Source organism: Vanellus vanellus (genome assembly GCF_965231255.1).
Source record: "Vanellus vanellus genome assembly, chromosome: 6".
NCBI classification, from domain to species: domain Eukaryota; kingdom Metazoa; phylum Chordata; class Aves; order Charadriiformes; family Charadriidae; genus Vanellus; species Vanellus vanellus.
Genome location: NC_138911.1, coordinates 43317734 through 43529553, shown reverse-complemented (window position 1 = coordinate 43529553; position 211820 = coordinate 43317734). Strand labels below are relative to the sequence as shown.

The window sequence follows — 211820 nt, the reverse complement described above, 5'->3', positions numbered from 1 at the left end:
TGAACTCCCCATTTCCTCCCACACCCTCCTCTTCCTCCTCACACTCCAGCTCCCTGCAGACCTCCCTCGCCCCAACCACAACCCAGGGGCCACCTTCAGTCCCTGGTCTCCTGCCTTTCACCTTGTTCCACATTGGCCCTGGACTTCTCAAGAACCTTATGGGGGTGACAGACAAAATGCAATGGGACGGCAATGGTGGAGAGCAAAGCCCAGGTCCTGGTTGTCCCACAGTGAATTGGGAATCCTTCTCTTGCATCCACTGCAGCTTTGGAAAGTGTAAAATCATAGAATCATAAAATGGTTTAGGTTGGAAGGGACCAGCTTCACCGGCTCAAAGTAAACATTGCACACTTCTTATGGCTGCCAGGAAGGACAATGTTTTGGGGAAGAAGAGGGGAGTATTTTCCTGGGGGGGGTGGGGGGAGTTAGGAGGGGGTGTCTTATTATCTCTTCTCAAACATACTTTGTAGTCATTCAAACTTCCACTTTGAAAAGTACTGGTTTAATTTGGGGCTCCTGTCATCCTTTCTTGCATGACTGCCATACTGCATCTCCCCTTTAAGAGAAAAGTGTCATGGGAAGCATCATACATCTGAAGCTCTCCTCCCTTGCTGTAACAATGCAGGCGCTTTACTAGCTCTGGATGCGAATTGCAAAAATTTTAAGTTGCTTTATTTTTCTTCAGACATTGTACACAAGGTGTTTGCTAAGATCATAGAATGGTTTGGGTTGGAAGGGACCCTGAAGATCATCTAGTTCCAGCCCCCCTGCCATAGGCAGGGACACCTCCCACTAGACCAGGGAGGTCTAGCAAGGGCAAAAGACAACATTACACCTAGGGACATGTACGGGGAGGCTGCGTCCTCCCACTGGCTCCAGCGCCAGCCTGACCTTTGCAGTTCAGAGAAAAAGCCCTCCCCACTTACTTGTTCTGCTGCTCAGGTTATAGCGCAGCGTGCTCCTCTCGCACAGCTTGGGCTGCGCGGGCTGAGGCAGAGGTGTGGGTGTCTCGGCTGCCTCAGCAGAGAGAGGTGGGACGGGCAGCCCCAAGAGCTGCCTGCTGGCCTCACTACTGATGGGCTTGGACATCACAAGGGGCCACAGTCCTAACCTGGGGGCCTTAACTCTTGCTGTCCTCCTCCTCCTCCTTTGACATTAAGAAGGGCCTCCCTATTGACTACTTGGCATTTTACACACCATAACTACAGGGCTGGACCAGGGCCAATGGACAGCGTTTACCAACCATGGGCCCCACATCCAGCTGGTCAACACATCTACCTGCCTGCCCCAGCAGGACTCGATGCACCACAAGGAAGTGAGGACACCAGGACCCTTAGTCAATCCCCCAAAGTGACAGTCCCACTACTGCTGGCTTTGCCCCACAGCTTTAGTTCAGCTTTGGATGAGGAAGGTGGTTGAGTGAGGAAAGGAAAAAGTAGAACCAGCAACAAAGTCTGAGGAAAGACACGTGATCTCCGAGGAGGAGGAGACGTATAATTTGTGACTTGTTTTAAAGGAAAACTTTCAACGATGGTGGACTCTGGGCTGGGCAGGGTTCCAGCACAGATCATTTCTTTCTGCAGAAGCTGAGCTGTGGAAATAATTAAGCATCTGGTTGTTCCTAGAAGAAAGAATTTCAGAATGGAGTGCAGGGATGGTAGGGAGGACTCTCTTGCTGGACAAAAGCCTGCCCTCACTTCAGGTGGGTGGAGGAAGGGCTTTTCCAGCATTGCTGTGGTCCCAGCACCGGCACTCTGCTGGTGCGGGATCCCGTGGGGTGAGGGAGTTGGGAAGCCCTGTTCCCTCCCATCAGCCGGGACAGCATACGCCACGGGGACGGCCACCGCACAGCCTGTCTCCAGCAAGCGCCTGTCACAGCTCTGGTGCCTCTCGCCTCCCCGTCCCTTCAGACAGCACTCTGAAGCCTTAACATCAGGGCCAAAAGGCTCCCTTTGAACACCGACACATTTATCATGCCATAATGTAAGAAGCCAAATTCCAGAGAGGTTGAAACAGAAAATCCCCCAACACCCTGGAGGTTTGACTGCCCTCCCTCCCTTCCTCCCTCCCACTTACTCCAGCACTCAGATTTTCCCAGGACCGTCTCCTTGTCCAATTTTCCAAACAAGACTTTCCAGTCCCTGTCGGAAGAGGGCTGGGGTTTTTCCGGCTCACTCCTCTCTGCAGTTTTACCCCCTTACAGCAGCCATGAGCCACGGCGTTGGGCTCCGTTGCCTCTCCAGCAGCAGGAGCGTGCCCTCCTGCCTGCCCACCGCCAGCCCCACGGCCTTCTCTGCTCCGAAGGAACAGGCCTGCACCCCTGCAATTTAAATCTTTTTCCCATTCCCAGATTTAGCTAATTCAGATTCATTTTCCTGAGCATCTTTCAAGGGAAGCTCTTCATCCTGCCTGCTGAAAAGAGAAATATGACCAAATGTGTGCAAAGCCCTGCAAGAAAGAGCCTTAAAACGCCAATATTTTTAACATGCACGCACCCCGTGAAGGGCACAGGGCCACAATTACAGTGCAACACTTAACTGGGTTAATTATTACCCCTGGATTTCAGTAGCTTGGAGGAGGGATTTTCCCAAGGCCTTACAGAAGATGGGTGCGAGCGCCGCGGCTCCACTTCAGCAGCGCTTCTTGTCTGCAGTGGGGACGCCCGGGGGTCGAGTGAGACGCAGCCCCCCCCAGTCCCGAGGAGCGCTGGCCGGTGTTAAACGAGAGCCACTGGTGTTCGCTCATGCAGCGTGGGAGGACCCGCGTGGTGTTTTTCCTCTCTGCGTGGGAAAAGGACACAGCGGGTCTCAGCTGGGCTGAGGAAGACGCAGCGTTGGTAAGGACGGCTGCCCGGCCTGCGCAGCGCGCAGAACGGAACCACCCTCTTCTCTTAATTTTTTTTTTTTTTTCTAAGTGGATGGGTTTCCATTCCGGCGTGCGTCAAGGCTGATGTTTCTGGATTTCGTCTGAAAATTTAGATCTGACTCATGGCAGCAGCTTCTTCTGAGATGCTTTGCCCCAGCAAACAAACAAACAAGCCCTCCCCCAAGCTGCACGGAGGCCCCTTACCCCGGGCTGTGGCTCGGGGAAAACCCTCCCCAAGAGGGGGATTCACACCACCCCCTTGCCCCCAAGCATACTTGACCTTCACCTCCTCTCCAACAGCCTATGAAATTCCCCGAGCTGTAGTAAAACACCCGACATCATCTGTCTGTCCATCCGCCCCAGGCCTCCCCATGCTCCCATCTTTGCCACCCTGAGCCCAGCAGCAGCAGGCTGAAACGTGTGGTGCCGAGCTGCTGGAGTACCCCACCACAGCAAGGGAAAACAGGCGATCAAATGGCATTGAGGGCACAGGCAATGACTGTGAAACAGCAAGAAGGCAGAAGGAAAATGGCAGTGGGGCCACTGGGGTGCAAAATCTAGGTGAGACACCACCGGCAGCAGACAGAGGTCCAGCATGTCACCCAGGTCCACTGCCGAGGTGGTCTTGTCCCCTTCCCAGCGCGCACAGACATGCTTAAGCTTTCCCCACGGTATCCTCCCCTCTGGCTTTGTCCCAGGGGAAGGGAGCTGAGCAGGTCCAGGAAAGGCTGGGACTTCTGGCCAGGATTGCCTACTTCCCCTGGGTGATGGCATGCAAAGCCCGTTTCCCTTTTCCACCCAGCTGACTCCCAAGGTGATCCAATCACCCACTTCTCTCTGCGAGCTGCTCCTGCATCTGAGGGACTTGTGGAATAAGGAACTGATAACTTTTCATTTCCATTTTTCAGAGAAGTCTGGGCAAAGTGCAAAAGGGAACCCGTGCAGGTTACTTGGCAGTTGGCTTCCTTCCACAAGCAGTTCCAGGCACACGGTGGCAAGACCAAGCCTCCCTAGGCATGGTGCTCTGGGGACACTCTTCCTAAAAGTAGCCGTGCTGAGGGGCAGAAGACAAGAGGACTGAGCTGCACCCATGCACTGCACAAAATTACAGAAGAGCATCTCAGCAGAGCACATGGCAGCTCTGTGCCACAAGTAGGACCACAGGCATTTCTCACAAAGGCTTGTGTGTGCAGAAAGTGTGAGCCAATGAGTGCCAGTATCTCCACATTTTCTACTTTGAATTTAAGAACAAGTGGAGTAATTCAAAATAGCCAATTTTTCCATTTTGCAAAGGAAATGTTTTGCTTTGCTTTGTTTCAGTTAGAAACACTGTATTGTTTAAAAAAATCATATGATTAAAATCATATCAAGAACTTCCCAACTGAAACAGATTACTTCTGTAGACTCAGAAAACAAGAATTTATTTCATTTTTTCTTACTCATTGGAAACTTCAGGTGTTTGTTTTCTCACTCACCTGATATTTTTTTTTCTCCTAAGCTTCTGCGATTGCGACATAGCAGAATTTCCTTTCCCATTCTTCTCCTGAGTCATGTGAACTGGGCATACCTCCAACCTGGGGCTTACCGTGAGGTCTCTGAAAAGCCAACCCCCAAATTTGCATCCAATTGCCATCTATACAATAGCTATTAAACTCCTCGTGCTTGTACAGGGGCAAGTCTTCAGTTAGCCTGACAGCTGGCAGCCTTCCATTGGGTCTGCTTGGCTGCCTCTCGTCTTCACAGCATCCACCTCCCTCACACACATACATCCTCTTCCCTCTACCCATCGACTCCATCTTTTGGCTGCTCTAAACATACCAAGAAGAAAACTCAGCTCACGGGAGGTGATATTTTCGAAACTGATCCTGAGGGCACTCTTGTGCTGAAAGTTTTGGGACTGCAAATCAATCTGTGGCAAGAGTACAGCTGCTGGCAGGTAAACCGATGCTGATTCTGACACCAACCAGTGTCCCGCTGCCGGACATTTTGCCCATGACTTAGACCATGTCTGGAGACTGATTCAACCCAAGGCGTGATGAAGCCAACGCACATGACCCAGGGAGTGTTAGGTATTTCCCATGCAGATGCTTTCATTCAGCAATAAAGCAACCGCAGTTCGGTGTGTCCTCTTCCTGGAGGCAAGTCCCTTGCGTTGTAAGCACGTTCGTCATGAGACACCACCACACATGGCTTCTCAACATCACCTTAAGAAAAATGTTATCTCTGCAGCCGTTCCTCTTTGCTGAGTTTACAGCTGGGCCCTTGAATGCCGTCAATAGAAATTGCATATTTCTAGTAAGCACAGGATAAAGATTGCTCTGTGTAGCCTTATTAATAATTTTGTTTAATGGCACATGAAATATCATCTTCAATCCCCAGAGCATCTGAGTCCTGTCTCCGAGGATACCAAAGAAATCATTTGGGAGCAGCCTCCCTTTAGGCAGTGGCAAGCCTCCCGCCCGAGCCGTGGTGCGCAGGCAAATGCTGCATCGGTGAAGATGCTGCTGCTGCTCAGGGTGCTGGTACGGCACAAGTGATCCTGTCCTTCGGTGTCCCTTCCCCCACGTCGGCCTGCTGGCACTGCAGGGAGACCGAGAGCTTTTGCCCCAGGCTGGATATGACCCGGGCCCAGTGCAGAGGTGAAGAAGGATGCAGCACTGCTGGACCCCATAGCAAAGAGGTGTTTTAAGGGTGAACTAAAAGGCAAGTGTGCCCTAATGACAGGGCAGAGCATTTTATCGTGTTTCATCATCACTTAGCCCAAAGAGCAGTGCTGTGACACATGTAAGGAGGCTCCTGTTTGCTGCTGGTGGCAGTTCGGTCCCTGTCTGGGTCCGGCCATCGGGTACCAGTGCTCCTGATGTGAGAGCCCATGGTTGGAGCAGGAGGTGTCCCCGTCCCTGCAGCACTCCGGCACCCCAAGCCCTATCCCATTAGCTGTCAGGGACCTGCTTCAGCAAACCACAGAAGGAAGTCAAAGACAAGACGTGTGAGATCAGTGAAGCATGCAGGGCACGGTCCCACTTAACGTCATCGGTCTGACACCGGCGTGTGGAAATCCAGAGTTCAAGGCATAACTCACTGACAGTGGATGTAAATAGTCACGACCATCAGAAGAAAGCAAGCTTCAAAATGAGAGCAAGGACTGCAAATGTCGCCCTTTAAAGGGTTAAAGTGGAGAGGCACCATGTGCTTTCAACCTCCACTGAAGCAGCAGGAGCTCACCACCTCTGAACTGAGCCTCTGGGAGCTCTTCAGAAAGGAAAGTGCAAACTGGCACAGAGTGACTGAGCTGCTTTGCATGGGATTTCATTTTATCTTTTTTTTTTTTTTATGATGCGGTGGTAAGAAGAAGAGGCAGTGATGGTAAATGCAAATATCTGCAAGACATCGAGGCCTGAGCAGGGAACCTGCTCAGCTCTGCTGTCCCTGAGCACAGGGATAAGGGAGCTGCATGGTTGTGACTTATGATTGACATGGATCTTGCCACAATGACTCACTGCTCTCCTGGCTGGGAAGTAAGTCCCTTTATCCCAGCAACATCAGTTGGGGGTTTTTTTGGCTCCTACTCAGACATGATTGAAATACGTACTGAAGATCTGCTTTTAAAAGTGAGAGCTCGACACGCATGGCTGCCTTTGGCATTACAAGAAATGCAGAAGAAAGAGGAAACAATATGAACTGTGGGCAAGTGGCGTGAGCTGCATCAAGCTGCAGATAGGATGATTCTCCTCAGATGTAACGCGGCAGCTACATCGGTGTCTCTCTCCTTCTTACTGCCGACAGCTAAATTAATTCTTGCACACCTGTAATCATACGCCTAATGAACTTGCTCCTGCATAAACCCAGAGCATCTCCCTTTTGCTAAGTGGCAACCTGTTGGGCCCTCTGTCCCCGCACAGCACCTCACAGCTCTCATGTGCAATGTCAGATACGCTGGTGGCATGGTTTTGAGAGTCCCCAGGAAGGGCCTCTGTGAGGGCTGTGTGCTTCCAGCATCTGCCGACTGGGGCTCCAGACGCCCCAGGAGAAAACCTCCCTGCGAGAAGCCAGGACAGAACAGGCTGATCAGTACCAAAGGAATGAGGGAGAGGAAATGAAATGTTTTTGCTAGCAAACAGCCAGCAATTTAAATTAGGAATTGCAATAACAGCAGTGAGCCTGACCGAATGCGGTAATAGCCTCTTAAAATACACGTAGTACAAATGCTCTAAGTCCCCAGTGGGGAAAACTGAGGTACAGATAGTCAGTGGTTTATGCAGCAGCATAGGAGGGCTCAGCCTGCTCCTTAACAGCACCTGGGAAAACAAGAAAGTAAAACACCACCTTGCCTTAAAAGCACCTTTCGGTAAGAAGAGTGGCAGGGGATGGCCAGGGCTGGGGCTGGCTCTGCTGCTCACCGTGCCTGTGACTGCGGCAAAGCCCCTGCCACCCCGTGCCGCTCTGCTGCTCCTCACCCGGGCAGGCTACACGCGCACCTTCGGGCACCGCAAACCAGCAGGCGCAAAATGCCGCTGTAGGACATGGAGTCACAGCCCGCACCGGGCTTGTGGCCGGCAGCACCTCTGCCCCGGCTGTGGGCTGTGAGCTCCCCGCGGCAGGGACTGCTTTTAAAGAGGTGTTTGCAGAGCTGCCTGGAGAGTCTGTGCTACCAGTCCCCTCCTCTGCGGAGCCACAAAGCATATGAACTGGTAAAACCAGCGCCTACAGTGTTAGAGCAGTTGGTGCTTCCAGCTGCCTACGTACCCACTTTGATGTCTGCTGGGACAGCCAAGATTTGGGCTGTCGCCTGTGCACCGGACCTCCCTCAGGTGCTTTAGGCTCTGCCAAATTAGCAGGCTTCTGTCAGCAATATGCAATAAAGTAACGTAAAAGGCTGTGGACTCCAGTAGCCAGAGCCACATGGAAATTCAGAAGGATTTCTCGCAGGGCGGGAGCCCTGCCGTGTCGGCGGGTTTCACCTTTTCTCAGCCCTGCTGGCAGAGGCACTCTATGCAAATGCCGTTCTCGAACCCTTCACACACGGGACTTCCAAAAGGTTCACACTCTTCAGAAAAAAATGTATAGGATCAGATTTTCCTATGGCACCTCAAGTCATTTGATTAATCACCGGGACCATTCTCAAACGTCTTTCAACACTGAGAAATTCCACTTAATCACAGCCTGCCCTGCTGCCACTTTCTCAGCATCAGATGGATAAAGAAATGATGCAGCGAGGACCTTAGTCACACTAACACTGCTTCAAGGCTGAGATGGAGAATGGGACATGAATCATGTTTGCCTTTTCTTTCTTTTAAGGGAAATAGAGAAGACGACTGCAGCTCTGAGAGTAAAACGCATGAAGCAGTGACAGGTCTTCCTGTTTCCTTCCCATCTTGGGTCCCTGCTGTGTGCTCCTTCCCTGCACTGAGCTGTATCTACTGAAAAAGCCCATCTCTATTTCAAGCTACTCCTTGGGGATTTGTTTACCACATCTCAGCAAGGGCAGAGCCACACAGAGCTGTTTTCCAGGACCGGCTGGCAGAGTGGATTGCAGGATATTTTCCAGACAAGCCAGTTCCTCTTACTCGCTGGAGCTTGTCTCAGTCCAGAGGACTTTTCTGTGTGTACAGACGCATAAGGGCAGCGGGATGTGGTGCTGGAAGATAAAAGACCAGCTCCTCAGACGTAAGCGTGGCAATGATAGGCATTGCATTGCCTCGCTTTTACAAGCCTGCCTGCTTGCTGGAGTCCACTGAGCACATCTGGTGGCTGGAACACGGAGTAAGGATCTGCCTGTGCAAGCAAAGGGGAATGCCAAGGCCAGAGGTGCACCTCCAGCCTCCGGCCGGCCAGCACGGTGGGGAGAAGGAGGTGCATCAGGATCAGAGGTCATGGCAGAGCTGTGCTGTGAACAGTGCTCTCCGTGGCTTCTGTGGCCTCTCCTTTTGCCTCCCTGATCTGAGGCGCGCAGAGAGGTGCGCGCCCTGGGGTAGCACGGGGCTCTGTAGGCTGTCCCTTTCCCGTAGCGGGATAACCGAGCGAGGCACTGCAATGCCGGGTAGCAGAAACCCTCCCTGCACAGAAGGAGGGAGGACAGGGGGAAACAGCTGGAGAATTTTGCCCCCTCTCTCTTCCACTGGAAAATGCATAACCAGAGCTCCCCATGCGTTCAGCCCCTCAGGAGAGGAATAGACATCTCGCTAGAAGAATGCAGCATCTTTTTTTCCCTAGACATGCTTTGACCAAGGCTGTGGTACCACTCAGCTGAAGAGCCGGGGGCTGAACTCCACGCTAACGCTCCCTCCACCGCTTCAGCCTGCTCCTGCCCCACTAAACGCTGAGATATTCCGGGGCAGGCAGCCCAGCGCGTCAGCCGTGGCTCCCTGCCAAAGCCACTGGGAGCTGCAGCCCTTCCTCTGCAGCTGGCAGCCAGGCACGCTGCGGGGGCTGCCTCTGCAAGCTGTCCAAAAAGGCCGGGTCCCAGCAATAGGTTTGGGCTCTGCGGCGAGGAAAAGCACGCAACTCGTTGCAAGCGAGCTGGGTAATGGTTTGCTGCAAAAAAAAAAAAAAAAAAAACCAAACAACAACCCACCCCAAAACAGTGCATCGCTAGGGAGAAATCCCAGCCAGCTGCTTGGGTAGGCAGGGGTTGCCCTATTTCTGTTTGGGGTTTCCTGGGCTGCAATAAAAGGTGCCTGGGCTGAGAGAAGCTGCGTGCAGGCGGTGAGCTCGGCAGGTTGCGTGCGTGGGATCTCCGGCACGCAAGGGGACAATCCATGCGGTACAGCCAGGGCACTTCAGCCGCACTTGTGCGATCGATAGTCCAGGGTTTCCAAACGCTTGGGTGACTGGTTGCAGCTGCTCTTCTGCTGGGGTCGCTCGATGTCAGCCAGCCAAAGTCCTCAGCTTCAGCACAGACAAAATTTCCAAGGGCGAGAAGTGAGCATGGCCAGGGAGGGTGCAGATGCGGGATGACTGCTCCATGCTTGGTGGATCTCTTCCAGGGAAAAGGTCAGAGGAATCCTCCCCTGTGGATCGCTCACCAAGGATGGAGCTGTGTGCTGCCCCGTTGGCCACTTCCATGTGCCCCCCCCCACATGCCAGCAGACTGTTAGCATTCCTGGCCGGTCTGAGCCCTGGTTTGGACAGAAATTTGCCATTAATTCAGCAGCCAGGGCTACACGTTGAGTAGCTTGTTATTCATTTTGGTACGGCTTGCTTTTTTTGTTGCCACAAGTTTGCAGCCATGCAAACTCAAATGTAAAGCTGGGAATCCCCCCAACCCCAAACCTTTCTAGCAGCCAAATAAAGTCACCTCCCTAAGCCACGGGCCATCAGCCCAGTTCCAGCTCTTGGGAGGATGCCTGTAGGGACACGGTCCAGCCACACAGTAATACCAGTGCTCAGAGAAGGGCACCCACTGAGGCTGCAGAGCTACCTACGAGGAGACACAGCTTCCAGGGTTTGCTTTTGCTGTTTTGAATCCCGTGTTCTCCCTCTTTCTCCCAGCCCACTACTGCCCTGGAGCTGCCAGCCATGGCCAGTCCTGGCTCCTGACAGCCAGCACCCTGGTCACACAAGCTCCTGTGCAGAGTAGGTTTCTCAGCTCACTGAACTCTTGTGTGCTGTTTGATTAGATTTAGCAGCTTGAAGGGGATAAACAAGTTTGTTCCTAGAAGCTCTGCCGCAGGAAAAGCTTTTTGGCAGCCTTTGTTGGCCACCAGAGACAACCCTGGAGGAAGGTGGTGCCAGAAGTTACATGAGCAGGGAAGCCCCCGGCAGGCGATTTTGCAACAACATCCTGAGCATCCAGGACATCGTGACAGCTTCCAAGGTCGCTCTTCTCCATCGGTCCCAGCACGTCTCTCTGGCAGGCGCTGCGGTAGCTGCACGCGCTTGCTGAGCACTTGCGCAATGTGAGAATCAAAGCTGGTGCTTGGGGCAATCTGAGCTCATGTTTTCTTATACTTCTACTGCAAAACAGAGGCCTCGTCCTCGGAGTTGAGCAAACCCGTAATTTATGGCAGGGATGATCAGCTTTGGGCGCATGCAGAGCCACTGAAGGAGCTGCTCACGTTGCTCGCCGCACTGCAATTTATTTGCCAGTCAGGGCTATTTCAAGCTGTGTCAGGGACACTAGGTTACATGAAGAAAACAGCTCGTTGAGCAACATGCTGAGTTTGACACTTATTAAGGCCACTGCAATCCCTAACCCAGAGGTCTTTCCAGTCCAGTGTGTTGTCTTCAGCTATGACCAATGCTGGAATCGCCGGGGTATAACCTCGCCGTCGCCTGGGCTCCTAGACAACTAGTAGTGCAGACTGATGCAGGGAGATGCTTGTGCCCATGTTGGTTTCTATCTTAAACCACTCAGCAGCAAGATAATAAAAGCAGTATAATCCAATCGAAGCTGGAGCTGATGCTGCAGCACCTACAGAAGTGTCATGCTGAAGTGCCGCAGAAATACAGCAGCTATTATGTCCCAGCTTCAGGAAAAACTATTTGTTTTCCAGTAGCATAGTGGAAGTCAGCACTTGGGCATGGATCCCAGAAGAGATTTAAGACCCTAAACCAGGATCCTGGTAGGCTGTGGAAGCCTGTATCCAAACCCACCATCTGGAAAGCTTGTGCTCAGCAGCTCCCTACCTCCTGAAGAGTGTACAACTCACTAATGACTTCTCTCTGCTTGCCTTGGAAGTCCTTGAGCAGCGAGGGTTCTGCATGAGTTGGTGCCTCACCTGAGGATCCTTCAATGGACATCACATGCACTTTTATGGGATGAAGGACTGCTAGATCTTCCTTCCCACTCAGCGGAGCCACCTAATCTCACAGCCAGCCCCATCTTGCCCACTCTGCTCCCAACCCTATGCCAGCACCCTGAATCTCTGGCATTAGGGAAGGAGAGGAGGCAGCATGTCCCATCTTCGCTCTCTCTCACCTGCCGGGGGGCGAGGGCTCATCTGCCATGGACATGTGCCCGGCTGTCCTCAGACAGAGGGGCAAGAAACCCATTTCTTGGGTGGGTACCCTAGCTGGAAGTTTATTAGGTTCACCTAAGAGAATGTTACCTTTGGCATATTTCAGGAGGAAAAGAGAAAAGCTGTGAAAGTGCAGTGGTGTTCACTAAGAAACAGCTGGCCCCAGCTGGGATGAGAGTCTGGGTGTTGAGAGGCAGATGTTCAGGCAAACCCTGCGCTCAGCGTTCTGAGCTGACCAGTGGCTCCATTTAACACAGGGCTGTTTTGCTGTTTTTGGTCCCTCGTGGAGAAGCACAACACCAGGACAGGGCTTGCTTCAGCCCCAGCTTTGCTGGTGGAAGAGCTGATAACCCTGGTCTGCCCGGCCACCACAGTACCCACATTGTGGCTGGCAGAGAGGATTGCAGGAGCATTCCCCTAGTTCAATTCAGACAGAACCAGCCAGGGTGGCTTAGACAAGTTTAAATTAACCTATATAATTGTGCCTGAAGCAAACACAGGGAAGTGCACTCTAATTACTCCACCAGCCATCTGAGGGGAGCAACCTCCAGTGCGAGGGGGAGGTGAGAGCAGGAAGACTGAAAACCTCTGCCAGAGCTGGGACCAGAGGAAGAAAAGTCCTTGTGGCCCAATGCAGGCAGGAAACCCCTCCTGGAAATCCACCCAATTACCAGGGTGGGCAACAGCAGCATCCCTTCCTAGCAGCCGGCAAAGAGGCTTTCACTGAGCCCAGAGGAATGGAGAGGTGAAGTTTGTGCACTTTCTGTATAAAAAGACAGAGAGGGCCCTGAAGGTTTCTCGTGGGAATGAGCAGGAGAAGCCGGTAGGACTGCCTGCAAGTGCCTGGGAGAACTGAGCAGGTCGGAGGTAGGAGAGAGCCCCCCTCAAGGGAGCAGCCAAAGCCAGGAGGACACCAGGGCAATGTGTGTCGGACACACTGGGAGATGGGGCTGCCATGAGAAACCACCAGGCAAACCAGCAAATTGCATGACCAAGCGTCTGCCCTATCGAAACGGAGAAAATGGAGAAAACTGGGAGACAAGTCCTCCAGCTCTCAGTGCTTTAACACGGCGACAGGCAGCATCCATCTCCAGCCCCTGCAGCCCCCTGGGACACCGTACACCAGGGAGGAAAGGAGCAGAGCGTCACGGCTGTCCCGGTACGGAGGTGTTGCCTCTGCTCACGTAGGAGGGCTCGCCTTGAAAACAGGCCTGGCACCAGGTAGATGGGCGCTGAGCTCCAGGGCTGGCCATCAGCCAGGGCAGCAGGAGCCCTTCTCAGCCCGCGGAGGCTGAGGTGGGGCGCTGGAAAGGACGCCAGCTGCTCGATGGGAACACAATCGGTTCAACCCACTGCTCTCACCCCAGGAAATTCCAGGTTCCTTCCACGAATGAAATGTTCCTTTTGCAAACTTGTTTTGGTGGGGTTCCTGCCCACACCCAGGCTGTATAAACAAAACCAGCGCTGAAAGGAAAAGTATCCGTACTGTGCTATATGCAGGACTCCCCTCGCTTCTTGTGTTAGTCGTGGTGTGACGGTCACCCTCCATCACCTCAGTAACACGCTCAGTTAAATCTGATCCCTTTGAACATCTGCAAGGTGAGCAGCACATGCCATCACGTGTGCAGGTCCTCTGAGAGATGGCTGACATTTCCCAAATTACCTGCTGACAGATAGGTGTCTTGGTGATTCAGCTCTCATGACCTGCTGCCACTCACCAAGGAGGGTTTTGCCACTTCCATCCTAATTAGCTAAGCAAGCAAGGCACGTGTTTGGGCTGATCTTTCTTCCCTGCTTCATGGATGCTTTATGTCTCAGCTGAGCTGTCAGTGCCCTTTTTTCTTCCATTTCCTTAGAAGGCAGGGCAGGGTGGATTTGCCTTAAAGCCACTGTAATCGGTGATGTGCTGCACTGAGCACAGGCACTGCAGAAGAGCTGTAAAAGGAAAGATCCGAACCCTGAAGTGGGAGAGGATCCCACTGTGGAGGAGCAAAAAGCAGGTGCCAGTGTGGAATTGCCTTGGGGCAGCCAGACAAACCCTGGTTTTTGGATGGTCACTGTATGATGTTACCCACAACATCTGTGAGAACCCAGGAAAACTTCTCAGCGAGGGACAGGGTTGGGGGCAGAAACACAGAAACTTGCAGAAACTCTGAGCGATGGGGGAAGGCAACTGTCAGGCAACCGAAGCAGACCAGGGCAGAGAGATGCAGATGAAGACATCTTCTGAAATCGCTATCCTCAAAGCAAAATTACCCCTGCATCAAGCCCATGCAATTTCTAGCTGGATGTACTGGATTTTGGTGCAAATGGGTGTGCCACGTAGATGCTTTTTTTTTTTTTTTTTAAGTGTTTTTGCTCAGAAAGCGGAGTGTATCCTGTGGTAACTTGCAAAGACTAACTCCTGTTCTCGGGTTTGGAAGGAAGATGCTTTTCCATGCCCCCCAGGGAGAGTCCCTGATGGGACAGGCTGGGGAGAAGGCAGGGCTTTCTGGTGGGCTCAGGAGCAGCCAGGAGGATCATCTTTCTGTCCTCATGCTCTTTTCTTCCTTAAGGGGTGCCTGGCTGACGCAGGAGCAGGGGGGAGAGGCTGCTGTTGCAGCTCCCGGGGAAGACTGCAGCAGCGGAGCTGTGCCAGCGCCGGCGCCGAGCCACCCATTTAGCCTGGACTGTGGTTTTCTGGGGAATCACCCAGACCAAAACAAACAAGGTGCACACCTGACAGGTCCTATTAAAGCATTTCTCACTTCCCTGGTGCAGGCAGGCAGTGTCCTCCACCGCTGTCGGGTCCAAGCCGGGACCAAGCCACCCAGCCGCAGCGGGGACGCTTCCATGGCTCACCGCACCGAGGTGTCCCCAGGCAGGTGGGGGGAAAATCCAGCACAGCATAACAAGGCACAAAAAGGTGCCTTATGCCATTTTTTGGTTAATGCCCATTTCCCTAGGGTTCTTCTCACCCACTTTCATAGCGATTCAAGTGGAAAATGCTGTCAGGGTCTGATTTCCACTGAGTGTATGGACTCAGAGGGCCACAAGCTGATCAGAAGGTCAGTGACGATCAGTTGTATTCCTCATCCTAGTCCCATTTACACACCCCGTTTAACCCCCCTGTAGCACACTGCTGCCCTGGAGTACTGCAGAAGCAGAAGTTTTGGTTGCGAGTTGAGACGCCTTCCCCTCATCCAAGTGTCACTTTGGGTCTCCCCCACTCCTGCCGATCATTTGCCCAGAGGAGGAAACACTTGAGGACATTCCCGGCAAGCCTGCAGGTCAGGGGCGGAAAACACACGTCTACAAGTCAGATTGGTTAGTTAGGAAAAAAGGATGAAACCCAAGCCCAGAGGAACTGCGGGATGGATGCACTACAGTCCCTACGTGAAAAAAAGGCACATTCCTCCCATTTTTTCAGCCAGCTTTGCCTTGCAGCTGAACACAGCAAGAGACCGACGTGGTGACAGAACATGTCCCTGGGCACATTTTCCCTCCCTTCCTTTTTTCCATGTTTTTTTTGTTGTTGTTGTTGTTCAATTTTTTTGTTTTTATTTATTTTATTTTTTTCCTTCTGCTTGGTCGCGTGTGGCAACAGCTGCTTTAGGAGGGAAGCATTGCTCTGGCCTCAGCATCCACCGGTTCAGCTTACTCAGCTTCTCCTCGGGGGGATTTCTAGAGGAAGGTAATCGGCACTGTGGCTAAACCCGCTTCCCTTCAGCAGCCAGTAAATAATCCCTGACTTCCAGAAGAGGAGCAAATGCATTTCACTGGGGTGAACTGTTTCACGCAGTCCGTGGTAATGCCTGGTCCCTGTCCTGCTGATAGCAGGGGCAGAAGAATCAAGGCTTGCAGTCTGATGCGTCCATAGCCCCCAGATCTCCAGACCCTGTTGCTGACTAAGGGATTTGAAGGGATTTCCCTCGTTGTGAAAAATATATTTCTACTAAAGTTAAAAACTCTATTAGTGCTGGTTGTACAGCACCTCTTCCCCTCTGTCTGCACGCCGCCGAGGCTGTTTTCTCTTGCTCCTTATCTGCTTAAAATCGGGAACGTTTTGGCTGGAAAAAAGGTAGAAAGTTTGTGGTTTTTGAAAGCTGCCTGATCCTGGAGGCACTCTCTACTCTTCTGACAAAATGGTGGAGGGCAAAAGGAGGATCCCTCCCTCCTCCTCATGCCAGAAGGGCCTCCCGGGAAGGTGAGTCTGCAGACACTGTCATGAACGGAGCAGCACCCAGCGCCCGCTCCGGCTCGCACACTGCCGTGCTCTCGCCTTTCCTTGCTCAGAGGACACTGTGTGGTTGTGTAATGACAAAGCCACCACGTTTTAGGAAGAAGAAAAGAGGAAGGAAACCGTGCAAGACAGGGGTTTCCCAGACTGCAACATTGTACGGTACTTTTGAATGGAGGAGAAGTCTGGGAACAGGGAAACCAGGAGGGGGTTTTGGTGCCTCTGCTTCTTGCTGAGCCAGTAAGGTGGATCCCAGTTGAAGCTGTGGTGGTTTCCCCACCCCAGGCAGCCCACGGCAATCATCTGGCAGGCCCACGCAAACCAGGCGGGACACTGTAAGCCGCGAGAGCGGCTACAAAGGTGATTAGGGGATTGGAGCATCTTTCCTACAAGGAAAGGCTGAGGCACTTCGATCTTTTTAGTCTAAAGAAAAGAAGACTGAGGGGGGATCTTATCAATACTTATAAATACTTAAAGGGAGGGTGCCAGGGGGATGGGAACAGTCTCTTTTCAGTGGTGCCCAGTGACAGAACAAGAGGTAACGGGCACAGACTAGAACATAGGAAGTTCCATCTAAATATGAGGAGGAACTTCTTTACTTTGAAGGTGGCAGAGCACTGGCACGGGCTGCCCAGAGAGGTTGTGGAGTCTCCCACACTGGAGACGTTCAAAACCCGCCTGGATGCCGTCCTGTGCAACCTGCTATAGGTGACCCTGCTCTGGCCGGGGGGTTGGACTAGATGATCTCCAGAGGTCCCTTCCAACCCCGACCATTCTGTGAAGCGCACAACCAACCTCCTGCCGCCTTTACTGGTGGACCTGCTGACACTCCAGAAAGCTGCTGGCAGGGCTCAGACTGCTGCGTGACCCTGGGGAAGGTGGAACTGACCCACGAGCTCCATCCACACCTGCACCCTGCCATCCTGCAGCTGCTCCCCAGCAGCGAGCATCGTACCCTCCAGCCCTTCCCAGCATCTCCTGTCCAGACGCACCACAGGGCAACTGGGATCATTGAGTGCCCTCCCATCCCATGTCCCTGCGGGGCGGTGGGAGTGTGTCACGCTCCGTGGCACGGAGGGGGGTGCGGGGTGGGGTGCGTACGTGTGCCTCAGCACAGATAAGCTGCATCACCCCCGCACAGCCTGCAACGCCTCCCCGCTCACACCCTCTGACTCTAAGTTGTCTTTTAATTTAGTCCTAGCAGACCTTTTTGCAAAGCTCGTGAAGAGGCCAACCCCCAAATTTCCACGCTCGTCTTAGATGCAGCAGCTAACTCAGCAGGGAATTTTGCTGTGAAGCCATTATCTGCATTGTAGTGTTTGAAACATAATTAGGTTTGACAGACAGCCTCTAGGTGGAAAGATGTCACTGCCCATATGACCGCAAGAGATAAAAGCATAGACCAGACCGCTCTAGTCTTAGCAGATGAAAACCCATTATTCATTGTTTGTCAAAAAAAAAAAAAAAAGACAGGAAAAAGAAAAAAAAAACCCCAAACAAAACAGAAAAACCACACTGCTCCATCTGCGAAGGCCATGATACCTCTCTGCCCCAAACAGATACAGCCTGGCATAGCTGCAGGACATTCAAAGGCACAGAAAATCTTCAGAGGGGGAAAGGACTCTGAAGAAGCCATGCACGTCCACATAGATTTCTACTCTATTTACAAGATCTGCAATCAAGTTGGGTCCTGGGCTTGTTGAATGTTTGGCGGTACCACTGCCGTGCAATTACCCGAGCGTGGGAATTCCCTCCCGGGTGGAGCCCTGTGCCATAGGTGTGGTACCAACAAAAACAAGCACAGGTTTTTTGCTGCTGCTTTCAGGGTGGGCCTCGGAGCGGCTGGGGGTGGGGAAAATTGCCTGGAAAAGTTTCTGCTGTTTACAGCTTAGTAGAGGAGTAATTAACTGCTAAGCGTATGGAAGTTGGAGGGGACAGGACTCGGACAAGCACCGATTTCACAAATTTCAAACGGTCCTTATCCTGGTATTTTATAATTTACTTCTTGCAGAACTTCTCGAGACTTTTTTTTTCTCCAAAAAAGAACACTGGTCCCCTCTCTCAGGTCAGAAAGCATGCCTGTGAGGTGGGCATAAGAGCCTTTAAAGACGCCTGAAAACGAGAGCAGTTTTTAGAAACCAGTCAGTTTGCACGAGACCACCCTCTATTCCTGTTAAAAAATGGTTGGAATAATCATAACTTGCGATTAAAAAAGAGGAAAGAAGGGTGGCGATTTTTCCTCGTGCTTCACTGTGGTCGGGGGCTCCTCCGAAGCCACCCGTGGTGTAACGCCATAGGTGTAGGGAAGCGAAGCACCGTGCCCCGCAGAGCCGGCCGCAGCGTGGTGAGCAGGCAGCCCTCAAAGCCGGGTAGAGGCGCGTCCGCCCTGTTGCTACCGTGGCTGAGACTGCACCACACGAGGATATTTTTAATCAAAATCGTCAAGCACAGACCCAGCCGAAACAAGCCAAGCAGGTTCTGCTGCAACTATATTTAATCGCCGTTTCTGATTCCTCTCCCACAGCCCGTGGCACAAGGCGCGCGCGAGCACAGTGGTGCTGGGGCTGCCTTCCTCTCCGGCTCGGCTGTCCTCACATGACCCCGCTCACTGCGGACAAGGCAGTTTTCTTTCCCAGCTCTAAAAATCAACGGATGCGCAAAACTGAGTGCTGAGGTTTTGCTGACGCTTATTGCAAATACTCAAGTTGTGTTAAAAGCATATCTTTCGGCTTGGAGCTGCATTAAGGCTTTGGCTTTATTTTATGTATTTATTTCCAACAGACCTTGAGAAGGCATGGCGACATTACGGGAGAGCAACCACATAGTAGCCAGCACAGCAAACCTGTCTCAGCAGCTCCACGGTATTTGTCAAGAGTAAGAGGGAGGGAGCTCGAGCCTTTCACCAGCAGGAACGATTCCAGGCAGTAACCGCAAGATCTTAAATCCAGCCCTTTCAACCACCCATTTTACGCAAAACTGAGAGAAGCACGTGTACGAAGAATTTCACACGCTTTGTATGGCTGTGACTGAGTAGGTACCTGCAGAGTGGGCTGAAGTACCATCTGGAGGATTGTACTTGTACTGCTGGAGAGTGCCACGAGCTGAAGTTGGCAAAAAGCAATTGTTTATTCTCCTAGGTAACTATCCATCTCAAAACGGTTTAAGATACCAACACAATATAACCATGGCAACCTGCAGCATGTGGCACAACCAAATCGAGGGGTGTGCTTTTTGCACTCTGACAGGATGACAAAACATCAGCCTGTGCTCAACTGGGTCCTTCATTCCCTCTTTCCACAAGATCTTATCCTCTCCCCTTTACAAACACTGGAGCTCATGCAACTGAGTGGTGAGCCGAAATGGACAAAATTTGATTCTGCAGTGAAGAAGGGACAAGTACTGGCCCAGATGGACTCCCTGAACTGGGTCAGCTTGTGATCACATGGATGCCATTGCTGGCACAAGGGATGGCAACTGAAGGCAGCCGATTCCAACTTAGATCCGGTAAAGACACTGTGGACCTGCCCCCTTGCCTGTTCAGGCCAAGAGCCGAACATCACAAACCTGAGCCAAGAAGCTAAAACAAGCCCCTTTGCCTGCTCTGCTCTTGCAGCACACCTTGGCCTCGGCAGCCCTTGTGAAAGCTCCACACTCCTGGCCGAGCTGGATTACAGCACGTATCCATCCACACACCTCAGTTCTTGTTACAAAGCACAAGTGTTCACGTATTGTGATGGTATGTGTTTTGATTCGCTACCAAAGTGGGAAAGCATCACATACTTATTGCTACCCGCATTTGAAATAGGGGCTGTAACATCATTTTGCAAATATGTGCTTCATTAACAGAAGCGGCTTCTCAGTCATCCTCCTACTGAATGCATTGCACGTGCTTTCTTTTGTCAATAGGTCTAGCATCAGAGAGCAGAAAAATCCATTTTACCCTCTTTTTCTCTATTAATAACTAAATCCCCCTCTTAAAACTGAAGGGGAAGAACCTTTACTACTTCATTCCTGTAATACAGATGATTTGTAATGCTACTTGTCACTAATTCTTTTTATCTTTCTTTTCTGGACAACTTCATGCCCTTTTTCACACCATCAAAACCCTCACCTGGATGCCAGGACATTTACAACGTCTGACTTTTTGGGTTTTTTTTCCCCGCTTCAGATTTATTTTGCAGCCCACCTCTGTAACTCTTGCCTGTGAATGTATGGACCATTACTGCACTTCAGGCAGATGTTCCCTGCTCAACTACCTACACAAGACAAGAGCTCAGGTTTGTTTCCTGCGTTGGAGTGAGAAAGGTGTAGGTGTCAGTGCAAAGTACTCAAAGTAGGAAAAAAAGTTAAAAAAATTACTTCCTGGTGAGTGCTGTTGTCACCCAAGGGATATAACTGGTTTTGCACTTACAAAGCTAATTTTACACTGCTATTTTGTACTTTATTTACTTGGTTTGTTACTAGGTAAGAGAGGTTAGCAATGGAAACTTCTCCTGGAGATAAGAACAGGGAATATCATCACCTAATCTTCTAACAAGTACTTAACAAACATGTGCACGCAGACACCCACGAGGCAGAGCGACCAGGAGCTACAGGCTAAGAAACCCAGCAGAGACTGAGGGTTCAGGCAACTTGCCACTACCTCACGGCAAGTCAGGCAGCCTTCCCGGTCATCACCAAAAATCCTCCTTTCTCTCCCGTCCCTTCTGCTAACGGCCTCAACAGCCACCCTCCAGCCTTCTCACAGGCGCATCCTGTTACCTTCGGGGGCAGTGAGTAACTAAGCTAACCTGGTAGCCTATTTTCAAGGTTAACCACATCCTTAGGTGAGAAATGTTTGGTGTTTGTTTTTTTTTTTTTTTCTTGTTTTTTTTTTTTTCTTTTTTCTGTCAGCCAGGCATTTCCAAATAGTGTTAACTGAAACTAGGCTAACATTCAATGCAAATAAATTTCTTCACAACACCCTAAAGGTATGCACAGCCACAAGTGGTTTAAGGGATGCAGATGGAAAAGGGAACGAAAGAAACGCCGCCCATCCCACTTGTGCTAAAACCCAATCCAAGGCGGCTGTCCCTTGTGGCAGCCAACTTGCTGTAGGTTTTCTTGACACCTTGTCGCAAGTTCTACCTTCCTGAATGTCCCAAACCTGCACTGCCCAGACAGACCCTCCCCGCCTCCAGTTAGATTCCAGAAAGGAGGCTTTGACAGATTCAGAGAACTGATATCCCCTTCTCCCTGAGGAAAAATATTTGCTTACAAGGGAGGATTTTCACGTCCACTCTTACCAGATGCACCACTGGTTTAACCAGACCCTGCTTATGGATCCTGTCCTGCACTGCCCCCTGTGCTGGTACTACTATTGCACGACCAGGATCGAGGTTAACCAGTGTCCAAACCAACTTCATCCTACTTCTCTGAGTGGATTTCCTAATTTTTTTTATTTTTTTTTTTTTTTTTTAAACATAGACTTGTTTCCAAATCAGGTTCCCTGGATAGTCTTGGAAATGGCTGGGCTACACAATGGGTATACAAGCAGAGGAACTGGGCAGGAGCCGCTGTAACAGCACCACCCCCAAAGAAACCTTCTTCAGACTAGACCCTGCCTAATCAAGGGGTAGTCTTGATGCTGCTCAAATTAAGGCTCGTGTCACCTGCTGACAGAGGCAAATATAAGTCAAAGGCAAGTTTAAGTCAAAGAGCAGTCAAGGGGATACTGAGCTATGGCTACTCCATTTTCTTTGGTGACACAGGCTGTGGTTTCCACAGCAGCTTAAGCCAGAGGCACTGAAATCCCATTTCCCTCTTCCCTCCTTTATGCCAGCACTACAGCCGACTTGATCCTACAGTGAGCCAATTCAGGTCACTAATCCAATGTTTTCCATCAGTTTAATAAACATAATGGCTCATTACAAACATAAATGAGCATGAGTGCTGGCTGAAGGGAGAGAGTGGACACAGCTGGGATCAAAAGTGGGATGAGGACAAGCACACCTGCAAATATCACAGCAACATGAGATGTCACCCAAAGGAGTTCCCATTGCTGACCATGCAATCTGAGTCCATGCACATTCATGCTGTGTTTCTCCATCCACAACTACCAAGTTTGACCCTCTAACTTGAGAAAGGATTACTGTCTAGTCTAAGGAATGCCATAAAAGATTAAATACCTTACGTTCACAACTCTCTATGCCAGCGGGTGTCACAAGAGGCAGTTTTGTGGGAAAAAACAAACAGATATAATTTGCTGACAAAAAAAAAAAAAAAAAAAAAAAAAATCACAGCTTGGCTTGTGTGTCCTAAGCTGCACTGCATACTACACTGCTAAAGCTTTATCTAGGAAACTTTACTTCAGAGGCTTGTGGTTCAACGTGGGTTATATCAGTTAAGCCACGAAGAGTTGCAGAGCAAGGCTGGGTAGTGCATCTGCAGCACTGGGAGGCTCAACTACGGTGGAACGGTTCTGAAAAGGGCCAGGACAAAAAGACTCACCCAAAAAAATGGAAGCACACACTTCTTTGTAGCTGACTCAATTCTGCCAAACACAGTTAGCTGGATTTTGACTTAGTGATATGCTGGGTCTATTTATTCATCAGGTTTACTGTTAAGTATATTACAGTTCCCACATTTAACATTGTAGCACGGAATTTTCATAGATGATGGTGCACGGGTAAGACTACTACTACAGAAAAGATTCCTAGGCTAAGAAAAGCTTCCTATGCTAAGAAAAGCTTGGTGAACAGCAGCAAATAATGCTATTAACTGAGGTTTTTGACAGTCATTTAAGAAATGCAAGTTTATCTATACAGACATAGTACAAAGGACAGGAGAAAGTGTTTTGTTTTTTTGAATGTGAGAATCATGATAAACAAACAAAATCCAGACTCTATTTTAAGCAGCTTTATATAAGCATGTGATGATCCTTGTTTTAGCTTGGGCATGAGAGGTTTAAGTTCACTGTTCCAACGGATCCTGAACTACAGGATGTCTTGCATTGTTTCCAAATAGTTTGGGTTACAGCAAAACAAGAGGACAGAACAAATTGTTACTAGCAAGAACTAGCTGGAACAAGCTATGACAAAAGAACTTCCCATCTGAAAAAAAAAAATAATCCCTGATTACAAAATGAAAAGCAATGCCCCTACCGTTATTACCCTGGTAGTGTAGGGTTTTTTCTAGAAGAAAACATGAATACTGTCATGGATACGCTTCATGAAACTTGATCTCATGAGCCAACAAGGCTGCTGTTTTGCAGAACTCAAAATAGCGGGCTTTACTTCTGTGTCAGGGGAAAAAATAGGAAAGTTAATTCTTTTTTTTTTCCTTCAGATGCTAGCAAGCTACAGACCTAGTTCTTTCATCTTACTTCCAACAATGTGCACTGAACCAAAATATTTTTTATTTGGCACACCTGGACATTGGCTTAATAAGAAACAGTACAGAGAAGGCAGAGAAGAATGCAGCATATTATTCCATGCCATTAAAATTGCTACAACGTATCTACTCGTACAGGCTCCACCTAAACTCCCCATCTACCTCTCTGTGCTTAGACTGTCATCTCTGGAGGCTTTATGGTGAAAAGGTACTGTTGAACCTTGTGCATTACAAGCTGATTCAGTACCACATCTTGCACTTCAGAAGTATCTGAAATTCTAGAGGTTCATTACTGCCTGCCTTAACATCTCTGGTTTCCAGGATGAATACACAGACAGCTCCTGATGATCCACAGACTATTTATGTCAAGATTCCCTATTAAGCTATTTCTGTCTGTAATACATGCCGTTACTACTTCTGGGCACCCCCCCCCCCGCGAGCTGGGGGGGGTCGCTCATAAGAAATCCAGATGCTTTTCACAGAGTCCAATAAATAACGATTTACCTAAGCTGACCGCATGTACTTGGCATTTGCATCCTTATACTCTATACCACAAATGAAGAGACCTGGGAATACAACGCGGACACAGTTACAAGGCTGTGTAGAGCCCTTTCGAGTTTAGTACAGCTAACACTGCTCTGAGTCTAGTATGCAAATAGGACTTGATCCTATTCCTGCTTAACTACTCATGCGTTCACACTGTAACTGCCATCTACCAAAGTTTTCAGCACTGGCACAACAAACCACAAATATATGGAACAAGCCCAACTCTGGTATCACTCTTGATAAGCTCTACCCAAACCAGAAGCGTTAGGATCATACCATGCATACTCTAGTTTCTCTGCAAGTGCCAGGTTTGGAACAGCAGGCGATACCAGGTACAGTTCAACGTCAGCCATGGCTGATACGGCTTCGTTGCAGGTGCTATCTGCTTCGGGGTGTGAGGAACGTGATCGTGTGTATTTGAAATACATGGAGTTTTCCCACTAGATCAAGTATCCCAATCTGTGTAGCTGCCTTATCTTAAACAACAAAAAGCTTTGACCGAAAAAGAAAAATCCCCACCATCAGTATGAAAAGAGAGCCATGAATTCTCACTACAGGGCAAAATACTAGCAAAAATGACATTTTAGTTCCTGCAATTTTAACTGCCTATTAGAAAAGATGCAACATTCCCAGTTAATGTATTGTAGACAGCTTATTTCATCATCTCTGAACACAAGATAGGATGTTCTGCATTGCAGAAGTGTAAGGTATGAACAAACACCCATTGCTCTCAGAACCACCACCTGAGTTACACAATCATATACAAGCTCCAAAATTTAGAATTAAAGGTGTTTCAGGGAGTTTTAATGCTAAATACTATGCAAATGTGTTCTAGTCACATGGGTCCCTGATTGTCGTCATCTTTTTAATTTGTTATGTTCAAGAAGTCATTAGTGAAATTTTATATACATAGTTAAAGCTCATCAAGAACAAAGTATCAGTGCATTATATTTTATAGCAGAGTAAATGATGACTCAAGTCTACACAAATTTCAGGTTGTTATAGAACTGGAGTATTAAGAAGAAAGGTCCTAGGAAGTTTCAGAAACTCAGCTGTCACTTGAACACCACAGACCTTTCCAAATGTGCCATTAGCATTTGTTCTGCCAATCATTGCACAAAACCACACAGAATTCTCAGATAACCAATGCAAAACCAGAAGCAAGGGTGGCTTCATCTTATCATGTATACTACGCTATCTGACACGAGGGAAGCTGAAATTTGGAGGCACTAATGGCAATTCATGAACCTTTGTAAAGTCAACAATTCACAATACATCTGAATCTCCTCAACTCAGTTGTCAAATAAGGTTTGCATTATCTTTTATTAAAACCACCAAACACATAATTGCATCTTCTTTACTACAATGAACTGGAAAAATACACATTCAAGGGGCTTTAACTGTAAAGCAAAAAGAAAAAATTAAGCAACCCAGTTTCTGATGACTTATAAGCCTTACCCAAAGGTATCAAAAAAAAAAAATTAAAGAGAATTTGGAAGTAACTGAAGCCAACATAGGAATAGCATGACAGAGGAACGAAGGTAAGGAGCCAAGTCATATTAGCTTGGCATTCTTACAAGAAGACTCTCATGTCTACCCAACAGCTAAAAATGGCCGGTAATGTTCCCTTTCTCCTCAGTGTCTCCTCCCTCACAACTTCATCATCTCCCTTTTTGCTGCTGAGGCTGAAACCTCTGCAATTGCAGCAAAACAAAAATGCATTTTTCTTCACCTTGACTCAAGTTTTTGCAGTCGTCTTTTCTCCTAACCCAAAAGCTTTAAAGGAGCAAGGGGAATTGCTTCCCAGGGACATTCTTGTTGAGGGACTTTTGTCTATTGGCCCCATCCAGCTGCAACGTTGTTTCCGACACTGTTCAAAGCCTCAAAACTAGGTAGGTGACAAACAGCCAAAATCCCAAAGTATAATGCATATAGAATCTGTTCCCCTAAATAAATGTTAGCTTCAAAGCTGTTTAATTATAGCAGATGTCTGTTAAATTCACTACCTGCACCACAAATAAATCAGTTTAAAGGAATGCACTGGGAATTGCAGCTCAAGTTTTTCCTTCAACTTTTGTCCTAATCCTCATACAAACCTGAGCAAACATTAAGATCTTAATTTCCCCACAGTTAAACCAGTAATGTTATAAGCCTTTCACCATCAGGGCAAGAAGAAAACCCATGTAAATGTAAGAATTATCTCAAGATACACACCCCACAATCTGACAGAAAAATTTACACTAGGAGCCAATTATCTCAGATTAAAAATACAGCGCAGAGTATAAAATTTCTCTTAAAATACAACTAAAAGGCAAGCAGTCACCACAGAAACGCTCAAAGTCATCAAGCATTCTGATAATTTCATAGAACTGAAATTTAAAAATAATTACATTAAAAGGAGACACCAAGTATTTCAAAAACCTCTGTTTTATTTGTACAGAGTAAAATACATCATATAGTGAACATTGTTTTCCACCCATAACCTAAAGCCATTAATAAGTGTTTTCTTTTCACCAAATACTCTGGCCAGAAGCACAGACAATGCAAACAGGAATGCTAATTAGTCTCTCTCTGCCAGAGCTACAAGGTGCACATCAATCTCTGCTTCTGTAAGGATCCTGAAAGAACAAAAAGAAATCTTAAATAGCTTAAATGATTCTTCGCCTTAAGCTACAATATTACAAACTGCTATCCCCACAAATAAGTTTTATACAACACATCTTCCAACCATTTAAAGCCCTGCTGCCAGGGCCACAGGCCGACATTGCAATCCTTTTTGAAAAATAAAGGAAGAATCAAAGGGACTAGAGAGCAAAGAGGTAATAAACATCAGAAAAAGAACAGGTAATTCTTCATGAGTTATACATTTGCAAGCTGGGACCTAGTGAGAAGAATGGGTATGGTAATTAGTATGATTACTCCAAGGGGGACACAGGTTTTCATAGCCTTCTCCCTCTGCTTGTTATCCATTCTTTCTGAAAAGGACATAAGACCGGTAAATGAAGTTTGGCAGAGAGCTAGCACTTGACCCTTGAGCAGCAGTAGAAAAGGGGTAATGCAGCTACTGCATGCTTTCTCAAAAATGCTATGGTATTCTGTTGTCCTAAACACACACCATCAAATGCAAACCCACCATCACCATGCCAGCTTTAAACACATTAGGAAGCACTCAAAAGACTGCACCTGTAGGACCCAAAGGTTTGAAGCCTCTCTCCAAATCCCACCTACCAAGTAGATAGGCTAAAGCAGCAGAGGACTTCTTTCCCACCTACCTGTTCCCTCCTCCTTTTTTTTTTGTCATTAAAAAAAAGCAATAAAAAACTAAGGCAGAAATAACAGAGGTCCTCTGCAGCAAGCCAGCCTTAACTAAACTTTAGGTAAGACATACCTAGAAGGTCCTTTTGCATTAACAAAAAGCGCCCAAACTTATTCTCCCACATTTCACGCTTACTTCCATAACTATACATTGTGTTGTGAGAAGGCGGTCAAGGACACTGTATCTGATGTGAGGTATAGCCCTCAGCAGGAAGATTTCCAGGTGTTGTCTTGATAGATTGACCAAGTAACCTTGCAGCACACAGTGTGCTGCACTCATATTCAGGCAGTAACAGGGGAGGGAGGAAATTGCAGATGTCTTGCTTTCATGCTAGGTGGTAATGCAGTATACTCAGAAAGTAAAAGTTCAGCCAGTTCCAAATCACTGAAGTGATTTTTAAATCCAGGATCTTTTAATCTCGTCAAATTTAAATAAAATATTTCAAATCATACAAATTCATAATCTATTAACTATATACTAAGATGTTAAAAAGTGCTACAGTGACAAGATAAACCAGAGTCATTTAAAGATCCCATTTAGAAAAGGATTAAATAAAAATCAAGGACTTGCAAAATTTTCCCAAATATAAACCAGACTTTACTGCGTTAGTTGTCATGACTATGATTTGGAAGTGGACTCCAGATACCAGTACAAAGAATTTAATTAATGCATTTAAGCATGAAAAATCATCCAGATGAGAGGTAACTACATTTTAATCATCGTATTAAGCAATACCCTTTTAAGAAATAAAAGGTAACACTTTTGTCTACTGAATCTCTTAACCATGTCAAACATTTTAAAATTGTGTTGTTATTTTTTTTAAAAACAATGTCTTTTACCCCTACACATTTTGAGGAGTTACAAGTAAAAAAAAAAAAAAAAAACAAACTCCAGAATTTCAACTTCTGACTTTTATCTTTTTCTCTATTTAGCATTACACAAGAAGTCAAAACTAATTGCATATAACCAGAGAAACACACCAAGTTTTATCAAAACTGATCACTTACCTGAATTTAGGATTTTCCACTGTAACTACACCAACTTCTATTTCTGAAGGTTTGAAATCAATGGATAGTACAGTAGACAGGCATGTTATTGCTGTCTGAAAGATGACAAAAAAACCCTATCATTAAACAGCAAGAACTGGCTTTTTTTTTTTAATAGACATAGCATTAACAATGACCCTTCCTTCTAGTTTTAAGTTATCTCACTCCACCTCAAAACCTCAGCTGAAAAGTTTCAAATCGTTTCCCCTTGTTACAGAATACAGTCCATCTCTGGTCCGCTCCCTAAAAAGCCTAATCTACAAAAAACAAAAGAATGTGTCATTTTTTTGCAGCAGAAGAAAAACCACAACAAAACCAAAACCTCTTATCATGCAAAAGTTAAAACCCCAGGTCCCAAGGACAGAACATGTTTCACTAGTGGCAAACAAGACAGACATCATCATTACAGTCCAAGATTACTCAAAGCACATGCCACTTGCGTATCTTCCATTTCACCTTTTCTTCTGGTAATTAAAATTACATTGCCTGTTTTTAAAGGCTGCATTTCATCATGGCTTAACTTATTTTTTTCCAACCTAACCATCACCTGTTTTAAAAAGCAGTCTTTGCAACCTCACTCATACTTAACCCTGCAGTAGGGTCATAATAATGCTAAAGATGTATTACTAAAATGATGATTCAACACAAAAAGAAGTTCCATAAACCAGCTACGTAGCTAGATGCTTATCAAATCACTTATGTTGGCATTTAATTCTGATCAGTAATGCGTTACGAAGCATAGAACACCAGACAAGACTTTTCTAAAGTTTATTTTCAATATGTTGATAATACATGGATTGTGTGATAATTCTATAAAACTATATAGATAGCAGAAGACTTCCAAGTTGTTAAAAAAGAAAACAAAAGCAACCACAAACAGAAAACTCAAAACCCCAAACAAAATTCTTATCCTTGGAGCATTACCTGTACACACCACCAGCTTTTAAAAAAAAGCCAGTGTGTGAAGAACATTACAAAAACATTATTCTCGTTTTTGTTTGATAGACTTGCTTCTTCCTGTCACTACCGACTTTTAGAGTAACAGTGTCTGATCTACATTCACAATCTCAGCCTTTTTCCAAGACAAAATAAAAGGTATAGAAGCGCATCCGGGATTTGACTGGCAGATTAAATACAAATCAAGTATTTGCACCATACCATGGAAATTTTATGAATTAAAGACAAGAATATGACAAGACTGTTTCATCTACCTCCAACTGCTCAACTAAGAAACATGCACAGTATAATCAAACAGTGACAGAAAAATACATTTAATGTGAAAAATATTTAGCCAGGGTAAAAAAGGATCCCTGAGGGAATTTCAAAAACATTCCATTTCAGTATGCTATGATAATTTCACTCTCTCAGAATCTCCTCTTTAAATAAATCACATATTAAGGAAATCGGTACTTATTAAGATATACATATAAAATTTATGAGTTTATGCTGAAGAACTTTCTGTTTAAATGGTACTTTCACAGTTACGTAGACTTCAGAAGTAATTTAGCGGAAGGTCTGAATCTGCATAGCATTCACAGGGACCTCAATACAACACTTGTTTAATCTTACAAGGTAGTCAGCTGCTTAGATTATTATTCCTCATTTCAACTGCTGATCTTGTGATGCAGGAAACGTAACATCATGAGAGAAGAACAAAGCTTGGCAGGAGAAACAGGTGGGCCACAGAAGAGGACTGTTTAGACAGATCTCTACAGTGTAAGTGAAAAAAGTAAGGATGACTTATAAAATAGGTCAGTGAACTAATTTTATAAGTCGGATACCTTTTTATAATGGGCCTTGAACAACAGTTTTCACAGTAGGCGTAACAATAGGTTATAGGGCGTTATATTTACTAAACTGACAGAAAAGCACTACCCTGTCCTGTCTGAAATGATTTCTAACATGAAGATTGTTTTAAGTGCCACTAAAAGTAAACTGTACTGGTATCCCCAGAACCAAGCACTGTAGTAGCCAACTGCCAGCTACAGTGGGAGTGCTACAATGATAGACTGTGCTTCAGCTAAGGTAAAGCAGAAAAAGCAGATCAGACGACTATTTAAACATTTGCAAAATACCTTCAAAAGATTTTCTGGTTGGAATAGCTATACCTGCTCTGGCAGCAATACAGAACTGTAAGAAAACAGGAAATACCTAACTGCATTCCTCTATATCACAAGCCCACATACAGCATATTCATTAAAAATACTTTAACAAATCTTTATTTCTTTCTGCTGGCCTACCTCTACTGTTTGTTCATATGTCCAATCAAATTTCTTCTTTACTTTCTTTTCAAGAAAACTGGTTGACTCTGTCTGTTTAACTCCCGCAGCTGTGGCCTTGAATCCACAATAGTAACCTGCCGGATCACACTTGTATACCTGAGGGCCGTGCTCTTCATCAATACCAATCAAAATCATACCTTGAAGAGAAAAATTGTTAATTTATTTCTTTCTGCAATTTTAGCAATTCCATTTAACTAGAGAACAGAATAGATACTCCTCTCCTGTGAAAACTGTACAAGCACAGCAGTACATTTTTGTGAACCAGTCCAAAATTAGCACTATGATTTCCTCTTTATCTCTAATTTGACATTTCTTACCAGCATCTCATTACCAAGTGAGCAACTCAGTTTCTATCATTCCCAAAGAAGGCTACTCAGGAGAAACATTTTTGCCATGCTCAGGTATAGAGAACCACAAAGTCAGGAAATACAAAATTATTAATTCTGATACAAAGTTAATGCAACCAAAGTTCACTTCCTATATATTGCATGACACTTTAAAAGCATACATAACTGTTCTATTAACAGGTGCCTTTTACCAGAAAGCAACTCTACAAATATGTTGAAATTAATGGAAATATTAAGAGATCAACTTTAGATTTCTCGACTGTAATCCTGCAAAGCACCGCATTACATCCCTTTTCCTCTTTTCTTTAAAGGAAAAAAAAGATCCAAAATTAAATGTGGAAATATCAGAACATAAAACTGAGTCTCTGAAGACCATATGACTAAATGCTTTTAAGTTGGACAGACTTCAAGTAACACTAACTGGTCACATCACTGAAACGCATCTGTGTTCACCCACGCTTCTACATTTACAGTTGTATAGTCACAATATGCATATTAAAAATAACTCAAAAGCAATACGGGCAAAAAAAACCAACACAGAACAAGATTAAGGTGTTAAATGATTTTTGGTTTACTCTTGCATAACTTCTAACTAATAGCTACAGCTGACAAGCTTCTGAGCAGCAATTACTACAACAGAAAAAAAAATTTCCCATCAGCTTTTCAAAAAAAAGGTTAAGGAAGGTTAAGAATACATTTTTATTCATGTATTCAAAAAAACAAACCAACAATGCTTTCCAGTAGTATCAAGGCATGGGAAATGCCAAAGGAAGAAAGAAACAATCATTCCTGAACATGACAAGCATAGGAAAATTGCCCCATCATGGAAACTGTGGTGCAACCCTGAACGTTACTTCTTTAGTGAGAAGTGCTAGTGCCTATGATTACGAGAAGTGATTCATCAATTCTGAAACCATTCTCCTTAAAAGAAAAAAACCAAAACCCAAGCAAACAGAAAGAAACCCAGACAGAATGTTTAATGAAAAAGTAATTGAGGAAACACTGCTTTTTATCTCAGTTCCCAGACAGCCCAACAGTATGGTTATAACTTGCTCACAGCCAAATGTAAGAGAAAAAACAAGTCAGAACCAATCTCAGAACACACAGATGACCAGGAATAGCTACAAAACCAACTTTACACACATTTTTTTATTTATTTAAGCTGCATTTGTTGTTCTAAAACAAGACAGGTGTAGAAATTTTTGCAAGTGAAATATTTCTAAGCACTTCTGCTCTACATTATATATATATATTATGGTTAGGTTAAGAGCAAAAATTATGCACATTTTTGTCCTATACATACTACTTAGGTAAAAAAGCCACAAAACCTGCACAAACATAATTGCACTCTCCATATATCTGTTTTAACAGTGATATTTACCCAGACAGAGACACGAGTGAAAAAAGCATCTCCTGTTCACAGACATCACTGCGCAGAGCAGACTAGGCCCAAAAAACTAAGGTGAAATAGTATCGTACATTTTAAAGAGGCTAAATCATTTACTCCAATTCAAATGCTGAGTCAATGGCAAAATCGTGGCTCCAATTCAAAACTTCCAGTACTGCTCTCTCATTTGGCTGTTCATCCCTCTTACTCCTTCAGTTACATCCCTATCTCGCACAATTTGAAAATGAGTGAGAATTTCTTATACTTGAAGTTGCAAGCTCAGACAAGAAACAGAAAAGATTAATTTCATACTCTATACTTACAGCAACCAAGAGGCCTCATTTCAGCATTTTGCGTATAGACCTGAGAAATATCTGCAATCCTTTTACACAGCATATCCACAGGGATGTCATAGCCATACTTGTACTTCCAGTTAGCAGCCTCATAGCGGGCTCTCTGCACCTGGGATCTGCTGTCAGCTAAACAGAAAGAACTCTCATTAATTTCACTGAACATGTACCACGTTTATTCCAAGCACTGCTTAAGAATGCAAATTTCAAGCTCAACTTTAAGTTGCCTTAAATATACATATTAGAACTAGACAAGTTCTCCAAAACCAGACTGAGTGGAACAACTGTCCTAGAGCACTTATTTGTTTTATGTGATTGCAAAGCTGGCGATCTATATAAAAAAAAAACGACACACTTCAGATACTTAAAAAGATGGTGCATTAAATACCTGTCATTCCTGTCATCACACAGCCAATATTTTCAGTAATTCTGAATAAATGAGTCACTGTGTTGGAATCCAGTAACTTGTCCTAAAGAGGAAATAGGAATAAACTAATAGAAAACACTGTTCTTCAAGTACAAGAAAGACAGACTCTGCATGCTCTGGTATTTACAGAAGAGCCCCAAAAAATTAAAATCAACTAACAGCTAAAAAATGTCTTTCAGGCTCTCTACTATTTACTTCTATAGGCATGTGAAGGAAGAAATAGGAGAACAGTAAGATAGAAACCTCAATATTTGGAAAAGGCTGACAGAGCATGACCAACGTCAAAATCCTTTTCCCTCTGAAGAAACTTTGAGAACACACATACAAAAACTTGAGCCCTTATTGCATGCTGCCCTTCAAACACAAGGGCCTTCCCCCTTTGTCAACAATACATCACCACTGTGCTAAAACACTCATGAAAATCTGTTTTGGGATGGGTATAACATTTTCTGAGTAGGAATTAAAGAAATCAGGAAACTGATTATGGCTGACTCAGCCCTTACAAGCTAGAGTAATGTATGCATGCCAAAGTACAGCAGACCCAACTCTATATTTTAGCTTTAATTCTTTGACAGCTAGAGAAAACTCATATTACTGTACTTGGTGAGGAAATGTACAGCTGAGCACTAAATGGAGCTGGAACTTGTGATAAGCAGAACGATAATAAGATATTAAATTCAAACTGCAATGTAGTCAATGCTAATAAATGTAATATCATTGTTGCAGAGTCCCACTCCCATCTTTTTTCGTATTTCCTTCCAGCCTCCCCCTCAAAAATGGACTACTTACAGGTACTTTCTTCTGTGTTACAATTACTGCAGAATCTTTCCCACGAACAGCTACAGATGTAAGTCCACCCTGGTTTATGGCCTTAAAAGCATATTCTAGAAAAATATGTAAAAGTTAATGAAAAACAAGGTTAGAGAGATCAGTACAAATAACTCTGACACACCTCCCCCCAACATAGAAGTCTCACCAAGTTCTGGCCTTTCTAATACTTTAACACTTGCGTAACACTTTGTGTCTTTAAGGTCTGTAGTACAATGCACACAACAACTTTCTGACGGGAATTTACTCTCTTCATAAAAGCACTACCACTACTTCCTTTCCATATTTCTAATAATTTGCCTTTTTCATAGAATCATAGTACCTAGGTTGGAACAGACCTTTAAGACCGAGTCCACCATCAACATAACACTGGCAAAACCATGTCTCTAAGCACCACATCTGCATGTCTTTTAAATACCTCCAGGGATGGCGACACCACCACTTCCCTGGGCAGCCTGTTCTAATGCTTTCCATGAAGAAATCTTTCCAAACATCCAATCTAAACCTCCCCGGTGCAACTTGAGGCTGTTTCCTCTTGTCCTATCACTTGTTATTTGGGAGAAGAGACTGACCCTCACCTTTCTACAGCCCCCTTTCAGGCAGTTGTAGAGAGTGATAAGGTCTCCCCTCAGCCTCCTTTTCTCCAGACTAAATAGCCCCAGTTCCCTCAGCCACTCCACTTTTTCTCTAGACCCTTCACCAGCTTCGTTGCCCTTCTCTGGCCACGCTTTTTGTTGTTAGAATGCTTAACAGCATTTGTTTTAAAACAAAAAGGCTCTTCTGAACTTGACCAAAACGGTCCTTTTTAACATGCAGAAGTTTAGTAATTCAAGTATTATTACCATTGCAGGGATGCAACTTTCTTTTCCAGATTTTAACCGATATAGATGAAAACTGAAATGATGGACCAGGCAAAGATTGGTTTTAACCTTACTATCACGTTTTCCGATTTGACGATCAAACACTGCAATACTTTTATTCGCTTTTTAAAATGAAATCTATGCACATGCCAACTAAACAGTGCTATTCAGACAAATACAATGGATATTGTATTGGATATATATTGATATGATCAATGAAATAATTTTCCCTTGATCAACGGTTTCAAAAGCCTCAGGAACAACAACTTTAAAAACTGTTTGTCTGGCAACATATGACAAACATTCAGAACTCCTTAATATCTGGTTAGGAGAGGCACGTTTCAGGCAGTAGCTAAATGTAGATGATCTTTTTGTTAACTGTGTGAATGAGAATGGAATTTAGAACATGTCTAACCAACAGTACAGCAAATTGCTAAAACTGTGTTCTAAAATAACTGGAGCAATAAACTTAGCTGTTTTAAAAGCTGCATTCAAATCTATGCAAGAAACTGCACAACAGGAGAGGAATAATCGGAAAATGAAGACCAACTCTTGCAATACCAGGATCTTGATGTTCAATCTGCCGAGTCAGTGTTGTGGAAGGGCTGATTACTATGTATTTATGGCATTGTATTTATTATTCTCAGGCATCAGAGCATTTACTGGTTACCCAAACATGCCATAAAGAATGCTTTCCCTTTCTCTCCACTAGATGCACAACTCTGCTCACCTCTTCACTTGCCTTCCCTGGGATGATCAGTGCTAGCCTGCAGCAAAGCACAGAATCCAGTGAGACGTGAGCTAGCACTGCCAGCAAACTGGTCATATTTGAAGCCCCAGGACAGGACTCTGCAACACTTCTTTATTTGTGTGTACAAGTAAGTGAAAGGAGGGTGTAAAGAAGATGGACAGAGCCAGGGTCTTTTCAGTGGTGCCCAGTGACAGGACCAGAGGCAATGGGCACAAGCTGAAACACAGGAGGGTCCATCTGAACATCAGGAAACACTTTCTCACTGTGAGGGTGACAGAGCACTGGCACAGGTTGCCCAGAGAGGTTGTGAAGTCCCCACCCTTGGAGATATTCAAAAGCCATCTGGACATAGCCCTGGACAATCAGGTAGTGCTGCCTGAGCAGGGGACTGGACCAGATGACCTCCAGAGGTCCCTTCCAACCTCAGCCGCTCTGTGATTTCATGACACTTAGGTGGGAGCAGGAATAAGTGTCCTCACAAACCGCTTTTGCTCAGAAGTACTGACAACTAGGCTTGCTAAACTGCAGTCCCTTCTCGCCCTGTTCCTATTACCATCTGCATTGCTCAGTTTTCAAAGAGACAAGCCAAAAGTGAAGTGGCTCTTACAGTATAACAAATCCAGGTTGCTAGTGGTGTTCTAAGTCTGTTTTCTGCTATGTAAGTATTTCAGTAGTACTGCACACGTTCTTTCTGAAAACAGCAGTCCCTTGCTGTTCCCTGAATACATCCCAACAGTCAGAAATTTGACCATAATAATCTTCTTTACCTCCCAAAATCCCACTTAGATGAAATATCACCTTTGAAGACTAGAACTAATAGGCGGCAAGACAACACTGGTACTCTGTGGGATTTTAACCACAGCAACAAGTAACGTACATGAAATAACAGTTACTTTTCTAATGTGAGATCACTTCAAAGGCACATGAGCTTTTTGAGCTTTGGAAGCAGAAGACGGATCTAAGGCAAAGCACAGGCATTTCAGTCCAATATCACTACATTGGAAATCTCTGTTCAGGTATTGCCAACTTCCAGAAAAAACTCAAGTTTTAAGGCAGCCTTAGAGCAATATGTGTCCAGGCCCATCCTTGACAGCACCTAGTTAATCTGAATCCAGCACATAGACAAGGATGTAGTGAATTCAAAAAGAATGAAAGAAAGACAAAAGTTAGATTCAGATATTGGACTGCAAGCAAACATGAGCCTTCTGCCCATGCTGTGGCTAGCTGCTCGCCAACGGTCACTAATGTGGCACCATGCCTGAGTTATCAGCCTGGATGCAGGTATACTTGCTTTAAGTTAACTATGCACACCTACGTAGTTTTCTTTCCATAGCACACAGGTACTCAAAAATATCTTTAAGACAGCTTCAGGCTGTGTGCAGAGGCTCTCAAATAACATGCAGATACTTGCTTCTAAGACTTGGGTAAAAGATATGGAGGTACCACACATTTCTCACACATTAACCTAATGGTTGAATATATCCAGGAGGTAGAAAACCAAAGCTCAGTTTCCTCTCTGCTACAGGATGCAGAAAACATTCCCAACCAGTAGGACTGCAACAGAGCCAGAAAGGCAACACAGACCAACCAGCCTGTTTTAATGGCAACAGCAGTCCATGACTCTTCCATCACAGAGCCACTGACATCCTGTGTGAGAAGCACTGAACCTACCACCCATATGTATAAGGCTCACTACGCAAGTTGCACATAAGCCTTATACACACCCCTGGTATAAGACAGCACCCGTATATAGGTATCTAGTACAGCTAACTTTCTACCTGTGCATAGACACCTACACAGAGGGGACTCTCCTAGTTGCTCCTTGGAGAAAGGACTGCTCAAGACTGGGACGCCTGCCCGTGAAGGCCACATAGCCTTCTTCCTGAGAAAAATTCAAGGGCAGACACAAAAGAAACTACTGACTACCATAGACAATTCATGCAGCCTGATGCTAGCAACCTCCTTTCCTGGAGAACAGACAGATGTATGGACATACTGTGCGATGCGTGTGCATCTGCACACTGCATCTTCCCTAGCCACTGCAGCTAGGGAAGAGCCACTAAGCTCCAGGGGAAGATGGCATCAGGAGGAGGATGCCAAAACAATTCACCTGGCCCTGTCGTGAGGAACCTTCAGGAGCACTCTCAATGCATTGTCTTGCCAGACTGCAAGCTGACTATGCTGTTATCAAGTATTCTGCAGTGGCCCACAGAAGATGAAGCAAGGCTGCAGCTTAATTGCAGAATGTTCAAAGAAGCCTGGAATCAAAGGATGGTTGCTGCTGCCTCACAGGCCAGGTTGTACAGAACAAATAGCATTCAGGTGTGACAAGAGCATGTTACCTCCAAAAACTGACTTTGTTAGTCTGACATGCAGGGTTTGAGACAGTTCAAGTCCTCATTCAAACACCTATAGTAGTTCTCAGATTCCAAAACACAATGCTCATAAGTCTGACAAGGTAAACTGAAAGAAACACTTCAGGGGGAATAAGCAGTTTCTGGATAGCTGTCAGTTTGGTCTCCAAGCACCTGAAATCAAACACCGGGAAACCACAGGAGGTGTCTCCCCGTGGCAGGGGACACTCGAAAAGGCCCACCCTGGCTCTAAGCTTTCCTTATCTCACGCGAGGGTCCCTTTCCCAGGCCCCCACACCGGCACGACCGGGACAGCAGCTGCTCCACGCTTCTCCCCGCACGCGGAGGGCACCGAGACTCCCCGGCCACGGGAAGCGCCACGTTTCTCCCCCCCTTCCCAAAGGCAGCCAGGCTTGGCGGAGGTTTTCCGAGCTGGCTGCAGCCCCGCTCGGCGGGAGGCGGCAGCGGCGTGTGGAGGCCTAGCCCGTGACGGGGCAATTCAGCGGCAGCATCCCCGGGGCCGGACACCCACCGACTTGGTAGAGGCGGCCCTCGGGCGAGAAGATGGTGATGTGGCGGTCGAAGCCGGCGCTGGAGCCTCGGGACATGGCGGGTGCGGGGAAGGGCGGCGCGGCCGAGGGGCTCACAGCGTGCAGGGCCCCACCGCGACCGCAGGCAAGCCACCCGCCGGGAGCACTTCCGGGTTACGCGGCCGCGCGCAGGCGCCCAAGCACAGGCGGCTCGCGCACCGTCACGCTCCACTCCCGCCACTGCGCATGCCCGAGGGCCGCGCCGCTCCCTTCCCCCGCCCGCCCGCGCCGCTCTTTTCCGAGCGTGCGCGCGAGGCGGGCCCTGCCGCGAGCGGTCGTGTCGCGACATGTCACCCACGTTGTGAGCCAAGGGCAGTGGGGCTCACAGCCCGCCCCCTTCGGTGGGGCGGCGAAGAGGCGGGTGGAAGCGGCGGGGGCGGGGAGGCGCGAACCGTGCCGGCCGATGAGGGGGTTCGCGGGAAAGGAGGGAATGCGCACGGAAATACCCGAAAACGGGAGAAAAAGCGTCACGACGAGCTGTACAGACAGCCCGGGATACAAACCCCCTCCTGATTTCCTAAACGGAACATTTCCGCGTGTTCTCCTCGACGGGTCTGATTTTTACGCAAAGAAACGCGCTAACCTCAAAAACAAAAAAAAAAAGCTGTTTAAATGTTTAAGATATTCCTCATGAGTAATTGTTGCCGCAGCTGCATTCTAATGGGATGTTGAAAAGATTTAAGTTTTTATCGGTGTCCAGTACAAAGGGAAATTCCCCAAATTTAAACTCGTGAATATCTGCTCTTTTTGCCTTTCAGCATCTTGGGTTTCCCCCACGCTTTGTGGGAAGGCTTTTTTGTTTTGTTTTTTAAAGTCGGGTCATTAAAAGAGTTGGAAAAGCTGTGTTTTGGTATCCACACCTCTATTTTAAAAGATAATTATTAGGTGAGCTTACTCTTTGTCGAAATAGCAGATTACAGGTGCATTTTGTGTATGCCATGCGTTGAAAGTCTGCTTTCTTGAATTTTTCAATATACTTTCCCTTGCTTATATAATAGGGAATAAAACGGCTTGCTCTGTGTCACCAGGCGCGGAGTTTGTCCCCTTCATTAGGGAAGTGCTCTGTGGGGCAGCCATGAACTATTTGAAGCCGTGGTGAAGAGGACAACGAAGAAGACGTAAGATGGTCTCGGCTGGGTCAGACACAGAGGCAGCTGAGCCCCACGCCCCGGCTCCTGCTGCGGCCAAAAAGTAGATGCCCAAGGAGAAGTAGTTAAGACTACAGAAAGCCTTTAATGATACACTCCCTGAATCCTTTCCCAGTCTCCAGCCGTCTGGAGGGACTTCCCAAGGCAGAGACGGCGTCTGATTATTTAATAACCCTCTCTGGTCTCCCCTTGAACTCACGTCAGCTTCTTGCATCCACGACATGCCGCGGCAAAGAGTTGCTCAGCGTAACGAGGCGTTGTGTGGTTTCGTCTGAACCTTCCATCTGCCAGCACCATTTGATGCTGCTTTTGTACTGGAAGAGACAGCAAGGGATCGATCCCGATGCATCCCCTCCACAACGCTCATGATTCTTCACCTCTGTGTCTCTTAAGACCTGTTTCTCCAGGCTGAGGATTCCCACCCTCCCAGTCCTTCTGCGTACAAAGCTCTTCCATTCTGTAACACTGGAGTTTAATGTCAGATTTTTTTTTTCCCTTGAGAAAAAGGGGATGGGGAAATGGAAGTAATTATCAAGCATTCAGCCTGAGTGCCTAAAAGTAACTGAGGAAAATTTTAAGTGTTTGGAACCAAAGATTCAATATTTGACTTACACCAAGGAAAGAGTAATAGTTGCTCAATACCATGCAGATGACAGAGTGGAAGTCATGCTGCTTTCAGGATATAGTTTCCAGAAGTCTTCTCCTCTGTGTAGCAATTTTGTCAGCTTCCAAAGTAAGGTTTTGTTTCAGAAGAGCAGTCGCGTGTTTTCGCTTTAGCATTCAACATCTCTGATCAACCCTGTGACAGTCACAGTCTGTTTTGCAGTATCCTGAGGGAAGACTGTTCTCACTGACATGTTTATAACATAGTAAAGAAGAAGTGGGTGAGCTTGGAGATGAAGCTGTTCACAAAACAGCTATCGCACAGGCTGAATCAGTTCAGCCTTCCTCAAGTCTGTTTTGCCAATGCGTCTCTGTCTCGGCAGCACGTGGCAGACCAAGCTAAGCGTTAGTCCCTTCTGATTCCTGCTCTCCTCGCTCGGCGTGCTGGCAAAGGGCGGGCAGTGTCATTTGCCATGGTTTCGGGGGTACCAGTTGCTGCAGTGTTTGGAGGACTTGCCTTTCTGGCATTCAGCGTGGACCCATCAATCTAATAAACTACGACCAGACAGACATGAGAAATCCTTGGATTTTCACTGTGCCACTGTATAAAGCAGTAGTAGCTTTTGTTTGGCTCTCAGGTTTATTGCCAATGAAACTCCCCAGAATTCCTTTTACGTACTCCAAAGCAAATACTCATATTCATTGTTATCTCTAAACGCCCTTTTTCAGTAATCTGAAATTTGAAGACTTACAGCAACGCAAAAGCAATGTTATTTCAAAAATATCTTAACTAAAATGCAAAAAATTAACCTCAGGCAGAACCGAGCCCCTGGAGACTGTGTACATCTATATGAACAGGTGGTATGCAACTGAGAAAGTCTGTAGGCTGATCACTAATGTCTCCTCTGGTTCCAGAGACAGGAGGCCGTTAATTCCCTATAAGGTTTTACAGTAAAGCGTATTAGCAGCAAACATAAGGAAAAAAAAGTCACAACAATTCTCATGCTAACGTTGGGACATCTGTCTGTTGTGAATTACAGATTCTGTTCCATCTTCCCCTAAATACACTAAGAATGCATATTTAAGAAGTGTTACTATTTAGAAGGTATTACGGTATCTCTGTAAGAACAGTTTTGAGATGAAACCCAAGTGATTGATTAGGGACGTGTCTGTTCTCAGTCAAAAGGAAGTACAGGATGTGTTTATTCCAGTTAGATGTTGACATTATGCATGTCTGTTAATGACCAGGGGGAGGTAAAATACAAACTTCAATGGATGAACATGTCTGGTAATGAAATGGATGACCTGAAGGTGCTGTTTGTGGTCAGCTAAAGCTGACCCAAGGCAGAGCTGCAGGGGCCCACCTTCTGCAGCCTGACATTTCAGCCCCCCTGTTTGTGCAATGGTGCTGGCTCAGTGCAGCAACACCAATTTTGACCTAGCCAAAACACGTTTTTTAAAGGATTTGCATTCAGCTGACTCTGCTCTTGAATTGCTTAGGACTGCACAACCACCAGAGCTGGTACCAAACTGAGACCATAACAGCACTGATTCACATCAGCTTATGCTGTTGCAGAACTTCAGAGAGTAAGGAACCCTCATACAGAGCAACAGTTGCTTACTAAGCAGTCCTGTACAGAAGACACTCGCTTTAACAAAGCAGTATGTGCATTTTCGAGGAGATTCTGACTTACAGAATTGTAAAAACAATATTCTGACAAATGAGAAGTAAATCAGTTTGCAGAGCGAGAGAAGAAGATCCAATCTCTCTGCTTTCTCTGGCAGACTCCAGAAAGCAGGTGGTGTATGGGAGCTGGCAGGTTCTGTCAGAGAAGAGGTCTGGTGATGAATGTTACCAACACCATGATTTTGAAACCAAGGTCCTAGGTTACTGTCATGATTCCAGCTGGGATAGAGTTGACTGTCTTACTAGAAGCTGGTGTGGTGCTGTGTTTTGGATTTGGGATGGGAAATTGTGTCAATAGTGCACTGGTGTTTTTAGTTATTGCTAAGCAGGCAAGACCTTTCCTGCTCCTCACAGCACCCTGCCAACGAGCAGGCTGGGGGCGGGGGGGCACAAAAAGTTGGGAGGAGACACAGCTGGGACAGCTGACCCCAACTGACCAAAGGGCTACTCCATGCCATGTGACGTCATGCTCAGTATGTAAAGTTGGGGGAAGAAGAAGGAAGGGAGGGATGTTTGGAGTGAGGGCATTTGTCTTCCCAAGTAACTGTTATGCACGATGGAGCCCTGCTTTCCTGGAGATGGTTGAACACCTGCCTGCCCATGGGAAGCAGTGAATGAATTCCTTGTTTTGCTTTCCCTATTAAACTGTCTTTATCTCAACCCACGAGTTTTCTCACTTTTACTTTTCCAATTGTCTCCCCAATCCCAACCAGGGGGAAGTGAGCGAGTGGCTGCGCGGTCCTAGCTGCTGGCTGGGGTTAAACCACGACAGGTACCTTAAGAGGTATCCAGCTCCTCTACTCTTTCTGCACAGTACCTGAAGGACATGACACAGCTGCTGGTTTACAAACCAGGAGTAGAAAAAGTGTCAGGATGGCTCTCAGATGTGAAAAAAAAAAAAAATAAAATAGCAAGGAACATGCTTGAACGCTAAAAGTCCTGAGGGAACCTTGTCATGGGACACTGCAAAAGCTCAGAACTGCAAATAGGATACAAAAAGATTTGTATGATGTAGTTCAGTTTCAAACTGAGGATTTTTCAGTGTGCAAGGCAAATGTGATGAAAGCATGATCTTTCATCTGAGATTAATGTGTCATTTCCATGTTTTTGGGGGAGAAAAGTTTGCATTAAAGTGGCAAGTGCAATAAAGGAACACATTTACCATACAAACACTTATAAATAATAAATTAGAACACATTTCCTGTAATATACACTAATTTTCTTGCTTTATTTATAACTTGGGATAGGCTTTATAAAAATATCTGTACAAAATTCAGTTTTGTCCTATTACTGCCTGTAAGAATTTCTAGTTATGATCAATTTTTGTTTAGAAAATTCATGCATTTCCATAAGCAAACTATTCCACTGACATGAAACCCTGTCAGAAGCAGCAAATTAAGACTGTGAAAGAGCCACACAATATCCCACTGGTTGTTTCCTAATTCTTCCAATCAAATTCTTAATATATGTTGCAACAACGAATCTTTTGCATTCTATGTAATCAAATGAATTCTGGTTGGTGAGAGGAAGTGTTAGGGCTATGTGTGTCTGGCAAACGGTAAACATACTATTTGGCCCAGTTATCTCCATTTATTGCCTATAGACATTGTGTGACACACAATGTGGGCAAGGTCAGCTGTGGCCATTTTGAAGGTACTTTGGAAGTCCTGCTTAATTTCTTTGAAGTACAGAGTTTATGAATTTCAGCGTAGATGAAAAGGTTGAGCAAAAAAAAAAAAACCAAAAAAAAAACACAACCAGAAATTCCAAGAGGGAAAAACAAATTTTAATTCAAATCACATTGAGACGCTACAGAAACTGCCTGTAAAGATGGAAATAATGGACTTAATTCATGCCTGCTGGACCATCGTTGATGTTAACAGATTCACTGCAGGAATGATTTTGACAAAAAGCGGTTACTGAATTTTCTTTAGTTATAGACCTCACACATTTATCCCATAATTGTACTGCTGAGTTCTCCCAGTCAGCAACAGTGATTAAAAAAAAAAAGCAGCTTCAGCCTGTGCTATTACATTCTTCGTCATTTCTGTTGAATGCAGAGCCATTTTCTTGGTACTCGATATGAATATTTTTCCTCAAAAGAGTCTTTATAGGGGATATGCCATGTATCACCTGTAGTCTGTACCACACAGTCATAATTGAGAGCAGGCTGTTGGATAAAAACAGATAAAAACATTGTTTTAGACTTTATACGACATATTACTAAAATAGCAGTTATAGGTAGTTATAACTTCCAACACTTACCTTAGAAATCTCCACAGATTCATCCCTTTAACAACTTTCATTTATTTGCTGACACCAAACAAATTCTAAAATTTAGTACTGGAGGAAAAACTAAACCATCTTTTAGTATTTTTTGGTCTAGGAGTCATTATAAATGGTTAAAATTATGTCTTCAATCACATCCAGATAATAATGACTTGAACATAATGCATTCAATATCTAGAAATAGCAAAATGACTGTTTTTCTGTTCAGTTAAATGAAATCATATGGGAATTAACTCAGGATGTGGCGTTTATAGGCTTGAACTGATAGGATTTAATGACATTAACGACATCTTGTGTTTAGTCTTCCAGTGTAGCTCTTCACAGAACCGACTTTCTCTGTGTTGAGGAGGATGAAGGAAAAGGTTTATCACTAACACTTTGAAGACTGTCTAGTGGAACAACTATAATGAACTATTTTTCTGGTCTATTATGTTACAGGTATACTAACTCAACATATATAACACAAATACACAAGAAACATCACTGGTTGGCAATTATAGTTCTCAGAACATACAGTCACTCTATATGTGGAAGTCTACTCTTGCATGACAGCTTCCAGAATAATCTAGAAGACAGTTATGACTTGGAACGTCAATCATCCAAATCACCGGTATGGGAATTAAGATGTGAAAACTACTCGCCCTTTTGTACAAAAGAAAGAAGCAAGATGTAGCTGAAGCCATGTTAGTCAGGTAACCCTACATTCAATATTTAGTTCCATGAAAAGAAACATATACGGCAACACCGAATGAAAGACCGTCATTCTTACAAGCCTGTATCTCTATGATCTGTTTGTAACGATGAGTATTACTTTACAATTTTAACCACAGCAGCGAGAAAATGAATCTGCATAGGTGCAGTATTGCTTTAAGTAGCCAGTAACAGCCAATAACCGGCAAGGGAAACGAGGAGGTGGTGTTGCCTTATATGTGAAGGAGCAGCTGGAATGCATGGAGCTCAGCCAAGGGATGGATAAAGAGCCAACTGAGAGCCTATGGGTCAGGATTAAAGCGAAATCGGGAGCAGGGGACATTACAGTGGGGGTCTGCTACAGTCCACCCGACCAAGAAGACCGAGTGGATGAAGCCCTCTATAGACAGATAGGGGTGGCATCACATTCACAGACCCTGGTCCTCACGGGTGACTTCAACCACCCCGACATCTGTTGGAAGGGTAACACAGCCAGGCATAGGCAATCCAGGAGGTTCTTGGATTGCATTGATGACAACTTCCTTCTCCAAGTGGCTGAGGAGCCAATGAGGAGAGGAGCTATGCTGGATCTTGTTCTTACCAACAAGGAGGGGCTGGTAGACAGGGTCAAACTCAAGGGTAGCCTGGGTTGTAGTGACCATGAAATGGTTGAATTTGAGATCCTCCAGGCAGCGAGGAAGGTGCGCAGCAGGCTGACCACGCTTGACTTTGGGAGAGCTGACTTTGGCCTCTTGAAGAATGTGCTTGGTATGGTGCCATGGGATGAATGAAGCACTGGAGGGAAGAGGGGTCCAAGAAAGTTGGTTAATATTCAAGGACCACCTCCTCCAAGCTCAGGAGCGATGTATCCCTACAAAGAGGAAGGCAGGCAGAAAAGCAAGGAGCCCTGCATGGATGAACAAGGAGCTCCTGGACATGACCAAAAGGAAGAAGGAGGGCTATAGGGAGTGGAAACAGGGGCGGGTAGCCTGGGAGGTATACAGAGGAATTGTTCGAGCAGCCAGGGATTGGGTTAGACAAGCTAAAGCCCAGATAGAACTAAATCTGGCCAGGGACATCAAGACAAACAAAAAATCCTTCTTTAAGTATGTCAGTGAGAAAATGTGGGCCCTCTCTGGAAGGAAAGACAAGAACTGGTTACCCAGGACAGAGACAGAGCTGAGGTACTCAATGACTTTTTTGCCTCAGTCTTCACTGGCAAGGACTGCAGCCACACTGCCCTTGACACAGAATGCAAAGGCGAGGATTGGGAAAATCGGAGAACTGCCCACTGTAGGTGAAGATCAAGTGCGAGACTACCTGAGGAACTTGAAGGTGCACAAGTCCATGGGACCTGATGAGATACATCCGCGGGTCCTGAGGGAACTGGCAAATCAAGTCACTAAGCCACTAGCCATCATATTTGAGAAGTCGTGGCGGTCTGGCGAGGTTCCTGCTGACTGGAAAAGGGGAAACATAACCCCTATTTTCAAAAAGGGAAAGAAGGAAGACTCAGGGAACTACAGGCCAGTCAGTCTCACCTCTGTGCCTGGCAAGATCATGGAGCAGATCCTCCTGGAAACTCTGCTAAGGCACATACAAAACAAGGAGGTGATTGGTGACAGCCAGCATGGCTTCACCAAGGGCAAGTCATGCCTGACAAATTTGGTAGCCTTCTACAAAGGGGTTACAGTGGCAGTGGACAAGGGAAGACCAACTGATGTCATCTACTTGGACTTGTGCAAAGCGTTTGACACTGTCCCACACGATATCCTGGTCTCCAAATTAAAGAGACAAGGATTCGACACATGAACCACTCGGTGGATAAAGAACTGGCTGGACGGTCGCACTCAAAGAGTTGCGGTCAATGGCTTGATGTCCAAGTGGAGAGCAGTGACAAGTGGCTCTTGTCAGAGAGCTATTACTAGCGCTATAAACAGCTGAAACAGGAGAGGCTGAAAGAGTTGGGGCTGTTCAGCTTGGAGAAGAAAAGGCTCCGGGGAGATCTTATTGCGGCCTTCCAGTACCTAAAGGAGGTCTACAGGAGCGCTGGGGAACGACTTTTTACTAGCGCATGTAGCAATAGGACGAGGGGGAATGGCTTTAAACTGGAAGAGGGCAGGTTCAGATTGAACATTAAGAAGAAGTTTTTCACTTTGAGGGTGGTAAGGCACTGGAACAGGTTGCCCAGAGAGGTTGTTGAGGCCCCATCCCTGGAGGTGTTCAGGGCCAGGCTGGACGTGGCCTTGGGCAACCTGGTCTAGTGGGAGGTGTCCCTGCCTATGGCAGGGGGGTTGGAACTCGATGATCTTCAAGGTCCTTTCCAACCTAAACCATTCTATAATTCTATGATAACAATGCAGACAGACCAGATAACAAAAAGCTGCATGATACGGAATGCCATGTGATAAATTTTTCCCTAGAAAAATCTTAAAACAGCTACAGTCCTGTTAATGTACTGTTTATGGCTTGCAAGGATACATGTCTCTTACACAGTAACAGCAGTATTCAGCTATAAGATGATACTATGCTTGGAAGACAGTTTTGGGCTTCCCTTCATGAAACTTTATACGTATTTTAGGCTAAAGTTACAGTGAATACTGAAATACCTGTATTTGCCTGCTTCTTGAAAATAAAGATGAAAGAAATTCTATCGTACAATTAGAAGCATGTTATTTTATAATTGTGCTACAGAGGACAGGAAAGTACTTCGAATTTTAAAATAAATGAAAAAATATTGGCACTTATGTTTTACAGCACTGGAAAGATTTATATACACAAATGTGCATTTACATCTTAAACATTTAGGCAGTATTTCTTGTCTTTGTGACGGTTTTCATGTTTGTGCCATGCTTTGTGAATACAGTAAATTTTCTCTAAGCATGGGAGTTCTGAGCCCATTGGTATAAATCCATTTCTTAGACTCCAACAAGAGTTGTACCTTTACTTAAAGGTTGTATATCTTTAATGAATGTGCTCTGTGTGCTTTCTGATTGCAGCAGACAACTTACCAAAAAATTTATATGCCTTCCTTCTGCAGAAGGGGAGAACACTATTTGGTGTCCACGCTGCCACTTACGGAACAGATGACGCGTCAGACTGTCGGAAAGACAAGCCTTGTGATCCCGGAGGAAGTCTCTAGTAACAAACTTGCAATGCTTGCCTGATCGAAGAGTGGCATATAACAAGAACGCATCGTCTTCAGAGCTTAACAAAACAAATGGAAAAGACAGACGTCATTCACACAGCAGTCAAGTGGTTGCAGGAAATGAATCAAATGCTGATCTGAGATTCATTCATCAGCAACACTGAAAATTCTCACCGCTACTCTAGTGCCCTGGTAAAATAAAAAACTTCTGCTTAACAGAGGGTACCAAAAGTTGAGTGTGCAGTAAAAATTAACTGCATGCTACACAGAGCATTCTTCCCTCCTGTCATAATCTGATAAGGCAACAATATAATTTTTGCCACATAACTTAACAGTGCTATGTGGAACAGAACTGCTAAAACTCATAAGGGTACCCCCAAAACTTTGTTGGAATACGATCAGTCATCACAACTGATATAGGCAACAGCACAAATCTGTGAATCTTTGTCTTACATGGGTAAATATACTTCCAAAAGGTACTATGATTATTTGGAAAATATATTCAACATTAGCTGCTGTTAAACTGAGACAATTTTAGGGAAAAGTCTCTAAAACACATTTATAGTGGGCATGAGATACGCTATACCTGGAAAAGCTGAGCAGAACTTTGCTTGAAAACAGTTTTTGATTTCTGTGGATTACTGTAACCGTAAGTGACGAAGACAGGAAATTTGTGAGGATTTCCAACCTGCTGTAACAGTCCCCTTTGTTGGTGCTCAAATAGCAGGAAAGAAAGCAATGTGATTCAACAGCAAAGAGAACAAGAGCCAGAATAGGATAGGGGATGAAGGAGACCAGATCTGAAACAAGGAGCCACGTAGAAAAGACTTGTCCTGGCTGTAGGGACAAGGAACTTGGTCAGAAGTTCTGGGAACTGGGATCACAGAAGAAATGACAGAGACAGGTGAAGGATCAACAGTCCCAAACTCTGTGGAGCGTAGATGGAGACTAGGTGGAGCTGGAATCCAAGGAAAACTGAGATTCATATGAGGAAAGCAGGGCAAGGAGAGGGGACACCGTGGTGGAAGCAAGTACCCAGTTTAGGGACAAGGACAGGTTTGAATGGACAAGAGTAAGGCAGTCGCGCTTCTTAAATTAGAGAAGCAGAGGGTCTATTTGCACTCACAGAAATATTTTCCTCTAGGAGCAACAAGGAAGTTGGCACTCCAGACTTTCCACACTCCTGGGCTACCAAGCAATCCTGGCCAGGCACAGACGTCATCTCCCCCCATGCAGGGCTAACACAGCAGACCACGACTGTACACTGATGCTATGAGCTATTCTGTAATTTCAGGCCACTGTGGTATTGGCTGTGGTTTTAACAGTTATAAATCCTAATAAACCATACAGATGTCAACATGATTCTAAGTGACCAAATTCTTCGTAATGCAACTCTTAATAAGTATTGGTTTTTGAAGCAAGTATAGCAAGGGATATGTTTCTCTTTCACACACACAGAATTGGAGATACTACTAATGGTACTAAAAACTACAGCTGTTTATACTGATTTAAAATGCACATAAATCAGGAGATCTCCGTTACATTTAGCCATTTTCTTAAACTTACATGTTTTCAGCAAAGAAGAAGTCTGCCTTATTCTGCATCTCCTTCATAATCTCTCTTTTCCAATTTGAAGAGTTAATCAGCATGTGTTTGCGGCCAAGCACGAGCAGTCGGGCATTCCCTTTTGCCAGGCAGTTGACAGCATCAAATAGCTGCAGAAAACAAAGCAAACCCAAAGATTTTCTTAGCTGTAAAAACAGAATTGACAGGAAACACTTTCATATCTGTGTCTAAGCTAGTGGTACTACTAATTTCCCACAGTTCTTCACTGCAATAAGGAGTAAGTAGATAACTAATTTAACTCCCTAATGACAAAGAAAAAAACCAACAAACAATTCATTGTAGGCTGCTGCTCTCAAACACACAGAAAATACATTGCTATTATAAACCTTTCCCAGCTCTTGCAGCCTGAATGACATGAATGAACTCAGGAAGAGCTGTATGGAGATTTCAGAAATTCACAGTCAGCTGAGGGAACTGAATCACGTTGGGATGTAAGTAATACCTACTTTTGGAAATGATTCAGCACTGGAGCCTTTGTTGGTGTTAGAGGAAGACCGAACCCTAAACCATACTGCTTTTCCAGCCCCACCTATTGTCGAAACTAGAGAACTACATGTGATCTGGGCTGCCCTCTGGGGAAGAACCAAGCAGCAGTAAAAGGAAATCTGTGACCTCAGGATGAAGGGTTTTATGAAAGCCGCATCCAGTCTAGCCTCCCACTTATGAACCAACATCCTGAGGTGATAAATTCACTGCTACGCCAGCTTCTCTTCAGAGGGACTTTTTGCCAGTCTCTTAGGGCTGTGCCTGTTCAGCAGTACATGCTTCTCAGGACAGGCACTTGTGCCTGTGGCTTTCCCTCCCCTCTTCGCCCAGACGAGCTCACGGAGCGCAAAGGTTCTGACTTTCAGCATCCAGGTTATTACTGTGGACTGCTCACAAAGCAATGGCATTTCAGCTCTGTCCAGAAAGAGAGAACTGATTCTTGAGACTGAAGCATCATGTTTGAAGGCTGAGGACAGTATGCTCAGCCTCCAGGGAAAGCTGTTTCCCCATTTTTGCCTTCATTTGCTGCCACCACTTGTCAATATACAACCTCCTGATTTTTCTCTAATGCCTCTTCCTGCTTTTCTAGCTACTTCCCTCTTCCCTGTTATCTCTTCTCTCTGCAATACCTCCAATTGCCTTTCTCCTTCTCCTGCTCTTTCCCCTCCTTTCCCTCCTATTTGTGATCCTTATCATTATTTGGCATTATTATTATGTTTCAGGGGCTAGAAAGAATTGTCCTAACTCTTGGGTACAACTTTACAATGCATTTAGTTTGATCTACCTGCAAGTAGCAGTGGAAAGGGGTGGTTCCACTCAGTCCTCTCTCTGGCTGCACATTCCCACTACTTCTATTGCGTTAGATCGAACAATGTCACAACTACCCACGAGCTCACCGATCCAAAAAAAGAAAATTTTTTTGCAGGGTTGAGCTTGCAGCCACACAACTGATAGACCTGAGTCAAAGACTGATGGGAACGCATTGCTGGAGGTGGTGAGGACAGGAAGCATGGGACTGCCCCTCTCAGCAAAGGACCTGCAGGTGGATCAAATCAAGTATGCCATAAATCTGGACCTGAGAGAGGAGGCCAGAAGATTGTCCACATTAATTTTAACTGTTGATCTATAAGCTGCTGTTTCCAACATTGACACTGAGGAACTGAAGGCTCTGTTTTTATGGTGACACAGGGTCTCGGTGCTAATGCAAAGCACAAGAGCCTAACAGTACCTATAGGAACTGACTTCCTGCTTCCAGGAGATCATGCTGGACATTGACTATTTGTCTACATGCACACAATCTACTTTTCCCTGGTTAAAACAAACAGGACATAATGTGAACAGGAAAAGGCCAAATGCAGTAATTTCTGCCTATAAAATGGCAGGTAAAAATAAAAATGGCATTCTCTCCATTGCATGCCCTGAATTTTTGGAGATACGATTCAGAATTCTTACTGGAACGCAGAATGGAAAAATACAAACAAAAGCCACCATTTTTATGTTATTGGAAGGCTTTCAAAGTAACTATATTAAGTAATAACATATCTTCTCATCTGTGTCACATAATTTATTTGATTATTGAATTATGAGGTTATTAAAAATTGAAAAACTGAAGTTCAGTTTTTCAATATTGACATTTCTTTTTGGAATGTCTCATCTGGGCAGTAAAAACTGGCTCATCAATTTTACTTGATTACATTCACTTTTATTTTCCAGTTCTCATGCATTGGCCCAGTCCTACAAACAGTTGGATCCAAATACCAAAGGAGAATTAAATTTGTTAAGCTGAGTTCATTAAACTTAGTAAAAGTTAGGAACGTGCCTACTACATTCATACACATTTTCATGTAGAGAAGTCAACAGTCAAGAAATATCTACCATGAGTAACTTAAGTAACCCCTTACAAATTCCAAATGAAAATACTTTCTCTTCTTGCCTAATGTTTTGCTATGTTAAGGGAAGGTTAGTCATGTGGAAAAAAATGTTCAAAAATTTTTCAAGTAACACCCCAGAAACTGATTTCACAAAGTCTAAAATAAAAAAACTTGACAGCAAGAGCATCCTGATGGGACAACAGAAGAAACAACTCCTAAAAGCAGACTATGAGTCAAAAGGAATCTCAGGAACATAGCTGCACTAGTGGTGCTGCAAGTCAATAAAGAATTGCCAGTATCTGAACTGCTGGAGTTTACCCCCAATAAAAAAAGGAAACACCTTTTAATTACACTTGTGGTTCAATACAAAGGCAGCTGGATTTCCAGATACAGATTGGTCAATTGGGGCTATTCCCAAGCTTGCAAAAAACTCCACTGGCTTGGATCCAGCTCCCCTAAGTCCTTCTTTGTGAAGGTTATAACTCGTGACACTTTGTACCTGTTAGTCATATGGACTTTCTTCTCCTACACATTATTAGCATATGAAGTTCTCTAACATGAAGTGCTTCTGGGAAAAAATTGAGGGGTTGGTATAAATTAGCTACAGTTTTGCAATGGAAAAACTCAAAACAGGCTTAAATCATAATAAAATTAACGGGAATCACCATTAAAAATTTAGAAACTCCCGCTTGCATAACAGCACACTGTCCCTCCTCTACTTACCACAAAGATTAACCTTTACTTACACAACTAAACCAAAAAAGATAGAAATTAATTTTGTTTTGACAAGATAATAATAATTTTGTGCTGCACACTCCCTTGCCTGATGCAACTTTACTAAAGAGCATGTTATCTCTTTTTAGGCTTGGGCGCATAAGAGGGGTGGTCTACAGGGACTCACAGAACTTACATGGGGGGTTTCCTAAGTGTGTCTACTCCCACGCCTGGCTGCTTCTCGAGAAAGGAAGACGTGAGACACACAGTAACACTTGTTTTAGTCATAGAGGAAACTGAACATAATACTGTTAACAAAAAAACAGCAGTAGTGATCTCTCACTTAAAAAGACACAAGTATTTTATTAATGTAGTATTTCCAAAAGTTATCTAAAAATTGTTATCTGCCAAATATGCTATATGGAACAAGCTCTATGTAGATGCACCCTTTGAATGTTCCCACATTATTTAGGCAGCAAACATCAGATGCTCAGTTGGATGATCTGTTCAAAAGACAATCTGTGGAAAACATTAAAAAAATATACAACACACACTCCTTTGCTATTTATTTTCTTGAGAATGAGGATTACAAAATTAGTGAAAGAATTACCTTTTTTTAATATCAGTATCTTTCAAATTTGGACAGCAGAGCACATAAAAACACATTTTCACTGAAAATAGGAATTATAAGATGCCATTTTGCAGAGAAGGGACAATAAGCATGGTTAGACTGGTTGTTTCAATTCATATGGCAAGATGTGGCTGAGGCTGAGTAGCAAGAAGTTGTGAATCGCTGCTGTTCTGCACAAATCACTGGCCACACAAGGCACTGGAAGTTCTACTGGATTATACAGATAACTACCATTGCATTCAGTCTTATTTTCTTTTCCTCTGACAAGGCACAGCATGTGTCTTTCTGAACTACACAGACATTTTAATCAACTGTTTCTCAAGATCACTAGGTCCTTTCCCAAGAAACTCATGCTCATAAGCACCTGCTGAATACATTCTGCTTGCAATCCCCTTCATTATTTATCAGTTACATTTAAATGATTCCTGTACAGTCCCAGTCTTTGATTAATTAGGTCTTTCTCAAGATTCTCTTAAATCTTAACATTTTACTTACAATGCAAACAATTTTGTGTTCACAGCACTTTAGCACACGACTCTGATGGAGCCAGGGTGCAACCACAAAGAAGTATGAAACTACACACAGATCAAGGGAAGAGTCAAGACCAGCTGTTCACAAATGTATCAAGTATTTCCCAATGCGGTTCTTCTAAGCACACTGCTAATAATTTTTTAATGATTTTTTAAAAATCATTTTTAAAAGTCCATCATTAAATAGATGTAAGTATCCAGTGTGCATGTTTTGCTTTAATTTCTGCACCCTAATCTGTGAATCTGTGAAAAACTAGCACACTTGTACAATACTTGGCTGAGTGTATACATTTCTCTTTCCTTGGGACAGTCCCAGAGATACGAGCTACACTTAAATGAGTTCTTTTTTTGTTTCTGCAGCAATGCCATTTTATGGAATTTCCCTTCCACCACCAAGCTCCTGCCCTCGTATCACAATGCACTCCCCACCCCCCCCACCCCCCCCCGTTGTACTTATATGATCTATTTTTGGGGCCATGTTGTCAAACCAGACCAGACACCAGAGCAAGAACTTCTGGATCAGAGGAACTGGAGTGAAAAGAGGTGGGGGAGGCAGACCAGCAGAGCAGTAGGACAGCGAATACATACTCCACAGGATCATGCTGATGTTGAACTTCATGTATCACATAACAAAAGCCTGAGCTTTGCAAGTATGAAATAAAGCAACTGAAAATGCTGTAACTGGTAGTTTTACATTTTAAAAATCAGCAAGTTATAATTTAAAAGAACCACTTTTCAGATAAGAATAAATTAACAGTTTCCCATCAGAAGGTAACTTTCCTATACAAATTCCTGGAAATAGTTTTGCAGTGACCCACATTCACAATTCTGCACAATTTAATGGAGATCAAACATAGGAGTTAAGCTGGGAGAGCAGGGAATCCTTGTCACACTGCAGGATTAATCCTCATTCTTTGAATTTCACAACGCCGTATGAAGTAAACGCATAATTACATCTCTGTCTTACACAAGTGCAGAATGGAGCACAAGGAAGACAGATTAATTACTCTGCCTCATACAAGGAACTATGAGCAGAGCAGGATACAGATTTCCTAAGGGTTCACTGCCAGTCACCTGTTCTGATCACGCTGTGCCATGTGTCCCAGTTTCAAAGGTTAGCTTGTTGCAGGACAACCTTCCGCCTTGGACACTACCGGTGGTTTCCCACTTGTCAGATGGGAAACCCCTAAAACACTGCTGCTGGGAGGCACACCATTCAGTGATTCAGCAAAAAGTGCCTCACCTGTATACAGGTGTAGCATGAAGAAGTCATCACCGCAAAAGAATGTAAGTTGGTGTTAATAAATCATGTTTGCCATTTTCTAAACATTCAGTTTCACTAACTGCCATTTAAAAGTAAAACACACCTACAATCTGCTAATAACCTGCTAATAACAGTAACAAACTGCTCTATTATTATTTTCACCTGTTGTTAGTGTGGCCTCCCACCCAACACTGTAGCTGTGAAACTGCAGCAGTAACCCCGAGGCTGACCACAGGTACAGAGCTGCCGTAAGTACACTGCCAGGTGGGGCTGCGCAGTGGCAGTGGCTCTGCATTCTCTCCAGAGGTTTGCAAGGAATCAACTCCCACCATCACCACATCTACTTGACTTACAGTTTCATCATTTTTAGTTCCCTTTTTACATATTGTAGACAATGAAGCTCAAAACCCCCGTGTGTTTTAGTACCACACACAGGAGAGAGAGACACGATGGGAAGCAGGAGTTTTTTCCCACGGCACGGGCGGTCACGCAGGGAAGGCAAAGGTGCTGCCTGCGAGAAGGGCTGGACTTCCTCACTGAGCCTGGTAATTTCAATAAAGCACATTCAATACCATTATCACAGCAGCAAACACGATGCAAGCTGTTTCTTATATTCGCTACGTTATTACTGATGACACAGTGTAAATTAGTCACAAAGTCCTCTTTACTCAAATGCAGGGGCAGCACACACATTTCTTGATCCCCTACAGATTATCCACCCCTGACTAGCAAAGGGGGGGCTACTTAGAAGGGAAAGCAGTAATGGATGAGTAAGTAACAGTCTCTAAGCTTAATCCGTCTGAGACAGCCAACAGCTAACTCCTGGGAATTATCCCTTACGACACTGGGGATCTCTGCAATACTGCCGCAATGATATTGTGGGGAATATTTGTATCCTGTGTTACAGTAGGATTATTTAGATTGCTGCAACACATGCATCATCATGCAAAACTCTACCACTGGCAGCACTTCACACATCAATGACAGCAATCACACAATGTTTAACATGTTTTAACCTGTCCACATTGACTCCACACTTAGAATTGACTTTTCCTCTCTTGACGCATTCGCTAGAGAGGCGTCTTAACTCCCTATCACAATTCATTAAAATTTGCAGTTCATTTTTAGATGGCAGCTGTTGCTTCACAGTCAACTCCATTAATCAAAGGCAGATTATTGACTGAGCAGGAAAACTAAGCCATAGAAGCAAAAAGACCCAAGTTGATTTAATATAGATTGAGGATGGTACGGTAGCCTCAGTTTGCTCAGATGAGGTGATGCCTAAATACATCTCTGCTGCTTGCAGAGTGAGTTTGTATTCAGAGGCATCCTGAGGATGCTTTTGCAGCCAGGTCCACATTGACTGTGTAATAAGACACTCGCTGCCCCTGCACAGTCCAGTGTTCCCACTGACTGGAGGACTTGGCTCAAGTGCAGCACTGGATCAATGTAGACATATTACTTCCAGGTCAAAATTGACTACAAGGATACCCCATGGACTGCGTCCAAGCTAACAAGCCCTCTTGAATCCTGGGTAGTGGGGAGAGTAAAGCAGAGTAACCGTAAACAGGTTCAGCTCAGGTACCGAAGCAATAGCATAATTTAGATTTTCTTGTATTCATGGTACTGGCTATTATGCCAGTAACGGAGATATCTTTAATTACAACTCTACTCGATTTCAGCTGAAGGTGGAACCTGCTCAAAATAACCTCTGAAACATTTTTGAATGTAGAAGTAATATATGTGTAATTAGGCTCTGACATTAGATTCTGCTATATTATAAACTATAGGTAAAATTCCCAATTTCAAACAAGCTTGAAGAACCATCCCTGTTTTTTATTCTACCAACCAGCTCAGGGAACACAACAATGCAAACCAAACCTTGTATATTAACTTTAGGTTTGGAAAGACTGGTACGAATGCATGCTGTGATTTTCCACAAGCCAGCTATGTGCCCTTTAGGCCAAGAAGGACAATAGCATCCTGGGGTGCATTAAAAAGAGCATGGCCAGCAGGTCGAGCGAGGTTATCCTCCCCCTCTAATCTGATAAGGCCGCATCTGGAGTACTGTGTCCAGTTCTGGGCTCCCCAGTTCAAGAAAGACCGGCAACTACTGGAGAGAGTCCAGCAGAGGGTTACAAAGATGATCAAGGGAATGGAGCACCTCTCTTATGAGGAAAGGCTAAGACAGTTGGGTCTGTTTAGCCTGGAGAAGAGAAGACTGAGAGGGGATCTCATCAATGCTTATAAATATCTAAAGGGTGGGTGCCAAGAAGGTGGGGCCAGACTCCTTTCAGTGGTGCCCAGTGACAGGACAAGGGGCAACAGGCACAAACTGCAACACAGGAAATTCCACCTCAACATGAGGAAAAACTTCTTTAAGAGTGACATAGTACCGGAACAGGCTGTCCAGAGAGGTTGTGGAGTCTCCTTCTCCGGAGATATTCAAAATCCGCCTGGATGTGTTCCTCTCCAACCCGCTCCTGGTGAACCTGCTTTGGCAGGGGGGTTGGACTACATGATCTCCAAGGTCCCTTCCAACCCCCACCATTCTGTGTATTTCTCCTATGCAACATGAAGATAGTGACAGGTCCCTATCCTTTCCAGCAGAGAGGCACGTAAGAAAAAAAGGTTTTGAAATAGATCTTTTCTAATATATAATCTAATTACAGCCACACCCTGCTCTGTCTTATTCCCCAAAGGCATGACAAGTAGTGATTTGACAGATAATGAAACAGTATTTCCTAGGAGAATTAACAGAATCAAGGCGGGATGCATGCAGGGACTGAAGAAATAGATACACAACTTACTACACAGACTTTAAATTGTGCATATGACATGAAGGATGGGGAAGCAGGAGTGGGATCGTGAGGTGGAGGAGACACTAGCTTTTGGAGTCTGGCTTTCCAGAACGTGTGACCGTTCTTGCTCGCACTTTTTGAATGTCACTGCTTTTGAATGGTAGTATTTTCATCATCTCTATCTTTAGATGAATAAAGGTCAACCATGAATAAAAGAAAGAAAAATAGGTAGTGACAATAGTTAGCATAGCATGTTATTAAATGAACAATGCCAAGAACTTCAGAAATGATGGCTAAAGAAGAGATGGACAGTTGGGGAATCACTGAATTTTATAGTATAAATTGCAAGAGAAAAACAGGCAATTTTTTCTGACTCTTACAACAATTCAAGAAATACATGGACAAACATTCTTCAGTTGCATAACAGTATTTTTGGAAGTTGAATTTTGTAAGCCACTGCAGTGCCACTCAAGTTTCTCAATCCAAAAGTTTTATTAACCAGCTACAATACCATTTTCTTTCCCAATCACTTAGAAAAAAATGTAGTGTCGGTTTAAACATGCAAGCAGACCCTTTGATGTTGCCTCAGCGATTACGAAGGGGGCATAAGGATGGAAGAGAAAGGGTGAATCTGAACTCCAAAGCGGCATTTTGATAAGGCAGCAACTTGGAAATGTTCAACCCACAACTAACTATAGCCCAGTCCCAGCAGCTCTAAGTGTTGTATTTTAATTACGGACTGGCAGTAAAATATTTCTTTTCGTGAATTTGAATTTTCTGAATGTCCTCCTTCATTGAGTCACGTAAAAGGGCAAAGATATTTCTCTTTTTCTGATCTTCTCTGAGATATTTTTTTCTAAGTAGCTGATACCATTGTATACATTTATCTCTCCTCTTACTCATCTTCTTTCTTGCAACAAAGAATAAATACCAAGATCTTGACAATACATATGGGTCATCTTACATGGAGGTTTTTTTATCCAGACCTCTCCTGAGCAGTTACTGTTTTGTACCAAAACCTAGAGATTTGCAAAATATTAAAAAAAGTTATCAGTATCAACCCTCCACACCAAGGAGATGAGCTAGGTGATTCTGTCTATCTGTGATTATACAAGAGTAGGAAAATAAGTATGTAAAAGCTGAAAGGACATGAAGTTACCCATGCATTTCCACATATCCGTTCCAACACTATCCATTGTTCTCATCTTTGAATTCTTTCTGCCTGCACTGCTGTTTCTTCAACAGTAGTTTCTTACTGATCACTAAAAAATGCTTCATTGCACCAAGTACTCTGCATCTTTTTTTTTTGTGAGGAAGCAAGTTACATAAAAGTGAAAGGGTATGAGGTTTTCCTTATTTTTGCATAGGCTTCAGAAGTGAAACTTTACCTATCAGAGCCACTGCCTGTAAATGGAATAATAGTCCCAGCTGAAGTCACAGCTTCAGGGGTCTGCCATCTTTCATTGTAAATCCAATCTTTGCCATTACATCGGTGCTCTTGCATTTCTGCTACTGTTGTAGCAGCAGTATACTTAACAACTTATGGCCATAAGAGAGTTTCTCTTACTATTTCTCATTTTAGAAAGAATGTAAAAAGCTAGCTATTAGAAAGGAACAGTTGTGAACTAAACGTAGCTGTGCCAGTCTTAGATTTTCAAAGTGTGGGTCAGAAGTTATATTTACGTAGTGAAAATACACAATGTGAGCAGGATCGCTGGGTGGTGGTGGTGGTGATGGGGTGTTACGAAAATGAAAGCACAAGCTTGACTGATCCTTTCCATAGATAGGAAATAACTTGGTGCAGGACTGAAATCGGCTTTGTAAGACTGAAACCGACAGTTTAAAAGATACCAATATTTTAGCTCTCACCACTGTCCTATGCAGATGTCTGCACAGCGTCACTAACCTAGTCTGATGTTAAGTGTTTTCCCCCTCTCCCATCTGTGGTTCAAAAAGTCCCAGACGGTACTTTTATTCTTTGAGGAAAGCTGCCACAGCAGCTGGGGAGATCACTGTTACAGACAGCACAGGCATAATGTTGTTACAGGCACATTAAACCTATACTCTGCAGCAATATCCTATGTTTTAATAACCTTGATAGCTCCAGAAAAGCTTTAGAATAAAGAGTATTTCTACACTCACAGGTTAACAGGCTTATCGACCACATAGAATGATACAATAACCAAGGAAACCCATCAGTAAATTGATCGCTTGCAGTTGAAAAAAATAACGGGACTACAATATGCAGCAAACATTAGTAACAATTTTCACACTGCTTTTCTTCTGTTTCTCATTAGTACTATTTTCCAGTTGCCTGCTACAGATTACTATTCAGAGATAGAGGTTACCTTCAAAAACAATTGTTCCAATAAGAACAATTTTGCAGTTCTTAACACAAATAAATACAATAACAAACACTACTCAAACGAGTGATGATTTCTCTTTGAAGGCCACAAAGATGAAAAAACGGTTTGATATGAAAGAGAACATATAAAATGTTCTTCTTCAACAGGACAAAAATCAGCAGAAGCAAACTAAAGCACCAAGGTCTGAGGTGGAGGAACAGCTGTATTTACCGGCTGGAGAAAACTTTGTGGACTTTCATACAGACCAGTACACCTTGCATGGCCAGTCCCATGAGGCAGAGGTTCAACTGTCTCATATGGATCAAGGCTGCACACCCTGGGAAGTAACACACTGTTCCTGCAAAACCAGCAAAAATCTGATGCAGCGTGTATCACAAGTGAATGTAAACTATGGGTCAGCATTATTTTTCTTAACACAGTCATTAACTTTGATTGTAAATCACTGCAGACTCGTGCCATTTTACTACTAGTAACACTGCAGGCAATATCTCTGCCTGGAGATCCTAGGCTGTGAAGGTCTGAAAGCCCCCCATAATAGCTACAATCCACGAGATCTAATTTACTTCAATGCTTTTAATATAAGTTTATTGGTAAGAGCCTGCAATACTCTATAGCTGGACACTGGGCAGACCGCTGTCTAAAGTGTTTTTCTTGAACTCGGGAGATAACATACAGCAATTTGATAAACAGATAATATTGTCAGCTCCTACAAATTAATTATGGATGATATTTGGCATTTGTCTAAAAGCTCCACCTCCTGGGAACAACTGGTTATATGAAAATCTTTGTCTAGTTAATCATTTTGTCTAGTTAATCATTTTTTGCCCCTGCAGTCAAGAGAAATAAGCTTGACACCATTTCCCACAGCATTCTTCTGGAGAAATTGGCTGCTCATGGCTTGGACGGGTGTAGTCTTTGCTGGGTAAAAAACTGGCTGGAAGGCTGGGCGCAAAGAGTTGTGGTGGATGGAGTTAAATCCTGTTGGCAGCTGGTCACAAGTGACATTGCCCAAGTCTCAGTATTGGGGCGAGTTCAGCTTAATATCTTTATCAATGATCTGGAACAGGGGATTGAGTGCACCCTCAGTAAGTTTGCGGATAACACGAAGCTAGGCGAGAGTGTTGATCTGCTAGAGGATAGAAAAAATCCACAGAGGGGTCTGGACAGAGTAGATCGATGGGCTGAGGCCAATGGTATAAGATTCAACAAGGCTGAGTGCTGTGTCCTGCACCTGGGTCACAACAATCTCATGCAGCACTACAGGCTTGGGGAATTGTGACTGGAAAGCTGCATGGTGGAAAAGGACCTGGGGGTATTGGTTGACAGCCAGCTGAATGTGAGCCAGCAGTGTGCCCAGGTGGCCAAGAAGGCCAAGAGAATCCTGGCTTTTATCAGGAATAGTGCAGCCAGGAGGACTAGGGAAGTGATTGGCCCTGTACTCAGCTCTGGTGAACCCCACCTCAAATACTGTGTTCAGTTTTGGGCCCCTCACTACAAGAAAAACATAGAAGGGCTGGAGCATGTCCAAAGAAGTTCAGCAAAGCTGGTGAGGGGTCTGGAGAACAAGTCTTATGAGGAGTGGCTGAGGCAATTGGTGTAGTTTAGCCTGGAGAAAAGGAGGCTGAGGATAGACCTTATTGCCCTCTACAACTACCTGAAAGGAGGCTGTAGCAAGGTGGGGGTTGGTCTCTTCTCCCCGTTAACATGCAATAGGACAAGAGGAAATGACCTCAAGTTGTGCCAGGGGAGGTTTAGATTCGATATGAGGAAAAATTTCTTCACAGAAAGGGTTTTCAAACATTGGAACAGGCTGCCCAGGGAAGTGGTGGAGTTGTCATCCCTGGAGGTATTTAAAAGATGTGTAGTAGATGTGGTGCTTAAGGACATGGTTTAGTGGTGGTTTTGGTAGTGTTAGGTTGATGGTTGGACTCGATGATCTTAAAGGTCCCTTCCAACCTAGTCAATTCTATGTTTCTAATGTGAAAATATGACCACCAGAACGGCTCCAACAGAAGCCAAATAAGAACCACTCACTCCCTATTTCATAAAAGGATCTATCTTTTTTAAGCAAATTCTGGTTTGGGGACTCAGCATTACAGTTTCCAGGTATCTGTATAAGACTACAAGCCAGCACATTTGAGGAATTCTGTTGCATCTTTCCCTCCTTTGTCCATTTCCATGGAAAGAATGCAGATACCCACCTAACAACTGGAGCACCCAGGACCCAACAGCAGTGCTCAAGTGCAAGAGTGAGCAATAGTTTCAGAAGTATTTTGTTTACCAAATTTATCAGATAGCTAAGGGTTAAAACTCTTGTGTCATATTACTGGTTATGTTAGCTAGGCTGGCAGAGTGAACGGGCTTGTGGAAATGAGAGTGAGTGGGATGAGAAAAAAGAAATCCCTAACCTATAGCATTCGTATTTCTGAAAGCCCATTTGGGGACGCCCATTCAATGGAAAGTTAGAGCTTTTCACTTTGCAAGGCATGAAAGTATGAAGATACATACATATCAATGAGAAGTGAAAATGTCACGAGCCTCCAGTTCTTTTATTTAAGCCACTTCCTTTAACTATTGAGACTTAAGGCCGTCATACATAAATGGATTTGAACAGTACAGTGCAATGTTTTACAGGGACTTCAGATGCTAAAAGCAGTGTAGTGACATTACCATTACACAAGCCCAAGATAACTACTCCTAATAAGGAGCAGGGTAAGTCAACGTCATTAAGACTGACTGGTTCTGCTCTATGACTACCTGCTTGACTACTTCATTTTATTTACTCAAATGTGTGGCAACTGCGGGCTGTGGTGGAAGAAAATTCCAATCAATCAGCCAATCAATCAATCAGGTAGTAGTATAGGTAGTATTCAAGGAATACCTATCTCCTAGTGTGCTTTCCTCAACCATGCACTAAACGTAGAAGCTCAAATTCCAATGAGCCACAGCTCTAACAAGCACCTGTATCATATTTCTACCTTTTTTTCCCAGTGTATAGTGTAAGCACTCCCTAGTTTACCCCAATTTCACACAAATAGGAAATAAACAAGGAAAGAAGGCATCACCAAGATTGATCTTCCCACACTGGTATACCATGTGACTCAGGAACAACTCCACAGAACCAGTGGAACTGAACTGGCTTTTAACTTCTGTTAGAGAGCTTAAGGCACACAATGTACACAGCTTGCTCACAGAACCATGTCAACATGACTCCTTAAAAGCTCAAGACTCAAAAAGATTCAAAATATTAGAGGCAGAAGAAATATTACTGTCAACTCACTGTTTCCTTTTTGGCAATCACAGAAGTGAGCAGGTAAAAGGATGAATGCTGGACAACGATGAGGACAGACATAAGCATCACTAATATTTCCTAATTTATGTAAAAGGTAAGTTGGCATCATCAATATGACAGAAGCACAGGTCCAGTTTTAACAGTCACTACAGGAAACATTGTGCAAGGATAGGACAATGCAGCAGCTGGAAATGGTAGAAATTATTTGGAAAAACTAGACAGAAGTATCAGTTAATACTTTGTAAAATGGGTTGGAAAATAGAGTATATTATATTTACATAATTTTGACAACCTGTTTAGCTTCTGACTCACCTGACTTATTATAACATCAATGCATGTTTCCAGCTAGAACTGTGAAAAGAACTATTCAGATCATTAAAGAACTGACTGGTGAATAATCAGGAAGAAACAGCATTACAAGCTAGTATCTTTGAGTGGAAAGGAAAAAACAGTAGATACTTGTAAAGATTACTATGAAATATGTAAATGATTTGAAATAGAGAATTTCTCAAGAAGAGGAAGGTTTCCTAACAATGAGACAGGGCAGTAAGTACAATGCCAGAGCTTACGCATTCAAAGTGATTTAAAATGTAATTTTTTTGGATAATATTTAGGAAATAGTATTTATAGAACAGAGAATATTAATGTTTATTTGATGGAGATGCACATAAAAAGGGGAACTCTAACACAATGATGCTTTTTAAGGTTATTTCTTCATGTAATGTTTTTTAATGACTAATTTTTAAGATGCTGAGGTAGGCATCTTTCTTGGAGGATGAGGATTGAAGATTTCTATTGCATAACAGTTAGCACCATGGCTACTAGTAAGTAAATAGATATACACGGCTACTAGTAAGTAAATAGATATACACAGTTTTAAATTTTCAGTTCATTCTTGATCATTTAGAAAAAAAACAATCCAGAAGATCTACAAAGTTGTAAAATCATGTAAGCAGCAGGGGATATCATGTTAAGAAGCAAATAAGAAGTGTTTAAAGAGTTTCCACAAGTACCAAGGAAAGTTCTCTTGCTTTACACGTGGAGATAGGGATGACCTTATACAGAAGATTGACCTCCACAGCAGTGAGCCATGGACCTGCTACACTAGCATGATGTGCATATGAGGTGACCCAGCAGATACGAGGCTCCATTTTGGGAGATCCTGCTACTCAGGACCTCCTCTGCAGTTTATTTCAGCTTGGGTCATGTTGCTATGACTTTTAACCTAGAAGCAGTCTCAAAAATCCCTGTATTTCCCAGAGTTCATTCTATATGACAGAGCAAGAGCCCATGTAGATTAGCATTGCCTGTGTTAGAAATCAGCCTGTAGGTTGACTTTTTTTTTTCCTGAAAACGTGAAGAACAGCAGCAGCAAAGGTAGCCATAGCTTTCTTATTACGTTCTTGGTACTGGTATTCTTACTACATCACTCCTGTTCCTCACATGATGCCAAGCATCAAAATAATTTACAAGTCCCAGCATGTATGATAATAGCTTAATTACATTTTGTATGGATAGATCAGGTCTGATTATAACCATTAATAGACACGCTTGCAAGGCTTCTAGTCATTTCACATTTTCTATTATTCCAGACCATGTTTCAATTGCATTGGTGGTGGGGAGTTAGGTAAATGGTGCCAAATCACTGTTCCCTGCTCCTGCTATCTCTGTTGCTATGTTATAATTTAATCACAGCAGAGGCACACCACACATCGTCCAAGGGAGACTGCAATGGATTGCTGCAGTAGCACACAAACTCCCAAACCTTTCTGAGATGCAAAAAAATTTCAATTTTATTTAAAATCTTATATTCATCCCATCTCTGACACTTACATATGGGGGAAAAAAGCTTATTAGGAATTTTCATTCTATGACAAATAAGAATGTATTTTAAAAAATAGTGAAAAATAGACTGGAAACTTTGCTTTGTTAGATTAACTACAGGTAACCCACAAGACCAGGATACTTCAAAATAAGTTGCTCACTGTCAAACAGGAGATCAGTCATTACACAATAAAATGCCGGTCTCCTGAGTCCAATTCGAGGGGCTTACTGTTTAGCCCAATAGTAGCCCTGATTGTCATCATACCCACCCAGGTAGAACAAAAACCCTATCAAGAAACAAACATAGTTAAAAATGAAAAAGAAACAAAAATATGTGCAATACCTATCTTGCACAATTGTATGCAATTTTTATTCCAGATAATTTATCAAAAGACTACATGCTAGTTATTTGAGAAGGTCTGTAAAATGGCAAGGTAGCTGGAAAGTGCAAATGGGGACTATTCACCATTTCTCAGCACAAGCAGCAGAGGCCATCATACAAAATTAACAGACAGCAGGTTTAAAACAAACAAAAGCACATGTGTAATCATATCCTATATAATTGTGGGACTCTGCCACAGGTCTCAAAACCAAAGGCAAAAATAAGCTGGGAAGGTAATTAATTTTATCAAAGAAAACTCCATCAATGGCAATTAAACTTGCTAGTCAGGATGCAGCTTCTTCATCCAGAAGTTCCTAAATCAGTAACAAAATCTGGAAGACTATAACAACTGGAACAATTCCACTTCTGACCACTGTCTTGATTAGACAGGTTGGACACTTTGGTTTGAAACTATATAAATGCTCTTATCTTTTTAGTAACAAAGAGGATAAAAAAAAATCTTATAATTTCTAGAAATTTATTCCAATTATGGCATGGTCCAGGTAACAGCCTACAGAGGAGTGAAAGGTATTTGAATGAGATCTCCTCTTTATATTAGCACGCGTAAATGTATTATTTTAATCGAATTTGATGTAATTTAGATTCACACCACAGATAAAGGCATACGTCTGAATTAGTCTAGGGACTATTTTATTTTGGCTTTTTTTTTTTCCCCTGCCTACTCCCCCCTCCCTTGTTTGGAGGAACTGCGAAAACATACCCTAAAATAAAATAAGTAAAAGATAGACTAGGGATAGACTCTTGGCTGTCACCTCTGCATATGATGTGCAAAATCAATACTGGAAAAAGGGGAGGTTTTCATAGTACATGTTTGATTCAAAAGGTCATCTGTAATGGGCAACAGTATTTTGAATAAGAATTAAGAATTCTTACAATTATTCAGAAGTTCAGTTTGAAATAGGAATTTTTGTGAATTGCTTTTGAGCAAGCATACTGCCAGTGGGATAGTGTTCCCAGCACAGAATTTTCATTCTGGTGAAACTGGTCTCCTAGATTCAAATTGGAGTTCCTACTTCCATGTTCCAGAAAACATTAAACAACCAGTCTGTGAAAAGATTTAGATTAAAAGCTGTGGACAAGTGTACTTGACTTTCAATGAGTCTAAGATTAAAAAAAATTAAACTAACTTTGGTTTTAAACTTCACTGCAGGTTATAATAATTTTCTATATATTATACATATATTTTTATATAATATATGATATATATGTATATATGTTATATATATAAGCATATATTAAATATAAATGTCTCTTCCACTCTTGCTCTAGAAGTACAATGCAACTAGAGAAAAAACCAAGAAATGTAGCTTAATGGATTGTTGGATCATTAATAAGCACGTCAATATACTGAAATCCCTGGGAATAACCTACTGTTCAAAAAATTTAGGCTTTCATAACTTCATAAATAAATTCAAATGCAGTTTAGGCTTTTGTTTCATTGTACCTTTTCTTCTTCAGATAACACAGCTTCCAAATATGTTTTCTTTCCTACTTTTACAAAAAATAGCATATCAGATGTAAAAGCCAAGCGTGAACCAAAAATTGATTGCTTTTCAAAATATATAAATAAATCCAGATGTACATGAATGAATGCAATTATTGCTCTGAGAATTTTATCTACATTACCTTTAGGACAACACTAAAACTCAGCATTTCTCAGGCTCAAATCAAATACTTATTCTTACACAGAATTGGCCTATAGTAACCCAATCTTCACATTTTCTGGCTTGCTTCCCATATCTTAATAGCACTATAATCTCTCACTATTATGGAGACCTTCCATACAAGAATTGCTTCAAAAGAAGCGGTTCAGTTCCCGAAAGACCGGATTTCTGATTTGGAGGCCCAGCACATCTCTTATTGCCACACTGATAACAGTTCCATGATTAGGTGAATCAGTCAGGTTGCCCGAAGAAAACTCATCTTGTGGTTTCTAAGGGAGAAGTGAAAACAGCAAGACTGAAACTCATCCAGTCCAGAAGACACCTTCACTTGACTTCATCACCCAGATTTTAGCAGGACTTCTCTACAACATATAACAAACAACCTGTTACTACAGTTACCAAGCTCACTGGGACATGAATCATCAAGGCACATTCGTTCTGCTCTGCTGACTTTCAAGCTTATATTCCTAGTGACTAGAAGAATTCTTGTTATGAAATATATGATGCAACTCCCCTCATAAAAAAAAGGAATGCTTGGGTGCTCCTGTACTTACCTTAACTTTTGATTTGCTCATATCGCCAAATACAAAGGTAGAAATTATAAATACCAGACAGAAACCGATAGAGAACATTAAATTAATCACATCAGTTTTATTCACAGAGGTTGCAAATAGTAAGGGGAGGTAACACCAGGAAGTATCTGACTTTGAGAGAAAACAACAGGGAGAAGTTGTCAAAATGCTAAATAGTCACATTTTTTTAACCTGCTCCGTTTCTGCTGCTCTATTCTTCTAAAACAACAGGGAGAAGTTGTCAAAATGCTAAATAGTCACATTTTTTTAACCTGCTCCGTTTCTGCTGCTCTATTCTTCTCACCAGGAAAATGCAGAATCAGATTGGAAACCTCTGAAAGGAAAAATGGTTGCTTAGAGTCGACTGTTGAGGCATTTAGTCAGGGAATCCTGCCAGCCTCCCCCCCCATTTCACAACGCTGGGAAGTCAAAAGTTTTGAGAAAGTTTCCCTGTTATTCAGAGGTAGCCAGTATGGCTTTGTATTTCCTTTCTTAAGAAGTCCTATCTACCTCCCACTCTCCCCTCCCAGCGCTGCAGAAGCAGCAAAGGTTGTTGGAGCATAACCCTATGGGAAGAGCCAAACTTGTTGGCTCAAGGCACGTAGTCAACGCCTGTGTTTCCTCAGTGGAAGCATACGTGCCGACCACTTGCAGGAGTACTTCTAGAACCTCTGACACACTAATGTCCAATACACCTTCACTTACTGTGTACTGGTATACAAAGCTGAACATATTAAATGCCATTTTATTTCTCTTTTAGCCACAAATAGAAACCGCCAGGTTTCAGAAGAACTGCAGGGAGAGAAAGAAGGACTTGCAGGGCAGGCCTTTCCCTTATGTTTCACAGGCAAACAAATCTAGTCTCCTTCACCGCTCCTGGGAAGCTTAAAAGCCTTGCTCTTCTGGATCTGGTGACCAAAATTTTTCAGCTTGATCTATTCTGTTTTAGGATGGTCCCAATATAGGAGGGGAGTGGGAGGATTTCAGCATAATCAGTATCAATCTCTCATTTGTGGCGTTGGAGAAGAACTTGACTCAGTTCACCTGCTCAGATATTCAAGGAACCCCAGAAATTAACTAAGAGATGAATGTAATGCTGAATGTTCCAGTCACACATCTCTAACACTAAAAATAGGTGAAGTTTCAAGGTCACCCCTTAGTGCTTGACCTTTCCCTTCTAAGATCATGTTACATAGAGGCTGAAGGTGATTTTCAGTGAAAACACCAAAAATCTTCATCTTTACAATTTGTGCGATACCTAAAGGAAATGAAAGTACAGGTCTAAAGAATGAAACACACGTTGCAAAAACAGAAATCTCTCCAATCTTGAGCAATAGGACAAATGTTTCATTATCATGGAAATGCAGACTTGGACTACCATTAGAAGGAAAAAAAAAAAGAGATGGAAAATGCTGGGAGCAAATGAACAAACACATGTCTGACTGCTTTCGTGAGTGGTAAGACAAGAGTTGGTGGGAGGAAGAATTGATGAACTGTCACAGTATGACAAATAAGACCTCTGTTGGATGTATTGATTCTGAACAGAGAATGACTCATGGATCTACTTAATTCTTGCTTCATTTACAGACAGTAAAGTACTTGAACAAATCACAGATGCTGCCAAATGAGTCAAAGAAGAAAAAAATTCATTTCCATGCATGACTTTTTGGGGGTCAAATTTATTAATAACTGCTTGTTTTGCAGGACAGTTCATACAGTAGAGCTCTTATTTTGTATCAAGTATCACTGTCTCACTAATTGTTCAGTTGATCATTCATATACATGTTGCACAGTTAAGACAGACTTGAAGACTGGGAAAAATTACCACATGAAAACCTGAGCATAGTAGTATGAATATTTTTCAACTATATATGTATGCACAGGTGTTAATTTCTTTGTGTGTTTCACGGCCTCAAGACAATTTTTAGTAAGCAGGACTCAGGAGAGAAAGTTTTACTTACTATTTTCCCCAAACACAATAAGCTCCAATACCCTTTTTCCCCTTTTTTCATCATAGAGGATTTATAGGCACAAGAGAGATTTCAAAGAAACAAAATTATGTTTCAAAATTTATTTGGGTCACTAACCCAAGAGAATGATGGATCTAGATGCCCTGTGTTTGGGTTTGTCTTTTTTTTTTTTTTCCTCTTTTTTAACTTCATTTGAAGAGTTATTATTTTTGTTTTGATATTTGTCTTTATATTTGGAAAGTGAGCCTTGAAAATGTGAATAAAGTGCATACCAAAGCAATGTTTCTGAGCTGAATTTACAAAGCATAATTAGTCAAGGTTTTTCAATTTTGTGGCCACAGTTGGGCTTTTTAAAAAATTTAGCAAGAACATTCACCATTTTCCTGTAGGCTAGTATCCTACATCTGGTTTTCTCCCCTATCCTTATGGAACTTTTTTTCTCACTCCCAGCTCACTTCAGGGCTGCAGCCTCTCTCTACCCACTCTTTTCCATACTGCTAAAGTAGGCAGAGTCCAGGAATAACTACTACAGAACTACTAAAATAACTAAAGCAGTAACATTAGTTTTAAACTTCGAATTCCCTTGATAAATATTATTTTAAAAATATTTAACACATGGAAAACCAAAACGCAACACTGTTCACACATAATTACTATGCTACTTGCGACTACACAATTCATTTAGTCAAAGAACCCTTCCCCACTCAACAAGTCTACTGCTTTTTCCCTGGAAGAGACAAGAAATAGCTGCATGTCCTGTCCCCTCCGCCTGTCACAGAGCACCCCCAACCACAAAAGTCCCAGCCTGGCTTTTTGTGGCAGCCTGTGAGGGGTGCAGGAGGGCAGGTCTGGTGGCAGAAGCTGACTGCTGCTGCAGGTGGGAGGTGTGGTAGGGGTGGCATGCCAGCTGCTGCCACCGGACTGGGATGGGATGGGAGGGGAACAGCAACGATCTGGCTTCATCAGCTGTTGTACAGGCCTACTGCAATTTACATGGGAATTACATGAACTTATGTAGCCCATTTATAGAAATGCTGGTCAAGTTTGGGAGCAACCACTTTGAACTATCTGCCAACAGCAAAAACTATTCCTTTGTGCATTGTCAGCCTTAAGGAACTCAATCTGGAACTATTTTACCAGTCTTTTAGATGGCTGAGTTTAATATAGAGATTACAGAGGGTAAAGTTAGGGCAGAGCTGACCCCAACTGCCAAACTGTTTGAAGAAGGGAATTGTGAGTTAGCTTTGATCCAACACACATTTGAAGCCTATACTCAGTTACGTCCAACACCAGATGGGTACAGCTAAAAAAGGAGTTGGCTGTATACCTCATTTACAATATACCAATCTCAATCTAAATTAAAAATAGCAAAGTACTCTTTAAATTGCGCTTGCTGGTTGTGCTCCCTCACCCTTCTTCCCCCACCCCAGCCCTTTACAGTCTAGGGGTAGCTGGAGCACAGTTCATCATAGCTCCTTCACTCCTCTCCCACAAGTAAAGCGAGATGCTCCAGAGGCTTGATATCCTGCTTTGCACTTGGGTTCCCCCCCACTTCCAAGGAATACTTCTACGCAACATTGTGATAAACAGGAAAAATACATTTAAAAATTATGTAACAGTTTGTGTTTAAGAAGAAAACTGGACAATTAGCGTGTGGAAATCCCCTCTCTTGACCTTTACAAGGTGAAAGGTGGGGGCACTACAGGGAGTTACAGCAGCAGAGGACAGGGAGTACCAAATGTCATTGGGCTAGATAAGGATTTATGTAACTAGATACATCTGGAGGAAAGGATTAACTCAATGTCATGATACAGCTTGAATCAACTTTGCTTGGTTTAACTGCAGGGGTGTCTCAGTTTATAAACTGCCATATTTGCAGTACAAACAGTGACTGACTCATCAAGGCAAATACACATCAGATACAGTCTTAAACAGTAGCAGAATGCACAAAAAAACTGGAAAAATACAAGACTGATTTTAGACTTTATGGGAGTTTGTTTCTATCGTCTGGATTATATAGCAATAACAATTTCCCTTCTATAATATCTTTTAAATAGGGGTCAACTTTAGTGTCCAATTTAAAATGCTGCAGTTAGGAAGCAAAGGGTTGAGAAGAGGTGCTGGCTAATGTTGAGTGCTGCAGTTTTACAGTCACTGTGTGTGCAGTGACTTCAAAATAGATTATCTCACCATTCCCTCACCCTCAAAAATCTTTGTTCCCACCTCCATGCTACCTCCTCTTTTTGTCAGTAATTGATGCAGCCACATGGTGATTTGTACCAGGAAACAGACCTAGTATAAAACCAACCTGAAAAAAAAGGGGATTGTAATTACAAACCAACAGTGTCATATACTAGAGAAATTGCCACAGAATATTCCTGTAAATCTGCCAAGTCAATAATATTCATGATGATCTGCTAAGTAAGTGCTGGCTGTGAGGACTGAAGTTGCCTGGGGCTACTGGAAGTCACATATCTGGTTTTCCAGAACATCAGAACACTTCGGGGATTAAATGAGTAAAAATCATTCCTTCAACTTCTGCTTTTTTTCCTTATTATCCCTCAAGTTACTCGTGCCTTGTCCACCCAACCCAGCCCCTTCCCAAGATGCCTAAGTAATGCCTAAATGAAAGCACAAAAGTTAGGATGTTTGAAAAAGAAATCAATGTTTTCTTATTTTAATCATATGACTAAGAATTAGCTAGAGCTGGTCTTCAGCAAAACAGTTACAGTTCTTAAAGCTAAATCACAAAGTGGAACAGTATTTTGTGTTACATTTAAATAAAGGCTAGAATGCATTTAAATTACCATATTATTGTCACATAAATCTTAGGCCTTCTCCTGTGTTTACACAATGCCTTTCATTTTGCTATTCTCTCTAAAGCACATAAGGGACACGGTCCAAAAACCCTAACAATTTGCACATAGTAACACTTACAGTGTGTTATAAATGGAGAGCAACAATCTCATTTTCTCTTTCAACCATTGCTGCATACTAAACTATACCCTGGAACAGAAAAGTTTAAAAAACAATATCCTGAATGGCTCTAACAGTCAGTGATGAACCCTCGAAAAGAGCATAGACTGACTCCCACCTGGAGACTTAAAATAGTTTAGCTTTTTGACAAGGAAAACACGGGTTGGGCAGCTTTTAACACAGGTCCATGGAAATACTGCTCCTTTAATATTCTCTCACAAGTCGAACAGAAGAGGTCACTAACGAGTCACAGCAATCCCATCTTCTTCAAAGTGGGCCAGTGATGCTGTCCTAGCCAGCCCGCTTGACCTCAGCAGCCTTCACCCTTAGCTTTTTTTCCATCCTTTGTGCTCTGCTGCCATTTCTGCTCTCCATCCTCTCAGGTCTGCACTATGTTTCCCTATGTACATTGAAGAGTTTAATAAGGCAGGCTGCGAATGCCCCAGACCCACCACTCCACATTTTCCACTCAGCTGCCTCCACCGTGAGGACAGCAGCCTCCAAAAGAGGATGTTTCGTGGCAGAGTCAGCCCTCAAAGGACACACTACAGCATTCAGAGAGGTCAGCATTGACAGATGGGGGACTACTTGGCAGCAACACCAGTAACCAGGGAAGTAACGCATGAAGAGATTCCTGTGGCCTTCCCTTCCCTCATCTGGAAGAAAAGTTTGGAGACAGAAGAAAGGATTGCTCTGTGGGTTTGGTGTGTTGTTTTTTTTTCTTTCTGTTTTTAGCAGCCTTGAAACAGAGTAAGAAAACAAGAATACATGCTTCTGGTCAGAAGGATCCAAAATAAGAACAAAGACACGGTCCTCTCCTGACATGTTACAACACAGGGGTTCAGAGTCATGAAGAAATAAAACAGGATTCACTAGCATCCAGCATGATCTCATGTTTAAACAATGCTTCCAGTTGGTAAAAAACTGTAAATTCAATAGTTAATACTGTAATAGTATATAAAGACACCTATCATAAAAAATAATTTAAAACTATCTCAATGGACAGAGAGGCTCAATACAGGAAAGTCTTTAGTAGTTCATACATCTAGAAGAGTGTTTCTTTTGGGCAGTGAAGGAGCTATTTTGTTGCTCAGAGTGCAAATATATGCTTCCCATGCCAAAAAAGGCACTATCCAACCAATGAATCCACAGGCATAAGGCAGGAGTAATGGGCATGTCCATCCTATCTCATGTAATGACTCCACACTTTCAAAAATAAAATCCAGGTAACAGGAGCAGCAAAAGACTAGCTGATGGAAGCTACAGAGATTAAAATTTTTTGTGTATGACAAAATGCAATAATAATTAGCAGCAACATAGCTCATAGAACAAGTAAATTTTAGCTAAGAGAATCTTATTCTGGAAGTAAGATGGGGATAGCTCAAGTTACTGTTCTGTTGTGCAGAAGGAAAGGCAGATCGTCGTAAAAATCCTCCTAATCTGTAAATACCTGGGATTCAAGAGAGATCTGATGTGTATCTACATGGAACAACCTAAATGGAAAGTTGATGCCTCCATACAGTCCTTGTGGAGCTCCCTGGCATCATGGATCCCAAAGTCCTTCCAATACAGCAGAAGCTAAAGGAGGAACTCAAAGGCAGTTTATGCTGCTCAGCATGCTAATACCTCCCAGTAAGATTTCTGATCAGAAATCAGCAGTAATTACCCTACAAAACCAGGCTGGTTCTTTTCTCCATTGCTTCCCGCTCTTACAGAACATTCAGGATCCTGTTCAGGGTTCCCACACTGGGACAGGCATGCGCTGAGGAAGGAGGTTCGTTTCTCTTCCCCTTCTTTGGCAGCATAGACCTGTCTTTCTAAGCCTCAGTACCTTGTGCCACTACATGCTGCCTGGGATTCTTCTCAGACAATCAACACTTCCTCCCTGATCCCATGCAAACATCTTGTAAACTTCCTTTTCTGTTTTCATAGTAAGGAAAGTACCCTCTTCATGAGCCAGTATCTCATGAAACTTCACTGCAGCTCTCAAACAAACATCTTTCAGCAAGTTTATCTAAGCTCCCTAGATCAGCTGCTTTTATCTACGTATATGAAAGCATATCCTGCTTCTTAAGAATAGTTTTAAAGTAGTTCTTAGAACAAAAACTTATTTCTTGTAATTACTAGAAGTAAATTACTTCCTGCTGCCCAGGGAGGTGGTGGATTCGCCATCCCTGGAGGTGTTTAAAGAAAGGGTAGATGTACTTAGGGACATGGTTTAGAAGTGGTTTTGTCAGGGTAGGTTAATGGTTGGACTTGATGATCTTAAAGGTCCCTTCCAACCTCAGCAATTCTATGATTCTATGGTTCTATGATTTATTAAAGCTCATTTACAACTTAGTTTTAATTTCAAGAGTGTGAAAATTTAAATTCTAGTTTTTGAACACGTGAGCAGCTACTTCATTAGTCCTAATTTAAAGTAAATATTTGATTGACACAGAAAAAAAAAATCCTTAACCCATTTCTTCGTGAAATGCTAAAAGGCAGTGCCAAGAATTCTCAAAAATAGGTATCCGTAAAAAAAGCAGGATTATTCTTCTAAAAATCACCAAGTGGAAAGAACTGAAGGCAGTTTGAGCTGCCCTTGTAAGAACAAGATTCAAACGCTTAAGGCAATAGGAAGCTAAATAAAGTTTAAACTTGTACAGGATGTGGTTTGAACTAAGTACAGGGTTATTTTAAGAAGAACTCTTACCAGCGTAACTATATTAGACTAAATTTTCTATATGGTAGATTTACTCTGTTCCCCAAAATTCCTATTATTATGAAAACATACACACTCACACAACATATAACCTAATAATGTTATTATGAGTAACTTAGCTGTAACTATGAGCACTGCATACACGGGGTAATTTAGGTATGATTTTTTACAGCTAATATAGTCAAATATTTAAGAAGAACCATCTTCACACTGATCATTTTTACTTTTGTGAAGTCTAAATAATGCTTTGAACTTCATTATAACGTGCTACAAAAAAGTTTGATCAGTTTCTCAAGAGGATAAGTAATAACGAGGCACTAATTGTTTTACAATCAGCCTAAGCATACACAAAACTCTTAATGAATATTTAACCAGCACTTACATTTTCACACTGCATCCTTCTGGGTTTTATGTGGGAAACATTGAGTCCATCAATAACAATATCAAACGGAAGTCGATTTTCCACAAATGTTTGAAAGGCTTCAAATTCCTGACATAAATAAATAAACAAACGGGGGGAAGAATATGTTGAGTTTAACAGAAACAGATTTCATTCAGTTTTTATTAAAAAAAGAAACAAAGCCTAAATCTCCCACTCTTCCTTCATTGGCTACTTTTCACATCTCTACTTGTCTATTTGCTAAAACAACAACCGAAAAAAAAAAAAGAATCTTTAAAAGCCAGAAGGGCTACAGTGGATACTTCTAATATAATTTTAAATTATATTACAGCTGATAACCAAAACTTTAGAGTCATCCAGATTTTCAAAATTATAATCCAAACTGTACACTTTTATAAACATACATGCTATAGTCATTGTTATGCAACAGCTGCAAGACAAAGCAACTTTACATACTAGTAGATCGTGACACTAACTCTTAACATTTCCAAATGTAAAATAAGCATTATATTTAGTTTCTCTGTAAGAATTCTGAAGTCTCTGAATGCCAGTCTCTGGATAACAGACCTACATTTAAACAAACCTTCATTTAGAAACTCTATTTGTGAGAAATACACAGCTTTAAAGCTAGCAAAACAATGAACTTTCTTAGTAGGTCAGAAATGCAGTGATTGAGCAAACCAACAGCATCCATCCAGTTTTTCCAACAGAAGGAAAAACCGCAATCGCTTTGGGCTTGAGACCCCATAGGAGGGGAACAGAATAAAAAGTAATAATAATAAAATCTTCAGGAATACCTCCTTTGATTTTTGAGGAAAGATTTAGTGCCTTTAGCAGACACTTGCATTAGATTTCTACTTCCTGCTTCTGACTGCTTTTAATAGACACAGGAACCCTAATCCATCCTGGTGGGCAGTGACCTGGTTTCATAAATGACCTTTCTAGTAACAGGTATGACTTATTTATCAGGCAATAGAGGTTTCACAGTCCAAGGCTATAAATGAACTTTCACAGGAACTCAAAACAATTGCAAATTTCATGCCGTCTGCTCAAAATTCAAGATGCATTTTTCTAATCTTGCCATCTCCCATGTAGCCATATAGCAATACATAAGTCTAAAGAAAAAACATCCCTTCAGCACCCAAACAAAAACCTATACAGCATACAAAGTTCTTCCTCGGAGAAAGGAATGAAAGAAAGAATTTATTTGTCCAGAAAATACATTGCTGTCAGACAGTAACAAATGATCACCAACTTCAATTTTAGTCAGAGTGTTTATGACAAATTATCTGAGGAAAAGAGTTACTTGTATTAAGAGTACAAACCAACCAAGTAATATAAAGATGCCTCACTCAGATGTTAAAATTTCAGGTATAATCTCCAAGTGAACAGAGGTGTACTGGTCAAAAGCACACCGACGAGAACACAAACAACACAGGGTTCATCTAGCACCACCAGAATCAATTGTCTTTTATGTGATCTTTCATTTCTCCATGGACTAAATAAGTATTATTGAGAAAGTATAAAAAGCTGGGAAAAAAAATTATCATCTCAAACAAAAAGGAATTGTTGGCAATTGTGAAGTGTGTCTTCCTGCTACCCCAGCCCCAATCTCAATGTATTTTATGTAGATGTATAAATATTCTCATTGCCATCTGACAGGGACACCAAGACACAGAAAAGAAGTCACTAGCAAAGGTGGTGTCAAGGAGCGGGAGGAGACAAACGCAAAACCAAACAACAAGGATTCCTCACTTATGGCCTTATGCCATCCAGTGGACTTCCCCATAGTTCAAAATCAGATGAGTCACCACTGTAATACTGGATGACTGTCTGAAATGATTAAAAAAAGATTAAAAGATTAAAAAAAAGGAACACACACAGACCAAACGAAGGTAAAATATGAGAGTTTTGAGACAAAAATGAATGAAAATGGAAAGGACAAAAGAAAGTGGAAGCAGGTGAAAACACACGGTAAACAATCCAATAGAGTGTTATTTTACTAATGCCAACAAATGCCAACCGTTATTTGAAGTAAGATGGTTACAGTCAAGTAGACGTTCTTATAAAGTATAATGTACACATAATCTTGTCTTCAAGGGCTCAGTTCAATACAAAACTAACACTTCATGAAGAATTTTTAAAGTGGTGTTTTATTTCAAGTGACAATAGTTTTAGAACAGTTCCTGAAGGGATGGGTTTTCTCTGATGGGCACAGTAGAGTGCTTTGTCACACGAACACCACACCACACCACAAGTTGGAGGAGCAGCAGTTTGGTGGGTCAGTTCTCCCCTCTGCGCACTCTTTGCTTGGCTCCCTCTCCTCTCCCAGCAGGGCAGATGGAGCAGCAGCTGCCGGGAGGGTCCTGTTGAGGTGCACCAGGATAGGCTCAGCACCTCTCAGAAGCCAGCTCCTGGATCTCTGTGGTTTACTTTTGGAGCTGGAGAGAAGTTGCAGCCTTTTCAGTGTCATTCCCTTGGCCACCCCACCTTTCCCAGCCATCTCCTCCTGACCACATCTCCTACTCTGTTCTCAAAAGATGCCTGACAGCATACCTCTGCCAGACTCCCAAATCTGCTCAATTGTTTTGCCTCACTACCAGTAAACTGCAATACAGTAGGGAGAGAAGGTTTGCTGCCACAGGAGACTCTTATTCACACAGGGAGACGAGGAGTTAATTGCAGAATAAGTGCAGAAGACAAATTGCCCAGTTTAATTTATGTCACCAAATACAAAAGACTCCAGTGAAAAGCCTTAGACAGACTGAAAATCCCCAAGGATCTGTTCATTTTCTCCTCATCATCCGTATTTCCCCAGTAGCACACAAGAGTGCTCCTTTCCTTTTCCAGAAAAAAAATACATAAAGAACCACAGAGAAGATGCAGGTTTGCTCCCCTGAGAGACAGTTTTTGAGTCACCGTATTTCCCACCCTCTCCGGACATAGGGAAGGAAAAGGGTGAAACCTGGGAATAAGTAGCAGGCTACATCATCCAGATTGCAGTGCAAAAGGTTATTCAAACAAACACAGACTTACATTATAAGAGAGAAAGTATACAATTTGAAGGATGCTGATTTTTCAAAGATCAGAATTTGCCTGGATTTTATGTAGATCCTACTTACAGCCACAGTACTCAAGAGATAATACACCCATGATCCTTTAAAGATTCTTCCCTAACTAGCCAACATAATAAGAAATTGAAGGTCTTTATAAGCAGTGAATGAAGCTAGGGTACAGCTGATCAAGAGAAGCCAGACACAATAATCATCAATGCAGTACAACGATGACACAAAAGTTGGTTTAGGCAAAAAGAAGTGAGCTATTCACACAGGCTTCCTCTTCCAAACAAGAGAATGCAACATGTAATCTACATACAGCCCTGTGTATGCCACAGGAACGTTCATATGCCTCCTGCTGAACACCACAAGAGGCACTTCTGATGAACCCCTGCAACACACCAACAAGTAGCAAAACATCCCTCTCTCTCTCGGTAAAAGCACTGAAAGAAACAAACAAAACCTTACACCGATTTCTAACTTGTTCCGACCAGGTTAATCTCACAAAGTTTCTGAGGAAAAGTGCATCCTCCCAGCCTCGGAAATGCTACTCAAACTCACTTCAACAGAGTTGGCAACTGAAGGGACAAAACTTCAAAAACACATTCAGCATTGCTTATTGATATAAGCAGTATGTCAATGGGGCCTACAAGAAAGCTAGAGAGGGATGTTTTGCAAGGGCATGTAGTGACAGGACAAGGGGTAATGGCTTCAAACTGGAAGAGGGGAGATTCAGATTAGATATCAGGAAGAAATTTTTCACTCTGAGGGTGGTGAGGCACTGCAACAGGTTGCCCAGGGAAGTTGTGGATGCCCCATCCCTGGAAGTGTTTAACGCCAGGCTGGATGGGTCTTTGAGCAACCTGGTCTAGTGGGAGTTGTCCCTGCCCATGGCAGGGGGGTTGGAACTAGGTGATCTTTAAGGTCCCTTCCAACCTAAACCATTCTATAATTCTATGGCATGACCCTCTTAATGCTCGGGAGCCCCAGAAAAGTGTTGCAATACAGCAGGGCTGTTACCTCACTGCGAGACTTTCCCCCAGCAGCCCATGCACGGTGTGAACACGCCTCCCCGCAGCAGGAACAGGGCAGCACAGCAGGGTGCTCACGGATGGCTCCAGTAATATCCTGTTTCACACCAAGTACCAAAGAAAAGGGAATTTTAAAAAACCCACCCGATTTCATTCATTGCCTAGCTGGGAAAATAGGGGAATGCCAACTACGCAACCATTAGAAATGATTCACTGCACCTTCTACGAAGAAAACTTATCTTTGCAAATGTGCACCACACTGACTAAACTGATTTGGAAGTAAGAGCCAGCCATAACAAACCCACGATGGAATTTATCTTGATGTGAAGAATTAAAGCCATTTAAGATAATTTTTTCTTTAACCACTAGCATGGGGGTGGCCGAAGTCCATTCATATCTTGGCAAAAGCACGGAACAATTGCATTTTTTTGCTATTCCACACCAGCTGGATGAGTCGCGCTATTTCACCATCGTTTTATACATATATGTACTGGTGCTGCCACTGCTTCTACCTTCCCCCTTCCCTCAGCCATTCAGTCCTAGCCTTGCCCCCTCCTCTGTCTACGCACACACGTTTGTTGGCAGAAGGAGAAAGACTCAAGTGGATGCACTGAGCCAACGTGAACTGAGCCTATATAACAGTCTTTAGCCTGCACCAGTCCCCCTGTTCAGGTCAGAGCACAGAGGTTTGTCCTGGCACGAAACTGCAGCCAGGACGTGGAATAGGAATGAGACTGGTAGCAGGTGAGACTACTGGGATCACCTTTTCCCACAGGTAGCCCTGACTATGCTAACTCACTAGATTGTGAAACTACATTTTATGAGATCTATCTCTCAACATGGGGTATTGCAGCAAAACAAGATAGAGGTTGGTTTTAAAAAACAGAAGTATAGGAATTATTGTTTGAAAAAGAAAGAAAGAAAAAAGATTGGGTTTGCTATTTTAAGCCCTTCATTTAAAAAATACATTTCTTCAAAAAAGTGTGACCTCAGACTTCAAAAGCTTGGCTTACACAATCAATAATATTTGAAATAGCAGCAGTAATAAATCTGAAAACAGGTCTTTTTTGTAAGAGTATTCATACTATTTCAACTTCTGTAAAAACATTCATAAACAGAAATGTGTGTTTTTCTTCCAACATCAGTGCACACACAGACTACAAGCCTCAAAAGCAAAACAAAAATGAGGGGAGGAATCCATTATTATTATTTACAGATTTACTACGTTAAATATGATAACATAGAAATAAACATTACAATGGAAGACAAAAAAGAAAGAACAGCTAAACAAGCATGTCCTTTGATAAGAGCAATTCAAATGAGTATTTTGAAATAATTTTAACATCTATAACAGATCTAAGGGTTTGACAACTTTCAAATCACAGAAAGGTTAGATCGCTTGAGCATTTTTCTCCTCAAGTCAAAATAGGAAATATGTTGGCAAGCAGAAATAAATATCATGGTATTGCTCAAATTCTTTAACAATCCAAAACGTCTGCTCTAAGTGCCAAAGAAACAAAGTAATATAACACACAAAGCAGACACAGGACCAAATCCATAGAGGACTTTTAAATACAGGAAAGGCTATTATGTTCATACCAACACATGGAATTTGAAAAAAAAAAAAAAAGAAAAAGAAAAAAACCCTACCAAAACCTATTAAAATCACTGCAGAAAAGGCTGCTTGTCACTTCTGATAAACAATAAAGTTTATGCTCACTCATCAGGAATGGTGGAGAGACGCTAAAGTCAAATTAAAAAAGTGCAAAAACTACAGTATTCAACATATACTGTTTCCAGAAGCATTCACAATAGTTTAAGCTTTGTATAACAGAAAAATCAGCGCTTCCCCTCTCCGTATGAAATGACAATATACTCAAGTGCAAGGAAAGATCGAATTCTAATTAACAGAATATTATACTGCATTTAACTATTCTGTAACTCTACCCTTATTATCAAACAGGGTGTTTTTCAACACCATAAGAGCAGCTTTTAGAGAAGTGAAAACATTCACTTTTTAACAGTTTCATAAAATACAAAGTGATGGGGGTTGCTTTGTTTTCAGCAATGTTTCTTGGTATCAGAATAAAAACACAGGAATGAGCATTGTAGTGTGAGAAATAAAATTCAGCTGTCAAACTGAAATCCAGCCAATTTTTTATTTTTTTTTTAAGGCGCCTTGTTGGAGCACTCTTAAATCTGTTTCTTGCTATGCCTGAAGGGTTTGAATATTTCCCCTACAGTTTCAAAGCTTGGAAATCCCCTTCAAACCCTCATAAGCAGGAAGGCTTTTCTCATCTTTGTGTATGGTATCACTATGTACTCTGGATTGTACGCGGTTTGTTTGTCCTCTGTTACATGCTTCTAGAGTTAACAAATAATCCAGGAGTCACAAACCCCTGTTGCTGTAGCCGTCAGAGACAGCGTCACAAGCAGGAAGGTACTTGCAGGCACATCGATGATCTGGCTGAGATGTGCTGTGTTGCCTGTTCGTAGTCCTCCATCAGCAGCAGGCAGTGTTGTCACGGGACTTGTTCCTCCCTGCCTACATCAAGCAGGAGTGGGTCAGTCACAAGGCCAGTGCAAAACCTGGTCCTCAACAATCCAAGCAGCACACTTCTGAAATGTCCTTCCTGAGCACGCTTAACACTGAGGGAAGAACAAGCAGTTTGTGCTGCCATCCTCAGTGGAAAAAAGCCCTCATCTTTGCAAGGCTGCCATCATAAGTACAAGAGTACAGAAATGGACCATACCAAGCTTTCTTTTAAAACAAACAAACAAAATAACCTTGCAAAGGCAGAAATAACTTGAATTCACAGTGCTTTCAAAATTAAAAACGCTGTTTTGGAACCTTTTCTTCTTAGGGCAAACCACCTAACAGAATGCTAAACCAGGAAAAGATTGACTTGAATGCACGCTTAAATACAATGCAACAGGCATTACAGAAAGACAGTGGAATAACATAAAAGCTATGCATCATGCACATTATAGAAAAGACAGTGTCCCGAAGACGTGAGGGAGACCAGCACGTAATTACAGACAGCTGATAATATCCATGTGGAAAAATGCTACATGAATATAAATCAGCGGGACAGACCTCCATGCAGCTTTCTCTGCTATGCTGGTACAAATGTTTGAAGCAAGTCTGAATAAGGAACTGGTCTAGCTGAAAAAACACCCACAAGAAACCAAAACGTTATTTTTTCATCTAGGTTTGTGTCCTGCTTACCATGGGGCTGTGCTCCCTTGTTTCCTGGCACACTTGCAGGGGCCAAAGGGGGCAGGAAATGAACAGCTGGCAGGGTGGTAAGGCTAGGTACGCCAGTTTCAAAATCACATTGCTACCAAATGCTTATACTAACTAGTATTTGCAATCTCAAGAGCAACAGCAACTGTTCTGGGGGACTGAATGGCACCACATGTTCTACGCCTATTTTAATATTTCTAGAAACAATCCAGAGAATTATAAACCTATGCACCCAGTTTCTGCACACTGTAATACAGTTGAACTGATTGCTAAAAATGGCGCAAACCCTCTGAAATATGATTAATGTGCACACCTTTTGCAAAGGAGTGTCTCTAAAAATTCTTTCCTTGTGTCATTGAAAAAGCAGGTAAAACAGAACCAGATGGCATTAACTAGATTTTCAAAAAAACTGACACAAGACTTCATAACAAGCTACTAAAACACTGAACTAATTAAAGCATTAAAAAAAGGCAAAAAAGAAAAAACAAAGGGTCATGCTAAAAAATTAGCAGCACCTTTCAAAGTTCTCTACTAATTCCCACATATATGAAATATTTTACAGATATTTAGAAAAAGGGATGGCACAGAAGCCAAACAAATGACAAATAAAAAAAAAAAAAAGAAATTTAGCATCAGAAAGATGAAACAATGCATAATATAGGAAGAATGCACTTATGTTTTACAGATTTCTGGAGGAACTGTATCAACTTAAATGATCATCATAGTATAATGAAAACATCTGCTCAAATTGCTGATGTTCTAAAACAAATCTAATCAAATCCTAAGAGATAAGGCATTGGATAGATAACATGAAATTATTATAACTTGTTAAGCTATTCTAATTATCATAAATTATAATGAAGCTCTATATTAGACAATTCCACATAGGTGCCTCCAGCATCAGAAGAATCTGTCTATGACCACAGCTGGAGACCAGCTCCTCAACTTAGAAGGACCTTTGGTAATGGAGCAAAGGACCAAATGGTAAAGGACCATTCCATAACAAAGTTCCAGGAGGTAACATTTCAAAGTGTCTTAAGTCAACATGTGCTCACACTAATTTTACTTTAGAAGTATTATCACAGAACTTAGCAATATTCAGAGACAGAGAACACTTAAAAAAAGGATGGCAGTGTATGCAGTCTGCATTATGTAAACATGTCTCAAGATCCTACTTAGTGGAATGCATGAGCTGCAAGTAAAGGACGTGTGTCCAAGAGGTTCCTGATAAAATAATCTCCTTAAAAATCAGCTAGTCAGATATTTCAGATTAGTTTGATTCTTTAGTTAAAAGGTACTGTTCTGACTTCATGTTTACAGTCCTGTCTGCCTTTGTGATCAGCTAATGAACAGGAAAATAGAAATATTTTATGAAGGTATCCCATTTCTTCTATTTCTTTCCATTTCTTCTTATACGTTCTAGCTAATGTAAGGAAGATACAGAATTGAGAAAAATCACTGCATCAGCAACCCACGTTTGTATTTTGCTTAGCAAGATCTTCAGGTGATATACAGTGGAAACAAGCTAAGATTAGAACCTGTATTTTAACCAAGCAATTGGTATTAAAAAAAAAAAAAAAAAATTAGAACCAGATTATTCTTGGTTAACTGCACTAACTGAAATATGAAGAATGTATCATGTTAGGAGAATTTCCAAACCAGAGGTGACAAAGTGGTAATTTAAAAAGACTGTGGAGGACACTGAAACAGGTTTAGACAGTGGATTGGAAGAAAGGAGCATTCTTGTGTGGCAGGGTGGCCTAATTTTGCTGCATAACCATTTGATGGCAAAGGAGACCAAGTGACCTGAACAAAATCCCAACTCATTCCTCGCTACGTGACTTGAGAAAAGGAGGACTGTGGACCACCCCAGAAGACCTGACCCAGCCCCAAGAAAGATTCTCTAACACTGAGGTAATTGAGGAAAAGAAATATGCACTGAATTTACAATGTTTTCATCTAGATCTATTTCTTGCTGCTAAGGAAGCAGCTAAGTCTTTTATCCTCCTGCCAAAAGACTCTCTGTGCTGCTGTTTGCTTCCATTATCAGGAGCCTCTGGGGTAAGGGAAAATACAAGAGAAACCCTAGAAAAATTCCAACTGCCTTTGTCTCTCACCACCCATTTCCCATTTGTCCTACCCTCTTCCCCTCCTTTTCCTTCCTCCCAGAAGTTCTCTCCCCTCTAGCAGATCACATCACAAGAAGAGCCTAACATTCACCCTGAATTAAATGGAGGCAGGAGGACAGAAAGTAAGCAGGATAAAGGCTGCAGCTGGGGCTGTAGTGCTGTCAGACTCTAAGCACTCTGCTACTGCAATTGTCTCAACACCCACCATAAACCATTACCTGTCTTTATTCTGTGCTTACTAGACCTACAAGATTGAGTACTGGCTCAAGCTCTGAGGCTAGTGTTCTCTCTAACCCCCAAACTAACTCCAGTTCTAGCCAAAACACTGCCACTGAAACAAACCCACAGCTAATCTTGAGCCCCATTCAGACAAGTTCTCCTCTATCCTTGTGGGTGTTACAAGACCTAGCAGCAAACCTGCCTCTTAAGGCAATGCAGGATTCTGCCCTATTGAATACTAACCCTATCCTGACTGAGACCTATGGCCCATATTTAGCAGAGATCTGGGAGAAAAAAAAAAAAAAAAAAGCTGTTCAACCCTATCTGCAAATGTTGTCTCATCTTTGTAGGGCTTCCCTAGACCTATGACTGCACATCTTCCCGATCCAGGAATCTTCAGGCTTGATATCAATATATTTAATTCTAATTGCAATGCTAACTCTACCCTTACCTACAAGCTAATGACCATACCCTTTCCATAACTAAAAATTAGCCACAAGGCAACAATGGACTTAGTCATCAATCTGCTATTCTGCAAAACCTAGAAAGTAAACTGTTCAGCACTGGTCATCCTATAATCAAACAGCTATAAGCAAGTCACAGTATCACAGTATGCTAGGGATTGGAAGGGACCTCAAAAGATCATCTAGTCCAATCCCCCTGTCGGAGCAGGAACACCTAGATGAGGTTGCACAGGAAGGCGTCCAGGCGAGTTTTGAATGTCTCCAGAGAAGGAGACTCCACAACCTCCCTGGGCAGCCTGTTCCAGTGCTCTGTCACCCTCACTGAGAAGAAGTTTCTTCTCAGATTTAAGTAGAACCTCTTGTGTTCCAGCTTGAATCCATTACCCCTTGTCCTATCATTGGTTGCTACTGAGAAGAGCCTGGCTCCATCCTCATGACATTCCCCCTTTATATATTTATAAACGCTAATAAGATCACCCCTCAGTCTCCTCTTCTCCAAACTAAAGAGACCCAGCTCCCTCAGTCTTTCCTCATAAGGGAGATGCTCCACTCCCTTAATCATCTTAGTTGCCCTACGCTGGACTCTCTCCAGCAGCTCTCTGTCCCTCTTGAACTGAGGGGCCCAGAACTGGACACAATATTCCAGATGCGGTCTCACCAGGGCAGAGTAGAGGGGAAGGAGGACCTCTCTCGATCTACTAACCACCCCCCTTCTAATACAGCCCAGGATGCCATTGGCCATTGGCCTTCTTGGCCACAAGGGCACAAGTCTTTTGATCAGTGTTGTTGCAGACTAGGTAACACATCTGTCCTTACCAATGACATCTCTAATTTCATGCTCTGGCCTAATCACAGCCATATTAAGCAAGCGCTTCATGTATTTTAACTCCCAAATATCCACTCTTACCCTAGTCTTATGCATAGCCCAACACAACATGTACCCAAAAGGCTACCAATAAGCACTTCATCTCCACTGGCATTAGCTCTCACTCAATCCAAATGAACTTGTAAGACTATAACAATAACTCAAGTTCTCTAGCACCTGCTGTCCAAAATACTAATCTCTAAACATCGCACTTTCAGGACTTTCTAGATTCAGCAATAACAGGTTCATCCATCCTCGTCATCCTTAAACCCCAGCCTACCTACAAGCCAGTAACTCATAACCATCCAAAAATTATTCATAACTCGCTCATCTAAGCCAACCTCAGCATCTCTAAGCCAACCTTCATCTGAGAGGAGAGGGGAGGGGAGGGGAGGGGAGGGAAAAAAAACCACAAGAAAAAAAGAAAGCAAGCTCAGAAATCTCAACCATCTTGAAGCCCAGGCTTAGCCCTAATCCTAACCCTAACTACAGCTCACTACTTCTATATTCCTCTCCAGAACTAAAAGAAAGCTTTCAACCCATGCTGGCAGCAGCAGGATTTTTGGTTCTTGCAGAAGCTAGCTCTGAATCCAAGTGCTGTCATTTTAAACCAGAACCTTACTAAGTGATCCACCCTGCCACAGAAATTACAAAGAGGACTTTCAGTAATTCCCACCTGAGAAGAAACCATAGGAACTGTTCTTGCCCAAAACAGCCCCATCCCAGCGCAAGGAGTTTTGCAGCATTCAGCAACATGCCAAATTTTTGCACTCCTACTGTAGAGGGCAAACACTTGCATGGGAATCTGATCACTTTGCTGCAATGTGGCATGTATCTGGGAAGGAAGGGGGCACATGAACCCATGGGAGAAATTCCACCCAGCTTTCTCCTTCCTTCCTCCCCTCAAAGTTCATTGCTCCCCAGCAGTGACAGGGAAGAGGTAACATATAGGGGAGTAGAGGTAGAGGAGGTAAACAGCACACATAGCCTGGGCTGTGGTGCACACTATGCAGAGAGTATCAGCTGTTTGCTGGGAAGGGGTTTTCTCTTCTTCAGCCCCTGATCTTCTCAGGAGACACAGCAGGCCTAGCTGAATTAACTAGCCTTCTCTTTCTCTCTGCTCCCAGGCATCTCAGGGCAGGTAAGGGTAGCTCACCTTAGAAACAGCTCAAGCACAGACAATTTTTATCTGACTTTGACCACAAGTTGAGAGTCAACAAAGCAGGTAGAAGAACGAGAAGATCACACTGAAAGTTGGGAGTGAAGGGTCTGCCAGATGGGGTTGGGGCAGACTGTGTCAGACACAGTTTTCATACAGTTTGGAGTACATAGGTTTTTCGGAAGTAACAAACTACTCCATTCCGAACAGCACTGACATATGCCACACAGCGCTTTGGGGCAAATCGTGGAGTTGGGAAACATGCACATGTGGAAGGAGAACCAAAGCATTACAGAAAAGAAAAGCTATAAATCTAAAAGTAAGAGAGCTTTATTTTCAAGGCTCCCTGGAAACAGCATAACCTCATTCAGTTGCAAAAATAACACTGAGATGAATGGGTCACTTCCTTTTCTCCCCCCCCAGTCTCTCATATTCTAGAAGAATAAGTAAAATCCCTTTACACACTTAGCCCAGATCTAGTGTGGGGACTTTACATGCCCACAAACCCATCTCTTCCTGCCTTCTTGACAGCACATACACATGTCCCATGTGCTTCCTTCCCCCTGCACAACAATCCTTTCAGGCTTATCAGGGGTATGTAGTAGTCACTAAGGGAATGAAATTACTCATTTGCATATAAATTATGCATTTGCATATTTGAGAGAAACACCTGGGAGCAGCTGCAACATGAAAGTCATCACAGCAGAAGTTGATTTTGCGTCTCAGTATACCAATTATACCATCTCAGGCTCAATGGCATAGCTCCCAATTAAATGCAGCCAGAGTAAACAACTAAACTAAACTAAAAACCTCATATAGACATTGGTACAAAAGGTGACAGTCTTGTTACAATTGTTTTCTTTCTATGGCAGCCTGCAAGGTTGCAGCTCACTATATTAGATCATCATATGACATCCTAATAGACCTTTCAGTAGTTGTGCATCAAGATCTGAATCAATGTCTATTTTTGATGTGTAACAAGTATTTCCGTATCACAGATAATCAGTTTTATAGTTCATGCAAGCCACCTTTTCAACATATCCGTAAATAGCGTTCACTACCATTCTGATGTACAGACCTAAGTTGTTTGATTTTCTTTCCTAAAAGTAATTATGAAAAAGATTCTTTGTTTTTAGTCACAGCTCAACAGAGTACTGTTGGGGGATCCTCAACAAACCAAATCTTTGCTCCTAAGTTTCTACTCTGATCGCATTTATTCTTAAGTGAAAGAAATAAAATCAAATAAAGCAATGATGCTGTTGCAAAAGTAAGACAAAAGCCTATTCCTCAGTGAAGAAAAGAAAAAAAGAAGATTCCAAATGCCTTACATATTTAATTTGAAACATTGTTGGAAAAAAATGTTTAGAGCTCAAACCAACTCAAACTGTTTCCCTGAATAATCATTTAATTGCAAGAAACACAGATGCACTAAAGAAAACTAGTTAGGAGAAAAGAAGGAATAGAAAGCTAATATGTTTTCTATTTGAATTGTGGCTACTACAAAAAAGTGACTGACTGGAAAATGGAAACTCCCCTCTCAGATATACTTGCTTACATCCTATTTTCAGCCTCTTCACCTAGTTTCCCCTCTGGAAAACCCTGGCTGCAGGAGAAGTCACACAGTCGGATATACCTAAAATGGGCAGCATATTTTCATCACCACACATCTGCTTTCACAGCACAAAGGCAACTAAAAAGTCCCAAATTTATTTCTGGAAACCTCTGACGTATCACGACAGTTTTGCCTCTACCCCACATCCATGCTCAAAATTCACTGAAGGAGCAGACTTCAAGCTGTGTGGCCAACAGTAAACACACCAAGTTCATCTCCATTCATCTCCTGGTGACCACCTGCTAACAGGGAACTGGAACAAGGTCAACTTAGAACTAGCAAGTGGGTGGCCCCAGAGCGCGAAATGATGGCATTTCAGCTATCACACGGACTAACAAAATCTGTTGACATCAAAATAGTGTATTGAGTCTTTTTTCATTAGATTGCATCCATTTGATCAATCAGGTTCTCAAACAGTGAGAACATTGTTTCTACTACTGCTCAATTTGGGCGTGAACGTCCTGTTAACCCAGAACTCCCTTCCTAAATCTCCCCGCCTTCAACTGGTACTGCTAACCTACTCTTGTGTACTTGACAAATTTGAAATTTTTAAGCCAGCAGTCACCACAGTGAACAGAAATGAAACTTCACAGACTAGACAGTTAACTGAATAAGGAATCAAAAGTTTTGTTGTTGTTGCTTTTGTTAATAAACCAATCTCAATCATAATTTTCACAAAGGCTTTTAGAGAACAGTTAAGAGTTAGTTGTACAGTGTACAATAAACACATCCTTTTGTTTATCTTGTAATATTATAGAACACCAGTATCCATTAAATACTTAAAATTATTACTACATTTTTAAGGATAATTTTATTCCCCTGTACAATTCACAGCCAGATCAGCTAAAAGTCTTGAACTGAAGAGAAAATCTGCATGGAAATTAGATGTCTGAACAATCGGCTGCGTGTACTACAAACACCCCAACACTAACTGTTTCAATTTTATCTAACTGTAACACACGCACAAGGTCTGTGTATGCAGAAAGCCTGAAGAATTAAACCTGGTGTCCCCTTCCGTATTCTCAGAACCAATGCAGAACGGAGGTGCCAGCTGCATCAAAATGACATCAATACTTATAAAGGTAGAGCAAAGCTACCCTGAAATGTGGCATTGGCTCCATCTAGTGGAGCTCAGCTTCATTCCATGTCGCTATTGCTGAACCACTATCTCGACAAAACATGAGTAAGAAAGACTTTGGTCAAGATTTAGATCCATTTTATAAACACAGCTGAAAAAGATACATAGGATACTTGAGTATCTAATGGCCTATTAGTGTTTAAAGCAAAGAAGAAAATATTTTTGGTGTTTTCAAAGTACCCGAACATTAATTGTATATTACCCTCCTAGCCAAGGAACCTGATAAGAGTGCAAGACCCACCTGTGGACTTGTCTTTCTAAAAGTGTCAGTTCCGTGAATCACATCCCTTATTATTCTTTCTTTGAGATTATTATACTCCTCTTCGGTGAGGTCACCATCCTCCAACTGATGGTGGCAAACTGGGCACTGTCCGCTGTAATAACGGTGAAACAAGAAAATAAAAGGATAAAGACTTTTAAGTAAGAAATACCCTAAATTTTACTAATTTATTGTCTGTGTATGAGCACAATTCTTTACAAGAGTGCAGTACATCACCAGAAAATCAGTTGTACTCTTTCCAGGATGCATCCAAAACCTACTAAAGTCACAAGAAATATTTCCATGTGATTCAATAGGATCAGCATCAAAGACTTAACTCTACAGACATTTGAGGATTTAGGACTAAAACTCTGCATGAGAGCATGGGGGAAAAAAAAAAAAAAGAGTATTTAAATGTTCACCAGCATTTATTTAGGCCTTGAGAGATCAGAGTTCAATTCTCAGCATTACCACAAATTTCCACATCTCTAATATTTTGAAGTTTCACTGCTACACAGGAAAGTCACCATACAGCACTGGCCTGGTCAGAACATACAAAGTAGCTGTAGGCATACTAGTTGAAGCTAGCAGGCAGACCAGAGCCTTGGTCTAGCTATAAATCCATTCCAAAGTGTTAAAACAAGAAAATGCACCTGTGACATGCTCTGCTATAGTGACACTGACTGCTTCTACACAAAAGCTATCTGTGCCTCGCTTATCAAGGTTTGGAATAACCAAACCTACAACAGGTGTAAGAATAACCTCACCTGAAAGAAAAAAAAAATACAAAAGAAAGAGAGAAAGAGAAGCTGACATAAATCTGCTGGATGGTTGGAAAAACAAATAATGAACAAGACTACCTTCTTCGTGCCACTTGCCTTTTTGCTATCAGACTTCCTCCTAGGCTAACACTGTTCAGATCTCTCCGAGGTAGTCAAAGTGAACAGACTGAGAGCAGAATGTGAATAAAACAGAAATACTGTTTGCTTTGAAAGCCCTCAGCAATACTAAGTCACCCTGGCTCTGTGTGTCTGTATGATGCCCAGTTCCACCAGAGATTTTCTAATATCAGGCTGACAGCACCCAAACAGAAAGCAGCTTTATATCACTCTCTGCTGGCGACTAATCACTACTTGTTTCTTGATTGCCAAGAAATTTCTGTTCCTGCACTGTAGCACAGGCTAAATATCATCACACTGGATCTAGGAATGCGGACTGCTGCAGATGAAAAAGCTCTGCAGCTACAGTCAACCAATGTTTGTGTTCATTTCCCAGAACCAGAAACATCACTCCATCATGCACAGCCATGTCAGTGATTGAGTGACTGCATGCAGCACTGGGACAGTTTACCATTCACATTTTCCACTTCTCAGTACTCTTAGTTTCCCTCTTGCAGGGCCAGCCAGCTATGGTAACAACTGTGGTTCTGCAAATCCCAAATCATACATTGTTTTGTCTCTGACACACAGAAGAACTCTCCACTGATCAGACCGTGCATGTTCTTAATACTAAAGGACCAAAGAGATTGAAAATCCATCAGGAAAGATTATAGAATAGAACAATAGAGGCTGTGAAAAAAAAAAACCAGGCCTCAAACTCTTTAGTTTCCTCAAGAAGAGTGATGGCATGCATAGCAGACCCTGAAAAATTTTCCAGACCAGCATGAGTGAGGCAATGCTACAGAGAACACACAGATCCATGCCAGCCAAGAGGCACAACTCTGTCTAACCAACCTAGTGCTGCAAGAACTCCCCAGTATTGGGAAAGGCCATCAATACAAACCACAAACACAAGAACTATGTCAACCGCTATGAGCTGGGGTTTTGGTCCTACCACCTGCTAGCACAGGACACACATAATTCCAAGATACAAAACAGGACAGGCCTAACTTCTGTGGCCTCCTCTGGGTTTTTGTATGATCCCTCAGAACTCTATATTGACAGAAAGAACAAGTATCTTTTTTCATATCTAGCCTTTTATGTTGTTTCATGTCCCACAGCCACGACCACTGCCCTAACACATAGTCTGAAGGAAATCAAACGGGAACTGTCATCGCTTCCATGTCCTATTTGTTCATTCTTTTCTTTCCTAGTTGTCTACAACTAGATGAAAAAGGAAAAAGAAAGAGTCAGATAGGACATTAACATACACTAAGGAAATTCACAGTCAGTCATCTCTGTTCTCAAGCACTTCATCACCAGACTGGACACTCCAGCCATGGTACCAAGAAAATAAGCAGAATCTAGTAGCTTCTCCAACAGGCAATAAAATGACACAGTCTGAATGGGTCTTTGGTTCTTCCTGGCTGACGAACAATTACTTTTTTGCAGCTTGCTCCCACTTAAGCTTCTCTTATGTGCAAGATATGTTGTTGATGTTTCACATTTTTCCTTTCTATCGTGCTCTGTTCAGAAGCCTATATTCACCCAGCTGGGCATAGTTTGAACTGAAGGAGTAACCATTCTTCTCTAAATCCACCCAAATATCTTACTTTCCCAAGCACAATCTCAGAACTGAATCATAGGATCTGAGCTTTAATGGAATTTGAGCTAAAATGGAGTGAGTTATTCTCCCCTGGCTCTCTGCACAGAGATACCATAGAGATGCCAAAGCTAAGCCATTGTAAATTTCTAAAACCATACCAATGGGAAACATTAAAATCTCCAAACTATTGATGTCTAGTATACATTAATGCACATACCATAAGCCAAGACTGCATCAATTGCAATGCTGACAGTGCGTTTACTGAATAAAAGTTATGCACAGAATCCCAACAGTGGACATTCACTGCTGCATACAAACAATACACTCCAGTTGCTCAACCCACTGTGGCCACTGCAGGCTTAGCCTACATATTAATATAAGCAATGAGACTGCCTGCTCATATAGCTGTAAAGTTACCATTAAATACACTTAATTGCATTAAGGAACTTCACAGTTTGGCAACAGAGAAGAAAGGCCTAATGAACTGTTATGAGGCTATTTCACAATCATTAAGCCTAAACTTTAAGGACCTGTCCCATAGTTAACTTGGATCCTTCTGCAACTACCCCTTTCAGATTGCTTGAAAATAGCAAACCTCCCCATACCCCAACAAATCAACCCACCCCAACCATCTATCAACTAAAGCTCCTGAGGCCACTTTCTTCTTGTGAATTCTCAATGTAGATTCCCAAAGGGAGCTAAGGCAAGACAGGCACAAGAAACACTCAGCATCTTACAAGACTGGACCCTTAGTCTAACTGCTGCTTTTTTGCAACCATACCTTTAAAATTACCTTGCAATTTTTGTTAAATTCTCATTGATAATTTTAGGATTTCACACCAAGAAATTCCCACACAGAAGTCTTTCACCTCTGTAGGATATATAGCTGTCCTTACAACTAATTAACCGTTTACCGACTTTTTTGAGGGACTACTTTTTTGAGATAGATTTGGATTATCATGGCACCTACACATCAAGCACGAAGTCAGACATGCTACAGTAATTTGAATGCAGGCTCAAAAAAAGTTGAGCTGCAGCTTTCTACAGCTAACCTTGGAAATCCAAAGCTTTTTGTAACTCTCCAAGCAAAATGGTCAGCAAACTTCAAGGTTTGTTTGCAGGGGTTTCAAACTTCTGGCTATCATAGTCCAAAGAAACAAGGAGCTCAGTGCTAGAGGAAGAAGAAAATACCCTGGATATGAGCATCTTAGATGTAACTGCCGGTATTTATACAAAATCAGAATAACCTATGAATAAGCCTATTAAATTGTCAAACTCAGTTTAGGAAAAAATAGTTCTGATTTTTTTAACTCAAGTCTCGTGTTTTAAGACATCAGTTATGCTGACTGCAGAGATGAGTCTAGTAACAATCACCACATGAGTTTCAGAGATACCTTAAGGGCTTTGTCCTTTATGATTAGGACCAAAAAAAAAAACCAACAAAACCAACAGACATTTTTTTTTGCTTTATTAAATCCTAAGGATCTTTTCTGTCAGCAGCCATTTAATTTAAACACAACAAAACTCTTATGTTCTTTTTATTTTCTTGGAACCATTTAAATTTTATTCAAATACTTATCCAAGTAGGCTACCTCAAATTTGTGATTTTCAAAATAAGAAATTTTCATAGAGTTATCACAAAATAAGTACCATATAGCACCTTGTCACCACTTTGTTCACAGATTCTTAATCCATGACAAAATGTGAAGTGATTTAAGTTAGTTTAGCTCTCAAAGTCTGTAAAGTTTACAGACAGTAAGATAATAAGCTACCTCTTAACCAAGACAATTAACTTCAGAATTTTAAAACTCTAAAGGCTGAAAAACGTTGTCTAGAATTTAGTGAATTATCATAATACAGTATAGTAACATACACGCAGTCATAAATAATAATAATCCATCTTACAGTGAACAACCCCTACTCTGAGGACAGTGAGTTATGCTGTTCTTTCATGGGCTTCAAAAGCAGCAGACTCTATGTGTGCTTTTACTACAGAACATACAACAGAGTGTATTTTTATAAACCACCAAAAACACCCATAATCCATCGGAGACATTCTTATGATTAATACATTTATAGTTGCCAAATTGCTACAAAAACACAGAACTAGGTTTCAAACAGAATAACATTTAAAAGAAGAATTTACAGACATTAAGAAAACTGCGCTGCAGTAGAAACATATACCCAAGTTATTCCTGTGAAAACCTAACACAGAATCATTTTGTCTTCACTGAAAATCAGGTGGAAAGGCAGAATCCTTCCATCTGTACAAATTAACTGCAGTGTGTGAATAGTATCAGTTTTCAAGACGACATTCATTTACACTCCAAAGCTGCTCTGTTAAATGTTGTGTTAAATAATGGTATTATAGAGCCAATTAAAAAAAAAGTCTTTAATTCCAAAACAGTAAACAAATAAGCAACCCAGTAAAATGACAGCTCTTATTCTTCTCTGAGTTTTTCTGTCTTGGCTCTGCTTAGCATAACTCCTTTCCAAATGTGCATGTTGGGTCTTGTTTAATGCACAAGAATGAGTTGGAAACTGGAGTTTGGGAAATCATATGTACACAACAAAGGTTCATATTCTCAAGGATTAAAACATTTTCTTATATAAGGAAAGCTATTTTTTATATTTATGAAAGAAGAGTTCAAGATAGAATAATCAAGACAACACCTCGCTTTCAAATAAAATGTTGCATTTACCTGTCTTTAATGTTGGTCAGTTGTCCTCTCCAGTTCCCTCCGGGTATACTAATACGTACAGAGGGAGAGATAAATAGAAACATTAGATTCTTATTTAACAATATCAGAATTACAGATGAAGAATAATTCTATTTTGGTCAACATTTAGAAATAAAAAAATCATCTACCCTGCAAAGAAATCATACAAACATTCATACATAATTTAGCAACACCTGAAAATATTATATAAAGAACCAGCATTTAACAACATGCAGAGAACTAACACAATCAACATCCTCAGTTTATGTTGCCCCCAAATATTAAGAACCATAAAAATAACCAGGCTGCGCTGACAATTTTTAAGTTGCTGCCCTACACACTCATAAAGCGCCTCAGAAACCAGATGGTAAAGCAAGAATCAAGATTTCTATGCAGATGTCACCCTGAGAGATTAAGAAAGATACACTTGTACCAAAATGCTGCAATGACTTTTTGACTCCACATCATTATTGTCATCACCACCACTACCACAGCCACCATCATGCTGGTGTAAATACTCCTTTTTGCCCACGAGATCCAAAACAGAATAGGAATACCCACGCCAACACGCAACTGCAGGCACCTCTCCCTTTGCCACTGTGTTGATTGTCATAGGCTGCACACTCACACATGCCATGGGCTTCAGAATAACCATCCTGTTTCTGCCCCCCTTTCCCATTTCTCCTGCTGTTACATAGCGGTTCTTCAGTTTTCTTACAAAGACAACTAGGCAACAGAAAATACTGTGATTCTTTGTCGCACACTGTATTGGATCTGGCTCTACTCACTACTAGAAGCCCGTGCTGGTCTGCTCTTCAGATATGTATTTTTTTAAAACTAACACCTATTCAGTTACACTCACAGACCTCACTTCTGTGCTTACTGTACCATCAGTTTCCTTTGTCAACAAAAGTTACCTCCCAATCTGCATCGTTTTTGCAAGACTAACAGTGCTAGAAGTTATCACATCCTATTTCTTCTTGGGAACTCCACATAAACTGCTTATTTGTTTTCAACCATCAGCATATACAAGTTCAGCACTAGCAACTGGAACATACAGGTAAAACTGAGCATTTTGTACAGGTTCATAGATAAAAAGCCAGATGGGCTAACTGATCACCTAGTTTCATCCCTCTGTTATGGATTCTGTTTCTCCTTCATGGTTGAAACATTATTTCCTTTAGGGAAACATGCAACGTTCAACTTAAAACATGAGTCCACCACAACCTTTCGTGAATTGTTCTAACAGTCAAACACAGTATTAAAGATACAAACCAGGAATTTGTCTAGCTTCAGTCTGCAGCACTGGTTTGCCACTATATACAGGCAATATATAGCTCTTCAACATACTCGCTGACCTTGCAGTCTCCTTGCCAAGCACTTTTTACTATGTTGAGTTTCCTGTGCATGCAAAGGACACCTATAGGTAAGTCCTTCTCTACTCACTGGGAAAACAGCACCCGACGACAGATTTTCACCCACTAAACCAGTTCATCTTGACTGAAGCCTACTCTGCTCCCTAGCTGTTCCCAGGAAAGAAAATAGCTGGGGGACAGCAGTATAAACCATTCTAATAATGGTAGTGCATTCCCACAGCCGTATTTTCCATCCAGGAAGACTAACTTGTAAAATGGCTGTGTAGCTCACATAAACCAAAGTCAACAGTTAAAAAAAAAAAAGTCATAGATGGGCTCACATACAACAGCGTGACAAAGATGCAGTGGGCTCAGGGGAACCACATTGTGCACATGCAGCATAACTTGTAATTTGCAGAATCTGACCATCACTACTCATGAAAACAAACTCCATAGCCTGCTAGATAAATACTGTGCTAAAACACAGAGCCTCCTGTTGAGATTATTCCTCTCCTGTTATTCAACACTAAGTGAACACTTGATCTTCACTTAACCTATGCTAAATTTGCTGCACCTTTCCCTTAAAGAGAGAAATCTAATTTTCAAATAACTTACTACTTCTATACCCAACAGATTATAGGAAAACCCTCATACCTGTCAACATTCCTTATGTACCAACCCCGGAAAGAGTTGAAGTTGGACATTTTGGACAGCCACGACCCATCACAATTTCCCACTTCCCATAGCAAGGAATAATACTTAACAGGTAAAATCTACCACAAAAGGTGAGATCAGTAAGAATTCTACATTTTTACATTAAATTTGGAGCAAAAATAAAATATATCTTTTCATGACAATACATCTCTCATGGAGAAACAACAATCAAAATGAGATGTTGAGGGATCTTATTAGACTTGATCTGTGGAATAATCTGAATCCCATCCTCATGAACTGAAGCTTGTTATTGAAACATTATTTACCTTTCAAACCATAGCTTTATACTCCGCATAAATGTCTTGTGAGGGTATATTTGGTTGTCTCTCAAATATAAGAGGATACCAAACAGCTCTTTTTGTAACTCAGCACCTTTCATACCCCTGCTGAATTCAAAAAAGGCCTGCAGGACTTCCAATGTTGGGACCAAATCCTTAGACAACATTTCATGAAAAAGTTCAAAGGCAAGGTTCATTTCTTGGTGACGACTGGCTGCTTTGATACAGGATTCATAGTTTGTCCGTGAGGGAGTCATAACCTTTTTAACTTCTTCCAAAAGAGTCAAGGCCATTCTCCATTGATCTGAATTACTCATACCCCTGATAAGAAGGTTGTAAGCCCCACTTTCTAAAATCCTAAATCTGATTTTCATTATATCATACACATCACGAATTTCTGAAGTCTGCCCCTGCTGGACACATAATGCCAGATATTTGACCAACAAATTATATGCAATGTCACCATTACTCTTCGCCACGTGGGTCAGCAACGACTTAGCCACATCAATGGAGCTGTTGCACCTGACCATACTGTTAAACATCACTTCTTCAAATATTTCAGGTGATCGAAAACTTTCCCTCAGTCTGTTCCATTCCTCAGCCTGCAACGGTTTTTCTGGAGGCTGTACACTGGTAAACTTATGCCTTGACAAAACTTGATTAGTTAACCGTTTCTTTGGTGCTCCAACAGAGGAAGAAAAGTGGAGTTTCCTTTCAGATGTTTCTTTAGTCTCCTCATCCCATCCTTTTTCTTCTTCATAATCAATCACAGACCTTTTATTGGTAGGAAAGACACCAGTCCCTTTGGTATCCGCTGGTAATGCACTGCTGGAAGATGTCATAAAACTGAAACAGCTAACCTTTTCTCTATTGGGGATGCTGAAAGAGACAGCAAACAGTTGCTGGCATCTTGAAACAGGCCAGAACATACGACATTTCCATAGCAAAGTCTGAAAACCCTGTTGACTAGTTTGAGAAAAAAGTGCCATCACAAAAAGAAATTATGTCCCTGTATCTGACAAAGTTATAAAATGGAAAATACAGTTTGCATGAAGGCGTTTATTACAAAAGCTGAAGGGCTGCCAAGCTGTAAAAGCTTCCGTTTCAAAATGCTTGTTCTATAAGCCCTTTTTACCTCTTACAAAACCAAAAGCTGGTAAAATCTTTTTCACAAAAATCAGTCTCTTTGACTGCACAAACATTCATCGAAAATAAGGGTGTCTTTCTTTCTAGAGAAGATGCTTTGCAAGTTTCCAGCGTATAATTACTGTTTGATGGTTACTGTAGAGTACTCTGTTGTATGCAGACAGGCAACTCTGATGCAGCTATGCAAAAAGTGCGGGTTTTTTTCTTCCTGCCTTCATCCAAATCGAGTCAGAAGGTTTCCTAAAAATAAAAGTAACACCACAACATCACAACCTGCTCCGTGCCTTCCTGTCATATTTACATTTGCATGCTAGCAAACATAAAGTTCAAGGTACCTCGACAATTTCGGGTCAGGAATCCCAATCCTGATCCCACAGGCAGTCCCAGCACGGGATTCCTACGCTGGTTCCCTCATGCCTTTCAACCTGTGACAAACTTCCGTTTAACTGGTTCCCCCAATAGTAAATCCAGTAATTACAGTGAAAACCCACGTAAATGTTAGGTTATAAACGCAAATATCGGGAATTTCACCGGCAGGCAGCTGCTGCGGCTCATGAGGAGGCCCCCGCTGGGCCTCACGTTCCTCACGCCTGCCCGGCGCGGCAGCGCCCTCGTGGACTACAACTCCCAGCGTGCACGGCGGCCCGGACCTCAGCGGCAGCGCGCTGCCTGCCGGGAAAGTTTCTTTTCTCCCCTCCCCCCTCCCCATTTACCCCGCCGGAGCGTAACGAAGCGCGGTTCTGGCGCGCGCTGTGCCCTTACCACCCCCCACCCCCGAGATGGGCCTACCTCGCTGGGTACGCGGCGGCCATGGGCACCTGGGCGCTGCGAGGTGCCGGCAGGGAGGCGCTCACACCGGGGGCGACCGCGCGGCGGCTAGGGCGCTTGCTTCCCGCTGACCCGGAAACGCTGCCGGGCCCAGGCCCGCGCCGGGGACTGGAGCCAATCGCCTCTCACCGGGCGGGCCAGCACGTGATGCCGCCCGCCCTGTGAGGCCGAATGAGGGTTGCTACGCCATATCGGTTGCGGGCACGGCGCTTTGAGGGTCAGGCGCGTCGGGCCGGGCACCGCGCATGCGCGGGGCGGGACGGGGGAGACGTACGGGGGACCGGACGGCCGGAGTGCAGCGGCGGTGGCCGCTGCGGGGGCCATGGACTGGAAGCGGAGCCTACGGGTCCGCCTGGCTGCCCGCTGCGACCGTGAGTGCCCCGGGGCCCGCGCGGCGGGCAGGGAGGGGTCCTCGCGGTGACAAGGGGGGGGTGGGGTCAGGCTGGGAGGGGGGTGTACAGGCCGCCCCGCCGGCCAGACAGGTGCCGGCCTCGTTCTGTAGAGAAACAAACGCCCTCATTTTAGCGGTGAGCGGCAGCAGGGACGGGGCTGAGGAACACCGAGGAGCCGTGTGGCGCTGCAAAGGCGGGTGGGTCTGTGGTATACACCCCCGTGAGGGCTTTGGCTGGGAGCTCTTCATTCGGAAGTGAGGCCACGGAGTGCTCGTGCGGGCGTATAACGATAATCCCTAACGCTACAGCGTGAAAGGTGATTTTTGTGCTGCTGCTTGCAGTAAGCAGTATTTTAAACGATGCTGCCACTGTAAAACAGGAATGCTGCTGCTTTGTCGGGGGTAACCATGTGTCTGTTATGACCATATACCTTACAGAGAACCAGGTGTGTGCAGTCACTGAAAGAGGTGCTTTGTAGAATATGTATGTGACATATTTGACATATCTGTTGTATAATCTACATAATAGACCTGTGTTCCATTCATTTCCATCTAATATTTGTGTTACTAAACAGCACAGTTGTATAAGCCTCAGCATTAACTCCTTTTTTTTTTTCAAGCTCCTTGTTACTTTAAAACCCTTGCTTAGAGTACAAAACAAAAATTGTTTTCCGTGTTAATCAGCTAAAAAGAGTGAACAAGAACTAAAAGATGAAGAAATGGAATTATTCACAAAATATTACATGGAATGGAAAGGAGGAAGACAAAGTGGCAGTACGTCATATACAAATATACCACGATTTTACTACAGGGTAAGTGAGGTATCCAGCAAAAGGCTATTCTGTGTTGTAAAGAAAGTTGTGCTTATTCAAGGAGGCGCTTCAGAAGCTTAAGTAGATTGAAATCTGAATGATGTGGATTGCTAAGCATAATTTATTGTTTTGTACAATTGTGGATTTCAGCAGTTTCAAATAATTACTAAGCATCTCATCAGAGGCTGTGAAATAGTTTGCTAATCAGGCAGTAAGCTTGGCTGTTTACTACAGATAGGAAGTCCTCTTTCTCCTTCAGAGAAAATTCCTGTTTTAACAAGATTTTGACATAATGGTGTTAAATACATATCTTCCTGTTTCTGTTTAGACATGATGGGATGCTGCTTCATGTAAAGGACTTCATTAGTCTTGCAGGCTAAAGATAGGTCTGTTGCTTGCGTCACCCAGCAGAAATGCTTGGTCCAGCAACTTACGTGTGGGATGATTCAGATTGGGATGGGGGAGTATGGGAACGCAAGTTCAACACCTTGGTGTTGCTGGCACTTGTCAACTTGACTACTCAGCTGCTGTCTAACCTTGTGTGGTCCCATATTCCTTAGGATCATGAGTTTCTGCCAATTAAGTTCTGAAGTACCTCTGCTTCAGTTGATGAATACATACGCAACCATCCAAGTTCTGGTAGTGCTGTACAGTTTTGCATGTAAATATTGGCAGAACTTTCATACTAAGTGTTCTTCCATCTGTTTTGTTGGTGAAAACAATTTAGTAGACATTCACTTAAACACAGTAGTAAATGTCTTTTATGTGTGAGCCCTCCTATCTTGCAACTGTGGGAAAGTGCTTTCTGGATGGGTTATCAGGTATGAGGTGAGTCTCTGTCTCTCATGTTAAAGATGTCCTGCTTTAAATAAATATTTCAATATTGAAATAGTTTGACACAGTATGCAAGTGATATCCCTGTAGAAGAGGCAGGTACCATAACAGCATTCTGGTAGATAGATAGGTTGTTATTCTCTGTCAAGTAAATAGCTTCATCAGATTGTGTGAGTCAGGACTACCTAAGAGTACTTGCTAGATGCATAGTTTTTGAATGGTACCACTGTACAGAAGATTAAAATGCCACAATGTTTCTAGCTACCAGCTGAAGATGAAGTCTTGCTTCAGAAATTAAGAGAAGAATCTAGAGCAGTCTTTCTGCAAAGAAAAAGTAGAGAACTGTTGGATAATGAAGAGCTGCAGGTAAGAAAATATTTTCTGTATGTCTGACTAATAACTTCTGACAAGACTTCCTCTTTCTGCAAAGTTTGGTTATCATCTGTCTGTCCACAGAATCTTGTGATAAGGTGCTTTGTATTTGGGTATGTTGGCTGGTTGTGCTGTACTAGCTAAAGCTGAAGTGCTGTATAGTCTTGTGCTGGTAATGTCAGTGTAAAACTTTCTTCTGGTCTCTTCTGCTGGTCTCTTCTCACAGGTAATTAATGACAGAACAAGAGGGAATGGCTTCAATCTCCAACAGGGTAGATTTAGACTGAACATTAGGAAAGAATTTTTCACAGAAAGAGTGGCTGGGCATTGGAGTAGACTGCCCAGGGAGGTGGTTGAGTCACCATCCCTGGATGTGTGTTTAAGAGACGTTTAGATGTGGTGTTGGAGGATATGGTGTAGGGGAGAACTTTGTAGAGTAGGGTAGATGGTTGGACTCGATGATCCCAAGGGTCTCTTCCAACCTAGGCAATTCTATGATTCTTGCAATATGTATGAGGACTAAATCAATGGCTTCTGGTTTTCCAGCATATTCCAACAATTCCCCTAATTGGCCCAGAAGAAGAAACAAATTCTGTTTACATCTCACTGAGAGTCCAAAAATGGTTGAGTTTAGTGCACTGCAAAGGCAGAAGGGATGTGATGTGACCCTAGAAATCCTAGCGAGAGAGTTTAGAGCAGTGGCAATATCGCTTGCTTGCTTTTCTGGCTGAACTGATTATATGTACTTATTAATTGAGATAACCTTGCAGCAAAACCACATTTTTGCTGCATTTCTTACATGCTCTGTCTTAAGCACATTGATGTCTCTAGAGAGGTATCTTCTTAACCAAATATAAATGCCTTCTAAGAATCTATGGTTTCTACTGGACAAACATCAAACATCACCAATGATTGGGGAAGAAGCAATGATCAACTACGAGAACTTCTTGAAAGTTGGCGAAAAAGCTGGACCTAAATGCAAGTAAGGCTTTCTTCTCTTGCATATACTTACTTTGGCTAAACCTAAGTGCTGCTGTAACTTTCAGTTGTTAAAATAGATGGAAACAGTTTAATGGTGAGATAAAATCATGTCCCTGTAGTTTTTGAGGGTCTAGTTGCTTTGCATGCTAGCAAAGGTGTATTACCCTACATCTCTGAGGGAACATCTCAGAACATCATCTGATAGAGATGTCTGCGACAGGGATACTGCATCCTTTTGAAGAAGAAATTCTCATTAGCATGAGCATTTTTATGATAGGAGTAGCCAGTAAACAGCATATTTTGTATTTGAAGAGGAAATCATGTCTCCAGTGATATTGCCCAACCTTCCCTAGTATCTGATAGAAAATTTCTTACCAGATGTTCTGTGTACAGCATACAGTGAATATTCCTTCTTTATGCTCCTGTTGGAGACTGCCGTTGTGCACATAGCTTTGTGATTGAGTTTTGGGTAGAACCAGATTAGTTTTCAGTACTGGCAGTTCCTTTTATGTGCATATCGTTGTAGAAGATTGGAAGTGACCAAATATATTGTGCTAAAGAGAAACTAAATTGAATGAAAGCTCTCACAACTCCCACATCACTGAGGAGTCTCATGAGCAGCAAAGGCAGGTGCTTTTTATTAAGTTTACCATTGTTACTTGGTAGGATCCCACCTGATGGGTGTAGTGTAGCAAATTAACATCTTTGAGCACATTGAATGTCATTAAAACAGTATTTTAAAGTGTTTGTCAGTTTTTGGATACTGCAACTGAATTTGTCAGTGCAATGTAATCAGATGCACAGAAGTAGCTTGGTGTTTATATTTTACAGGCAGTTCTTCACCGCTAAGATCTTTGCTAAATTACTCCATAATGATCCTTATGGGAGGATATCTATTATGCAGTTTTTCAATTACGTCATGCGAAAAGGTTAGTAGATCCTTATTCTGTATTAATGACAAGTTGTTGTTTTATTTTCAGGGCTATTTTTGAGCTTTATTAATTACTTGATGTTCTCTTCAACAGCAGTGAGATCTAGCCCTTGATTGCTAATGCTGTTTTCCTGGGGGCTTGAGATTCTTTTGCTGGTTACTAGGAGGTGGGAGTTCACCCTACGTCTGAAATCCACCTCTTAGCCAGACACAGCCTTGATCTGTTCGCTATATATATTGTCATTTTTATTTCTTTTATTCAGGTAGTACTGTGAAGAGCAAAAACCTAAAGTTATGTGGCAAGTGTGATCCCAACCACTGTGATCAGAGTGTCTGGTAGCTAGCTTTGTTTGCTGTTGTTCCTTCTACAGAGTTATGTTACCTATGTTTTCTAACTGCTTGTCAAACACATCAATATGTTCTTGTGCTTGTCACTATAGCCTTACCATATTTTCAGCTATTTTTTATTATAAATAACCACTTGGGCTGAAAAATGCGGCGGCTTTTTTTTTTTTTTTTAAAAAAAGCTCTATTAGATCTTGTTTAAAAAGATGAGGCTGGCTAGCAGAAAGGAAGGTTGCCTTATGGCCTTGTCCCCTGGCTACTGTGTGCTTAGGTCTGGTAGAGCCTTCAGGAGGGGAGAATGGCACCTCTCTCCAGAGCAGCTCAGCTTGTCTAACTTAAAATCATGTGGTGCGAGGGATGAGAGATGTGTTGAGCAGGAAACCTGGTGAGTAGAAGTGCAGAGTATGCAAGAAAGGAGTAATAGGCCCATTTGCAACAAACAGCAAACCCAAAAGCTGCAGGATAGGAGTCTTGTGAAGAAGTCTGTGGAAATTGTATGCGTTTCAAAAAGGCCTACCCAGATGGACACAACAGAGATTCTTTCAGAGCTATTCATTTCATTTGTTTCACCTAGAAGTTTTAAGTCTTGTGTATTTCTGGTGATACCTTTTTTCCTAAAACCACCACCAACAACAAAACCCCAAACAAACAAAAAAAAAAACCAAAACAAAAAACCCTGCAACAAACCAACTAAACACACAAAACCAAAAAACCCACCAAATTTAGAGACAGGAAGCCTTTTGGTGTTTCCCATCTCAATTAGATTTCATTTTCAGACTCTGGCCAACTTAAGGTCCCACTGCAGTGTTTGTTTGCGGGTCCCTCTGTGGTCAGTTGAATAAGAATCCTTGTTTTTGCTAGCTTACAGAATTGGAATCACCTAACAAAGTCCAGTAGCACGTCTATGCAGTAGCTGAGATCATTTCTATTGTCTGTTGTACAGCATTCTGTATGAGGGCTAAAGACCAGGCCAGGTATAAGGAAGAAAATACTTAAATTCCTGTAGGGATTTCGGTTAATACTTCAGGTTGGAATTAGTGATATCCATCTCTATTTACTGCTAAATGTCCTTCAGTGTGGTGCTGAAAGGAGAGGAAAGTACCAGATGATGATGAGACTTACTCTACAGCTGCTTGAGCTGATCCAAGCTGGGGCAGTGCAGTCCCACATTTCACCCTGTTTTGATGAAGCTCATGCAGTGGAGCAGTCAGCCTCCAGAGCGGTGCTGCAGCAAGGAAGAGACCATATCACCCTGAGCTTAAAACATCTTAAACTGCTGTGCCTCGAGTGCCTGATGGTATTCTCTAACCTGCTGAACTCATTCATAAGCTTTCGGGGTTTTTCTTTTGTATGTTTGTTAAAGTTTTAGGAATAGCTGCATGTATTCACATACTTGTTGTGAACAAGTAGCATTCTATCTCTCCTTTCTAGCTCCAGCTGGAGGATTTCCTACAGTCCGTATTTTACAGCCTTTCTCCATCTTTCTTAATGATCTACACCATCCTTTTGAGAGGGGACAAGAGAATGGTGAAGTTAACAATAATGGTGAAGCATTTCCCAAAGCACTGTCTGCCTCCAGTAACGCTTCCCCTTCAGGAGGAGAGGTGGTCGAGTCTGTTGGCTTTGTCCAAATGAGTCAAGCCTAGTGAAAGTATCTTGAATCACTTCAGGGTGTATGATGCACTTACCTTTAAACTTCAGCCAACAAAGAAACAGCCATGCTGTATAACCTCTGTCATCTCTGAGTGATACTTAGTCCACTTTGACAAACACCTACCTTGAAGAGATGAATGTTGGTATGAAGCACGGCTTGTATTTTTTAAGAGGAACTTTTAAACTGTTTCTTCATAAAATGGAAGCTAAATTTAACAAGGAGTGTGTGAATAATTGTTTTTATGCCTAATTTATACTCCATCTCTGTTACTGTGTTTTAACAATGCCCTCAAGCACATTGTCCTGTAGATTGTCTGATTAATGCGCCTTCTCATTGCAAAAATAGATGCTTGCGCTACTTTAATTCTCCTGTTGTAACTCAGAAGTGAGGGCAGGACCTTTGGCTGTAGCTGCAGCGTCTTGTGTTGCACAAGGGGCTGTAGCAATTTGACAAGCAATCTGTATATGACATTGTACAGCTGTTTTTAATGCAGTGAAAATGCGCTGCTACGTGTATTTCTAGATCAGTGAGAGAGAACAGATGCATGTGATTCCATGTACCAGACAAAATGTGGTGTCTGCTCAGCTGTTTCTCACATCTTGTTATTATAAGGCAGCCTTGGCCACAGCATACCATATATTGCCAGTGACTCTTAGCAACTTAGAGACTGAAACGGTGTTTCTAAGCAGGGCTGGGACATATCATGGCTTTGCTTAGATCTCAGAAAAACAGGAAATAGAGAGACACTTAACATCCAACACTGCCTTGTGACCTTTAGAATAACTTAAAATTTTGGTGAGGCCTCAAAAACCACCAAGGTTTCTTGTGTTGTAATTCTGTTTTCTGTTTTACAGTGTGGCTTCATCAGACAAGAATAGGTCTCAGTTTATATGATGTGGCAGGACAGGGTTACCTCAGAGAATCAGTAAGTAAATTCTTGATTAACTTAATGTCTGTCTTTACTCAAATGGCAGAGCATCAGAAAGGCTCCAATTTTCTTCAGTCGTATCTCATAAAAGCTTATATCATAATCTAGATTTGGGGTGGGCACATTTGTTTGAATAAATAGCAATCTCTATATTCTAGAGGTTTGGTGGTGAGAGTGCTGCTAGCCTTTTTAACATATGGGTAATTCTCTGAAAAATAGATTGTAGATATCAAGCTTTCTTGTCATCAGCACTTAGCTAGATTAGTAGGATATAGCAGAAATCACAGAAAGGATGGCTAGTGTGTGCCTCTGAATTATTCTCCTGTTCTAACAGGAGTTAATATAAAATAAAAAGGTTCTGGTTACCACTCTACTTAAAAAAAGATCTATTAAAGAATATTCAGCAGTAGGATAATCTGATTAGGAGTTATGCATTGGTATTTGAAAAAGGTACAGTTGAATGCATTTATATTTACATGTAAATACCATCTGCTTTGTTAACATTCTGCTTTATTTGTAGACTATTTCAGTCATGGCATCACATGTGCATGTATATGACCTAGGATTTCTTGTACAGAGACAGAAGCTTTTTTGCCTGGTTTCCTGCTCTTCCCTGCATTGTTGCAGGATTGTTTTTTTAACAAAATATACTTGAAAACCAGGGTGGAATATAGCAAACATGCAACGATAGTAGTGTTTAAAGCTTGTTTTCTTTTCTTTCTTAATTCTGCAGGATTTAGAAAACTATATTTTGGAGCTCATCCCTACTTTGCCACAACTGGATGGTTTAGAAAAATCTTTTTATTCCTTCTATGTCTGCACAGCAGTTAGAAAGTTCTTCTTCTTTCTGGATCCTCTCAGAACAGGTAGGTCCCTGTTTTCAAAATTTTTAATATGTGGGAGTATTTTCATTTTTAAAATGTTTCTACTGAAGCTACTTGTGTTTTCAAAGTAAGATGTAGTTGTCTTTGTAGACTTTTGTTCTGCAATCTTGAATTTGAAGATTAATCTCCACTGAAGACCATGAGCCTTTATGTGGGTCTAATAATCTACTTCTACAGCTAATGAATTTCTATGAGATACCCATCAGTTGTAGCACTATAGAGTTATCTCATAGAAACTGACAAATAAAGTATTATTTCATCATAATGCATCATTAGCAGTAGCTAATTTTATAAGTGTTCAGGATGAATAGACAGCACAGTAATTAACAAATGAACTACTTGGCAGAACATCCACAGAGCTGTGGAAATGCTCAAGAATCGCAGAGTGGTTTAGGTTGGAAGGGACCTTGAAGATCATAGAGTTCCAGCCCCCTTGCCATAGGCAGGGACACCTGCCACTAGACCAGGTTGCCCAAGGCCACGTCCAACCTTGCCTTGAACACCTCCAGGGATGGGGCATCTACAGCTTCTCTGGGCAGCCTGTTGCAGTGCCTTACCACCCTCAAAGTGAAAAATTTCTTCCTAATGTTTGATCTAAACCTCCCCTCTTCCAGTTTGAAGCCATTCCCCCTCATCCTGTCACTACATGCCCTAGTAAAAAGTCCTTCCCCAGCTTTCATCTAGGCCCGCTTTAGATACTGGAAGGCCTCAATAAGATCTCCCTGGAGCCTTCTCTTCTCCAGGCTGAACAGCCCCAACTCTTTCAGCCTCTCCTCATAGGAGAGGTGCTTCAGCCCTCGGGTCATCCTCGTGGCCCTCCTCCTGATGCACTCCAGCAGGTCCATGTCCTTCTTATGTTGGGGACTCCAGAGCTGGATGCAGTACTCCAGGTGGGGTCTCACGAGAGTGGAGTAGAGGGGCAGAATCACCTCCTTTGACCTGCTGGCCACACTTCTTTTGATGCAGCCCAGGATACGGTTGGCCATCTGGGCTGTGATCGCACATTGCTGGCTCATGTTGAGCTTCTCGTCAATCAGCACCCCCAGGTCCTTCTCCTCAGGGCTGCTCTCCAGCCATTCCCTGCCGAGTCTGTATCTGTGCTTGGGATTGCCCTGACCCAGATGTAAGACCTTGCACTTGGCCTTGTTGAAGTGCATGAGGTTGGCTTGGGCCCACCATTCCAGCCTGTCCAGGTCCCTCTGGATGGCATCCCTCCCCTCCAGCGTGTCTACCTCGCCAAACAGCTTGGGATCATTGGCAAACTTGCTGAGGGTGCACTCGACCCCACTGTCCATGTTGCCGACAAAGATGTTGAACAGTACAGGTCCCAGTACTGACCCCTGAGGAACGCCACTTGTCACTGCTCTCCACTTGGACATCAAGCCATTGACCGCAACTCTTTGAGTGCGACCGCCCAGCCAGTTCTTTATCCACCGAGTGGTCCATTTGTTGAATCCATGTCTCTTCAATTTAGAGACCAGGATATCGTGTGGGATGGTGTCAAATGCTTTGCACAAGTCCAGGTAGATGACATCGGTTGCTCTTCCCTTGTTCACTCTCACTGTAACCCCTTTGTAGAAGGACACCAAATTTGTCAGGCATGTTGGTGAAGCCATGCTGGCTGTCACCAATCACCTCCTTGTTTTGTATGTGCCTTAGCAGAGTTTCCAGGAGGATCTGCTCCATGATCTTGCCAGGCACAGAGGTGAGACTGACTGGCCTGTAGTTCCCTGGGTCTTCCTTCTTTCCCTTTTTGAAAATAGGGGTTATGTTTCCCCTTTTCCAGTTGGCAGGAACCTCACCAGACTGCCACAACTTCTCAAATATGATGGCTAGTGGCTTAATAGAATGCTTATTGTGATGTGCTTCACCTGTGATTCAATTTTTGTGCACCATGTAAACTCATTAGAAAAGGTTCGCAGTTATGGCTGCTAATCCTTACTACAGATGTAGCTCCCTTGGGCCACAGTTTGGGTTTTTTTGTGTGGCCTTGATTTAAGTCACAAACTGCATGTGTTTTCAAGATCTAGCTGTGCCACTGGAAGACATCAGAGTTGTGTGGGCAGTAGCCTCTGGCAGATGTAATTGCAAACATACAGAGCAGGTGTGTATGAAGGTAAAATGCCATTATTTTGCACAGCTGTTCATGCAGTGTATGCACACCAGTCAAAGCTACACCAGTAGAAGTGCATTCTACCACTCTAGCTTTGTGTCATATCTGTAGTTTCTGAAAATGTAAAAATATCACATCACTTAAGAGACTCTATTATTCCAACAAATGTTTTAAGTGTGCTTTCTTTGCATTTTTTATTTTAGATTTTGAGTTGATGTTGGACACTTGCATTTTTTTAATCTAGTTTTCTGGCTTTTAAGACGTCAGTATAACTCTTCTGCCAGTATCAGGCTAGTTCTATTCAGTTGTTTTAAAAGCTATTTTTATTTTATCTCTTAAACTACAGCCTTATCCTTGATGTTCGAAGTTGGTTTTGTTTGGGTTTGGTTTTTCAAAAAGGCTGTTTTTTTCTGCTGAGAATACTTCTTTCTTAAGTGGAACCACCTAAATGAGAACAGTCAAATGCATATGTTGGCTGGGTGACTGCTAAAATGTGTTTTCCTTTTCTTGCTGCAGGGAAGATAAAGATACAGGATATTTTAGCTTGCAGCTTCCTGGATGACTTACTAGAGGTAAAGATCTCTTAGCATATACTATTGCATATTAATTTACTCTTTCAAGTCTAACTTTATGTTTCGCTTAGTTAAGGGATGAAGAACTTTCTAAGGAAAGTCAGGAAACGAATTGGTTTTCTGCTCCTTCTGCATTAAGAGTTTATGGTAGGTTCTTTTTATGTATGAATGCTTTCCCTTCCCCCACAGCTCCCTTTATTCCCCCTCCCCCTTGTATGACTTAGTCACATTTTTAGTGTTATTTTTCCTCTGGTTTTGTCTTTTAAAATCCTCCTTATAACTTATCATTTCAAGTCCTGTATCCATCCTTTCAGTGTATCTTCCTGACTTTCTTTAGTTTCAGTTCTCCACTGTTGCTCTTTACCACGGTTTTATCCTCTGTCATTTTGTGCTTGTTGCACAAAGTACAAGATTCCTCTGTAACCTTCTACTTTGACTGTTCTATTTGTGCTTTTGCATGACCTTTACCTCTTTTTTTTTTGTGCTTACACCAGATCCCTTTAAAATAATATGCTTTTAGCGTTCTGCTCCCTTGTCTGTATTCACAGCCTTTACTTTTGAGCCCTTATCTTAGAGTAGAACTGTTAACACCTTGTTATGGGAATTCCGCTTCCTCTCCCCCCATGTTCTATGCTCATTTATGATGCTGTACAAATATTATTGTGGATCTAGCATATTCCCACTTAACTGCATTAACTTTATGATGAAAATGAAATAAATGTTTTAAAAGTGCTAAACTTTCTCTGTTGAAGCAGTTCTTTGCTGATATAGGTGTAATATGTTTTGCCCTCTGTATCTCCTCCCTAGGTCAGTACTTAAACCTTGATAAAGATCACAATGGCATGCTCAGCAAAGAAGAACTGTCCCGATATGGAACAGGGACTCTGACCAACATATTTTTGGATCGTGTCTTTCAGGAATGCTTAACTTATGACGGTGAAATGGTAATCACATATTTTCACTTTGTTCCCAATATAAAAGCCTTGGCTTATTGAGACAGGAAATGTCTCTTAATCAGTATCTTTAAAATAAAGAATAGGTTGAGGTAAAGTAACTTTTATTTATCATTGTGCACACAAATGACCGTGCAGCAGATTAGAAAATTACTTTTCTTAACAGCAAAGTGATCACAGTGTGGCTTAAAGACAAGTTGCTTGTTTGGAAAAACAGAGGTGATACAAAATCCAGACAGATATAGAATCACAGAACCATTGAGTTTGGGAGAGATCCTCCTAGTTGTCCTTTATTGGACTTCCTACAGTAGGTCCATCTCTCTTTTGTATGAAGAAGACCAGAACAGGACCCAGTACTCAGATGTGGCTTAAGCAGTGATGAGTAGAGGAGAACGATCGCCTTCCTTGACGCTTGCCAGCAAACCTCTTCCTAATGCAGCTCAGGATGTTGTTGGCGTGTGTTCAATCTTGTTGCCCATCAGGACTCCCAGGTCTGTCTGTGCAAAGCTGCTTTCTGACTACTCAGCCCCCAGCATGTACTGGTGCATGGGGTTATTCTTCCCCAAATGTAGGATTTTGCATTCCCTCTGTTAAACTTGATGAAGATCCTGTCGGCCCATTTTTCCGGCCTGTCAAGCTCCCTTCTGAATGGCAACACAACTCTGGTGTTTAAGGTAGATAGGGTTATTATATACATAGGACCAAAGGATTTCTGTCCTTGTCACAACTATATCTTGATTGGGAAACCAATAATCAGTACTAATGGAAAAGAGAAGTGTGATATGTATTTGTGATGTCTACTAATGCTTCTACCACATGATTTGCCAAACTACCTACTCAGTTCTAAGGATCATATACTTTAACTGGCCATGTAGTTCACCATTTGGTAATGGTAGGCTTACCGCTATGTTTAATTTGCGGTAATGAAAATCTTTTATATGGCTTTTCTTCACTAGTTGGGTCTGTTCAGCAGTTTAAAGATGTATCAAACATTGTTTAAAAGTATATATCACATGTTTAATTTGGATTTATGCTTGGAATCGTATTTTACCTCTAAAATGGCAGGATTTCCTATCATCAGCAGTCATTAAAAACTAACTTTTCTGTTCATGTTGGTGGTAGCAGCCGTTTTTTATTTCATGTTGTCTTTTTCAGAAAATAGACTGATCCCCTACAATGAAATAGCTGCCAATTATAAAGTTCCTGCTTGCAAAATCAATTTAGAAAGAAGACTGTAATAAACGTGATTGTATCTACTTTTAGGACTATAAAACCTACCTGGACTTTGTGCTTGCATTAGAAAACAGAAAGGAGCCTGCAGCTCTGCAATATATTTTCAAACTGCTTGATATAGAGAACAAAGGATACCTGAATGTCTTTTCCCTTAATTATTTCTTTAGGGTAAGTCTCTTTATACAGGTAGGCCATTTTCTGTGTTTATAGTGTTAGAGCCTGTGTGCTTCTGCATGCAGATCTGCAGGAAATCACTTTAAATTACCAATACCCACTGGGAGGCTAGTAACTACTTCTAAGAAGATTTAAAATATTAAAAAAGAAATATATTCCAGAGCTTGGAAAGAATTCAAAAGGTATTTTCAACATTTTATCTGCAGTTGAAATTAACTGTTTTGATTTTGTTTAGGAAAAATATTTTCTATCGATTTTTTTTTTTTAATTGAAATTGTCCTAAAATTGCCTAATGATTACCTATTAAAATCTTTACGATTGTTCTAGTTGGTTATTGCCCATGGTTTTGATTTCCACTGTAATCCTAAAATTCAGTAGAAGAAACGAAAATAATGAAATGTAGCAATGGGCCTGTACAGCTGTGGGATCTTTAATTCAGTGTATTGATTGTAGAAAGCTTGCATTTTTTGTATTCTGTATTCTTATCTGTTGCTCCCAGAATAGATTTAAAATAAGCTTAATATTTTTTTAGTTGTTGTCAAAATTAACCTAAGGCTTTTAAAGTCTTCCTCCAGATTTTGGTTTGTGTGTGAGTGGTTTTTTGTTTTTCTTCTGGCTTGTGGTGGTTTTGGTTTGGGGGGGAGTGGTGCAGATAGTTTGTTGTTTTGTCTTATTTTTTTAATAGATACCTGAAATATCTTGGGAAGGGAAATGTCATGCAGTAAAATTGTATTTTTTGCTGTGGATGGTTTAGGCTGAGTTATGAGTATGATGTTTTTTTCATGGACAAGATCCCTTCAGTGATATCTATTCAGACGAGCACTTCAATTTTCTTTATGTGGATCTTTGTATTATAACTGTAAAAACAAACAATGTCATTGTACTTAGCCATATGCTCAAAGTATGATGAACAGGGTACATACTTCATTCAGCTCATTAAGAAAGCACTCAGGCCTGCCCAAGGCATAATCTTATATCCGCATTCTTACTATATTGTAGTAAGTCTCCAGTTGAACATCAACTTTGATAGTGATTACAACCATATCATTTTGTGAAAATAAGACTTCTTATCTGGACAACTTTTTCTTAAAAACAAACAAAAAACCCTGAAAAATCCACAACTTTTTTTTTTTGCTTTTAAGTGCCTTGGAGCCATCAAATAATTTAGGGTGACCTTTGGAGGTCACCTGCTCCCACCATCTGCTCAGAGCAGGGCCACCTTCATGGTTAGGCCGAGTTGCGCAGGGCCTTGCCCAAGCAAGTTTTTGGTATCTCCAAGGAGGGAGACTCTGTGGCCCCTTTGGGCAACGTGTTCAGGTGTCTGACTACCCTGGCTGAGAAGACTTTTCTCCCCTCACCGTTTCTCCCATCTTTGTGTAACTGGAATGCTGCTTGCTGCGGTCAGCATCCACTGCCTCTTGCCCTTTCACTGTGTGTCTCCAAGAAGAGTCTCACAGTGATGTCTCTTACCACATGCTAGGTGGTTAAAGATAGTAATTAGGTTTCCCCCACCACTCCAGCCTTCTGTTCTCCAGGTGAATTAATCCCCATCTTAAGCCTCTTCCTCAGCTGTGCTGTGTTCTTGCCTCCTAAGCATCCTTATAGCCCTCTAGTGGATTCCCACTGTTTTTTCACTGCCTCATAAAGGGCAACCCAAGACTGTGAGGCTGCATCTGGAGTACTGTGTCCAAATGTTGCGTTAGGAGGAACAATCGCCACCCTGAACCTGCTAGCTATACCTGTACTAATGTAGCCCAGTATTTGTCTGCCTTCATCACTACGAGTGCACCCTGCAGATCCTTGTTCAACTTCTTGCGTGCCAAGACCTCCAGCACCTTTCCTGCCAGCATGGGGTTATTCTGCTGCAGGTGCAGGCAGGATTTTTGCATGTGCCTTTTGAACTTCATCATAATCTTTGTTTAGTAGTTGTAGCTGTGTTGTATGCTTGATGGGCGACTGTCAGGCCAGGACTTGCACGACTAAGGATCCTAGAGAAATTAAGCAATGACTAGTGTTCTCCCTGCTTTTACAGCTCACCATTCCCACCACTTTCTCCACTTCTGTTCACATATCAGTAGGATTCAGGGAGGCCAGGGGCGGTATCAACTGTCTCTGACTCTGATTTTAATAAAGGGTGTTAATTTACCATTTTACATTTCACAAAAACATTAATTTTAGTGTTGTCAGAGTATATAAGTGATTCTAATATGAAAGCAATTTAATAAGGTAATTCTGCATAAGCTACTGTGGCATAGCTATTTTTGTGCATATCTCCAGTTACATACTTACTCTGTGGCTTACTTATTGAAAAGATTCCTCCACTACAGCAGATGCTTGATCATACTCCAAAATACGTCCCTCCTGTAAAATTCTGGAAATGGAATGTTCTAAGAAATCAGAACAGTTCCTTTAGACTCTGTGAATAATTGCTTTTCTGCTAGTGTAAGTGTGGGAAGGTCTGCACCTACAGAGACTTTGCTGATACAGCTGTGCTGACAAGGCTTTGCAGCTTGCGCTAGTGAAACAAACAGTTTTGTTCGTAGCTGTTATTTGCAGGCAGAGATTTGGTGATGCAGCTGGTTAAATAGCACCACATTAAAAGAACTAATAGTAGGGAATGCTATTTTGCTCAAAACGAGAAATGCCCACTTACAGCATGAACCAGGAGAACCCTTCCATGCATTGACAAATGATCAGATAGACAAATAAGTTGTCTCCCTCACATTATTATTTGATCAACCAGAGTACAGGTTCTATTTTCAAAGTAATTCAAAGTGAGTAGCCATACTGCTTTGTCTGTCTGCTGATTGGTCTTTTCCTTTCTCTTTCGCTAGTCTGTATTTTACACCCTGTCGGAAAACCAAACCTTCTGGTTTGAGTGGTAATATTAAAGTGTTGGCATATCCCATTTGCAGAGTGCTCAAACACTAGTCATAATGAAAGTTGGAGTCTTACACTGACTAAGAATTGTGAACCTAGAGATCTGTATCATTGATTATTGATGTGATTAGAGATGTGTATCATTGATGTGTATCATGTTAGGACAAGGGGAATGGCTTCAAACTGGAAGAAGGTAGATTTAGATTAAATATTAGGAGGAAAATTTTCACTTTGAGGGTGGTAAGGCACTGGAACAGGTTGCCCGGAGAAGCTGTGGGTGCCCCATCCCTGGAGGTGTTCCAGGCCAGGCTGGATGGGGCTTTGAGCAACCTGGTCTAGTGGGAGGTGTCCCTGCCCATGGCAGGGGCATTGGAACTAGATGGTCACCGAGGTCCCTTCCAACCTAAACCATTCTGTGATTATGCCTTAACTCACCTCACTTCACTTGTGGAATTGATAGCATGAATGCTTTATCACAGCGCAATACAGCTTAATGTGTAGAAGCATTAAACAAGTTTCATACAGTGTCAGTATAATACTGTACTACCTATTCCTAACTTTTCTTTTGTTTCTAGGCTATTCAGGAACAAATGAAAATCCATGGACAAGAACCAGTTTCTTTTCAGGATGTCAAGGTTAGTTTTACTGAATACAGTGCTATGTGAAATATTTGAATAAGCATTCCATAGTTTGCTTATGTTATATCGTAGTTTCTAGGTTGTTGTATATTTACTTGCAGAGTAGTAGAGATGATCTGAGTTGTTCTCCTTATAGATTTGAAAATGTATTTCTATTCAGCAGTTGCTCTGTAAGAAATCTGGTATGCAACTGTTCTAGTAGTTTCCCTACTAACAGACAAATTACCTGTTAAATACACGTTGCTGTGCCTTATGCTTGAAGATACTTGGGATGTTTATTTTACAATTGAGGATCATCCATTGGGGTGGAGGGGTGGGACTGGTGACTAAAAAAACCTTGTCTATAAAACTTTCTTTATTACTTTACATTTAGCAGTTTTAGTACTTAAAAAAAAAAAAAAAAAGTATGAGAACTTCTGTAAAACTTAGCTCATACAAGTGAACTGAGTTTTATGTTGCCACTTTGAGGCCAAAGCCTCCCCAGAAAAGTAAATTCTTATTTGAGATGTGGGAGCTGAGCACACTGCTCCTATCTGGAGCCAGTTATTGTGCTTTGTATCTTCAGTGGTTTGGGACTTGACAGCTTTTTTTGTAAGTTGGTGTGGATGGCACTAGTTACCCAAAGACCATTCTGTATATGGTATAAAGTAGCCGTTATTCTGCTCATTAATGTGGGGTTTTTTTTCCCCAATTCTTACTTTTTTTTCATAGGATGAAATCTTTGATATGGTAAAGCCTAAGGATCCTTACAAAATCTCCCTTCAAGACTTAATCAATAGCAGTCAAGGAGATACTGTTACCAGCATTCTAATTGATCTGAATGGGTTCTGGACATATGAAAACAGAGAGGTCCTTGTGGCAAGTGATAATGACAACACTGCTGATGTTGATGATACGTGACTCTGAACAGCAGCAGACTGTATCCATAGAGATATCTCAATCTGATGCGTCAACTATTGGAAGCTGGAAACATTCATTATCTGAACTGATGCTTCTTCCCTCCCCCCTATCCTCCCCCCCATGTAATATAAAACGTGGTGCATACAGGAATTGCAGAACTAATTTCTGAAACCAAAAAGCAACTGTTATTTAAGAGGTAAAAATGATCTTTTTTTTAATAAATATTTTTGGACTTTTTCCCTGTGTATCAAGCCCAATTTTTATTTGAATATCCTGTTCTAGAATGTGAATTTACCAAGAACCACATCCTTACTTTCAGGATATCTTCAGCACTGGTCTGTATCCACTCAGCTATCCCAAGCCTCCTCCTGTATTCTGTATGGCTTCCTCTAATGATAACACTTGAACCCTCTCTTGTAAAGGCAAAAGTCTTCAGTGAGAGGTAAAGAACTTAGGCCTTTTTCTTCTACATGTGTCTGAGAGAAAGTATAAGTAAATAATTATTGAACTGACTGAATAGTTACCAACTTCTTCAGAGGTTCATTAACAGAAATAAAACGGCACTAGCTTCAGGTCTAGTTAAAACTAATCCAAACACTAGGCTTTCATGAACTTAACCCCCTGTGCGAGTATTTTATATAATTAACTTAATTATACAGCTGTGCTACAGCAGTAGTTAAAGCAGTAAAACTCTCTTACTCTATAACAAAATTGTAGAAATGTGCTAACTTTCAGATAAAATTACAATAGCTCCAGGCCAGAGGTGGTTGCAATCCTGTACGATTTGTTAGCTCGAGGTAGTGGTGAATGCATGAGCACGTTACCAACTGTTACGTGAGCTTGTAAGGAAGGAGTGGAGGTAGTGGTGGTATCTTGAATTTCAGTGCTTGAATATTCCACTAGGATGCGTGAGTCAATAGTAACCAGCAAACAGGTACACAGTCGGGTGTGTGGGCATCATTTCAAAGACCATGCCCTTTTAAAGGAAAAGCCATAGCCAACTTCCAGTTCAAAAATTATATTAAATATAAAATAACCAGTTAATGCATTTACAGAAAAATTAAAACATTATGAAAGTAACCGCTTTCATACAGTTTGCAAAAAAACTGAAGGAAAGATTAAGTTAAGGCACAGTGAGTAATACAGTATTTTATACAAAGAAGTTTAAACCCAAGGCAGTGAGAGCATTTCTTATGCAACAGATAGTAGGGAGAGGGGGAAAAAACCAAACACAACTGACATTAATTTATTGGCAGAAAAGTAAAGTATCCTTCAGCTGTAAAGGTTTTACTCTTGAGCTATGTGAGGCTTTCTCTCTTGGACAGTGTAAGAACCCCCAACAAGCTGTTTTTCTGTGTATCCCCCAGGTGTTGAACTCAGCTCTCCCTTGCAGAAGTTCAGGGCTAAGGAGTGATGGTACACAGCTGTCAGCACCCTCTGTCTTACAGCTCAAAACACAGCAAAGAACAGAGCATCAAAGCAGATGGAATAGAACTGATGACTGAATCCTCCCCAGAAGATTTTTCTGTGGTGCTTGAGTACTAATGGCAGATGAGAGGCAAAGGAATCTGCTCTATAGGCCACTGGTTCAGCTAGAGGGTTGTCTGAAAGACATAACTGAACTCTGGAAACTAACAGCCAAGTTACCGGGCCTCTGATGTTACATCAGGCTCCTTAGGTGGTAGTGGGACCAAGGCCAGGGACACATGATGATACCCAATGCAATTTCACTGAAGACTATTTTTAAAAATTTCTTTAGAAGTCTCAAGGACAGAAGTAAGGTTCCACATAGTAATTAGTGCAGGTTCTCTGCTCTTTTACCCACAACGATTCTCTAGAGAAAGTGACTGAGGACTGACATCCGATTGTCCTGAAGTAAACCATTCACCTTTTACAAGCTACAAGTAGAACAGTAAAATTGCAGTAAAATAACCCTTAATTAGTATTTGGGGCTACTTAAAAGCTATGGAGCTACCTGCACTTCACTTAGACAACAATAAAAACTACTGTTGTTGCAGTATCACAACAAAGTGTTTTGTTTATTTAAGAAAAAGGAAGAGTCATAAGTTTGGTTTTGTGATTTCTAGTTATTTACGTAATCTGTGCTAGAGCAGGGAATAACATCTGTAATGGCACATCCCTTACTGGCAATTAGACAAATAGTCTGTTTAGGTTAATCAAGTACACTGACTCAGGTAATCCGTGTCCAAAAAAGTTTTCTAGAATGGTACCATACACAGTGTCCAGTGCATTCCATATAACTTAGCAAGGCTTTAGTTTATTTCCCAGGACAATTCATAGCACATAAAGAAGTATTGAAGCAGGTGAGTCCCTTAATTCTTGGCCTCGGGGTGAGAACATCTTACACTGATGCTGGTTCTGTAGTTTGCTGCAGCACCAAATGGAGCAGCTGAGCATGATTAGTCTCCAAGAGTGCTGGTACTTGTTAATAAGTTCTTAAGGGTGTTTACAGCCTTCTTTAAGTTTTTTTTTTTTAATATAAAAAAAAACAGTCAGTGGACCCTTAAATCTAATTAACATTAAATCTAACATTATCCCTTTTGTTAAACAATGACAGAAAAAAAATACATGCATACAATAGTGACAATAAATAGGGGGAACAGACACTATTATAATGACTTGTGAGTTACAGGGTATTGATTCCTATTAATCTATTCATAGAGAGCCGAGTTGCAAACAATGCAAATCAGAAGTAGGCATTTAGAAGTAGGAAACAGCACTGTGTGCAATCCACAGGTGTTGGAGACAAAGCAATTCGAAGAAAAGACATCTTTACTTGCTTTACGCATAAATTAGCTCACACATTCCATTTTAGACCAAATATTTGTAGTGCAATTTTCATTTTAACTGAAGTGCCAATTTGGCAGAATGCCTCAGCCTTTATTAGGCAGACAGACTGAACAGACATCACTGAGCTCTCTCCTGATCAATAAGAATGCTAGAAGCTGTATTTCACTGAACATGTATAATCCTATTTTTCCTGCTTCTTATAGCCAGATTGTGACACCTGACACTTTCTTTTCCTACGTTATACAGAGGTTTACACTTAAGGAGGGACAGGAACTACATCTTGTTTATTTTCCCCAAGGGACTGGCAATCTCCCTCATTTTCAAAGTTTACGTTCACAAATGAAGTGCATGCCGTTGCTTCAGGCTGGTCTGTCTGGACAGGAGCTTCGGCTTGCGGCTTGTTCTGCTGTTCCTGATGCTGTCTTTCTGCTTCTTCTGACATCTTGTTTTCCTGTTCCTCCTCTTCCTCCTAAAAATAGATAAACAGATTCATAAGCTACTGTTTACCACTTATTTCACTCTTTCCATAAGAGCATACCTATTACAAAGTTCCTATTACAAGGCAAGGACATCTGTTCCACTAGAAAACAGTCACTAGTTGATCATAAGATGATGTATATTCCAGAATTCCCATTATGGAAAAAAAAAATAATTTCCAAAAATGAAGGATTAAACTGTGTTAAATAAACACAGAAAGAATGTTGCATGTCTAGATAAGCAGGTTTTAGTCAATAGCAATAGTGATAGGTCTACCTTCTCTAAAGCTTTTTCAGCTCTTAATGATAAAGAGCTATCAAAAAAAAAAAAAGTAGTGAAGCTTCAAATATGTTTCCCATCTCTTCCAAATGAAGATTATTAAGGGGTTCTTTTTGCTTAAAGCACTGGCTACCTATCAGTCGTTTTCAGTTATGGTTTAGAACAAACGGTAACCTCATGTTCAATTTACCCTTGACACCTCGTTGACACAAGTTTTAGAGGTGGAAAGTATATTCCTAGCAGCCACATCTCTACAGTGTCCAGTAACTGCTCCATCCAACCTCCTCACACTATTGACCTGAAAATGCTTTATACAAGAGAAACAGAGCAGTGGTCAGGATGAGCTGGTGAGAAAAGGCTGATGGAGAAGCAAACGTTCATCAAGTGGCAAAGGAAAACTGAAGGCAAGCTGAAACAGAGGTTCTAAAGCTTCATTTTAGTGCCGGAATATAAATTTTGTTTTTTTAAAACATCAGGGAAGGCAAACTGGGAGAAAAAGAGCGGAGGAACCCTATCTCACACACATACCTCTCTCTTCATTCTGTAATACTCATCAATGGCATACTGGTATTTTGGTGTGCTTATTCCCAGAACAGATGCAATCTTTTCCCCAAGGAAATCACACACTAAAAAATAAAGAGAGGTTTACATAAGATTAGTATCTAGGAGAAAATTCTTAAGCACAGTTTTATTTTAAAAGGTATAATTCATCTTTCCTGAACGGTCTTCCATAGTCCTACTTCACTCAAAAGACAAACCCAAAATCTGCTACACTTGTCTACTTATGTGTAATTATTGGCTCAATATACTAAGAATTGTTCTTTAAGATAAAGAATGAACAAAAGGAGAACAACATGGAAATCAGTGAAAATCTGGATGGTGGTACTGTTTGAATTCTACTAATGTCAGCTCTGGATTGGTTTGTTTTTCTAGAGGATCAGTTAAAGGGTAAGACTTTAAGTGAACTTTAACTGAAAATTAAGGTTAGACAAAAATACATGGCTACCAACTGTATTAGCACTTCAGTCTAATGGTACCAGCAAACTAGACAGTTATTTATTGATATATGCATACTTCAAGTCGGTAGCAGTTTTAACAATGTTTAGTGGTGCATGCTAACGGATTAATAAAATATTTAGGTTTCAGCTGTCTCGGTTTTCAGGCCGAAGGCTACATGCAGCGCTACTTCGCTAAAACAGGTAGTGCCCAGTCTCAAGCATGGAACAGGTGGGCTTGTGTCAGTCAGTCTCTTTAGCGTGATGTTGGCCACAGCACAGGTTCTTGAGTAAAGGCAAGTAGGAAGTCAAATATATTGCACTTCAAATTGCAAATCTGCCCCAAGGATGCAAACGAGTTAGTCATCTTCAGGGAAAACAGGTTAGAAGCCAGCAATGGAATGATTCAAAGAGTATCCACGATAACGAGTTTTAGAGATATCATGGCATCCAGAGCTCTGTGCAAAAGACCAGTTCAAATTACAAATGTGAGAGGCAAAACTGAAGTGGGAAGAAGGAAGTACTGATCTTCAAATTCCTAAAAGATTTCTGAAAAAAGGAAAGCAGTATCTACCTTTGTATATGAAGAATAGATATAACAAGGAATAGAATTACGCTGTACATTAGAGAAAAAGTGTTTCTAAAAATAAGGATAGGTTAATTAATAGAATAGACTGCCAGTAGTTTTTAAAAATACTCAAATTTAGGTGTACAATGACAGAAACTCCACAATATTTGTCAAAAAAAAAAAAAAAAGATACTTTACACCTTGGGAAGAACACAGACTAGGACAAGCATTTTTAAAACTTCACAAAATTTTATGAGGTCCGCAGGTCAAATAAACTTCTATGCAGTGAGTTCAAGACTTCTGACAATAGTCTTATTTTGTAACCTCAGAGGTCTGTTGTAAAGTACAAGACTAGTTGAGTTCTTGGGATAATTTCTAGTTGTCGTCTTCATAAAAAATGTCAGTTTAGTTACTCCAAACAGCATTCTTTTCAGGTAACATCACACAAAATCATTCCATACAAAACCTAATAGAAAGCTGATATACTCCCTTGCAAAGACCACCCATGGGAAAAAAAGCGGAAATAAAGGGGGAAGAAAGTATTCAGCAAAAGGATGTTTTCTGTTCTTTCTTCCATTCAAGAGTTGTTGATTGAAAGTAAAAAAAAAAAAAAGTGCCTAAGGCAAGAGAGTACGTCTCCAGATATTAAAATACAGGTTCATTCATACTTTTGGAAAAATGGCCAGTAGCTCACAAAGATGATTTACAGTCTGTCAAAGCGACTTTCAATATCCGATTACTGGCTTAGCCGAGAATTAAATAAAGCAATACCTGATAAGGTTGATGTGGCAACTCGCAGCATGTGAAACCACAAGTAGGGTCCCCATGTGAGTGTTGTCTGTAAGAACAAGAGCAGTATAAATATGTATAGCTGTGTGTTCATGGCACATAGTAATACATGCAAAAGCTCAAACAGATTGAGAAAGAAAGATCTGCAATGTTTCCTGTTTGCCAGCTACCACAGTATTTTTGCTTTAAAATAAGTCTAGACCAGACAGACACGAAGCAAGGTATCACAGTAAGATATAAATATGACCATGTTTTACATCTGGGAACATTTGTTTCACTGGGTTTTGTTTCCAACTCCCAGACCTGGGAAATGACAAGCATCCAACTCAATCCCAAGGTAACTCCTGTAAGTAGAAAGCCCTTTCCATAATGTTTTGAATTCCATCAGGCCAAGAAAAGAGGTGAGCTAACCAAGTAGCCCCTCATTACAATAATGAGAACTGCAGAAGACTATAACCAAACCGAACCTTCAATGTAGTCCCTCGGCAAGAGGCTGCTTCCAAGTATTTACAACCAGATACGAAACAGGGCTCAAGTGGGGTCACCTCAAGCATTTGCATGCAATTGAGAAAGTCTCCGAAGTGCCTGCACACTAAGGCATGAAGCATGGGGAGTAAATACGAGGAGTCAGGGATCTGTGTGCAGCTGCAGGGCTGGGATCTTGCTGGGATCCCAGAGGTGTGGTGGACGGCTCCCATGGCTGGAATCTTGCTGCAGCAGGGGGACACAGGCTTTTTAGGAAGGACAAGCTGGGAAGACGAGGAGGGGGAGTTGCCCTCTGCACGACTACGGCATATTCATCGCCACAGAGGAAGTACTGCAGCCTCCAGACAAATTGAAATACTCACACATAGGAATTTAAAAAAAAATCAAAAATTAATGGGCATACATAGGCTATCCTCTTCATACATAGGCTATCCTCTTCACTAAGGAAAAAGGCTGCATCTCTTTAAAACAAAACAAAACAAACAACAAGATGTAATAAAAAGGAGAAGGGGAAAAGCTGTAGACTTTCACTTTTGTGAAAAGGCAAACTCAAATTTCATAGTGAACTAAAACATGTTTACCATTAAGAGTCTGTTGTATTCAGGCAAGCCCTTTGTTATGTATTTTCCCCCAGTAAAGATCTCTGTAGAGGTACTTTCAAGTGGAAAGTAGCAATTAAAAGTGTCAGCTTTTATTAAATGAAACCCATTAGCTCCGCTCAGTTGCATATATATTTATAACTTGTTGCTAAAAACTGTTCGATAGTAACCACTTTCTGTGATCTTATTCAATAGATGACTGTACAGGACAACCAATATTATTTATTGTAAATAATGCAGCTACAGAGACTAGTTGGTATAGCCTCAGTATGCACATACTAGACTTCAGTGCTTCCCAAGCACAGCCTCTACAAATCAGTGCAGCAAGAAATCGTCTGTCAAGCCAGAAACTCAAGTTGGGCAGGCTGAAAAAAGCCAGATGCTATATATTTTTGGCAGTGGGTATGGAAAATGTCCTGCCAAGGTAAAAATGTAAGCAAAACCAGCTGCTACCCTGCTTGCACAAAAGCACCTCCAGCTCGCTGATTACGTGCTCAGTTGGCAGACAGGCTAACGACAATCATTTTGGAGTTTGTTCAGTAAAGAAGTCAAGAAAAGTGCTGGAAAAGCTTGTTGCCACAGGTGCATGTAATGGTGTTGACGAGGCTCTGTACAATCCTTCATAACGAGGTGACAAGGTTAAAAAGCAGTCGCACAGAGTGCAGGATAAATAAGGGCCTGCTGTGTGGCTGTAAGCAAGAAGCTTCAAGAGCCCCTGTAACATTTAAGAGAGAAAAGACAAGCTGAACTTCAACGTGACAGAAGTAACTCTGACAGAATATTCTAAAATGTGGCAACACAAAAGTAGGGAACACCTGAGGCTCCGCAGACACAGAGGTTCTGTCTATTTCTACTGTTCCCCCACCACAATTAAAAACCAGTTTGATATGTTAGGAGCACTTCTAAGTTCAGGTTCATGGAAACCTCTGCTTTCTGACAAAGCCCGACTGGACACTTCTTCACCCCCACCAAGCAAGGCTTTGCCAGTCCCCTCAATTTAACAAAGGAGCATTCTTTCAAGTGTCTCACAAGGCAATATAAAACCATGAGAGAAGCTACTTCACACAAATTCAACAAGAGAAAGGAGGTGGCTTGGGACTAAACCACCAAGAACAACCAGGAACAAGGGAAGACATCCAAGGAATCGTGGAATCATAGAACGGTTTAGGTTGGAACGGACCTTGAAGATCATCAAGTTCCAAACCCCCTGCCATAGGCAGGGACACCTCCCACTAGACCAGGTTGCCCAAGGCCACGTCCAACCTGGCCCTGAACACCTCCAGGGATGGGGCCTCAACAACCTCTCTAGCCAACCTGTTCCAGTGCCTCACCACCCTCAAAGGGAAAAACTTCTTCCTAATGTTTAACCTGAACCTGCCCTCTTCCAGTTTGAAGCCATTCCCTCTCGTCCTATCACTACATGCCCTAGTAAAAAGTCCTTCCCCAGCTCTCCTGTAGGCCCCCTTTAGGTACTGGAAGGCCTCAATAAGATCTCCCCGGAGCCTTCTCTTCTCCAGGCTGAACAGCCCCAACCTCTCCATAGGAGAGGTGCTCCAGCCCTCGGATCATCCTCCTTCCCCCTCACCCCCTCCTTACTTCCTCTGGGTAAGTTTGGGTGGTTTCCCTGAGCACCTCAGAGACAGAAGCAGGAATGATGAACCTGATGTGAGAAGAGGCACTGGAGAAAACCAGAACTGTTTCGGTGATACAAACAGGGCTGGTGGGCAATGGCTCAATACAAACTAATCCTGCTCTGCGAAGCAGCTTTAACACATTGGGAAAACGGTACCCAAGATGGGTCCTACTAATGTTCAATAAGAACCACATACCGCAATACTGCATGTCAACCTCCTTTGGCCATGGAAGCCTTAACATTCAGTCTTTAATGAACACAAGGACACAGTAACACTGTATTTCTTGACTGGAAACAAGGGGCAGCAGTATGAAACACAGGACACTGGTTTATTATAGGGGATAGTATTTCTCCTGCCATCAGTCTCTTTAGTATCATTTCTACAAAGCTTCATTATACTATTCAGACTCCTGACTTTATTTTGATGTTTATGATGGAAAACACAATGGTTATGACAACTGGTTTTTAAATTACAAAAATTCCTAATGTGCAATTTTAATCCAAGTGCTACATTTTAAGTAGGAATGAACATAATGGAATAAACCGTTGATAAAACCAAGAGGGCTCCAGTTCAACAACAGAATACTATTTTCTTTCCTAGTATGGGGCTGCCAAAGGGAGCACACATGCACTCCCTTTAACTTCTGAGTGCACCATGTTCCTCAGCAATCCACATTTGTATGTATTTTTGGCAGATTTCAGGCCATAATAACTCTTGAACTTTCCAAACAAAGTAGGGTTTCTTTTTTGCCAGATAAAATGGCAAAATGAGGAAAAGAATAATTTCCTGATTTAAGAAAAAACAAATTCTGTATTTGAGAGTTAAAGTACACTGCCAAATAGATACTTTCCCATTGTTTACTGTGCCAAGATGAATTTTAAATTAGTTTAACTATTGACTAGTCATTGCTGTAATAGGTCCTTCAGTGTACACACCATGTAAAACTGTGGCATCTAAGACAAGCCAGTGAAAACAAGAACAGAAACACACACACCATCCTCCATCAAAAAGCTTCTACCATATTATGAGTAGCTGTTACTTGGTCAGTGACTATTTTTCTCCCTCATCCCCAAATTCTTAAAAGAAAATTGGAGTTCAGCGGTCCTCAAGAGAGGCTTTTTTGCTATTTGAAGTTAAGCTTCTTTTAACTACAGGGTATCAAGATAATCTTCCTGCAAGAAAGTGTTTCAATCTTTCTAAGCACTGAAGGTTAATAAAATTAAATCTCTTCTGGAGTTTTGTCACAGAGATGTTCTAAGTTTATCAGCAACAGTTACATTGCTTACAGTTGCTCTGAAAAGACTTACACTCCACCTTCTACCTATTCATGTAATAAGTTAATGCAATTAAGAGTTTATAGCAAATGGCCCTCCAGGAACACACAGAAATATTATCTTCTAGAACAGGTTAGAGAAATTTAATTACTCTAAGATAAAGTTTTGGTGGACAGAAGCAAAAGGAGATTTACATCTAAAGTGTAAGCATCTAAATTTTAGGACAGAATAGCAGACAGTTAAAATTAAAGCATTTATGTTATTAAAGCATTTAAATTTTAATTTGAGAACACTCAGATAATACTGAATGCAATTATCTAAAAAAAAAAAAAAAAAAAGAACAGGGAAAAATTTATTAAGCATACCCTGTGTTCTGGATTCAACTCATTCTTTTAAAAAAAAAAAAAAATCAAACCACAACAGAATGGACACTCCAGTCAAAGAACATTAATGAAGAGAGTGCTGACCTATAGAAGTATCAGAATAGCAAAATTTAAGACCCAGTTATTTTGGGGAATTTGTTATGACTGGCAACAGTCCATCACACTGAATGTTTTGGTTATCATATTACCAGGATACCTGTTACTTTGCTTAGTAAGAAAGACATTGCCATCATCTGCTTAGCTCTAAAACACAATTAAACCAAGGTACTTACTGAAGTTTCTTTACAACATGGCAAAATATTTGTTTCCCTTAAACTCCTTCAGAAGCTGCCAGGATGCCAACACCAGCTGAGCTTTGAGATTTCGTGATGAAAAGTTTCTATTCAAAATATTAAGTGTGCTTTTTCTAAAAATAAATTGGACTAGAAACAGCTATTACTTGCAACATACTTTTTCGTATCCCAACTGAGATAACAAGTTTTAGACATGCTGGTCTCAGCAAACTGACTATTTAATTGCTTTTATAGAAATCCTACAATAAAAACATTTTTAAGGCAGCTGTTGGCTAAAACATCAAAGCTCAGCTTGGACTAACATTTCTTCAATTGACTGGCTCAGCTGGGATACACGAAGCATGCAGCAGATAAGGTAAACTTCACTTAATGGCAACCCTTGGTCTAATCAAGTTTATTCTGTCAAGGTAAAAAGCAATACATAATAAGGCATACTGTGCTCCACAATAAACTATTCTGGTTTGGGGGGTCCTTTTATTTAAAAGTGTAATAAAAATTAAGGATTTCATAAACTATAAGAGGAGAATAAAGCAATCTTAACTGTGCCATACAATATACTTTTTGGTATTCAGGAAAAAAAAAAAATCCGTATTAGGAAAGCAGGAGGACACAGCACTCCCAGCTGTTGTGCACATTCAAGAGCTTTTTAGTTAAGTGTCCATTTGTACAGCAGCGTGCACATCTCTGGCCCCACAAAACATACATCAAGGCTCGTGAGCCTTCCATCGCTGCCCCACTATGGAACAATTCTACTGAGAGGAAACGGCACAAAAAGTTATACCGATCTGGTCCCCTGCTAATTATAGTTCGGAAAAAAAATCTCTTACACATCCATGGATATCTGACATGACCCGTATCCTGAGGAACAGATCCAACTCTGAAGATACCTGAACATCACTAAAACATTCAGTAGGTTTCACAGTTCTTGCATTTCTTCGAGTAGGTCCTTAGGGAGGAAAAAAACACCCCAACACCCAGCAAGGCACCTTAACTCATTGTTTGTGAGTATAATACATGTATTTTCAATCTATAAACTTCAGGTGTAATTTATACTGATGATATCCTACCTGCTCTCAGCCTAACGTGACTTTTCGTTGGATACAAGAACTACCTAGCAAGAAAGAGATAGCGGTACCATCAACCCACACAAGATGAAATGCAACAGCTTCACCTGTGAATCGCTAAGGAACCCCCAATCCCAGCTGAATTCCCATAGTTTCACTGCAGCTCAGTCCTCAAATGACTTTTTTTTTTCTTCAATATAAATTCATTTTACAGAGGGGAAAAAATGAACTGATTAACAGTACTACCCGAAGCAAACCCCTTATGGTTCACCACTCCCTCAGTTTCTGTCCACGCAAAGACTCCTTATCTGAAGTGTGGGAACAGGCAGCTCTACACCAGCATCTGCCCCCAGTGTGCAACCAGGCAGGACCAGTTGCTGCACAAAGCAACGACTCCCAGCTGCCCCACCGCATTCCAGCACATCAGGAAGGACCCAGCCAATTTCAGAGTCTCCACCTCTAGCTCAGTACAGGCAACCAAGCCCAGAGTAGGGCCAGGAAGAGAGCCCCACCACAGGCAGGGAATAGGACTGCAGACTCAATTCATTGGGGTAAGAATTGTTATAGGAGGGTAGAGAAAAGAGGTGGTTGGGACCCCAGTTTTTGTGGGTGTCATAAAAGACACACGAGACTAGGGAAGTGGAGAGATGAAGGGATGGATGCAGATCTTCTCTGGGACTGACTGCCAGAGGGCAGGGAGCTGCTGCCACCAGTGCTGGCACACACGGCTGCGAGCTCTGCAAAGACACTATCACTACAAAATAGATTGTCAGACACACCAACAGAGTAAAACAGCACATATATTTCATTCTACCTCTAAGTACAGTTCCAGAATCATTGACAAAACATATTTTAACAGCTACAATGCACACTATTGATGACAGCTTTGTCAAAACGCCTCTTGAATTTGGACCAATAAATGGAGACTCCATTCATAGGTCGAGAAACATCTTAACAGCTTACAAGACAGATGAATGTTACATACATAGACTCGGCACGTCCTTTAAAACCTGGGTTTGATATATCATGAATTACAGCAGTTTTCCTTTATTTCTGCAACTCATCTGTTTCTTTCCCTTCTATACTCTTCTAATTACATCAAATTGCTTGTGTGGTAACACTAAATTACAGGTTCAACTCTCCACTGTCACCAAACATAAGGAAACAAATGCCTTCTCTTCACTTCTTTTTAAACAACAGAACAAATCAAGGACACACCAAGCAAATATTATTAGAGGGGGAAATGCTGGAATGGACAGACTAGAACTGTCAAAATCAAATTAAGGTAATCTTTAATACTAAACACTAAGTCAGATTTGTGACACAAACATTAAAGTATAAAATGCGGGTAGTTACCTAGTAAACCAGAAGTTGCAATTTATCAAGTAAAATACTTACAGGATCTACAGGTGGCAACAGGTCTTTTTTCTCTTGTTCATCTTCCTCTTCATCTGTGCTATATTCTTCCATTGTTTCTCCACTTGCAAAATGAATAACCCTCCTTGGAATTTTCTTCTTCTTTCCTATGACGCCCAGCTCCACATTCTCAAAGCCTTTATCTCCATTTGCAAGTTGCTATAAAGAAGAAAATAAATCATTATCTCAAGCACACGCTCCTGGAACTGGAAAAATTCCTCCTTAAAAAACTTCAAGAGATATTTAAAATATTTTAGATTGATTAGCATATACAATGAACATTTGCTGTAGGTAAAAGATAAGACTGAAACATTGTTGTTTGCAGATACATAAAAACTGATCTCTTCACTAAAAATAACAAAAGATAAGTGCCTTCACTCCAGCATGGACAGGTGGTATTAAAACCATATATTCCGAAAGAGCACTGTGTTACATAGGAGTTTCTTAGCTGGACACTTTGTTAACTAACTAAGCAGCCAGGCTCAAGCTTTAAAAAGATGCATCAAGGAATCTGCCTCGGTGGCCATTTTTCAGCAATCACAATTAGTACAAGGGACCATGCTAAAAGAACAACACTTAGTTTTGTGGCTAAGGACATCTAAAAAGAGAAGTACAAGGTCTGTTCTTGTTCTTCCAGCTGCTGAATACTACAATGCAGTCTTTGGGTCACAAGCATTAAAAGAATATACTTCTAATCCAAAGGCCAATCAATAATTCTTCAGGCTAGTTACTCCTATGGCCAGAGAATTTTAGTAAGGTCTTGTATTGTATCTATCAAATCAGAGCCTTCACCTTGGTGGGGCTTTTAGATGCTACTGCATCAAATGCATAAAACTGTTCTGAAAACACTTCTGTCATGCAGAGAAGGACACAGAAGTTAGGAAATGCCAGACACATGTTTTCAACGTACCACAAAGATTTTTAAAAATCCATGATCTTACATAATTGAAAACCATATCATAAGGAATAAGATGTATGTACATTTACACAGAATTCAGGTTGCATCAAATGGGCACATTCCAATTTTCGACTTCTTGTCTGTGCAACCTTAACAGCCTCTACACATCACAAATCATAATTATTAATAAAAATACATATTTCATCACATAGTTGTAAGGCATCTCTTAGTCGTTGTGAGCGCAGCATTACTATTCCTGTCTCTCATGCTAGATTACATTAATTAGCTTCTCTCATGCTAGATTACATTAATTAGCTTTAGAACACAAAGAGGCTGGGTTAGCTGGGCAAGCCAGTGTGCATGGTAGAGAGGGGCAGGAGGGGGCCGTGGGGAACAGAACGGCTTCCTTCATTCCAGGCATAGATTTTTCTCATGCCCACAGAGAAGAGGGAGGGAAGGTAAAGATCACGTGCCAAGCTCTACAGGGTGGAGAGGGAGCGCACACATTTATCATCTCTCCCAGCCCTCGTACCGCTGCTTCTCAAAACTGCAAGTCATTTCAGCTTCCCGAGCTTATCTTTAGCTACCGTGGCACACTTGGGACGTTTTCCTGGAGGAGCAGAGCAGAATCAAGTGACAAGTTTGCAACGGGGTAATTCAGATGAAAAGGCATTACATTTTCATGCAGAATTACATTTCTATGTAGAAAGACAAAAATGACTATCCAGGGCCCAGCGCACTCTCTCTGCTGCCTATCAGTCTTGGGAACAGAGCAGGAAGAGAACAGCAAAGCTGCAAAAAAAACCCAAATGCTGAAAACAGTGAAGCAATCTAAGCACAGGGAGTGCTCCTTGCTGCCACTATAAAAGTGGGCACCACTTATGGTGACGCAGTTCTGTATTTTTTGGAGCAAAGACCACCACAGAATCAGCCTTTTATGAACATTTCACGCTCCTTTATTGGCATCGTACAATGATGCCATTTTTCATGTTTAGTCACAGTGCTGAAGAGCACTATTTCTTGCAACACAGCATCACAAATATTACTGTGATTAGTAACAGCAAGCAACATGAGCCTCTCCTTAGAGATCCTCTAAAGGCACGTTCTCTTCATCTGATTTTGGCTCGTTTAAGTCAAATGCTTCAAATATTTTAACTTAGAAAAAAAACTGTAGTTAATATTTAAAGTTTAAAAAGCAGGCTTTAATTCCCTGCACACCCATCCCACACTCCACTTACACTACCTATGGTAAGCAGCTTCACATAGCTGGTACTGGTAGAAAGTTTCAGATAAATGCAGTAGTTCAAGACAGTAAGGATTCATCAAGGAATGATAAATCTGGTTCCCTTAGTAATCTGGTTCAGAGTCCTAAATTATTAAATAAAATAATACATATCAGCTGTTGCTTTGGTTGTTACCTAGTCAACAAACCTGGATGTGAGTTGTAGTCATCACTGTAGCATTTGACCTTTTAATTTTTACATGCACAACATCTATAAAAGCCAACTGTCCCAGCTGCAAGCAGAGAGTTCAGCATCAGTAAATTTTATTTTTCTTTCCAAAACTGTGGCAAGGGAGATCTATTTTAGAATTGCCAGCTAGGCTCACTTTATAGCTCAAATGTTATGGTATCTCCTGTTTGAGGCTTTACACTTTTGATCTTCCTTTACAAATTTGATCTTCTCTTCCAATTCAAGAAGTTGTTACACAGCTTTGGTCAGGTTGCCACCTTTTTTTTTTTTTTTTTTTCCCTACAGGTTCCTCCCTCTCCAACACATTATATGGGTCTTGAAAGACTCAGCATTTGTCTTAACCTTGTGCCATGAAAGTATTTACTTTGGCTTCTATTCCAGCAACTACTAGACACAAAAGCCAGTCACCCTTGCACTTTCACCACACTAGCTAATGCTCTTAAGGTACCCGCTGAACACTGCAAAGCTACTTCCTTTTTCTTTTAGATGCCCTCTTGGAATTTTTCTTGGCATTATGGCACCCGTACAAACCCCATCTGTCAGGAAGTCAGCATCTGAAACTGCTGCTCCTTGTTTACCCTCTTCACACTCACTCTCTTATCCTCACCCTTTGGCCAGAAACTGAGAGAGAGCAAGGCACATTTTGGCTGGGTTAGTACAATACCCAGCACAATGGAATTTCAGTCCGCATCCAAAATACCGAAATAAATAAACCACAATTAAGGGTGAGGTCTGCAAGGACACCTGCAGGTAAGCAAGGAGAGCTCACACAACTAACATTACATGATGCAATCACGTAAAGTTTCATAAGGAAGAGGGAGAGGCAAAAAGGAATAGGGAGAGCGGACTATTCACTTTGGCATTTTTTAATCTGTTGGGCTCAGGTATCCTTATGAGAGCCTATGACCCAAAATGCCAAATCTCTGACATCCACTCTTCCTCAGATAGATGACTAATTCCATTTGCACAGATATACTGGCCTGACAGTGCTAGTTACTAGAAGACTGGTAACAGTTGGTGAGAAATATTTCTACCCATGCTATCTTGCCTGCCTTACTGATTTAATTTGTGCTACCTTTTTTTTTTTTTTTTTTTTTTTTCGGGGTTGTTAGGGTGTTTTGGTTCGGGGATTTTTTTTTTTTTCCCGTGTTGCTTGGCTTTCCACCCTTGTGTTTCAACCGAAATTGAACAGCACGAGTCTTGCTGCGGCAGAAGACAACAAAATCACAGAGTCCGTCTGTAAGAGAAGGCACCCTGGGAAGAAGCAGCCTTGGAAGGGCACCGCGGCCAATGCAGGTGCGGCGCCGGCCACGCTGGGCCCGAGGCCCGGGACAGCCGCGGCGGGGCACGGAGAGCCGCCCGGGTCACAGCCTCGTCAGCAGCGGCTGTCCCCGGCCACCTCCAGCGCCGCGGCCAACTTGGCAGCGCGGAGGGAAGCGGAAACCTGTCTCAATCTAATATTTATCAGGCTCGTTTGTCCGCGGCATTATCTGCCGGCGAACAGGAGACGCCGGTGACACGCGTGCCCGCCGCGCTGGCTGTAATTACAGCGCGCTGGAAGGACAGACAGACTGACAGACCGGCCTCCTCCCACCGCGGCCAGGCCCTCCTCATCACCCGCCACCCACAGCGGAGAACCGGGGGCTCCCCCCGCTCCCGCACCACCCGGGGAGGGGGACAGGCCGCGGCTGCTACCCTGGCCCCGGCGCCAGCCCGACCCCAACGCCACCGCCCTCCCCACAGGGCCTCGCCCTTTTCCGGCGGCGGCCTCCCTCCTCCCGCGGCCCGGCCGGCAGAGAGGCCGCTCCGCCGGCCCCGGCCCCCGCTCACCTGCTCGGGCTCCATGGCGCAGGCGGCAGCCGCGGGGCCGGCGGCGGGCGCGCAGTAGAGGGTGATGGCGGACAGCCCCTGCTCCATGCTCCCTCCCGCCCGCCGCCGCCGCGCCGGGGGAGGGCGGCAGCGGGCCCGCCGCGGCCCAGGGAGGCGATCCGGGCGGCACCGCCCGTCACACCGCCCGCCGGGGCGGCGCTTGCAGCCCGCCGCGGCCTGCTGGGCCGCCGCCCGCGCCCCGGGGGGTGGGCGCCTCGCCGGGGCCGGCCGTGCTCCTCGGGCCCCGCAGCCACCCGGGGAGAGGCGCCCGGTGGGTCCCCCGGGAGCGGGACCGAGCCGCTACCGGCCTCGGTCATTTCACTCAGCAACAAGGGGAGGGAGATGGGGAAGAGAGCAGAGGCCGGCGGGCAGACAGAGGGGAAGCACAGCCCCTCTGCAAAGAGGGGGAACTCTGCGCGTTACAGGGAAATGCGCACATCATCTTGCCCCAATATTGTAGAAATCGGCAAAATAATAAAAGAATATTTTGAGAGGGACATTAAGTTAATGGACAGTGACAGCCCCTGAGCTGCTTGCTGCCCTGAACAGCTCCTGGGCTGCAGGGCGGCTGTGCTGCATCTTCCCGTGCGTCAGCCGACAGAGGTCCTCACGCCACCGGTGACACCCAACCCCTGCTGTCATGAACAACTCGTAAACAACAAATTTTCACATTCTGACTTAGAACAAATTAATCTGAAGGAGCTGCACATCCACAGTGCTTATTGCAATCACCAGGAGGTTTTGGCATACACGGAAAGCAGCTCTGCTCTTCCCCAGCAACATAACTCCCCAAGCAGCGCTCTCCTCCAGAAGAGCCAACCTGGCTGAGCCTTTCAGTGCCTGGCCTTGGCTCGGGGAATTCAACGCATTTGAAAGGACAAACCACAGAACAAGAAAGAAATGCAAACCCATGGTGCCCTGGCCCCCGGGACATATCTGGGTGAGAAAATAACATTTATTGCCAGGAGGCAGGGAGGAGAGTTTGTCAGACAAGTGGTTCACTCAGCTGCCCCAGGGGAGAGCTGGAATCTTCATCCCCTGTGCTGAGGCCACCTTACTGCAGCTGAATAAGGAGCCAGGGCTGAGCTAGGCAAAAGGCACATTAGCCAATGCCAGCTACTGGTAAAAACAGCTGGAGGTGGAAGCATTTGAAACATCCTGTTGATGGGACTGAGGAGTGAGTAATTTTAATTTTTTCTAAAAAGGCTGGAGCCAGTGGCTGTAACATGCACTCATTTACGTGACAGCAAGAACCATCCTTCAATCCTGTATCATTAAGAATAGCTGCCACCAGAATCACAGGCTGTAGCATAGACAGGCTCTTAAGCACTTTCTTAGTCATATTATCAAAGCATTTTCCAGATCCTATGATACATTAAAGTCCCAGGTAAACTATAGACATACCTTATTTACAATTATACTAGCACAAGGCAGAAAATGTTCCCATTATGGAAGAGGGTGACACACAGAATGTACTATTGAATGCATGATTACAGAAACACATGAATTAAAGATTAGATTACTATTTTAGATAGTACAGGACTGAGAACCTGCTTTGTATGTTAAAACAAAGAGGTATTACTTAAGCCTGCAAAGAAACAAACTAATGTAAGGGCACATAAATACCTCTTACCCTTAGTAGAGTCTACATTCCGTTTAGTAAGGACAAGTTGAAATAGGGTAGCAGCTCTTAAAGAACAGCATTAAATCAACCAGCTGACTTGCTCTCCTTTGCCTCCACTGCAATTACAGCAGCTGAACAGTAACATTGAAGTCAGTCTTTCGCCTGCCAGAACAATTCGCATTTGCAACTTAGACAAGTTTAATAGATTTAGCAAGTGTCAATAATGAAAGACCAAAGAAAAAGTAAAGACTGTTAACAAACCAACCTATGGCTATTTGTGTGTGCGCTAGTAGTTAATTGTCCAGCTCCTATCGCACAGCTGCCTATTGACCATCATAACCGTTTCCTCATAGCAGGCTGCTCAGCAGAGAGGCCTAAGAATAGTTACCATGAACTACATCATGCATCCTTTGCCCTACTCAAAGAGGATACTTATATTTGAACTGCTAAGGTCCTCCTCTTTCTTGAAGGAGTAAAAAAATTCCAAACCTGTTGTTCTAGCCCTATGGGTAGGGTTTTCCTTAAAAAGGCAGCAAACTGACGAAGCATGCACCAACAACACAGTTATTCCACAGCTGGTGCTTTTCCACTTTTACAGAGCAACCACTATCTTCCAAACAAGTAAACAGGCAACAGATACTTATTTCTATATTAGTCTGCTGGATGTCAAAGGATGTTAACATCCTTTAACCAATGAAAAGGGTGACTACGGGATGTCACTGGTCTTGAAACAAGGGTGAACTAAAACAGAGTTAGAGCTGAGCTTATTTTATATATTACTGTCTTGTCCCTTGGCTCCTTCTAGTGGCCTTCCCCAGGCGCTACAATTACCTAAACATTACTTTCAAGTTCCCAGCGAACTTGGTTTAGCCATATGTCCAGACACCAAACTTGTCTGAGCAGCAGCAACATCTTTCACTAAAATATACACAGAAAGACAGACCTCAGCCTTCTAAGCAATTCCAGTGAAGTTAGTTTGCCTCTTAACTTTTCAGGCTTTTTGTATGCCAGAGAAAACTTTTCTGCAGAACATGGTGAGATCCTGTTGAGGACAAGTACAAGAAGCCTAAGACAAGAAAAGAGTGCTGGTAGAGTTGTTACTCACAGCACTTGCTGACAGTGTTCTATGCGGCCTCTCCTAGCTTGATACAATTAAGTCGCCAATTCCGAATGCCAAACAAAATACACAGAACATTGTAGCTTCTGTTCCTGCAACAACTTCAGGATTTTCTTCTACACATCCTTCTCCGCAGAATCCACAAACATAAAAAAAATAATTATTGCCCACACTCCCTAAAATAGCTTTATAGGAGTAAAACAATGAGAAAGTTTTATAGGTGCTCCTTTACAGTTGAACTGTCCTTTTAAGTGCCTCCAACATGAATCTATTTTTTAAAAAAACAAACAAACAAAAAACAAAACACAACCAACCTTGAGATCTTTAGGCAATTATTCAAGCAGGCTCCAAGGTCTTTTCTACCTGTCATGTTAAGGTAGGAGCGGTATACTGCTGTTAGTTTATTCCAGCATATGCCTTAGAAATAACAAATCCCACATCTTAAAGGAAATGCTTTCTAAACCTGCCCTTGCCTCTGACAACACACAGCTAGTGACAGCTCTCTTCTTACCTGGTAGCAGTAGTTTGGAAACGGTGAACTAAAGACTAAAACTAAATGTATGCAATGAATTGAAAATAGAAAGAGTTAATTGTTGGTAACTTGACAGTCTGACTGAGCCTGTCCAGAAGCACAGTGCTTCACTGTTCATCCTCAATACGCCCATTCATGTTTGATTTCCATCAAAAGCATTCAACATAACTATCTACTCTTTCCTACCAACTACATGCCAAACCATGATTTATTTGCTGCTCTTTGCTGTATGGTTTTGTAAATTGCATTGGTTTGTACTGCTCAAGAACTGCAGATACTATTAAAAGAAAAAAAAAAAACCAACACATTTCAGTAAACACACACCACTAAAGTACTTGAGGACAGCTCCCCCACAAGCTGGTGATATACCAGGACTCATTCTTTTGTTACATTTAAAATACTAAGATCCAACTTAACCAATCGTTCTACAGACTAATGCTATACTTAAAATGCAGCACTGTAGGTAAATGGCATACCTGAAGATCTTTCTGCATCCTCCATGCATTGGATACAGACATGTACCACTAGTCACACATAAAATACTTATAATACTTATACACATTATAAACCAAGTTACAGCATACCTAGTTTTATTAGCACAAGAGCATAATTACCTATATAAGCTATTCACTGACAGCGGTGTTAGCTGCCACCTTCTCAAAGAACTGGCTGACAGATGGACACGCTTGTTTCTATTACCACATTTAATTTTTATGTAAGCAACAGAGATGGGTGTCCATTTACAACCCAAGCACTCCGCAGTATATTAAAATAAATTCATAATACACCCTCTTACCTTAAGGTAAGGGTGAAAGACCTTGCCGTATTTGCTAAAGATGTATGTTGGATTTCAAGGTTCATCTGGTCTACCTAGTTTCTCAAGTGTGCCTGTAGATTCCAACCTTTTGAGACCAAAGTAAACTGAAATATTAAAAGAAGAAATGCTATAGGAAATTAAGATCAGATGGTAGCTGACTTGGGATAACATGCTTGGTCAGATACAGCTACCTGCCTGTTTCAAGTTCAGTACCAGCACAGAATTCATTCTAGGATGTATTAGAAATTATCTCCATTAAAAAACCACTACTTAATTGGCAGCCTGGTGTGAAGTATCTTCAGTACATGAGGCAGCTTGATATCTGCATACCTGTACGGTTTTAGTCACTTAATTCTTTATGTATAGGGAAACAATAAAATTCTGGAGACCAAAGTTTTGCACAGACCTGAGCACAGCACATCCACGTTCCAAAAATGCTCCGAGGAGAACACTCGACCAGCAACAGCACATTTCAGATACTGAATTATTCTTAGAGTATCTATGCCAAACATGAGTTACAACAGTCATTAGAAACAAGTCAAACTAAAGAAGAAATAATCTCATTACGTGGTGATAAAAGGACAGTTATGAAAGAACTGAAGAAACAGGCCATTCCCTTGTTTATAACCACTTATATTTTATTTTACAGGATATTTGTGACGTTTTATGTTCCTATAACCAAAAGATCAGGGTTGTTTACAAATATAATGGCTGCCATTTGATGTAAACAATTAAAAAGTGTCTCTAAATATTAAAATTTTACATCACGATTTTGTTTTATTAAATTGAATTACTCTTTGTGCCATCAGGTATTAGTGGAGAGGAACTAATTTAAGCAAAAATACTTTTCAGAAATTAGATGTAGAAACTGAGAAGCCTGAATAATATTTCAAAAGACCACTCCCTCCATCACTGTAAAAAGGAAGAAAGCAAATTCTTTTACTGAAGTTGCAATGAAGAGTCAACCAAGTCCATTTTTATTAAGGCTTCTTTACATATTATTGAATCCCATCATGCCTTTCATATTCCCAGCAGCACCTTGTTGAAATTGTCTCATCATTGACTGCAATCCTGCCATGCCACCTGCAGAAAATATGTGAGAACACAGATGTGTTAATTAACTCTGAAGCACAGCTATCTTGCTTCTGAGGCCTCATTAAAGCACACACACACTGTTTCAATAATATACAAATGCAAAAGCCCAGGACTCTCAAGCCAGGTTTAAATGGCTATTGAAAATGGACAATAGTGAATAAGTACAGGAAGGTCTGCAAAACACCAGGCTTAAAGTAGGTTTTAAGATGCCCTGTGCACCAAAATCTAGACAAAAGAAAAACCTTGAAGGAATGACCATTACCAATTAGTAAGGTACCCAGTATGGGAGTCTGTCTTTAATTAAATTTGACAACAGCAGCTTTATTTCAGGCAAAGCTAGGAGAAGGATGGAAAGTTTAGGAACAGATTTGCTTTACCAGTTGTGCTTCAAGTTATCACTTTGCTATTTCATCAGACACCACTCCAATTGCTCATTTTGAGAGCTGAATCCAAATTAAGAGACTAGATTAAGCACTGGTCAGTGCAAAGCATCTATAACATATGGACTAAACTTTCTGATTCTTATTAGGAAACCTAGAAATACTTAATACTGATATATATACACACACATTCTCACATCACCTTTCCCACTTCTATATTTCAAATGCTCCACCATTAATTGCTAGTCCTCTCTTGAAGTTGTATAAAGCCAACACATACCCATATGATGAAGAACTCTTGGATCCATCATCTTTGCCATCTGTTGGTTCAGTTTAGCCAACTGAGATGGGTTTACATTCTTTGACATATCGCCACCTTAAAAAAAAAAAGAAGCAAACATAAGTGGATTAATATATGGGGCTAAAAAAATAAATTGGAATTTTACCTCCTAATTCTAGATTCAAATCCATTCAAGTCTATGATCAGAAGTTATTACATCAGGCACTTAAGAGTATTTTAAGAATCAACAGTCCCTGCACCCCACATAACACACTGAAGTGTCAGTACTGTAGTAGTAATGAAGTTTACGCTCTTACCAGTCACATGAAAGAGCTTTCAAACACCATGAAAAGGAGCAAGCTACAACTCACTTTCTCCTCTCCCAACACCTAATCGACATTTTCATATTTCCTCTGTGTTCACACATCAAGTGACCTCCCCACTGAGTTAATAAGTGTTTTTCTTTTTTCTTACCTTTGAAAAGCCCTTTGATGCCTCCCATCTTTTTCACCATCTGTGCAAACTTAGTGTATTGGGTCAAAAGCTCCTGAACATCTCTGGTAGAAACACCTGAACCTCTTGCTACTCTTTGGATTCTTCCTGGCTGCTTACTGAAAACTTTGGCACCATCTGTACTGTCAAGTTCTGCAATAAACAATGGGAAAGAAAAATCCATTCAGTTACTGACATTCAAATCTGTTACAGCTGGTAGCAAACTTATTCTCAGGATTGTTGAGAATTTAATTTTGAGCCAGAGAACAACACACCACTTTTAGAAGTGACAATGCAGAATTTTACATAAATAATTGAAATATAATATTCTAGGGAATAGTACTAAAAAGCTGTTATGTTCATATGTTAATCACCACAACAGAAAGTCGCCTGAATAAATTATGCTCTCAACATACTTGGTCTTAAGCCATACTAATGGGTTTAGCACAAGGGTAAAAGCATGTTTTTCCTGCAAGAGTTATGAGTGGATTAGAAACAACACACCTTGAATTCCAGAGACCAGGCTATGTCAGCAAGTAAATTTGAGGGTGGGTAGGAGACAGCAATGACAGATTAAGGATAAATGTAGCTTTTTAATTTGCAAGTATAGTGTTAATAATTTAAGAAGCGCACTTACAGTATGAAAAATAAAAATACATTGATTTCCAATGGAATGCTTCAAAATCCCACCTATACTACATAGGATAGAACAGCAACAGGCAATTGTCAAGGTACATCTCAAACTTTCTGGATAAGTCTAAATTTTTAGAGACACATATGTACTCTTTGCCATTTCTAAGAGTGATAAATGCTCCTCATAGTTTTCTGTCACTGTAGATGCTGCCTTATGTTCAAGTCATTTCCAAAAAGATCTCTATAAATAAGCTTGTTCAACAATTGAGATAAAAAATAGCAAGTGAAGTTTGTTTTACCTTGGTCATTCATACTGTCCATTATTGTCATCAGTTTCTTTAGCCTTGCCATCGATTCCTGTTCATTGCCTTTACTCATGAAGTCAGTTCCAAAACCAGGGATCATACCCTTGTTTTTAAAATTGAAAACAAATGCTGTGTCAATTAAAGTCAGCTTTGCCTATTCTAAGCAGCCAGAAGTATGGACAGCAAGTTTTAGTTTAGTAGTTATGTATCGCAGTAGCCAAATCATTTAACTTTTTTGATAAACATAAAGCACAGAGTCCAACACCAGTTTCAATTAAAAGTTTTAAGTTTACAGCAGAATTTTATCAAATATAAATTAAAATGGTTTTTTTGGAATAACTTACTAAGATCTGACTGAACGGTCCCATTTTCATGATGTTTTGGAATTGTTCATACATATCTCTTAATGTAAATTGACCTGAAGTACAACAAACAAAGATTAGCAAAAAGTCACATTAGCATTTTGGTTTTACTGTCCTTTCTCAAGTATTCTTTATATTTACAAGGTAAATACTATACTGCATAGATAGGTAGATAAACCTCTTCACTATTAACATGGCTAGACCGTTTCAGATGGTACACACTTAAGAGTTAAGCTAGTTATTCTGCAGTTATAGACAGTTATCATCCAACAGACTTATTCAAAAAACATAACTCAATTTACTTGCTTGCCACATGTATTAGAGAAAGAATAACCACTCTTCATGATGCACATGAAACAAGTTACTTGTGTCTACACAAGTGTGTCTACAACACATTAACTCAGTAGTCTACATCTCAGAGAACCTGCCATGATTAGGCCATGGTAATACACCCATTATTCAGGCCTTGGGAATAACTTACCATGTTTGAGCTTTTCTATGAGTGCTTCATTATCATCCAATTTTAACTCGTTTACTTTATCTATCAATCCTTCAATATCACCCATACCTGGAAAAAAAAAAAAGCCAGCTCTGAAGTTAGCAAAAAAAATTACCCTTTGACTTTCTATTATCCAATTCAAAGTGTCTCTTAAGTATAGTTGTACATAGTACATACCAAGAAGTTTGCTGATGAAAGGCTGTGTTTTAAAGGGTTCAAAGTCATCTATGTGTTCGCCAGTTCCAATAAAAATAATAGGACTCTTTGTGGCAGCAACTCTGCAATAAAATATATTTTATGAAATGGCCTCTCAAAACCCACCCATCTTTTGTACTACCTGTTAACAGAATCAGCTAGACATGATCAACGCAGTGCATCCTCTCCGAAGCATCTTTCTTATTCCTCAAACTATTCATGCAAACACACTCAGCGTTAAAAAAAAAAAAGTCTCCTACAACAGACAGCCATCTCATTTTCAACACAGGAAAAAAATCCTAGACATAAGAAAAATCAGAGCCTTTTCACCAACCAATTGGGCAATCAATCACTAGCTTTTAGATGTATTCAGCTTCCAGTCTACAGAAACTGGAACATATAGAACATACAGAACAAACCCAGCAGACTTAAAGCATACAAGCACATAACAACTGGAACAAGCTTTTGGCGTTTTCATTTTGCTCTTCAGTTTAGTTCTCCATCACTATGCTATAAATAACATCAATACATACAGCAGTTTAAGAACTCTAACATCAAAGATCAAAGTCAGACAGTGATTTAGTAAGTTGGTGTCAGTTAACTTTGACTGTTTTGACAAATCATCTCAGATCCATATGAGCTATGTCATTGAAACACAGCTGGAGATTAGTCTGACATGCTGTTATACAAGGCTGAAGATAAAATGTAACATTTTCTAGTCAATAGAGTCTGTCAAGATACAGTGCATGGGAAGTCCAACAAGAATGGAATTCAGGAAAGTATGACTGCAGACTAATTTTTTACCAAGTTGCTGGACACTGACAATCCAGAAGTTTGATTTGCATTGCAGTTATAAAGCCATTAGATATGACTAGCTAGTGTTTTTCTCTTTTGGAAAAAAGTCTTAGGTATTAGAAGAGAAGCAACACTTTTCAGGTAAGCTGTGTCTATTAAGTCCAAATTTATATTTTTTGTATCTTGCATATCAGTTTTTACCATAAATAATTACTTGATGCTGTTTTCAGAAGACAGAAGCCTGACACGTGACAATATACACTGTATTATATACTGTATTGTAAGTACATCGTAGTATCTGATTCTGACTGACTTTAAATATCAATGGGTGACCCTATCCACCAGAAGTAGGGTAAGAACATACCTGTTACTGATTTAAATCTCAGATTCTCTGCAGTGTGACAGTGACACTTTCACAGGACAGGTTTCTGTGAGACACTAACACATTTTACAGTTGTCCATGCACAGCTAGATGTTGAACACTATTGTATCACAATACTTACGCACTAAGGGCTCCACCTCCTTTTGCATGTCCATCGAGCTTAGTAACAATAACAGAAGCTACATCTACTTTATCTTTGAAAGCTTTAGCTTGAGCTTCACAAGCTTGGCCAATGGAAGCATCCATCACATAAACAATGTTATCTGGTTGCTAGGAGAAATGAGAGATACACAAAATAATCATTTCCTGCTTTCTTAAACAGTGTGTGTGCATTATGTTCTGAAGCAGATGTTACTGCAATAACAGTATGTAAGGGCTCTGAAGTTTAAAACTAAAGGGCAACTGTTCTATGAACAGTATTGCCCAAGGATCATTTGAAAACTTTGACGCTGTATTACTATGGGAACAACTTATCTACAACAGCAAATATTAGAATGTAATATGTTTACAGTTATTATGTTTTGAGTGATTTTCATCAGCATCTGAGCCAACAAGCTAATTAGTATCTACAAGCAATTAATGGCCAACATCTTCCATTTGGTTTTACATTAGGAGCTTTAAGACATCCATTCCTCTGAGAACAAGTTAGCCATTAGCAGTTGTGTGGGAAGTGTCATATTGCCATGCAAGACCACAGAATCAAATAGCCAGACTCTTTAAACCCATACAAGAAACACTAGCTTCATTTACGTATCAAAACTGTTGAAAAGTTATCCAATCTTCTACTCTGTTTCAGGGCAATAATTTGTGACTATCACAGAAAATTTAATACAGATAGCTACAGGGAACTAGATCAGACTGGTTCTTATATCTAGTTTCTCAATGCAAAGATCCTAAAAAGGAAGAGTTAAAGTAGGAACGGTAGTCTAGTTATGTGCAAGCATCCTTGAATTACAGATACAAGAATTCAAACTGACACAGAACTCTCTGATCACCCAGCCCTTTTTTATTCATATCTGTTTGTAATTTCCAATATAATCTAGGAGTTAAAGCACTGATGCATTCCAGAGGAGCAAAATCCAGGTAGAACAATAGGAGATAAACACAAACGAATTGCAGTGAAATTACTGTAACAGAAGTTGTTGTATTTCTTGAAACTACTCACTATGGCATTAGCAACTTGCAACATCTCTTCAAACAAAGAGTCTTCCTGTTTGTGACGTCCACTTGTATCAACAATTATTATTTCAAAGTTTTCATTCTTAAATTTCTCAACACCTTCTGAGGCAATAATTACAGGATCCATTTCTGTATAACTGATCACAAAGAGAAACATCTATATATATGCAATTCTTTGTTCCCAAAGAAACTAGTTCAAACTTTCATCGCTTGACTGTAAACCTATCTGGATTTCAAGAGGGACTTCCTCTTATGTCAAGCAAAAGTTGATTAAAAATATGCCTTCCTAAGCCATTTGCTCTTACTATTCAGTGAACTGAAGCACAAAAGGACTGTGTGTCTCACCTGCTGAAGACTGCACTAAGTTCTACTAACCCTTCTCTGAAACAAGATTTAACTGAGTACCTAGACAGTGCACCTCCAGTGAAGCTTGGGGAAATTATTTATTGCTTTATAAAAGCTATTTAAGTCCACTGCTGGACCTATCCAGCAGTGATATCTGTATCCTTTGATCTGCAAAGATACTTCCTGAAAATCTGAATGTGTCTGGTAAAGGCCTATTAATAGCTATACACCAAGAGAACATTCTAGGTAATTATCCCTGGATGCCTAATCTCTTCTTACTTTATCCTTCTACCTGCTACTACTGGCAGACAGTATATGGAACTAGGTGGAATTTTCATCTGATCAGAGCAAATATTATAACAAAATCTAAGTAATTAGGCAACACTGAATGAGGCTTAGCATGAGACGTTCAATAAGGAACAATACGGGAGTTGAATTGTTCTCCAAACTGATTCTGAAAGATGCTTACCTCCCATAAAAGGGAATTCTTGCTTTTGTGGCGTTCTGTTTTAACTGGTCAAAAGCACCTGTAAGACAGGTACAGTCAAGGGACTAGTTTAAAAAAATCTGTAAGTATTAGAGATGAAGAACCACATTGTTAAAAACTGTATTACCTGCTCTGTATGTGTCTGCACATATTAAACACGTCTTCCAACCTTTCCTCTGATAGAAGTATGCTAACTGTGAAAAGAAATCCAAAACAAGTAGTTACACCAAAATCCCACTAGAAAGCATGACACTGTAACAAGTCACTGAAGTACATACAGAAGACACAGTCAAGCAAGCCCTCCTATAACTGAGACCACTTAGTAACACTTTACAGGTATCAAATGTTAGCACCTCTGTTACTTAGAAAAGTATGTTATTCAAATAATTATTACTGATGAGATGAAAACAGCTGCTTGACATTTCAGTTGCTTGTGATTTCAGTTTCCTGAGCTAGGAACGGACACAATTCCAGTTCCATTTTACTAACTCCTGCATTCTGCTTGGAGATTGGACTAGCTTTTAGAAACTACCCAAAGCAGTAAGTACTTAATATTGAAGTACTGTAGTGGCTACAACTTGCACAGCCATTTGTTTCTGTACTTCCAGAAGAACAAAGATATTTCCATTGCAAGGACATGTTTTAAAGTGATCGATGGAATCCTTAATTTCTTGTAACAGCTTCACTGGTACAATGTACATTCACAGAACATTTGATTGACTAAAACCAAAATTCCAAAATATAGTTTGCCTACAGAAGCACTAGGAAAGTCTTATGAAATCAGAGCAGTGATAGCCTATGTGTGAATCTCAAAAGCAAATGACTGAAAAAAGCAAAAAAGATGCGGTCTTTTTCCATGGGATAATTTTTCCTCCCAACAATCACCATAAATAGGTTAAGCATTGATTCAAAGCACTCTTTTTTAGCCTTAAAAATACAAATCCAAATTCCCTGAACAAATTTGGGGCTGGAAGAGGTTTCACACCACCCACTAATACTTAACTGAGATATCTAACACAGAGGCCAACTTCCACCAGTTCCCCTAAACTGGTAACAGAGTGACATAGGTTCCACTCACAGACTAGTAGTCTTAAACCCCAAAAAAGTGAGGAGTAGAAAGAAGCTTTGTTATCCATATGCAGTACTGTTTCATCAACAATTTAGTTTAAAAAAAAAAAAATCTTGAAGGAAATCCTGTAAGCTATAAATTGCCACAAAAGAATATTACTTTGGACGTTCCTCTCAGAAACCCCCTCTGCAAAAGTCTGTGTTGTAATCAGTTAGTACTTTCCTACTAATAGAAAGGGCACAGATCACAAACAAATCCTACCAAAGGAATCCAATGACTACTCCCCCGCCAAGAAAAAAAACCAAACCACACAGATTCAGTGCAAGTTACCTTTGAACAGGTCGTTGTTTTACCACTTCCTTGCAAACCAACAAACATTATAATATTCTGTTTTCCTTTGGTAGGTGTCCATGCTTTGACTCCAGGATCTACAAGCTAAAGAACAAAGTAAAATTCAGTTCTGCAACATCTATTTAAGGAGCACAGAACAGTCAGTGTCACAGTCATGCTACATGCCTGGTTCTATATTCAGTGGAACAAATCAATTCTTGCATATTCTAGTCTTAATCTGTCTTAGATGCTTGCTGATTTACAGTGAACAGCAACAGCCTATGCAAGGTATCTATAGTACAGAGTGTTATGCCTAATTCTGCAACAGAAACTGTTAATTTCTTTCTAATGCCAAACACCAAAGCCAGGGTGCCCTATATATATGGCACAAGTATAACACTCAACACAGAAGCATGGCCTCCACCCCACCATCACTGCTCAAGATAGACCTCTTCTGGTGAGAATCCTACAGTACAGAGGACTATTTAGGGTTCCTGCCTCACTTCTCGAATGAGAAGGTACAACGCATTCCAGAGAGCCATCATATGGGTGGGCAGAAGAACAAAAGACTATACCATTAAGTGGAAAAAGAACAGCCTCCTGACACCCAGGTGCTGATTTGACCAAGTAGGTAGATTAAAGAGAAACGTTGCCATGAACTGCCGAGATGTAAGGCTTTGAAAACGTGTTAAGTAACAAGTAGTTTGAACAAATCTTCATTAAGGTAGGAAAGGCGCGTTTCTGGGCCAACCAAAGACAGCCCAGAAGCTAATAGTACCCTTATTTTGTCTTTAAACTTCAATTGAAGAGTAAGAATAGCTGAACTTGAAGCTTAAGTTGAAGTTAGCCTGAGAGATACCCAGGAAGTCATTTCAATCAGACTACTACTACTGTTGGCAATAGTAAGAAGCCTTACAAAAGAAAACATAACTGCAGGTACCACACAATAACCCTAAAGCTTGGCTTGCTGCTGTAATGCTTCCACAGCCCAGGCCATACAAAAAAAGTGATGTAATAGAGAAATTAGGAGTCCTACCTTAACAAGCTCCTTAAAGACAGCATGCTGGATCATTTTTCTTTTGTTAAGGCCAGATGCCATTTCTTCAAGATCAATTGCAGACCTGAGTTCAGAAAAAAACATGAAACACTAGCCTAACTTAAAGCATCACTTTAATCTAGTAATAAATGAAGTCTTTGCAACTGGAACAGCACTCTGATTTGCCTTGAGTTTTCAGATAGGACATATTTAAGGAGAGACATGCATTGGGCACGTTACTGCTGTATGCAGGACAAAAACAGGTTTCTAAAATACTTGCATCTTTCAGACTTGCATCTACTTGAATTACACATCTGAAAATAGCCAACATAACAGTACTGGTCATATACACAGATCTATTTATATCCAGCACAGACCATGTGAAGATGAGCTGTCTAGGAAGTAACAAAGAACTTGTTTATTATGCCACTCAACTGATGACAGCAACTTTTTTTTTGAAACAAGACTCTACTAGCAATAACCAGCTGAACTTGTCAAAGATTCTTTTGATGGAACTGGCTAGACATTTAGTTCAAACTGTATTTTCCTGTTAAAGGTAACTGGGTGTGTCTAAGAAAATCATATAAAGTTAGAACTTAGTTGTTCTGCAACCTCAAATTATGACTTTTACAAACATTAGAAGTTAAATGCTTTTTGATTATTTCACTTACTTGACATTTTCTCTGAGTTGCTTCACAAGTTTAATATTAACATCAGCTTCCAGTAATGCTGTACATACTTCTTTTAACATAGCATTTAAAACCTTTAGAGTATAAAAGAAAAATGGTTTTACAATACACAGTAGGCCAGTATTAGTTCAAAATAAGAATGTGAAAGTATTTATGATATAACCAAGGCTTTTAGAACTTAAACATATGCAGTCCTACCTTTATACTGACTGCCACAAAAAAAAAAGTCTATGTATTTGTTCCTACGTAAATGCAATTTAAATTTGAAAAGGTGACACTGGAAAAGAAGGATCCTGAATTTGTAATATGCACACTGTAACAAAGTAACACAGAACATTTCCTATTGCATTAAGGACAACAGCAGCTCATATGGTAGCAAGGCTTCCTAAACTTCTTATGGGTACTCCTTAGAGACAGCTGTAACAGAACGGCACAAAAGAATCTCTTAATGCCACATAATCTCTAAATAAAAGTATATTTTAAACACAAGATGGACACATTGCTTTCTGCATTCTCAGCAGAAACTGGACTGATGCTCTGCGGTATGCCTTTTAGGCAAACAGGTGCCTCAGTTATGAACCCAGTTTAGTAGTTCTAAGAATTTTCAAAATGAGAAGTCTTGAACAAAAAGATTTTTTTAAAGTAACACCTGCATAAACAGCCTCATTTTCACAGCTTGAGCTCTTGCAGGAGAAGTTTTTACTGCTGAAAAAAAATTAATGGGGCTATATTTGATTTGCTTAAGGATTTGTTGTCTCCCCACTGGAGATTTGTTAACACCTTTCCTCTATGCACAACCCACAATAAGCCTACTTTTTAGTTACTTTAAGCCACCTGTCTGCCTACCTGAAAAGGGTTTCTAGCGATTTATTTGCTCAGAGGTGCTTCTAAACCATCACATCAGTTAGTTTTTCATGTTGCTTTTCAGTCCATAACAGCAAACACTTATTTATAGTTTCAAACTGTTAATTAAAAAAAACAGACTATACCAAGTCAAACAGCTTCCAGAACCACACACTGTATTGGCTTGAATATAAAGGCAGGAAACAGAACATAATTCTCACATTTCAGACAAAGTTTATGTTGAAAGCTATTTGTTCTTCCACACTTCAGCTTCTAGCAGTCTAGTACACTTCTCCATGGTCTAGCTGTGCACACACAAATCAGAACACTCTATGTGGTCTCACAGCCTACCTTCCACCCAAACTTACACACATATTGCCTCCTTCAGCATCACCTCCTGAGAATGCTAATGTCCCTAAGTACAGCCACCAGGCTCCAGGACCCTTTGACCATGAGACCCGCTATGCCTGAGCTGATTTTACATGTCTAAATCTGGTTTTAAGTTTTGGCTGTACTATCAGGGGGTTAAAACCTCTAGCTAGAAATTTTACTTGAAGGAAGAAAAGAGCCTTGGGATAACATCAACTTAATTCAAGCTTCTCATCAGCCTTTGATAACTTTTCTCAGAACTTTGCTTTCTAAATGTTAGTGCTGTCACATATGCATACTACATACCTCTTCATTGATAATTGTAGCATTACTCAGTGAGCGTAATGCTGAAGTTATTTTTCTTCCAAGATCTGCTAGAACCATTTTGGCGGCTTCAAGTACAACTCAGAAGAATCTGGAAAACAATTAAAAGTTAAAACTAGTTGAAGCTATGCCTTCACAAATTAATTATTCCAGTACCTTTTGGGTAAAGAAACTAGCTTTGCATTCCAGAAAGTGCACAAGTTTTACTTTTTTAGAGTTATTTTTAGGAAATATTGGCCTGAAGTTAATTTTAGGCTATCCTGATGGCCTACTTAAAAATACAGCTACCACACTGCTATTAGGAAGCATTTCACTGTCTGGAATATTTGTGCATTGAATTCACCATGAAGAAACAGTCCAGACAGACTTCCAGAAAGAGTGCTAACTGATTTTTATCTTCCTATCACCAATATGCTACATGACAGAATAAAATCAAGCAGAATAGCCTAGAAGCTATGCATCCTGCAAGACAATAGGATCAGAAGCAAAATCTTTTGCTAGCAAAATTGAACATTATTTATTGGTTCTTTTACCTACCTTACAGTAAATCAGAATTTCCCATTTCAGTAACCCTACAAACATACTTGCATTTTAATAAACAAAATTCAGATTGTGTTTTTGAATAGCTTTATTGGACTACAGACACAAATCTTACATATAACCCTATAGCATACCACAACTTATAGTTAGGAAACCATGAAAAGTTAATTTCTGAAGAGTATGCATAGTCTAGTCAACATGCTAAACCACTCTACCTCCTATACAAGATACCAAGATATTCAGAAGAACACATGGCAGAAAGAGCCATCTAAAACTCTGAAAAAAGGCAAACCAAAATTTGTCTAAAGAGCAAAAAATCTGCAACACCATAGTTACTGCTGAAGTGGAACATTTTGGATACTTCCGGTTTATCTTCCAATTTCACTGTTTTCTTGTACCAAACTATGCCCTTGCTGGTAACTGAAGTCAGAATCTCACATTCGAGTTCCTCCTTTCAGAACTGAAAGCAAATTTCCCAATAATGAGAGCCTTGGTAATCAAAGTAGCTGAGAGTTTTCAAGGTTTTCAGGACTTCCTCCCTCAAATGAGTAGAGAAGAAAACAGACAAGAAAGGCCAGTCCATTTAGCAAAAGGAAGAATACACCATTAGCTACATTCTTATTTTATTTGAGAGATGGGTCAAACCTAGGTAAGCTCATCATATACACACTGATATTTCCTAGCCGCACAGGTCCCAAAAAGCAAGGCTTACAATGATATTTTCCAAAGTAGATAAAACAACTAACTCACATAAGCCATTCTCCTGACTGCTTTGCCTAATTGAGAGTTAATATTGTCACAAAGTTGGCAAATTCAAAAAAAAAAAAAACAAAACCAAAAATCAAAAACCAACTGCAAGTCCAGCCCCTCCAATGCTGAGGCCACAACGCAGAACAAAGTCTCCCGAAGTTTCAGAAGATGTATGATAAATAAATTCAGTCTAGGTACAGGCCTCAGGTGTAGCTAATGACAAAAATAAATATATTTACACATTTTAGACTTCGTGTATATTGTATGCACAGGCAATCCCAAAGTGATATACATTACCATGCCATCTCAGTATTTCATAAAATTAGTCTATGCTTCCTAAGGAACTCTGCCTGTAAAATATCTGCAGATCAGTACACTAACAGATACGGATGTCCATTTTCTTACTTTGCTAGAAGAGGACTTCTACACGATACCTGACTTGGGAAAAACTCAAAGTTTTCCTTACAAGGCACACAGGTCACGTTCTTGCAGAATAATTCTGAAAAAGCATTATTATCAATATGATCCATCAAAGGGTATCAGCAAAACAAATGTTCAAAGTGCTTTTGAAGCTTATTTCCTATGAAAATCACAATAATGCAAAAAAAACCCACCAACTTTAAAAACAGCACTGCATCTCAGTAAGCTTTGAGCTGCTAAAACTGCAGCCACGGACAAAACTTAACTGGAATACTTGGATATAAGAGCTAAGAAATTTGATAGGATGACCAACATACAACAGCCAGATAAACACTCAATATTCAAAATTAGTTTCTAGAGTTCTACAGATATCCAAGCACAAAAAGTTAATTACATCCTAATAAACAAACATTTCCATTGCAGAACTCCAAAAGCTTCTTCCAACAGCCTTAAAATAAGAATAATGCAAATACTATGCTAAGGGGGTGAATTTAAGCATTTTAATATCAACTGCTTTCTCTAGCACATTAAGGATTTATAAGCCACCAGAATTATGAAGGGATGCTGAGTACAATAATTAATATAACTGTTTACGTACTGTCCATCCAGGTTGTGAGCCACACTACAGACAAAAAGACATATAAGCTATCTTTGCAGGTAGCCAACTTGGGTTGGCAGGTAGCCAGAAGGGCATTTGCAGTGACTGCACTGCAGAATGCGTATGTGCCGCGTTCAGAGCATCTGTAGTGCTAGAAGAGCTTTTTAGCTTTGATGCAGCACTCCACAAATGCACTGAGCAAGGTTTAAATCTGGCAGGGCCCCACAGTAAACAAGCCAGGCTGTATTGAGCAGGCCTCCCGCTGAGCAAGGCCATGAGCTCTACACAGTCTGAGCTGCCTTCAGCAGCAGCAACAGCCTGGGCACCTCCGCACTGAGCTCCCAGGTCATCGTTCTACTGCACAGAGTCCCAAGTCCTCTTCACCTGCTGCTGAAAAGCAGGCATTTCAGGAGTAAACAGGCAGGTAAAAGTTGTGGGGTTTTTATTAAGCCACAGCAAAACAGCAGTGAAACAACTCTGAAGATAGACTGCCTATCCACCTAGTATAAACTTCTAACCAAAATATGTCTATCTAAACTAGCAATACTCCTTAATCCACGGAATTTTAAAAGATAACAGCTTTAACAGATAACAGTTGTTTAAACAGCTGTTTTATAGTATAACAGCTGCTTAAAAGATAACAAACAAAAGCGATACTTAAAGTCTGTACAACAGAGTTATACTAAATATGTACATATATGGGCTAAGATCCGCAGAATTTTAATACTGTAACAGAAAAAAAAAAAAAAAAAAAAGGCTGATTCACAGGTGGAAATAGCTTCAGCTACTGCAGCAACACTCAACCCCAACTTACGAGTTTTCACCTTCTAAAATTACCTGACAGAGGGACAGGAAGCCCCTCTGAGCCGCAGCAGGGACCGGCTATCCTGCTTAGCGCCTGACATCCTCGTTTTTGATGAAAAGGAACAAAACGGTGAAGGGTACAGCCTTAGGTACGTGCCCGGCCCTTGCCTTTCCCCCCACTGCCCACAGCCACGGGCCAGACACCGGGCTGGGCAAGCTACAGCGGACAACCGAGGCTCGCCGAGGAGCCCCAGAGATCCGCTCCCTCGGGGCCGGCGGGGAGCGGCCAAGCAGCCGTTCGGCAGACCAAAGTCCCCAGTCCGGCCCGGCCCGGCTGCCAAAGGGCAGACCCGCCACCCGTTCCCTGGGACCGGCAGAGCCCAGTGCCCGCCCTCCCCGCCGCAACAGGGCCGAGGGCCCCCGCCTCCCCCCAAGAAACCGCCGACGGTCGCGGTCCCGCTTCGCGTCAGCCGCAGCGGCCCGACCACTCACCGGGAGCGCGGCACGGGGCCTGCGGGCGGACCCCAGCCCAGTCCAGGCGAGGCCGCCCGGCGCTCCGCAACCGCCGCCGGCAACGGCGAGACACCACCAGCCGCCGCTGCCCGCCGACCAGGGAAACGTCACCACTCGCCCTCACCCCGCAGGCCCCGGCTCGCTTCCGCTTCCGGGGTGCGCGCGCCCGCTGCCTCGTTAAGGTCGCCCGGGGGAAACAGCCTCCTCGCGCTTGGCGGAGCCCCGCGACACCACCAGGAAGGAATTGCTCCACGCCAGCTTAAAGGCGGGCGGCGCAGCCGCAGGCGGGGAAAGGGCAGGGCTTCCCCACGGACGGTGGCACCCAGAGGGGAGGCGGGACTAGCCACGGGAGGTTAAGGGGAAGTGGGGCAACAGCCTGCGCATGCGCGGGGAGAGGTGCTTATTAAAGGACGGACCGCGCATGCGTAAAGTCCCCCTCCTGGCCATGGCGCCTCTCCCGCATGCGCACTGACGAGGTAGGTACGCGCCAGCCCCCGCGCCCGGAGGGCGGGGCTTCCCCCTGGCACGCCGCGGCCGGCGCACGTGCGCGCGGTCTGCGCAGGCGCATGCGTGGCGCGGCGCGAGACCCCGCCCTCGTCAGGCGGCGGCGCCCCCCCGCGGCGGCGCGATGGAGCTGGAGGCGGCGCGGCGCGCTGTGCTGGCTGCCGTGCGGGGCACGTGCGCCGCCGACCTGCCCCGCCTGCTGCACTGGATGCGCAACACCAGTAAGCGCGGCCTGGACCGGAGCGGAGTGGCCCGGGCGCTGCGCTTCGGGTGCCGCTGCCGCCCGGCAGCTGGCGGGGCCGCGCGGGCAGGCCCCGATGGCGGGGGGAGGCCCGGTGGGCTTAGCGGGCATCAACCGCGCCCTGGCCGGGCGAGCCTGGCTGTCCCGTCCCGTTACGGTGCTGGCATCGAGCGGGCGGGGCGTTCCCCTCCCCCGGGTGCCGGGCCGGCGGCGGGCCTGGGAGGCAGGGAGGGGGGCGGGGCGTCCCTTCACCGAGGGTCCGCGGGCGACCCCGCCTAACGTTCGTCGGGCTGAGGGGAGGTCCGCTCCCCGGGCGGGCGTTGGGCTCCGCCGGTGGCACAAGGCTGGCAGGGCCCGCTTAGGCGGGTACCGGCCGGCGGCCCTCCCGCCCGAGGCCGTCCGTTACGGAGCCGTCTGGCCGGGGCGAGGGTCCGCCCGGGAGCGGGGGTCGCAGTGCCCGGGGAGGCAGGGGAGGCCCTGCGGCCGTGGCGCAGGCAGCCCGTCTGATGCCGGCCGCCTTCTCCGGCTGCCAGCAGGGGTTGCCGTGCCTGAAGCGGTCCGTTGGCAGCGGCCCGCGTGTCTCCGCCGCCGCAGTCGGCCAGGCTGGCATGCCGGTCCGCGCTGGAGGTGGTGGCATGCGTGGGGTCGCGAGTGTCGCGGCAGAGGTACGAGCTCACGGTTGTTCCGCCGGCCGCGCTGCAGAGACGGGGGCTCCCGGCAGAAGAGTAGGACAGACAGCTAAGGGGTAACCTACTCAACTCTCCAGCGTGAAACGTCCGAGGTCGCACGGAGGCACTCTGCTTCTGCCGTATCTAGGTGTTTTTAGATGTTATTCTTGTCTTGTACAGCTTCACACATGTTCACAGCAACCTTTCAGAAGCTTGAAATTAGCGGTTTGAGCTAATTTGCAAACACTGCTTTCCCGGCTTAATGTCATCTTGGGTTAACATAGCTTTCTGTTTGCTTTCTTGTTTCTGCCTCAGTATAATTTCATCAGCATGCTGCAATCGAGCGTCTCGTGACAGATGAAGAAAGGAAGTGTGGGTCAGTGCACAAGCTGTTAATTTGCAACTGAACAAAAAGATGACATGGAAAACCTGAAAACAGGCAGTGCACTAAAGCTTTGGGCACACAGTGCCATGCTGAATAAACTGACTAAACACTGCTTGGTCTGTGGGTATATTTGCATTTTGCTGTTGCAGATATGAATCTTGAAGGCCCTCTGAATCTGATACAGTCTCAAGCAGCCAATAAATTGTGTGTCCTGTTTATTAATCACTGCCTGCTGGGATGGTAAACCCACTGCCTGGTGATCATGCGTTGGGTGGGAGAAAATTGTCATACTATACATTACCCCCAGGTCATGCCCTGTTGTTTTAGGGTTCAAGTTCAGCTGCTTGTTCAGGTCTTTTGTTCCAGCTCCTCTGCTTTAGGGTGGAAATGTCTTCATAGGCAAAGAGATGGGGACTCACACAGAGGCCAGCTATGGCACCTAGAAGTTGTCCAGCTGCCCAGGTACTTAGAACTGCAAACTCATGGTTGCCCCGTGGTTTGCAACTCCGACGGCACTCAGATGGACAGAGGCAGGAAAGAACCTTCTGTGGCTGAGTGGGCCCTCTGCTGGCATTGCGGGAAAGGAACCAGCTGGGAACGCAGCATTTCCTTTCCTCGGTGGGCACGCTGCCCTCCCACCCCAACGGGTTCTTCCCTAGGAAAGACATTGCCAGATGTTTCAGAGCATCTGTGAGTCAGCCTTCACGATTAGAGCAGCGATGGGACTCCCTAAGACTTGGAGGCTGAAGTTCGATGGATGTAGTTAGTGTTAATTGTAACTAAGCATTCACACTCATATTTTCTCTCTGTGTGTGTATGTACACATGTATATGTCTACACATGTGTGTGCATAGACATAATGATAGAGCAATCTGCTATAAGCAATATTTCATCCCTTCCTGTTTGAGTCCTTGTCTGGATGCAGTAGCGTGCTCTGCTTGCTAAACAGTGCTTGGGTTACTGTAAATAGTCTTGTTAGAAGTAGTTTTCTTCCATCCAATATGCTCTAATTTAAAAATCTCATTGAATTTCATATGCAATCATTCATAGTGCTTGTTCAGTTAACGTAAATCATTACAGCTCCTTCTACAGTGTGTTAGTTTGTGTTGTGTGCATAGCTGGCTTTCTCAGCTTACTGACTCCTTTACAAATACAGTAAAGCAGATGGGAACTTCCTAGTAAAACTCGAAAATGTTTAACTGTTGAGGTTAGGGAACGCATACTTACTATTTTCTCCACTTTGATTCTATGATTGTCCTTTATCTCTACTATAGGAATTTTTAGCCAATGGCATTATTTATGTAGACTTGCAAAAATCCTTTGTCAATGAGTAACTTTTAAAGTGTTTCTTTTTGTGCTACAGCTTCTAAAAATTCTCATAGATAGATAGTTTGTGTGAAAGACAAATATGCTGTAGTTCCTAGCCTTTATTAGATTATGATCTTTCAAATATATTTTTCTGGATTTTAATAATCTAGATCCATGCCTAAGCCTTTCAGTGAAAGGAAATATATGTTCTTGCTTCATATTTACTCTTCATAATTACAATGCAAGCTAAAGTGTAGATCAGGTTCAAAATTTTGAGCTACTTTGTGCTTGGTACATCTGAGCAACCTCTGTTCTTCTATTTTTATATTGTGTGCATTAATGCTGATTGTTGCTTCACTATGTACATCTTCTTAAAACTAACATAATTAGCTTTGTAGTTGCCATTCAATGGCTTTTTGGCTCATATGTGCAGATCAGAGGACAGAAGTTGCGCTTTGGGCATCTGCATCCTTGGCATTTCCTTACAGTTTGTGATAGTATTTTGCTGGTGCGGTTTAAACCTGTAGGTAACCGTTTGTTACCAGATGTGTCATTTTGGACATGTGGGACTAAGGCTAATTTTATTTCCCAGATTGCCACATTTGTGGAGAAATTTAGAGCCTATAGAATTTGGTCTCATGATACCGCTTGTAGAAGTTTCCAGTTTCTGAATCTGTTGGTTATGATGTTTTAAGTAAAAGTATTAATGTTTGCCCAATTTTTGTGCTGTCTTGAGGTGCTGCAGTCTCCCTCTCTAACATACACATATATGTACATGTAGGCATATGGTAGAAGAGAGGGAATTAGAAAGTTTTGTGCCTATCTGTAAGAATTTTCATTGTTATCCAATTAAGATGTGATTCATTGCCTCTTTGGGCCATTAGCCTGTTCATGTTTCTCCACTCTGATTTTTCTGAATGGCTGTGTCCTGGTTTATCTCCAGTTTTCTTTTTTTTTCACCCTGAGCTGAGTACAGGACTGGAGTAAAAGAGAGATTTCTTTTTCTGTCTTACTGGTTTTATTTTCCCACAGCATTGTTTCTCTGAGCTGCTTCTGTGGCTGCATACTGACAGTAACTTTTATGGTGTCTTTTTTCCCCCCTCAGAATGTTGCGTTTGAGTAATTATACTGCCCATTGTAACACCTAGATAGTGCTGTAATAATTAATACTGGTTGGATAGAGGATAGTGAGGAGGTGGTGCCTAGGTTTTTGCTGCTGTACCCTGAATACAGTTAGGGAATTTGGGGTTCTCTCTGTGCAGAGAGAAAACAGTTTTATGGGAGATGCTGAAAGAGTTAGCAGACCTCTGTACTGCAGAGAAATAAAAGCCTAGTCTTTGCAATACATGTGTAGGGAAGAAACAAGCCTCTGATGAACAGCAGAAAAAAAGCTGTAGGGATGGAGAGATAATACTCTGAATGAAAAACTCTAAGCAAACAAGGATAGGATAATGGAAACCAAAATGGCATCCTCACAGACAAGTTGTTTTCCTGTGGTGTGTGGGTTTCCACCCCACCTCCCACTGCCATCCTATTCGTGTTTCTGTGAAGATGTTGAGCTTACAGTTTTACTGCCAGCCGAGGAGGGCTGGGCATGATTCCACTGTTAGCTGTAGTCGGGCTTTTTTCCTCCCTCACGCCTCTCTCTCCTGCAGCCTTAGAGTAAAGCCCTGCACAAAGTGATTGCCCTTTAGGATTAGCGTTGTTGCAAAGACAGCCTAATTTATTAATTTAACTTAGTTGCTGTTTTCTGACTCGCATGCTGTATGCGTGGAATGTTGTTGAGAAACTTTTCCATGGAAGAGCAAAATTACTTTATAGTAAAGCAAGTTATCTTATCTAAAGTAAAGACTCTTGTGTATGTGGAACTAAGAGAACATTGAACAGCTTCTCACTCGAATGATTTCTGACTAATCTTCCTTAGTAATTACGGGAATGTAAGTGTATGCAAGATGCTATTCATTTTCTTCTTTGTACAAATACAGAGTAAAATGACCAGTCATGCTTTTTTTTTTTTTTTGGTATTGCGAATTTTAGAAATTCCAAATCTTTACATATGATGGAAGAAGACATTACTGTCTTAAGGCAGCTGCTTAGCAACACTGCTTGGCTGTTTCGCAATCAGCCAGCTCTTCCCACACACTGCAGTGAAATGTACGTCATTTCACGGTGACTTGCATTCCAGCTTTTCTTTTGAGTTGGTCTTAGATCTCAAAGAAAATGAAATAATAAGAGTTGGAAAGAATAACAGGAACCTTTGGTGTCTTAACTGAACTTTTTTATAATAGGATGATTAATGCTTTAATATCCTTCTGCAATAACCACGTTCCAGAAGTTCTGGCTAAGAAAACTTGGGTGAAGCCCAAGAGCTAATTCAAACCACTTGGGGAAACCCCCCTGAAGATCTCCTCCCAGTTGGGTCCCAGCATTTGATGTATAGCTTCTATATAAATGTGTGGATGGTCATATTCACTCTCGCTCCTCCACTGCCCAAACTCTTAAGAATTTTCAGTAGCAGGAGAGGTTGCATGTGGTAAAAATGGGTGCTGGAGAAGGTAAGCAGTGAAAGCAGAATTGATCAAGCTATCTCTATACGTGAACAGAGATACAGGAATCAGAGGAAGTAAATACAGGAATCCTAATTTGAAGTTTGAGGTTGAAGTCACCAGACCACTTGATTTACTGGCAACTACTGAACACTTCTGCTGTACTTAGAGCTTTAATGCAGATTACAAAAGCCCATCTCTCAATTCATGTCAGTGAAGCACAGATAAGGTGATAAAAAGACCCTTTATGGTTTTTCATGTACTGTGGTGGGGTCTAAAATAGATTAATTTTTTTTTTTCAGCAAGGCTAAAACTGACTGTTCTAATACTAGCTTTTACATTTTTTTTTAATTAATTTAACAGTAAAATAAAGCAATCTTACAAACTTTTTCCATTCTATGCATTTCATTAGAAGCATTTAAATATAAAGCTAAGATTTCAAAGTGGTGTACTGGTCTGAAGTACCAATTGTTCATACAGTGATGTATTACTCAAAACAACCATTGAATAATAAACCATTGCAAATCCTCTAAGTTAAGGGCAAACTACATATAATTAAATACATTTTTTTTTTTTTTTCCTGTGGATTCACTTGTACTGGGAGCAAACTAGCTTCTTAAGAGATTGGTGTATGATTTAGTCCTGTGACTTCAAAATTGAGGGCAGTCAGTGCAGCTCTAAGTTCAGGCTTGTATCTGACAAAATTAACTTAACCGGACCGTGGTGGGTGTGCTGCTTTAGTACTGTGTTCTGCATATGGGGAAGAAAATTCTTCTCATCATACTCTTAGGAACAGACCAAGTTTGTCCAGCTTTTTCTATTATGTATTGTATATTTCTATTGTGTATTCAATTATGTATTATTGTGTTCCCAGACATGATAGTTAAAATTATCAGATGATGATTTTTACAAGACAAGAATAGAAAATAGTATAAAAAATTTGACTCTTTTACAGGAAATGATCTTTAATGTTTCCTTTCAGTACTATTGTCACTGCAGGTGGAACTGAAGTGGAACGAGTCTCTTTAAGAGGATGAAAACATGGGTTTCTGCAATGTAAAAAGTATAGTGTGTATTTTTGTGTGTGTGTGAAAAAGCAATTTAGTACAAGGCTTCATATCCAAATTGGTAGAAATGATTTATCCAAGTAAAATATCCATTCAGAAGAGATCAAAGTAGTGTTGTGGAGCCACATTAACTGGAATGTATTTTTTTGTTAAAATTACGCCATAACAAAAATATGTTCCACTTCTCTGTTGTTTGGTAAACTAAAATGGGACGTTACCTGTAATTTGATGAATCACTGACTTTGGGAATTGGCATTAATTTCCTTTGTTGTGACAAATGATACTACTGCAAGAGAGGTCTCAAATACCAAATAATTCTAAGTTGTTAGACACTGAAACTTAGTAATGGTGGGGAAAACTAGTGATTGTAAAATAGTCATGTGACATACCTTCTTTAAAATTTCAGAGCTTCTTTCAATCCATTAATGTAAAAGACTTAAAGAACCAATAAAATATGCTCTGGTTATGTTCCTGTTGGAAAAAGCTGATTAGCTAAGTATGCTTAGGGATAGAAATAGTATTTGGAGTTCCTGAATAAGTTGCTATACTGAGGTCACAGATTGCATCTCAAATTGTTTAGCCAAAAAAGGACATAGTAATGTTTTAGAGATATGAGACTTCCTCCTTGTCCTGTTTGTTCAGTATCATCAAAACACACTGAATGATTAAATTAACCTCGTATTAAGTAACATGGATGTTAATACTTGCTTTTTACTTCTATGAGTCTGAATATATATCTATAAAACTGTAAGGTGGTTGCTGTTATGGTTGCCTTTGCTAAATCCTCTTCTTTCCACGTGACATGTAATCTTCTGTTGTCATTTGGAAATCATACATTGCTTGTCTTTAGTCCTGTATTTCGCAGTGCCAGAATGTTTAGATATTGGTGTAGCGGTGCTCGCTATCCAGTATGAGGCTTTGTGATGTTTTTTTAGCTTGTGTTATATTTGCTATAGAAAGGCTGAGCAGCACCAGGGTGTTAATTAGGCTTTTTGCAATGTGTTAATTAAATTTTATAAATGCATGTTGAGTAGATCCAGTGGAACCGGTTTTTGAAGTAAAATACAAACACTATGCACTCAGACTTCCTCCATAAACAAATGATTGTGATTCATCTTGCAGTATTTCATGAACTGTAGGGCTCTTTCCTGGTTAGTTGTCTGTTCAATGAACACAGGGGTTGGCTTGCACACTGTCCATTTCATATATATAACAGGCACTGAAATGGTATCAAAAATACTTTTCTATTTTTGTTTCTTCTTTGAAGATTCCTTGTAAGGTGGTACTGAGATTCTCAAGAGAGAACAATTTGTTAAACACAAGGGTGGAGTTGATAAAACTCCAGAGGTCTGAGGCAGAAATGCCTATTTTCATATTTGGCACCTGTGTTCCATTCTTAAAGGCAATCTATAAATATTTACATACTGCAAAAGTAAATGAGTTATTGTGGTAGCTGTTGCTGTTTCTTGCTTTGACAGGAATGTGGCGACTCTGGGTGTCTGAGTTCAGTCCCGGATTATACACACATGCGCAGAGCGCTGCATGCGTGGCTTCTGCTGAAGCGGCCGTTGTGTCATCTCAGAAGGAGTCTGTTCAAGCCTCCTTCTCCTTTTTTTGTTCCCGCATGCTCATGCTTTACAGTATTAACTGATTGTTGGGAAGGAGCATTTCCATTCATCATTTATTTTTCACTATCAGTGTTTTCAGAGTCGAGGCAGGGAAGGGATATTCTGGATTTGAGGAAGGTGGGTGTGCTACCTGTCTCCCACTGAAAGTATGCATTTCTCTATGGTAGAGCTGGACACTGAATTGCCTAGAGAGCAGTCCACCACTAATGTTGGCCAGAAAAGGTCACCCAGGCCATGAGGAAGCAGATCCTATTGACGCACCAGCTCTGGGAGAAAGGGAGCTGAAGTTCTGTATTTGCAGTGTGATGTGGCTGGCGTGGTGGTCTATGAACACTTCCTGCATTTCATTAAATGCTATATATGAATTTGATACTCTTAACAGGCAGTATAACAGCTGGATGAGCTCTCTTGCATAGTAATAGTATTGTTTTAAAGCATGTGCCAGATGTAGGGGCTTATTGCCCACAGGCACTGGTCTGTACAGCTGCTAATATCAGCTTTCTACTCTCTCATTCTGTCTGTAGCATGATTTTTCTCCTTCTTGCTTCCTCAGATGTTATCCACCTCAGCAAACTGACTCCTTTGCACTCTGAGGGCCTGTCGTGGTGCTGATGGTCCCAGTTAAGCAACAGTTAAATCTGCCCACCTTCCCTTCCCATAATCTCTGGGCTTACTTCTATGCTGTGTCACATCCATAGAAATCTTCCCTGAGCTGATCAGGAAAATCACTCACTGCTTCTGGGGTGTTCATAACGAATCTACAAGTTGTTGGATGGACCATAAGGTTAACAGGAGATGGGTGCTCATTAGAGGTTTCGAATTAAAATGCTGACAAGCTGGAGCTGCTGCATTGCACCTGTTGTGTTGTTCCTGCTGCTGCTGTTGCAGCTGCTGCCTCTATCCCTCCTGTGTTCCTCAATGCAAAGTCTGCATCTCTTTAGGAGCTGCGGTTCTTGAGAACTTAACTGTGAACTCTTTGGAACAGCAAATTGTCTTCCTGTCATATAACAACTACCAATGGTATTGTGCCCATCAGGGCCTTAGGGCATTACTGCTGTACATTTAATAAATAATAAACCAAATATATTTTAAGGGAATCCAGATGATTTAAAGTTTCTGCTGCTTACTGTGGGGGGTTCAGGGTTATCTGTTGGAGTCAGTTTTGGGACATGTTGCAAGAACCATTTGCATGTACGCTTTAAGGAAAGAGTCTTGCACTAATGAATGAGGGTTTCTTTAATCATACTGTTCTCACTACAATGCTTAAGCAAAAAGCATTTCAGAATTTTAGCATTTCAGCATAGTTAAAAGTTTAGCTGGTCTCTGTTTCTTATACTATCCTTAAAGTTTCTCACTGTTTCTAGCATTGCCTGTGTTCCACAGGAAAGATTAGGTATATTAGCATAGAGAAACTTTTAGCATGTTTTACAGATTTATTTTGAACCTGCTTGCCATCAAGCTTGTCTATACTGATGTTCCCACCTGGGACAGCAATGCTAACAAACATTAGCTTTTTTTTAACGCCTCTAAAAGCTGTCAGATCTTCTTTTGGTGAGTGATATACATATATGTGAAAAAAACACTCCCTGCTACCAATATGGTAGCAGTCTAAATAAAACAAGAAACAAACCAGAAGGGGTGGGGAAGAGATGACAAACATATCTATTTATAGACAAGAATCAATAGATGGGTTTGTTATATTTCTCAGGATTAGGTTTGTGGTTACTTTTTGTTGTGCGTTTTTTGTTTCTTTTACAGGGATGTAGTTTTGACCTGAGGTCTGCCTTTGTTTAGAACCCGTTCAGTGCCCTCAGAGCAGTGAGAAGTCCAGACAAAAAGGAATTTCGTCTAGTCCCTTCTTTAGCAGAAAACGTAACAGAAAAGGAACAGAGTACAGGCATACAGGAGATCTCAGGCTGAATGTCAGTTAGGAACATCATACTCTGGGAAAAGAGCTAACATGAAACTGGGCTGTGTAAGCAGGATGTTGGCTGCAAGATGTGAAAAGTCTGGCTAGTGCAAATAAACCTTTAGCTGGATTAATGTGTCTAGTTCTCAATACTTCGGGTAATAAAGGATGAGAGAGTCCAGAAGACCCAAAAGGGAGTGAGGAGAATGATCAGGCTCGTAGAAAAAAAATGCAGGAAAGGGCTGGATAAGTGGGTCTTGTTTCTTCTAGAAAAGAGGACTGATGTGACGCGTGAGAAGTCTTGAAAAAAGTAAAAAGTTGCTATATACAGAAGAGTAACAAACTTTTCTGTTTCCGTTGTGAGTGGGATAGAGAATACTGAGTTTAAGCTGTGGCAGAGGAAATCTAGATCAGTTATGAAGAAAAGTATTCATTTCTAATAGTAAGTGTAATCAAGCACTGGAATTGATTGCTAAGGGAGGTTGTGGAGTCTCCAGCATTAACAGTCCTTTTTAAAGGAATAGTTTGGAGGAGTAGTGACACTTACTGTTGATTCAGCTGAGGAAGAAGAAAGGGTTGGTGACTTCCCAAGGTTCCCTCGATCTTTTTTTTTTAGATATCACACAAAAAAAAAAAAAAAAGGAAAAAAGGTGGTAAAGTAATGCAGGGATATTCTGGAAAAATAGCAAGAATTTACAGTGTGGCTTTGCAAAAACGTACTGTTTTACATCCATTCCTATTTTCTTTCACGTTTGAAATATTTTGATAGTTTTAAGTCATGTAAAATGTATTGTAAGTTGAACTGTTGAACTGTGCATTATCCCTGATTTTTTTGTAACTGCTTTATTAGAAAGATGGTATGTATAAAAAGAAACTTGTATAAAAAAATAGCCTGTATTCAGGCAACTATGAGTTTTGCAATTTCTCCAATAGTTCAAAAACATCTTTGATGTTTTTATATCTTAAGCTGAAACAGTATCACTGGTGGCAGCCCAGAGCATCATATGTGAGTTATAAGTTTATAAATATGAAAATAATTTGAGATTTCAAAAAAGTGCTACGTTTATTTTAAGTGGCAAAGTTATTACAATCCAAATCTGTCATTGGCTGGAAAAGCTAACAAAGGCTGAAAAATGCATTTCAAATAAAAACCTTATCCATCTGGTATTGTTTATGTCTTGCAACTGTATTGTACTGGTCATCACATAGTCCACATGATCTGCATATGATTGTTCAGGGGTTTTTGTTTGTCTTGATTTATAGATGACTTTGATGAGCTTGTGGTGAGTAACAACGATGTTGTGCTCAAAAATATCGCTGAAGATTTGCGGAATCATTTACCCATCGAGGCAATGTTTAATTCGGAACATCAAGCTGTTCAGAAAGTAAGCTAATTGTTATGATCTCCTTTTGCTGAACCACATCATTTATTTGGGGACTATGCTGACTTTAGTTTTAGTAGTAATTCACAACAGAGAATGAGCACTGGGTTGAGGTATAGGAAATCTCAGTTTGGTTCTCCGGCCTGTTGTTGCATGATTGTGTGACCCCAAGAAAGTTGCTTCATAGTTCTTAATACTTTAATCATAAGTTATTTGGCATAGCTTTCATTCTGTGTGGTATGGCACCTGTCACAGTGATTCTTTAATGCTGGCTCCATAATAGACTTAAAGAAAACAGAAATATAGGGCCAGTGTTTTGCTGTTGCCATAATGTGGGCAGCCCAGAAATGATTTCCATCTCTCTTCAGATTCTGATAGCTCAGAAAGAGGTGGGCTGTGAGTCCTGTGGGAGGGGAGAGCACCTTTTCTACTTGAGCTGTCAGTATAGGTGGAAAGTTAATGCATTTCCCATAAAAGTGGTGTGTGACTCTTAAACGGGAAAAGTGGATTGGTCACATGCATCAAGCCTTGGAGAGGGAGGAAAGAGGAGTAGGAGGATGAAGATTATACCCCTTGAAACGATGAGAAGGCAAGCATCCCAGCTGGTATGCTTTTGATGAAAATGACACCCGTGTTAATCAGGGGTGTTTCTAGATTGAGGCATAAGGCATGAAGTTGAAAATATTCAGACAGTTGAAGTTGAGAAGCAAAATTGCCCTTTCTTCTAAATTTAAGTTACATTCTCGTCATTAAGGTGGCAGAGAAAAAGCTTCCTTTACCCTGTACCTCCTTTAATAGCCAAGCAGGCAGTAAGGAAACAAAATTCACAGCAGGTCTCCTACTCAGCTGTCGAAACCAGCTTGCTTTCCTTTGTCAACTTCCACATACTGGTTATTTCAGTGGAATTTGATGATCCAGTTTACATGCAGGTTTTCTATGGTTTAATTTTGATTTGTAACTTTTGAGTAGACAAAAACTTGGATCTCAGGGATTTTGGGAAAGGTAGGACGGTGGGACAATTAACTGTGTAACAGTGCAAGTGAAATTAAGAGACTTGGTTATGCCTTTCTTAGAGTTTGTTCTTCTTCTCAGATACACCAGCATCCACTGCCCATGATTCATGTTGATGCATTCCTTTATGATGATGATTTTGTTGATTCATTGTGTGAGGAGGGGAAAATGAGTAGGAGCTATTGCACCGAGTGTGGCTCATACAAGACTGCATCTTTAGGTAAGTGCTCTTTTGGGAACACGAAAAACAAATTCAGTTTAAGTGAACTGGTTTGTGCAGTGACTCAGCTGGACAACGCAACATCTGGCTGGTGGAGGACTTTGTCCAGACTGGTGTAGTACACAGCCAGAATTATTTCCTGTAACCAACGGAAGGAGACTCCTACACACGTAAGTTGAATTAATTTGCAGTGTATGAGTGACCGTAGTTGCCCACAAAAGCTGGGCAGGGAAGAGACAGGGCAATGTACCACTGAAAAGGAAGATGCAAGAGGAAGACGATACTGAAGGAGTCCGTGCAGTAGCCTCAGTCTCCTCCCTCATGCTGAAAAGCACTAGAAAGCACCATCTGTCTTAAAGCTTGTGTGTGGTGTGGTACAGATCAGTGCTGTCACCCGTGCAGCACAGGCATTGAAGGAGGAATGGTTTATATGGAGAACATTCCGTTCCTGAAAACATTGGAGTTGAAATTCAAGCTCTTAATATGTCTGCCCATAAAAAGTTTTGCGTGAGTTGTGTTGAGCCTTAGGTACCATGTTTCCTTTTTCAGTTAAACGATTTCAAGTTACTGGTTTTTGTATTCTTTAATATATGTCACTGTGCAGAAAAAGGTAATTCAGTTTCATGAAGGATTTCAAAATTCTCCATGTAAGGAAAGGAATCCCCGGACTCGAGACAGACTGCTTAGCAGGCTACCTCCAGTCTGCAAACCCTGGTTTTCCAGGGTCCCCAACACTAGTTCAGGCAGGAAACAATACAGGTTTTCAGTGATGATAACTCTTCAGATTAATATTTCATTGGTTAATAACACAGTAGTTAGTACTGCCCACCCAACACCTTTGTTCTGTTCTTATTTCCCAGAGTTTATTTCGCATTCCTTTTCCCTCATGGAACTGAAGTTTCTTTATCAACATGTACTGCCTGACCTGACAGGAAAGGTAGTGGTTGACGTTGGCTCCAGGCTTGGTGCAGTGCTATTTGCGGTAACTTCCAGCACAGGAATTCGTATTTTATTACTGTTGCAAACATTTTCCCTCTTCTCTGACTGCCTACTCTTGTTACTCCATCTTGGACGGGTCGTTCTGAGAGGCATCTCTGATCTGACTCTCTGAACAGTATAAGGTGCTGTTTACTAGCGATTTCGCTTCTTGTTCTGTTCCTCACAAGAAGGAATACAAAAGATCTTGCTTATGCAGAGGAAAAGTCTGTTGTCCAACAGAGTAGCATATTGCTGTCGCACAAGCTGCTCTTTTGCTAGTTCCCGCTCTGTCTCTCCTTGGTAAGTTTGTCCTCTATGTCTTGACCATGTCTATATATAGATTAGTTATGTTAAATTCCTTTATGAAGCTGACAAACTGTTAAATTATACAAAGGAAGACTTTGATATTAATTTGTCTCCAAAAACATATTGTCCTGCTCTGCATTTTAAAATGCACATAAAATACTTCATCGAGAAACTTGAGTGCAATTTTGATTGCTTTTGGCATGGCTGGTGCAACATATGGCCAACAGCAATGCAAAACACACATTACAACTCTCTTACAAAAGTCAATGGCTGTTTAGGGCTCAATCTTGGAAACACTTGAGCATGTTATTTTACTCATCTGAATAATCTAATTTTGGGACTACTCAAATGAGGAAAGTTACTCCCATTTGTAAATATTTGCAGCACTGGGTCCTTAAATGGTAACACTTCTGCTAGCCTGAATTTGTTTTAAAGTACTTAAATGCTTGTATTGTTATAGTAGAAGATAGTCTCAAGATAAAGCAGGGGAAACATTTTAAAAAAAGATTTCTCCTTTTTAATCATACTCTTGGCTTGTATTAGAGGAAAGGTGACTTCACCTTCACAGGTGGTTTTCTGTTCTCTGAGTTGAATGGTTTCAGAAAACTTTAGTAACTAGATTGTAGTACATAGATACCTCAGATATTCTGTATCTTTAGCGTTGTTTATTTGCCTTTGCCATTGTTGGCAAAGTGTAATTACAGAGTTCAGTGGAGACAATGGCATTTAAAGCAATGTCTTCATTAGGACCCTGTAGGCTCAATTATTTGTACTTTTTTTTTTTCCTAACATCTCCAATAACTTTCCAAAATCTCAGTCCGAAACTGAACCATTATTTTGGGCTTATTATTAAGGGATAATTTATCTTTTTTTCATATATACCTGTATGAAGCACCTGAAAATGGCAGTAATACAATACTTAGAGGTGCTGACAAAGACTCTGTACCAAAATATCCCATTATAATACTGGTACATCGTTTGACTGCATGTATGTCTCAGGGTTTGTTTTTTTTTTTCTCCTACTATTTTCTTCTTCCATTCTCCCAAGAAACAAAAACGTGCAGAGCCTTTTCATACTGTTTTTGTAACTTGGTTTGTACTGCTTTTTTCCTTCTTAGACCATTTTCCATCTATTTTTCAATTGAAAGGAAGTTGGAGCTTACCTTTTCTTTTTATTATTTTGATGTGTCATTGTAGATCTCTTATTAAAATTCATGAGACCTAAGTGGGAATTGCCAAATCAGGGCCTTTGCTCTGAAAAATGTAATGTCCACTGAAAGACATTTCTCAACTTGCTGTTTTAAAATGCTTTCTTAATCGTAACCTGTGTTTTATTTTTTTCCATTTTAATTGAAATTTCTGAACTTGTTTCAAAGGCGTCACAGTTACTAAATTTCCTTTTCCTAATGTAGGGTTATCTTTATAGCTCAGCATCCCAACTGTATGGAGTAGAAATGAATGCAGACTTTTGCCAGTTGCAAGAAATGATGGTTACAAAATACCAGTTCATTGACAGAATAAAGGTAACTAAATATACAGTTTAGTGCATATATTTTTAACCACTGTGTACTAGGTATTCTGTTTATATGAGCGTCTGGTAAATCAGCATTCTGAGAAGTTTCTGCCTTTGCTTGTTTTGGCCTTAAACAAAGGCTTTGCATTAGGGGAAAAAAAATCTCATAGCAGAGAGGAAGAGGGAAATTTTCAAAATATGATAACATGTGTTGAATCACTTAGCCTTTTTCCTGAGTGGACTTACCTACTGGCTTACGCAAAACAGATATATCTTAGCTGTTTCTCCTAGTGAAATCAATGACATTATTGCCACTAACTTCTGTGAAACTGAGTGTATAAAGAGTTTCTGTCATGAATAACAAAACTAAATGTTTGTATTTCATTAACATTAGCAGAAACGTGTTTGTAGGATTTGCAAATTTGCAACTAAGAACACCTAAAGGACTTACGGCTATTGGTATTTTCTTTCTTGGAATGTCAGTGCATATGTACCTTCCACAAATGAAATGGGTTTCAAACAATGTGATATCATTATGGGAACCATTTCCCTAGTGGCATTATGGAAATAACTACTACTATTTTAATGAGAAAAAAATACTTTTTTTCTTTCCTTTCTGGGGAATACCAGTTACTTTGTTACCAGAAAAAGTTGGTAAGTAGAATATGCTGGGTAGAATACTGACTAATCCTGTGTTGTATGCATGTGCTCTTGAATGAAGTCACACAAACTGCTGGGTGTAGTAGTTTCTTGGGAATTAAAGTAATCGATTTTCAACTGGAAAGAAATAATAAACATGAAATGTTTAACATGGGGTAAGCAATATCATTGGGTTACCCAGTTCAATCCCAGTTGCTGCTGGTTTATCCATAATCTCTGGGTTTTGCATATGTTTTCTGTTCATAACACCTTACTGTGATGAGACTGACAGTGCAGTTAGGAACTCCATCAAGTTAATACAGTGGAGCTGGAGATCTGTATGCATGCTTTTCAACCTTGTATATTCTTTATTATAAGCCTTTTTGTTTTTCCTTCACACCTTGTAATTCTGCTGAAGTATTCATTTCAGAGCATAAAGATAAGAAGATAATACATTTTCAAAGCAGTGCCTGAGGACTTAGCTATTTGAGTCTCATTAGATGCTAATTTAGTCATGTGACTCTGTTATCACACTGCTTTGAACATTTCAAGCTTAGATTTTTATTTCACCCCCAAATGAATCCTCTCTAGAGATACATACCAGCTTGAAAAATAGTTAGAATCCAGTTGCTGATAATGTCTGACACAAATTTAAAAAATTTTAAGAGACCTGTCTTAAATAACAATTGTTTTTCAGGACATTCTGAATTTTTATTAGAGTATGTTCCCAAAGGACAGCAGGATGGAATGATATCTTCAGTGACTAAATCTCTGAGTGAACCTTGTGTTTCTTTGGTCAACATTTGGTTTGTTAAAGTACATAGAAAGTTGCTCAGCATCTTTTGCCATTTAAGCAAACACTTAGATGCTGGGAGGAAGGTAAACAGTTCAACAGATCTCAGGAAACTTGAGACCTCAATTCAGAAATTGCCTGTAATCATGAAACACTTGGTGTGTATTCTATTGGGCAACAGGGCTGTTTTAAAATCAGTTGCTGCCTCCTCTGTTGTGCCAGCACACAGCCAAGCAGGTCAGGGAACTGGTCCAGCTGAAAAAGAAATGAGCAAAAAAGTGATGTTTTGGCTGGAGCAATACCTGGGTCTGGCTCATGGTGCAGCCACGCATGCTTATGTGGTCCTACATTCCCCAATAGGAATGGGGATGTATTTGGGGAGAACGGGGTGCTTGGGTCGCTTTAGTCAGCATGGTCACCTACTGTGTAAATGCAGAGTAATTTTAAGTTAAGGTTTAAGTCAATGAAACCTCAACACATGTTCAAAGTTTCCCAGTAGTTTAAGCATCTTTTGAAATTGAGGCTTAAAACACTAGGACTACCATTAGTCTGGCATTAAGAAAGTTTAGTGCTAATTATGACTTCTTGTGCTGCAAGAAGTCCACTGGTAGAACAGTCCACCAGTTACTTGTGTTTTGATTAAAGGACTGCTGCTCAGGCGTTTTGTACAGAAATTCTGTAGGTTTGTTATTTTTGCCCCTTGAAAATAAGAAAGTAAAGTAAAATGTCTGTTTAGCCTCAGAAACAGTGATTCAAATCCCACTTACAGTCTAACTAAATCTGGGTTCTGATACATGAGTTCTGGCAGGTCTAGCTGAGGCATGTTTTGTCCCTGGCTGTTTGTCCTGCCCCACTGCAGGAGGCTATTGCCTGTGTAACAGGGCAGCAGTCAAGCCTGTATACATAATATCTCTACCACCCCAGTTTATGGTCTTTTGTTTTACTCTACAGTTAGCAGTGGCTTTACACAGAGGACATGAGTTCATAACCAGGACCTACTGTATTTAGGACTGCTGATGGTGGCCTTACTGGTCTGTCTTCTTTCTCTGCTGCCTGAGTGCTTGAACTTCTTATTCAGCACCTGTACTGCTACAGTTTACATTGCGCTGTTTTAAGAGAAATTATTGCCAACCTTAATTGTCCTAAAAAAGCTCTAACTTTCACGAACTAGTGGATAAATAGTTCAGATGTCCACACACTAGAGGTGGAAGTAGGAATTTGACCAGTCATTCTGACAACTGAACTGTCCCTATTTCTCAGTGAGATAGAGCCTTCAAACACTAACCTGCAGGAACAGGTACAAGAACACAGTTGCTTCCTTTCCACTCACTACAGGCAGTGGTGAACAACTTGGCATGATAAGGTGTTTAAGGGGATAAAGCTATTTGTTTTACTGATTTGGAGCAATACAGAGAACCATGGAATATAGCTGTCAAAGATGAAATGCTGTGATGCCTGTTTTCTGATGAGCAGTAGAGTGTTCTTTCTGTTACTACTGATATTGAAATATTTGGCTATAATTACAGTTGCTGTAATCCTTTCTGATAGCATGAACCAGAGTCATAAACTGTGGCAACTCATCATCTTTTCCCCACTGGAACCCTTACAAGTTGCAGGGGTGGTAGTATCTGTTTCCTCCGTCAATCAGAACAGTATGCTTTGCGTGTTTGTTATGAGGAGGAACACATAATTTACCCTCCCAACAAGTACTGGCATATTGTTAAGTGGGCAAAACATTTTTTAACAGATATGTGTTTTAATCTTCTATACTAACATCCAGCTTTCCTGACAGAATTAAGAAATCCTTTTTACATCTGTCCAATATTGGAAGGATTTGACAAAATGTGAAATATTGAATCCATCAGGTTAGGGTATTTCCAGCACAACCTAGTAATAGGTTACACAGGAAAGAAAAGAAATTGCTCAGATTTTCTGTCCATTTTCAACATATAGGGATGCACTTTCAAAAAAAATCATGGAATGCAAATAATATTCAGATTGGCATTCTCTCCTTTATCCCTTCAAAAGATGTTCCAGTTTATGTTTCTCCTCAGATTTAGGATGTGATGTATTTCTCCGTGTTTAAGAGGAAATCAAACACATCTTGTCGGAGTGTTAATGAGCATCCGTATTCTCCTGTCACTATATTCTCACCTGTTTGAAAATGACACGATGTGCTAATATCCTTTTGCTAGGTGAAGGTAGATGAAATCAAACCAGCTCCTATGATGACTGTAGAGGCAGTTGTTTAGTAAGGTAAAGTGCTTGCTGTCCTCCAGTGCCTCTCAGCATCCTGCCTTTCCAGCATTCCCAGTCCCAATATATGTCGTGAGAATTCAGCGGTCAAACCTGGGTCTTAAGTGTCTTTTCTAGCTATAATCCTTTAGTACCCACTGAGCCTGTGAGATGCCTTTTAATATCCTCAAAAAAGGTTTAGCTAGCTTAGCTCCTTTCCTGAAATCAGTGAGCATTTGTGATAAAACATAGGTAAGTGAAATGTAACAGCCATCACATACATCATCTCCTCTTTTACGGCACACACTGTTCTAAACCAAAAGTCACATGTGGTTTATTTCACTTAATGTAATGAATTGAGTATTTTAGTTAGAGGATGTAAATCTGATTTTTATTTTTTTCATTTTTTAATGCCTGTTCTGCTTAATTACTTCAGTTTTATCTACTGTGAAGCCAGTGAAATACCCAGTTTTGTGACTGATTCAAAATGGTGGTAGTAGGTGCTGTATTAGGTTGACAGACTTCATGGCCACTTGAAGGCTGTATTTGTCTCTTAAATTAATTTATACCTTGTGAAATTTTTCTCCTTCAGGTGGTTCATGCAGACATCTGTACTGAGGCTTCACTTCTTCAGAAGGCTGATGTTGTTGTAATGAATAATGTCTTTGAATATTTTCTTGACAGACAGGAACAGGCCAGGTAAGCTATGTGTCCAAACAAGTAATCTATTTCTTTGGCAATGTGTGTGTAACCTTGTGAGTTATGGAAAACCTTAAGGTTGTGCTTTTTGAAGTCACATACATAAATTATATAAGGAAATTGTTTTAAACTGCCTACACTTAATTGTTGTAGTTAACTGCTAAGGTGTTGTGGCAGTTGTTTGTTGTTAAACCCACTAAACACTGCTACTTTGTTTACCCAAACCTTGCCCTGAATCCTTGCACTGATCTGTTAAAATAGTATCTTGCTGTTAAATGATCTGAAAATACTGTATCAGCATAAAGTTTAATCTTCAGAAAGAAGACAAGTCACTGACTTGTGGATGTCGGAGCTTTAATACAGGTGCACTGCAAAACATGGTTATTAAAGATATTTCTAATATATCTTCATAAGGATGTGGTAGCAAACAAACGTGTGGCTAAGGTTCTTCTCTTTCAGGTACAAGACACTCACAGGTGAGCTTTTGCTAATCCAGCAGTATCAGTTTAAAACATAAATAACTTTACCATCCAAAGGTATTGTGCCTTTAGAATAGGCAGTCAAAAAGAAAGGGTGTCTGCGTTTCCACCATCCCAGCCAACAGTCAGATATTCGCTAGCAGTTTCAGCTAAGGCTTGTTCTACTGCCCTTCATACCAGGCGGTAATGTCAACCAGAGAGGCAGAGTGGAAGGGTGAAGGGTAGAGGGTGTTTCAAATTGCCAGGAGATTTGTTTCCAGGCACGTGACTGAGAATTCATCTGATTGTTCGAGAACTCAGGGGTAGTGGTTTAACATTGCATTAGTACCATGAAGACAAATGACATTTGAAGAATGCTGGAAATTAAATTCTTTTTAGTCTGAATTGCTGTGCTGTGAGAAATGATCTGACTTGCAAAATCAGAAAAAAAGGAATGCTGGGGGCTATATTTAAATGCTCCCAATTGCTAATGTCTTAAGTATTTTGTCACGACTGCAAAGTATGTATGTAAAGAGCAGCTTGTTGTTAAGCTTAATAAAACAGTATGCTCAGAGGCTGGATTTTCTTCAAAATCAAAACTTTAAAGGGACCAAATGTCAATGTTTAATCCTAGTCCAAAGTGAAGGTGTTGACAGTACAAAATGACATGCACGTATGTATCAGAGTTAAAAAGTTATAAAATCTAACATTGTAAGACCATATATTCCCTCTGTTTTTAATACTAAGCTTGATTTTGTTCATACGAAGATATTTGATTAGATATTAATAGTGACAGATAAGCATGTATAGCAAGTCTTTAAGCTTAGTCTACCTCTGGCCACTAAACTTTAAAAGTGTTGCATTTCTATTTTATATCAAATGTGTTTGGTTTTTTTTCCTAAAAATTGGTGACCTACTTTTAAATATGTTTCAGAGCTTGGGAGTTTATTGCTTGTAATGTAAGGAAAAGAGGGTCCTTATTAGTGACAGTTCCAAGCCTTAAAGAATCGCTCTCAAAGCTCCAGGTAAGTTCCATAAGCTGCTTTTAGCCAACACATTTTGTCTCTTTCTGTGAAAGTGGCAGTTCTGTAGTTTGGGTTAGTTGGTTGTCAAATAGTTCTGTAAGGAAGGATATGTAATTTTGTGCACAGATTAAAAGATGTAGGAGACTGGATTCTATTTTCAGGTTGACCACCAACACATCTTCCTGTACTTTGATTGTCCCCACCTGTAAAATGGAAATCCCAGCCTATATCAATAGGCTGCCTGAATTATTGTATTATCATGTGTATTGTTAATAATACCTTAGCTGTGAGGTTAAAGAAAAAACCCTACAAAATGTTATCAAAGCCATATTGTGATATGAGTACGTTTTGTGATAATCATGTCCACTTCCATCAGACTTCTTCCAGGTATAGGAGTAGAACTTCAGAAGTACAGATGTATTTATAAACTTCTAAAGGCAAAACCTTGAAACGTTTTCTCTTATTTAGCTCTACATTTGCACATTGCCTTGAAACATGACAAACTGTTTTGTTAAGCCAGTGCGAGAAAGGGACATATTAAAGGACCATCCCCGAGGATACTCATGTCTTCTGACCTGCTGTCAGCATAGAAAATGACTCGTAATATGCCAGTATGAGCTGTTAGAAGTACAGATTAGAGAGAAATGTGGTCTCCCAACTAGCCAGGTGATTACCGTCAGCCCTCTTGGATCAGTGACATCGTTTTAAATTGCAGTTGGAAACAAACACGACAACAGTGCAACTTTCAAAGATGTTGAACACCCTGTGCTGCGGCTGCTGTTCCCTCAGTAGTAACCACTTCTGATGGACCACCCTCTGCTCTGTGTCCATTCTACCATAGGTCATCAGTAGATTACAGTTCTTAATGTGTATGATGCCTAGACAAATTCTGTGGGCTGCCTTCAGTTCAGAAGCAAAACGCTGATCATACATGACAAGGTTATTTATAACTTGCTTGCCACAGTAGTCTGCTTTAGAGAAATTGAATCACTCGTTGCCTATATGCTGATAGGTGAAATAGATCCTCAGCCCCAGGAGCCGCAATGGTGTCATTTGACCTTTTCTTGGAGCAAGCAGTAGTTACAGAGCAGCTGAGAAGCCCTTTGTAGACTTAAGACAATACGCCCTGTGTGTAAAACAAGAAGGTACCTGTGGTTCTTCCATGGTACAGTTAGCTGCTCCCTCAACGCTTCTGTCAAAATGTTGCCCTCTGATCGGGATGCTTGAGGCTTATACAAGTGCATATAGAGAAGCAGTTGTAACATGCTAGCAAAATACCTAGACTATATCAACTGAGATAATTTTTAAAAGTTATCTTTATCCTCTCCTATTTAAGTTAAATGGCATTTCCAGAAATGAATTTATCATTGCTGCATAATTTGGAATGTCTATTATGTCCTGCCTTATTAATGTTGTACTGACCTTGAAACTCCTGCTATGTTTCTCAACATGGTGCTAATTTAGGGATCTGTTTTCATTGTTTCAGACAGATATTCAGCTCAACCAATGGGTTGAAGAGATGCAGCTGAACTACGATGTGTATATGGAAAAGGATGTTGACAGAGAAGCACTTGAACAAATACATTTATACAGAATCCTCTAGTACCTGGGAAAATTTACTAGTATCCTTGTAATATCATATATTTTGGATCCAAAATGAATTTGAGTTGATTTGTATGAATAAATCAGGTCAAAATTCTTATTCTGATTAATCTGAGTCATATCTGTGGTTTGTAGTGAAAGAGTCTTTTTGAAAGAGGTTTTCTTATGGAGGCATTCTGTCTCAACAGAGTATATTGACTTTTAACTAGGAGATATCCTTATTTTGCAGAAATGTTAGAGAGAGAGGCTACATACTGATGCTAAAAGAATTTTTGTTCACTAGCATTGTGCACTGCTAATGTTTGCTAAATATATAAAATCTAAGAATAGCGAATGATTAATGTGAATTATAAGAATGCACGTAGCATAATGTTACTTAAAAGCTGCAGTACATTAGAGTTTGCTGTTTTGTTTTGGTATAGACCATTTATTATTATCAGTAATAATACTTATTATTAACAGTATTATCTTTAATGTTCCTGCTATGGAATTTGTAGGTTTTCTTTCCAGGGTCTGCTTGATAACCGGAGCATCTACTGGCATCGGTTATGAGAAGCAAGTCCTTCCATTTAGTTAGTTGTCCTTAAAGTGGCTATTAATGTAAAATACCAAAAGACACTGAGGAGCCATTGAGAATTAATACAGCCAGTCCAGGACAACAGGACTCTGTTCCACTTCCTTCACTTCTGCTGGGGATAGTAGGAAGTGTAATAAGGGGTTAAGAAGCTGAAAATTCTGAACAGGTGTCACGGCTTAGCGGAGGCTTGGTGGTGGCGTAAAACATTGGAAATTCGTAACAGAGCCTCCTCAGAGAGAAAAGATCCACATACGCCCACCACATTTATATTTAGATTTTACGTTCTAAGGATGTGAAGGTTTTAGTCAGCTGAAGAATGTTTCGTTTTTTAGCAAACATTAACGCTCCAAGTGCAAAAATATTAACTTCTTACAACAATACAACTTTTGGACTGTGTTGTGAGTTTAGAAGCATTGTTAGTGTCTAAAAGTTTGCTACACAACTTATGTCTAGTGCAAATGGGAAAACTTTTAAATTGGATTTCAGTCTTCAAATGACTTACAGGTCAGTAAACTTGATAACTTTGTAAGCAAAAAGCAGCATTAGGCACGTACTAACAGAGTAAGTAAATGGTACTGGAGAAAGGATAGTGAGTTTTAAGAAGTTTTATTTTTCATGGTCTGTTTGGGGTGAAGGAGGGTGTTTTAACTTGAGTGATACTGAACTGCTGCCCCAATACTGTGTTGCATCTATTCTTCGTGCATTTAAAAATGAACAAAAATGGAAAGCTTTTCTTAAAATGTTTATTTTATTTAAGTACAGTAACTGTACTGTTGATTACTTAGTTGTCGATAAGACAAATGCCCCTGGAAAGGGAAACTAGGAGAGGCTAAGCAATGGGGTGGAGGTAATGCAAGGCTAATATATCTAACAAGGAAAGAATAAAAAATAAGAAAAAAAAATGCATGTGCAATTCAGAATGAGGAAATGAGCACTGTAGTAATCAGTACAGTACAGTGGAAGCTGTGACTAAATTTGGAGTGTATAAATAGGCTGCTATAAAAGGAAAACTGACTGGGTCTTAAAAAGCTGCTTCATAACCCTACTATCATGTGAGAAGAAAACACCATTTCAGAATGTTGCTTACTTCTTCCAGAGGTCCTGCAAGATCTCCCGTATCAATTGTCAGGACTTTTGGCTCATGATACTGGGTATAATCTGTGCCCTGCACCTTGTTTTGGTAATATGGGAACTATAGCTTTCATTGCAGTTGTTTCCCCTCTTCATGCTGAGTCTTCAAATACTTTTTGGGTGTTGATCTGAGATAAAAAAAAATTCAATAGACTGGAGCAGATCACCAACATATTTAATGACATCTGTATCCTCTGACTCTGGAAATAGCATGCATGCATCTGGAGCTCATATGCAATAGAGGGTGCAACAGGGAAGCTCCCCTTGTCTTTTTTAGACATCAGGAGAAACTCAAGAGGTGAGTTCAAGCTGTTGAAACTTCTGTCTTCCTCTCCTGCCCTTAACAGGCTCCTTGGTTTAAACCCGCACTCTATGTTCATGGAGAAGAGGTGGTGGTAATGCAATTCAGTTTTGCTAAACTGATACTCAGAAATACAACTTCTCTGTCCCTTTAGACATCTCTTCCTAACTTGGCTTCCTCAGGCTGGAGCTCATAGGGCCATTCTTAAAGATGTTATGAGCTGCTTAACTTGTCTACTGAAGAGCTAGAAACAACTAGTGTGTGAAAAAAGGTATTAATTTAATTTGTCCCTTTTCCAGCTTTAACTTTTGTTATCTGCCTCCTGTTAGTCCTCTTATAGATTCCCACACACAAGGATTGCAAAAGTAAGGTGTGAGGAGATTTGCAGAACCCTGTGTGAAAGTGGGCAAATCGGTCCTCCTTGTACACACTCAGGCGGCCTCAGACATCAGCTGAAATCCTCACGAGAGTGTGTGTCTTGCCTCAAGTCACGTTTTGCTTGTTCGGCTTGAGGAAGCTGCCAAAGGTATACCCAGCGTGCCGAGTCCTTGTTCTCCGTTCTGTTACTGCTGTATTGCATGGGTTTTGGCAGATGATTGAACTTTTCTCTGCCTCAGTGTCTACAGTGAAGATGGGAATAACAAATCCAAAATCAGAGCAAGGTTGTGAATTAACTGGATATCGATTGCTTTGAGATTGTCATATAAAAAATGCTAAATAGCCAAGATGTGCTTTGTAAACTGACCTAATTTAAAACACCTGAAAGGCAAAGAAAGTATCAGTATCTCTGTGAGATAAACTTTCTGGCCCTTTTCTTCACAAGACAGCATTGAAAAGGAAGCCTAGATTAACCACGCTACAGTGCTGAAAATGAAGAAATGATTATTTCCTAGTGTCCTCAGTTTTTACACCCTCCTTGCTCTTAGACGGCCACTGGTGTTGGGAGAGGGGGAAAGGGTAGAAACAAATCCCCACTGGTACACAGATTTTTGGGTTTGCACGCATGGCAGCTCTGTGATGGCTACCTGCCAGCCCCCGAGCTGCCCCGAACACCTCCTGGGCTGCAGGGCTGGTGTGCTGCATCTTCCCGTGAAAGAAAACTTCGTGTATCACCTGACAGAGATCCTAACCCCAGCTGTGATAGCCAAACCGTGTGGCCATGAACAACTTGCAAATAACAAAATTTCACGTTTGTAGGCCTGAATTAGAACAAATCACTCTGGAGGAGTTGCACATCTGCAGTGCTTGTAATCACCAGGAGTTTCTGGCACGCACGGAAAGCAGCTCTGCTCTTCCCCAGCAGTGTAACTCTCCAAGTAGTACTCTGGCTTTTGCAGAATGAGCTTTCTGAAATGTAAATCCATCAAGAACTACTTCTGTAAACCAAAAAAGACTTTTTGGATCCACTGTAATAGCGCAAAAACTGTCAAGCCATAAGAATGACAGATTAACTTTGCAGACAGGAAACATTGCAAATATTTTCACTTGAGATTGTGTTTTCAAAAAATGATCAAACGCCTGGTGTGAGCAGCCTGGTTCTCTAACGTGAGTCATTTTCCATGTGTCCTTTTTCCCAGTAAGCGGTACTGGAAGGGTCTAATGACCCATGCTTGGGAAAATTTGAGAGTGGAGGCAAGCTTGAAAAAAGACAAATCCAGTTCCTTCAGTCCTGTCTATGCCCTCCTCTTTTTCTCTTTCCCAGGTTTCTGCTGTCTCTTTTCAGCCATCTTCTCTCTTCCTGCTCCCAGTGCCAGGACCAGCCCGTGGTGCAGCAGGAGGCACGCAGAAGCTCCGCCTGAGCGTGGCTGCAGCCTACATGTTTTCTCTGTTACTGGAAGACAATAGTAGCGAAAGTAGCTGGTAACTTCAGCTGAGCAACTTCTAGGGGTCAGTGCTGACTGGAGAGATGATGGAAACATTTTTCAGGGGCTGCTTTGCAGTCTCCAGGAATTCTTGGTAGGGACTCCAGAGAAATGGGCAGAACCAGCTCCATCTCATCTCTGAGGCATCATGACAGACCCAGGCTCTGGCTTTCCCTCCTCAGTAAAGTGGGAACTCGGCATGCACAATGCCGCTGCTCGTTGCCAGCATTTTAACAAATGGCCTCTCAAAATTCGCCCTTGGGCTGTCACAAGCCCTGTGCAGTAGAGGGGCTTGTATTTGTAGAAATAAGTGGAGAAGGAGGCCATGCTGCTTGGCCAATAAATGCATGTTAAATGCTCTTTCTAGAAATGTCTATACTCCTCCTTGTTATTTGAGAGCCAATTAATGTGGCACGGGGTTTTGAGGTAGGAAGAGAGATGGAACATCATGCTTAAATTTATACATATATATTTTAATTCCCGGAACTCAATGCGGCTTGTCGCATTTAATGGAATGTCTCTGTGGCCCTAGGGATGAGTCTTTTCCAACAGGAATTAGGTAGCAGTACGCTTGAAGGCTTGGACCAGATCACTTCCAGAGTTCCTTGTAGCTTATAATGTAGGAGTCTCCTACGTGAACACGTGCTGGAGTCATCTCCCACTTCTCTCTTTCAGGAACACCAACAAATAGATCTTAAAAACCCAAACCCAGAAGTTCCCTATTGGTTGGTTGCAAGTCTTTTCTACCAAGCATTTGGTGTCCCCCCCTTTTTCTCTGCTGCATGACTTGCATTACATCCCAGCCTCTCCAAGGGCTATGGTACTTCTTTACCTGTAGACCCTATCACAGCGATTTTTTGATTTGTTCTTCTTGGGATGTTCCTCGCCATCCACTTGATGGGACAGAAAGAAGAGGAAAGCAGTTTTCATTTGTCATCTCAGGGTGCAGCAAAGTCCTCCTGGGCTCCTCCTGATCTGCCCCTCTCTGAGTGAAAATGCTTGGGAGGGTTCACCTTTCCACCACCTGCCCCAAGCCCCACCAAAAGCCCACAGGACAAGTTGGGGGAGAGGGGTGGCTCTGCTTCTCTCTTCCTGCCTCTCTGCTCAGCGGTGCGTCCCCAGGTTTGCCGGAGCGTGGAAGGCAGCCAGCCGAAACTGTCAGCCTGGGCTGGAAATAGCAAGGATGGGGAAAGTTGGCAGGAGATTTCATGCCAAAATTTGAAGCAGAATATTTCACCAGAGTTGCTAGCAGCCCCAACGGAGATCAGACCCCGATTGTCTGCCGTATTGTGTGAGTGTGTGTATTGTGTACGTGTGTATATATATCCACCCACGGAATGAGACTCTGCTTATCCTCAAGAGTCTAATACGTACATGGACAAAGGTAGAAGAAAGGAAATATTATTTCCTGTCTTCCAGATGGGGCATTGAATTTTGTGTCGTTATTGTGATTGTGTAAATGAGGTAATTGCACGCACACGGTCTGCTGTAGGATCAGGGAGTGCTCTTTTTGTGGTCAATATATTCGAGGACTTAGAATTGGGAGTATGAAAATATACACAAAGCTGTTAAAATAAATAGTCTCTATTTTTAAAATGCCATTAAGAAGATAAATAGTACACAATTTACTGGGGAGGGGAGAGGAACGTCACTGACAGCTTCCTGGCAAAACATTTCAGACCCTGGAATACAGGCACCAAGCTGACACACAGATAAACATTGCAAGGGAACGGGTGTAATGAAAAGAAGAATTTGGGTGGAGCTGCCTGCTTCCAACTGCTTTAACAAAGAAACAAACAAAGGAAAAATTAACAATTTTAGTAGTAAGTTAAACGGAAAGCTAACAAAGCACGAGGCTTAGCGTCTTAAAATGAAACTAAGCGTGATGTTGCAACAGCACTTGCCAACTAACTACGGCTGGGTGCTGAGCAGCAGTATTCTGCACTAGAGGTAATAGATGGCTGCATGGTTTCTTTTAGTCCCGCATAAGGTGCGCAAGCTGAGGACATGCATAAACTGGTAAATTTTCTTGGTAATTTTGAAAGCGTTTTGAGTAGTAAGTACATTTCAGTTATGAATTGTGACAATTAGGGAAAATGACTAGTTGAACTTACTAGTAATTTTGAACTACTATGCTATGTATGTGTGCTAGTAGTATCTCTCAGGAGCATCTCAGACCTTCTCACTGATCCTTTCCCACTTGGACATGTTAGAATGACTGGACCGATGAGTGGTAGGCCACTGTCAGAGCTCCATTCCTGCCAGGGCAACGACCCAGAAGGTCATCAGCAAAAAAAATCCAAAACCGAGCCAGGCAATGAGTGGGTCACAGTAAAAATTCAAGGATTTTATAATCAAAACTACCACACGTGAAAGTACAACATGTGGTGTGAATCCACAATACTGTGAGTCTGTAATTCTAATGCACTTACTGGAATTAGTAAGGACCTCCCTCCACTGCCTAGTTAAAATGTGTGCTTTGTAGGCTGACTCTCGGTGTCATCAAGGTGTCAGCCAAAACTCTGAAGCTGCACTAAGATTTGCTGTGAAAGAGAAGACTCCAAAATGCGTACAGCTTTTGGCCTTCTTTCAGGAAGGGACTGATTGTGGAGTACAGTACATGTTGTTGGGCCTTTTTTTTTTTATTTTTTAATGACTCATGTTTTGGGCCTTATTCCTGTTTGTCTTTCAATGCCAAACAGAAATTGCTATTTAGGTCAAACTGCTGTTTTGGTACTAATAGAAGCAGACATCAGTTTTGCCTATGAGTTTCACAGCTATGCTTTTTTCAGAGTGAAATTCCCTCTGTAGGCTACTGCTGACATTTAGCTGTGGCGGTATTATACCGGCTTTTAATGCTACCTCTGCTGCGTTACTGGTGCACGCGCAGTGGTGGGATATCACTGGGGAGCTGCCTTTCAGATGTAGCTACTTTTTTTTTTTTCCTTCATGCAGGCTCCCAGTACAGCGTCTTCTCCTCCCACCTCCTGCTTTCAGGCCACCTCCTGCTGCCGCTGCACTGCCCTGGCTCTTACCTTCTCAGCTCTTCTTACCCACTGCCGTGATTCTGCTCCTTGGCCCGTCCCTGGCCGCTGCCAGCTCTGCTGTGTCCCACCTCTCTGCAGCGCTGTTTCCTGACCCCTGCTCCCCACGCTCTTGCTTACTGCCTCCTGATGAGTGCCAGCTTGGAGAGGGGCTCACGCCTGGCAGAGATTTTTAGCCTGTGCTCTGCTCTCCTGCCTCGTCTCGGATGCTGTTGTGCCTCTGCAGGGAGGCAACGCTGCGCTGCTTCCCTGGAACCAGTGCCTCGAAGGCACACACGGGAACAGGAGACCTGCTAGCTCAGGTGCCAGAAGTCTGGCACCAGCACAGAGCCACTCATCCCTTCCCGTCGGGTAACCCAGTGAGTCGAAGCATCTCTGTGCAGCACAAAGTCTGCACAATTTAAGCGTCTTCCCTCTGCAAGAGCTGCCGTGACCTATCAGATGGTGCTGAGCACGGAAATTGTTAGATAAAAGTAAAGGGGAGCATGCTGGTTTGGATGCCTGCTGGTGTAACTCCATGCGTGCAAGACTTCAGTGAATTTCCTTCAGTTCTTATCGGTTGAATATCTGGCTCTGCACCTTTAACTCAGGGCCCCGAGACTTCTGAAGATGGGTCTTTAAACCTATTTATGCACAGATACTCAGATCCTGAGCTACAGCCAAAGGTGTGGGTTAAGGGAGAGAGTACAAAAATGGCTTTAAGCTACTTTTGAAGTTCTTCCATATCTGTATTATTTTGCTTGCACAGATTTAAAAAAAAAAAAAAACAACAAACGACAACAAATAAATACTAGTACTTTAACGTGTAGAATAGCTAGATATGAGCTGGTTAGCAGTTATGTTATGGTCTCTACTACCAGCTAAGGTCTAGAAATCCAAAAGCACCACTTAAGGCTACTCTTTTCTTCCTTCCCATCCTCCTCAGGCTTTCCTTGCAGGTAAGAGGAACCTTAAAATGACTTGTTTTGTTGTTCAGTTCTGAAAGGACTTTGCTCACAGAACAGCACGACTGAGCACAGCATGAGAATTAGATTCGTTTTTTACTTACATAGAGTAAGTAATGAGATGGTTTCTGTGAAATTTTCCAATCCCTTTTGAATTGATCCTCTTTTACAGTACATGTACGACATACAATCCAACACCACATTTCTTTTTCTCTGAGCCACTGTGGTCTGCCTCTCTTGTTCTTGTCTTTTGGTTTTGTGTTTGGTTTTGTTTGGTGGTTATTTTTCTGGTCAACTATTTTGCCCAAACTTTGTATTCAGAACAGTTGATGCCACCCTGAAACTCTGTGTTAGCAGAAGGATGTTCTTACATGGTTTGCTATTTTTTCCTCTTACCACCCATCGGTTTGAGTTGATATTCATGCTCTGAATTAACAGAAGTTAGTTGCAGCACCCACATTTCATCATAACTGTACATATGGTTTAGGTCTCACAAATAACAGGGACGAGTTTTTATTTAGTAGCTAGAAAGAGGTATTTTACTGAGGCTTAGAAGCAGACCATTCAACCCAGAGCTACTGGCCTTTCAGTTATATGCATTTATGACTTTTTACTCTTTGTAACTACAGTGTTATGGCATCCAGACTTGGGATTATTCCTTTCTCCTTCCTGCAAGTGGCTGCAAGGGAGTGGAAATGACACACGGCTCCTCGGAAACTAATTCCCCATGCAGGTGTTAATGGTGGTGAAGGACTCTGGCAGAGAGGAGAGCGGACAAGCATCCCGTATGCGTGGGTGAAATCCATGCTCACAGTCTAGGTTAACTGGCAGAGCTATCCAAGCTCCCAAGCAGGTATTTCCAGCCGTGGGAATGGGCTCACCTCACTGCTGTAATCACAGCACAGGAGAAACAAGGTGCAAACTTCTCAGCATCTCCCGAGCAGCAAACACTGATGGTCGTTCGGTGGGGAAAGTAGCAATATACTGCTCGGTGCCTCAGAAAGAAGAAGTAAAGCCTACAACCCCAGGGATGACCTGAGCCTAGGGATGAGCCCTGTTTAGTGCTGCACCATAGCTGAGCCCTTTCCGTCGTTTGCAGCCCTGAAGAGCTGAACCCTTTGCTGCTGCAGCCACTCAATTTGCTAAGTCAGGACCCCTCCCCACAGGCGAGCTTCCCGCTGTGCTTCTTGCATGACCCAGCCAGTTTTCTCTCCCCTGCCTTGCAGGACCACCTCACCTCTCCCAATCATCTCCTTTACTCTTCCTTCAATGTTTTTGGAAATCCATGCGGGCTGTCCCATTACCCCTCACCTCAGTAAGGGGAGTTGGAGTAGGAGGTCAACAGACTGGGATTGCTTTCTGCCCAGACTGGTTCACCTGGATGCTGGTTCCCAACCAGCCTCCCTGTGAGGTGGGAGAGGGGCAAGGCGAGAAGGAAAAGCAGGAGAAATGGGGAGCAGCAAGACTTGTTCTGAAAGAATTAGGGAAAACTGCTCCAGGCTAGCGGGCTGGTGCGGGCTGTGGTTTCTGCCTCTGTTCTCTGGGAGCTGGGGCGATGCACAACTGGCGGACAGCCTTCCCTTCCTCCTCCCGGTGCTCCTTGTTCCCAGGGCAATTTTAAGGCACTGGGCATCCAATGCAGAGGAAGAGGTGGGTTAGGGGGAAGAGGAGCCAAGGAGTCGGTTGGCAGGAGGAGGGCTCTGCTAACAGAGGATGTCGGCCACTGGCAGCACCTAATGTGGGCACAGCGTGGGATGGCGGCTAGCATGCCTCCTTCTGTGGGGATCAGCCCTCTTTGAAGTTCTCTCCTTCTGCTGCTGTTTGTTGGTCTTCACCTGTTACCCACGTTTTGCACAAAAACTTGCTGTTTCCAGGCTGGCTAGCAAGAAGGCTCCATCCCACCCCTCACCCACCCACCCCTGCTCAGACCCGGCTACTTGAAGGAACTCTCCCTGCAAAGCCCAGGCGCAGCCTAACACTTCTGAACACCCCTAAAGCCAGCAGTTTTTTCAGAAGTCCTATTTATGACCACATATAAATTAGATACAGATTGCTTAATTTGCATAGGTGCCAGACACAGAGATGCACAGAACTTGGCAGGTATGCCCAGACGCAAGGGGGGTGGGCGATGCAAGAAGGAGGAGACAGGGCCCACGTTCGTCTTCCTGTGGGGATTGCTGCTGGCAGGGCAAAAGGGGTTTACCGGAACCCAAAAAAATTTCAGATCAAAGCTGTGAAAGGGCTTTTAAGTCCATCCCACTCTCTGCCCGCACTGCACCGGCACTCTCTTATGCTTTGCTTTAAGTGAAAACTTGCACTGTGGTCAAGTCATTATGCGTGTGAAGGACCTGCCAGCGTGAGGCAGCTACAGAAGGTTTTGGCAAATCAGCTGAGTGTGAGACATCATGGTTGGACTCTGTCAGGTTCAGCAGCGGCGGCTACACACTGCCTACCTCCCACCTCCTCCACTGCACTGCCAGGGGTCACCTTTGTTGCGCCGCCAGTGGCCAAAGCCCCCACGGTCCCCAGGCCAGACTCGGACCAAAGCTGCCCTAGTCAGCATCTGCTCTTGTTTCCCCTGCTGCTGGGACAGACGGCCTTGGAAGAGGGTTACAGCAGACACGGGGGAGGTAAAGCATTAAAGATTGCTGCTGTTCAACCCAACACAGTCCATCTGTCACAGCTCTTAAAACGCATTCAGCCCCAAGATGGAGGCTCCTGTTACAGATCAGGCGGCTTTAGTTTGATGCTATTTAGTACGGTCTGCTTATAACGAACTGAAAACTTGGACAGGCACCCTCTGCCAAATCTAGCTAGGCAGTTTAATGCCATTAACACAACCGACTTGCTACTGTTCCCTCCCGAGGCAGAACAGGATGGGCACCACACCTCAGCCCTTCACCTTCGCAGCCCAGCGTTTTGGCTTAAGCCACTAATAAAGGTGAGCTTGTGCTAAGGCACCAAGTTGTAAATGAGGATGTCCCTCACAAATGCCTGAATCCTGCTCTGCTACCTGGAAAAAGGGACGGTAACTTTTCATGACTGTGATATCTGGTTGATGGTTGGACTTGATGATCTTAAAGGTCCCTTCCAACCTAGACAAATCTATGATTCTATAATTCTATCTTAAATCTTTTTCAACAAAGGTGACATTCAGAAGGGGAGATCCGTCAGAGCTCTGCAGACCCTTTGCTCCCGAACGAGAGGATCTACGTAGGGTTTAAGATGTCTCAAATTGTTCATGTTGTCTTCATGCCTTTAGGTGATTCATCTTGAGTTTTCTAAGTGGAGACGTGGCAGAAATTTGCTAAAAAGCCAATGGAAATTTTGCCTGTAAGCAAAAGGCCAACTACGAGTAATTATTGTGAAGGCACCTGTTAACGAGTGAGGTTACTTACATCCTCTTTGCTTTCATCACTTCTCTTTGTTAAGCAGAAGGCACATCGGAAATTTTGCTGTCTGAGGATGACAGTAGATTGGGGATGTGGTTATCTGCCTCCACTTACTACACTCTCAACACTCCCTCTCAGAGGCTGAGTGGGATGGCTAGAAAATAGGGAGGATGTGGTTTCTAAATTCTGAATCATGACAGTTTTCCCCCAATACTCTAATCTGTAGTAATTAAAAAATTCCAGCCTAGTAATTAGACTGTAGCTGGTCTCATGCTCTGTGGGCCTTGACACTAACTTCTTAAATTTCAGGACTAACCAGAGTAATCAAATTAAGTTTTTTTAATTAACAGTTCTACTAAACTGATACTCAATCGTAGGCCAAGCTGAGCAACAGCATTTTAGAAGTCATTCCGTTACTTCCACTCCTGTTTTCATTTCTTCCCTGGGGAGCTGTAAGTCCCACACTAATTCTTTTTGTAAAACCTTGTAGCAGAGTCAGACACAGACTGCACACTAGAAACAGATAACGTGAGGGAAGATATTCCAGCAATTTTATCTTTGCTGCTTCAACCTGCTTTAAAATGGAGGATGGATTAGATGACCTTCAGAGATCCTTTCCAGCCCCATTTTTCCCAGTTTTCATTATATCTACAGGAACATGATGATCAAAAAGAGGTGGGTGCCTCTTGCTTCTAAAGATTTATTTCCAACTGGTAAACTACATGTGGAGTAAAAACAAAGCAAAGCAAAACACAATAAAGCAAAAAAAAAAAAAAAAACCAAACAAAAAACCCAACAAAAAACCAAAACAACCCACAAAAAAACTTAGGAGGCTTCCGGAACCTTACATGTGTACCTCAGAACAGCTGAGCTCTATCTTAGACAATAGAGATTAGTATTTCTCACAGTGATCGATATTTCTTCTCAAGTCAGGCTAGAGCACATGGAAGGGAACTTGTGGTAGTTGGTCAGTTTTGACCCTTGTCCTGCCTGGCCAGGGGTTCAGCTGGTACTTGTGTCCCTCTCCTCCTGTGCCTGGGTAACAGCGAGCGAAAAAAGCAGCAGGCGATTAGCGCTGGTTCCTGCAGGACCCGGAGAGGTGCCTTTCAGAGATCTCTCAGCAGACTTCAGTTCTGTCTGGTGACAGCATTATCTTGCTCCCTGATTAAGACCAAACAGGGATGCACCGCATCCCCCAGATATTGCCTATGAGAACTTGTGCTTACAGCCTGAAGTTCTGCTGGGCTAAGCGCTAATTCCAGTAGTATGTACTACTGGATATTGGTGTAATACCCGGTCCACTATGTCGTTTGACACCAAACTCAAATTCATTCATACATTCAAGGTTCACTTGGTTTAATGATGACCTCGTACAGTGTTTTCTCAAGTTAAAGATTATCTGACACATATGAACTGGTAGTTTCTGTAATATTAACCTTTTTTCTGGCTACTGCTCAGCTTGTCCCTGAAATTCATCTTCAGGCTTTGGACCACCCTTGCCTTGAAAGCTGAGCAATACTAAAACACAGCAATCTCAAATACTGTCACAGCACATCTTAAACTGCCTACACCTCATGGAAAAATCTGACAGATGCCTCACTTAGAAGCTTTGGCTTAGGTATGTCATTCTATTTTGTTTCCTTAATACGTTTCTATGAAAACAGGGTTACGGTTTAGGATTTAATCTTCTGTGTATTCCTGACTTCAGTCATAATCTCTGTCCACATCAAAATTAGCTGGGACATCATCTTCACGGCGCACACCAGATTTGAAAATGATCTTTTCATCATTTTTTTTTCTCTGAAGATCTAAAACCTAAGCAGAAAAATAATGAAAAGAGCCTACCTTCATTTCAATGATGTGTCATGCTCAAAGTTTTCTCATTGTTTTTAAATTATTCTTAGTGTGAATTGATTTTGCGGTATTGATTCTAGGAATACTGTCTGTAAGCAGTTATGTTTTGTGCAATATATCAAATAGTAAAAAGGATCTGGGTGCATGCATTTATAAAAAATAGAATAATTATTTTATGCATGTAACACATACACATAGATAAATATATACATATAACCACAGAAATTAAATCAGTCAAGAAGTAGTGCTGGTTACATTTGTTTTTCAAGTCAATGCTCTCACCAGAAAGGATGATAATGACCCTGCAGTTGTCTTTTCCAGTGCAGAACAGCACATATATTTGAAACTTACAGGGAAGAAACACCCCATGAATTTCCATGAGTAGCTGAAAAGCTGAGTAACAGAACCAGTGAAAGAGGCATTGTAACAACGGACAGAACAAAAAAACTAGCAGCTTATACCTAAGTTACATATTCACTATGGGCAAGTGGATTTAAATTCAATGTCAGAACGCTGTCACCTGCCCTAGCTGAAACGGTGCCTTATCTTATGTTGGGTTTAAGGAGGTCATATTTAAGCTATCAAAAAAAGAATCCCCAAATAAGCAAACCCACTCTTTCCTTGGAAAATTGACTCATTGTTCCTTGCTTCAAAAGGATCCAGGAAGCGGTGGACGTATATATACCGCAAATCAAAGACAAGAGCGTGATTAATAGGCTACCTGACCTTTCCCAGGGAGAGACAGCAGGGAGGGCTGGAGAGGGCCGGCACGGGGAAGAAGGGCTGCGCAGCTCCATGGGGCTCTCCGTAGTCAGGGCAAGAACTGCATTTATGCACCTTTCCAGAATAATTTCTGAACCACATATTCTCCAGTCTTTTATGAGTGGTCTGCTAATGCTTAAGGGTTCACCTACATGCTGGTTTTGGGATTAATTTAACGGTAGATCGGTTCAGCAAGAGGTAGCCATATGGGTACAAGCTACAGTGATAGAAGCACCGTTAGCCTAGTATAACTGCACCCACTCTAACAGGGCGTGAAGTAATTTTAATGGTATTTGTAAGTTAAAAACATTACAAAAATATGTTTAAATCATCCCTGAGAGCAAAGATAACAGATGAGTGAGCTATACTGCAAGAGCTGGTTGGAATATTTTAGTGTTAATAGTGCTAGTGTCAGTACTTTAGAATAATCTGCGTTGTAACGTAAAAATAATTTGATAAAGCTTTCAATTTATTTTAGTTGTGACTAGTTTGCCTTCAGCTCCCTTGTCAACATGTGGCTGCTCAACAATAATTAAAGCTGAACCCTATGAAATGTATTTATCCAAAATGATTTCTTAGAAATCTTAGCTTCCCATCAATTGCTTTAGCGCACTTGGTATCGCAGGTCGGGACTCATCTGCCTCGCCAGGGTAAAGAGAACAATTTAGATTACTTCACTTGATGTCTCGGTTAGCAATTTTTACCACCATGAAACGCTCTAGGAATTAAAGGATGACAGAAAACTCCCTCAAATCACATTTTAAAAAGCATTTTCCAAAAGTGACTATGTTAGTAGACTTTATTGTCACCAGAAAGCCTCTGTTAATCTTACAAAGCATCTGCAATGAATAATCTTCCCCTCCCCCATTCTTATTTGCTGCCAGAAACAGCTTATAAATGCTCAGTTGAAAACTCTGCCAAATTTTGCTTTTAGGCACACTGTTGTAAATAGAGAGTATTTCTCCTGATTTTGGTAGAATTACTCCAGATTTACGCGGCTGCAAGCGAAAGCCAAATTTTTGCCCGTGTCTTTCCTCACCAGCTGCCACTCGGTGCCCTGGTCAGCACCAGAGCTGCCGCCTCTGGTGTCAGCGGAAGGCAAGTGCTTGCACCGAGTCTGCCCGTCGTTTGACAAATTATTATAAACAGATTCGAACAAATATTTCTTTACAAAACAAACTGGTCAGCAGGCTCCAGGCTCTATTCTCCTGATGCATTTTACAGGAAATAATATCAAGTTAGCTATTATGAAACTACCCCCTCCTCACACACACATAATTGCTTCCAGCTTGCTGATTATTACCCTTTTCTTAACTGATAGAGTGAGAAGAGAAATAAAAATATCTCCATACAGTGGGCCAAATCCTCATCTGGTATAAATCGACATAGCTCCATCAAAGTCAATAAAACCGTGTTGATTTACACCAGTCGAGGAGCTGATGCACTATAATTTTTTTACTTGCTTTTAAAAAGAAAACCTTATGTGATTGTGTAACCAACATTGCAACAGAAACCAGCATTTTCTTTTGTGAAGTCAAACATGTGCCCTCCCTTTGACTTTCAAACATTTTCACTTAGATAGTCCTTCTATAGCTCTTTTTTCTTCACCTTCTGGCAGAATGCTCCTACCATCCTTTTTACTGGGCCAGTTGTCATGAGCGAGGTCCAAACTGGGCTGAACAATGATCAGACACAAAATAATAATTCTGTGGAGTAATGATGATAGGGAACGAAATGCTACCACTATTCTTTCGCCCAAAAGAGGAAAAAGGGCTAAGTAAAGCAAAAGATAAGAAAATTGCTTCTCTACTGACATTCTCTCTGATCTCCGCAACACTTGCCAGTTAACTAACGTATATTAACAGCACCAAGCAATTAGTAACTCCTACCCAGGAATGACAGTACTCTAAACTACTACTACAGATTAAGTTTCTTAAATAAACTTTAAAATAATATGATGAGACTTCTTACAAGGTTTACTAAAGCTAATAGAAACTACATGCTCTGCCTGGACAAAATCAGATTTCTAAAGTCTTTCTTCAGTCTTCACTAAGGGCTGTCAAACACATGGTGAATTTTTTGGGAATACTCTTTGTCTCTTGTTCTCATCAAGAGCACAGAGAGATGTTCCATGGCAAATCTTTTACATCCCTTTCTAGACATTTCAGTGTGGTATACTGTCAAAGAAAGGTCTGGTCTTTCCCCAAACCCCGATTTTTTGGACTGGTTGTTTTAATTGATCTGTATATTCAGAAGTTCGTGATAATTTCAATAGCATTCTGAAAAATCTAAACAATTTTATTGTTACTGCTGCCATAGTTCAGCAAAGACTTTTAAAAAACCTCTATTTATTAATTCTTGGTATTTAGCAGCCCCTAATAGCATGCTGGTAGTTTTATTAAAGTTAATGGTGATATTTGCAGGATCATAGCCTTTAATTTCCAAAAGCTTTTTTGAATACTGTAACAGATTAAGGTGTAATAAAAAATTGCAATAGCATGCATTCCCAAACAATTTTGTGCAAAATCTGGGCAAGATTAAGCTCACTTTGAAATACATATTCCATGGCTTTGACGAACATCTTGAAAATCATTCTATGATGCCTGGAATTCAGTTGCAAAGGCTGAATCAGAATTCAGTCACACGTTCTGGTCTCTGTTTTAATATCCATTTTTTAATTCATAGGCCAGTCTGAAACACATTCAGAATTGAATGGAAAACGTTTTATAGTAAGACTTGAAAATTTCCTTGTCACATTTGGTATGTACCGCTGCACTACTTATTTTGATTTGGAAAAGATTGCTTATCTCTATTAAACTGTGAACCCTTTGGTTTGGGGATCCTGCTCTTACTGTAACCACCACTTTGGATCGCAGCCTTTATTTCATAATGACGGTTTGCCACCTGGTTGAATTAACGACTGAGATGTTGATGCAGAGAAATCCAATTCAGATCCTTCATTACCTGTCTGTTTCCATGGCAAGATATGACTTGAAAACACGATCTAATCCCTGGAGAAAACAGTGGTTCCCCAAGCACCCTGTAAGCAGGTATTTATAGGCAGGCACTCTCCAGATCTGTGCAGAGGAAATTAAAATAAAACACAAATTGGCAAACACTTTCCATTCAGTCAGGATTGAAAGAGCGGCCCTGTCTACGAAGAAAGGTGGTGGTAGATCTTGCCAAAAAAGTTCTGTCACTCGTAGGGTAGGACAGCCTTGCACAACACGGGCAAGAAGTGTCAAGTCCTGCTGGGGACAAACAAAAGTTATTCGAAAAGTCAGGTTCCTGTCCTCCCTGGTACTGATGGGGACAAACAAACTACGCCAAAATGAAACCGCAGGCTAAAAGACAAGGAATCAAAGAGGGTTTTACTTTGCTAGGAAGTGCAGTCCTTCACAGGGCTGCAGCTCAGGCTTGCTGCCTCTCGGGAGGAGGGTTCTGGGCTGCGGGAGGCTGCTTTCAAGCTGCCAGGTTAATAACCCAGAGCAGTCAAGAGGCTGCTCTCTACAAAGCTGACCCCGCTTCCTACATGACAGCAAGAGCAGCAGTCACATGCCAACAGCCCCACTTGTGATGCCTGAGCTTTTCCTGGAAAAGTCACAAATTGCTCTTTGAGGAAGTTGTGTCAGCCCATATCGAGATGGATGATTTGGATGCCGTATCCACAGACCATTTGCCAGCAGGTCGGAGACCAGACACCCGGCCAGTGTGGTGCCCTGTTCTTGGGTGCTTGGCTTCAGCTCTGGTTGCTGAAAGTTCGTCAAAGCAGAGTGCTTCCAATGAAATGCTTCAAGCTCTGAGCTTGTTTCAGGAGAAAAAGCAAATCTAACCAGCTCCAACCCAGGGTTCCTTCCTCCAAGCATAAATCATATATGGAATAGGCGCAGAAGATTTAGGTAACATCTCAGGCATGCTTTTCTTTTTATCTGCAGCAAAACTTTTATTTTATTCCAAGGTATGGCAACAAAGATCGAAAAAAAAGCACGGCACTGCCTTGCCTTAAGCATGCTGAAGCTTTGTGGCATCTTTAGTCTGGATTCTTGGCTTTGGAGACTAGAGAAACCTGAAAGTGTACTGGATATGAAGTCAAAACAGTTTGTTACCCAACTTGCTTTCTTCCACAAAGTATTAAAATATTAAGAACACAGGCAAATAACTGTTGGATACAACTCCCTTTGTTTGTGTTGAGTTGCATTTGTTTGTCTGAAGCCAAACTGGGTGGATAATTTTCCATTCTTTATCTTAGCGGTGAATTGTGTGGTTCTGAAATTTGAATAAGATAAGATCACAAACAAGTGAAAACATGTGTAGGCTGAAAAATCAATATGTTTCAAAGTAACAGCTGAGAAACAAATTATTCCTGTACTAATACACGGAAAACCAGGTTTAAGGATTCTGCTAGGGCTGATAGTATTACTAACAGGTAAAGCAGTATTATAAGGAATTTGAGCTGCCTCCATAGTTAGATGTTAATCATGCCACCACCTAGAAACAAGGTACTCAAAAATGGCCAAGAATCCAGACTAAAGATGCCACAAAGCTTCAGCATGCTTAAGGCAAGGCAGTGCCGTGCTTTTTTTTTGATCTTTGTTGCCATTTATGAGGAAAGGCTGAGAGAGCTGGGACTCTTTAGCCTGGAGAAGAGAAGGCTGAGGGGAGACCTTATTATGGCATACAAGTATCTAAAGGGTGGGTTGAAGGAGGATGGAGCCAGGCTCTTTTCATTGGTTCCAAGTGACAGGACGAGGGGCAATGGGCACAAGTTAGAACACAGGAAGTTCCGTTCAAATACACGGAAACAGTTCTTTACGGTGAGGGTGACAGAGCACTGGAACAGGCTGCCCAGGGAGGTTGTGGAGTCCCCTTCCCTGGAGATTTTCAAGACCCGCCTGGATGCAGTCCTGAGTAATGTGCTCTGGGCAATCCTGCTTTAGCAGGGGAGTTGGACTAGATGATCTCTAGAGGTCCCTTCCAACTCTGATAATTCTGTGATTCTGTGATTCTGTGAAAAAGCTGATAATGGTAAACTGCAACATTAGGGATTTTTTTATGCTTCTCAGTCTTTGCATAGTAATTAGACCTTAACAGCTGTAGTTCTTTTTAATCACTCATGCTGCGGCCTGCTCTTTCCATTTACCCAGAAATTTTCTAATAGTTTAGTCAAATTATTCAGAATAACTACTCTCTTGCCAAGATGTTCCTGGTTTTCAGTTCAGGACTCAACGTCATTGTCACCGAAGAGTGGCAAAATTCCTGCTAGCTTAATCACATTCAGACCTATACCGTGCCTAACATCAGAAAGCCATTAATAACTAGCTTATACCAACCAAAGTCTGTTCTGTTGGTGATGACACATCTTAAAAATAGTTTCCTCTGAATGAAATCTACATTTCTGTACTGAATTATTACTTGCTGGGAGTCACTCTTTCGGTAACCCTTAAGCTTTGCTGAAACAAAACACTTGTTGCCCTTGAGAAACACCTCAATGAGCCATGCTTAATATGATACAATTCAAGAATAATTAAAGGCAATAACTGAAAACTGTAAGCTAGCAGCAACATAAAGATTTCCTTTGCCGCCACAGTCTGACTTTTCTTCTGTCAGCCCCTGCTTCACTTAGGGCATTCAGGAATGGTGTAGGACTCAAAACATTTGACTTTTCAAAAATAATCCTCAGAATCCCCAGTCTCTATGTCTGGTGCATAACTCACTAGGACAGAACTAAACATCTCCTGTTTATATTTCTCTCTATATGCTGAAGTCTCCCGAGTGCTGGCTTTGTCTACAAGCAAGCCATATATGTACTGTAAACATCTGTGTATTTATAGCACAGAATTCCCCAAATTCTCATCACCTCACCAGATGACTGACTTTTCTAAAAAGCTACACATGCAATAGCAGTCTCATTCTCTCTGCAGGTATTTGGTCAACAGCATTCTTTAGGGAAATGCTGTGTTGACAGGAAAAGGGACAGGTTGTTGAGATATGAGGCCATGGAACGACTGTGGTAGGCAGGACTCAGCAGCTATGAACAGAGCAGTAAACCAAGACGGGTGTCAATTCAGTCCTTCAACAAAGCCAGAGTGACTCAAGCAGCGTGTCGAGGCACACCACACAGAGACTTATCTGCTTAGTTCTACCTGAAAGTATTAAAACAAACAAACAAACAAACAAAAATCCCAAGGAAAAAACCCACTCAGAAATCAGCAGAACTACATGTTCCCAGTGAGGATCATACCAACAGTGCTAAAGATGGAGTTTGGAGTAGACGCCTCAACTGAGAGCATGCGAGAAGGTCCCAGTCCAGTTTCTTTGGTTTTCACGAGACGGGGGAGAAGTACTGATTAAGACAGCTATGTAATTTACAACAGGAAAATCCTTATGCATGATGCTAAGTGGCAGAGGAAAGAGAAGAAATAAAAGAAGAATGATCTACTTTTTAACCTATTTAACAACGACTGCTAATTTTTTTATCTACGTGCCCCTGAAGTTCCAACTTCATTTTTCTTGGAAGTTTTTAAACTGTGAAATTGCTTATTACTTGCCGATTACAGTATAACTTTGAGTAATCAATAACCTCAGCCATTCCAGAAGAAGAAAAGCAAGCTGGCAGCTGAGCAAAAGTGTTGAAAGGGATGTATATGACTGGATGATTAAGAGCAGGAGTTGGAAGGGATCAGGGCTGGAAGCAAAGGTAAGGCCAGAGCCAGTGAGTGGGACTGGGGCATACAGGACCATCATTTCCAAGGGAAGGGGGCTTTCTAGCTTGGAGAAGCCTGAATGAAACATTACATCTGGTCAAATTTGGCAATTTTTGTTAGGATGTGGCCTGGTCCCGTTCTAGGAAGACTTATGGTGGTGTTAATTGATCCTATCACCTACAGGTCAATAACTCCTAACTCTGTCTTTCCAGTGCATTGCCAACTATTAGCTCCACATCTGGGATCCTTCTGGAGCAGTGGGAGCTTCTTTAGATCCCAGAACTGGTATCCTGGCCCTTCTGAGTTCACAGTGGTCCTCCAAGTCCCTCTTGCTCCTCTAACCCAAGCCAGGATGTGCTGTAGCCATCTCCCTGTTTGCTGGGGCGGCAACCCACAGCCACGTACCCTGGAGGAAGAGGATGTGCTCCTGGGGAGAGGCTGGATAGCAGAGGTGGGAAAAGGTGGCCTCCTGTGAATGGGAGGAAGGGGCCAGCACTTGGAAGAGCAGGAATCTCACTCGGCAGGCCGCTTGCCCAAGCCATTCAAAGGTTAGTCTTGTTGTAACAAGTCCCTTTTCTACCTCATGGTAACACCATTCAGCACGTGCCATCGATACCTGTGTTGGAGCTTTAAACACAATCCAGTGAAGTCCATCATGTGTTATATTACCAAATTGATGGCTAAAAACCCCACTTAAGACCTGTAGTCAAAACAAAAATCAAAATACAATGTGGCACTAACAAAACCCAAATGGAATTCATACAGTAACGCAGACATGGTCTTTATTTTTTTCACAAAGTTTAATGTGGGCCTAGCTTGAAACGTACCATAAAATGCATTACATGTTATGAATAACAAAACCACTTATGACAGAGTACCCAATGGCATCTGCCATTCTAAGTTACTTAAAAGCATTCTTAAATACTATAAATATCCCAAGGAACTGTGACTTCTTTCTCCCCTGAAAATTACTTATAACATCAGAGCAAACTAACTTTTGATGTACACCACTGCTGTAAAACTGGATATGACAGTCCAATGCTGAGCTGTGTTTCTGATTGATAAGGATGCACTTAAAGTAATACTAGCAATTTATTTCTCCTAATGGTCTAAATTATTCTGGAACTAGAAATTCTAGGAAACTGTAACATGTTCAAATAAATTAAAAAAAAAAAAAAAACAAAACAAAAATGGCAACATTAACAGAAATGTTATAAATCTAATATTTTTTAAATCGGGCGGTGAAAAGCAAGGTGAAATTCACCTTGTACAAATAATATTTATATGCCACTTTCCTTGAAGAGTGTCAGAATAGTGAGTCAGCTGAATCATTTGGTGCATAATCTTTTTTTTATCTTTTCATGAGACAAAGTTCAGGTGAAGCGATAAGGAGATGGAGCAAATTAGGAGAAGGCGAGTGCTGAAATGATGAAAAGAGTACTTGCAAATAGGTAGCTGTGTTGCCTTTTAATTTTTTGGCTGTCATGTTTTCATCGCTGTTGCCACCTGACCTTCCAAAATACAGTGCTGATGAAAATCCTTCTTTGAAACGGGGTTTCACACACCTGCAGGAACAGAGGATAGGACGTGATAATGACTTATGCCAGTGAAGCAGCTTTAAACCGGCTGAAATCAGCATCTTTCTCAGGTGTCCTTGTTCTATTCCCTTCTCAGTCAAACCTGGAAAGACACTAGCCTGCTTTTGGAGAACCTTAGCTGTCATTTCATTTTGCTAAGCAAGCGCTGCAAATTTATGGTGTCTCTAGATAAGTTTTTTTATGTGTTACTTACTACACTTTAAATGACTATGAACCTATCTCTGCACTGTTTAGGCTGCTTACTGTGCTGGCAACCAAACCAGTTCAGTTTGAGGGTATGAAGTCCTCTTTTCCTCATAACTGGCATCACCTATCTCTGAGATGCACATTGAGTGTTCCTCCCACTAAACATCTGATTGTCATAAAAGGGGAAAATAACATTTTCTTCCTGGCTTTAGAAGTTATTATTGGAGTCTTTGAATTAGCGTGTCTATCAGGAGGACAAAGGGGTAGTACCAGCTCTAGCCCTTCCTCTAAACTCTTTGTAAATAAATAGACAGTGAGCAAGTTCTTGTTCCCAAATCCTGTGCTTGGCCCTCAGGCCCATTCAATGCCCCAAAGGGCTCTTTCTTTCTCTTTTCTTTCTTCTTCCTTCTCACACAGTGTAATACCCAGTCAGCCCCAGGATTTGTAGCTGGTTGTAAAAGGGCAAAGGTTTTACATGACTCTAGGCAACAGGAACACAAAAACAAAGTTTCCGTCCCCTTGCTCTAGGCAACTGCTACGCAGAGGGTTGGTTTTTTGTTCTGTTTTGTTTTGGGGTTGGTTTTGGGTTGGTTTTTTTTTTGTTGTTCTTTGTTTTTGTTTTTTTGCTCCTGGAGGCAGCGTCTTTGCTCTTAATTCATTCACATCAACCTGGGAAAATCACACGTACTGCCTGGACTACTACTTGCTCAAGCCTTCAGGTTCAACCCATTGCTTTGGATAGCTGCTACCTCAATGTTTCCAGCTATTGCTGTACAAAGATGCATCTCTTGGAGCACCCTCCAGTTAGCTTGAAAGACGAGCCAGTAGGGTAGCCAGCTGTATAAATCAACAATATGACTGTCAACAGATTAAAGCCTTTTGATGTTGATTATTAACAGTTTTCAACATTGTGAAATGTTGACTCCTTTTTATTATTCCACAAATTCTCATTACTTCCTCACCAGACAGAAGCTTGAGAGTGTGTTTATATAAAAAAAGCAACAGGAACTCTACAATGATACCTGGGCTGATTCACTAGAGACCAAGGAAAAGCAAACATGCCCGAACCCTATCAGGTGACATTAAAAAAATAATAGTTTCTCAATGCTGATCTCTATCCTATATCTTCAAAGATGAAGAATTAAAAAAAAAAAAAGAGGTACAATGAACATTTTGTTTAAATATCTTGGGGTTTGTTTTGTTGTTTAAAGAATTAATCAGCTGCTCGTAAGCCCAGGGGGAGTGTTCCCGAGGCAGAGAGGCACCGCAGAGCGGGTACATGCTGCCTGTGCCATTTGTTTCTTTGCATATGTTCTGGGAGTCAGAGTTCAGCAGCAGGGAAGTGTAGGCTGTCTCAGTGGGTCTATGCCCTGCAGAGCTGTTCCTGGAGAAGTGAAAATAGTTATAGCTGGGGCAGTTAAGCTGGCTCTAGACCTGTTTTGAACTGTTGGAGTAGTGCCAAAGACCTGGCTCAACCGATAGATTTTGTTTTCAAGTTGCGTAAGCGCAAGTAACCTGCAAGACTTGATTATTTTTTTTGTACAATGGTTAAGTTCAGATAGGATTATTTAAATAGCAACTACAATAGGACCCATGTAAGCATTTTTCACTTTACCTTGATCGTCCTCCCAGGTGCTGCATCTTTGCTTGTAGGCTTTTGGGTTCGGATTTTACAGCTGCTCAAGTGTTTTGACATACTGAACACCACGAAACCTTTAAAAATCCTGCCCACAAGCAGTTTGTGTGTGTGTGTGTGTGTGTGTGTGTGTGTATTCACTTACTCCTTCAGAAAAACTGCATATCATATTCATCCATATTAATTTTATTAGGAAAAAATAATCAGGTTTCATAATGAACTGAAGAGTCATTTTAGTATGATTGAACTCATGGGGGTTACATTCCCCCCTTCTGGATACTTTTCATCTTACTGCTCAGTCTACATTTAACTTTTTTAGAAGTTTCTCACACTAGAGAGCTTTTCCTCTCACAGACCTTTTGCAAAGGCTTTGGAACATACTGGTATGGGGAAGATGCGTATTGAAATACACGACTGTCACTATCTAAAAGGAATTAATAAATTACATTTAAGTGTAAAGAAAATGACATGTAAGCCAGTTGATAGGGCTAGATTTCTAGCTTTACTAATATTATAGGAGGGAAGCATATTATATCATGTATTTCAGATACTGCAAGGCAAATCTCCCTTTGGTGGGAAAGGCATATATGTACAACAGTCATCTGATACAGAATTAGGCAGAGTTCCTACACAGGCAAACTCCAGACAAAATAACACTAAAACTAGTCTATGCAAAAAGCATCTATGCAAAACGCTAAAACTAGTCTATGCGCTGGCTCATCTAGATCACTTTTTACGTCTACTTAACTAAATACCTTTAAAACCCTGTGTTAATGTGCTAATATAACATTTACACCTTGTTTCTCAATGTGTCTACCTGACAGTTCACACCACAGCAGCTAAACTGATGCCAAAATAATTCTAGTTACACTAGTTCATGATCTGGTCTGCATGTAAAGCTCATGACACAACTAAGAGTAGGATTGAGGAGTAGACTGTTAAAAAAAAAGAGGAGTCAGGAAAGTTCCCTCCTGCATTCCTTAACACTGTGAAACTGTTAACAATTTACAGGGGCTTTTATCCTTCCCTAAATCCTTATGAATTGATAGTTTATAAAATAAAGGGGCAGAAGGGACAGACTTAATTTTACAAAAAAGGATGGTCACATGCACATGGCCTATACACCATGGAAATATGAGACCAGTTATATAGATTAATTCTGCTTTAACTGAAGAAACAAAGTCCAAATTATTCCCAGCAGCATTTTGTTGTTCGACCCCCACTGGAACTGATTACATTTTACGACTCCCAGCAGAAGGACCTCTTAATTTCCGCGAGGTTTTATATACACCGCGCACCGATGCCGAGCGCTGGACACGATCCGGCTGGTGTTTGAGGAGCAGCGCAGCTTGTGGTCCTACGCTGCGTGCTGCTTCTTCACCATCACCGGGCCAAACCCGGCGCTCGTAACCCACGCGCTTCAAAGCTTCCACGTGGCTTGGAGCCAAAAGGCACGTCCTACCCCATTTCGGCAAAGGCCTGCAAGGTGGAGAGGGCCGTGGGCCTTCTTCAGGCAGGGAGTCACCGATTTCATGGTGGGCCGCCGGTGACACAGGCCTGACGCCTGGAGGAGGTCGAGTTGATGCATTGTGTGGCTTTTCTGCATCAGCCGCGGCCCCACAGCCCGCCCGGGGAGTGTGGCGACATTCAGCCTGCCACACAGCCCCTGGAAGACGGGTTGGAAAAACCGTGAGGGCTTCCCCGGGAATGCCTCCTCCCGCCGGCGCTCACCTCCTCGGCCTGCCCGGGTTAAGCTTTAACCAGCCGCCTTATCGACAGGCGAGCGCACGGGCACTCCGCCCGCCACGAGGCCACCCCTGACGATGGGCTGGTGAGGGGCTTCACCTGACGGCTGCCATTTCCCCAAGCCGAGACCCCGCAGAGGGACTCACCCGCCCACCGGGACCCCCGCCCGCACCCGCCGCCGCCAGGGGGCGCCCCGCCCGGACCACCTCTGCCCCCGGCCCTGGCTGCAGGCTTGGCCCAGGCCCCGGCTCGCAGGGCTGGTGCCCAGGGGGCCAAGAGCCTCAGGCGGTGGCCTGCCCTGCCAGCCTGGCCTCCACCCTGCCACCCGCTGCCCAGAGTGAGGGACTTGGGGCCCCTTGGTGGATGGATGTCCCCACACCAAGGCCAAACCCCTTGTGGTGTTGGCAAGCGGCGAGGAGGGCCACAAAACCAGCCAGGTATCTCTCCCTGCCTTAGGGAAGGTGGGAGCTGCGCGTGGAGGGTGTAGCAAGGTTGGCCTCTTCTCCAAAGTAACAGGTGATAAGTCAAGAGGAAACAGCCTCAGGTTGTGCCAGGGGAGGTTTAGGTTGGATATTTGGAAAACTTTCTTCACCAAAAGTGTTATCAAGCACTGGAACGGGCTGCCCAGGGAAGTGGTGGAGTCACCATCCCTGGAGGTCTTTAAAAAATGTGTGGATGTGGTGCCGAGGGACACGGTTTAGTGGTAACTTGACAGTGCTAGGTTAATGGTTGGACTTGATGATCTTAAAGTTCTCTTCCAACCAAAATGATTCTATGATTCTGTGAAGCTCCCACCATCGCCCAGGCACTGCCGCAGTGCCCCGGCTGTTAAACACCATCTGGAGTAGGCTCCGGCCTCCTCCACACTCATCACAAAACGCAGTTCCTAAAAGTGTTTTTCTTCCAGATCCCACAGTTAGCACCAAACTCTGTCCAAATCCCACTGACAGGCCAGCCTGCGGAGCTGGTGCCCGCTGTGGTGGCAGCGTCGGCCTAACACTAAGAAACAAGTTGACAGTAGCGAGTAAAGATTTTTCTGGCAGCATTTACTGATTCACACAGTCAGACCGAGCTTTGCCAGCCGAAAGATCACTGCTTCTATTTGCTTCTGCAAAGTCATTTGGAAAGTCACAACGGCTTGTAACCAGGTTTTATGTGAACGTTAAGAAGAATTCATATGTGTTGGCCTCAGCGATGGGCTGTAGTCACGGGCTGTTGTGGAACTCACCAAGACTCTGACCATTGGCGCAGACCCAAGCTGTGTTTCCTGGCATACCTTTCCCTTTCCTCCTCCCATTTTTTACGACAAATTGTCCTCCTGCCAGGAGATTCCTTCAGACTGTGTGAATGAAGTATTGGAGGGGGGGGGGAAGTGTTTTATTTCAACTTATGTCAGCTGTTAAACATTTTTATCCAAGCATGTGCACATGCAATATGCGCAAGTATTAGATAATGCTGAGGTTGTAACTCCTTTTGCTGCTAAACACTCAGTTGCACAACAGGCAAGAAATGGAGAATTGAGGTCATGCATATGCCTTGCCATGGTTAAAAAACTATCTACAAAGCAGGAAATTCTCTCACTGAACTTTAGTTTTGTGACAGAGGCACAACACACCCACTCACAGACATAAGAAAACAAAAGTCAAGGTAGTTCAAGGCAGTGATGGGAAGGCATGGGCATTTTTAAACCTGATCTGACCTTTTAAACCTTTCTCCGTGGTACTGACTTGTGTGGGGGTACTTAATGGGATAAGGTATACAAGAACCATCTTGCACACTTTCTCCTTTTTCTCATTATTAGCTGCATTTCTGTCACTGGACCTCAAATGAGTAGGTGGTACTAAGTGTAACTGCAAGCTTTTTTTTAAAGGAGGGGCCTAACCCGTTGTATCCATCAGGGACTAGGCAGAGCTGTAGGTGAACTTTTGTTTTGCCCTAAAGGAAGCTTGCAGTTAAAAGTAACTCCAATTTCTGGAGGAAAACTGAATTGTCAGTATGCTGGTTTAAGTGTTACTGTCTCTGTAAACATACAATTTTTATGACATCCTGCAATTATGATAACTAGGGTGTAAACTTTTAAAAAGTATTTTAGTCTGAGATATACCAATTCAACCTTAAACATGGGTACATTTAGAATCATAGAATCATAGAATCGTTTTGGTTGGAAGAGACCTTTAAGATCATCAAGTCCAACCATTAACCTAGCACTGCCAAGTTACCACTAAACTGTGTCCCTCGGCATAATGATAGATTGCATCACTAGAAAGTGTTCCTATGGAACAGTATGTGGATATAAGCTTTTTTACAACATTATGTCCACGCTGTGGGATTCTACTGAATAAGGTCTCAGGTACTGTAAGTTTAATGTGTGAAGGTGGTCTTAGGATTGTAAAGTCTTGCCTTTGCTTTCTGTTTAGGAGCTTCTTGGAATACTGGAAATTACAACTGGAATAGTTTTCAGTTCTTAATTCACAAGTTACTGAATCTTTAACAATTTAATTCTGTCAATTGTTGCACTAAATTTTTACTGGTAACAAAAAGGTTTACATTTTCTTCCTTGCTATGAATGCTTAGCAACTGTACGGTAACAATCCTACTAACTTTCCAGCTGTGCTAAGCCTTCCAAAGCAAGCAAGACCAAAGCACACACTGGATTTAAGTTGTTTTTCCCTTTAGTTCTGCTCTACATGCATGCTTTACATAAACCAAACACATTTAGGAGTGCCTGACTTTTAAGAAATGTCGATATTCCATCAGTGTCTCACTTTCTCTTGGGTGTGAGGCCCCAAGATGGGCATTGTGGGACAGCAATGCCCACCTAATACATGCCTGCCCTGGATCTGTGGGAGGAGGGAGAATGATCACGTAGGCTGTGCCTCAGGAGCTCTCCTTTTGGGGGATCCCCCTTGAGTATAGTGTTCCCCTAAGGAATATAGTCTGTGGCCATGACGTACTATGGTGTGCTCCCCTCCGGCTTTAGGACTCAGCACGCCAGGCTTGGATCACTCTGCCGGCACACTGGTAATACAAGCAGTTATGGAAAAGCAGTGTCCTGAAAAAGCATGAAATCAAAACTGCAGCTTATTTTGTATGCAGGGCAAGCTACTGCTTTACTCCAGCCCTCAACTACCTGGGCTGAAGTGGTGGCAAGAGTCTAAGCACGTGCAGGAGCATTGTGGTGGGGCTGTTCCACCTGCACACTCCATGACTCGCCCATGTGTTGTCAAGTGGGGAGACATCCAGAGTCTCTGCTGAGCCAAAATGAGGCTCCAGCAGCCACTGCCTTCTTCAACTCTGCTTGGCATCTACCATCAGAACAGTGCCTGGATAGTTAATCTCTTTGCCTATCCTTCCTAAAGGCCTCTGTGAGAGATGAGTAGCAAGACAGAAGAAAGTAAGTTGGGGGCCAAAGGATTCTCCTATTAAATGGATAAGGAAGTCAGAGTACTAGTCACAGTCATGAGTCATTTCGACATTTGTCGATTGAATGACTCTGAAAATCCAACATGGTCTGATATTTGAGCAGAATGGTATGTTTCAGATTGGCTCATCACTGTAATCTTTGACTAAATAGCCAGATCAGCTACGGGGCCAACTTCTCTTCGTGTGCTCCTCAGCAGAAACTGCACTGCATGGGATCTCTTTCAATATGCAAGCAGGTTTGTCTGATCTCAGTATTACTGAAAAAAAACCCCAACATTGGGACTGTATAATCATACAGCAAAATCATAAAGTAGCATCCTGAAATTATTGGTTCTACGCATCAGCTGGACAGAGCAGTGTTCAATATAAGTAATTCAAATAAGATGAATGCAAACTTAATAAATGGTAGGTTAGTATTATGCAGTTCGAGAGTTCTCAAATTTGACTGCATACAGAATATCTTACTGATTCAGATCCAGGTTTCAAGCATGTTGATGCAGGATATTTATAACTGTTCTAAAATGCCATACATCACTCCAGTAGTGACAATGTGCGTATGTAGCAAAAGATAGCAAATTCACCCATCATTCATTCAAAATCATTCATCACTCATCATTCATTCTAAATATTGGTTAGCAATGAGAAATTCAGAATATTTTACTGTCAGAAAATTACAGTAGTGTCAGTACTCTTGTAGCCTGTACACTACAACTGTAACTAAGAAAACGCAGTACCAATCCTCTCAGAATTTAAGCTGGTTTCAGAGACACTATTAGGAAATGAGCAGTGGTTTCACAACATCATTTTATCATTTTGTAATCAGGTTAGAGACCAATCATACATGGTGATTGCTGCAAAGTAGATGAGGTCAGAGTTCCTCCCCACTAGTGTAAGGTTATCAGCTTAAATACTTTTAATAGCCCTTTCTGAGAGGGAAAAAATAGCATATGATTAAAGTAAACTTTAAAGGAACATATCTCTTCATTCCTGGAGTTGCATGGAAATTAAGCATGCAGTATCCATTGAAAGCAGTGAGAACCGTATGTCTAAATCCTATGAAACTGAAAAGAAATGAAGAAGATGGAATACCTTTCTGCAGAATAGCTCTGATGATATAAGAAACATCTCAGTGCTCCCCGAGGGCTTTGTTGAGGTATGGGCCCTGCTGTATGGGATGGTATTTAACCTTAGCAACAGGCAAAGCAGACTCCGGCCATGACTTGCTGCCCTCTGTGATAGCAGCAGACTCAAATATTATGCCTGCATCTGCAACCACGGAATGCCTGGGTTAAGATTATTAAGAAACTACCAAAAAATGTGGCTATATCAGAAATTCACAGACCATAGGGATTGATTCTTTTCCTTTGTTGGTGACTCACGTGAAAGCAACAAGTGCTGAATGTGTCCAGCAGCTGCAGAATAAGGAACCTCCTATCCTGGTGACTACGGAACTGCTTTAAAAGCATGTTGAAATACAACTGAGCTAGAATGAAAGAAAAATGAAATGCGTTGTGAAAAATCATCTGCGTATCTCTTCCTTTTTTTTTCTGTCTGAAGTATGTTATTTATAAGTGAGTATGTTATTAAAAACTGAGCATAGCGCTTTACAGCCACTAAAAGACAATAGACCAAATGTTACTGTTACCCACAGCTGGAGCGGATTGATAAAACCAGCACATTGTCTTTGCTCACATAGTTTAAAGTCTAAATAAAGATATATGATCAAAAGAGTAAATTGGCTCAGCAAGGTGGTGGAGAAAGGGCAAAAGGTGAAAAAAAGCTATATCGGTAAGTTATAAAATGTGTAATCGGATAAATAAGGTGTTTTTGCTGGGTGCCATAAGCTTTAAAAAAGTCATCTATGGTTTGTTTGCATTACAGAAATGAAGGATTTTCAAAACAGCTTTTGGAAAGAAAAGGGATGATGCATCCCTCAAAGTCTACTCAGTGCATTAAAAGGAGTCGATGCTTACATGTACGTCATAACTCTCCTTTTTTACATGCTCCAGTCAACGGAGAAAAAGGTAGAATATTGATATTATGTCATTTGACTGAACAACACACTAGCAAGCTATCATTTACACAAATAAGTGCATTTTTCACATTTATCGTTTCAACCATATGTTTTTTACAAAAATTACAGTTGAGAACCTAGCGTGACATTCAAAGTCCAAGAAAGTTCTTTATGAAGAAATCCAATTAATTTTTTTCTCTGACTTCAGCCAAACCCTGAAAGAACAAAGTGGCAACTTTGGGGGAAAAATAAAAAGAACAAAAAAGCAAGCAAGCAAGTGGCTAAACATACTCCACAGAAAAAATTCTCCCAATTGCATGATAATACCAGTAAAACTGAGTAAAATTTTTGCTTTTGCGTGGTTCCAAGTATACGATTTGGATAAACATTAGTTATTCCAATATAAAGTTAGGTGTGAATGTAAAGTGGCAACGCTCTAGTAAAATAATTCCATGTGCTCTACTTGTTCCAGAATAACAATAGTCTCATGTGGAAATATTTGGTAATGGATATATCTGAATAGATATTTTGGAGTGTCTTTGTGTAAAGCAGTTCTTCATGGTTTAAAGACAGGAAGAAATAGGATAGGACAAGGAAAAAAATCTGTGATAAAGCAGGGAGCAAGTGAAAAGAAATGAAAAAATTTGCAAATTGTGGGGAGCTTCGAAGGAGCGGCTGGGGGGCTGCCCTGAGCCTGGGCCGACACTATCCCTAGGAAATTGTTCTACCCTTGTAAAGCATAGAGACCAAGTGTTTTATAAGATTTCGTGTTCTCAATACAACTATTTTTAAAGTTCTGTGAATGAGAACTGCAGCCTTCCTGGCTAGGGAACTCTGCTTAGCATGGCTGTTAGTGTATAAGTCATCTTTTAAAAAGAAAGCAGCTTCTTTTTTGCCACTTTGCAGCAAAATCCACATCAACAACCCCATTGAATGTCATCAATAATGCCATTCTTGTATCTTGAATCAAAAGTATACTTTCAGTGATGTGTAAAAACACCCCAAATTATTGCCAGAATTAAACACAGTGTAAAAATACAATAAATATTCCCATGGAAGGAAAGTAATCCTCTTCTGATTTCTCAGAATTAATTTCCACTGCAGTCTCAATGCCCACTTAGTAGACATTAGCTGGTGTCATAAAAAATTGTTCTAGTTCCTGCTGACCTTCTTGGGAGCAGAATCAGAGCCTAGATTCGTGGATTTTAAAGAACAGAGCTAGATTCAGAGGCGAAAACTAAATGAACTGCTCCTCTGTATCCTAAGAACATGAAAACGTAGTGCAACCCTATTACTCAGTGTGGATCTGTTCACTGGAAAATCACCGAGGGAATAATGAGCGGGGAAGAGCAAGAGGAGGAGGAAAAGGTGAGCAGAAAAGAGAAAGAGGGCAAGAGAGAGCAAAAAGGGAAAGGGAATTTGCTTTTGATGTCACGGTTCTATCAACTCATGCATTTTTCATGGGTACCAACTAGCACTAAAATAATGCTGTGCTGACAATCCGAGCATGAAAAAAAAATCAGCCAAGTTCCCAAACATCATGATACTGGCTAAAAAATAATGAGATTTACAAAAATTTGAACCTCAGAGCTTTTTTTTCTCTTTTGATTTGTGAGCCTTTCAGGTTCATGTGTTCAAGCTTTTCTCTCAAACTCGAGATTTAGAAATGTAATTATTTTTAAGGAGAGCTGAGGTTCTGATTTAAGCACATCTGCTGAAGAGCCAGAGCTTAAAACAAACCTAAGTGTTGCAAAATCTCACTGTAATCATGAGAGCTGGCGACACTAAATGTCGTAACCATGGCATACTGTACAGTTTTGATGCAAAAGGAACTAAAAATTACCAGATGTTAGATACAAGTGCATTAACTCAAGTTGCATTTGTGCCCTTTGCTAGAAAGTAATTAAAAACTGAAAGTGAAGCCAACTGGTAAATAAACTGGAGGGACTCAGGAGTTAAGC

At 41.9% G+C, this 211820-nt stretch overlaps 6 protein-coding genes across 7 annotated transcripts; 2 read left to right on the top strand and 4 right to left on the bottom strand.

The window, feature by feature from the left end:
- Nucleotides 1-26370: 26370 nt before the first annotated feature.
- Nucleotides 26371-38630, bottom strand: PSMA6 (proteasome 20S subunit alpha 6). Its single transcript, XM_082486014.1, has 7 exons — nt 38442-38630; nt 33906-34000; nt 33078-33159; nt 32663-32818; nt 30564-30742; nt 28285-28379; nt 26371-26579 (listed from the first exon to the last, which is right to left on the bottom strand). Exons 1-7 carry the CDS (start codon nt 38515-38517, stop codon nt 26522-26524), a joined length of 741 nt encoding a protein of 246 aa, XP_082342140.1. The 5' UTR covers nt 38518-38630; the 3' UTR covers nt 26371-26521.
- Nucleotides 38631-43707: 5077 nt separating this feature from the next.
- Nucleotides 43708-100971, bottom strand: PRORP (protein only RNase P catalytic subunit). 2 transcript variants are annotated; one of them, XM_082484926.1, is made up of 8 exons: nt 100824-100971; nt 98877-100274; nt 96524-96571; nt 91320-91452; nt 76141-76248; nt 49631-49779; nt 47928-48123; nt 43708-44107 (listed from the first exon to the last, which is right to left on the bottom strand). In XM_082484926.1, exons 2-8 carry the CDS (start codon nt 99875-99877, stop codon nt 43979-43981), a joined length of 1764 nt encoding a protein of 587 aa, XP_082341052.1. In that variant the 5' UTR covers nt 99878-100274; nt 100824-100971; the 3' UTR covers nt 43708-43978. The 2 variants fall into 2 exon arrangements, with proteins under 2 accessions (XP_082341052.1, XP_082341053.1); XM_082484927.1 differs by lacking the exon at nt 100824-100971 and adding an exon at nt 100370-100612.
- Nucleotides 100972-101142: 171 nt separating this feature from the next.
- Nucleotides 101143-118648, top strand: PPP2R3C (protein phosphatase 2 regulatory subunit B''gamma). Its single transcript, XM_082484901.1, has 13 exons — nt 101143-101233; nt 101938-102065; nt 103161-103265; nt 104141-104253; nt 105084-105181; nt 108037-108107; nt 108844-108976; nt 111624-111679; nt 111751-111826; nt 112487-112623; nt 113896-114033; nt 117495-117554; nt 118269-118648. Exons 1-13 carry the CDS (start codon nt 101185-101187, stop codon nt 118455-118457), a joined length of 1353 nt encoding a protein of 450 aa, XP_082341027.1. The 5' UTR covers nt 101143-101184; the 3' UTR covers nt 118458-118648.
- An 811-nt stretch (nt 118649-119459) lies between these two features.
- FAM177A1 (family with sequence similarity 177 member A1) lies at nt 119460-135860 on the bottom strand. Its single transcript, XM_082485140.1, has 5 exons — nt 135726-135860; nt 131508-131684; nt 124359-124425; nt 122553-122650; nt 119460-121737 (listed from the first exon to the last, which is right to left on the bottom strand). Exons 1-5 carry the CDS (start codon nt 135810-135812, stop codon nt 121525-121527), a joined length of 642 nt encoding a protein of 213 aa, XP_082341266.1. The 5' UTR covers nt 135813-135860; the 3' UTR covers nt 119460-121524.
- Nucleotides 135861-140466: 4606 nt separating this feature from the next.
- On the bottom strand, nt 140467-155838 carry SRP54 (signal recognition particle 54). Its single transcript, XM_082484900.1, has 16 exons — nt 155548-155838; nt 151926-152034; nt 150390-150481; nt 149719-149803; nt 148683-148787; nt 147411-147477; nt 147266-147323; nt 146438-146588; nt 145394-145542; nt 144078-144178; nt 143883-143969; nt 143384-143457; nt 143034-143142; nt 142084-142254; nt 141610-141705; nt 140467-140937 (listed from the first exon to the last, which is right to left on the bottom strand). Exons 2-16 carry the CDS (start codon nt 152001-152003, stop codon nt 140846-140848), a joined length of 1515 nt encoding a protein of 504 aa, XP_082341026.1. The 5' UTR covers nt 152004-152034; nt 155548-155838; the 3' UTR covers nt 140467-140845.
- Nucleotides 155839-156196: 358 nt separating this feature from the next.
- Nucleotides 156197-178786, top strand: LOC309673856 (uncharacterized protein; the record flags this gene model as incomplete). The annotated part of the gene is made up of 9 exons (XM_082485737.1): nt 156197-156293; nt 167088-167209; nt 168299-168437; nt 169298-169419; nt 171134-171244; nt 171865-171888; nt 175494-175600; nt 176993-177083; nt 178570-178786. The coding sequence occupies 9 exons, from the start codon at nt 156197-156199 to the stop codon at nt 178684-178686; spliced, it is 930 nt and encodes a 309-aa protein (XP_082341863.1). The 3' UTR covers nt 178687-178786.
- Nucleotides 178787-211820: the final 33034 nt, after the last annotated feature.

Bases quoted from the DNA above. Each gene is read 5' to 3' on its own strand.
- FAM177A1 (XM_082485140.1), bottom strand. From the start codon at position 135,812: ATGGAGCAGGGGCTGTCCGCCATCACCCTCTACTGCGCGCCCGCCGCC. The intron at 124,426-131,507 runs GTAAGTATTTTA...TTGTTCTTACAG, and splicing joins TGTTGCCACCTGTAGATCCT to ACAACACTCACATGGGGACC. The intron at 122,651-124,358 runs GTATTGCTTTAT...TTTATTTTTTAG, and splicing joins TGCCACATCAACCTTATCAG to TGTGTGATTTCCTTGGGGAA.
- SRP54 (XM_082484900.1), bottom strand. From the start codon at position 152,003: ATGGTTCTAGCAGATCTTGGAAGAAAAATAACTTCAGCATTACGCTCA. The intron at 150,482-151,925 runs GTATGTAGTATG...TATACTCTAAAG, and splicing joins CTACAATTATCAATGAAGAG to GTTTTAAATGCTATGTTAAA. The intron at 142,255-143,033 runs GTAAAACAAACT...TGTTTATTGCAG, and splicing joins GGACAGTATGAATGACCAAG to AACTTGACAGTACAGATGGT.
- PRORP (XM_082484926.1), bottom strand. From the start codon at position 99,877: ATGGCACTTTTTTCTCAAACTAGTCAACAGGGTTTTCAGACTTTGCTA. The intron at 96,572-98,876 runs GTAAATAATGTT...TGTACGTATTAG, and splicing joins ATAAAGCTATGGTTTGAAAG to TATACCCGGAGGGAACTGGA. The intron at 91,453-96,523 runs GTAAATGCAACA...CCGTTATTACAG, and splicing joins CTGACCAACATTAAAGACAG to CGGACAGTGCCCAGTTTGCC.
- PPP2R3C (XM_082484901.1), top strand. From the start codon at position 101,185: ATGGACTGGAAGCGGAGCCTACGGGTCCGCCTGGCTGCCCGCTGCGAC. The intron at 108,108-108,843 runs GTAAGTAAATTC...TTAATTCTGCAG, and splicing joins AGGGTTACCTCAGAGAATCA to GATTTAGAAAACTATATTTT. The intron at 111,680-111,750 runs GTAAAGATCTCT...TGTTTCGCTTAG, and splicing joins TCCTGGATGACTTACTAGAG to TTAAGGGATGAAGAACTTTC.
- PSMA6 (XM_082486014.1), bottom strand. From the start codon at position 38,517: ATGTCCCGAGGCTCCAGCGCCGGCTTCGACCGCCACATCACCATCTTC. The intron at 30,743-32,662 runs GTAAGTATAGAG...TTTCTCTTCAAG, and splicing joins AATGAGGCCTCTTGGTTGCT to GTATGATTTTGATTGGTATT. The intron at 26,580-28,284 runs GTAAGTGATCAG...TTGTTCTTTCAG, and splicing joins GTGGAAAATCCTAAATTCAG to GATCCTTACAGAAGCAGAGA.